The following is a 243793-nucleotide window of genomic DNA, read 5'->3' on the forward strand; positions in this document are numbered from 1 at the left end:
TGTTCGGTGAACCGTCTGCCTGCGTTTCTATTTTTGGATTTAGCCTGGTTTGGTGGGCTCCCGGGGAATTCTTGCGTTCCTTCGGAACTACGACATGGTATACAACTGCACTATTGGACTACAGCAAGGTGAGAAATTTTATTCGACAGTCTGCGACGCATTTCAAGTAATTAGGCTTACGGCACGGCACCTCGGCTGGATTTGGGACGCAGCCAACGAAAAACAGCGCCGCCGTCGTGGCACCGTTAATTTGAATTAATCACTCGTACTGGGAGATGTTTGCGAAGTTTTCTATGAGCCCCAATATTTTAACTTATTTCGGTAGTTTTTCGGCACGCTAGTCTCACAGGGCACTGTGACGCAGTTTCTCGTGCACTGAATCTCACTGCGACAAGTTCGTGGCGCTTTCTCTGACGCCCAACATTGTTGAAAATCATTTTCGGCACTTTTCTTTTGTTACTTATGAGGCACGCTCGCCGCGCCTGTCGTGACGCAGCGCAAAGAATCTCGGCCATGATGACAAAGTTAGTTTTGCGCGTACTGAATCTTAGTGCGACATGGTTATGACAATTTTTATGGCCCCGCAACAATTTAAGCCTTCTTTCGGTACTCACGCTTGTCGAAAACGCGAGGAGCAGCTGCCAATAGTGATAACACGGGAGTGTTGCTTGCGGTGGCAGAACGCGCAAAAGATAACGCCAAGGAGCTCAAACGCCAGGAACTTGCAACTTGAAAATTCTGTCTTCTGAACGACTGAAGACAGGCTTTGCACCCACGCATTTGTATTGAGTGCGAGTAGAAGGAATTCTGCAAGCGTCCAGCATGGTCTGGTTGAAAGCCTGTGTTGTGGCCACCTCTGTGTATTCGTAGCGTACTATCGCGTTGGTTGTAGCCAAGTTCCCCTGGAAACGCGCAGTAGCCCGTGTATTCGTGCTCTTAAAGTGCAGGAAATAAGCCCTGGGAACAGGGTAATGCTTGTAAATAGGGCCTTTCGTGATATCTACCGTTTGTTTCAGATGAGCCGGGTATTTTCTTCGCCGTGTATGTAAAACCGAACTGCTTTTGTTTGTAATGCCGCCCATTCACCACTTTCGCACGTTTCGCCTCTACATGCATTATTCGTGTATGTTAATACCAAAATGACGCTTTAAATTTTTTCAGCTGACGTCGTCCGGTGGAGCTTCGTACAGGAACTACTGCTGCTTACCTGGTGCCACAACGTTGGATGAATGCACAAAAAGCTCGAAGCGAGCAGTTATATATAAAATATAGGTTTCCTCGTTTCACAAGCCGTCTTGTGTCCTTATGAAATTTCACGTGAAGCATATTCGATGGAGGCTTGTAAACATCGTTCGCAATCAATTTTACTTTGTAATAAACGGATTTCCCACGAAGACCGCGCGCGGTTAAGCTTTAGAAGCAAAAAAAGATAAAAAATAAGTGCAGCAGGCGTAATGCGTTCCAGCTAGCGTTCCAAACGCGCGCTCCCAAAACCGAAATCGGAAGTGTGGGTCGGGTATTAACGCCGACGGCTTGGTGCGATGCAGTCAATTCAACCGCTGGGCTCTATGGGAGTGTCCACTCTTCTTCAATCCCTTCTCTGCCATTATCTGTTGTTATCGGGAAGCGTGCGCGGCTGTGCGTTGACCGGCGTGGGCAGGTGCGTGGTCCTCGATAGCTGTGTGTTTGTGCTCCGCGATGCTTCACCCGTTTCACGACTCGCACCGCCCGTGCATCGTGCAGTGGTGCACGAATACCTCTGCAATGAGCCCTGCAAGTGGCGTAATTTTACTGCTAAATATTACTTTCGTGGTGAAAGAAAAGTCGTGTTTTGGCTTATTTCCCCTGGTCTTTAAGGAATAGGCCTTTCTGTGAATGACAGTGCTGCATGCAAAAGGGGGGCTCTGGACCACCAGTGGTTTCTTTAACGTGCACCTAAATTAAGTACATGGGTGTTTTCGCATTTCGATCCCATCTAAATGCGGCCGCCGTGGCCGGGATTCGATCCTGCGACCTCGTTTTTAGCAGCCCAACACCATAGACACTAGGCAACATGGCAGAGCTCGAGCCTTAGAAAACGCCTAGAATCGCTCAGCGTCTGCAGTGGCAATCATAGCGGCGACGCTACTTTTGCGGCGATACTCACCAACGATGTACCTGGCTGCTAGGTTTTGCGTGCGCTCCAGCGAATCGATCACGTTTTGTTAAGGGTCCCACAGCAGCACTGGGCGTGTATCGTTTACTCTGATAAATCTTTGTACACACCTTGCTGTGAGCTCGCAAAAGCAACACCAGTCACTCTACGCTTTCGTCGTAAGTAGATGAAGGCCAGGTTCGAAATGCCCTTACCTTCCAGACCCGGTGAACATGGCCACAGCGAATGACTCGACTACCTTTGCAGGTGTCGTGGGACCATCGAACGTAAACTTGTTAAGCAATGCTGGCTCTGAAATAAAAGTTCAAAGCAGAAAACACTTGAATTTACTAAATGACCAGCACTAGTAGCTGTCATAAATAAATTGGCGTATTTGGCAATACCACATCAGCGTGTTTCTTTCACCTATTCCTAAAGCGAACGGTTACCAAAATAGAGAGCTGGAAGGGTAGGCAAGTTGGCATTTTCGCATTCTGCGCAGTAATTAGGGAAGAAAACGAAAGTAGACAGCCAGTGATGAGTGCAGACTGCCATCTGACCTAGATAAACGTAAACGCGCACCAAATTCAACCGCACACTCGCCCTTCCTATTTAATATACACACCTACGGAGGGTTTCTCAGCTGCTAAAATTTGTATACTGTGCGCTCTAATTAAAAGGGGCTATATAAATTTCAGACTATACGTCTGATATTTCATTTTAAGGTCACATCCCGTCGAGCGCCCTAGACGCGTCTGCCGGCCATCTCGCACCTTCTTAAAAGCAGTAATGCCTTTTCTTAGTGGTTTGAGCAGCTTGCTCCAAATGGAGTTTGCGGGGAAATATTTTTTTCTGGTCGCGTGAACCCGCTGAAATTTGTTGGCACGGGTAAACCATGACGCCACAGAAACATTTATAATAGTAATTATAACAGATCCAATAGAGTTGTTGGAATACATGTTAAGCGAAGCTTTATTAAACAGTTTCAGTTAAATGCTATACGGAGAGACGCATAATGTGTACATTTGCATTTTATGTCGCTGTTCACCCCCGCCAGAACTGTGAGGGATGTTTTGCACTACATCTCGGCCAGATACAAATTCCAAACCCACAAAAAAAGGCACGTAACTTCGGAGTTACATGCCTTTACTTCCAAGCGTGGCTTCCTTGGTTTCTCCCCGGGTTGACTCAGCGATGCCACAGAGCATAATGTCTGCGTATTGCCAATTCGGATGGATGCATCACGAAGACGGCAGAACACGTTTCCGAACAGCTGTCGCCCAATAAAGATATTACGTCTCTGACAGTCGGATTTAAATCAGGCTCATCCAGCGGACCAGTTCGATGCGCTCTACCCATTGGACCACGGCTGCATGGATGGGACGAGGGAAGAACAACCTTAGGCGTTTTCTCTTTGAGGCTACACTCGCGGACAACTTTATGTGATGATGAAGAAAAAAGCTACGGACGCAATGAGCGCGCAAGCAAGAGGTCTCCTGAAGGCAGTCCCACATCTTCATTCACGTTAGTTAAAGCTAGGCTACAAATACCATGCCAATCTTACTTAATATTAAATTAATATGTAAAATCCGCCACATTTTACCTAGTTTTTACATTTTTCTCGTCTGCGTTTCCGCAAGTGCGAAACTATCACACGTTGACGCTACGCTGGTTCAGTATCTGTTTCGAAAACCGAAAGACGTTCGAAACGTTTCCGGAATACTTGGCGCAGTAACACTTGGGTTGAAGGTCTACCGCTCTGTTATTCCCTTCGTCGCCACAAAAAGGTGCACGCGAGTTGAGCGCATTAAGACGCTTGGTGCGGGCGTTGCTTCGCATATCAACCATTCACTTATAAAGTGAGAGTGCCAGTTTCCCTTATCTTGATTTTGGCAGCTTCGCTTACTTTTGAAATTGTTTTCCATGGTTTCTGCACATTATTTTTACGATGTGCACCAATTACCAATCCACCAATCCATGCACCAATTAATTGTAGCACGACTTTACTCTGTGGCATGATGTACCTCGTTGAGACTGCGACGACGTGTCAATGTGATTGCAGGTCGTAGGTGTTATGATTTCTTAGTCTTTTTTTCATTCGTTAAGTAAGTCACTTGCCGATATGCTTACGTCTGGCCAGCATCGCACGACTGTCACCAACGCAATCTGTCCTTCGTAATTTGACAGATCGAGCGAGTTGGCATTCCATGGCCAAACGTTTTTAGCGCGCATAAACCACAAACAAAAAAGGAAAAGACAAAGACGAGCGCAAACCTACAACTAAATTTCTCCGTAATAAAACTTTACCTGGATGTTGGTGCTTGTGCTTGTCTTGGTTTCTGGGCGCTAAAATACTCCCGCCCTTGGTGCCCGTATGTCAGCTTCTATTGCACGAGTATAGCGGACCTTCCACTTGTTGCATCTCGCCTGATCTAATCCAGCTGATATTAAGAAAACAACCATCCGGCTAAATGTACTGCACATTACATTCAACCGATGCGCCTCTCAAATGGAACATTGCAGGGAAAACAACTAAAACAAAACGAAAAGTTCCCTTCTCAAGTTCAAGTATTCATAAGCTTCCAGTAAAGATTATTAGTCATTGTTCTCATGCTAATAACTGTTTTGCTATAAATAGGTTGCCGGGGCGATATTGAGTTTGAAGATTCCTCGGCAGCTACACTTATCTCTGTTCTCTAGCAAAGATCCCTTTCAAAGTTCATAATAATGATTATAAAAATACTGATAATGCGGCTACGATGCCGAGTTCAATAAACATTTAAAGATGCCTACGCTGTCAGGTAAATTTAGGGTATACTACTTGGCATTTTTTAACTTTTGGTGAAGGAGCCCTCCAGTACTAACGTGGATGAAAAGTCTAAGCGAAAAGTTCAGTTCGAGCTGAGCACGCCGATTCCTACAGAAAAGGCTAAAGTGGATACATCGACACTATTTTCTATGACTCATTTACCCGTCTGTCCAGTAAGAAGTATTTTTGAAGATATTCGTTTTTTGCTGCAGTTCGTTCATTTACCGTGGTTCAAACATTTTGCGTGTAGCGAACCGGAGCTTTTCTCTTCTTCCTAGTTGATTTGCCAATTCAATGGCACTAAAAAAGTTAAACATAAATAAACCTTGCTTCTCTAGAAACTTTTGTCAAGTATAGAGAAAATGTTTATTAGTTCGGCATCAGTTGGGAAGAAGAGTCATTGCAGAACCGCAGTTACTGATCATGAAACAAACGAAAAAGAACGTTCATTAACGCACTTGCCTCGGAAACACCATACGATGCCGGTAACGATGATTGCCAGGAGAATTGCGATCTTTATGACGAAGAAGACGTTCTGAATTTTCATGGACGTCTTCAGAGAAAACATGTTCACCACAGCGGCAAGTTCTGCATGACAAAGACACTAATGAGTCATACCGTCGGTATACAATTTTGCATTGATCCGGACCGCTCACCTATCGCGACTACTGTCACCAAGACTGTAACCGCGTGCGGCGGTGTGCAAGTGCCGTATGCAAAGATGAGCGCGTAGGTCGTGAAAGTAAGCCCGTGTACGGCGACGACAGTTGGGTCCAAGAGAAGGAAACTCCAGGCGTACAGAAACGACAGGACGTCTCCAGCTCTCCCCATTGTCTCTGCAGCAACGCTAACGAATTCGTAAGGCCCACCAGCAGATGGCAGCAATGCACCGAGTTCGGCGACACAAAGCCCATCTGAAAATCCAGGTTCAAAAGCATCTTGCTGTGAAATTTCGCTCGAATATGTGACGCTCTTGCTGCTGTTCTAAAAGGCAAGAATTAGTATGTCATAAACTTGCTAACAAAGCGCGTTTCCCGTCGACTGAACACTGAACCTGAAAAGCGAAATTCTGAAATTGCGAGGGGCGGTTGCTCGTGAATATTCCGCACAAGGGAGAGACCATCACCGGATAATACTATGCGGCCCTGATCTACCACCTGCGGGACGCCATAAAAGTTAAACTACGCACGGAAAGGGGTCATTTTCGACCATGACAGTACGTCTTTACACTGAGCTACTGTGATGATGGCTCCCATATATTACTGCAGCTTTTCTGCTCATCAACGCCCGTCCTATACTCCCCGAATCTGACCACTTAAGACAGTCGCCTATTCTCTCGGGTGCCTTTTTGCAGTGACAGTGACGTCATTAGAGGTGTTAAAAATTAAATTATTGGGTTTTACATGCCACAACCACTTTCTAATTATGAGGCACGCCGTGGTGGGGGACTCCGGAAATTTAGACCCCCTGGGGTTCTTTGACGTGCACCTAAATTTAAGTAGACGGGTGTTTTCACATTTCGTCATCATTGAAATGCGGTCGCCGTGGCCAGGTTTCGATCCCGCGACCTCGTCCTTAGCAGCCCAACACTATAATCATTACAGCTGTGGCTCTCTTTTGAGAAGATCAACCTTTCCTGTTTTATTTATGCGAGGATTCAAGCACTGAACATTTGTTGGGCCTAATGTGTCAGCAATCTTGGGGGACTACATTGAAAAGCAACATGTGATTAGTTACGTCCGACTGTTCCTCTTCATTGAGGCCTTTTAAAAGAAATCCCTATGTAACAAAGTCAGGAAAATAGTTGATTAAGTGCGACTACCACTGAACGCGTGGAAATCTACATATGCCCCACGCGTAAGTGGAGAATAAGAGGAAAAGCTTTGTGTACCTGATGCACATAAAAATATAAAAACCATTCAAATTATGCCGATCCCACGCACTGGGAGTGAGGGCGAGGGAAGGGAGATAAGGCTGGGAGGTTGGCTAGACTTTAAAATTATATTTAGAAACTACAGAGGAAACAACAAGAGACAGCAAGAGCGGAAAACTAATTTTGTTCCACGAAGCACGTACCCAGTATATATTACGCACAGAACATGCATGTGCAAAACCATTAAACTCACTGAAAGTGCAGGAATGCTGTCAAAACAGTCTGCAATCGCGAGCTATCACAAGCCAAAGAAGCTATGAGCAAACCGCATCTAAATATTGAAATTCGTATAGAACGGAATTTCTATTCGTAGCTCCGGTTGGTAGAATTGCGAACTGAAACCAAGGGAACACGATACGCACGAATCACCTTTTTTTCTTCTTTATTTGAAAGGCTCCTAGCAATTCTAGAGTCAACGCATCCTTGCTCTGTCCTAGCAGCCACGTGTTATCAAACTGCGGACCGCAATCGCATGCACGAGGCTCAGTTGAAGGTCCAGGTGTGACCCCGTTCCATTTATAATCAATAAACTATGCTCCCAATGGACACTTTGCCCACAGCTCGGTCTATAGGAAGCGCTGGAGGCATATTACGAAAAATTAAAACTGCACGCTGCAAGATATACATCCGAGGGTGCTGTTTATAGCTGTAAATGGGCTCGCGAGCAAATTTTATATACGGCTGTGAATCACTCTTGTGATACCTCACGTTGCTCAGCATTGACAAACACAAGGTTGCTTGCACGAAAAAGGCCATGCTTATACAAACGGCGGCACCAGCGGCTTTTTTTGCTGAGTGGTTATGCTAGGCCAGAACATTATACTGAGTGCTTATTCGCCCGTTTCTTAAGCCTATGGCTGTATTCTTTATATTTTCTCCATTTCACTTCCCAAACTTATTTTAGTTTTCGTCACGCCCAGATTCCCATCTGTAGGTGACACCTTTAGGCTGTCGTCGTCTTCCGAGCTCATAACAAGCGGCGAAATTATTGGTATGTGAAGTGCACCGGTGTAAATGCAGCTCATGGAATACATGTCGTCGTAAAAAAAAGCTAGCGAGCTTTTGTTATCAACGCCTTTGAAAGTGGCACTTCTCTGCTGGGCTGTCAATTTTCGTGTACTTTATGTCGGAAACAAATGCATGACTATCATCGCTCTTTCGGCTGCGTATATTCATCTCACCGCTACAGCAAGCTCACCATGGCAACTAAACAATGCGAAGAAGTCAGCGCTGGGCAGCTGCAAGATTTATGAAGTGACGCGTTGCATTCATATATAGCCGGGCATTGTCATGCTTTCTTGTGGAAAAAAACAGTTTGATCTTATGCAGACTGGGTCATCTGAAAATCCCACCTGCATCCGAAACATATCCACCCTTGTAGATTGCGTTTTCTCTTACTGTTATTATAGAAATTCTATTTTTAAAAACGCAAGAGGGGTCGCATGTTATAGCATTATCGCTTATATCAATTGCAGCGGACTACCCACTCACCTTCGGTATCGTTGTGTACTGAGTACTGTGTACTGAATAAGCACTGATTATACTGACTGCTTATTCGCCCGTTTCTTAAGCCTATGGCTCTATTTTTATTTTGTATTTTTTATTTGTGTTTTTCTAGCCATTTCTCCGTCACGCATGTGTCGCATGAACAGATGGCGCTGTTGTAGCGCCGCGCATGACGCAACCAGAGCTAAACTTAGCCTCGCGTGCGGCATCCAGATTGGCGAAGCTCGGCGGTGTCTTTGTCTGTGCGAGCAGGGATGGTGGCATAGTGTTCGTGCGCACAGACCTCGTACCCACAGCGGAAGGCAGGAGGCTGCCCCGGCTCCACTGCCTATCCGAGCAGAGCGTGATGGTGCGTGCCCCTGGCTTCGTCGCTTTTGCACTCATTGCGCGTCTCTCGCATCTCGGAAGGCTTTGCAACTCTGCGCGCGCGGGCGCCCTCTCGTGTATGTGGTCGACATCGGGACAGCACAACAGCGGTGGCGGCGGCGCCAACGGCATGACCGCGCTTCGTGAAAGAGATGAGAGCTTCTGTAGGTTTGGTCAAGCAATGCTTTGCTACATATATTAAGGCGTAAGCCTTTAGTGGCTCATGAGAGTCCGTGCAGAGTCCGTGGTGGACGCAGGAAAGCGGGGATCACCGGCGAGGGGAGCAAGGAGAGGAGGCGCCATGCCAGTAGCGCTGTGCGAGGGCGTGTGGGAGAGCGCGGATATGCGCATGGGGATGCGCGCACATCAGCGACAAACCTTGCAGCCATATAGCTGTGATTGCATCCCACGCTCGTTGCCATGGCGGCGTCCGTTCGCAGAACAGTTCGGACAACAGCAACATAGCCAGTCATAGATAGGCTTTCGCCTATCGCAGTTTAGTTCAGCAAAGTGCCCATATATTTTTTTATTGGCAATGGCAACTATGCGGACTCTCGAGGCGCGTTCGGGTTGGCGTCATGCTGTCCTATTATCGACGGCGTATGCGCGCGACCCACTCGTGTAGAAAATGCGCTTGGTCCCATGCCAAAAAACGATGAAGACAAGTGGACGCATCGTCACACTCTGCTCAATCGGCTCTGCTGGAGCCAAGGCAGCATTCTGGCTTCCGTCGCTGGCATGAGCGTTGCGTGCACACGCATTAGCCAACTCCTTCTGAGGAGTCTTCTCCGCGTACCGTCATGAGTGACAAGCGAGCCCCGTGCGTCTCGCGGGAAGAAGACGACGAAGCTGGTCGGCGAAGCGAAGTACGTGAAGCGCGAGATTAAAATGTAGAAAAAGGGGCGAAGGCAGATGAGCGGGCATTTCTGACGCTTGGCATGCACTGGTGCAGACGCATCGCCAGCTGTGCTCTGGTGACATGATAAGAATTCATCGGGCACCCGGACCGGAGAGGGTACGCATGAGAGTTGGCTGGCGACAACTCCAGGTACGGTGCTCTGGCAGTGTTCCATGGTTTCTGTCCAGCCCCGTGACGCCGTCACCTGCCTCCGTCCAGTGGCACGACGGAGGGAAGGAGGGAATCGCCTGTCCTCGTCAGCGGCACAACGCCCGACTGGCCAAGACCACGTCCCTGTGCTACGCTGGTCTCGGCGAAGGACCACAGCCCCGTGAATCGCAAAGGAGGTCGACGCCTACTTTTGGTTGAAACTACACAGGCCGACGTATTACGCCACGCCGCGTCGGAACCACGCAGGTTAACGTCCTGCGCCATGCCGGGCCGAAGTCCGACGCAACTGGTGATGACAGAACATATGATTCCTAGGGACTACTTGTTACTTGGCTAGTCGAACTAGGAACAGCATATCGCTACTATCTAGTTTGGTTTTCATGTATATTGCCAGTTTAGGGAAATTTTCGTTTGTGTATAGAGTTTATGGTGTGTGAGGTTACTTTGCTGTTCGTTTTTCTTCATTAGAATTGTGACGAAGGCGAGATGTACGCGTAGAATATATTGACAGGTGGACTCTTTTTTCGGGGGAGTGCTTTTCACCCTCTAGCAGATGTTATCGCTCAGCGCCGCACACGCCTGCACGTATCGGATGTTTCTGGAATGTTATCGATGGTTCTATCCGCTGTCTGTTGCCACCGAAACTTGTGTAATCTGATTGCACGTATGCGCGACGCGAATGGTGTAGAACTTTCTGGAAGACACGCGGACACCAGCGATTACTCCGTAACGTCACCCGCCGTGGTTGCTCAGTGGCTATGGTGTTAGGCTGCTGAGCACGAGGTCGCGGGATCGAATCCCGGCCACGGCGGCCGCATTTCGATGGGGGCGAAATGCGAAAACACCCGCGTACTTAGATTTAGGTGCACGTTAAAGAACCCCAGGTGGTCGAAATTTCCGGAGTCCTCCACTACGGCGTGCCTCATAATCAGAAAGTGGTTTCGGCACGTAAAACCCCATAATTCAATTTTTACTCCGTAACGTTCGATGGCTCGTATATGAAAGCCGACGCGCTTGACCGGCAGATCAGATTTTCGACGATTGCCGACTCTGTTCACCGTTGTCGCCGTTCATTGAGTGTAGCCTGTTGGTCGAGGGCACAAGTTCAGTTTCAGTTTATTGATGCGATTGAAATGTTTTACAGAAAAAGTACCTCTAGGAGGTCCTATAGTCAAAGACTAGGGAGGGACCTCCAAACTGGGGATGGACCTCCAACTGGGGAGGGACCTCCTCGCCCAATAAAATGCTAGTTTCGTCATTCCCAGTTTTCCTCATTTCTTCACCGTCACTACTATGTGACAATATTTACAAAATATTTAAAAAAAATCTAGGCCGAGAGAAGATGTCAGATCCTGCCCACGTGCAAGCAACCTCATCATTGTCTTCATCGCTCTGCGAAATCTCGCGTTCATCCATCTATCGATCGCTCCGTAACATCACCCTCCGGGGGCGGAAGGGCCGCCCTGGCGCTTGCTACGATGGTGAGGAGCTAGAAGGGCAATAGGGCTTCTGCCGGGAAACGTGAACATCACTTGGTAGCGAGGAGGTCGAAGAAGCAGGGTCCAGGAGTGCAATCTCGTAATTGACGTCACCGAGTTGACGCAGCACCTTGTAAGGCCCGGTGTAACATGGGAGGAGCTTCTCTGATAGGCCAACGCGGTGGCATGGCGACCATAGGAGGACCAGAGAGCCAGGCATGAAGTGCCCACTTCTGTGTCGGCTGTCGAAACGGGACATTTGGGAGTCTTGCGAAGCACAGAGTCGGTCGTGGGCAAGTTGACGAGCTGCACGCGCTCCACCAACGACGTCACTGAAGTATTGAGTAGGCGAGTGAGGAGCCGTCGCAAGGAGGGTCTCGACTGGCAATGCAGGATGTCGGCCAAACAGCAAATAAAACGGTGAATATCCAGCGGCGTGATGCTCCGACGAATTGTATGCGAAGGTAAGAAATGGTAACGTGCTGTGCAGTCACGGTGATCAGGTGAAACACACATGGCCAGCATCTCAGCGTTGGTTCAGGCACTCAGTCAGTCCATTCGTCTGTGGATTATAGGCTGTGGTGAGCTTATGTTCAAAGGAGCAGGCACGAACTAGGTCATCTACCACTCGTGAGGGGAAGTACCTCCCACGATCGTTGAGTTGCTGCCCAGGGGTGTCATGACGTAGAATTACGTCGTGGAGTAGGAAGTCAGCGACGTCTGTAGGTTTGTCGGCAATGCCCGGGTGATTGCGAAGCGCGTGGCGTAATCTGTCGCGACCGCAAACCAGTTATTTCCCGAGGTGGACCTAGGGAAAGGGGCTAGAGGGTCAAGGCCAACGCGCAAGAATGGCTCTGCAAGGATATCAATCGGTTCTAGCCGGCCTGCAGGCAGCGCTGAAGGGAGCTTGCGGCGTTGACAGCGTTCACAAGCAGCGACGTACCGACGCACAGAACGGTGCATTAGAGGCCAGAAAAGTAAAACTCTTGCTTGGGCAAGTTGGTTCATGCTTGAATTAGTAAAGGCAAGGCGCAGAAGACCAGGACTCAAGAAGAAGAACACAAACGACCACAAACGATAAAACATGTGACCGTGCGAAAAATGAACCACGTGACAAACAATGAAATGGACAGAACAGTTGAACGATAAAGGTCTAAAGAACAGTGTCTGCGTCAAAAAAAAAAAACTCAACAAAAGCTTAAGAGCCACTAGAAAATCGTCAACAAAATAAAAACTAGTTAAATAAAAGGAAGACAGACGGAAAAACCTAAATGAATTTACTCTAACATGAGGCCTAAATGAAACCTAAAAAAGTTGTCTCCTTGTCACTAAGCACAATAGACGGCTTGCTGACGCATGTGTTTCCCTCTTTCTTGATGAAATAGGCTTCCACAATTTCCCGCTTGAACCTGTCTTTTACAAACTTCAAAAATTTAGTTTTGTCAAACTGAGGGCGGCAATTAGTGCAGTCTCTGCAATGCTCTGGAAGGAAACTCCCTTCATTGTTGCGCAGATCACGACAATGTTCTATTGCACGCTCATTGAAACATCGACCTGTTTGTCCGATATAGCTGCGGCCACAGCTTAGAGGGATTTGGTAGACGACACGTGTCCTGCATTCAGTGAACTTCTTCTGATGCTGAATTGAACAAGCCGGGCGTTTCTCTCGGTTCATGGCACAAAGCTTAGACAACTTGCAAGGCGCCGAGAAGACAACCTGAACATTATGCCTGCTCGCCACTTTCTTAATGTTGTGCGATGCCTTATGAAGGTACGGAATTACCGCAACAGAACTGCGTGAAAGTGGCTCCCTGATAAAAGGTGGGTGCTTGAGTTTTCGGAGCATCGTTTCGCAGACAGCTGAAATCAGACATGGCGGGAAGCCTGCCTGTTGTAGTCGTTGCACTTAAGCGCTAAAGCTACTTGACACCAAATGGATACAAGACTTAGTTAAAGCAGTTTGCAGAGAATTGGTAGCAATAGCACGCTGTACAATCTTTACAATATTTTTTTTTACGCAGACACTGTTTTTAGACCTTTATCGTCCAACTGTTCTGTCCGTTTCATTGTTTGTCACGTGGTTGATTTTTCGCACGGTCACATGTTTTGTCAATTTTTTAGGTGAGTGACTATTAGAAATTTTATTTCTGACGCATACGCTGCACTTAGACACCTTTATTCAGGTTTTTCCGTGTTATTCGTTGGTCATTATTCCCATAGTCATGCGGGTTTTATCACTGACTGGGCCTTAGGCGTTTTAAGTGTGTTATGTTGTGGGTAGTTTGATAGTGAAGCGTAGACGGTACTCTTTACGTTTCGCTTTTTGTCCCCGTTGGCTTGGAAAAGACTATACTCGATGAATTGCTTCCCGTGCTGCTCCACGTGTGGTTCTTGTTTGCTCATTTGATATTTTGTGCCAGATATGATTCCTGAGTGGTCGATAGATTGCTGTTTTTTACTTCTAAAGTTTCGTGTGTGACTCGGCTTGATTAACCTACGTAAGGCAGGCTTGTTGCGGAAATAAACTTAGTTGTGAGTGGCGCCGATTCTGTCGTTTGTGTTCTTCTTCTTGAGTCCTGGTCTTCTGCGCCTTGCCTTTACTAATTCAGGCCAGAAAAACCGACGCCGGATGCGGGCGTATGTACGCGAGACACCTAGGCGACCGGTAGTTGGCACGTCGTGAAGCTGCTGAAGAACGCTGGAACGTAGATGGCGATGCAAGACAAGCAGAAGCTCTGGGCCATCTGAGCTGAGATTACGATGATAGAGAACGTTGTCGTGCAGCTAAAACAGGCGAAAAGAATAGACTGGCGATGGAGCGGTCAGACGGTCTATGATGAGCCGTAACGACGCGTATCGCCGCTGTTCGGTGACGATATCATCCAACGCAAGGATGAAGAGTACGCAGGCGTCTGAGTCAGAGTTAATGAGGTCGGGAGCATCGACAGGGTGGTGTGACAAGCAATCTGCGTCTTGGTGCAATCGTCCCGATTTGTAAGGCACAACAAACAAGTATTCTTGCAGACGGAGTGCCCAGCGGCCGACACGTCCAGACGGATCCTTGAGCGACGAGAGCCATCATAGGGCATATGCCGATGGTCTGTAATCACAGAAAAAGTTCGGCCAAACAACTAAGGTCTAAATTTGGTGACAGCCCACACTAGAGCCAAGTACTCGCGTTCAGGGATGGAGAAGTTCCGTTCGGACGACGAAAGAAGGCGACTGGCGTAGGCAATGACACGTTTTTTGCCGTGCTGTTTTTGGCCAAGGACAGCCCCACTTCCATGACCACTGGCATCGGTGCGAATTTCTGTAGGTGATGAGGGAACATCCAAAGGAACATCCTTCTTCAAGAGTTTAGTGAGAGGGTGGGCGACGTCCGCGAAGTTCTGGACAAAGTGGCGAAAGTAGGAACGTAATCCTACGAAACTCCGGACGACTTTGACTAAGCACGGCCCGCGAAATTGTAGCACTGCTCGCACCTTGTTGGGGTCTGCTTCAACGCCAACAGCACTGACAATTAAGGTGACCGAGCATAGTTATTTGGCGTCGCGCGAAACGGCACTTGGCAGAGTTCAGCTGAAGATTGGCTCGACAGAAGACAGCAAGAACAGCCGATAAACGGGTGAGGTGGCTGTAAAACGTAGGCGAGTAGACAGGGACATCTTCTAAATAGCATAGACAGATGCACCACTTATCCCCGCAACAGAGAGCCAATCATTCGTTCGAAAGTTGCTGGGGCATTACACAGTCCGAACGGCATGACTTTGAATTGGTACAGGCCATCTGGCGTAATAAATGCAGTTTTTTCGCGGTCCATAGGGTCGATTGAAATCTGCCAATCATGGACCGAAGGTCGATGGACGAAAAATATTGGGCTCCATGAATGCAGTCGAGGCCGTCATCGATGCGAGGCAAAGGTGTAGACGTCTTTATGGGTTACTTTGTTCAAACTCCGATAATCAATGCAGAAACGCCAGCTGCCGTCCTTCTTTTTCACAATAACGACAGGGGAGGCCCACGGGGTAAACGAAGGTTCGATGACGTCTTTTGTAATCCTTATGGTGACCTCGTTCTGGATGACTCGACGTTCACGATGAGATACGTGGTATGGATGCCGGTGTATAGGGTTGGCGTCACCAGTGTTGATTCGATGAGTCACGACAGAGGTTTGGCATAGAGGGCGACAATAAAAATCAAAGATGTCACGATAGGACGACATAACGCGGTAGAGATCTTGAGCTTGCACCAGGGTCAGATCGGGAACGTTCATCCTGTTAATGTCGTCTAGAGACGAAGGAGCGAAATTGGCGGAGCAAGAAGGCGGCGAAACATCTGAATCCAAGCGGCAACCTTGCAGGGATCAAGCGTGGAAATAGCGGCCAGTGACATGCCTTGCGGAATAACCTTAGTCAACAGGCTGACGTCGAGAAGGGGAACGACAACCGTACTGTTAGCAATGGAAACAATGGTGTGAGCAAGGGCGAAATCGCGGGCTAACAGAACGTTGATAATCGGTGGCAAAACGTAGTCGCCATTGGGAAGATCATGTGAAGACGTCAAAGTGACGTTTGTAACAGCTCAAGGCGGCAAGCGAACGTGATAGCGAGAGCATAAGCGTGGTGGTGTGTCCTGGAATATCGGGAAGATGGGGCAGCTGAAGCTGAAGAGCACCGGTCGTACAGTCAGTTAGGGCAGAATGACTAAACAAAATATTCTAAGCCGAGAATTAGGTCATGGGGGCACTCAATGACGGAAAATTGAACTGAATTTGGATGACCAGCAATGCAGACCCGGGCGGTGCACGCCCCAAGAATGGTAGGAGTCCCTCCATCAACGACGCAGAGAATGCGGGAGGCGGCATGTGCGAGCACTTTATGAAGGCGACGACGAATATCTGCATTCATTACAGAGATGCGCGCCCCAGTGTCTATGAGCGCAGAAATAGTGACGCCATCAACATCAACGTCTAACAAGCTTCGTCCCGTCGGCAGCGTCATAAGAGGATTTCTGGAGGGAGTCGTCAATGCAGCGTCACCTCCGGACGTTACACTGCTTAGTTTTCCTAATAAGCACGTGCAGGGCTAAAGGGGGACGACGGGCGGCGAGTTTGCGGTGAGCGAGACGACGGGCGACGGCTTGGGTGCGAGCGTGACTGGTGACCACGCGGCGACGGGGAGCAACTATTTATCCTTGTGGGGGTATCGACGTTGGGGAAATACGATTCGGTTGAAGGTGGGAAGCAGTTGCTGTCCGAATGGCGGTAAGCGATATACGGCGTTCGAGCTGGTGAGGACCAGCGGGTGGCGCAGTAAGGGCTGACGGGGCCGATACGGTGACAAGTAAGTATATAATTCGATTGTCAGGGGTTCTACGCGCAGCAGGGTCGCGAGATGGCGTAGTGGATCGCTGCTCTCGACAGTATGAGGGCAGACGCCATGAAGCTCATGCCGGACAATGGCTTGGACGAATGGAGTCGTAATCGAGCTCCAGACACCGGCGTGAAGTGGGGCAGGGGTCATAGCCTCAAGTTCACGGCGTACAGCTCGTGTCACCTGATCTGGTGGAATTGACGGCTTTGCTTCCGTGTGGTCTTCGCAAGAGGACGTTGCCGCCGTGTTGGAAAGACGCGCAAACGCGTGGCCAATGCGCCGGCTTTTAGAGTGCTCAAAGCGCCGACACTCCTTTGTAATAGCGTAGACTGTACAGAAATTTTTGCACATCAAAAGGTTGAAGGCGTTGTCGGCGATCGCTTTCAAGATATGCCCAACCTTGGCCTCAGGCATCTCGGCATGGGCCTTTCGAAATAGCGATAACACGTCTTCATTGTACGAGACGTAAGATTCTGTAGGCGTCCGCGCACGTGACGCGATCATCTATTTCGCGGCGATCTTCTGGCCAACGGGCTTCCCAAACAAGTCTCGTAGTTTTTCTTTGCAGCTGTCCCAGCTCCCGATCTCAGCTTCGTGGTTATCGAACCATACTTTTGCAGTGCCTTTGAGATAGAAAATAATATTTGCCAACATCAGAGTAGGGTCCCATCAGTTGTTAGCCCTCACGCGTTCGTATTCTGCCAGCCAGTCATCAACGCCCGCTTCACCGGAACCACAGAACGGGCCAGGATCCCGGGGTTGCACCAGCACGACCGTTGAAGTGGCGTACGCTGCTGATGTAGGTGCCACGTGTTCCGCCACTGGAGACAGATATCCAACACGACGACCGCTGCGGAGTTCCGTTGCGAGGCGTCACGTACCCCGCACCGCCGCTAAAGTGTGACGGAGGCGAGATGTAGGCGAACGATATATTTACAAAATATTTACAAAGAAAGCATGAGTAGATGCCCGTCTGAAGCTGCCTGTATGCGCAGCCTTCCTGCACGAAATCTTTCCGGACGCGCACCATCACAATGCGTGTCGCTACTGTAAGGATATAGCTAGCCTTGCTCACATGCTCTGGGGTTGCCCCCTGGTGCCGGGGGCCAGGACCACCAAGGAAGAGTGGGACCGAGCTCTACGCAGCTCGGACCTTGAAGCACAGCTCTGGGCTGTCTATCGGGCCCGCGACGCGGCGGAGCGGCATGGCCGCTCTGTCCCGACGTGGGAGCGGCCCGCTGCGCACAAATCGCGCGCACCGACGGACCTCAAGAAAGTTATTCATCCATCCATCCATCCACAAAGAAAGCTAGGGAAAGATGTCTGATCCGGCCCACGTGCATCCGACCTCATCGTCGTCTTCATCGCTCTGTCAAACCTCGTTCTCATCCATCTATCGATCGCTCCGTAACAATATGCTTGCATCGCGTCTCTGTCTATTTCTGGAGCGCTGAAATTAGTGAAAATATCCCACCTTCGTGGACCAAGTGGCTCTAGGAGGTGTTGGGGCCATACACTGGTCTTAGCGGAACGGCGAGTAAAGGTCAAGCTAAATATATCTAATCCTTTCGCTGGGCACCCTCAAACGCCGACGGTTTTTTTCCCACAGTTCCGTCTCGTAGGTGCGTCCTCTGTTACGCCGTTGCCGGCGTTCCTCATCGCACCAGAGTTGTTATACGCCTGGCATCTGCAGGGGCAGTGTTCCTGCTGCGTCGCGAGATTTCCCTTCCGCGTAATGTAATAACACCATGTGATGATCTCGAGCGCAACGCTAAACCATCGCTTTCAGCAATGCACCTTCGGTCAAAATCGCTTTTTTTTATTGATGTTGGCTTCAGAATCCAGCGCATATTATTTCCTAATCGTGAGAAGGAAAATATCTCTTTGATGTGCTTATCCTGTGGCTGCTTTGGCTGCTGCGTTGCCTAGAAAATTTTTTATTGATTTCTTTGTAAACTCTTGCGAAGTTCCTTTTGAATTCTTTAGACTGCCAGCGGATGAGAGCGAAGACTGCGGCGGGCATGAAAACGACTATCTAGAGGAGTTAGTCCAGAACATCTGACGATGTAAGTGTGCTCGCCGTCAAAAGGGAAAGTAAAAAAAAAAACGTCACGTGTTTTCTCATAAAGCCTCAAACATGGCCGGCCTAATGTAAACATTCTACTCGAATGTTATTCCTTTCTAGATTTCGTCAGTCGTGCAAACGACGTTCTGCCTACGTTATCACCATGATTGGACGGAGTGAACGGTGGATGTTAAGATAATAATAGGATCACGCCAATAGAATTCTTGCATTATTCCATCCCACGTGATTATAACGACGCGAGCTCTTTTATGTACTTACGTATTAAAGACGCTGCTCCTGCAGCGATCCATACCAGAAGATCAACGCCTACGGAACCGGCGTCCATGTAAACAATACTTGGAGTGATGAAAATTCCAGCACCTGCAATGTTGGATTGTGTAAAGAAAGCATCTGCGTAAGGCGCTACGGATGCCGTCTCGTTGACCTTGTGCCCTCCCGATATACTAAATTTTCACACCCGCAAGGCGAGGGGAAATGCAGTCCATGCGTTGCATACACCGCGCATATGACAGCAGGTTTAGGTATGTTATAACTCATAACATAGCCTATGAGCTACACATATCCGCGCTCCTCAACTATCGTCGACTTTTTCGGTTTGTCGTTGTTTTACTGTGTCGTTATTTCTTCACTATTCATTTTCAAGCACAGAGTTGTCCCTGCACGACAGTAGTTGCTAAATATTTCCACGACTGTCCATCCACTTCTGACACGCCACCAGTTATACCTCCTAGCCACCGTTGGACCCCTCCGGCCCAGCGTGATGAATGCCTTGACACGTATATTGCTGCTGTCAGACATGACGTCCTAAATAAAAGCTTATGAAAAGCAAAATTCATTTAAACCATATATTTCATTAGAAGAAAGGAAAGGTGTCAGGTCATTGGCTAAATGCAGTGATATCGTGATGAAGCCAGCGTACAAAGGTGGTGCCGGGGTAATCATAAGAAAAACGGATTATATGAACGAAGCACAGAGACAGCTAAGTGATCAGACTTTCTATAGACCCTTTGCATCCGCGATGTAGTAGCAGTGCGCTCACGACCCCGGAGAACTTCCGGTGAGCCATTTTCGACAATCCAGTTAGCCAAGAAAAAAGTATTGTGTCGCATACTATAATGTAGACACATATTCTTGATGTTTTCAGATATAAAGAACGTGCGCCGTGCCTTGAGCTCATGTATGGGTTGTTGTTGTTGTTGTTGTTGTTGTTGTTGCTGTTGTTGTTGTTGTTGTTGTTGTTGTTGTTGTTGTTGTTGTTGTTGTTGTTGTTGTTGTACTTAACAATGTTTTCCGGAGGGCTTAACCGGAAGTCTTCTGGGAACTCTCTTTGTAAGCATGAAAATGGTCTATAATGCCTTGACTGTGGTCCTAACACAGATTTTACAGAATTTGTCGAGGATGTCATAAAAGGTCTCGATAAAGCTAGCAATTAAGCGATAACGCAGTGGGTTCACTCGTCCCACTCAGTCCCATCGCGGGCACGTTCTATTTCCTGCCTAAAATACACAAACAAAACTGTCCCGGACGCCCCATTGTTTCGGGCGTCTCCACTGCCACGGAGCAACTTTCGCGTTAAGCTGATGTAGTAATCAGCAGCCTTCCATGTATTTTCTCATCCTATCTTAAAGATACGAATCATTTTTGTTCGACATCTACGACCTCCTGATACCAGAGAATCATCTTCTCGTGACATGAGATGTTGTTTCACTCTATACAAACATCCCCCATAGTGATGGAATCCAGGCAGTTGTTCATGCATATGACAGATCGTCTGATGAAAAAAATCGTTGGTAGTAGCACACTGTCTACATTATTGAAAATAATTTTACAACACAGTAATTTTGAATTTGACGGTTCGCATTACCTTCAAATAAGCGGCACATCAACGGGCACTAGCATTCGACCAAATTATGCTAGAATTTTCATCTCGGTTCTGGAGATTGACTTAGCAAGCGCAAACTAAGACCTCTTTAATATAAGTGGTTTATAGACGACCTTTTTCTGATCTGGCCTCATGGGGAAAATAAACTATTATCCGGCATAGACTCATTTTAATACCGCCCACCCATCCATTTGTCTCTCGCATGAGTACTCTCATTATACGATTAACTTTCTTGACATTACAGCTTCCCTATCTAACAACAAACTAACCACTAAAGTGTACCGAAAACCAACGGACAGGCATCTTTATCTTCACTTTAAATGTTCACACGTAAAACACTGGAAAACCAGCGTACCCTATAGTCAGGCACTCCGCTTTAAGAAGCTTTGCTAGGAACAGTCAGACTTTTGCGAAAACTGTGAATAACTTCGCGAAGCTTTAATCCAGCGGGAATACCCGCGTCATATTTTGGACGATGCCGTTAAAAGAGCCGATGTGCTGAACCGGAAGGATTTGTTCCGCGTCAAAATGAAATTGCCCATTCAGACACAAAGTAACCTTGTTCTAACTCGTTCAGCATCGGTTCCGAATGTTTCGTCAATCCTTAAAAAAACATCTTAACATACTAGGGCAGAGTGATCACCTTAGAGTAATCTTTCCAGAACTACTATATAGGGAGTCTTCAGACAGTCCAGTAATCTGCATGACATCTTAACGCCATCTAAAACGAGGATTCCTGAGACTGCGGGTTCGCGACCTTGCACGAAAACACGGTGCAAGGTATGTGCACACATGATATCATCATCATCATCATTATCATCATATTTTGTGTCCGCTGCAGGACGAAGGCCTCTCCCTGCGATCTCCAATCACCCCTGTCCTGCGCCAATGCATGACGACATCATGCACTCACTACCAAAAGCACTGCCTCGGACTTCCACATGAAAATTAAAGGTTATTTTACGTGCGCCACTAACAACTGCATCTACTAGCTCGAATGATCTGTTTTTAAATTACAGTGCATTGGGCAAACTGAAACGCTGTTCAGATACCGCTTTAACAACCATAATTGTCAGACTGCTACTCTCCCTAATCTTCCGCTATCAATATACGTGCGTATTCCCGGCCACTCATTTGATAATATCACTCCAACAATCATTCAATCTGGGTTTCGTTACCACAACCAAACGTAGCTTCGATAATGGTATCTAATTCTTTCATATAAAACTGTAACTTGTGGAATCAGCGAAAGTGCTGCCAAACTTTCCTTTTTACCCGTTTAGTTTGCGAACTCCTCACAAATTTCGCGGCCCCTTATTGTTATTTCACATCTACATTTACGCATGTCGCTTTTGGTTGGTATGATGTTGAAATTGTGTGCACGTGCATTTCTAGCTGTGATTCCCTACTTTTCTCTTTTATTTTGGCATTTGATTGTCCAGCCGAAACATCCCCCCCCACCCCCAGTTTGGTACGCCATTGAATAATTTTCCTGCTTGCCTTATGCAGTTCCTGACGTTTATATACCACATATATTATATAGCACCTTTACGAAGTGATATGTATATTTCCGCATCATTTATGAGAAATTATTCTCGCCCTGCTGTTATGTATATGTTTATTAGTTCGCCTTATCATAATTTTTATTTGTATTTTATTTTATTTTTCACATGCGCACAGGCTGTATAAAAAATAGCTTACCCGCAGACACAAAGGATACCAATTGTTCAAAGAATGCAATAGAACGCCGTTCGTCCAACTCAAAGGTCAGTGGAGGTCACAGTACAGGTGTCCTATAGCTAGGTGTGGTGTGGGGTCTTCGGTGTGGGGTCTTCAATGTCGCAGAAAAGTTGCAGCGACTTCAAACAAAGAACAAAGGAAACACTTTCCTGGCAGTTGCGACCCCTCGCATGCTTGTTTACTGTGAAAATGTTAACACCCTTAAGGACGTGTTATCTTGTTGCACTGGTAACTCCCTTACCGTTAGGGCCTTACAAAAATTTTGAGAGAACGACAACGGCGCTCTAACTAGACGTGCGATGACAAAAGACGAAGTTGAAAACTATGTAATCATTCTGACAGTCTTGGGCACAGAAATATCCGACAGGGGAGTTTCATGTCTCTTCCGGTGAAATTCTCTTATCGGATATTCCTGTTAGCCCAAGGCTGTCAGAAGGATTACATAGGTTTCAGCTACGTCTAGTTAAAGCTCCGTTGTCGGCCTCTATAAATTTTTCTAAGGTCCTTACGGTAAGGGTGTTAGCAGTACGACGCAAAAACACCCTTAAGAGTGTAAACATCTTTACAGTGTTGTTAACATGTCACCCCTCTCTCCTACATTCCATTGGCTACGTCTTTCGTCTTTCCTCCCTTGTGGACACGAATGAATGTGCACCTGTTGACGTGAGTTATTCACAAGCAGCCTACCTGGTTTGCTTTCCTTCGTTTTTTTTTTCATGATGCCACTGCATGTACGCGAAACTTTGTACTCCCGTTATAGCACCACTGTATGTTCACACAAGCTTGCCTTCACGGTTGTTTTCGTTGTCTTTGACATGAGCCAAAGCACGTGTTGGTATTAATGACGCCACTAAATGTGTGCGCGCTTGTGGTCATAGACTGCGCTTCCTTTCTCTCTCTCTCTCTCTCGCGTCTTTCTTTTTTTTACGGAGAAAGATGTATAAATTGAACCACACTCTTGATGAAGGCCGCACCCCGGCCGAAACGCAACTAAAATCCTGTTATTTTTCCTACGTGCTTCTATTCTGCGAACTCTTTCTGCTCCGGATTATGCGATTATATGCTTCACTGATATATATATATATATATATATATATATATATATATATATATATATATATATATATATATATATATATATATATTGCTTTGTGTCATCAAGCCTTGATCCTGTCCCGTCTTTCTATAGCTCAATTTGTCAAAATTTTTGCTGATAGTACATCAAGGCGATTCCTTCCACCATCCTTCCTCACGGTTGCCTTAAAGGCTAACTTTAACACGATTTCAGACCGCGTAATAAAGCTTAGTTGTAGTTAGTGCGGAACGCAGCAGGCTTCAAACAGAATTTGCCTTTAGAAGTTTGAAGTACGTGTGGATGCGTGATGAAAACCTCGCAAAACTTGACATCTTGGATACCGCAACTGAAAAAGACGCTGACCTTTAACCCTTGCCGGAAATGACGCAGGACACTGTGACGTTCAGAATCAGAACGAGCGCGTCTGTTCGGCATGATCTCCGAGATCAGCTGGAGCCCTCGGCGCGCTCAAAATTTTGCTAACCACGAGGTGCCATTTACAGCCTGTTAATGAGAAACTTGGACATCAACCATCCTTGCGCCATTTCCAACACTGCTGCAATAGTACGTACTACTAATTTATAGCCAGTTTAGCTGAAGTGAACACTCGTTGCGGTCCGGCTTTAACACTGCGCTCACCGGCACAAATATTTGCCATCTTCCTTCCCTCAACGCACACACTGTTGTAATCGCACCGCTGGCCCGAGTTGTTGGGGTCTCGGTGCTGACGCCCGTTATTGCCAATGGGTCGCAAGCCCCAAGGGTAGCGTTGGCCTGGCGGCCTCGGGCACTGGAAGCATCCGAAGGTCCCGGCAAAGCATGAGAAGACTGGTAACAGAACAACTTGTTTATTCTAACATAGCAAAAGAGCGGCCGGTCAGGTCGACCGGAGTGGAGAGACGGGAGAGCACGTAACTCAACAGTACAAATCGGAGCCTCTGCTCTGGCGTCCGGGGGCAGCTGCTCTTATACCCTCGGCGTCGCGGTCCAAAAGGGAAGGAGGGAAGGTCACGGGATGAAGGTCACGGGACGGCGCAGCAGGGGCCCACGACGGCGCGAGCGGTTGAGCCGAGAGACCTCCAGGCCCCTCCTTCGGGGAACTCCGCTCCCCGGCTGCCGCGCTTTGACAAGCGAGGGCACACACACACACACGCACACACGAAGACACGTGGCACTGAAACACGCCTGGACACGCTTGGCGGGTAGGCGTTGCGGCGTCGTTGAACGGGCCAAAATGTCCGCCGCTTTGAACAAAGCCCCGGCGTCCGTTGCATCCGCGCCGGCATTACCGCGCGTTGTAGGCGAAACGTAACAGACCGCCCCGCCGGGGGAAGGAGATCCCGATGGTCAGGGGACTGCATCCGCTGTCCGGAGGGATGTCGCTCGATGATGCCCATAACCGAAGTTGGGCGTCCTTGGGCGTTTCTTGAGCGCAGCGCACAGAGAAGGCCTCGTTCTCACGTTCAGGTGCACACAGGACACTGCAAAGTGACTTCGGGAGAGTTGACATTTTTGTTCTCGTTTCCGGCAAGCGTTAGAACCACGCCAAAAGTCAACCGCTCAGTCAGCAAGCACGGCACAACCCTCACTAAGCCCTGCCAGGCTCTTCCCCCTTTTATACTGCTGCCTAGTTCCTTACAGTAGTTTAGCAGCACTCAGAACGCGTCCACAAATCGGAAAAATTGCACTAAAAAGCACATCATCACTTTGAAACACTACACAAAAGCAATAAGTTAAAAAAAAATCCTGCCTCAGGAAGAAAAACATCAGTAACAAGCAATTTTGAGGCTGATTCCCACGTTAGGGGCTTCGACTTAAGCCATCGGCGTTACCGTTGAGACTCCCCTTTTTGTAACGCACCTCAAAGGAATATTGTTGCAAAGCGAGGCTCCAGCGCAGGAGGCGGCCATTTTTGGGAGAGATGGTCTGCAGCCATTGGAGAGGGCAGTGATCCGTTTCAATGATAAACCTCGAGCCAGCTAGGTAACATGACAATTTCTGAACGGCCCACACGATACACGCACACTCTTTCTCGGTGGCGCTATACGCCTGCTCACGACTCGTCAGCTTACGACTAGCATACAGGACGGGGTGTTCTACTTCTCCATTTTCCCGTTGGCACAGTACAACGCCCATGCCTCGCTCACTAGCATCACACTGAACAACGAACCCTTTTGTGTAGTCGGGCGATCGTAGCACCGGCTGGCTTGTTAGGGCGCTCTTTAGGGCGCTAAAAGCTCTTTCCTTCGTCTCATCCCAGACGACTGTTTGCGGCTCTGTCTTTCTTAGAGCATCCGTTAGGGATGCCGCGATATCAGAGTACCTGGGGATGTACCTCTGATAGTAGCCGGCGACACCTAAGAACGACCGAATATCGGTCTTCGTGCGCGGTTGCGGGAAGTCTCGCACAGCGGCCACTTTTATTTCAGAGGGGCGGCGACGACCCCGACCAATCACGTGTCCGAGGTAGACAACCTCGGCCTGTGCTAACTGGCACTTGGGAGCCTTGACTGTCAAGCCCGCATCGCGCAGGCGGGTTAGCACTGCCCGCAAGTGCGCCATATGTTCCGGCCAGGATGCGGAGAATATCGCTACGTCGTCTAGATACGGTAAAGCGAATTCTTGCTGTCCCCGCAACACTTTATCCATGAGGCTTGAAAAGCAGTATGGCGCGTTCTTCAAACCAAAACTCAAAACTTTAGGACGGAATATCCCCATTGGTGAAATGAACGCCGCATACCTACTAGCCTCTTCTGTAAGTGGAACCTGCCAATAACCCCTGACAAGATCTAGGGTGGAAATAAACTGAGCGCTACTCACTCTCTCAAGGCGCTCCTCGATGTTAGGGATCGGATAAATTTGATCCTTAGTGATGGAATTAAGCCTGCGGTAGTCGACGCAAGGACGAGGTTCCTTGCCCGGTACCTCAACTAAAATCAAAGGGGAAGTATAATCACTCTCACCCGCTTCAATAACACCGAGCTGTAGCATTTTCTTTACCTCAGCCTCCATAATATCGCTCTGGCGGGGTGACACCCGGTACGCCTTGGATCGTACTGGCTCTGGGGAGGTAAGTTCTATGTCATGAGTAAGGACAGAAGTCCTACCAGGCCTCTCAGAGAACAGACCTTGAAACTCTTGTAAGAGCTGGTGTAGTTCGGTTTTCTGCTCAGGCGACAGCGATGCTTTACTTATTAAGTCACTAATGACTTGATCGGTGTCTTTCCTGTTCGTCACTGAGCCTAGTCCCGGAAGCTCGACCGGAAGCTCTTCTAACTTTCCCGCATCGGGAATTTCCTCTCCAGTATCTGGTGCCTTTAACGCTACAGGCTCAATTTTATCCCGTTCGGGCGTGCTCTGAATACTAGCTTGCTGCGCCTCTGACCCTTTCTCATCGTTCAACAACGTCGGCCCCGTAACTACCGCCTTTGCAGCGAGCTCCCGAGCCCTCGATCTGGTTAAGGCCTGAACGCTAGCCTCACCAAACAAAAGCCCCTTCTCGCGCAGGAGGTGATCGGACCTGTTCGAAAATAGGTACGGGTACTGTGGGGGCAGCATAGATGACACTGCGGCCTCCGTCTCAAGTGCTCCGAAAGGTCCTTCAATAAGCACTTTTGCTACCGGCAGACACACGCTATGAGCTTCCACTGCTTGCTTGATCCATGCGCACTCGCCCGTGAACATATCGGGTTCTACGTAAGAGGGATGAACGACATCCATCGTAGCTGCGGTATCGCGAAGCACTCGGCACTCTTTCCCGTTCACGAGGAGGTCTCGCATGTAAGGCTCGAGAAGCTTGATGTTCTCGTCAGTGCTGCCTAATGAAAAAAACACGACTTTTGGTTTTGTTTCTGGGCACTGCGCCGAAAAGTGACCCGGCTTCTGGCACGTATAACACAGGCGCGCTTGCCTCGCCTCGAACCGCTTTCTGCGTTCGGCTTCGGCTGCCGCCGTCTCCTTACGTTCGGTCGGACTGCTTTCACTCGCATCCGAACTACGTGTGTCCCCCTTTGCTCTCATGGGTGTGAACTTCGGCCTCTCAAACTTGGAGCCAAATTCACCCTTTTGACCGTCCTTAGCTCCGCGAGCCCGACGCGTCACAAACTCCTCGGCTAACTCAGCGGCTCTAGCCACCGTACTAACGTCTGGCCTATCCAAGACCCAGTACCGCACGTTCTCAGGTAACCGACTATAAAACTGTTCTAGCCCGAAACACTGCAGAACTTTCTCGTGGTCACCAAACGCTTTCTCTTCTTTGAGCCACTCCTGCATGTTTGACATTAGCCTGTAGGCAAACTCTGTATACGACTCACTTCTGCCTTTCTCATTTTCCCGGAACTTCCGACGGAACGCCTCCGCTGACAGCCGGTACTTTTTTAGCAGACTCGATTTCACTTTGTCGAAATCCTCTGCCTCCTCTCTCTCCAAGCGAGCGACTACGTCGGCCGCCTCGCCGGGTAGCAAAGTGAGCAAGCGCTGTGGCCACGTTTCCCGAGAGAACCCCTGCTTCTCGCACGTTCGCTCAAAGTTAACCAGGAACAAACCAATGTCCTCTCCAAGCTTAAACGGCCGCATCAGGTCAGTCATTTTGAACAATACTCGTTCTCCTGCACCGTGTGCCTGACTTCCATTACGAGCGCGTTCCATCTCTAACTCGAGACGCTTCATTTCCAACGCGTGTTGACGGTCGCGCTCTTCCTTTTCTTTCTCTTTTTGTTCTTTAAGTTCGCGCTCCTGTTTCTCTTTTTGCTCTTTAAGTTCGCGCTCCTGTCTTTTTGCCGTCTCCCTCTCCTCAATGGTCTCAAGGCATTCCGACAGCTCGTCATCCTCAGCTTCTAACTCAAGAATAGCCCTTAGCAGTTCTGGTTTTCTGAGTTTGTCTGAGACATCCAGACCCAACTCTCTTGCAAGCTCCAGCAATTTCGGTTTGCGCAACGACTTCAAATCCATGGCTGCTCTGAATGCTGCTTTCTCTACTGCCTACTATTGTCTTGCCGCAAACTAACCCGGTAGCAACGACAACCACAATTACCAGCTCTGTTTCTAACACTAACAAAAGCCTGGCAAAACTCAGAAGAAGAAAGTCCCGCACTCACCAAACCTCGCAGCCAAGACTTCAGCACAGTCGTTCCGCTGCAGGCAACCAGTCATCACACAGGGCTCGTTGCACTGCTCCCGGATGGTCGTTGAGCTGCTCAGCATACAGTCAACCGCATCTCTTCGCTGCTGGCCTCCGTTGTCGCGATCTCACCGCTGGCAACCAGATGTTGTAATCGCACCGCTGGCCCGAGTTGTTGGGGTCTCGGTGCTGACGCCCGTTATTGCCAATGGGTCGCAAGCCCCAAGGGTAGCGTTGGCCTGGCGGCCTGGGGCACTGGAAGCATCCGAAGGTCCCGGCAAAGCATGAGAAGACTGGTAACAGAACAACTTGTTTATTCTAACATAGCAAAAGAGCGGCCGGTCAGGTCGACCGGAGTGGAGAGACGGGAGAGCACGTAACTCAACAGTACAAATCGGAGCCTCTGCTCTGGCGTCCGGGGGCAGCTGCTCTTATACCCTCGGCGTCGCGGTCCAAAAGGGAAGGAGGGAAGGTCACGGGATGAAGGTCACGGGACGGCGCAGCAGGGGCCCACGACGGCGCGAGCGGTTGAGCCGAGAGACCTCCAGGCCCCTCCTTCGGGGAACTCCGCTCCCCGGCTGCCGCGCTTTGACAAGCGAGGGCACACACACACACACGCACACACGAAGACACGTGGCACTGAAACACGCCTGGACACGCTTGGCGGGTAGGCGTTGCGGCGTCGTTGAACGGGCCAAAATGTCCGCCGCTTTGAACAAAGCCCCGGCGTCCGTTGCATCCGCGCCGGCATTACCGCGCGTTGTAGGCGAAACGTAACAACACACTAACGTATTAGTAGTAACAGTGTGAAATTAAATAAACTGCGAAATTTCACGGCGAATTGAACATCATTGCGGGTTCGCTGATTTCTGTAAAGTTAAAACATTTTCTCGAATTTCTTAAGGGTGTGATCAGATCTTATCTAGTATATCATTTTTTCGTGAACAGATATGGCTTTACAAAAAAAAAAAGACGACACATGTGAGAGAGGCATATAAAAAATTATGTTTGGCTCCTGTGTGCTATAAATGCCATAGAAAGGCCTCCAGAAAACATAATATTTCACTTCTGTTTGTGCACTTACCTATACAGTGCCCCACGACGACTGCTACGGCACTGAAGAGACCCATCTCCCTCCTGAGATGGCCAAGCGGAGAAACTGCGTTGGTACAGTAATGGTTATAGCTTACTTCGGGCCGTCGGACAGTACCTCAGTTTACACCGACACATTATTCTTTCACAAAGGTATTTTCGATAATTTAATAGCATTAGGCTTATTATAAGTGCAAAGTGAAGGTCTCCCGCGGTGGTACCTCAGTGGCTACGGAGTTCCGCAGGTGAATACAAGGCCACGGGCTCGAACCCCGGCCATGGCGGCCGCATTGCTATGTGGGCAGAATGCAGGAACGCTCGTGTACCGTGCATTCGGGGACATGTTAAAGAAGCAGTTTAAAAAAAAACTGCTAAAAGAACCTTTTCGAGGCGATCCCGTGGGCGCTGCCATGTTTGATCACATGGTGACGCGTCCATTGCTTGCCTCAACTGCTTCCGTTGCCTCCGTGTTTACAATGGGTTTGTATGACGCCGGTGCATGCGGCTTAGCAAACCTTTGTTTCGGGTGATCTCGTAGACGGTGACTGGGTGGATGACACGAAGCTTTGGTCACACCTTCAGAGAACATGCAAAAGCGCCTTGTAAGCTGGTAAATCTATGTCCAAACGGCGCGAGCAGCGTATATCGGGCTTGCTTTAAAAGCGACGATAAACATGTATTTCAAGCTATCCAAACTTTCCGCTCATGAATTGAATCAGGATTAGTGTGTTTTGCTCTACGTTGTCTATTTGGTTTTTATTTTCAAGTAGCGGATTGTCACATTTCCGACTCAGTAAATGTCCTTGGTGCGGTCACTATCTCATTATATCTATCTAATCGCTCGTGGGTGTGCTCAATTCCGATAGATTTATCCTTGCTGCGCGCAAGGCTGGAAACGTAGTCGTTTTGCACATCGTAATACCTCATAAAGATGTCTTATCGCCACTAACTAGCTTGCTCTTGTGGACAGTCACGAAACATTCAGCTTCGACCACTCGTGCGCTATCGTTCTAGTCCGTAATTTTTGTACGTATATAGTGCGCATCTATCCATTCACTAATTGGCATGTTGGCAATAGAGCGGCCGTAAGATTCTGTGCCAGTTGGGGTAGATGTGTGTAGATCCTGTGCGCGAAACGTACTATGGCAGGAAGCGGCGCTACTCCTTTTGTCATTGTTTAACGAAAGGTACTCACTCTTGCCGATGTTCCGAGTCTGAAGCACTTTCTTTGAAGGTTAGCGATACAACGCTAGCGGAAGAAAAAATTTCTGTATCCACGAAAAAAGCCGTCCATCTCTAAATAACGGTAACACGTCCGAAGAGTTACAACAGCGCTTCGCGAACTTGGCCACACAGATTCCTTCCATTCCTTAATATGCCAGTCACTTATTTTGCAGCCCAGTACTGCACACGTCTTCAGTCCACATGATTCAATCCGGCATGATTGAAGCACAGTGCATTAGCGAAAACTCAGTTGCATTTCCGACAGCTGACCTCACAGATGCAAGGTAGAAGCGGCAGTGGTTTCGCATTCGTGCGCTGTCGCTGAGGCGACGTGCGGCGCGCCACCGAAAGCGCCATCGCGTTTCTCTAGAACAAACTGCTTCGCGAAAAGGGTCGAATGTGCCACAAGTGCTACTGTGCTGTGCGGTGATAGTATGCGGTGACAATGACGAAATGCAATTCTGCCATCTGTGCTTCCTTTATTCCGCTCTCTCTACTTTCCTATCACTTTACGTCCCCATCTCTCTCTCCACAGCGTAGAGTAGCAAACCGTATCTTCCCCTCTGATTAACCTCTCTGCCTTTCCCCTTTCTTCTGTCTCTCTCTGGGTGGCCAAAATTAATCCAGAGGCCCCAACTACGGCGTGCCTACTAATCAGATCGTGTTGTGGCACGTCAAACCTCGATATGTAATTAGTTGTGCTCAAATAAAGATCAAAGTGTCATTTTATTGAATTTAGCGCCGAAACTTCGGGGTCTAGCCCAGTAGGACGTCATGAATTTGAGATAACTTTTCACGTCTTCGCGGACGTTGTGGCTTAGTGCAAGTTTTCAAAACTTGCCAAGTTGAGTGTTTGGTTATTTTAGAATAAAACATAGTCAATTTTTACCGATAAAACATTTAATGGGCCGGTGCGTAATCCCTCACAATTTATGATGTCACGAGGCGCTGGGGCGCGAACTCAAGGCGGCGTCACCACTTAACTGTCGTTACCGCATGTTTTCTGGCTTATCAAGCCTCTTCGCATAAGACGAGTGGTTTTTTTTAAAGCGAAACTGTTTTGGGCTGGTTCCCCCGGAAGCGTGTCCGTGTGTAGACACAAAACTCTCCGTACGTGGTCCAATCCCGAATATAGTGCAATGCCGGGCCGAACGTGGGCCGATCCGGAAGTTCGTTTTTAAGGGGCCCACATACACAGCTTCGCTGGTCATCCTTCTTTACAGAGTTGAAGGGCACTGAGTTTCTTTAAAAGATATTTTGGAAGCGTAATTTGCTAATAGAGCTTACTTTCCTGCTTAGCGTACTTTTCGGATGCATTATTTGGCGACTGTAACTTCACCTCGAGCTGAAAATTAGTTACTGTTTCGTGCCACTTATAACCAGACGAAGATAAAACCGACTAACGTTGTCTTTATGAGCAATAAGAAAAACAAGATTACCAGAAATCTTCGCATTTTCTCCTTATAAACGAAAGTTTTGAAGTATAAGATGTCTACGGAATCGGCTAAAACAAGGTCTCAGAATAAGTTTGTTGGATTAGTATTTGTTAAACATGTGCCAGCTTTCGCGTTCTTTTTTACAAACCTTAAAAGCTGCCTGTGACAGATAGCATCGTTCTACCTATTTTAGGTGAATTGATTGAAGAGGCGGACGTTTCTTGGGTGATAAATTGCAATGCATGTGCAAGCTGTTAATTAAGAATATCCGTTAACTTTGTAATTATTTACTTTTTACTGCACGTGTTGCGAGCACTTGTGAATTCATGTTGACTTAGCTGAAATCGTGAACCTACCACTTTCGAGATGTCCGGTCTTATAGTGCGCTGTGAAATACATGGGCGTTCCTAGTAAGAGTTTTCTGAAAGCGTGCGTCAAACACTTAGAGATTATCTTAACCGCCACACCGATGCATTTTTAAACAGAATTTGGAGGCGGATGCCTCGAAGGCGGTGTTAGCCTTACGATTATGCTGTTGACGCGAGCTAGCGGAATAGTCTTAGGGCTTGTGTTAAGCAGACAAGAATTCACTGCTGCTCGGCTTCCATCGATCAACTGGAACATTTGCGCTAAAGGGAATAATTCTAAAGGTAATTGGCTAATATTTTTAATAAACCACCTGGACATTGCAAGTTTGTCAACTAACGTCCCATCTCTTGGAAATTCGCCTCAACAGGCAGAATTGCGCGTATGCTTTGTGCAATTCTCTGAAGAAAAAAAAATGTTGGAAATAAAATGAAATATTGCGCAGATACCATCACCGATGATTGTCAATGCATGCGAATATAGTTGAACGTTTCTAGAAATGTATTCGCTTTACTAAAGGCACGCTGCGTGCTCGAAGGCGTCTGTTTGTTGCAGGCAGGACACTTAGGTACGGCCGTTAACCCGCACATTAGCAGCAGTAGTACAGGTGGCTATACATGTAAGCCGATTGGTCATAATGTGTGTTCGCAACGTGACCGCCGGCGTGGAAGACGACTGCCATCCTGCTCTCCCGCCGTCGTAGCCCTCTCCCGCAGCCACCACAGGGGGAATGGGTGGCGGCAGACGAGGAATGCTGCCTTTGCCAAGCGCTCCACCACAGCAAGTTTAGTTATACAGGGTGTTTCAACGAACGCTTTCCAAAATCTTTAAAAGTTGCCCGTGGCAGATATCAAAATTCTAGTTCATGAGCTGGTTTACTCGAAGCGGCGGAGAATACATGCACAAAGAATTGAGATGCAAAATCGGCTAATTAATCAAAATCCACTAATTAAGTTTTTATCTCATTGCAGTATGGCCCCGTAGTGCAATTTAGAATAGCCGTCGAGTTCGCAAGGCGGATCCACATGGAACGAATTTTCAAGATAACACCAGGTTCGAGATATAAATTCCCGAACTTTGCGGAGAGATGCATTGGCGTTGCAGTTCATTTGTTAACAAAACACCGTTTCATGCACTGAAGCACACAAGTAACTGGAAAGCCAATGCATTTCTACGCAAAGTTCGGGAATTTATATCTCAATACTGGTGTCGTCCTGAGAATTCGTTCCAAGTGGATCCGCCTTGCGACATCCACTGCTATAATTTGTAACTTGCAATGCGGGTCATAAGACAATTAGCTAAAAAGTTAATTACTGAATTTTTCTTTATTAGTCGATTTTGCATTTCAACTTTTTGTGCAAGTAGTGTCCACCGCTTCGAGTAGGCCGGCTCATGAACTAGAATTGAGTTACCTGCAACAGGCAACCTTTAGAAAAAATTTGAATGTGTTCGCTGAAACACCCTGTATATCTAAACTTATGGAGCGGAGGTGGCTCTCCAAATGTGAAGCTGGCCGCCGTCGTCTTGCTAGAGGCAAGAAGCCCGAACCGCCGTAGCGGCCGCTGCAAAGCACAAAGCATGTTAGTCGTGTTTACTTGTTCTGAGCTGTTGCAACAGTGTTTAACTGATTGTGGCATGCTTTCCGAGGGCAGTGCAGCACCTCAGTAGGTCATAGCTGCACCAGTCGCGTAAATATGACGCCAGGTGTTACGCTTTCCGAGAGCAGTGCAGCACCTCAGTAGGTCATAGCTGCACCAGTCGCGTAAATATGACGCCAGGTGTTACGCTTTCCGAGGGCAGTGCAGCACCTCAGTAGGTCATAGCTGCACCAGTCGCGTAAAGATGACGCCAGGTGTTACGTTTCCTTTGTAAGATAAACTCGCGTCGTCTGCTTATGACTGTCGTACGTCGTGCGTGCGTTTGCTTCTGTTGGCAACGGTTGGGAAGGTGCTGGTAAAATACGCGCTTGTCAATATTAAATTTACGTTTACGTCCCATAAATACTCGTTGACAAGTCACTGCGGTTTTTTTTTAAGCACTGCATGGGCTACATGTTAGAAGAAGAGGATGGTATTTCGCAGCCAGCTTGCAGCGGTCTTGGGTAGTGCTCAAATCAATGTGACGTATGCTTATACGACGACATACTCTGTTTGTTCTGTACCGTGTACGTTCCGTTCAGCGACTGTGTTTTAATGGGGAAAACCAGCGGAGACAAACTCGTACACAGGAGAACACGTGGTCAGGACGAGCGCTGCATTTACAAGCGAGGAGTTGGAAGTTCCGTGCTCGATCTAACCACTCCTCTCGCGTACACGTGTTTATGTTTGGCAGGTTTCTTGCTCAATAATTTGCAGAAAACAGGACAGCAAGAAATCCTGTTCTAAAAGCTGGGCTTGAACACAAGAGCATGGGCCCGTTTACAAGGATAATGCAGAGTGCTATATCTAAGGTTTTTAGTACACCACGTCACTAATACTAAACGAGCAGATAGCGAAGAAAGAACGCCAAGACTACTTTAAAGGTTCTAATATTTAAAAATATTGACCGAGGAACCTGAGTTACACTTACCTTGAATAGTGAACCATTATGCATCGTTAAAGTACAGGTGTCAATTGTAAATGTTTTCTGCTGTTCCTATCTCTGTGTATAATTTCTGACTGACGTTTCACTTGTCGGGTGCGTTACATTAAAAAGTTCTAGACTGAAGGAATGAATGTTAGCACTTTTTCTGAGCGCATATTGAAATATAGAAGGACGTACACAGTGAAAGCATATGACTATGATGTTGTTCAGGGTGCTTAACACATAGCTTGCGGCGCCTTGCGTAAGCCAGCTCGGTAATGTTGTGTAGTAAAATAGAGAGTAATTACCGTATTTGCACGTAAATAACGCGACCGCGAATGTATCTCGAGGGGGACTTTTGGTCTGTCAGAAAAAGAAAAAAAATTCTTGTTATAGAAATTACTATAGCAACAGTAATTATGACTATAAAAACAGGAAACAACGCAAAAAAAATCACCCACGATTAGGATACTCCCTAATGCGAAATTTGAGCGCAGCTGTATACGTGTTTTCATTTCGCTTTATATTGAGGCAAAGAATTTGAGACCGAAATCACCTCACCGACTGGCAGTATAGGCCAGTGCCGTCAGCGCCTCCGCAGAGGGAGGAGCAATATATTAACGCTGGCATGATGAGCGGCATCGGAGCCAGCTGTGGAAGAAGAGGACGACGAACGCGCGAGCGCGGTTACGCCGAGGGACGGCGACTGCTCAACCCAGGAACGGGCGCCTAATAGCTGCGCTCTAAAAAGCGGATGCGCGCAAAGCTTTATTCACCGTTACTTAGAACTGCCATCGCCAAATAAAGAAAGAGCGAGTGCTGACGTATTTACCCCTGTAGGCGAGAACGCCTTTGTCGTCCATAACATCCACCAAGGTTATAGGACAAACATGTCTTAAGAAATGCCCGGGATACCATTAAACACGCAAAGATTTAGGCGGATTGCGCAGGGACGCATCGTGCGACTTTGAAGACCATTCACTCGACGCGTCGCACAGCAGCAGTTACAGTTTCTTTCCCGTCATTTATGGTGTAAACAGTGATGAATGTTCATTACGCCCTCACAGCACACACGCTTAGATTGTATGGAGAACTCACCGTGGTTGCTCAGTGGCTATGGTGTTGGGCTGCTGAGCACGAGGTCGCGGGATCGAATCCCGGCCACGGCGGCCGCATTTCGATGGGGGCGAAATGCGAAAACACCCGTGTACTTAGATTTAGGTGCACGTTAAAGAACCCCAGGTGGTCGAAATTTCCGGAGTCCTCCACTACGGCGTGCCTCATAATCAGAAAATGGTTTTGGCACGTAAAACCCCATAATTTAATTTTATTTTTTTTTAGTTTGTATGGAGAGACCGTTCATAATTTAACCAAGCAAGGAAGTGCGATTTGGCGAAGCGTTCCGCCGATAGCCTTTCTCGAAGCCTGAGGCAATAAATTGGCGCAGGAATATTTTGTTATCGACAACAGCGACACGCAAGTCCATGGGATGACATAATTTTCAAAGGAGCTCCTTTTTTTTATTTTTCATGACGGGACCATAGACACAGGAAACGCCGTTCGTATACCGCGGCCGCCTGTGCTGGAGCTGCGCTCTTTTGCCTCTAGCAATATGGCCGCCGTCGGCTACACTCGCTCCCGTATATAGGCGGTGGCTGCCGGGACTGCCACTCCAGAAGTCTTATGTAATCTCCTCGATGTATACCTTCAGACGTCCCAAAGCTCTCGATTGACACAGCACTTGCATGCGTGGCCCAGGTTATTCGCTAGCGCGCGCAACTGCCGACGATGTTGCGAAAGCATACACAGTTACAACGAAGCCGAGTTCTACTTTCGCGTTGTCGCCCATTGTCTTTATTTGCAGCTTCCGCAAACCGCCCTGGCCGCCTGAGGAAATCTGACGAGGTATTTATTTCACATATGAAAATGGCCATATCTACAACTAATGTAGGCTTGAAGTAACCACGTTCGCATCGGAAGCCTTTTTTTTTTTTCAATCCAAGATATTCACTGCTCGTGTTCGGCAACAAACGCACCGCGCAACCCGGTTGCGCAAGAGCAGGCGCTCGTTGCATCACTGCCTGCCTATCGGCAGTGAATGTCCAAGCACCGACCACGAAAACGGCCGAAAGAGCCAAAGAACATTACGCAAAGCAATGAGAGCGGCTATAGTTGGTACACGTGGATGATTACATTGCGCTGAGCTTTACACTGACAGCAAAAAGAAGATGACAAAGAAGTATCGTCGATCCGCGTCCTTTTCAGTCATCGTTTTTTTTTTTTTTTTTTTTTTGCCGGTGTAAAGCTCAGCGCAACGTAATCATGAGCAAATGACGCTATTCACTTGAAAATACACACCCTGTATAAACCGGAAGTTTAAAAAAAATTTAAATTATGGGGTTTTACGTGCGAAAACCACTTTCTGATTATGAGGCACGCCGTAGTGGAGGACTCCGGAAATTTCGACCACCTGGGGTTCTTTACCGTGCACCTAAATCTAAGTACACGGGTGTTTTCGCATTTCGCCCCCACCGAAACGCGGCCGCCGTGGCCGGCATTTTATCCCGCGACCTCGTGCTCAGCAGCCTAACACCATAACCACTGAGAAACCATGGCGGGTCAAACCGGAAGTGCTAGCTGCCTAATGCAGTATGGTGCATTTTCAACAACGATAAGCTCTCTACAAGAAAATGTTGGAAATGACGCAAGCAAAAGAAAAATCATGAGACATACCTTTACGTCCGCTCATGTTATCTCGATGGCGCACTTCTCCGGCGCTCAAGATGCGTTGATCTCCGGGTCTGGTAAAATGTCGAACTGGTAGGTATTTGACTCCAACCAAACGCTATGAAACTCAAGTATGCCTTTGAGTACAGCAAAGAAATTAAAGAAGATTAGTATAAGAGCAAACACGGCTAACCTTGTAAAGCGACAAAAAGAATGTACGTACGTCCGTTGTTTCGGGCCTACCGCCTTCCCAAGTGCAGTGGGTCCGTACTGCGACAGAATCGCATGACTACGATTGCATAGAATATGTATTCCGTCCTCCACAAAGCTGTGCAGCTGTACGAGCGTTCAGCCCTAGTTCACCCATAAGCGTTTCTTTTTATTTATTTCAATCTAATCGAACAAGTAGCTGCGTCCTGGTATAGTTGAGGTCAAGGTGAAAGGCCAACTGTTTTAGACTGCGAGTGAGAATTTGAACTGCGCTTGCTTTTGTGAGAGCGGCAAGGCACACGCTGCTGAGAAATGGCAGGAGAAAATGGCGGGAAGCGCAATACTATGAGGCAAGTGTTCAAACTGGTACTCATTACGCGAGAGACCTGCGCGCCCATGCACTTTAGTTATTGAACTTGGTGATAAATTAAACATGAATGTTTGTCTGGGATATAAGCTGTGTTTTAAATGACAGAAAGGCGAATGAAAGTGGAAGAAAAATTAACAGTCTGGTTGGAGGCAAACCTAATATCTTATAGGATCTCTGCCCTGAAGATCAAGTATGCGGATTATTGAGAGCCTATATAATAACCCGTTTAACATTTCAGTTCTGTTTTCACCGAGAAAAAAAAACGAACACGCGAAATAACTGAGATTTTCCGTGTAAGAAACCGCGCAGGTATATTCGTTAGTGAGCCCGCTGTAGCAGTCACTAAGTAGGTTCATTCGCTGTTAAATTCTTCGCTGTAGTTCACAGTGGGGACCTTCGATTGCTTTAATTCTTTAAGCTACAGCGTTTCATACATTATCGCATTACCCGATAGCAGTTAGGTGCACTGAACTCTGAACGTTGTCGCCACCGTCAACGGGGTGTCAGGAACACTGTGTACCAATTAGGGCTAAAATAATTCATGTTTAAGACGCTCAGCGCAACTGCATGCTATACGTGAACATAACGGACGCCCACACAGCAGCAACAACAAAATTTATGTGCATCCCACTCACTATGGGAATCGATGCTTTGCGAAGTATTTGCAGCTATAGATGGCTGTCCGGTAGTTGTTGTGGGCCAGCAGAGTGCAACCAGATGAACCAGCGTCGATCAAGTGCGGGGGTGAGGCGAACGTGTGTGGGGCGATCGCATGCAGCAAGACGACAGCGATGGAATGACGACTGACTTTTTTGTACTCAAGCCAAGGGACGTTACAACCTGTTTCCGTTACAAGCGGATCGCGAAGGCTGCAAAATGTCTACACACAATGTACGTTTACGTAGCGTTAGCTGTAGCGAGAAAAAGGCGGTGGAATGTGGGCCAATCCCGATAGGCACGTGGTGCAGTCTAACACAGTCTCGAGGCGCGGGGCTGCCGCTCGCTTTTGTTCAATCAATCAATGAGCAAGGTATTGCGATGCGACCTGGCGCACGCGAATGCGACCTTTCCCACTTGCGAATAGTCTATATAGGGGCTATAGTTGCCGTTGGCACGAGGGTGCACTCTCGTGTGCGAGTGTGGCCAAATTACAACGTTTACAAATAATATAAAAACGTTTTTTTTTTTTTTTGCATGCAGACGTCAAGTGAGTTCTGTGTGTTGTGTCACTTGAGGAATTGGACGCTGCTCTGGCCACATGCAGGCGCTCATCGTCGCCAGGACCAGACGGCATCACCTACGCTGCTTTATGCCACCTAGGTGAAGATGGGCGAAGCAGACTTCTGGAATGTTATAACCAGTCATGGAATGATGGCGTCGTTCCTGAGCGGTGGAAGTCCAGCCGCTTGATACCACTCCTGAAGCCTGGAAAGTCGCCACTTGAGCTAGCGTCCTACCGACCCATTGCGCTGTCCAGCTGTGTTGGGAAGGTCATGGAAAGAATGATTCTCACCAGCCTAGAGTGGTATCTTGAGCGCCACAACGTATACCCCGAGGCCATGGCTGGTTTTAGAAGAGGCCGTTCCTCTATTGACAACGCCATCGACCTCCTCACGTCTGTACAACAAGAAAAACACCACAGGCGTATATCGGTTGCACTATTCCTCGACGTGAGAAGCTCCTATGATAATGTAACGCATGAAGCCATCCTTGATGCCCTGGAAAATCATGGAATGGGTGGACGCATGTTTCAGTGGATTCGGAGCTATCTATTCAAAAGATCCTTCTTTGTGCACAGTGCAGATGGCCGAAACGCTGACCATTACACTTGCCGTGGCGTCCCTCAGGGTGCGGTTCTTACCCCACTTTGTTCAACCTTGCAATCCTTGGACTTGCCGACGTTCTACCACATACAGTAAACCTATCCGTATATGCTGACGACATATGCATATGGGCCTCGGCAGTTACACGTCTCTAGGTGCGTGCACGGCTCCAAAAAGCAGTGACCCTAACTTCATCGTACCTGCGTGCTCAAGGCCTCAGCATTTCGACAGAGAAGTGCGCCTTAGTCGCTTTTACCCACAAGCCCATGACCTGGTACCCCATTTCTATTGACCACCAACCAATTTCCTGCGCAAAAACTCACCGATTCCTAGGCGTTATTATAGACAGAGACCTTTCATGGAGCCCCCACATCTCATACTTGAAGAAGAGGCTTACTTCTATCTCCTATATACTAAGGTTTCTTGCCGGTAAAACGTGGGGCACATCCGTGGCATCTATGCTTCAACTATACAGGACGCTCTTCCTAGGATACCTGCGATACAGCACACCAGTGCTGTCCAATGCCAACAAAACTAACATCCATGTCCTACAGAGCATTCAAGGCCAAGCCCTTCGAACATGTCTGGGGTACCTAGCAATGCTTCAACCGTGGCAACAATTGCCAAAGCGAGAGACCACCCAATAATGACCTATATAGCTATCGACGCACTCCGGGCGCATGTTCGCCATATATCCAGAGTCCCTGACCACCATCTCGCTCGCTTGCCTGAGAAAAGACCCAAGGCAGCGTTCTCCAGATCAATTGCGGCTAACCGGCACTCTTTGTCACTCAATCGCAACAAGAACGCCATCCCCTATGTGGTGCTTGAAAAGGCCTCCTGTGTATCTTGCTGTTCCAGGAATAGTGAAGAAAGCTAGCCTGACCACCGCGGCTCTCAAGCAGATCACACTGGAACTTTTGCATTGTTCATACACTAACCGAATCCATGTATACACGGATGGTACCGTCTCGGAAAATTCTACGGGCGCCGTTGTTCTACCATCTCAATCGGTCGTCATCAAGTTTAAGACTTCACACGTAACGACATCTACAGGTTCCAAACTGGCCGCTCTTCGCGTTGCTGCCGAATACATTGAAAAATAACCGCCCAACAAATGGGCACTATTTTGTGACTCGAAAGCAGCCCTCCAGAGCTTGCGAAGTTTACGACGTGGCAATTCTGAACAGCTGGTTTCACAAATCAACGAAAGCTGCCATTGCGCTTCTCAACGAGGACATGATATCATATTTCAGTGGCTGCCGGGACATTGTGGCGTCGTTGGTAATCACCTCGCCGATGACGCTGCCCGACGTGCCTAGGCTGGATCCCCAACACTCCTTATGCCTTTATCGAGAGTCGACGCTGCAAGAGAGCTTCGCAGTCTCGCTCGTACCATCACGTTAGGTTACTGGCATACACCACAGAACTCTAAGTGTCGTTTATACAGCCTCGAACCATCCCTGAAACTTAAATTACCAGCGAACCTTCCACGACGTGACGCAACACTGCTGCGTCGGCTGTGGGTAGGAGTAGCATTCACCAACGCTTCCATCTATCGTATTGCTATGGCGGATTCACCAATGTGCGCTAAGTGCAAGTGTGAAGAGACCATCAGTCCCCTTCTGTGCCACTGTTCTCGCTTCGATAATCAACGTGAGACTCTCCAGTGCGCCTTAAATAGACTGGATGACAGGCCATTTACGGAAGCGAAGATCTTGGGAGCCTGGCCTCACAGTTCATTAGCCCAGAAAGCAGTTCGAGCGCTTTTTCACTACCTGAGGGCAACAGACTTGAGTGCCCGACTATAGACATCCTACAGCTAAGTGCTCTCTCTCTCTCTCTCTCTCTCTCTTTCACTCCTCATTCCCCTCCCCACGTGTAGGGTGGCAAACTGGACTCAGTCTGGTTGACCTCTCTGCCTTTCCTTCTTCCCTTCTCTATCTGTGTGTTGTGTCAGGCGATAAAAAAGAATAAGCGAGTGATAATAGTTAGCGCATATTAGGCTGCTGTGCGGCGGTGTGGGCAGGCATCAGTCTCATCAATGGACTGGTGAACCTTTCTTCTTTTTTGCTCTTCTTCTTTTTTTTTTTTTTTTGAAGAGGTCTGAAAAGAGGAGAGAAAAGAACCTACAACCATACAGTGCCCAGAATCAGCCAAACAAGGTTTCGCACTGAACGAGAAGAAACAAAAATAGCTGTTTGTGTCTACGCTACTAAAACCAAACTCAGTTGCATGGCTTCGCTAGAAAGGCGGGTTGAGAGGCTGTCGCATGAACTAGCAGCGCCACTGTTGCCTCTTGGGTCCGGTTGCCCAGTTCGAGTACGCTAGCGCGGTCTGGAACTAGACCGCTGGTGTGGTCTGGTATGGAACAAATTATCATCACCTATAGTCACTCATCACGTGTTTTGATTTTTGATGGTGGCCGCTTTCCGCCCGGTTTTATCGCTGCTATCAATTTATCGCCCGTTGCAAAACGCACATATTGTACTCGACATTTCTGTGATGTTGCCCCAATAGAAGTTGCATAGCCTGCTCCGGCATTCAAACGAGCGCCTTTCTAAAGCTGAAACCGACTTATATTCCTGTCTCCCACGATCCGTCGCCAGTCACCCATAGCCTGATGCTATATTGTGAATTTGTGAGGCCGCAGCCGCTTCATGCGGGCATAAAGGTTGGAGGATTACATGTATTGCTCATGGAAAGAGCACCGCGAACAAGCTCTGAAATATGCCAATGAGCCTCATATTCTTTTCAAACAGAAATTTTTTTTTTAGAATTCCCTGTTGCTAATTGAAACTTTCTGCCTCTTCCTCTGATACAGCTGAAGAAGCAAGCATAGCTAGGTCGGCCAATCACAATAACATTAGCCATTTGACAAATTTGTTTTTGTTTCACTTAAAGACGTTAATTTCAAAGAAGGTATTGTAGTTATGGAATGGAAGTCGCTATAACAACCCCGGCATGGCACATGCAAAGATCCAAGTATTTTGATACTATATGAGAGAGAAATAGCACTCAAAATTTCTGGAGAATGCGTAATTGCATCATTTACATGACAAGAATAAATTACGTCTTACAAGTACTTCAGCTATTTTTCACAAAAGCTACATCTATTGGAGAATATTACAAGTGGATTCATCTGGAAGCTCCCATTGCTCCCTAACCGGCTTCAGTGGCTTCATTTCTACAAAACTAAAAAAAATTCCATAAAATAATGAGGACATTATGCAGCGCAATTATCTTACGTAGCTAAGCTCATCCTGTGAATGAAAGAGCGAGCGGCGTCCACGTCAAAATTGGCTAACAAGAACAGGCTAGAAAGTGCTAACCGCAACACGTACCTTTAGAAACATTTTCCATTCGAAATAAGCGGAAAGAGTCGTGTGAACAGCGTATTAGCACACAGTAAGGTTACGACATAATTTTCTGTAGTGCATGGGACACAAAGCGACGGAATAAATATCGCAAGAGTGACATCGGAGTGCCCGAAATTTGTTTCGCGCTTTCCTAACGCGTCAAGAACACGATTCATTAGGATTTCTCGCCCAAGTTAGGCGTGCGCCACTTTTTCGCTTTATTGGTTGTGGAAATACTTTTTTTTTAACGACTAAGCATTGCAAAGTGAAACATTGATCTGAATCAGCCAGTACAAAAGCAACAGAGTGCAAAATGTTTGCAAAAGATGATCGTCCGAACCCTCCAGCCACGTGTGTTGAGTCGTGGGTACGGAACGTGGCGTATATGTCTTCTCGGTAGCAGACGATGCTCAGGACAGTAACTAACACATGACCACAGTACTGCTACGTCACGTGACTGCCGTTTGCGCCTTTTTGTGGGTACTTAGGGCGGCGTCGGGTACTGTGAAACTGTGTTTGGTTCTAGTAATACTTGTGTTGCGATTTTGTTTCACTCTCACTATGCGCAGGATACGAAAATGAAAAAAAAAACGCATGATACAGCCACAGGATGTTATGGTCGACCTTCCGCCTGCCTCGTCTCTTTATAGTTGACGCCGCTAACAGTACTGTCATGACGTCCTGTACTTCGGCCAGCATTCTAACCCGCGCCCATATCCTCTATGTCGCCTCACTGCCGGAAGTCCGACCACCTGCCGCTTTTAATGCGTTAGCATAGGGACTGACAAATAAAAAAAAAAGCGTCTGTGAATTGTGGGAAGCCGACCGAATAACGCGCGACTGGCCGCTCGAAGTACTTTGCGTGTATTCGTGGGCATCTTTCACACTCGAAAAAACAGTTTCATGTAGCATGTATTGAGCAACAGAAAGCTGTATCGGGAGTTTTTCATGTTGCGCTACAATGTTGTCATTGACACTTCTTATATATTTATAATATTTGATAAGTTGACTAATTAAGTAAGACTAATTAAGTAATTAGGCAGAATGCAAAAATAATCTGAGTGTCTCCAAGAAATGGTAGCAACATTACCTTGGTTCTGTCCAGCTACGTGGCATTTGCATATTTTTAACTCTTGCTGCATGATAGTTGGGACACCCCGTATAACAATAAAAACGTTCACTGAGATTTCTTTAAGTCTGGACACCAAGCACACGGTAACCGTCTCATGCAAACAAGGGAGACACATACGTACTTACATACAAGAATAAAGAGTGCACATGTTGTAGACCATCGGTCTACAACATGACATACAAAAAGAATATTGACATTTATTGAAATAAATCATGAAATGGATCCCAGTGGTGCTTGGAAAGTGGACAAATGTCTATGGAGCATGTCAGTTCCGTGTGAGTACTTGTTGCAGACCCGCAGAATGCTGCCCAAGGGATTCTTTGAGACGCCAGAAGTAGATACGAGTACATGAAAAGTTCCAAACACCTTAGTTATTTTTCCTGGGCTTCTTATACTAACATTATCTAATATTTCTGTACAATCAATGAGGTCATTTACAAGTTTGAATCACAAAGTTTAGTGAGCTATCGTGCGTCTGCAGTCCAGTTCTTCTAGATCGAGCGAGGAGTGAGAGCGAGGCTATTGTTCACGGCAGACCTGCCTGGAGCGCCAATATCGATGTATAGAGATAAAGTTCGTCTGAACGGTATCCACACGATCTTTGTTAGACTGGCAAGTGTTGTTCCAAACAGTAACGGCATATTGCAGCAGAGGTAGGAAGAGGGATGTGTGCAGCTGAAGAAATACGCCTGCATATTTGAACCCCCTCGAGATTCGGCTTGCTGTGCCCAGGGTACGCATGCCGCGCTTGGCGATGCATTCTCTGTAGGCTGAGAAGGTGAGCCTGCAATTAAATATGATTCCAAGGTCAGTAGCTTCGCGAAGCGGTGAATTGGGCTAGTCCCGTCGTCTTCTTCATCTGGCCTCAGTAGCTTCGCACTACCGAGAGGGTGTGGCCTTGACCAGTGTTGCGTGCTCCAGGGTAGCGTATCGTACTGCTCCCGAGTTGTAGTGACGCCTGCCTGTTGAAGCTCGAACGCCGTTACAATTGGGTAGCGTGGCGTTGTCGCGGGCTGCAGGCATCCGGTAGACCATGGCGACCAAGCAAGGGCGAGACGATTTCTAGTGCGAAACTTGCACGGTTTATTCAAAGGTAGATGAAAGAAAATGAGAAGAGCATGATGTGTTCAAAAGTACATTCCGGAGCCCCTTAAATAGGCTCTCTACAATCGTGGGCGGGATCTTGCTTCCGTCGACGTCACGTGACCGGCACAGAAAGAGGGCCCCTCCTCCTCTGGTTATACCGAGCCTGCTGCAAGGAAGAGGTGGTCCCACCTCCTGGAATTGTAGACGCCTGTCCACCTCTTCCGCGCGTTGCGGGTTCGTGGAAGTTCTCCTCTAGGTTCAATTCGAGAAAAGGGTCTCTCTAAACTCGCGCACCCACACACACATACACACACAAAAGAGGCCTGTACACTGCGGGGCTTCCGGCAGACAGGCAGACACTCGAAGCGGTCATGGCGAATTAGAAAGTCACGCTTCATTTCGACGAGGCCTGGTGGAAGAAGGTAGGGTGAGAGAAAGTTCTTTCTGCACGTGCTGCGGGACGCCAACAATAGCAGGCGAAGTCACGCCTCATTTATAGTCCGACGTTTATAGTCCGACGTAACGCACGCGCGCGCGTGCGCTCGCGCACGCTACGTTACGTTGGCGAAAACAAGTCCTTCTATAGTCCGACGCACTGCAGCGCCGACGTAACCGGCGGCTGCCAGCGCGCTCCGACGAGCTCGGCGCATATTTGGCTCCTGCTCCATTCGCGCGCCGGCGCCGCCAACCGCGTCGACCCACAATGCATTGCGCGCGAAGAAAAAGGCGCCAACACAACTCTGCTGACGGCTTTTGCGGACGGCGCGCGACTTGGCGAACCTTCTGCGCATGCTCCGAAGATAGCAGCCTACGGCGCGCGCGTTGAAGTATAGAGGGGATGGCATCTCGGCTGGCGCAACGCAACCGACGTAGCGTGACTGACCGCGAACGACGCTCGCCCGCGCGCCGATAACGTCGGACTATAAACGAGCCTTTATTGTGTAACTGACACATCTCAGGGGCACCTTCGCTGTCGCCCAGACATCTGGACTTCACACTGACACGTGTACTTCTTTGTCTTTTTCGGGTGACCGCTTTTCACTGTCAAACAAACGTTATCACTCAGCGAGGGACGCCCCCGCATGTATCGGAAGTTTCTCGGATGTTATCGATCGTTCTATCCGCCATCTGTTGTCGTCGCCCCTTGTGTAATCTGATTGGATGTACGCGCGACGCGAATGGTGTAGAACTTTATGGAAGACACGCGGGCACCAGCGATTACTCTCGAACGTTCTATGGCTCATGTATAAAAGCTGACGCACTTGACCCGCTGATCAGATTTCGACAATAGCCGACTGCGTTCGCTGCTATCGTTGTGCTTTAAAAGTGTAGCCTGTTTTTGTGGGCACAGGTTTGGCCAATAAAAGTTAGTTTCGTCATTCACAGTATTGCTACTGTTTCTTGCCGTCACTACTACGTGACAATACCGACGCTGTTTGTGTACACGCACCAGTTGAAAAAAAGGACGCGGTCGACCGCTATCTTCGTACCGCGGCGCGTTCTAAGAGGAAGACAGGCGCCCCACAAACAGGACGTATCACCGATTTTGGTCATTCTGGCAATTTTTTGGCATTTTTGTAGGTGTACACGCACTTGATGTGGGTAAATAACGTATGCACCTTGGCATTCTGTTGGCCTACCCACTGCCTGTGTATGTATGTGTAGCGCTATGGCACACCATAAAGCAAGACATGCAGCGGTGAAACGTGATATTCTCCAAAAGAACTACCCCTCATGACCTATTTGAGTCATGCGTTTTTGTGCGTACTCATACTGTTTTGTTACTTATTCACTTTACGCCACAGGTGCAGTGGTTTCAGGCCAAGGAGGAGCTTGTAAAGCGTGGCCGAAGCTCTTTTTCCAGCCGTTCGTCACGCTGAAGAAACCTCCGGGTACAAAGCATTCACTAGCAGGCTCGATGGCTAGCTGACGGTGACAAAATATGACGGCGCGTACACGTTGTTCGCGCCGTCGTTGTTCGCCCCACGCGAGGCTCGCGTGGGGCGGCTCTCGCAGTGCGCAGCGCGCCTGCCAAATTTTTTCTCGTGGCAACCGCCCGATAGCGCCACAATGCATCGCGAAAGGCCAATTTGACCTTCATTTGATCCCAGCTGCGCCGTAGCCTTGACAACGCGCCGCGCCGAGCTCTGCTGCCGCCGCCGGCTTGGCGCATGCGCTCTCCGTAGCTGGGTCGCCGCCTGACCACGTGACTCGCCGCGCGCCTGGTTAAGAGGAGTGCCGCGCTCGCCTAGTCAGTGCGAGCTTGGCCATGGATGACAGCGAGGCCGGGCCGTCTTCCCTGAGCATTGCGGGGGAGCGGAAGGCTTTGAGCCGTCGTCGCCAAACGGCGTCTGACCACCCCACCCGGCGAGCTGCTTCACTGGAGAGGGTCCGGAATGCAACAGGCGTCGCATCGTCGAGATCAATGTAACAACCACTTTCGCGCCCTCTCCGTTCGTGCTTCAACGCATGCATATGTTCGCGGCGTCTCTTTTCATGTCTAGCACTTGCGCTTTCTTTGTGGCACAACAGGCGTCGCACCGTCGAACGATATGCGTGTCTACCCAAGGCTAATCCCAGTCATGTCTAGCCACCGACCTAGGCACAGCCGTCATACCTGGCTTAACGATGATTATATACCTAAGTATAATAATTACATCTAAATCAAAGGTTAACCAAGTGAAGCCAAGACTTAACCAGGCTAAACCAAGCTTTCGCTTTGCATATCCAGGGTTAGCTGAGCTAAGCCGCAGCCAATTTTTTCTTCAGTTTACGATTAAATGAAACCTGACACTAATTTGTGACATCATGTTGCATCTATTTTTCATATAGTATAGCCTAGTACTGCCAGCTTGTGGCTGCTGAAGTTAGCTTCACTTTATCTGCAGATGTGTTAGGAGTTTCACGAACATATGCGTCAGGCTGCGACACCAAGCAAAGCTTGCGTTCTAAATATGATCCACCATCTCCAAAAATCAGTAATTCGTTCGAAACTGAATTACGTAAAGCAAAGCAGAAAATTATCTTAGACTTTTGTGTATGTAATGCACTCTGGTAGGTTATATTGTAAATTGAGGACTAACATAAAAGCGAAACGCATTGATATGATTTCCGGGGCGCTCACGTTTGCTTGATATTTACCGGCATATTAACGGGCACCAACTTTTGCAGGCTACCTCTTTGACTTCCTGTCATCGCTCCTTCTTGATATTTGACAGTGTGCCAAAAAACCTGGTGTGTGTTCTAGATTACCATCGACTCGTGCAGGGTGCAGCTATTAGCTACGTGGTATTTGGCATGCGTCCTTTTGTCGTAGGTCGAATGTGCTCTTGATAAAGTGAATAATCATTCTTGACAAATAGAAGTTGCTGTTTTTAAGGGCACTTCATTCTTGTACCGCAGAAAGGTTTTCATGTCTTCAGAAGTGTAGAATGTGCAGAAGATAGCGTTGTTTATAATTACCTCGGCAGAGGTAGTCTCCGATTGGTAGATACTGAACTATATTTACCACGTCTAATTTAGTCTAAATAGCAAATTTGCCGGTTTGATTGCCTCGCTCAAAATCAACATATGGCATTCGAGGACTGTGTGCTTCTTCCATTTCAATTCCATTCGGGAATCTCGGACTCCCGTCTCCTTCCCATTCCATCTGTCCAACTAGTTCCGTCATTCCATTCCCATTACATTCCGGGTGTTTAAAAATGTGGAATGATTCAGGAATCACTTCAACTCCGGAGTTGCCACTCTGCAACTCTGGTCAACACTTCACAAGCTAGTAGCCAAGTCGACGTCACAGTAAAATGTAGCCGTACCACGCGCGCGCTGCACGTGCGCGTCTATGCCATGACAGCACGACGGCGCAAACGCTCTTGAGAGTCTGTATAATTGTGATCGAAATAAAATTGCGAAACCCAATAGCGTGTGAAACATGCGCAATTAGGACAACGCCTTTAGTGTATACGCAAGTGAGGCATTTACTGGCTCTGAGGGGCCGTTTTAAAACGTCTAATATCTGCCTTAACCGATCCTATACGCGCGCCAGCCCGAATATTGTTTATACATCTCTATTCTCCGTCGACAGCGCGAACGCCTCTTGAGCGTACCATGGCACTTGGGGAAAGAGCGAACACACTGGGTCACCGTCATTGGATGGCCGACTGACACTGCGCAAAGTAACGGCTTTATTACTCAAAACAATACGCTGGTAGTGTTGAAGAAAGGCACCTGAGGCTATGCAGTATTTTGAATGTCGGCGGAGTTCACGCTGGACATTGGCAAGTAGTTTGAGCTGGTGACCAGAAGTTGAATAGTGAGCATAAATGCTTGAATTCAAAAATTTTGCGCAGAGCGCTTTCACTGTGCCACGGGTCCCTTTGATTTTGACGCTCGAAGAAAGGCTGCTTGATGTACAAAAATTATGCCATAGCAATTGTTTTCACAGTCTACTTCTATGACCCGATGCTCAAGGTTGGTAACTTTTTTGTTTGCCTTAGCCTTTGCTATTGTGCCGCGACTTAGATTGATTCCAAGGATTTTTTCTTAAGGAGGTAAACGAAGAAGAAAATAAATTTCGAGCTTAAGTTTCTAAATTTGCGAAATACGTTGAACTATGCCGAAATTTCAGTTCTCGCAAACTAAACCCGATGAAAGAGAACAATTCTTGTGAAGGCAACTCTGCAACATCTTGGGTAAAAGACATAAAGCTTCTATTGCGAAAAATGCACGGACTTCTTTGTTGACATACTTTGTTACGCTGAACTTTTTGCTGAGCTAAACTAAGATGCCTAGTTTCCTTGCTATTGATTCAGTGAAGTTGCGTTAAGCTGAATTTCTGATAAATGAACAACATACCAAATTCTCTTCAAGTACATAAATTTTCAAAGAACATACGGATTTCTGGGCTTAGACCCGTTATCATTATGTCACAAACTCAATCAGACATGTCCTATTCTAAACAACGGCATTCGCGAACTTCGTTTCTGTAAATGCAAAATATATGGAATGACCATACAGCATAGGCTACAAATTCGTAGAGCGGGAAGCAAAGGTGCGAGGTATTTTCATTAAACAACTGCTCTCGATACCAAAATGACGAGCATATCCCACAAGTGTGTCAGCACGCCTGAAACTCAAGATCTCATGATGTTCTCCCCCGTGACGTGAACGACAAATACAAGAATTTACGCATACATGTACCAAGCTACACAGTGGGAAGCAAAACCAGGTAACGGGAGCGAGCACATGTGCTGGCAAAGATTCGGTTTACACTCAACGCGACTAAACATAATTTAAAAATAAAATGCAACACAAGGCACTTGTCTACTATACGCTAACAATAACACATAATGGCTGCTGGATAACGTCTTTTTCCCGGCGAACGACGTCCCCGAGGTACACAACACCTGTGTATCAAGCGAGCATGTTTAGAGCACCACAGATGCAAAGTCTTGTTTTTAACTTCGCGTCCATACCGGCCCCGCTTCTCTTGTAGCACTTAGCGGTACTTCTGCCAACCCACTTTCGTCGAAAGATGCAAAGGATTGTTGTTCCAATCTAGGCTGCACCATTAATTCAGACCTTTCTGCACCAGAGGCTCGCTAGTCGCTCGCTCGTCGCTCGCTTTGTTGAACAGGCACAAAACATCCTGATATCTGCACCACTCACCTGGGACAGACAGCAGTGGTGACCTATCGCACAGACAATGATGGTACTATCATAATTAAACGCCGCCCTTACCGCTTTCCTTCAGCCGAGCGCAAGATCCTAGAGGACAGTGTAGTGGACGTGCTGGAACGAAATATTATCCGGCCCTCAGCAAAACCTTTGTCCTCACCAGTTCTACTTGCATAAAAAATAATTTCACAGTGTGCTTCTGTTTTGCTTATCGGGCTCTAAACAAAATCACTTACAAAGGCGTCTATTCGACGCCTCGCATAGATGGCGCCCTCGGTTATTTACAAGGAGTGAAGTAATCTTTTAGTCTTGGTCTCCGCTAAGATTACTGGCAGATCCCGATGCACAAAGACGACAAGGAAAAGACTGCATTTGCTACACCAGATGGCCTTTATGAATTCAGTGTAATACCACTCGGGCTCTGTAACGCTCCAGCGACATTTTAGGGGATGATCGACACTCTGTTACGCGGCCTCAAGGGAAAAACTTTTTTCTGCTATCTTGACATTATAACATTTACTTCTACCTTTCGTCAGCATATTCAACGTCTAGGGGAAGTCCTCGCGGGCCTCGCTGAAGCTGGTCTTCAGCTGAACACCAAGAAGTGTGACTTAATTCGGTAAAAAGAGAATCAAAGGGATAGATGATAGTGATTATGACGATGATGATGTCTGTGGCCCCATTCCATTTGAAACGGGAGATCAACGGGCAATCCCGAATCAGACCAGATAGATAGATAAATAACTTTATTAAGGTTCTGAGGGAATCCGCCTCTGCCAGAGAAAAGAAATAAAGTGGAAATTTAAAATCTTCTAATGCACCTCTGCCAGTACATCTGCTGTCGCTCTCCCACTTTTCAGACAACGCAGCCGCCGCGGCTCCTGCTCACACCGCCATTGCTCCAGCCACCTCTTCGTAGCCTCCCCTGCGTTTCTGCGGGGAGGCCCCGCGGAAACCAAGCGCCAGCGCAAGCACGTCATCGCAAGCGCACCTTGCGGCGGGGTCCTGGGCACATGCTGCAGAGGGATGCAAGCCCGGACACTCATTGACGTGCCTGATGGTCTCCTCCTCATCCTGGCATCGAGGGCAAGCCGTGTCGAGATCCACCGAGAACTTGGCCTTCAAGACGCCTGTTCGGAGCAGACCCCTGCGAGCCTCGCACAGCTACCCGCTACCTCTAGAGTTGTCGTAGATGGCCTCCTTGACGATATCCACCTTGCTAGCTCTGTACGCCGCGAGGGCAGTCTTCGTTCGAGTTGCCTCAATCCATATCTCGGTCTCAGTCCTCCGCACCTGCACCCTCTGCCTTGTGCCGCACCGGAGGGGTTCAGTGAGTCGGACAGCCTCCACCCCATATCGCTCGGCCAGCCACCAGGTTCGGGCAAACCATTTCGTTCCCACTGAGTGGAGGTGAACGTATTTGTATGCCTCCCGAGCCCATCGCCCCTCCGACATACCACTGAGGCGCCTCTCATACGTCAGCTTGGCAACCGCCTCCCTCGCCTCTAAAGACGCCTACCCGAGGTCTCCCTGCACCGGTTCATTTGGTGTGAAGCCGTGCACTCCCAGTGCCGTACGGCCAGCTTCCCTTTGGCGGACCTCGCGAGCCTGCCAGGTCGCCGACGAAAGGCACACAACCGCGTTTCCAAAAGTGAGGGCCGGGACTGCTACACTTTTCTAGAGCTCTCTGGTGACCTCATGTCGACTGAAGGCCTACAAAGCCCTCGATCCCAGAAAAGCGCGACGCGCCAGGGCCTTTACGCGCAACTCCACCTCGTATTGGCGTACATAGTTATTCGCTGCCAGCACTGTCACTCCGCAGTACCTGTAGCTTTCCGCCCACACGAGCAGCTTGCTCTGCAGCAGCACATGCGAGTCATGCTACTCTACCCGGGGCGAGAAGCGCATGGCCGCCAACTTATTGGCACTGAAGCTGAGCACCAGCTCAGTGCCCTCCCCCGCACAAATGTCTAGCAGAGTCTGCAGCTAATCCTTGCTGTCCGCAAGTAGGACACTATCATCCACGTAGAAAAGTGCCGGCAGCCGTAGCACTCTCAGCATGCCCAGCTCTGAGTAGTTAAGGTCGAAGCACAGCCCAGATTTTGAAAGGCGTCTCGCCCTTCCCTACACATACAGCATGAAGAGGAGTGGAGACATTGAACAGCCCTGTCTCAGCCCTTGGGTGACCCTGATATGGCGGGTGAGCATGCTGCCCCACTGGACAACCGCATGGGTGTTTATGTAGATGCCATGTAGCAGGCAGAGTAGTTCCTCTGGTATACTGAGCACCCGCAACAGCTGTCACAACCTGGCTTGCTCTGTGCTGTCGCACGCCTGTGACGTCCAGCAAGGCAAACAGAAGAGGGTGGTCTTCCTTTACCGCAATTTCCATTGCCTGGGTGATAACAAATAGGTTATCCTCCAGGCAGCGGCCTAGGCTTGAACCCATTCTGCAGCTGTCCCAGCACCAGCTCCTCAGCCCATCCCTGCAGTCTCGATCTGATAACATGGCCAAACAACCTGTAGAGTGCAGAAGTCACGGTGATAGGCCTGTAGTTGTCCAGGAGTGTACTGTAAGACCCCGCTTACAGATCAGCCTAACATGCATTCATCTCCAGGCCTGTGGCACTGTTCCAGATGCCAGTACATTATTCAGCACCTCCAGCAAGAGCTTCCGCCTCCGCTTCCCGGCCCGCTTCAGCAGCATCGGGGAAATACCATCTGGACCTGCTGCCTACCCCCCGCCCCGCCAAGCGCCCTATAGCCCGATCCAGCTCACTCTGCGTGATGTGGTCACACGGTGGTGGGGGAGAGGCAAGAGGCCCTGCAGGTTTCTCATTGCCAAACTCATCATGTGTATTCATAAACTGCAGCTTAGCTGCCATGCGTTCTTCAACCAAGCGGAGGCATTCTTCGGCTTCAAATACCTTCCCGGTGGTCGGATCTCTGAGCTGAGCTGATCTCTTCATCGACAACTTAAATACTTCAAACTCGAAGCTGTCGTGCTCTACCGTTATGTCTGCCATCCCCACGGCAGTTGGCTTCCTCTTATCTCACGCTCACTCCGCACGCAAGTTTTCGAGGCCTGTCATGATATTCCGACGTATGGCCGTTTAGGCTTCAAGAAAACCTACGACCGCATCTGAGACCGTTTCTCCTGGCCTGGAATTCCTACTATAGTGTAGGCACATACGTCGCATCATGCAAGCATTGCCAACAGCGCAAAATACCAATTCCTGCTCCTGCTGGTCGACTGCAACCTGTTCCCTGCCTATCAGCGCTTGTCGCTGTAGTCGCCGTACACCTCTACAGACCTCTTTCTACTGCTCATAGCGGTAATCAGTGGATTGTAACTGCCGTTTACCACCTCTAACGCTACGCACAAAATCTCCCCTTAAGTTCCGGGTCAGCTTCAGAGGTGGCTGATTTCCTCATCCAGGCAGTTTTTTACGCCATGTAGGACCTCGCGTACTTTTCAGCGACTGTGGAAATACTTTTCTGTCACAAACTCTTGAAAAGGTGCTTCGTGCCTCTGAAACCCGTCACAAGACATCCACCAGTTGCCATGCCTAGACCAATGAAATGAACGAACGTTTCCACTGACTCATTGTAACACGATCTCCATGTGGCGTGCCTAAAAATCACATCGTGGTCTTGACATGTAATACCCCAGAGAATTTATTTATTTATTTATTTATTTATTTATTTATTTATTTATTTATTTATTTATTTATTTATTTTCAGTGCTCTAAGGGCCATAGATAGGCATCACAGAGAAGAGGGGCAAACAAAATCGGCGGCAGTGTCCTTACGTTTGTTGATGTCGGTGATGGCGACGACAAAGGCAGGGATATGGTTCCAGTCATTTCCAGTTCGAGGAATAAATGAATTCATTCCAAGGCTAGTTCGACAGTGCGGTATGCCTACCTTGAAGTTGTGGTGAGTTAGTGAAGATATATAACGTGAAGAACGCAGTAACTTATCTTTGAGAATAGGATTGATATAATAAATTCTATGGAAAACACATAAACGAAAGTACTTATGGCGCAGAGAAAGAACAGGAAGACCAGGGGCAGATTTAATTGCATAATCCTAATCCTAATTGTTTCTAATGTTCCTAATCCTAATTGTTCATAATCCTAATTGAACTTAATCCTAATCCATAAGAAAGGGGACGCCAAAGACTTGAAAAATTATAGACCGATCAGCTTACTGTCCGTTGCCTACAAAGTATTTACTAAGGTAATCGCAAATAGAATCAGGAATACCTTAGACTTCTGTCAACCAAAGGACCAGGCAGAATTCCGTAAAGGCTACTCAACAATAGACCATATTCACACTATCAATCAGGTGATAGAGAAATGTGCGGAATATAACCAACCCTTATATATAGCCTTCATTGATTACGAAAAAGCATTTGATTCAGTCGAAACCTCAGCAGTCATGAAGGCACTACGGAATCAGGGTGTAGATGAGCCATATGTAAAGATACTGGAAGCTATCTATAGCGGTTCCACAGCCACCGTAATCCTCCACAAAGAAAGCAACAAAATCCCAATAAAGAAAGGCGTCAGACAGGGAGATGCGATATCTCCAATGCTATTCACAGCATGTTTACAGGAGGTATTCAGAGACCTGGAGTGGGAAGAATTGGGGATAAAAGTTGATGGAGAATACCTTAGCAACTTGCGATTCGCTGATGATATTGCTTTGCTTAGTAACTCAGGAGACCAATTGCAATGCTTGCTCACTTACCTGGAGAGGCAAAGTAGAAGGGTGGGTCTGAAAATTAATCTACAGAAAACTAAAGTAATGTTTAACAGTCTCGGAAGAGAACAGCAGTTTACGATAGGTAGCGAGGCACTGGAAGTGGTAAGGGAATGCATCTACTTAGGACAAGTAGTGACCATGGATCCGGATCATGAGACTGAAATAACCAGAAGAATAAGAATGGGCTGGGGTGCGTTTGGCAGGCATTCTCAAATCATGAACAACAGGTTGCCACTATCCCTCAAGAGGAAAGTGTATAACAGCTGTGTCTTACCAGTACTCACCTACGGGGCAGAAACCTGGAGGCTTCTGCCCCGGGTTCTGCGGAAATTGAGGACGACGCAACGAGCTATGGAAAGAAGAATGATAGGTGTAACGTTAAGGGATAAGAAAAGAGCAGATTGGGTGAGGGAACAAACGCGGGTAAATGACATCTTAGTTGAAATCAAGAAAAAGAAATGGGCATGGGCCGGACATGTAATGAGGAGGGAAGATAACCGATGGTCATTAAGTGTCACGGACTGGATTCCAAGGGAAGGGAAGCGTAGTAGGGGGCGGCAGAAAGTTAGGTGGGCGGATGACATTAAGACGTTTGCAGGGACAACATGGCCACAATTAGTACATGACCGGGGTAGTTGGAGAAGTATGGGAGAGGCCTTTGCCCTGCAGCGGGCGTAACTAGGCTGATGATGATGATGATGCTGCTGCTGCTGCTGATGATGATGATGATGACCCTTGCTGTTCAGGAGTAATTTGAAGCAATAAAACGGGCGGCGCAGTTTTCGACAGACTCTAAAGTGGTAATTAAAGTTATCTGATAAGGATTCCAAATGGAGCATGCGTATTCTAGTTTAGGTCTTATTAACGTTTATACAGATGAAGCTTAACGGTGCTGTTAACATCTATGAAATGACGTAGTAAGAATCTGGGCGTGCGGTTAGCCTGGTTAGATACGTAGTTCCCGTGCATTTTCCAGGACAGATTCTGTGTTATGTGAATACCCAGATATTTGTATGATGAAACAGGTGATAACGCAGTGTAATTAAGAAGATAGCGAGGGGTGTTATCATGAGGGCGGCTAGATATACGCAGGTGTTTGCACTTAGTGATGTTAAGTTTCATCAGCCAGTCACTGCGCCATGAAGAAATTGCGTTCAAGTCTGATTGAAAAAAGGCTTCACACGAGCATTAGTAATTAAACGATATAGCACACAGTAATCTGCGAAAAATATTATGTGGGAGACGTCGTTGTTAGGAAGTCAGTAATGTAAATTAAAAACAAGAGAGGACCTAACACAGAACCTTGAGGTACTCCAGAGGTTACGCAAACAAAAGGTGAGCCATAATGATTAAATGAGACATATTGGCTACGGTTGAAAAAAAAACATTTAATCCAGCCTAATATTAAGAGCAATATATTATAATATGCCAATAATATTAATTGTCAATGTTAAGAGCACCGAGTTTAATTAGTAGTAGATCATGAGAAGCAGTGTCAACCACCTTAGCAAAGTCTAAGAAAACGCAGTCCACAATAACGTTAGCTTCCATAGCGCGAAATAAATCATTAGGGAAAGATGGGAGTTGTGTTGCACACGAAAAAAATTTTCTGAAGCCATGTTGACATGAATTGAAAAAGTTGTTAAATTCGAGGAAGGTAACAACATGAGAATAAATGATGTGCTCAAGAAGTTTACAGGGAACGTTGCTGAGTGAAATGGGATGATAGTGAAGTATTAAACCGGTGCTACCTGATTTATGTAATGGAACCACCTTCCCCGCCTTCCACTCATGAGGGATGGAACAACTATGTAATGACTGTTCAAAGATTTCACGAAGAATCAATGAATTGCAGGTAGGTGTACTTTTCGAGAACTTCGTTGTTATGCCGTCGATACCTCAACTAGATAAAATCTTCTGTCTTTCAATTATACACGTCACACCAATGGAATCAATGATTATTGGATCTGTGGCTAGAAAGTCACATGTAAAAGGATGAGGGAATGCAATCGGCAAGGTAGAGGAAAAACATGAGGCAAAAAACTCATTCAACACTTTGCAGCAGTCACTGGTGTATTGGAGTGTTCTTATCATCGGAGAGACCGACTCTGTTCGGCTCATTTTCGCTGAACACAGATCAAAATTTCCTTGCGTTATCTCTAAGAAGGGACGGGAGCATGTGGTGGTAGAAATCTCTTTTTGCTTCAGACGAAATTTGTTTATACTCCGTGTCCTCGGTGGCGTAAGCGCTCCAGCGTTCGGCCGTTTGTGTTGCCTTGGCCCGCCGGAATAGTCTTTTCTTTTCGTTCAGCATGCGCCGCAGGCGCGCGTTAAGCCACGGAGCACGAGAGTTCGATATAATGCGTTTCTTAAGGATGAACTGATTAATTTTTTTAAATGACTTTTTCTTTGAATTAGGCCCAATTTTGATCAACACTGCGAGTGCAAACTTGGAATGAAGTGAGCGATAAAATTCATTAGTCCGCGGTTTTAGACTCAATGTTGGCGTTTTTATAGTCTTGAACAACTTTTTGCATTTCGGTAGCGGGAACAGAAGTGTGCAGTTCAAAATAAATTAAACTACGGTCACTTAAACTAGGTAAATATCTTAAACAGGAAACAAGCTGGGTGTCGTAGTGAGACGGAGGTCAAGGAATGTTAGCAGAATACTATGTAGATCGTGTGAGCTGAAGGACAACTAGCTTAAAATTAAAATCCAGGCCGGAGTTAATGAAGAGAGAGCACTCAGATGAGCCGTCAGATAAGGGAAGAGAGTTATCCAATTTATTTGCTGGAAAATTAAAATCGCCAAGAAGGAAGAGTGGACTTAAAGGGAACCGGACAACTAACTCATTTAACAAATCATGTAAATCGGAACTAAATGACATGGGCGAATTAGGCGGCCGATAGCTCACGCACAAAAAATACCATCACGATATCCGAAAGTGACACGTGTACACACGATTTCCAAATGTGCAGCAATATCTAAAGCACAACAACTCAAGCCATCACGTACGGCGATCAGCACCCCGCCACCAGTACGCGAGATACGGTCACAGTGAAAAAAGTTGAAAACACTTTCACATTCAAAGGTTTCATAATCTGCAATATCACTCGAGAGCCAAGTTCAGCAAGATAACAATGTCAGCTGAACACGAGTCAATAGCTGAAGACAGATCATCGCGTTTGTTACGTACACTGCGCACATTGGGAAAAAAAGGAAGGAAACTGGTTTAGTGACCTGGCAAGCAGGTAGCTATACCGAAGAACTGCTAGCGGTCAACGAAGCATTCGTGATATTATTCGTTGAAGCCAAAACAGTAGACGTGCCTCTACTCTCTCTTGGACGACTGTCCGCAAAATCAACTTCACAAGCATGATCGGTGGTGGAACAATAGACGTAGCACTTTTTCTTGATATACATTTGGTTCGACCGCAAATGATAGTTCTCTCCTGAAACCTTACCGAATTCAACCAACGTTTTACGGGACTAGCGCGTGGAGCGAGAAAGGTGTTCACTAAATGGTACTTTGGAATTCTTGAGGTTTGTGCGCTGCGATATTATCCCGTCTCTTAATTTGGAGGAGCCGAATTTAACTATAATTTGGTCCTAATTTCTTTGATACGTATGAGCCCAGTCTGTGAGCGCGATGAATACCTTCGTCACAGAAAGCTAGATCCAATTTGTCTGAAAGAACTTTGCGAACGTGTTTTTCAGACTCTGCCCAAGTTTCTTAGCTAGTATCCGGGATACCGTAAAAAATCAGGTTATCTCGACGGGAGCGATCCTCAAGCCGGGAATTTGTTGCAACTGACTCAGCATGAACAGCTTCGAATATGGCATCATTGAGTCCAAGAACATGCTCACTGTCCGACGACTGTACCTGGGATTCGACAGCAGCAAGCCTGTTAGTAAGTTTGCATACTTTCTTCTCTAGTTTAAGTTGATTTGCCTTGAGCTTGTTTAAAGTATCCATCAACTCAGTGTGACGGGCATTCTATCTTTTAGACAGTGCAGCAATATCATCAAGCACATCAGCATTTGGATCAGTCTTGGTTGGCGCCGGGCCAGGATTTGACTCAATGTCACCTGCCAACATCAAAAGTTTGACATGTACGCAAGCACACATTCTTGAAACCAGCACAAGTAGGCAAGGGAAGAGCAGCGTACAAATTGTTGCTGGTAGGTTCAGCGTGTAAGGAAGGGCAGTTACCAACCTGTACAGCAAGAAAGCAGAACGGATTGTCAAGCGTGCACATGGCAGCCACCTTTCTCTGCCCACTGAAGGAGTCATATATATATATATATATATATATATATATATATATATATATATATATATATATATATATATATATATATATTGACGCGAAATAGGTTTGCACGTGTTGACACGGGACCCTTCAGGCGAGAACGACGAAGTTCGTGGTTGCGCGCGTGCTCTCCGAGGACCAGCCATCGCTAAAGGCAGACGTTTTTTCTCAATCTGTCGGTGCTAAACTGTTTTAGTTGTCATAGCTGGGTGACATTTCTGGTGGACGTGGTGGGTACGGTCGATGTTAAGATCTCCGGAGCATACCCCAGACCTAAGCCCGGCGAGTAGTTCAACCGAGCTTACCCCTGTGCACGTACGTGCCAGCCGACGCCTCCAGGGACTCCAGCCACAGCAAGGTCTGCTACCTGAACGAACTAGAATGACGACCCAACCACCTCCTGCCACTCCTGCAGCATCGCACGTTGTCGTCAATCACATCTGGACGCCGAATCTGTTCCACGGAAGTGCTTCTGAGGACGCCGATGACTGGCTTGACCATTTTGACCGGGTTGCCAACCTCAACGACTGGAACCACGAGCGTAAGCTACGTTACGTGTACTTCGTTCTTGAAGATTCCGCGAAAACATGGTTTGAGAACCACGAGGCGACACTGACGTCATGGGAAGAATTTCGTAGGCAGTTCCTCAATGCCTTCGCCAGGGCGGACAGGAAGGAGAGAGCGGAGTTAGCGTTGGAGGCAAGAATTCAAGGCTCGAATGAGCGAGTGACTGCGTACGTAGAAGACATGAATCGGCTTTTCAGACGTGCGGACCCTTTGATGACTGAAACAAAGAAGGTGCGCCATCTCATGCGCGGCGTCAAAGAGGAAATCTTTGCTGGCCTAATTCGAAATCCGCCGACGACACTTGCAGAGTTCCATGACGAAGCCAGTACTATGGAAAAGGCCCTTCAACAGCAGGCCAGGCAAAACAACCGCGACGCCGTGATTTCAAGGGAGCTCTCTGCCGTTACCCTCGGTAACGACGTTGGCGCCTTGCGAGAACTCATCAGGGCTGTCGTCAAGGAGGAACTGCAGAAGATGCAGACGACCACTGCCCCTGTGGGACAACTTTCCATTGCGGAAATGGTGCGCGCCGAGGTCCGACAGGCCGTCCATGTTCCTGGACAGTACGAGGCACCACAGCAGGTACCGCACGCCGAAATGAGTTACGCTGAAGCAGTACGCCGTCCGCCACCCTCAAGTGCGTGCAGCATGGTACACCCCACTCAACAAATGGACCTAAGCTTCAGGCCGCCTCGCAGCCCACCGCACATCGCCGAAGCAAGGACTAGGAAGAGCGACGTCCGGCGCACCACATACTACAAACCCCTTTGTTTTCATTGTGGCGAAGCCGGGCACATCTACAGAATGTGTCCTTATCGTCATCTGGGGCTTCGTGGATTCTCGCCGAATGCACCTCGTCCACGACCTGGTGAGCGGCCACCGGAAATAAAGAGTTTCGTCACAAATCGTCGCAATGATGATCAGCGATGGACGGAGCCCCGTTCGAACACCTTACGAGAGGTAGTAACGTCGAACATTCCCGTCACCATAGATGACGAAGAAATAACGGCGTTAATCGACACTGGAGCGGACACCTCAGTTATGAGCATGGACCTTGCCTGCAAGCTGAAGAAAGTTTCTACCGAGTGGACAGGGTCGCAGATTCGAACTGCAGGAGGCCATCTGCTAACCCCGGTAGGGAGATGCACAGCGCGAGTGAGCATTCGTGGGTTTACGTACCTTGGAGATTTTGTTATCCTCCCAAGCTGCTCGAGGGACCTAATTCTGGGAATGGACTTTCTGCAGGCTAATGGAGCTGTGATCAACTTACAAAAGTCGCGGGTAACGTTTTCGACGGCGCAGGCCTTAGCAGGGAGCAGCACTGACGACACGTATGTCAACGCCTTGAGGATTGTTGACGAGAACATCACGATGCCGCCAAGGAGCAGCGTATTGACCCTCGTCACCTGCGACGCATTCGACGGCTATGAGGGTATTGCCGAGGCAAATATCCCGCTGCTGCTTGAAAAACACATCTGCATCGCCCGGGGCCTTGTTCAAATACAGCATAAGTGCTCGCAAGTTTTGTTGACAAACTTCAGCCATGAGTATCAGCACGTCCCTCAAGGTACAGCTGTGGCATTCCTGAACGAAATTGCTGACTTCTCCGATGTCGGCACGTTACAAGTGACTTCACCGGACGCAACAACTCACGCCAGCCTGAATACCCGCGTCCACATTAATGCTGACTTAGCAGATATCCAGAAGGATCAGCTGCTGGGCCTACTGACAGAATTCTCCGGCTGTTTTTCCACGGAATCCAAAGTCCAGCGCACTTCCGTTACGCAACACCGGATAGTTACAGAGGAGTCGGCGCGGCCTGTTCGTCAGCATCCGTATCGCGTGTCACCTATGGAGCGGGAGGCGATTAAGCGTCAAGTTCAAGAAATGCTAAAGGATGACGTCATCCAGCCGTCGACAAGTCCGTGGGCATCGCCTGTCGTACTAGTAAAAAAGAAAGACAACACACTCCGCTTCTGCGTTGACTACAGACGGCTTAACCGAGTCACCAAACGCGACGTTTATCCCCTGCCACGGATCGATGACGCTTTGGACCGTCTGCGTCATGCTCAGTTCTTTACTTCGTTAGACCTAAAGTCAGGCTACTGGCAAATCGAAGTGGACGAGCGTGACCGTGAAAAAACCGCCTTCGTGACTCCCGATGGGCTGTACGAATTTAAAGTGCTGCCTTTCGGTCTCTGTTCCGCTCCTGCTACTTTCCAACGAATGATGAACACTGTACTCGTTGGACTAAAGTGGCAGACGTGTCTAGTGTACCTAGACGACGTTGTTGTGTTTCCCACCACGTTCGATGAACATCTCACCCGGCTACGAAGTGTTCTTACCGCAATACGCAAGGCCAACCTCACCATCAAGCCTGAAAAATGTTACTTTGGTTTCGAGGAACTCAAGTTTCTAGGCCACGCGGTCAGCTCCCAAGGAGTACGACCAGACCCAGAAAAACTCGCTGCCGTTGCCGAGTTTCCTCGTCCTAAAGACAAAAAGTCTGTTCAGCGGTTCCTGGGCCTCTGCGCTTACTACCGTCGTTTCGTTGAAGGCTTCTCAAGGATTGCTGAACCGCTCACGAGACTAACGCGACAAGATGTGCCCTTTGCGTGGACGAAAGAACAAGAGCAGGCCTTCACCGAATTGCGTAAACGCCTTCAATCCGCTCCAGTGCTGGCGCATTTTGATGACACCGCGGCAACTGAAATACACACCGACGCCAGCAACGTAGGACTCGGGGCCATTCTGGTTCAATGGCAAGATGGCGCAGAACGTGTAATTGCGTATGCCAGTCGTAGTCTGACAAAAGCAGAAGCTAATTATTCAACGACCGAAAAAGAATGCTTAGCAGTCGTGTGGGCCATCAGCAAGTTCCGACCCTACTTATACGGCCGGCCATTTCGAGCGATCAGTGATCACCACTCGCTCTGCTGGCTTGCCAATCTACGAGACCCGTCAGGTCGCCTCGCTCGTTGGAGCCTCCGCCTCCAGGAATACGACATAACTGTTGTCTACAGATCCGGCCATAGGCATAGCGACGCTGACTGCTTGTCACGTTCTCCTATTCCTTTGACATCCTCCGACTTGGAGCTAGATTTGCCGTTTCTTGGTGTCGTCGACGTGGTGCGCATGGCTGACTATCAACGTGCAGACTCTGAGCTGCTTCCAGTCATCCGATATCTCGAGGGAGCTGACGTTGTTGTCCCACGCCCACTTTCACGAGGATTGACGTCGTACTGCCTGCGAAACGATGTCCTGTACAAGAAAAATTTCGAGAACAGCCAGGAAACGTTCCTTGTCGTCGTTCCGGCGGCACTGCGCGAGGAAGTTTTACAGGCGTGTCACGACGATCCCTGTGCCGGCCACTTAGGCTTCGCGAGGACATTAGCGCGCATACGGCAAAAATACTATTGGCCACACCTATTTTCGTCGGTTCAGCGCTATGTGCGAACATGCCGTGACTGTCAGAGGCGTAAAGTTCCACCCGTCAAGCCTGCCGGCCTCCTTCAGCCTTTGGATCCGCCTCCGGCGCCGTTCCAGCAAGTGGGAATGGACCTTCTTGGGCCGTTCCCCACGTCCTCCTTGCAAAATAAGTGGATAATCGTGGCAACTGACTATTTAACTCGCTATGCGGAGACGAAAGCTGTGCCGCGGGGAACTGCTGCTGAAGTCGCCAGCTTCTTCGTCCACAACATCGTGCTTCGCCACGGTGCACCCGCTGTACTCATTACTGACCGCGGTGCGGCGTTTACAGCGGAGTTATTGCAACAAGTCGTCACACTTACGCACACCGACCACCGAAAGACCACAGCCTATCATCCCCAAACTAACGGCTTAACAGAGCGCCTAAACAGAACATTAGCCGACATGCTCTCCATGTACATTGATGTGGAACACAAAACATGGGATGAAATTTTGCCATACGTCACGTTTGCTTACAATACCGCTGTGCAGGAGACCACCGAATTTACACCATTCGAGCTTGTTTACGGACGTCGCGTTACAACCCCCTTAGACGCCATGCTCCCGGTAGACCACGGAACCACAAGGAATGACAAGACTGAAGATTTCGTCGAGAAAGCCGAGGAAGCTCGCCAGCTTGCTCGGAATCGCATCCGCACCCAGCAGAATACCGACGCCTACCGTTACAACCGGACCCGACGAAATGTCCAGTACTTACCAGGCGACCGCGTGTGGGTGTGGACACCTATCCGACACCGCGGGCTCTCAGAGAAATTGTTGCGCCGCTACTTCGGCCCCTACGAAGTTGTACGCCGCCTCAGTGATGTGAACTACGAGGTGGTGCCTCAAACCTCTGATCCTGGCTCGAACCAACGCCATCCCCGTGCTGAAGTTGTCCACGTAGTACGGATGAAGCCGTACTACGCACGCCAGGGCTAAGCAACCCTCACAAACCGCTTCAGCATTGTGTACATTCCTGTATGTTTTTTTTGTCTTTTCATGTTGGCACTCTTGCCCATAGTGCGCGCCCGCTGCCCTTGAAGCGACCGGGCCGGTCGCTTTTGAGAGGGGAGCAATGACGCGAAATAGGTTTGCACGTGTTGACACGGGACCCTTAAGGCGAGAACGACGAAGTTCGTGGTTGCGCGCGTGCTCTCCGAGGACCAGCCATCGCTAAAGGCAGACGTTTTTTCTCAATCTGTCGGTGCTAAACTGTTTTAGTTGTCATAGCTGGGTGACAATATATATATATATATATATATATATATATATATATATATATATATATATATATATAGTGAGCATTTAATTCTAGGCTTCATCTTCCTCATCTGTGCATCAGGCGTCGCTTCGCGTCTTCATCGTCGGCGCGCTAACTCGTGCTTTGGGTATAAAGCATCAGTTCAACCGTTGCTTCTTAAGTGGGGGAATTTGCTTTAAGGTCCCTTTGTCTTCTGTCTTTCCAGATTTCTCTCCTCGAGCTGCGTTCTGGACACCGCTTACGCCAAGTACAAACCGACATGTAACAAGACGAGCCAGCAGCGTCCAAGTTCAAGCACCAGCCACCCCACCCTCCTGGACTGTAAGCAGCCGTCAGCATGGTCCTAAGGTGTTCGCTGGCTTGCCTGGAGATGACGTCGATGAGAGGCCGGAAAACTGCAATTGAGTAAGCTCCTTCAACCCCTGGGACGATGCTTCCAAATTACGTAACGTTGCCTTCTGCCTCACTGAGGTTGCCAAGACATCGTTCAAGGATCACGAGCGGGACTTCCGTGATTGCTCTTCCTTTCAAGAGCATCTACGGCAGACTTTCCGCACGCCCACCGTCCACTTTGACATAGTGCAGAGGTAGGTATCTGAGAGTGTGCAGCGTTACGGCGAGTCCTACACGTCGTACGTTGAGGATGTTCTCCCGCTTTGCCGTCGCATGGACAACGCCATGCCAGAAACTGACCGTGTGCGCCACCTTCTCAAAGGCGTCGAATCTATCGCGTTGAGCACCCTTGCGGCGCAAAATCCAACTAGTGTACATGACGTCACATCTCTGTGTCAGCGCCTCGATGCCTAACAATCGATCCGTTTGCAGCCCGACTCGTCCCACAACCGCCTGCCAAGCAGTGATGAACTCCGAGCTCTCATTTGAACTCTAATTCGTGAACTGCAAGCGCACCATCTGTCACCTTCGTCCAGCACTCACGTTCATCCTGCAGCTACCGGCTTACGAGGAGTCATTAAAGAGGAGTTGGACTCCCTGAACAGCGCCAATCCTCCAGCCACTTTTCCTTGCCTACCACCGCCTTCGTACGACCACATTGTTGGATTCCCACCCGTATCGCCTTGCGGCACGTCGCCTATGTCGGTTCAAGGTCAGCTAGCACCTTTACTTACCCGAGCGCCCAACCCGCCTGACTTCTGTGCCTGTCGCCAATCGCGCCCGACATGCTACTGCTGTGGCATACTGGGACACATCTCCCGGGTTTGCAGACGACGCCAACAAGATGAATGACGCGGCTACCCTTTGAGCGCGATGCGCCTTTACCTTCTAGATCATATAACCGATACTTTGATAATCCGTCCTGTCACCAATATCCATGTCCGGCCGGCTTTTCCCACAGGACCCTGAGTTCACGTACCTCGACACACCGCTCCCCATCGCTATTCTGACGCTCCGTTTCTCCGCTACGCCCAGTTTCTCAGCTCCCTGTTCAGCGCACGTAAAGCTAACCAGCGTAGTTTTTGGAGGGAAAGCGGCAGATTCGCGAACTGTTATAATTCCTCCTGAGCGCTCGTCAAACAAGTTATTGGTGTCTAGGTAAGGTGTGCGGTTATTGGCTTTGGTTGACACAGGAGCTACTATTTCTTTTATGCGCGCAGACTTGTGCTCTCGCCGAAAAAAAGTGAAAACACCTTACATTGGACCAGCTCTACGTGCAGCGGATGACGCAGTTATACGACCGTCCGAACAATGTACTGCACGCGTCATCATTGACGGTATCCGTCCCCACATTCAGTTTGCAATTTCATTCCCGTGCGCTCTCGAACTCATTTTAGGTTGGGACTTTCACTCGTCCGCGTCCGCTTTAATTTCCTGCCTTCAACGCATTGTACAAATGACTGAGACCGACCATTCTAACTGGTGTCGACGAAGTGCGCTTGCATTTATTTATAACTGCCCATTCTGGACTCCTTCCCGGCCACGGCCAACTTATTACTCTCTCGTCCGCCGACATCACCAATGGCGATGTGGTTCTCACTCCTTACGGCCATTGTCTTTCCCGTGGAGTTGTCTTCGCTTCAAGCCTGATACGCTTCAAAGATGGTTGTGCGTTCATCACCGCTGTGAATACAGCCCCAGATACTATTCTTCTACATCAAGGCACCGCTGTCGCTTGCTGTGTGGACACTCAACCTTTCTCCGTTTTTCCCCTCGATGCTTCTCAAGCTCTCCTTCGACCGGAAAAATCTGCTACTCGATCCGCCCTTGCTTCTGCAATAATGCCTGAGCTTACTACTTCGCAGGTTCAGGCATTGCGCCAGGCATCCTTAGACGCCAATTCGTTTTTAGTCGGACAGACTTCCGTCGCATCCCGTCGAATCGACACCGATGGAAAAATTATTGTGCGCCGCCGTCCCTATCCACGTCTCATTGGCCGAGCGCCAAATCATCGAGGAGAACGTCGCCGACAGGCTAAAAAAGAACGTCATACGCCCATCTGCAAGTCTTGTCATCACCCGTCATTTCAGTACAAAAAAAAAGACAGATCGATCGGTACCCTTTTGTGTTGATTATCGTGTGCTAAATAAGGTCATCCGCAGGGACGTCTACCCAATGCTGTGTATCGATGACACACTTGATTCTTTGCAAGAGGCGCGATACTTTTTCATCCAAGAACTTCATTCGGCCTATTGGCAGATTTTAATGCACGAAGCTGACAAATAAAACACCGCCTTTTCTACTCCTGACGGCCTTTACGAGTTCAGCGTAATGCCTTTGGGCTTATGTAACGCTCCCGCCAAGTTTGAAACAACGATTGACACTGTTCTTCGTGGCCTCAAGTGGAAAACCTGCCTAATTTATCTCGACGACATTGTCGTCTTTTCTTCGACTTTCTCTGAGCATTTGCAGCGTCTCGACGAAGTGCTCACGTGCCTTGCAAATGTTCTACTTCATCTAAACACCAAGAAAGTGCCGCCTCGCTAGCACAAAGATTGACGTTCTGGGCCGTCTTGTAAACAAATGCAGCAGTCAACCTGACCCGGATAAGACTTCCGCAGTGCTCTACTTTCCACGCCCACTTCTTGCAAAAGAAGTGCATAGCTTCTCCTGTCTCGCCTCATCCTTCCGGTGCTTCATCCGGGAGTTTACCAATATTGCCGCGCCACTACATGGACTTCTTGCCAGTGCCAGTTTCTTCCAGTGGTGCGATCGGTGCGAAGCCACTTTTCAAGAATTTAAGCACGCGGTGACCTCCCCACCCGTCCTTTGTCAATTTGATGGTTAAGGCACTGACTCTACTGCACACTGACGGTAGTGGCCAAGGAATTGGCGCTGTGCTGCTGCAGCACAACCGCACTTCTCGCGAGAAAGTCGTCGCATATGCAAGCCGTGTTTTGACTTCCACGAAAAACAAGCACACAATCACCAAACAGGAGTGCCTGGCTGTTGTATGGTCCGTGCAGAAATTTCGCCCGTACCTCCAGGGTCGGCACTTCAGTGTTGTTACCAATCATCAAGCCTTATGCTGGTTGTCTACGGTCAAAGACTTGTCAAGGCGCCTTGGCCGCTGGATTCTCAGATTACAAGCATATGATTTCGATGTCATTTATAAATTCGGAAGGAAGCACCAAGACGCCGATGCACTTTCTGCGGCCTAGTACCACCATGTTTCTATCACATTACGTCAACGTGTCAACTTGGCCGCGCGGACGTCGCGACGTCTTCAGTTTTACCTGTTACTTCCCTGATCCAGTTGCTTATTTGTCTTTTCCGCAAACCAGCACACTGATCATTATTGCCACATCATGGCTCGCCTCAGTAGTGGTTCAATCCCATCGAACACCAGGCTTCAAAGACTGCTCAAACTTTCAAATTAGAAGATGGTGTTCTCTGCCGCTGTATTTTTCAACCAGAGGGCCATCAATGGGTTCCTGTCGTTCCGCGCTCTCCCCGTACTGAATTTCTGCAGGCTTCTCCCGATAACCTGATGTCTGGCCACTTCGGCTACCAGAAAACCCGTGAGCGAATACGCAGCCGATTCTTCTGGCCAGGTCTTTCAACCAGCGTAGCTCGGTATGTCGCCTCGTGCACTCTTTGCCAAAGCAGCAAGTGACCTATACTTGCGGACAACTTTCCGTGGCTATGAAGCGAAAGCTACGGGCGCGTGGCTGCTGCACATGTGTTGCCGCGCCAAGTAGTCCCGCAGCGTTGACGGTGCTTTTGGTTGCTCTAAACAGACGCTGAATCGACGCAGCTTCCACGTGCGATGGCTTCGCGTTTGCCCCAACGCGGAAGGGGAAAGCCGCAAAATAAGTAAACTTTTACACTCAGTGGTGTGTTATGTCTTACTGAACTGTTGCTGATAAAGTGCTCATGTTTTCTCTTCCTCAACCTAACCTATCGGGAATTAAAACGCGGGACTCTTTTAAGAAGCGCTCTCACTTGTGGACGCTTTGCTTCCGTAGCTTTACCGTCATATCCACAGAAAGTTGTCCGAGAGTATACAATTGCACACACCGAGACGCTACAATCCCTACCTTGTGCAGCATTACCCTTCGCGGTCGTCGGCATTGACCTTTACGGACATAACAAATTTTCTGACGCATTTCATTTTGAGAAATTCAATTAGTTCAATAACGCACTTGCGCTAGACGGAGGGCCTGCAAGGATGAGGACGTATCCTGCACTTCCGCAAACGTTCGTGCACGCATGTGCACACAATCTATCTGTCCCTAATGCGTGGGCGCTCTACCCGGTTCATCTGTCGCACAGCGTGTGCTACGACCGTAATCAACATTATGGCAAACACTGTCCAAAATCAGTACCTCCACCTATAGCGGCCGCGGCCACTCATACACGCCTCAAACGGCAACTGAAAAAGGGCTTGGTCTTTTAGTTTCGCGTAAAAGAAATGTTTTTGTATATTCCAATTACTATCCGAAGCTATCAGGCCTTCAGCTTGTGCGTAACTCGTACTTTACGAATTCTCTGACGCAATTTACGTTAAAAAAAACGCTGGAGTGAGGAATTGCGGCAGCAGCAGCGAGCGAAGCGAAGTGCATCTCTCGCTTCAACGCGAACAAACGTCGAAATCACAGCACGTGCCAAGCTACCAGCACTACACGCACTCTGCAAACATCGCCGATCGCTTTGAAGATGAGGCTCACGAGGGCGCGCACTTTGGCCACGTCGCAGATCGCTTTCAAGTATACGGCGCCCGCACGGCCGCGCCTAAAGCAGCAGCCGCCGTTGAACAATGCCGTCCCTCCCTCGCCTCACTCTCGTGCCTCGCGCGCCTCCGCCCCGCCTTCCTAGCTCGCGCACGCGAGATTGAGCCGCGTTCGCCAGCTCACCCTCGCACGCTTTCACTCGAAAATAGAGCATGCGGCGCGCGGCGACAATTTTATCGCCCTTTGACCTTATACGGAACCTCACGGCGACGGCGACGGCAGAAATGCGCCTGGATTGTCCATATAAATGTTATCGCAATAAATTGAAATAGTTCAATAAGGCACTTGCTCTTGGTGGAGGGCCTAAGTAATGAGCATATATGCTAGGCTTCCGCACTCGTGTGTGCGCCCGTGAGCTACGTCGCTTGTGGTGGTGGTGTTTGTCTAACGTCGGTCGCGCTTGGCTAACGTCGGCAACAGCTTCGCTCTACTTCCATATTCACAGGGTGGAATGGAGGCGAATTTTTTTTTATTCTGATCTCGTATTGTCGGCATGTCTTGACATACGGAGCCTGAACTCATTTCTTTTCGCTAGAATAGCAGCTTGGGCTTGTTGGTTTTCCATCCTGCTAGTAACAGCGCAAAATGTAGACAAGGGACGAGACAAGAAGACACCACAAGCGCTTGTGGTGTCTTCTTGTCTCGTCCCTTGTCTACATTTTGCGCTGTTACTAGCAGCATTTCTTTTCTTTTTTTTTTGTAGTTGGAATCACGCAAGGAGCCATTCCAACACGGGAAGAGGATTGATAGTGCAAAGTCTTGCTATTGTTTGTCATGGCTTCGTAAACTGGGGTACCTGGATAAAAGTTGCTCACTCGCAAAGGTATACTAGAGGATTTTGGTAGCTGCGCCTTGGACATGTCTTCTGAAGAGGTGAAAGTGTCCACGGCGTCCTCTTATCAATGGTTCTTCGTCCACTGCATGGGCTTCCGCATGTAGCAACGCAAGGCCTGTGACCGCTGCGCGTCTTAACTGACCTTCTCTAGTTTAGGTCGGTGACTTGTACTTTTGCTTTCAGTGGTAAGTTAAGGTATTAACGTGTTACACGTCTTCTTGTTGTGACTGGCTGTTGCAGCTCGTTCTACAAACTCTGAGTGTCACAGTAAGCACTGCGAACGCATAAGCATGAAGATTTGATTCCCACCTTCCTACAGCAAAGTCGCAACATGTGCGGAAATCACTCTCGCATAAATGGACAAAAGAGCTCATAGACAGAAACGACATCACACTGGGCGAGTGCACTTCGTCACTTGGGGTGTTGCGTTTATATCGCGCTTTGCATTTCGCATCGAAGCCGGATTCACTGCGATTCGCGTGCCTATCACAAAAGACGCAATCGGTTGCACGGCCGGTAGCCTTTTATATTCTTAATAATGCAAAAGGCCCATAAAAATATCAAAGCAAGCTGTAAGCTTCCAATTAATATTCAGGTAAAAACTGCGCAATTAAACGCGCAAGAAAGGAAGGCACAGAAACGACAATGACGAGCGCCTATTTTCTTTGCAGTCGTTTTGTGTGCTTTCCTTGTGTGCATGTTTCATTGCGCACTTTTCACATGAAGCTGACATTCACCAACTGGCTCGATATAATGTTTTAATGGATACTTATAGTCAAGGGTAAAACGGACGCCGACCAAAAACAAAGGAAAGAAACCAAGACGTTTCGGCTCCCATAGGGAGGGCTTGTTCACAATAAACAAGGGGCCAAAACGTCTTGGTTTCTTTTAATGTTTTTGGTCGGCGTCCATATTACCCTTGACTATGAGCAATCCCGACCAGACGAGTTTTCGTCGAACTCTTGATTTCGTTATTGCATACTTAAACACAACAAAGGAGCTAATCGCTCCATTCCATCTGCATTTCTCCAACGGGCCCAGCGAGCTCTCACCTGCTTCACACACGAAGTCTCCGCCACAGGTGGCGCTGTTTGCTAACGCACCTGCTACGCCGTAAGAAGCGCGCGTGTGGCGCCTGTCTTTTTCCTTATAATGAAGTATACCTGTACAGCTGCCAGTCCTTGCGAAGATGTCCAGTGCGCCTAATATAATTTCTCCTCTTGAAATGTCATTGTGAGCTGGTTTGGCCAGTGTAACTATATTTGATATCTTACCTGTTACGCATATACATAGCATTACTGCAGCAAAATGTGTTCAAAGTGCTGCTGTGCTCCCGCTCCATGCTTATTAATGGCCGATCAAGTGATGTACACTGACTGGCAACGCTTAGCTACTCCCTTATGCCGGTATAAGTAAAGAAAATGTGTCAAAAGCCAAAGTACGAAATTGGTGCTCAATTTGAGCGCACAGGCATACGCTCTTGCAGTCGTCCCAACACTTATGAGGCAGGAGTCATACAAACAGCGTGTATTTCGTGCGCCTGTTTTTTTAAAAAAACACGAAAGAATGACGTCATTTTCCGCCTCGAGCGCACGTTTCTCTGCAAGCGTGTACGGTCCGGAAACGGTTGGCTCCCTTGAGGCACACATGTTGTCCGTCGCGGATCTTCCTCAGGGAAGACACGCTGATGCAGTGAAACGGGTCCGACTGTCGTGTCCTGTGCGCGAAGTAAGGACTCAGCCGCTGAGGGACTCCGCAGTCGGTAAACTTCGGGACGTGGCACTCCGATGCGTTCACCGCAATGCACCTACTCTTGCAGTCTTGAGCTGTGGGGAACACCTGGTCCTGGTCCGACAGGCAGCGATCGTCTCGAGAGCGCTGCCACCGTCGACATCGCTTCCCGTCGAAATACCAGCGGGAGACATCCGTGTAGTCTTGTCTGCACGCGATTATGAGATTCAATACGATTGTTAGGCTCTCTTTTGAGCATGCGCGTTTCTCTCGGTTTCTTTGTCTCTCCCAGTGGTTATAGAAAAATTGCTTCTGTTTGAATAAATAAAGTATGAACATACTTCTCTTTTGCTGAACAGTTTTGATAGCGGGAGACTTTTCAAAGCGAAAAATGACTTGGATGGCGAGTCTTCCCGAGTGAACTTATCCTGATTGAATTGGTACACTCCTACTGGCTCATAACCAGTGACCCAAGTTGGCAGCAAAGATTTTCATTGAAGTCCAGCACAGACCGAGTGCCACAGGCCCAGGGCTCCAAGTCGGCGTCAAAGAGTTTCATTGAAGAGCGCTACATACCCAGTCCCGCATTCATAGTGATCTATGTCGGCGTGAAAGAGGTTCGTAGAAGGCTGACGCATATGTAGACATTGCCATATACTCAGTGACTCAAGTTAGCTCGACGGGTGATTTCGAACCCTGTTTCTTCAGCACAGTATCCTATAACAATTCGACCATTGACTACACAGTAAACCTAGGTTGGTGGGAAAACAGCTACAGATACAAAAAGTACAGACGTAAATACATGGATAGTTAGCCTCCGGAAATTCTGTGAAGTACTCTACGAATTGTTTTTTTTTTTTAATTCTTATCTGACGAAGAAATCGAGCCCCACTCCTCAGTTATTTTTTCGTAACTACTAACGCTACGCAGACGGTGTGCGACATGGTACCGTCTTCAGGGCCGGCTTGTAACGAAACAGGTTGTAACTTTTCTTCGACGGAGTAAAAAAATATCCGTCGTTATACTGTATTCATCGCCTTACTGCTATCGCACGTTCGCGTCATACACATTACTGTTCGACGTTGGTCCGTCTGGTAACGCTTTGCTGGACCACAACCTATGCTGGACAGCCAGCTATAGCACCACAATGCTTCGCATATTATCGATTCCCACAGTACGTGTGATCTGCTTAAATGTTATTGTTGTCGTTGTTGATGCGCTGAGCTAGCACTCAATGTAGCCCCAACCGGTACACGGTGCTCCTAAAGCCCCGCCGGCGATGGCGACAACGTTTCGACAGTGCTATGCTCCCCGTTCCGGAAGACAAGTTGCTCGTCCATTCTCTCGGGAAACCGCGGTGATTTTGCCTTCTGCATTTAACTTATTTGTCCTGACATTCTTGACTTTGGAGTCACTTAGCGCGCCGATTCTCGAATGACCTTTCGCGCGTATCACCGCCATCGCGAAACAATTATAAGCATCCAAGCCCCGATAACTGTAGTATTTCGTCACATGGTCGAACGGACGCATTCGTCGACTCACCTGGTGCACTTAACAAAGCTGATCACTTGGGAGCAGAGGTCCTCCGGTCGCTTGCGCTCCACACACTTAAGGTGACAGTTGTGTTTCGAAGGAAACCTGTTGGGACCGCGGTTGCAAAGCTGGACCTGATGCGATGCCGCCTCGCAGTCCCCCGATGAATGGTTGTAGTAGAACTCCGGTCTTGCGGCACGGCAGTACGTGAATGACGGAGGGTCGCAGACACGGGGTTCCTGGAAGCATACCGAAGTTCTCAGGTATTCCACTGAGCATATTTAGCCGCAGTTTTAAAATTAACAATACTGTTAGAATGAATAACGTTGCCAAATGAAAACAGAACATTAAAAGGTCAGCACATGCTTGTTCTTTGCCCGAACCGCAGACGTATATCTAGTGGCTCTTACCTTTGCCTTTCGAGAAAGCCGTCTGGTGTCGCCTTTCAACTCGCGCACCTTGCCGAGAATTTCCTGCGGCCTTTCGCCGGATGTAGACGGAACCACTTGCGTCTCACTCGTTCCGACGAGTGCATTGGAATCTTCCACACTGTCACCGCGAAAGAAGCTTGCGTCCCCTTCAGTATCAACGCTAGGCCTGACTGTAACCGCCGCCCTTCGCGAAGGCTCCTCGATGTCATTCAACGGCACCTGTGGCACAGGCATATAGTCGTGGCTTTCTTCGGCTCCTACAGTGGTTATATCGGCGTCCGAATCGACCTCCCGCTTCGCGACGCTTTGGCTGACACTTTTTCGGCTGACCTCTGCCACGACTGCTACAACTAACACGAGCACGAGGCCTCCGAGCAGCGCCACCAGCGCGCATTGGGCGAGTGCTGTTCGCCAGGGGTAAGCGTCTTCTAGCGGTGGTGATAAAGACGTGTCGTTTTCGTCGTCAGCGTCCTCGATTTCCCGTGCTGTTCGGCTTCCCCCAGCCACCTGCCGGAACTTGTCGCCTTCCTTCCGGCTGAAGCTTGAGAAGTAGCGCATCATGTCCTCCGGGATCCACGAGGGCAGTTTGACGCTGTGTTCTCCCAGCAGGCCGAAAGTCTGCACCGCCGGAGCTGTCGACGCAGCCGTCGACGGAGCCGTCGCCGCCGAAGAAGCGCTGCTCTTTGCCAGGTGCTCCCCGGGAACGTCCCAGTCGTCACCGCTCTGCGAGGAGGAGGAGCTGCTCGAAGAACTGTGGCCCTCGCTCATGGTCTCCTCGGTGCCTTCCGACAGAGACGGCGATATGTCCGGGCTGTCGCCCATCATGTCACGGCTTCCTTTGGACTGAACCGGCTTGGATGTCTGCCTCAAAGCAACCGCCTCACCTGGCACTGCAGTCGTCTGTGACGTGGATGCTGGTGGTGCCGATGTTGCGGGAGCTGCGGGACCTGCGGATGGTGCGGGGGCCGTCGGTGATGCCGGTGCGACCGGCTCCGCCGCCTCGTCCATCTTAAACCTCAGCGTCTTCGTGGATGCTTGCTTCAAGGGCTCGGCTGATCCCGGCGGTGACTTGAGAATACCGGGACGCAACGGTTTGGGTGTCAGCTCGGGAGTGGATTTCGGTCGCTCAGCTTTGGCGGGTGGTTGACGTGCTTCTTCTAATGTCGGTTCCATTGGGCAACAGCAGCTACAACAGACAAAAAAAAAAGAACGACTCCGTGTTCGCCGTTGGACTACAGCGATTCGTTGCCGCGCTTGAGGCTTGTCCTTGTGGTGAATGATGGTGATAATGCTCAACTCTGGCACGTACCCACCACGGAGGATAGGTGTCATCACGGATAAGGCACGGTTATTATTATCACTATTGTTGTTTTTGTTTTTGTTGTATCACATCGCTCATAGCCATTAAATGGGATTTGCCAAGATTCGGTTGAGTATAATATAGATTTTATTTCCGACGTCCAAGCATTGCCAAAACCTAAACAAAGTGACGAAAGCCAAATCGCATGTCACATGTATGAAGAAGCGTTTCAAAAATCCCCGCAAAACCCGTCTCACAAGTAATGTCAACGTTAATACGATCAACTCACCCGGTGACCCAAGTTGGCGTCAAAGTGCTTAATTGAAGAGCGGCACGTACCCAGTAGCTCATGCCCGATGACCCAAGTTGGCATCAAAGGCGTTCTTAATGATATAATATAGCGCGAGGGCACAACGGCAAAGCAAAACCCCAAAGAAGATTGATTGATTGATTGATTGATTGATTGATTGATTGATTGATTGATTGATTGATTGATTGATTGATTGATTGATTGATTGATTGATTGATTGATTGATTGATTGATTGATTGAAAACTTTATTGTTCCACCGAGCTGGCGTGCCCGCCTCTTAACCTACACGTAGGTAGGGGGGGAGGATGAAGCAGTCCCCGCTCGTTGAGGACGGTGAGTCTTCACGGCCTCAACGGCCAAAGACGGCCAAACCCCAACGAAGAAACACAGATACAAGTCACAGCGCCTGTGACTTGTACCTGTGTAAAATAGTATCTTTTTATTTGAACGTACTATACAGGCCTATAATGTCCCACGTAGGACCGAGTACATGAACAGGTTTTATTTACAACGATGAGACAAAATTTTCCGTAGTTACGAGCAAAGATAAAATTTCGTGATGAGAATTGAATGCATTAGGAGGGTTTTACAGAAGAATCGATGGTATCGCAACACTCAGCAATGTTTGGTAGACTATTCCAATGAAAGATCGCCGACGAAAAAAAAAATGAGGTATTGATTTGCTATGATTCAGTATTGGTGAGAGCTGAAAAGGTTCATGCAGATAATTAAACCGTGGTATGTTGAAGTGACCATAGTATAAGAGATAAATAGATATTAGTCTAGGGGTGATTCTTCGTTGTGGAAGTGGCTGCAAGTTTGCCCTCGTAAGCAAACCCGACGCCCACTAGACTGCCTTGAGTAGTGCAAATATACGAATTGACAGCAAATTTTTGTATGTGTTCTATTTTACTAATTAGGGGCTTTTGATAGGGACTCTAGATTAAATCGGCGTAAATCGGCGTAAATCGGCGCATGGCCTAACTAGTGTCTTGTAAGCATTTAGTTTGTCATGTGCGGATGCTTTATGCAATTTCATTTTCAATAAAGTTTTTCTTGAGCTTCTTAGATATGGCTGAAATATGGGGTTCCTAACTGAGGTTAAGCGTGAGGTTAAGACCCAGATGGAGATTGGCTGCAGTGATTTATTCAGTTCTGTCTGATTGCATGCGTCATGTAAGATTGTATATGAAATAAAGTCATCGGCAAATAGTCGCATCTGAACAGGATGAGAAGGAGGTCCCAATTGTAGTGATCAGAAGCGACGTACATTGTAAGCATGGTACCAAATATTCAATATAAGGCAGTTAGGGACGAGGGGTTGTACTTAGTGGTTTCCCATTGAACAGCATGACACTAGAGTTTGTTTCTTTGTTTCTTTGTTTTCTGGCTTATTCGTACCCGTATTTTTTTTCTTTCTGTTTGTGTGCAGAACGCAAAACTTATTGACGCCCCTCTGACTGCTCAATCACGCGCTTTCTTACCTTTCCTTTTATTTTTATTTCTTTAGCTTATGAAGTGTTTAAGCGTGTATTACGTATTACCTACGTCGCCTGATTCATGGCCAATCCCTCTTGGTAGGTAAACGACACCACAGTTGATATCGTCATCAACTTGACTCACAAGCAGAGAGAGATCGCTGCAGACAGCACTCGATCCAACTGCTGACAGACAGACAGACAGACAGACAGACAGACAGACAGACAGACAGACAGACAGACAGACAGACAGACAGACAGACAGACAGACAGACAGACAAACAGACAGACAGACAGACAGACAGACAGACAGACAGACAGACAGACAGACAGACAGACAGACACAGACAGACAGACAGACAGACAGACAGACAATGAACTTTATTTGATCCTGAGGAGCTTCAGCGGAGGCCCCTATCGGGGACCCGCGGAAGCCGCTGGCCGCGTCCAAGTCGGGGCAGGAATACCGTGATGTTCCGCCCTTTCTCGGGCCCTCTGGATTGCCTCTAGTTGTGCCTGGAGCGATGGGCTCCGGAGTGCCTCTTCCCAGTCGGCTTCGCTGGATAGAGGGCCGTTAGGTAACGCGGGGCATTGCCAGAGCATGTGCGCTAAGGAACAATAGATCTCATTACAGTCCGGACAGCTCGAATCGACGTCTGTGTAGATACGGCTGAGAAAGCCCAGTGAGGGGAATGAGCCAGTCTGGAGCATTCTAAGTGAAACTGACTGAGACCTGTCTAACTTCGGGTGAGGAAGAGGATAGGCCCTTCTGCTAAGCCGATAGTGAGATGTTATCTCGTGAAAAGGAGCGGATCGTTCTGCTGGATTTCATCCTGTCCCCATAAGGCCTCCATGCCGCCGCGGCGCGTTAGATCTCGCGCACGGTCATGGGCAAGCTCGTTGAGGTTAGGTATGTTCTGATGAAAGTCCGCACCCATATGGGCGGGAAACAAAGAGATGTAGTGAGTGCCAGGGTTTGTTCTCTTTTCCAGAATGGAGGCAGCCTCTTGGGCTAGGTTACCTGATTCGAAAGCTTTGATGGCCGCTCGTGAGTCGGTGAAAACGTTGGTGCGCGAGGGGTCGGTCATGGCCAGGGCTATGGCGACCTGTTCCGCGACTCCACTCGAAGCAAACCTAACCGAGGCCGAGGAGCGTAATTCCCCTTTGCCGTCAATGATTGCCAACGCGAACGTGCTAGAGTTGCCGTACTGAGCCGCGTCGACAAAGACAGTCGAATCTTGATTCTCGCTGGCCTTCTGTAAAATCGCCCGTGCTCGGGCTTTTCGCCTCCCTACATTGTATTGCGGGTGCATAGTCCGAGGGAATGGGCTGACCACAAAGGTTGCCCGTGCCTCCCTGGATAATGTGATTTTCCGTTCATTGAGTATTCTTAGAGCCATGCAGGCCTCGCCTAGGATGCGTCTCCCTGCCCTGGCTGACGAGAGCCTGACTACCTGAGCGGTGACCTGCGCTTCGATCACTTCATCAATGTCGTTGTGCATACCGAGTTTGCTTAACCTGTCCGAGCAAGTGGTTACTGGCTACCCGAGTACCTTTTTGATGCTCTTGCGCATGAGAATGTTAAGCTTATTCTTTTCAGTTTTGGTCCAGTTAAGGGCCGAGGCTACATAGTTGATGTGGCTCATTAGGAAAGCGTGATGGATCCTGAGGAGGTTGTCTTCACCTAGTCCCTTCTTTCGTCCGGATACTCTAGCAACTAGTCTCAGCATGCTCTCGGTTTTCGCCCTGATGCGCGTGAGCGTTTTGGCATTACATCCACGCGCGTCAATCAGTAATCCTAGGATTCGGATAGATTCGACTTGAGGAATGGGCTGCCCGTTTCTTGCAAAGAGGGATATGGGAAGTTGGTTAAGGGGGGTGAGTCCCCTAACACCTTGCCTGGCCGGCCTGTAAAGTAACAATTCAGATTTGTTTGGGGATAGTTGGAGGCCTGTGTCTTCCAGGTAGGACTCCGTTGCGTCTAGGGCTGATTGTAGCGAGTGCTCTACCTCTGCGAGTGATCCTCCGGGGCACCAAATCGTGATATCGTCTGCGTATAGCGAGTGGCTTATATTAGGAAGGGATCTGAGCCTTTCCGACAAGCCCTTCATGACTATGTTGAACAGTAAGGGGGAGATGACTGCTCCTTGGGGAGTGCCTCTGGCCCCTAGTGCGAACTCATCTGATGGTGGCTGTTCTGTTCATGAGGAATGATCTAACAAAAGCCTGAAACCTTGCTCCCAGACCTAGGCTGGCCGTGGCCTGCAGGACAAATCGTGTCAAAGGCCTTGGTCAGGTCAAGGGCTAAGATGCCCCTAACGTCCCTAGTGCTGTTATCGAAAATGTGCTTCTTAAGGAGTAGCATTACATCCTGTGTGGAAAGGCCCGGCCTGAAGCCGACCATGTTGTGTGGGAACAGTTCGTTGCGTTCTATGTAATCCGATATCCTGTGCCGGATCGCATGCTCCGCTACCTTGCCTACGCAAGAGGTAAGCGATATCGGCCTTAGGTTGTCAAGGTTTATGGGCTTACCCGGTTTCGGGATAAGCTCAACCGAGGCCGCTTTCCACTCGTCCGGGACGCACCCGTTCTCCCAAGTTTTGTTGAGCTCTTTTGTTAGCCGCTCAATTGATCTATCATCCAGGTTCCTTAGCAGTCTGAGATGCCGTCCGGACCTGAGGCCGACCTGCTATTTAAGTTGTGAAGTACTGCTCTGATTTCGGACTCCGTGAAGGGGTCATCGAGCTCCTTTACCGTGTCACATTCGATGTTGGGATATTCCTCTGAGTGTGCTGCGCCTAGCGGGAGATATCTATTGGCTACCTCGTCTAAGAGCGTTTGTTCGGTTCCTCCTTCTTGTTTGTGTCTGTGAATGAGGCGGCACAATGTCTGTCTTTGATTGCTTTTGGTTTGCGTGTCATCTAGCATGTGTTTAAGGAGATTCCATTTTCCGCCTGTGCGCATGCGCCCATCGACTGCTGAACAGATTTCATCCCATTGTAGCCTAGCTAACTCGGTGCAGTACTGTTCAATCTCCCTGTTAAATGCGGCAACCCTCTTTCGCAACCTCCGGTTAAGCCTTTGTGTTTTCCATCGCCTCAAAATAGAGGCTTTAGCTTCCAAGAGATGTGCGAGGTGCGGGTCCATTCTGGAAACCTCGCGCTCGGTTTGAATAGTTTTTGTAGCCTTTTCAACATCTGCTCCGAGTGTCTCGAGGAGTTCGCTGAAGCCGGCGTATTCGCCAGTGTCCTCCTTTCTGAGCTTACGGAAAGCATCCCAGTCCGTCACTTTAAATTCCCTGGCCTGGGGGGCTCTGACCTGAAGGGTAACACTAATGATGAAGTGATCGCTGCCCAGGTTTTCTTGCTTGTTATCCCATGTTGTTTGCACTACATTTTTGATAAGGGCAAGATCGGGGGTTGTGTCTCTAGCCACCGACGTGCCCAGTCTCGTGGGGAAACGGGGATCGGTGATGACTGTTAGCGCTAGGTCATCGACGGCCCGCGCTAGATTTCTGCCTTAGCTGTCTGCCTGATGTACCCCCATGCGTTGTGTGGGGCGTTGAAGCCTCCCGCGATTACTAACGGTGACTCTCTGGCGAGCGAAGCCGCCTTCATAAACAGGGAGTGGAAAGACTGTCTCTGATCGGATGGTGGGCTGTAAACATTGAGGATGAACACGTTTTGTTTAAGCCAGCTGTTGGGGATAACCTCAACGAGAAGCGCCTCCATTCTGCCGCGACCTGGCTGAATGTCATGTTCAACGTATGTTCAACTCACTAGCGTAGCTATACCTCTCTTGGACTCCCCCCTTGCCGCCACCGATTTGTAGCCTGCGAGGGTGGGTGTAACACACAGTGTCTCCTGTAGCAAAATTACTTGCGGCCTTTGGCCTCAGCTGTAATGTACTGTTGCAGCGAAGTCTTGCGCCTTTGAAAGCTAGCACAATTCTACTGCCAAATTACTAGATCCTTTTGAGTGCCCGCCATTTTGCTAATTTAGATTTTGATGACCCTTCGGGGCCGTCCCAGTACCGTCATTAGCTGCAGCTTGCCTACGAACCTTTGAATTTGCCTTTATCGCCATCTTGTTTTCAACTGCTACTACTTTATTCTCTATAGCTCCTACTTTACTCTCAATTGCTCCCATGCGCTGCGCGAGCTGGTTAATGCTTGCCTGATTTTCTTTGGAAATCCTAAGTAACTCTTGGAGCATTTTGTTCTGCGAGCTTTCCGCCCCGGCCATCTCCGACTCGCTCATCTCCGAGTCGTCCTCAAGTGGAGGGGGGGCCTTACGTTTGGCTTTGCTGACCTCGACTTTGGGTTCCTGCGTGCTTTTCTGCACGGCATTATCTGCCGCTTTCACACCCTCGACCCTGCTTTGAATGGCCTGCGCAACTTTCTGCTTGCATAGCTCTTCTTTGAGACTAGCAATCTCCTGACGTAGTAGTTGAATTTCCCGCTCTGCACTATGCTCTGGCGATACCGACCGCGTTACCTTTCTGGGTTTGGGCGTCTTCGCCACTCGATCCGCCCAGGTGAGCTCCTCCTGAAATCTCGTTCGAGACGCCGAGTGCCCTCTGGAACGGGAGCGGCTCCGCTTGGCGTCGCGCCGCCTAGATGGTGTCCTGGAGCGACCTCTTCCGAGGTTGCTGGCGACGCTGGTACATACGCTGGAGTCGCGTGACTGCATTCCTCGGGCCACCTGCGTCTTCTCGGCACGCCGGTGGCGTTTGCGTCTTCTCCTTCTGACGATGTAGGGGACGTGAAACCTGTGTTTGCATACTCTGTCCGCAGTGGGATGTGGACCTTCGCATAGCGAACACTTTGGAATGCACTCATGATCATCCGCAGGTGATTTCTGTCCGCACGTGCGGCACCACTTGCTGTTTGGATTAGGGCAAACGTCGGCACGATGTCCTAAACCTCCGCAGCCGTAACAAACCTCCGTGTGTCTCCTGTATAGCGTGCAGCGAAACATGCTCGCGCCGCAAGACACATAACTGGGCACCTTCATACCCCTAAACAATACTACCACAGCCGTGGTGTTCTTGATTCTTTTGGCCTCGATGGCTCCTGGGTTGCGGCGGTTCACGATTCTTGCTCGGAGTTGAGCCTCGTTGACATCCACGTCGACACCCCGTATTACTCCTTTGCACGTGTCGTCGGGGGGAGCCGGGTACACAGAGATCCGGTACGTGCTTTCGCCTAGTCGGACTTGCTGTGCCTTTACGTAGGCGCAGGCATTTTTCTCGTAAGGAGTACACACCACGTAGATGTTTTGGGTACCGTTGGGGCAAATGGTGTCCTCTTCAATTTCGGCCGGAGCCAGGGCCGCCGCCATGGCTAGGGCTTGCTCGAAACGTATTTGGCTAACCTTGGTCACGTTCAGGCCGTCCCTTGGCCTGACGATGATGCGATACGTTTCCCTCGGCAGTCGAGGGAGCCTTGAAGTGGCGTCGATGCGCTGGTACGCGCTCCGTGGGGCGGCAGTGCGGCCTCCGTCCTTTCGCTCGCCACGTCTTGGGTTGCCTACGCGGATAGTAGTCGCCGCTCTCATCCCCTTGCCGTTCTTGCGGCCATATGCCGTCATCCAGCCGGGGCTGCTTGCTTCTTCTTGAGAGATGTCTTCTCCATCCACGATCTCCATCCTGCGCTCCATCTTGGCCCGTGGTCACAGGGCTAGGCCCAGGCCTACCCGCGCTGCCTCGCCGAGGTTAGGCCTAGCTACCGCGCTAGGGTTGGCTGTGCCGCGGCGTAGTCGGAACTTCACACACTCGTAAAACGTCAAAAAAGTCACCCACCGTGAAACGTCCGGTACCGGTAAGGTCCTCACAACTTGCTGCGTCGATTAACGCATAATTTACTCGGTTTCGAGGAAGGAAACCAACCGAAATCATTGAAAAAACCAGAAGCCGAAATCATCGCATCCGCACTAGTCGACTTCTTCGTCTTCTTCGTCCATCCAACTGCTGAGAAAACGGTTTTGTGCACTTCGTATGAACTTGATGTTGGACCCTTTGGTAATAATTCAGTGAGCAAAGATCGTCGATAATCAAGCTGCTGAAACTTGCTGAGGAGCACGGAGCGGCGATTGCTGAAAGCTGGACATCGTAAAATCAAATACGTTTCGCTACAGTTCACACGAGCCGAGCACGAAGTGTTCGGTTTGCAGCTTTTTATGCCATGCATAACTTGAGCCAAAAGGCCTTTGCGCGGAGGTTCAAACTGCGACCACCGAAAGGAGCAGTGTCCCCTGGGGACCCGTCCATTTGAGCGAAGCCGTTGAAGTAGGGGTTGGCAAGACATAAACAGTCGTGCATCGTAGAATTTGCGTCATCAAGGTTGTGTGCTGAAGTCGCATGAACATCGGCGGTCTCGTTTCTTAAGAGACACCGCTATTGGATGGTATCCACAGAAACATTAGTGTTGTCCCCCAAGAGGTGATTTTATGAATCGCCTTGAATTATTCACGTCATAGGGATGAGTCAGCGTTGTCACAGGACAACTCACTAAGAGCCCTGCTGGAATCTTTGATAACAGCCTTTCGCAACGTCCTTTCTTTGCAAATCTATTTCAGCACCATAGGGATATCTCAGGTGGTAGCAGAAGACATAAAATCTGTGCATACTATAAAGTTATGATGTTAAAAACAAAAGAAAAACATTTCGATAGAGCAAGAAAAATTCGTAACTGTAAAGTCCGAATATTACAGCCTAAAATGTCATAGAGTGTACATGGAATGAAAGAGAAAAGTGTGCGGCAATGAATATTTCGGATCAGTGCTGGCGTGCGGGAATTTAAGTTTTCTTTGATCTACAAATGTTACAAAAACTAAAGCGATACTTCAAAATAACATATTTGGAAGGGAGCATTTGTCCCATTTACTTGTTTCTACCAGGGTCGTAGCCTTCATTTCGCCCTCATTGATCTTTGTCAGTACAATGTGAACCAACTATAGCCCAACAGAGAGTTCTTCAACCGTATTTCATTGTTGCGTTTTTTCTGCCCGTACGGAGCCTGCATAGTATCACCATGAAAGTGTTTTTTTTTTTCATTGGTTGAGCGTATTACGCCGTAATTTAATGTTCTTCTTTAGTGTACCTTTGTAAGCCTGAATTGTGTGCCCGGCATCAAATCTAGTGAGTAATATTGTTTGTTGGAAGCTCCTGCTCAAGGAGCGCGTCAATTCTAGTGCAACCAGACAGACCGCCACCGGAAGAGGGCAGCATAAAAGCTCATAGAAATTGTCATTCAACAGACAGCTGAGATGCCGTTGTAGTTTTAATGCCGCTCTCCTTTCTCATGAGGCTACAGTCGACACAATCTGGTGCAGGACGCAAGCACTTTAGAGCGGCAGAAAGATAAGCTAGTTGGTAAGGATTCATTATCTTAGAACGCAAGCGTAAAGAACACGGACGCAATAGAGACCTGTTTAGTTGTCAATTTCGTATTTTTTGTGCCTCAGACCGGTACGTAAGTCAGTGCTTTATGCAGCCGCAAGAGAACCGAAAGGTGTACAGTTAAATTCGCTGACATAATCCGCCTTGCATGCACTGAACGCAACCACGTTGGAACCCGGGGCCCAGAATGGCAAGCGCGCAGGTTGTTCTTTCGCAGCCGGTCGACGGTCGTTTGTGTTGTTATAACAGTGCTGCTCTCCGAAACAGGGACCGCTGCAGATAGCGCACTTCCGCTGCGGTGCCCAAGATATGTGGACACTTTACGGACAAGCGTATGTAACGAGAGGCAAAACATCCGCTTCGCCGCGCGCATGTCGCTCAGCGGCATATAGGCGCCTTGCTGTGAGCTAGCTAACACAAACTCAGACACTGCCGGGGGTGGCGGCATTCCCGTTGTGGTGTGGGAAACGCTCAGTTTACGCCTTCCAGTATGCGTATGTAACGGGAGACCTGGCAGCAACGTCGCGCGCGGGTACGATATTTCAGCATGCCTGGGCTTAGTGGCTCGCGCGGGGCGATTTATGTGTTCTCGGGCCAGCTGCACCGAGGTGCGTGAACTTCGAGCAAGAGGGTCATGCGGCGTTCGTTTAAGTGTTGGGCTTTGTGTTCCAAAAACCGGACTAGAAGGGGGGGACGGTCACAGTGGGGATTGTTGATGGTCCCGCCTACTTTGAAAAGATATGTCCCGTACAAAAACTGGTTCGCAGAATTTGAGCGAGGAGAGGTTGAATAAGGGTACCGCTCCAATCCGCAAGGGTATTTAAAAGAGTGCGCAGAGATGAGAAAGGTAGGCAAGCGAGCCAATAATAGGCCGCCGCTAGTCGATCTATCCTACCTTGTCCTAATAAACCTATGTATTCCTAAGTTGGCCTCCCTGAGTGCCATCTGTCACCGGACGGCTTCGAAGACGCTACATAGGATAGTCTGCCTAGATGTCCTGTGAGGAGAAATTTAACTTGTACTAACAGTATATTTTTGATTCACTCAAATATTTGTCTGTGAAGGCGTTTTCAACCGACTTTACCACACGAAAAGTTGTAAGCTTCTTATCCTTTATCTCTTTTTAAAGCTAGATGGTAAGTACGCAAAAATTTTCTTGCTAGCCGCCTCAGCCTCGTCATACTTGCTAGTGAATTTAGATATCATGTTTAATTCCATGTAGAAAGTAGCAGAACGTCCTGCACGCTATCGTAACGGACCGGCGGGAGTTTGAATGTTGATGTTTGCCTGTTCGCACCAAAATTACGGTGTGAATATTGAGTAGGCTCAGTCAGAGGCGTTGCCAAGTCAAGTTCGCCTTTGATCAGCACCACCTGACCATATAGTGCGGCAAGAATTGACGCTTTTCCGGGCTAACAAATCAAATCAAACTATTTGGTTTAACATTGATAGCTACCGCGACGGCAAGCCTGCAGATCGAAACAGACGAACGCAGTAAAGTTAATGCGCGAACCGAAGTGAACTATATTAATCGATTACCCGCAGCGGTTGCTCAGTGGCTATGGTGTTAGGCTGCTGAGCACGAGGTCGCGGGATCGAATCCCGGCCACGGCGGCCGCATTTCGATGGGGGCGAAATGCAAGAACACCCGTGTACTTAGATTTAGGTGCACGTTAAAGAACCCCAGGTGGTCGAAATTTCCGGAGTCCTCCACTACGGCGTGCCTCATAATCAGAAAGTGGTTTTGGCACGTAAAGCCCCATACTTTATTTTTTTATATTAATCGATTTCTGAACTCATGGTATTACATGTTATAATACAATCACTAATCCAAAAAAAAAATGTGCGACTTTCACTAAATACTACTTTTGCGACAGCGATTTTCGCTCCTACATTTAAGGATATATATCATCCCAAATTCCGACGAACATTAAAGCATTGGCGTATAGACTACTCTGTGCGACAAATATGTTAACTTAATCACCGACGCGGCCAAACGAAGAAAGCGCCTGTGCTGGAACCACATTAGCAGACGCTTATATTCGAGTATCAGGAAGAAAATAAATACACATTTGGATGCAAAAGTACTCAGATGCTCATGTCCAGGGTTTCCGCAATCATGGTTTCCTACAAAAGTTATTCAAAAGTAATGTGGTGCTAGTCTCTACGGGAGCTGCTAGCATGGAGGTTCCACATGGAAATGATCGATATGATGTGGATTTCCCTAAACTGCGTCCTTCTGGCTTCGAACGACTTTGGCACTTTGCAAATCCATGATATTTAACAAAATATTGCGTTATAAATAGAACTATTCGCAATGATCATGCAAGTGCGCAGACTCGTATTGATTTTCATGCGCTTTGAAATTTAGGCCAAGAACGCAGATAAAGTCACAAGCTCGAAGTCTAGGCAAAAACATGTGCTACCCATCATTCCCCTGATATAACTCAAGGATCGCAGCGCCGAGGTTACCTCTAGTAATTTCAGCAAGAAACTCTATGCTGTCCACAACATAGCTCGGCTTGGCCTCCGAACGTCTCAGAAGCGCAAGATTTGCGCTATCACGATTAATGAATTTGTGTGCCCGGCTTCCTAGCTAAATGCCGACTTGACGTCTTCGCGGTGCTGGGACACACATTCAGTGTTTCCGCAGTATATGTGCTATATGTATGTGGTCCTCATTGTTGAACCTATAAGATGTGATTACCTATTCAGACCTGCAAGTGCTGCATGGCGGCATTGTTTAGCGAGCGTTTTTGTTCAAGAAAATGTTTGCAATCTATTCTTTAACTGAGACATGTAGTTCTCGACTAATGATGAAAGCATTCGGGAAAGTTGTGGTTGTGATGGGGGGGGGGGGGGGGGGGGGGATTCCCGCTTAGGCTACCTATGTACGGTCGACGACAAAACTTTTCAGGGCATTGAGTTAAATTGCTCCTTGACTTCTTTACTTATCCTGCAACATATAGGTCAGAAATGTGGTGGAGAAGTGTATCCCATTGAGCTTTTCAATTCGGGGAATAAGGGTACGCTGACTGCGGCAAAATTTCGCTTTTTTTTTTCTTTCTTTTTCTCTGACTCCTTGCTCTAAGCACTTGAGTGGTTGGGGGCGCAGTCGCGGTACTTGCGAGCAGTAACGCTTGAATTGCCCCTACTCTTCATGACAGACCAGCCCGCGGAGTTTAGACGCCGCCCTCGAGCAGATGTTTTCTACTTCTGCGAGGCAAGGTACACGCGCCCACATCGGATCTCTTCGCGCAGCCTTGCAGACAAATAAATGCGCTCATTGTGTGCCCGGCCACCTACGCGCACGCCTCGCCTCTCTGATGGGCCTTCGGCATTCTGCACGGTGTCAGGTGGCCGCGTCCGCTGGGAACGCCGTGACTGAAAACCGAGCCTACGCCGCCGCCGCTTCTCTCCGCGAGTCTCCCGCCACGTCCGGAGTCCCACAGCTACCGCGCACTTCTGCAAGGCGAGCGCAGCGTACCGCCTGGCTGGAGAAGACTGAGGAGCGCCTGTTCGCCCGCGGACTCGGCCCAAAGAGAAAACGCCTCAACCGAGCGCTGCTCTCGTACTGGCGCGTCAAAGACTTTGTAGAGGCCCGGAGATCCTTTTTTAAAAAATGCTCGACCTGAACGGGAACGAAATTCGGATGAGCGCGCTCGCTAAATGGACGATCGACGCCTACCTGATCCATTCTGTATGCCAAAAGTACCGTTCCACTCAAAGAAGACCGACAATCGTGCGAGAAGATCGACAAGTTTCCTCGAGGTCTTCAGCCGCTGGCTGTCCGAGGCGACTTCGGAGACCACATAGAGTGTGCCGTTGTCGACAGCCTTTCCGTTGGACTGCCGCATTGCGGCCTGTGCCAATCTCTGCAGATATACCCGAGTCCGGTGCTCCAGTCTTCAACAGAGAAAACTATGAATATGTAGCGAGTACTGTGCCAACGCCTCGCCACACCCAGGAACACCGCGGGTCTGAACCCGGAGGCCGCTCAAAAGGCCGCGAACAGTTCCACTTGGTTCTGGGTGTCGTGTCGACATTGTGCCCTGTCTGCGTCCATATAGCTTCAAGGCGAACGCCGAGTCCCCCGACCTTGTCGGTGACCGCAACGCTGGGAGTGGCTGGCACTTTCTCACCCGGTGTCCTAAATTTTAGTCGTTAAGAGCAACTGTGACATCGGCGTGTTTGCCTTCCAGCGATATCCGCATGTGCTGGCCGGTGGCCATCAAGCACCCTGCCGAACGGCCTCATCGTCGTTGCTGTCATCAGGCATTGACGTCTGCAGGCCCCGAAGCGAACCGAACACTGAGACTGAACTTTTGCAGGTTGGTCCCAATTTGCTCAAGGTGTTTCTCGAGCCTTCTGTACTGTGAAGCATAGCGTGCACAAAGTACAGTACACAATGTAGTGTAACCATATTATGGTCAAAACTGTCTCAAAGAAAAGCGCCCTGCTATCCTCAACTCGACGCCTCAAACAAGACCAAAGTGCAGAATCACCAAGATTTTGTTTAGCGCGACAAGCCAACTATCAAACTAGCGTCAGGAACCTACCGACAGATGTACAGTGTAGCATGTCTAATATTTGCTGAACACAATAACTAAGTTCAGGAACACCTGCATCCAACGAAGAATACAGAGCACTTCGATATGCAAACCAATTCGCGATTGACCAGCGTCGTAAACGAATTTTCCACGTAAAACAGAATTAGAACCGGATTTTAAGCAATACCTAGGCGCAAAACAGGCGCAAAACGGCGCTGCTGCTTATCATTGAAGCAATATGTTGGGGGCATTCTGTGTCGAAGCGAGCGTTTTGATCATGGCTTCAGTGCAATAACTCTATTTTCTTTCTATGGATAACGCAGATGTGCCTTTTTTTGTGTGTGTTCTTTATTGGAGGGAAGTACTAGAGGCTATTAAACCGCGCGAAGCCTGAACTAAAGAGTAACGTGTGTAATAATATCAGATTGGCAAGGTTGACTGCTACTTCCATTCATATGGTAGAAAAGGGTTGACTAACAGCGGATAAAATGAACACTGAAGTTCCGCTTCTCGAATTGTGCGCCTTGAAAAATTAACCTAGAACAATTCGCCAACAACATCACACCGGCAGTACCTCGGTGCGTTGTCCCAGATTTCAAAATATGTTGGCTTGTCGATTGGGCCGCTTTTGTGCAAAAAAAAGCTATCAAAACTTGCTCGACCAAGTTTTTTGTTTCCACAGAATACTATGTAATGCTTGCCTATAGATAAACGATCGAACAGCCCTACGCAGACTGCCAAAATCGATCGCGTCACGGAAAACTGGTGGGGAAACTTCAAAATGGCGTCACTGGCCTATCTTCCGCTATTTTTTTTTTTTGCTTTTTTTCCCGCTTTATCATGCTGCCGCTCATGATATGACCAGCATTTCGGATATTGCGAAAGTGCAATAGACACATATCGTTTATGCTTGTTAATCCTCGTAAGCGTCACATTAAAGTCCGAATGAGTGCACGTGCCTGCCTCGCGACAGCCGCGCACAAAAATGTTTATGTTACTAACGGGGTTAAAAGAACACGCTAACTACAATCTATAGAAGCGCTTAACATTACCCTTAATAAAGTTAAAATTTAAAAAAAACTAAATGTTAGGATTTCCGTCCGCGTGGCAAAACGGTGAAGCGGTTCGTGGGAGCAAGAACTATCTGCGGCTTCCGAATAGATATCGATTTTTTTCTTTGTTCTGTTAGCAGTTCACTATACGTTGGATGCTTACTAAAGCACCGGATAAAAACTTGCACCCACGTTTTCCAAATAAAGATGTAGGGTTTCAACAAGTTTTATTGGAATTCATTAACGGCCTCAGGACCCACTCCTGGCCCAGAGAACACAACTCGGTTCTTACAAAAGCGACATGATGATGGCACAGCGCTCATGAGCGAGGAAAAAAGTAAATGCTCAGCACACAAATATGCTTTTTTTTTTCGAAAGAAAGCTAGTGAAACACGTGATGAAAGCCGAGAGGGAGCGAGAGAATTGAAACGCATTTCTCGCCGGAAAGTTCTTCGTGCTCAAAAGCCTGACAAAGAAAACCGCCGTATTTTGCTGTTAGAATCGAAAATTGCAGCACGGAGTGAAAAAAGGAGGCAGAAAACGAATACGCAGACACGCTTACATAAGCATCCGGCAACGCGTTCGGGAGACTGAAAAACTCGCGCCCTCTTCCTTCTCACACATTTGGGTGCTTCTATAGCGCGCGCAGTTGCCTTCCTCTCGTCCTCACCCTCCTTGCTGGCTCGCTGCTTGTCAGCAAATAACTGAAGGTTATACCGAAAGAAACTGACGACGAAGCAAGACCCCTGGTGGTGAAGGGCGTCAACGACAGCTCAACGCGCATTCGTCGCATTTCATTCGTAGGTGTTCCCATGGCAGGTCACCTACGGAACTGCATAACAATAGCACCCGCCGCGGTGGTTTAGTGTCTATAACTTTGCACTGCTCAGCCGAAGGTAGCGGGTTCGATTTCCGACCTCGGCAGGTGCGTCTCATAGCAGCTGAAAAGCAGAAACGCTCGTGTACCTAGATTTCGTGGCCCATTAACAGCTCCCAGGTGGTCAAAATTAATCTGGAGTCCTTCACTACTGTATGCCTCATACTCATATGGAGGTTTTGCCTCGTTAAACCCTAGAATTGAATTATAATGATAACCTTCTGTCAGAAAAGTCATACGCGGTATGTTCCGAAAGTTCGTACAGTGGGTCAGAAAAAATGTGCAAGAGCGTGTAGCCGGTCCCGCTCTCTCCGCTCGAAAGGACCCGGTCGATCTTTATGCCATGATCCGGATTTCCGCATGAGAAAGCAGAATTTTATGCGCGCACTTTTTAATTGTGCGACAAATTTTTAGTCTTTGTCGAAATGGAGGTCAATGAACACACGGAACATAGGATCACTATCGAATTTCTTGTGAAGTTGGGAAAGAATCGCGCAGGAATTCATCAAATGTTGCAGAAGGCTTATGAAAAGAATGACCTAAAAGAAGGAACTGTGTTCAAGTGGATCCAGCGTTTTCGAGAAGGTCGTGAATACCCAAAAGACGGCACAAGATGGGTACGCCCGTCCACCTTGTGCGAAAATGAAAACGTCGATCATATGCGTTCTCTTGCGCTGAGTGACAGGCGAATGACTGTTAGAATGATAGCGGAAGCACTTGGTTCGCGAAATCCGTCCGTTTCCCGGGTTTTGACTGAAAATTTAGGAATGGAAGCGATTTCCGGGCCTTGATGGTGCCGAAACATCTGACTGCTGAGCGAAAGTTGCGACTAAAAGAATGTTTCATTAATTGGAAAACTTCAGACGACAGGCGATCAATCCTTGCAAAGAGTCGTCGACGACGACGAAGCTAGGATTTACGAATACGACATCGAGCGCTGAAGTCGCAGAGCAAGAAGGGGGGAAATAAAGACGAGGCGAGGTCGAAAAATGTGCGGAAAAACAAAGCAATAATCAGACATGTTGATCGTGTTTTTGGCTGACAACTCCCATCACTATATGCCGGAACTGTCCCGACTCGCTGGATTTACCTCCTTGCAACTTGTTGTTGTTGTTGTTGTTGTTGTTGTTGTCTCCCAAATGCAAATTGGTGCGCCAGGGGCGTCATTTTGGGAATGTGATGTCTCTTCAAAAGGAAACGACATCGTTACTGTAGCGCTTAGCAGAAAAGGACTTACAAGGGTGCTTTCAGTAACGGAAAAATAGCTGGAACCAGTGTATTGCGTCTAATGGGGAGTATTTTGAAAGTGGCCCCTTGATGTATCTTAAGGTCATGAAATTAATTGTCTTTATGTACTTCATGAACTTTTGTGACAGACCTCGTACTGCACAGAGTTGAGAGATACGCCAATGTTCGAGACTTCGAATACGATTCATATGGTATTTATTTTTCGATGTCGTAACAGGCTCGATAATTGTATATTCGAAGTTTTCGAGTATTTGTCTGTAGCCGAAAATTACGATGTAAGCACGGTTTATTAGCGCCTATGGCAAAAAACTAGACTGCAAGGGTGCCGCATCTGTGTGTTCTTAATTTATCTTTGCCGAAAATACTGAGCCAATTGTGACAGGCACCAATTTCGGAGGAAGCGCGGTATTTTAACAGCTTTTGAGGACGGATATCTAGAAAGTGGCGATATAGACAGGATTTTTTGCTGAGCGGAATTGAATTGACTGCCATCGCGCTTCAATTTCACAATTGAAACATGCGTCCTAAATTGAATACCTAGAAAGTGCATTAATCATTTTTTATTGAAGTACCCGAACAATGCGATTTATCGTTCAAGTAATGTGCACTTCTTCAGGTAATCTACCTGAACAGAGAGTTGCGCAATGTGCTTTATGCGATTTATTTCTGATTACTATTCGAACACTCCTTATAGTAGAGATAAGCACCTCTAGTGAAGCTAGTGAAGTTAACATGAGTGCCGCGACTTCTGCTCTGGCACTCGACGGATTGAACGCTACAGTTGCAAAATCACGACTGTATCATTTCGAGACACAGTTCCCGGCTGGAATGCCAGAATGACGACGTCAATACAGCTTGCTAATCTCCTTAGAAGAGCAACTTTGTCAGCCATCGCTGGGTTTTGTCTCAGGTGCGCTCGTCTATTTTGGTGGCGCTATCTTGTTGCGGTTATCAGGAAAATACTTGGCGTAATGAACAACTGAGGCCGTATTCTGTAACGATTATCAACTTACATTTTTTTTGTATCTTTGGCTCGCACGTCACCACGCCACTGTTATCGTGCGCATCGGACACTTGGCACGACGGATGATATGAACAGGATAAGAAAATTCTTGCGAAATACGAGGCCCTTGTACAATTTTCGTGCCTCTGGATGCCCTGCTGACAGGCATAGATTCATAGTAGAACACTTGAAGTCATGTTTCTGGTTTCTTCGAAGCAAAGCGTATGCATCGCCGCAGCAAGTCAGTGAAGTCGAAACGAAGCAGATCGACGGGATAATCCGAAAATCAATCAAGCATGACATTGGAGTTCCAATGAGTGCATCCACGGACAGACTCATAAGGTAGAGCTTGCATAACACGGCGGACGAACTGATCGAGGGCCACCTCTCCAGCCAGAAGCATCGTCTAAGTCAAACGAAGGCCGGCAGATGAGCCTGAAGAAAATCGGCTGGGAGGAGACGAAACAAACCGAGCGAGGACAACTATCAGACGACTGGCTCGAAGCTATTAAGGTGAAACCACTCCTTAAGAACATGAGTCCAGCACAACACAGCGGCAGACGGGACGCCAGAGCAAAGACTTACAGCAGGCTGCTGATTGGCCAGAAGGGGGTAATCTTCACAGACGCCTCCAAAGAAAAAGGAAAAAGCTGGGCCACCGCAACGGTGACAACCAAAGAAAAGCTGCTAACGTGTGCAACTGAAAAAACAAACGACGTCCAAGAAGCAGAAGAGCTAGCAATTGCCCTAGCCCTCACGATACCGGCCAGGACCAGAGTGGTCACAGACTCACAACAAGCGTATAGAAGCTTCCAGTTGGACTGGTTGTCCCGGTTGGCGCTTCGGGCGCTCAAAGGCAAAGGGAAACAGATAGAGTTAATTTTAGGTTCCGGCCAACTCCTCAGTGGAGAGCAACAAGTTTCCCCACCAGCAGGCCCGAGCGCTGTCACACCGGGCCACAACTGCGGAGAGGGAGGTGGAGAACGCAAAGAGCCAGCCACTGGTCACGTACAAAGACATAGTGGAGTATTACAGAAACGAGAGACAAAGCTTCCCCGAGCCACACCCCAGCTTAACGAGGGAGCAGCAGGTGGCTGATAGGCAGATTCAGACAGAATCACCCGCACCCCTGAATACTAAATCGCATGTACCCGAGCCAATACGGGCAGGAGTGCCCCGTGTGTCAGGAGCCAGAAACACTCCAAGACATGATAGGGAAATGCAGCTTTAGTACTCTAGTATACTATAGCTTTGTCCAGCAACACCCACCACTCCTCACTAACACCAGCCCCAACATGACCTCCCACCCCATCCTACCCGTTAGAGAGCGATGGAAGATCGTGCTGTCCAGCCCCGCCCTGGATTACCAGCTTCGGCTCGTAACCAGGGGCGAGGCTGCAAACGCAGCATATGGATTCCTGTGAAGTAGGGACCATTTCTATCCGGCTCGTGCGCTGAAGAAGCTCACTACACTAAATAAAGTTTTTCATTCATTCATTCATTCATTCAGTGAAGTCCATATTTCGCCAACTTACAATTAACTTGGCAAACTTCCAACTTACAAACACTGGTGGTTCTTCAGGATTTAGATAATATCGCATTGATTAACTGCGCAGAATTAACCTATGTAATAATGAAAGGTGAGCACGACTTCCCATTCTACTTCGCTATTCTAAAGGGCGAACAAATCCGGAACCCCTCTTACGGCGCATGTCTGCTACATCTGTCGCCAGCTCTGTGAAGAATGTTCACACCACAACCAAATTTAGACAGATTGTTCAATACACAGCAATGGCGAAAGCACCTCCGCTGCGTTTCTGTGCCCTGAAACAGCAGCAAGGTCTCTTTGTGCTCAGCCGCATGCTACAAAAGCGTATTTATAGGGGCCATTGAAAGATCACTGGAATGACATGCAATAGAAACTCGCAACTTGCAAGGTTTCCCTCTCTCTCCTGTACGATTCTTGTGCAGCTACATCAGTTCGTCACCTACAAAAAGCTATCACTAAATTATAGCCGAATAGTGCACCCTTTTGGCAGCACTGCATCAGGAATTGATGCCCTCGCACGTAGGCACTGCTACAAGAATCGGGATGATGACCACTTAGCTCGTAGTATTTGCGAGTATGCAGTCAGCTCGGTAGTGTCATACCATACGGACAACACTCGTCTTCTGATCCGCCGCCATCTCCCGTCTAAAGCATGCTTCACATGAAGCCATCTTACACTGCGTTTTTTCATCCGCCGCGGTGGCTTAGCGGCTAGGCTGTTGCGCTGCTGAGCACAAGGTCGCAGGATCAAATCCCGGACGCGGCGGCCGCATTTCGTTGGGGGCGAAATGCAAAGACACCCGTGTCCCGTGCATTAATTAGGGGCACGTTAAAGATCCCCTGGTGGTAAAAATTAATCCAGAGTCTCACCCCCTAAGCCCTCCTCATAATTAAACCATGGTTTTGGCACGTGAAACTCCAGAGTTCAATTCAATTCACTGCGTTTTTCCCAGCTACAATTTCCGCAAATGCGAACTTCGCATTGCCGTTTCCCATTGTTACGTTCGACCGCCGATCTTCAGGGAAGCGACCGTCGGAAAGACGCCGGCATGTCTGTGGCGGCGACTCACTTTGTGAAAACAACAATTCGCCGAGTCCACAGGCGAACGGCGCCACCAATGTCTAATGCGGCGACTCGCTTTCTAAGGACCACAATACGACAGTCCCCAACCGAACGGCGCCGGGATGTATACACGCAGTCGGCGGACAAGGTATTGTTAGTGGATTCGCCGCCACTGTCACGGTTTGTTTGAAGCGGTGGAACTCCTGGAAGAAGGCGTTTTGCGGCGCCGTCTCACAGGTCTTAGAAGTCGTCGTCAATGGACAGACGCGGCGGCCACTGACTGCAGGATCAACTCTGGTATAACGAGGCGGCTTCCTCACTCCAAAAATCCGTGGGCTCTCGCTGCCACCCTGGCCCGGTCCACCAACTTCCGCTGGTCATACAGCACTGCGAAAGTCAGCATGGCCTCTCACAGTTTTTTCTTGTCCTCGTGTCTTCTCTGATTCAGCTGTTTCTTTTTTTTTCCTCTGCCATCTTCGATTTTTGCGGGGGTCCCGTGGGTTCCGAGCACTCCATTACCATGTGGCGCAGGGTGCCCGGGACCCCGCAACACTTGCAGAGGTACGGGAACTGCGTTGTAGATATCCTATGCAATAGGATACCGCGAACATAGGAGTTCGTTTGCACTCTTCTTAAAATAACTGTGCCTTCTCTGTTCAGTTTCAGGTGAGGTAGGGGGTACATTCCTCGTTCGAGTATATGGTGCTGTAGAATATATTGGTGTATTTCTTCGGGATGTCTTCCTGTCTGGTCGTCTTTCTGGTCTCATCTGGCTGGAAAGCCCGGCTTCTATGCTCTCAGGCTGCGGCGTCAGCCGCTTCGTTCCCCGCCAGGCACTCGTGTCCCAGGGTCCAGACGATGTAGTTGTCTGGAAGATGTCCACCTCCTGGGTTACAGTTTTCAGTAAGGATGCTCAGGACTTGCTTCAAGATTTTTCCTTATTGGTAATTGCGACACGCCGCTTGGGACTGTTTGATTATCACGGCTGAGCCAGTGCACGTGGAAAAGACGAGCGCGGTCGCCACTTCTTCCACTGTGTCTAGGTCCGTTGCAGTTAGCGTGGCGGCAACTTCCTTCCTTGCCCTGGGCGTCTACGGCACTCAGGGCGAAGGCTGAGCGTTTCGAATATTATGCCGTCTCCGTGTAGTTAGTGTCAGGGTTCTTCGAGTACTTTTTGCGTATAGCTTGGGCTCTCTTTCTTGTCTTCGTTCTTTGTGGTGGATGGGGTGCACATCGCGGGGAATGGGCGCCGCCGTAATGGCGGCCCGTAAGTGATTTGATATTCGCTGTTTTGCTTCAATTTCTTCTGCCGGCGGCCTGTAACCAAGACGGTGCATTAGAGTCTGGCCCACTTGGCTCAGTTTCAGGCGTTCGATTTCATTTGCCTTGTGGCCTTCTTGTGTTCTGCCCAGGTAGTATGGAGTCCCAGTTAATTTAGGCAGGTCGTCGACGCTTTCTCAGAAACCCCAGTGGCGATCTTGGTTGCTTTTCCAATGAGAGTGTTAAGTCTCTCAATTTCGGCTTTTTGAGGTCGAGATATGGTGTACCATACGTTATCCGACTGATTCCAAATGCTTGCTCGATTTGGAGAGTGTCTTGCTCTTTGAGGCCGTGCAACCTGATGGTGACCCGTTTGATGCGGTGCATCACTTGCACGAGTGAGGCCTCCAGTTTGGGAAGCGTAGCGGCGCCCGATCCGTCTTTATAAATGACGAGGCCGAGAACACGTAGCGATTCCACTTTCGGTACATCTACCACATTTAAGGTGATACTGGGATCGGGTTGTTCGTGCGCTGATGGTCTGCCTCGTGTTCTCGCTTTGAGAACCAGCAACTCGGACTTTTCGGGAGCCCGCTGCAAGCCGCACGTCCTGAAGTAACTTTCGATTCAATCGACTGCGTCTTTCAGTGCGTCTTGTTGCTTTACAGTCGTACACGTTCTCGACAAGAGGGTGATATCATCCGATTATATGGCATATTCTAAGCCATTGATATCGCGTAGCTCTCGGGGTAGCCCTATCATGGCAATATTGAAAAGCAGGGGCGAGATCGCAGAGCGTTGGGGGGTCATCTTGTTCGGTGTCTCAAATTTATCTATGCTGAAATTGCCCACCTGGTTGCTGTTCCGTTTGTCAGAACATTCTGAAGATAGCGAAATGCTCTTTCACCGTACTCAATGCATTGCAGATTTTGAAGGATGGCTTCGTGTGACACGTTGTTAAAGACCCCTTTGACATCGAGTGCTAGGATAGAATACTTCTTAGAATACTTGGGTAGAATCAGTTTAAAACAAGTTAACGGGAAATTATGTCCCAGACGCGAAGGTGAACCTCCTTTACACTGGAAAATCAATTAAAGAACTAGACCGACCTTTCTCTCGGGCAGGGATTGAGGCAGCCCAGGCAAAGTTAAGCAGAAACACTTCCCGTGAAATTATCGAATCGCCACCAAAATCCTGCGCAATCTCGAGAACGGAGCAATGGAAAATTTACTCACTTTCGTGAACGATTGCTGGGGCTAGGGCGACATCCTAGCGGCGTGGAAACACGCGGAAATCACGAACATTCCCAAACCAAATATGCCGCTGGGAATCAAGAATCTCTCCCACCTCCTGTGCGGGCAAACTGCTTGAGCACATGTTGCACGACAGACTCACCTCGTGCCTAGAAGACAACGCATAAATCCCAGACACCATGTTCGGCTTTCGACAACATCTATCCACCTAAGACGTCCTCCTTTAACTGAAGGAAAGTCTGATAGACTATCTAGAGGCGATTAAAAAAATAAGATTTTAATGTTGATGATCAGGATGATTACATTTTAAATGGAATATGATCGTGAGACGTTTTCGGGGCCATCTTAGGAGCTGCGCGTGACCTTGGCGAAAGCCAAGAGTGAGTCTAAAATGGCCATACCGGAATCCTGCGATCTGGACGCCTGCCTAATCTATGCCTCATAGGACGAGACTAGCGCCAATCCCAATTCGCGATGTCACAGGACAGATGGGCACGTTTGGTTGCGTAGCCAGGCCATTGTTTGGGCACCTAGCCTATCTCTGCTGGTGCGTCCCAGTCCGCAGCGGTCGTTGTGCGGCTTGGTTCCGCTTAAGGAACGGAGCCGGGAGCAAGCGAAGGGGTGGGTCTCCCTTGTCGGGGCGGCCAGTAGTGCTGCATCAGCTCGAGAACATCCGATGTTGGGACGAAGCCGGAGCGGAGCCTGGGTGGCAGCACTTGTCCCGACCAGGCGACCTCATATACGTCTACATTGCCATTTATGACTATCTGGATTTCACAGGAACATTCGTTAAATTATCCACTGGATGATTTTCAAATTCCTGATTTTAGTCGAAATCACCCAAATACCCGCAATTGTTATTTCAGAGTGAAAGTCACGCCTCTTATTTAATATTACCGTTTTCATCCCTATTACCATATTTAAAACGAATAGCCATCTTTGGCTCTTTCAGTTGTTTTGTGGTGGATCAGTGGTACGTCAGCGGTCGGGCTTGGGCGAGGGAAGGAGAGGAAACGGGCCGACTGAAAGGGCGCGCGCTCTCGGGCAACCGAGTTGCGAATAGGAGCGGGGGGAGTGGGGAATGTAGGAGTGGAGAGGGTGGGTATCGTCACCCGTGAGCTCTTCCACACCCGAGTGGCGCGGAGGAGGGGTGAAGCAGTCACTCACTCGTTGGGTAATGCTTAGTTCAATCCCTTTGAAATGGGGCGGGGACAAATAGTCCCCTAGCCTGCCTGATTTATACAGGTTTTGCTACATCTATCGTTGCCTATCTGATCTCGATCTTAATTTTCCTACATTCGCACTGATTCCTGTTCTACCAATCTCTTTCCTGCTTTTCTTCTACCAATACTCTAATCGTCTCTTACTTATCTCGACTGCTGACCATTGAGTTAATCCTTCCATCTTCTTTGAACACCAACGCTTACGGAAGGTGGACATTCCCTGCGGTCAATATCTTGGCATTTCATTGCGACGTTCCGAGTCGTTCCCGGACTTCCTTTTTTGTAGCAAACACATGGAGCACCATGTGGTGCATACTTCATCCGCTATGTTTGTGTCCTCAGGCAGCCAGCTAGGGCCTCAGCTAGCAAGGCGCACCCCTTTGCTTTATCATACTAATTTTCCCTCCTCATTTTGGTCTTGTTGTTTTCGTAAATCTCCATTGTCTTTTTTTTTTCATTCTTTGAAGCCAATTTACCGTCTCTGTTACTCTCACTTTCTTTTTTATGACTCCTGGCTGTCTATGTACACTTTCAATTAAACTGTACTTGGCTGCCAACTTTCTTGACCTTTTCCTCCATTCTTCCAGATTGGTTCTACCAATCTCTTCCCTAGTTTTCTTCCACCAATATCCACCACACGACTCGCTGGCCACCTGGCGGTGGCCAGTCCATCGTGGACGATGCGGCGAATGAGAATCCCTGGCGGATTCTCGTGTGCTTGAATACATAAAGCAACGTTTTGTTAAGAAAGCAACTGGAACGCAAATGCATTTCTTCGCAATGTTCGGGAATTTATATCTCGAAATTGGTGTCGTCCTGAAAATTCGTTTCAAGTGGATCCGCCTTGCGAACTGCAGTGCTAGAACTTGTAAATTGCAATAATGACCATAAGGTAATTAGTTAAAACTTTATTAGTTAATTTTTGGTAATTATGCGATTACGCATTTCTATTTTTACAAGTAATGTCCGCCGCTTCGAGAAGACCAGCTGATGAACTAGAATTGTGCTATCTGCCACAAGCAAAGCCTTTCAAAAATTTTGAAAGTGTTCGCTGAAACACCCGGTTCGCTGAAACACCCGGTATATATATATATAGTTGCTGTATTGCTGATTGCGATGATTCAGGCCGTCTTCAGACAGGAATTTCAGAACATGGGTCTGAACTCCGTGTGTTCAACTTCTCAACCCAGCGTTCCCCAGGTCTCTAGCGGCCCTACTCGACCCCGGTAGTCTTTTTCTGCCGCATCTCGCCGCAACCCGCCCGAATGGCGTACCCCTGATGACAGGCCGATCTGCTTCCACTGCTGTCGCATCGGCCACGTCGCTCGTCACTGCCGCAACCGATGGCCACCACCTCCTCGGACATGCACCGCCGCTAATTCCCGCACCTTTGGACCTTCTGTTCCCTATACTACCCGCCATGAACCCACTGCCGCTGATGCTCCTGCTCCGAACCTTCGCTACAGCCGCTCGTCCTCACCTCGACGCCATCAGTCTCGTTCGCCCCAACCCCGTCGCTTCTCTTCGCCGCCTATCGCCTCCCGAATCCAGCCGGAAAACTAGGCACTGCTGCTTCTGGAGGTGAAGCTGCGTTGTCGACCCTGCCCTCAAATCCTCTGCTCACGTTACCTACGAACCAAAACCATCTTGACGTTGACGTTGACGGCTATCCTGTCACGGCACTCATCGATACAGGAGCACATCTTTCTGAGTGCTGCCTTCCGACGACGACTGAACAAGCTCCTCACCCCAGCGTCGGCACGCGTCGTCCGCGTTGCGGATGGCGGTACTGTGCCTATCATCGGAATGTGCACGGCACGTGTCAGCATCGCCGGCTGCCACACTCCTGTCCTCTTCACCGTAATTGCTCATTGCCCCCACGACCTAATTCTCGGTCTCGATTTTCTCTCCGCGCATTCTGCTCTTATTGACTGCTCTGACCCTTCGCCTTGAGTTACCGATTATCGCAGAACCTTCTGACGCACCCCAGTGCCGCTTATGCCCCACCGGCTTTCTTCGCCTGCCGCCAAAGTCAATAGCCTACATTGAACTGTTGTCTTCCCCACCAGTTCCTGATGGCGAGTACCTCGTAACTCCTCTGCCCAACATTCCCCTACAGTTTGACGTTACCATGCCTCACAGTATACTTACTATTACTGCGAACCGCACTCGCATGCCTGTCTTTAACTTTGGATTGGCAAAGCAAATTCTACCGCAAGGTATTTGCCTTGCCAACGTTGATTGTCTCGGCGACCATCACGTGGCAGCGTTATGGACCGATGGTTCTTGCGAGCTCAGCAGGCCCCCCGCGCCAGCCTCGGGCGCCGATCCCAACATAAAGAAAATGGTTGCGACGGACCTGTCCTCTGCGCAGGCTGAAGACCTTTGCCAAGTATTATCGTTTTACCGAGATATTTTCGTCTTCGACGATCGCCCTTAATTTAGGCCAGATGCTCACGGTCAAGCATCGGATTCTTACTGGCGATGCTACACCTATTCACCGACGACCGCATAGAGTTTCTGCGTCGGAACGCCGAGTAATTCAAAGTGAAGTGAACAAAATGCTAGATAAAAACATCAGTGAGCCTTCTTCGAGTCCCTGGGCATCACCTGTGGTGTTGGTTAAGAAGGACAGCAAGTGGCGCTTCTGCGTAGGCTACCGTCATCTGAACAACATTACTAAGGACGTCTACCTGCTCCCACGTATAGACGACGCCCTTGACTGCCTGCACGGTTCCAGCTATTTCTCTTCTATTGATCTTCGTTCTGGATACTGGCAGATTGCTGCTGACAATATGGACAGAGAAAAAACCGCGTTCATCACACCTGATGGCCTATACCAATTTAAGGTAATGCCGTTTAGATTATGCAACGCCCCTGCCACCTTCGAGCGTATATGATGGACTCCTTGCTCCAAGGTTTCAAGTGGTCCACGTGCCTCTTATACCTCAACGACGTCATCGTCTTCTCGCCAACGTTCGACACTCACCTTGAGCGTCTAACAACTATACTTGATGTATTTCGAAAGGCGAAGCGGCAACTTAACTCGTCCAAATGTCGTTTTAGCCACCGCCAAATTACTCTTCTGGGCCATCTCGTTGACGCTTCCGGAGTACAGCCTGATCCCGACAAAACTCGCGCTGTCCGAGACTTTCCGGTTCCGAAGACAGCCGTAGACGTTCGAGGTTTTGTGGGGCTATGCACGTACTTTCGTCGTTTTGTTCAAGATTTTGCGGCAATTGCTAGACCCCTCACTAATCTTTTGAAGAAAAACGTAAAATTCTCGTGGGGTACTTCGAAAGCCGCCGCCTTCTATCGTCTCGTCACTGTTCTAACCTCACCACCTATTCTCGCCCACTTCGACCCTGATGCCCCCACAGAATTGCGTACAGATGCCAGTGGTCATGGCGTATAGGTGCCGTCTTAGCCCAGCGTCAGCGTGGCCAAGATCGCGTTATTGCTTATGCGAGCCGCCTCCTAGCACCTTCGGAGCGCAACTATTCCATTACGGAACGAGAATGCCTTGCTGTTGTATGGGCGGTTGCAAAGTTCCGTCCTTACCTTTACGGTCGCCCTTTTTCCGCAGTCACTGACCATCATGCTCTCTGCTGGCTCTCGTCGCTAAAAGATCCTACAGGCCGGCTTGGTCGATTGGCTTTGAGGCTACAAGCATTTTCATATTCCGTAGTGTACAAGTCTGGCCGCTTGCACCAAGACGCTGACAGCTTGTCGCAATACCCTGTTGACGACTCTGACTCCTCCAATATTACCAGTGCTGCTTGCGTATTCTCTGTATCACAGCTGCTTCATTTCACCGACGAGCAACGTCATGACGCCTACATCAGAGCACTCATCGACCGTTTTGAACACCCTTCGGCCGATGCTACTCTACGCCTCTTCGTCCTCCGCGACGGTACTCTGTACCGTCGTAACCTTCATCCGGACGGCTCTGAGTTCCTACTTGTAATACCTATATAAACACCTCCGCTTCACCGTTTTAGAAGAGCTTCACGACGCACCAACGGCAGGCCACCTGGGCATATCTCGAACCTATGACCGTGTACGTCACCGTTTTTTCTGGCCGGGCCTTGCCCGTTCCGTACGACGTTACGTCGCCGCTTGTGAACTTTGCCAACGACGCAAGAAGCCTTCCCAGCTCCCCGCTGGTTACCTGCAGCCGCTCGACATCCCTGCCGAGCCCTTCCACCGTGTCGGCTTGGACCTTCTCGACCCATTTCCGGAATCTACATCAGGAAACAAGTGGGTTGCAGCCGCGGCGGACTACACGACTCGCTACGCCGTAACCCGCGCTCTTCCGACCAGCTGCGCAACTGATGTTGCCGACTTCCTCCTACATGATATCATTTTGATGCATGGTGCTCCGCGCCAATTGCTAACAGACCGTGGCCGTACGTTTTTGGCCAAAGTCATTGACGACATCATGCATGCCTGCTCAATACAGCATATATTTACCACCTCCTACCACCCTCAAACGAACGGCCTCACTGAGTGTTTGAACCGCACCCTTACAGACATGCTAGCCAAATACGTTTCAGACGGCCACCGTGACTGGGACCTGGCTCTACCTTACATTTCCTTTGCGTACAACTCTTCCCGTCTCTAAACTGCTGGCTTTTCCCCGTTTTACCTCTTGTATGGCCGAGAACCGACACTACCACTGGACACTGCCCTTACGTCCATCACATCTTCAACTAGCGGATCGCCCATGCTGATCATGCTCGCCAACTTGCGCGCGATCGTCTACAAGTGTCTCAAGACAAACAGTAGCAACGCTACGACCTCCGTCACCGTGATGTCCATTTTGCGCCCGGCACCCTCGTGTTGCTTTGGTCACCATCGCGTAAAGTTGGCCTTTGTGAAAAACTGCTTTCCTGTTACGGAGGCCCGTATCGCGTGCTCCGCCAAGTGACCGATGTTACCTATGAAATCGTTCTAGCCACACCCACTACGTCCTCCGCTGTGACAACCAGTGACAGTGTCCACGTCGCCCGACTCAAGCCCTACACCTCTCCACGCGCCTTGGATATTTAACAGCACCGTGACGGCGCTTCTGCCGCCGGGGGGGGGGGGGGGGGGGGGGTAGTATTACGATAGTATCCGCGAGATGCTCAAGAGACGAGCCGCCGCGAGAACGACGAAGTGGGTCTGTGCCCTTGGCGCGAGCGAGTGTCGGCCTGGCTCTCTGGCTCCAGTGTAAATAGCCTGTAAATAGGTTCTTTCGTCTGTGTCTTTCCACACGTAACAATATAATAAGAAGCCAACAAACAAGGAAACCAAGGACAACACAGGGGAACTTACTTGTACTTAATAATTGAAATAAAGAAATTATAAATTAATGGAAGTGAAAGTGGATGAAATAACTTGCCGCAGTTAGGGAATGATCCCACGTCTTCGCCTTACGTGTGCGATGCTCTACCATTTGAGTGGCAGAAAGGATGTTCCACATCCACCGCCACGTTTTGTGAGTGGTGGCGCAGGCTAACACTCCCAGGATTAGTTCTAGTAGTAGCACATAAATACCCCAAAACACGTAATGTGAACACGTGAGATCATTCCCCACCTGCGGCAAGTTGTTTTTTCATCCACGTTCAGTTCCATTAATTTATAATTTCTTTATTTCAATTATTAAGTACAAGTAATTTCCCCTGTATTGTCCTTGGTGTCTGTTTGTTGACTTCTTATAATATGATGTATGTATGTACGTATGTGTGTATGTATGTATACACGAGGGCGAATCAGAAAGTCCTTGCACATATTTTTATTAGCCAAAATAAGGTACATACAGGTAATTACAAATGCACATAATATTCTACGCACCTTACACTATTTTTCCACATAGTCTCATCAACGGTTCTGGCATTTGTCCCATCTCAGCACTAAGTTTGGGATGCCCCTGTAGTCAGTCAGCGACGCACGTGGGCTCCCCGAACGCTCATTGTCATACAAGTCTTCATGGCATTTTGCGAACTCACAACACCACCACCTCACACTTCTCAAAGCGAGATACCTTTCCCCATACGTGGGCTGCATTTCCCTGTAGATTTTGATGGGCGTTCATCCCTTGCTCCATAGAAAACGAATCACACTTCGTTGCTCGTACGCCATGGACGTGTGAAACACGACCGCCATCTTCAACAACTGACAGCAGCGCCGTGCCGCGGAGCTGCCGGCAGATGAGGCCGACCGGCCCAAGAAAGGTCCATCGCTGGGAATGGATATGTTGACTTCACATTTACAGCCGTAATCTGGCTTTAAAAAATCGTGAGCCATTCCACTCTGTGAAGGTGGATGACGAGTGAAGCTGATGCGATCTGCGCTGACCTTCAGAAGATGCACCGGCCCATGCGGGTACACGTAACCATTCGTCGTCGAGAAATGTGGAAACGCACCCGTTAGCAGAGCCTCTGTACACGCGTTGTACAGAACTGAGGCACATTACCTTTATCAGCGCCTCCTTACACGTGCCGCAGACTTCGAACTTCACAACGTTCTTGTCGAGAAAGCACCGCGTCAGCGCATCCACCGCCTTCTGCCGTCGCTCTTCCGACCGTGTGCCGTTGATTTCGGGAGCTCGTTATCGAACCATATAGCGATCACCTACTCTTCAGCTTGATCCGAAGTTGCGATCGAGAAAGTCTCTTTGAAACCTTACGTAGGCGCCGTCGAATCCCGGCACCGATCGAGCCCTCGTGGCGTCGACGTCTCTTTGCGGCATTCTCGGCGTCGCGATATGCCTCATCGACTCTTGCTCGTCGCTTACGTATACCACGTCGCGGGCACGCTCTTCTTCTCGGGGCGCCGGGTTGGCACGACGTCGACGGTCTCTCTCCCACCTCTGCTCTCGCTGTCGCTCCTCGCAGGTACGCTGCTCTTCAGGCGTACGGATCACGCGTAGTCTTCCCACAGCAACAGTGGAGCGAAATGATACCGAAAATTCCCCTTTGTTGCCTCATCCTGCTCACACTACGTCACGCACTACGTCATACATTCACAGAGAGAGAGCTGCGACGGAGCGCCGTTTTAGACACAGGAGGCCGTAAAACCGAGCTCCGACGCGAGCGGCGATATCCCGGATCCATAAAATCCCGGATCCTAGCCATAGACAGCTTCGCTCTAAAAAAATAGGGGCAGACACTTTCTGATTCGCCCTCGTATATATACGGGGCAATCAGTGTGAGGGCCATCGGGCCATCAACAAGGTCCCGGTTGCCACCAGTTAGCATTCCAGACATTGCAAAAGCATCCTCAGTAGGTCTTTAGGATGTCGGCGTCAGGCCATTCGTACATCCTCAGGATGTCCGGCACTAATCCTAAAAGGCTCCTGATCAGGTCCATTTGGCCGTCCCAATTAGTAGATACTTAGAACATACCAGGTACAACATTGGAGGACCATTTTAGGATGATGTCAGGACGTGTTCGAAGGCACTACTGTTTGATACTATATAATTCATTATTTACAAATTTGGTTGATATAGGCATCCCGCAGCTTGGGTATGAGAAACCATATTGTAGCGCTCTGTTTTGTTGCTTGTGCGCTTTGATGTGCCCTGAAATTTCAGAAATTTCGCGTCTTTGTTTCTTGCCCCGAACAAAAAGCATTTCGGCATCGAAACGAAGTACGTCATATACAGCACCACCTATGCGCTTACAACAGCATAGACTTCGAAAACTGCTTTTGTTACTTCAAGAGAACCTCCGGTAGAAGGCGCGCTTTGGACACCACGACCAATAATAATAATAATGTTTAAAACAATATTGTCTAAAAATAAACTTTTTTGCAGTGTGCCATTTGTACTTCGTTTTTGGTTTTATTCAATTTGGTTGGGACAAGCATGAAGCTCCCAAATAAGCACACCTGGGGCGCTATAACGTAAAACTATTCCAGACTTTTCTATTCCAATTCTGCTATCAGCCCTCCACGATTGGTCAAAAACTTTTTTCGACCACACCCACTTCACCTGTCTGTCACGCGACTTCACGAAAACCGCGATGCCTCTCCATCTGATATGATGTGTACACACTGATTATGCATGATTTGACAGAAAAAAGAAAAACACTTATTTCTGATTCGACCATTTTCGCCATAGCCCTCGGCTATTCGTAAAAAGTTTGTGAGCTGCACCCACTTCACCTGCCTGTCACGCGACGTCACAAAACCGCAAGAACTCACCGCGTCAAAGTGACGTGTACGCGATAAAGATGCATTAATATGACGAACAAAACTGAATTTTCTTCGGAATAGCCGTAGGCAGCCCCGTTCCGAAAGGAATAAAAGATGGCTGCCGCCGATCGCTCAGACGCTGGCTACTCGCACCTGCCGGAGAGTATGGGTGTATTTGCGTATAATAAAACATCTTGCGTGGCCGTGTAACGTTTTCGAGCACTTTAGGCACGTTTACCCCCTCATTCTGCCAACTCTTCTTTGCAGAGGGTCCGTTTTAGCCTCATCCTTGAGCTTCCGTTGCATGCCGCCGCGATTTTCGACCAGCCACCGCAAGCTAAGAAAGGGAAAGCCGACCAATCGTAGACGCCGGCAGCACCCTCTTCATCCGGTTATCGACTTTCAGTGCAGTCACTCGGCCCCATCGAATCCCTCTCCACTTTAGCGTTCTGCTCGCCTCTTGTCAGCCAATTAGATACGACTAGCCGCTCAGTGTAGGCAATGTTATTCGTTTTTCAAGCAAACAAAAGTGACCTCCTATGAACGAGGAGAGGAATTGATTGGTCTGTTCAGACAACCCTGCGGGTGACCGCCCGGTGCTTGCGTTGGTGGTTACGCAAATTTGACGTCAGAAGATTGGAATAGAAACATATTGGAATAGTTTTACGTTATAGGGCCCCTGGATGCAACGTCCTGAGGCTATATCCTGCTGAGGATGTTGCTTGGATATATCTCAAGTTCGGTTCACGATAAGTCCATCAGTAGATGTGTTCAATTCGATTGGATAGGAGGCAACTTTATTGATGCCTGCAGTTGGGCGCTCGCGCGCCCCGACGAGGGCCTACGTCATCCTCGAAGTCGCCGTTACTCGGCGCGGGTCTCCGCTCGCCGTTGCCGGCTCGCTGGGTCCGTGCTTTTCGAGCCCCTCGAGGACCTGCTGGACGGCCCAGAGCTGATCGTCTCGGTCGTAGCTCTTCGCGGCTGCCTCGAGCCGCGGTGGGAGCATTCTTGATTTTGCTTCTTCTGGATATTTAACGCATTCCCACAAGATGTGCGTGTAGTCTGCGGTCTCCCTCCTGCACACTCTGCACATATCTGTCGGATATGTCTAGGGGTACATGCGATTCATCAGTCTTGGGCTTGGTAGCGATCCGGTCTGGAGCTGTCTCAGAACTACCGCCACCGCTCAACTCAATCTCGGGTGCGGGAATGGGAGAGTCCTGCGAGCCAGGCGGTAGGCCTTCGTGATTTCATTGTAATCCGTCATGCGGTCCTTGGTTCCGAACCACGTCGGACGGTCTGTCGCCTGGGCGCGGTTGGTTAGCGCTCGCGCCGCTGCGTGTGCCGTCTCATTATGGTTCTCATTGCATTCCGACGCGTCGCCTGCGTGCGCCGGGAACCACTTGAGTCGTACTTTTCGTTCTTCTAGTTTGATCGCTCGCAGTACGCGCTCAGCCTATCTGCAGATGTGTTGAAAAGTCATCGTGACCATGGTGTTGTGCACGTACTCAGTACGTCCATAAAAGGCTAGGACATTCGGAACTTTTCTGGACATCCACGGGCTGTATTGTGTTGTCTGGGATATGGCGTAAATGGCGAACTATACGGCGGCCTGTGCTCTTGCGGAACGTCGTCGGAAGCATTTCCGCAGCGGCGCGTGCACTCGGTGTGGTATGGGGATGGATCGTTGGATTTAAGGCGAGAAAGTCAAGCGGGGTGAGATGAGTTCAACGTGCAAGCACCTTAATCTAGATGGCGTTGTTCATCTGTCCTTAACCGAGGAACCAGAAGAGGTGATGGCGCGGAAGAGTGGCGTGATCCCATGAATGTGATTCTCTTTGCCTTTCTTGATTGATTAGTTATCATATATAAAACAAAAAGTCCAGGAATATAGGGACCAACCAGCACCTTACTAAGGCCCTGATTCAGTGTACGATATACTCATGCAAAGCAAACATGACTTCAAGCAACAACAAAAAAGGGAGGGTTGGAGGGGAGTGACAGAGAGCATCCAGGAAATAACTAAAAAATGTCGCCGACGATTACGATATTCCCTAATGCGAAATTTGAGCGCAGCTCTATACATGTTTTCATTTCGCGTGTCAATATTTTGTATTATGATTATTTAGGTACACGGTTTATATTAGTAAAAGAACGCTGTGAGTAGCGTAAATGGCGCGCACAGTCTGTCTCGTGCGCCCATTTCAAACGGAGCGAAGTGTGGCGCGACTGCCTCGCTAATCAGGAGATCGCGAGAGGCAGCTCGTGTGTGACGTGTGGGTAACGCGTGGGCGCGATTCACAGCAGCCGCCGCAGACAGACCTCCGCTCTGCAAAGCTTTGTTTCCATACAGACGACGCGCGCTATTCTGGTGCCATATCGTAGCCATCGACATCGCACAGCCCGTCTTGCGGGGCGCTACGCTTTTCCTCTCACGCTTTCGTTCCACCAACGAGGAGCGCGGCCCTTCGTCACGAGGAAATCGTGCCACCAGTGTCAGTGGCGACAACACCCAAGGGAGCGTCACATCGAGACTTACTCGTAGCCGCTCGCCATCGCCCCTTGCAGCAGCAATGACCCCCGTCACACAAGCTGGTACCGCGGGCTTACCTCAGCAGCTGATGCCGCGGACGAGCGTAGCCCTCCCCACGTCACGTCACTCCCACCCCCCTCGGAAGCGCAGATGTGATCGCCCACACGGCTGCGGATGGCGTGGCCGCCGGCAGCTCAGAGCATGCGCAGGCCGTTTCCCCTCCGCTCCTCCTGCACTTTCCGTCTCATGCTTTCACTGTAGCCTCCTCCTCGACTTTCCTCATCGCGCTCTCTTCTTTTATCTCCCGCTGCGTTCCGCATTCGCTTTCATCTTTCGCTGCGCTCGTTCACTCGTTTACGAGGTACGACGCCGAGGCACGCTGACGCTCAACGCAGGAACGGGCGCCTAAGAGCTGCGCTCTAAAAACTTATTCAACACAGACACCACATTGGCAAAAGTGCCTTCAAAGAACGTGATTGATGCAAAATGCATACAGCATAAATTAAAGCACGCACAGTTCACTGATTACTACACATAAGTATAGAAAAGTGTAATAACTGATAAGCAGGCAACAACACTTATGACGATTGAGTTCATAGGCACCGACTAGGGGGAGGGGGGGTTCCAGGGCCCGAGCCCCTTCCGGAAATTATTTCCGGGAGCCCCCCCCCACGCACACACACCTAAAGTGTCATTACCAGAGCTTTGTCATCCACATCATTTGAGGTTTCTTTTTACTTGCCTCTACCTTTCCGCCTAAAATTTTATTGGGGCTGATAGCTTACTGCCTCATTGTCGGTGCGGATGTGCACGGCTTTTAGCTGATACTTCCGCTTTATTTCTGCAAATCCTGGCAATAGGAGGACACGTGCATAGAAGCACTAGCGGCAGCTGCCTCACCCGTATTTTCTCACTTCAACATTGTTTTAAATGTCCGCTTTAAACACCATGTACATATACAATATATTTAAATATATACACAGGACAAAGGTTATGATATTTTTGAAAGAGGTGGAGTTAGCCAATTAAAAATTATTGTGAAAGGTATGGATAGTCTGTGCCTAGAGAATTAATATGTTGCTGTATGTTCACCACCACGCTTCAAATTTCTTTGCATGCTTCTTTGACCCGGAAAAAGAAACATATAGGCTGCAGTGACCCCTTCGGCGATGTCTTTTATCACTGGCATGTGAAATGCACGTGAATGTTGTGTGTCTCAATATTCCTTATCTTTCCAGTAAGCAATGCTAACGACTCATGAAAACAAACACTTCTAATAATTTATAACATTTATTAGGGATGGAAACATCGTCAGTTGCATGCAAAGGTCATAAATATATGTATTTTGTTCCAATTAACTATCATGCACCAAGATTTAAATTAAAAATTAAATTATAGGGTTTTACGTGCCAAAACCACTTTCTGATTATAAGGCACGCCGTAGTGGAGGACTCCGGAAATTTCGACCACCTGCGGTTCATTAACTTCCACCTAAACCTAAGTACACGGGTGTTTTCTCATTTCGCCCCCATCGGAAAGCGGCCGCCGTGGCCGGGATTCGATCCCGCGACCTCGTGCTCAGTAGCCCAACACCATAGCCACTGAGCAACCACGGCGGGCGCACCAAGATTCAAAAGAAGAGCAATGCGTTACTGGAAGAAAACCTTTTACAGTACAGTGAAGTAGTTTCCAGTATTTTTTTTTTCATTACTGATATTTGATTAATTATCTAACTCGAGACGTACTATCCTAATTATCAAAGTATCAATGAGGTATTTGAAGGCATAGCCAAGGTTACATCTAACTGCAGTATTTTCAGCGACGTACTAATTGCGTACTAAGTTTTTTCCGGCTGATAAATAAACCCCGCAAAATATGTAGAATACCGCGTGACTGTGCTCCCATCCGGATCATAAAGCAGCGCCCTCGAACAGGCTCCCTCTGAGTTAGCCAGAACAAAATAAGGGCAATAAAGAAAAACATCGTGATCGAGCTAGTGCCTTATCTTCCGCGCCTGACCGAAGTAATAGGTCGCGTTTGGTGTTAGTTGGAAACAAACTGTGATAGCTGTTGTCTTAGCGTAGATGAAGTGCACGGATGTTGTTGTTGTTGTTTTTTTTCACAAAACCTATCGTCACAAAAGTGAATTGACAAAGTGCAAAGGTTTAAAGGTGTGTTTTGTTTCGTCCCAATCGCCATGTCTTTTTCTAATGAGCAGAAGGTAAACATGATCTTTGACTTAGGATCTGGGAATGGCACCAAGAGGAAGGTCGCAAATATATATATCAGTCATGGAATTGTGGCGGTAGACCAAACGCATCGACTATCATCAGAAATTATGAAAACCTGAGACAAACCGGCAGCTTCAAGAAACAGCGGAGGACTCCATCTTTGAGTGCTAGCCTACGCACGGATGCTGTAACATTTATGGCCTCAAACCCTCATGCTAGCGTGCGGAAGGCGGCCGCCCAGGTACCAATTTCCAAGCAATCAGTTTGGAGGATTCTAAATGGCGGCCTTTCACCCGTACCACCTTAACCAGCATCAATGCTTAGAAGATATGGACCTGTAGAATCGTCTAGATTTCTAGAATTGGGTCCACACAAAAGCCGATGAGTCGCAGCGCCAACGTTTTGGTGTTGGTGAACTCGAGCGGGAATCTACCTGGCTGGGCGTCCTTTTCTTCTTTTCGTCATGTCGCCAAGGCCATGGATATACACCGAGGGTAGGTTACCCTTGACGCGTTTTTTGTCACCGCACCGGTCATCCCAGCCGCTCAGAAACACGGCAGCCATTTTAACCTTTTGTCCTACCCCCCCCCCCCCCTTCCCGTCTGTGAAGTGTCTCCCCCCCTTCTGTACTCTCCCCACCTTTCTTTACAAAAGACCCTTTAAAAGCTACACACCGCCACCCATGAAGAACAACCCCTGAAGAAGGAGCCGAATGGGCTCCGAAACGTCGGGCCCAGTTATTTGGTTGGAGTCAGTCTGAAAGTCATAATATATCGGATGGCACGGGCCTGTAAATTGGCCGGCTAGGTCACCTGACATCTCTCCACTCAATTTCTTTCTATGGGGTTATGTGAAAGATCGTGCTTACATGATCGAGACGGACGTCAGATTATAGTTCAAAGCAAGAATAACGGATGTCTGCCGCAGAATTCCGGCGTCGGTCATCAAGAAAGCCACTCAAGATGTGATAAAACGAACACAGTATTGCGTAGCTGCAAACACGTCCTCGAACATGTCCTCTAGGCTGGTGTTCAACGGAGCTCACGAATTCATAGATAATAAGAGCACACTGAAATTTGATGTTTCTTTCTTTCTTTCTTTTTCCCGACATCCTGATTGTAAATTCGGCTCATTCAGAAGTGGTATATTTAATTTCTTTAATGCATCGGTTTTGCCTTTTCTCTACACGTTGGTCGCTTCCCGGCCTGTTTATATCGCTTTATTCTTTAACACGAACCTGTTTTTGCAGCACGTATACACTTTCACGAAAAATAAAACTGTCACTTTAATTTGGCTTTGATCCTGAGCAAGTTTCCGGCACGAAATATAGCTGCGCGCGCGCTCTGTAGATTCGGTGCGACGAAAGCCGGGATTTTGAAACATTCTACGCCTATTGCATTGCTTCTCGCGTTTCGTGCGTGGTCAGAGCCGCGCTTCGGCCGCGTTATCAAGGGGCTTTTATTATCAGTGTGATCAGTCCGCCTTGAGAGACGGATAATAAGTATGACGTAGAAAGGAAGGAATAGCTGCAAAGCTGCGAAACCTGCTGTTGGTGCTCTTTCCTCGCCATTATCAAGGTGATGCGCTGTCTCTTCGGGTTTGCGACAGGCAACGTGGTATTTTTCATATTTCGTGAGGTTTGTTTGCCAGTCGGAAAAAAGATGCACGCAATTAGTACGTCGCTGAAAACATCGCAGTTGTCATTTGGGGGTGCATGGGGGTGCCTACAAATGTCTCATTGACACTTTAATGATGGGGACAGTACTTCTCGATGTAGATAATTAATTGCAATTACTGAATGAAATATCAGTAATGAAAGAATTACTGGCGGCTACTCCACTGTACTGGAAACAATATGCACTAGGTTTTCTTCGAGTAACGCGATTGCTCTTTTTTTAAAACTTAGTGCATGATAGTTGGGCACTCTGTATAATTCACTCAGTAACCGAAATGAGGCCAAGCCGGATTCGCTTGAAATCAGAATCAACAGCAGTCATGCGCAGTATCGCATATACTCGGACTCACAAAAAAAAAAAAAAAGAGGGAGAGAGAGAGAGAGAGAGAGAGGCTGCAGTTCCGCCGGAAAGGCGAAGCAGTATTAGTGATAGCCAAGTATTCGACAATTACACGGAGAAAGATTACACCGCCGAGAGGACTCAGGCTGTGAAATGGAACTGTCTCCTACTATGAGGTCTTGTATATACTCATATAGCGCCGTCACTTCAGCACTCAATTCTTCGAGGTCACACAAAATTTCTTATATATATATATATATATATATATATATATATATATATATATATATGTGTGTGTGTGTGTGTGTGTGTGTGTGTGTGTGTGTGTGTGTGTGTGTGTGTGTGTGTGTGTGTGTGTGTGTGTGTGCAAATGAAAGCTCTCCGCCTATGATGCAGTTTGTGCAAAACTGGCACGTACGCACAAAAAGTGATTGGTACACGACTACAAGTGGCACAAATGCGCAATAAACTTGGGAAACGCTACTGAATGGGTAAGAAATTTTATAAAGAACTTATTTACGAACACTGCTTAATAGAAATTCAAGGGTTTTGTAACCTAAACTTTCGTTTATATTGTGTACTTAGGAGTTTGCTATATAATTTATCAGTACGGCATGTCTTTGAGTGAAATCGGGTTTCTTCAAAACTTATTCGATTTCCTGTCATTTTCTTACATGCATAAACAACTTGGGGGATTATATCAATCGATAATCTTAAGACTCATCCGCATTGAATGAGCCTTAAGTTTCCCAGTGCGCGACATTTCCTGCGAGGGTCCCTAAGAAGATTTCATTCACATTATTTTCATGCGAGTAATATTGTAGTAATAATTGTAGTAATATCAATGTAGTAATATTGTAGTAATCAGAAGAATAAGAATGGGCTGGGGTGCGTTTGGCAGGCATTCTCAGATCATGAACAGCAGGTTGCCATTATCCCTCAAGAGGAAAGTGTATAATAGCTGTGTCTTACCAGTACTCACCTACGGGGCAGAAACCTGGAGGCTTACGAAAAGGGTTCTACTTAAATTGAGGACGACGCAACGAGCTATGGAAAGAAGAATGATGGGTGTAACGTTAAGGGAGAAGAAAAGAGCAGATTGGGTGAGGGAACAAACGCGAGTTAATGACATCTTAGTTGAAATCAAGAAAAAGAAATGGGCATGGCAGGACATGTAATGAGGAGGGAAGATAACCGATGGTCATTAAGGGTTACGTCTGGATTCCAAGGGAAGGGAAGCGTAGCAGGGGGCGGCAGAAAGTTAGGTGGGCGGATGAGGTTAAGAAGTTTGCAGTGACGACATGGCCACAATTAGTACATGACCGGGGTTGTCGGAGAAGTATGGGAGAGGCCTTTGCCCTGCAGTGGGCGTAACCAGGCTGATGATGATAATGATAATGATGATGATTAATATTGGCTATGGGGTGTAACCGTACGAACCCACAGCATATTACACACATTTCAGGCGCGGCCGAAGTCGTTCTCTGAGAACCGACGGTTGAAATCATTTCTATCAGGCACAAATCGGAACGGATTAGGGAGTTCTCGAAATTGCGGAGCTAAGCGCCTTTGCGTACACCCAAAACCTCAGGCCCTGCTTGAGTTCTTTCGTACACATACCACACTCCCTCTCAGCCTCTGGAGGAGCACGACGAACAGCTTCGCGTTCTTCTGTAGTCGCTTTTCACCAGCGACGCATCTTCTATACCTGAGCGACTTACAAACGAGCGCAGCGCGTTGCTCGGAAGTTTGAGGCTTCGACAGGCGACGCCGGCCGTCTCTCCGCCGTAGCAGCGGCCTCTTCGGGCATGGCCGCCTTCTTGCGAGGGCGACGCGGCCGACGCTAACCAGCTGGCTGAAAATGAATGAATTAATTTTATTCAAAGAGGGGATAGGCTCTGTGGCCTACGCTAGGGTGCGGGAAGATGGGTATAAAGAAGAGGGGTTGGGGTGAAGCCCACGCGCCGCCGCCGAGACACCCCCGGCGGCGGCGAAAGATCTCTTCCCGCCCTTGAACGCCCTCGATCCGGCCGGCCACGCCAGTGCGCCAGTGTCCAGGGCAAATTCCCACATGGATTGTATCTAGGGCAGTCCTGGCCACCACCGCGGGCGGGCGGATAGATCCACTGCTCCAGAGCTTTTGCATTGCCACGATGGTGGTCTCAGCTGTCTTTAGAGTCTTGTGCAATCCCAGAGCATGAGAGCGATTAGTGGGCGGGGGTCCGTTTGGCATGTCGAGCGCTTGACTCTGGGTGGTTGTGATTGCGTTGCGTCAATGTGCCTGTATGATGCGCGCTTCGCCACATGTATGTAAACATGACACTTCATATTCTCGAGCACGACTTCAGTGAGCGCAAAGCCGCAGCGGCCTTGGTGAATTAGCACTTGTGCATCTCTCGGGAGGCCTATCGGTAACGGGTGTTTGTTAGGTTGGATTGTCTCCTGTAGCCTTTTGGGCGCCGGGCCGCAGATGCTTCAGCCTGCTCGCGATCTGGATCTCTCGGCAGAGGTGGGACAGCTGTACGAGTCGAAGTGCCCTAGAAGAGGGGGGAATGCATCAACTCGCTCGCCAGCGCATATGGACAGACTTGTGGCCTTGGTTGCCCGCGTAACCCGTTACAGCTAGTCCACCCAAACCCGAGTCCCATTTTTTTTCTGCGAACTACTTGCAGAGGTACTTGACGGAGTATGTAGTCGTGCCTATTCTTGATAAGCCGGATCGAGTATCTTCAACGCGTCCGCCCAGCCTGTGTACACATACACTGTCTTTCCAGAAGGTAATGATGACTCCCATCTATTAAGAGCCATCTCGATCGCCTATATTTCGAGCTCGGCAAAGGCTGGTGAACTTTCGTACCGAAAGAGCGTAATTGTTTCCTGCTTTATGTTTCTATCACAGGTAAGCGCCTGTGAGGTTTCGTCCCATACCATGTAAGTGTGGATGACAGTCCCTTGATGTGCGCCGCCCTTAGCCTTAATTTTTTTTGCCTGGCTGTGGTTTTCTATATTGGTAGCCCTAGGCAGCGACTTCGGCAAGGGTACGTAGACATCTCCCCATGGTGGCACACATATGTGCTGGAAGCGTTGCTTTTTGTTGAAGCGCCGCAGTTCTTGCTCTTGTTTTATCCATTCCATTCTCACATCATGACTCTGGTTTCGAGGGTATATAATTTCTTGAAGTGTTGGGAAGGCTGGCATACCTGTACAGTAATTCTACGCGGGTGCATTTTGGCCCACCTATGATGACGCGGGGGGCCTCCCTGTTCACAGTTTCAAGTTTGGTTTTCTGGCCGTATCTCAATTCATAGCAGCTAGCGCCGTAAACGCCCTCAATGTTAATGTTGCAGTTACTAAAGTTCGTGCAAAGTGTGTGCCTGCACCGCCGTTACGATGAGATATTCGCTTGCTGATGTGCAGAATGCGGCGCCATGTCAGCGAGAGCTGCTTGACCCACGTGCTTTCGTAACCGCCCCTCTCGGGAAAGGGGATGCCAAGGATACGTACATAACCTTCAGGTGGTCATCTAATCACCTGTCCTGCCAGTATCAGACGCACGTGCTTTATCCCGTTCCGACTGTTGTCCTCCAGAAATGATAATCGATGTCGTCTCGGGTAAAGGTCACACGCCCGTCGACAACAGGCAGCCGGCAATCACGTCGAGATGTCATGGCTCCTTTCATTTCATGGCCCCTTTCGTTTCAGTAATCTGTTTGCGTTTCACATCAAGCAAACAGCAAGCAGTGGCCTCTTCGACCCCGCTAGGTAAACAAAATCTTTTTCAGAAAAGAATCTGGGGTTTTACGAGAAGAAGCTACGATCTGGCTATGAGACACACCATAGTAGGGTCTCTACAATAATTTCGACTACCTGTAGTTGAACGTGCACTTAAATCTAAATACAGAAATGTTTTTGCGTCTCACCTCCGACGCGTCCCGGGATCGAAACCTTGACCTCGAGCTCAGCAGCGCAACGCCATAGCCACTGAGCTACCGCGTCGGGTAGAAAACTCCTTCACAGCCATTACAGCAGAAAATTGGATAATCATTTATGTAATCAGTAACTGCCAATACTCGAGTTGTGTGCATGCGCGCGAGCCTGTGTCTGTTGTGATGCTAAATGTGTTATTATGCAAACTGGTCTGCAAAATGAGACTTCTGCGAGAAATGTCAGTGCAAACGAGGCATAGGTTACCTTAAAAGCTTGCTTTAGATTCGTACGGATATATTCACACGCTACATACATTCAAAGCAACGCGGCAAAGCGGGGGCCACTTGAGCCTCAAAGCTTCAGTTTCGTTTCCTATCATTTGCGTTTCTACTTCTTTGCTTTCTTATGTGATTCCCTCTTTTCACTGCTTCTGTAGGAGGCTGCAGTGTTATTAGAAGGCTATTCGCACTCCTTCTTTCTTTTCTCGTCCTTAAGTTCGCTATTATCGCATCTAACAAGACGCACGAAAATGCTACGCTTCTGTGCTGGGTAAATAAACATCACGTGACGCTTAATGCGGTTCTGTTGTTTCCACTTGTTTACAAATTAGTACGAATGATCAACGGTAAAGGCGCTATAGCACATGCAAAAGGAACCTAAATACGCTAGTATATCTCTATGAAGCTTGCTAGCACGTTTCGCTAAATCCTACCTCTACTTCTAGGCTCTGCTTGCGCAATAAAATTTAGTTTTACGCAGAAGTTTTCGCCTTTTCTTTGAATCACTAGGTAGCACGTAGAAAAGTTTACTTTTAATAATTTTAGCAAGTCACTGTGCTAGTTTATTCAACAATTTGTTTCAGCTTATTCTAAGACGTCAACTATTGCGCGGAATAATACGAATACAGTTAACATCTGGATCAAGAGGACTCTGGTGGTTTATACTCCCGCCACCACGGGAAGAGCAGAAGAGTAAGAAAAGGAGCGCATTTAGATGTACTTGGCTGGTTCGCTTGATGGGGGAAAAAAATGTTTTGCAGAGATTTTTGTGTGTATTTGCGATCGCTAGGGTACCGATTGCTCTGCTAGCATGTCTCGGGGCACTCCCGTCGCTTCAGCAGACGCCCACAATTACGGCACTTGACTACTTCGCCTGCTGTCACGATATGTAAAAGGTTATTTTGACTTTTTCGTTTTCGGAAACCTGGCGCCGACGGCTACTGGCACGTCCTACTGATCGTGTGGTGCATTGCATGTGGCCCAGCTGTTTGTAATGTGACCGTGCTTTTTCTCGTGCAGCGTGAACGACAACTAAGTCATGGCTCTTCCAGCAGAAGTATTCGCAAGCTTGGAATCATGCGACGGCTGCGACGTGGAGGAAATCAAACAACTTGTGAATGAGAGCCTTGCCAACAGTAGGCTACGTTTATTTTATTCTTTTGTACGCTGCCGTGCCGGTTGCCATTCTTACCAGATTATACTCTGTCCTTGTTTTCATTGCTATTTCAGGCTGGATGTGAGTGTACAGTCTTAATTTATTTATTTTCTGTTCTGTCGAGGCTTTTTTTCTTTCTTTCCCCGGCTCACGTGCGCCTAGTAGTTGCGAGGAGGAAAGAAATAGTTGGTATTTACTTGTCAAAGTTGCTGACAGTTTGTTTTCGTTAACTTTACCTTCATCGAAGTGGTTCGGTAGTCATTCCTAATGTGCAGAGTGCATTGAGTCGCGTTTGTTTTATTTTTCTGTCAACAGACAAAGATACATCAATTCTGTCCACCCTGGTTGAATACTACTTGACATCACGATCTCAGCGGTGTTTGGATGTCTTGGTCGCTATCAGGGAAACCAGTGCCAAGGTCTGTTATTTCATGCTTTATTTTATGAGTAAGCAACTAATTGCTTCGTTATTCCACTTGGCAACAACCCCGAATTCCACTTGTGATCCCATAACATGCTCTGTGCTTCCGTTTTTTGCTTCTGGAAAGCTTTTCATTCTTTATCCCCACAGTGGTGGAATGAAATTTGCCATCCACCTGATTGAAGCAGCACACTAAAAGTGATAGCTGATACAGGTTCTGCGAAAAACTAAACTTTGTGACCTAGGAAAAATTTCACCTTGTGTAGGCATCTAGCATGGGACCACTGCGAAATGGGTAGTCCCTTTACTCACCATGTTAACAGATGCCTGGGCTAGGCCAAATTAATTGACAAATAATTGATCTTGCAATTCAGAGCAATCAAATTGGCCTTTTGCTGTCACCTGCTAGCCTCTTGGTCAGCCCACTCAGTAGAAGAACTGCTCCAGATTAGTGGGAGTCTTGATTCTAGTTTCCAAACCAGCTAGAATTTTTGCCCGATTGTAAAGCTTGGTTCTTGAGGAGCCCATATGGTCTCTTCTTTGCAGCATTCGGCTATGATCAGATGGATTATAAATGCCTCTGTCGTGAAACTACCTACATCTGCGGTATTCCATGGAAATTATTTGTATCAATCAGTACATTTAGTGACAGACTAAGAATTCGGTACACCTCTGCCCACAAAACGGCACTGCAGCTGCTCTCTGTGCTGCAATGCCTAGTTCACAGCAGATGCCAATATCGAAAGAAGTTTGTCTCTGCTGTGCTGTCACGAAATCTGGCCCACATAACTGGCACACTGCACACTGTGCATCTTTACAAATTTCTTAGTTGGACAGCTGCATTGTTTTGCCTACATTCCTAGGTTGTTGCTAACTTTAGGGCACATTCAAACTGGCAATTGATGGAGGTTGTGCAACCGAATGCAACTGAAGGCAAGTACACCCTGCCCATCAGCACCCTGAAATGTCTCGCGATTGGTGCAGTCCACTTCTGCTCGCACCACTGCCTCATAAAATAAACGTCGTCATATTGTGGTGACCTGCTTCCACGTTACTTATTGGTTCAGCAGTGTTGGGACTGAAAAGCCAACACTGACCAGAGCTAAAAAATCCGGCAGAAAGTGACTTTCTGAAATTTACACTTTTTGACTCAAGCAACCATTTGCAACCAAGCCAATCATGTGGCCTCTGTGACTCGCTGATCTGAATGCTGCTTTAGAGTGACTAGGCCAGCTTTGCTGTCATTTCAGGCTCAATTAATGAACTGGGAGATCTTCGCGGCTACATTTGGTCTTTGAGCAACCTAACACTGTCTACCTGTTGTAGCGTTTGATTGCTGTAAGCAGATGGCAGATGTTGTTTTAATAAAACTTTGACCACTTTGTCCACAAAAGTTATTTCATTTATCTACTGGCACTGCACATATGGAGATGCAACCTCAGATGCACCTCTACTCTTTCAGGACCTGTTCGACAAGCTTCACGACTGTCTTAAAGGGAAGACAAGGCACAGTACACTTAAGCTAATCACCAATATTGTGCACAGGCAGCCACCTTGGCTTCATCACATCACAAGTCACAAGATTCTAAGTCACATCCTCACAGTCATAAGGGTGAGTGCAGTGTCACTGTGCATGTATATTTGTGGGAGGCATCTTTTATCGTAGTGTAAACTTAAACCATTTCAGGCATTGCAGGCTTCATAAAGGAAATATCTGCTGTTGACATTGATGCACTGATGTTGATAGAGCTGTTCATTGCAAGTTTGCAAAGAGTGTTAATACATCTAACCAACCACAGCGCATTTGAGATGGGAAAAGCTGCATTTTCTTCAGCCCTTTCTTTGTATGTTTTCTTGCAGCATTGTTTTTCTTGAAATATAAATGTATACAAATAAAGTTTGAAGTGGTTGGTGCCGTTACCCAACTTTATGAAATTTGTGTGGTTTCATGGTTGCACTGACTTGGCTTGTCTTCAGTAAGCAAAAGCTACAGATCATAATTGCTAAGTATGTAGTTTTGTTTACTGTTTCCCAAGTTGATTAAGATGGCAATGAGGTGACTGCCATGGATGACAGAACATCAGCATGCTTTGAATACATGTGCGAAAGTGTTTTTTCACCTTTTTATTTATGTTTGTGCCTTTCCAGAGTGATTCAGCACCAGTGCATATCATGCAGGCCAGCATGATAATTTTTAGTCTCATGCCGATGCTGCCTGTGCAGTTTGGAACCTCTGCTCTTGCAGACACTTTTGATGCTTTCTCAGTCCTGGCTGCACAGTGTACGAAGAGACCTAGTAAGCCAATTGTTTATTCTTTCAATTTGATTTTCCACTAAATTGTCTGCACTTTGAGATTTCGTTATTCCACTCGTCTTATTTTACTTTTGATTGGTTCAAGCCCTTTGTAGACTTTAGTGGTGTGGGCTTTCATGTGCCTTTATTTATTTATTTTTTCATCTCACTTAAAGGGGGCATGAAGTTGGCCACAAGCCCCGAAATGAAAGTGGCATTCCTGCGCTAACCTGTGGTACCGACATTGAGTGAAACTTGTTTCTCAAGAGCAATAACCAGGCTGCATGCACTTGTGTTTGTACTTACTCGCGCGCATGCATAGTAAAAAGTAAGCTCTCTGGTTTCAGGTCACATTCATGAAAGCCACCTGATGTACTTGAAGCTGAGTCTGCAGATTCTGTTCCAATACCTGTATGGCATGTACCCATGCAATTTTCTTGCCTACCTGCGTGGGTACTATGGCAGCCAGGACAACAGTCGTGAGAGGCTTACTGTTTACACCAAAACAATCCGGGTAAGGTTCCGAGATCACCAGGACATACTGCAGAATTACCAAGCCTTTGCTGGAAGTGACATTTAATTAGTTATTAGCACAGCTTTCATGTTGTGAGAGTCTTGCTGAAGCATGTACAGCCTACCAGTACTGGTGTAAACAGCCGCTGCATTTTTGCATCCTTTTGTCTGGTTATACCCATTGATTAAAAGAAGAAAGGTGTTAGTGCATTCAGGTCAGTTATACAGCTAGCAAATACCAAATGGTTGAGGTTCCGTTTCGTCATAGTAGCACTGCATCATACCTGCAAACACCTTCATGCTTGCCAGTGGTGGGAGGCCGAGGTCACATCTATTACGTCTGACCTCTTGTCATTTGGCCTCATTTTTCTCGGCCTCTCCAGACTGGCCCTGATGTAATTTGTGGCAGACATTTATGTGCTATACCCAGAACATCGTATTTGATGTCGGGTTTCAGTTGCGTCTTCCAAGCTGTGAGTTGACCTGGCAACTTTGTTCACGCTTTATTTCAGCCACTGCTACAAAGAACTCGTGTTCATCCCCTGCTAGTCACTGCTTCTAAAGATGCTGAGCTGAGTTCAGCGAGGTTTGTAGCCGGTTTCTATTATGTGCTCTTCTTTGTGTGTGCCCTTTGTAAAACAACGAATGCCTTAACATCTTTAATGTGACTCTTGGGCCTGTTGTATTTAGATTACATGTGTAATGAAAAGATACCAAACTTCATTAGTACAATGAAATGTTTGTGAATGCAAATTTAAAAAAGAGAAGAGGTAATGGGTAGCAAATTGCACCTTCTGTAATATGCCCCAAAAGGCCTCTTTATTGTATTTCAGTGGAAGAAGGCGACTTAGTCCAATCTCAAGCAGGCCACATTTCATCGCCGGAGAAAAACCCAGCCATTGTGTTTGGCTTACAAATGCGGAAGGGGTATTGGGGAAAGAGCGGCCTCCTCTTTCGCCTTGCCTCTAAGCCGACTTTCAATAGAATAATCAAGCAGATGTCTTTCTTTCCTTTCTTTAATGTGGTGGATGTAATAGCAAAACCATTGTTCGCACGTTCCGATCATGAAATTTCACATTTTATCTTGAGGAGTAGACGTAGGATAGATAAGGTACACAAACAAATTGTCTGGTGACAACACCTGTCTTGGTGTCAAAGGTCACTTATCCAAACAAAATAGCCCAGGATTCTTTTCACCCAATTTTTTTCAAGTCAACCAAATATTGCAGCGATGACACTTCAGGTTGTCACAACAGTTGAGATGTTTGAAGTGGCCGTTCTGTCATTCTTATTCGTCAGCCCTCATAGTTAATTGTGCTTAAGTAGCTATGTAAAGACCCATCTTTGCTTTTGCATATTTCGCTTGTATAAGTTCTGCCCCATGAGGTATGAGACATAGCTTAACCGTTCGCACATTTTGGATGCACAAAGCTCATCAGTGCAATCCTGGTTAATTTTGCTTTGTCTGCACTCATCTCGTTAACAGCAATAATCCTGTGTTAAAAAAGATTTAAACGAACCCAGTATGTCCACTCAGCACGGCCACTTATTTTTTCTTCTACTACATAGGCGACTGCAGTGCCAGCATGTGAAGTCTGCAGTTATTTCACTTCTTTTTTCTTACATAAATGTTGGCACTTTTTCAGCAGCTCGATGGCTGCGTTGATCCAGTCTTCCATGTTCGACCACATAAATAAATAGCAGCCATTTCTTCAGTGTTGGAGGGACGCATTTATTGTGGTCTTTGTTTTCCACTACATAGATGGCAGCACTTTGTCAGCATGTAAAGACTATGTCTTTAGAATCGCAAGTTTTTTATGGCTTTTGGCAGATTTTGAATAACGTCTGCCACTGACAGCCTGCACGTGAGTCGGGCTTGTGCAAGAAAGCCGCTGCTCGACTGTGACAGTGAAAGTGAGAGTGAAAGCGATGCACTGGAGTTGTGTTCTTTGAGCAAAGATGGTGATAATAATCTTCACGTTGCTTTTTCTACCGAAAGTGGTGATCAGAAAAGTAAAGATGACGTTGACTTGGCCTGACAGTGGGGCAGCATATTCACGCTTAAAACTTCAAGCAAATTTGGTTGGAAAAGCTTTAGAAGGGTTTTCGAGGGAGTGAAGTTGAAAAATAAGCCGTAATGAAAGAAAAGCAAATTAAGGTCACTTCTGGTCAAAGTAAATAACAAAGAAGCAGCAGCAGCAGCAGCTTGGAACATGAATGGCGGTATGCAGACTAACAGGAAGAGCAGAGCAGAGAGTGTGCTGATTTTTCATGCATAGAGCATGGAAATAGTGTGGCAACTATTGCACACAGTAACACATTTTCTTGGGTAAATTGGTTCATAACTGAGAAGGAAAAGCACAAATAAAACAAGGACAAGATGAGTGCACAGGACTGATGCTTATCGCATGCCACTCCTGTGTACTCGCTTTGTTTCTTTCATGCTACTGTTTTGCCTTCTCAGTTATTGAGCATGTTTCTTCTTTTTATTTTCCAAGCATGTCGTGTGAAAGATGGTAAGAGAAAAGTGAATGAATGAGTCTGTAGTAGAGAATTGTAAAATGCAGCTGGGAGTGTCGGGAATGTATAGATATGGAACACGCAGAATGAAAAGACATTACTTTCTTAAGGGAAATAAATTAAGCTTTAATGATTTGTTCACGTGAACCACAAATCTCGAAGGGCCCCTCACCAGGTCTGGCGTTTTTGAGCTGACAAATGCAGTGCATGCAATGTGCGCTCACGATCGTGTCTGCTAAGAATTGCATCACTACGCGCTGTAGAAAGAACTAAAATTTCAAACCAAACGCCGTTTGCCCTTCTTGGGCGCCACACTTCAAGACAGATGGATGACGTATATCGGAAAGGGTGCCTACCTTCATGTATATGCTGCGACGTCGCTCGTAGTGACACGTGGCACTTCGATAATTATTCAAGGCAACATCTGTTATTTGTGTAATCTGTTGCTTCAATAGATGAATTAAAGTTTAGAGAAATAATAATATGCACATACCGAATGTCTACATGCTTTTCTTTTACCTTGCACTGCAGCAAGAGAGATGTACTTCCGATTCATATGCTTGTTCCCATGCCATGCGGTCGCACACGCAGAGAGCCAAACTGTCATTTTCTGCCGTGTTCCAGCACACGATCATGCTCTGTGATCTGCTTGCATCTGCCTCAGTGTTCGTGTAGCACTGACTTATACTGCTAGTCAGGTGTTCTTGTGCACAGCGCTCAATATTGTGTGCTGCACAAAACCAACCTCCAACTCCAGTATGGAAGAACGCAGGGGAGGAACTTTGCTTACGGAGGCTAGACGGCGCAAGTGGAGAGAGTGTCCGTGTTGGCAGCGACGCTCGCCTTGTGAAATCATGGGTTTGCGGCACTGAAATATTTCTATCTCGGCTATTAATGAACCAATTTGAAAAATTATTGCAGTAGATCACTCCCAAAAGGGCACGTAACTTCCAGCGTATAGCCAAAATTTGCTATGTGGCCTGGTGAGGGGCCCTTCAAGGGCCAATAGTATAAATGCAGGGAGAAGCAACATTAACAAGCTTGGTTGCACTAGCCGCCACTCTCCATTTCAGAGGCATTGCTAATAAAAATCCACCCGCCGTGGTTGCTCAGTGGCTATGGTGTTAGGCTGCTGAGCATGAGGTCGCGGGATCGTATCCCGGCCATGGCGGCCGCATTTCAATGAGGGCGAGATGCGAAAACACCCATGCACTTAAATTTAGGTGCACGTTAAAGAACCCCAGGTGGTCGAAATTTCAGGAGTCCTCCACTACGGCGTGCCTCATAATCAGAAAGTGGTTTTGGCACGTAAAACTCCATAATTTATTTATTTTAATAAAAATCCGTCCGTTCAGTCTACCTTTTATTGCAGTTGTCAACTGCATTGCCAACCTAATAGTAGCTGGGCAGTCTTTTTTTTCTTTTTTTTTTTTTCGGAAAAAAAAATACGCTACTCAAGAATTTTAGTACTATGATACGGTTAGCGACAGTGTCACAAGATCCCACACGCTCTGCTGGTGCTCCCAGAAATGTATCTATTTCTCGCTATGTGCCTGTGCTAAGTATACATCTACGCTAAGCTAAAAAGCACTCATAGTGTGATGTGGCGTTAAGTCAGGGAATTTCTCAGGCATTGTGCTGCGTCAGAGTAACAAGCATAAGCGCAGCGTTGCATACTGTTCTTTCTTATTGCATTGTGAATCCTTGACTCAGCCAGTTTATCATTGCTAGCTTGAAAGAGACTGGTACTGCACTGGTGGCTTTGCTTGATTTGTAATCCAGAACTGTTTTATTCATAGAGTGACAACCCTGTTAATGTTTTCCTCTGACCCGCTGTGGTTGCTTAGTGGCTACGGTGTTGGGCTGCTAAGCACGAGATCGTGGGATCGAATCCCGGCCATGGCGGCCGCTCTGGCGAGGGGGGGGCGAAATGCGAAAACACCCGTGTACATAGATTTAGGTGCACTTTAAAGAACCCCAGGTGGTCAAAATTTCCGGAGCCACCCACTACGGCGTGCCTCATAATCAGAAAGTGGTTTTGGCACGTAAAACCCCATAATTTAATTTTTAATTTTAAATGTTTTCCTCTGCTGGAGTGTGATTTTAGTACAAATTTCATAAAGTTATAAAGAACATAATGTTCGTACTTGTCACCACATACATATATTAGGCTTTGAGTACTTTAGTTACATATTCATACCTGCTTAATGATCGCCTGGGCTAATGAAACACTAAATAGCACATTTGAAATCACTGTATAGAGTACTTTTACTCATTATTATTGACAGAGTAAGGACAGCAAAAAGTGTGCCTTTGCAGGCCTACAGTGAAACAGTGCTTTGTGCACCACTTTACTGCTGAAGTCAACTGATGCCTCAACTGACGTACCAGTTGCACAAGGTATTTGAGGACACTGCTTTGAATCACCATAGATATTACCATTCTCATTCCATCTTTCTAGGTGCTTAACATCATCTACAACTACCCCTCTGTCACATATGTAGTGCATTTATTCCAGGGTATCAATGCTTGTATAAATTTTCAGCCTGATGCTGGAAATGAAGCTGTATGTTCCCATAGTCACCTTACATGCCAACCACAATGACATGGAGATTGCCACCATGATGAATGTTGTAAAAAGGTTTGTTGTCTGGGTGAGGCAAGATTTTGTGGCCAATTATAATCTGTGATAAGGGCAATTAAGTTCTGCCAGTGGTCAGGTGACTGTTCAATCTCTGCAGCAGGTGGATGTCATGGTGAGCAATAACTTTGAAAAACGAGTCATAGCCATTGTGTGGCAGCTGCAAGTGGCAGAGTCAACAAGCTTCCTGGGTATGATTTCTGTAGGCGCCACTCGTAAGTTATGGATTTGCTTGTGGCCACAGAACCTGTGCTGCCCAAAAATGTCTGGTTGCGAACTTCTGCGGCCATGTTGCCTTCAATATGGCATCCTAGTTCCGAATATCTAAAACTGTATGCTGCTATGTATGGTCGGTGTCATTGAGAGAGTCTAACAAATAGCTACACAAAGATTCATCATCAGCCTGGTTACGCCCACTGCAGGGCAAAGGCCTCTCCCATACTTCTCCAACTACCCCGGTGATGTACTAATTGTGGCCATGTTGTCCCTGCAAACTTCTTAATCTCATCCGCCCTCCTAACTTTCTGCCACCCCCTGCTACGCTTCCCTTCCCTTGGAATCCAGTCTGTAACCCTTAATGACCATCGATTATCTTCCCTCCTCATTACGTGACCTGCCCATGCCCATTTCTTTTTCTTGATTTCAACTAAGATGTCATTAACTCGCGTTTGTTCCCTCACCCAATCTGCTCTTTTCTTATCCCTTAAAGTTACACCCATCATTCTTCTTTCCATAGCTCATTGTGTCGTCCTCAATTTAAGCAGAACCCCTTTCGTAAGCCTCCAGGTTTCTGTCCCGTAGGTGAGTACTGGTATGACACAGCTATTATACTCTTTTCTCTTGAGGGATAATGGCAACCTGCTGTTCATGATCTGAGAATGCCTGCCAAACACACCCCAGCCAATTCTTATTCTTCTGATTATTTCAGTCTCATGATCCGGATCCGTGGTCACTACCTGCCCTAAGTAGATGTATTTCCTTACCACTTCCAGTGCCTCGCTACCTATCGTAAAGTGCTGTTCTCTTCCAAGACTGTTAAACATTATTAATCAAAAGACTAGCGCAAATAACAGGGACACAGACAGAGAAGACAGGACGAGCGCTAATTAGCGCTCGTCCTGTCGTCTTCTCTGTCTGTGTCCCTGTTATTTGCGCTAGTCTTTTGATTAATGATGACACACCAACTAGCTCAGCTTTCTGCCTTGATTGTTAAACATTAGTTTAGTTTTCTGCAGATTAATTTTTAGACCCACCCTTCTGCTTTGCCCCTCCAGGTCAGTGAGCATGCATTGCAATTGGTCCCCTGAGTTACTAAGCAAGGCAATATCATCAGCGAATCTCAAGTTACTAAGGTATTCTCCATTAACTCTTATCCCCAATTCTTCCCACTCCAGGTCTCTGAATACCTCCTGTAAACACGCTGTGAATAGCATTGGAGAGATCGTATCTCCTTGCCTGACGCCTTTCTTTATTGGGATTTTGTTGCTTTCTTTATGGAGGACTACGGTGGCTGTGGAGCCGCTATAGATATCTTTCAGTATTTTTACATACCGCTCGTCTACACCCTGATTCCGTGGTGCCTCCATAACTGCTGAGGTTTCGACTGAATCAAACGCTTTTTCGTAATCAATGAAAGCTATATATAAGGGTTGGTTATATTCCGCACATTTCTCCATCACCTGATTGATAGTGTGAATATGGTCTATTGTTGGGTAGCCTTTACGGAATCCTGCCTGGTCCTTTGGTTGACAGAAGTCTAAGGTGTTCCTGATTCTATTTTCGATTACCTTAGTAAATACTTTGTAGGCAATGGACAGTAAGCTGATCGGTCTATAATTTTTCAAGTCTTTGGCGACCCCTTTCTTAAGGATTAGGATTATGTTAGCGTTCTTCCAAGATTCCGGTACGCTCGAGGTCATGAGGCATTGTGTATACGAGGTGGGACTCAAAAAAAAAAAAAAAACGAGACTGGTCCAATAACTTATTGTACTTACTGAATCGGCTCTCTGTGACATTATCACCTTCAAAGTAGTCCCCTTCAGCATTCACACACTTCTGCATTCGGTGCTGCCATTGCTGGTAACAGTTCTGGAACGAGGTTTTCGGAAGGCCCTTCAGGAGATTCTCTGTTTTTGCCTCAACCTCTTCAACTGAGTAAAATCGCTTCCCTTTAAGCAAGATTTCACTTTAGGAAGGATAACAAAGTTGCATGGAGCCAAATCAGGTGAATAAGGAGGATGTCCCGTCACAGTAATGTTTTTGCTGGTCAGAAACTGCTTGACAGATAGGGCCATGTGAGCGGGTGCATCGTCCTGGTGCAACAGCCATCCATCACTCCACAACTGTGACCTTTCTTTCCTAATTTTTTCATGAAGTCTTTTTAGTACTTCAATATAGTAGTGTTGATTAACAGTCTGACCACTGGGAACCCACTCAATCATTACAATTCCATTAATGTTGAAGAAGACAATTAACATTGCCTTGAATTTTGATTTTGACATGCATGCTTTTTTGGGTCTTGGGGATCCTGGAGACTTCCACTGCATTGACTGGCGCTTACCTTCTAGGTCATAGGTAAAAATACATGTCTCATCACATGTTACAACAGATTCCAACAAATTTGGCTCGTTTGCAATGGGTTCTAACATGTCCACACACGTCTTTATGGCACTGTTTTTGGTCAACGGACAGAACTTTTGGAACAACCTTTGCACAATTCTTCCTCATGTGTAATTCATCCGTTAAAATGCGTCGAACAGCTTCCATATCCTAGTGAACCAACTCCGCCACTGCACGAACATTTAATCTTCGGTCACCACTGATCACATCATGAACTTTGGCAATGTTTTGGTCTGTAATCGTTGACCTTGGGCGCCCAGCACATTGATCATCTTCACCACTGTCCCTTCCCCCTGAAAACCGCTTATGCCATTCAAACACATGTGCACGAGACAAAGTTACATCTCCATAAGCCTCGGTTATTATTTGAAATGTTCCGTGGCTAATTTCTCAAGTTTCACAAGAACCTTGATGTTGATTCGCTGTTCGCTTTTTGCATCAGACATTTTTCTGGCAGAATGCAGTTGCACATGTTCACTCAATGACACAGCACTCCCAACTGGCGGGATCGGTTCCGTCGAAACTGGGCGCATGAATAGAGGAGGTGTGTGGGATTACGTCAGCAAAACAGTTGTTGCCAACTCCACTCTTTTTTTAAGCTACACACTTAGTGTCGTTTCTTTTGTGTCACACCTCGTACAGGGTGGCCAGTTTTTCTAGAACAATGTGCCCACCGTCCTTCAACAAATCTGCTGTTACCTGATCCTCCCCAGCTGCCTTCCCCCTTTGCATAGCTCCCAAGGCGTTCTTTACTTCTTCCGGCGTTACTTGTGGGATTTCAGATTCCTCTAGACTATTCTCACTCACATTATCGTGATGGGGCTACTGGTACTGTATAAATGTCTATAGAACTCCTCAGCCACTTGAACTATCTCATTCATATTAGTAATGATATTGCCGGCTTTGTCTCTTAACGCACACATCTGATTCTTGCCTATTCCTAGTTTCTTCTTCACTGCTTTTAGGCTTCCTCCGTTCCTGAGAGCATGTTCAATTCTATCCATATTATAGTTCCTTATGTCAGCTGTCTTACGCTTGTTCATTAACTTAGAAAGTTTTGCCAGTTCTATTCTAGCTGTAGGGTTAGATGCTTTCATGCATTGGCCTTTCTTGATGAGATCTTTCGTCTCCTGCGATAGCTTACTGGTAGCCTGTCTAACGGAGTTACCACCGACTTCTATTCATCATCATCAGCCTGGTTAAGCCCACTGCAGGGCAAAGGCCTCTCCCATACTTCTCCAACTACCCCGGTCATGTACTAATTGTGGCCATGTCGTCCCTGCAAACTTCTTAATCTTTTATTGCACACTCCGTAATGATGCCCATAAGATTGTCGTTCATTGCTTCAACATTAAGGTCCTCTTCCTGAGTTAATGCCGAATACCTGTTCTGTAGCTTGATCCGGGATTCCTCTAGTTTCCCTCTTACCGCTGACTCATTGATTGGCTTCTTATGTACCAGTTTCTTCCGTTCCCTCCTCAAGTCTAGGCTAATTCGAGTTCTACCATCCTATGGTCACTGCAGCGCACCTTGCCAAGCACATCCACATCTTGTATGATGCCAGGGTTAGCGCACAGTATGAAGACTATTTCATTTCTAGTCCCGCCATTCGGGCTCCTCCATGTCCACTTTCGGTTATCCCGCTTGCGGAAGAAGGTATTCATTACCCGCATATTATTCTGTTCTGCAAACTCTACTAATAACTCTCCCCTGCTATTCCTAGAGCCTATGCCATATTCCCCCACTGACTTGTCTCCAGCCTGCTTCTTGCCTACCTGGCATTGAAGTCGCCCATCAGTATAGTGTATTTTGTTTTGACTTTACCCATTGCCGATTCCACATCTTCATAGAAGCTTTCGACTTCCTGGTCATTATGAGTGGATGTAGAGGCGTAGACCTCTACGACCTTCAATTTGTACCTCTTATTAAGTTTCACAACAAGACCTGCCACGCTCTCGTTAATGCTATAGAATTCCTGTATATTACCAGCTATATCCTTATTAATCGGGAATCCGACTCCTAGTTCTCGTCTCTCCGCTAAGCCCCGGTAGCACAGGACGTGCCCGCTTTTTAGCACTGTATATGCTTTTTTTGTCCTCCTAACCTCACTGAGCCCTATTATATCCCATTTACTACCCTCTAATTCCTCCAATAGCACTGCTAGACTTGCCTCACTAGATAACGTTCTAACGTTAAACGTTGCCAGGTTCAGATCCCAATGGCGGCCTGTCCGCCATTGGAATTTATATCCTCCTATATGAACCTCCTATGAACCTATTGGAACCTCCTATATGAATACAACAAAGATTAACACTCACTAAAGCCTGCTATTGTGGAATTGCTGCCCAACATATGCACTGTCTGCTCCGATTATATAGACATTACCGAAGCCAAATTCAGCCAATAATTGAGGCTGAAGGTAGTGTTATTTAACAGTCTTATAAAAAAGCAGCAAAAGAGACGCTGCAAAATATTTAGAACGAGTATACTGAACCTTGTCTGTCGCCATGTGTCCTCAAATACCTTGCGCACCCGGTAGGTTCTCACTGCTAGCTAGGTACACTGTTAACTGTGATGTAGGTTAAGTGTTAGCAGCAGTGCACCAGTGCATTGTTTTAAACACCTTCAGGTCTGTATATTTCTTTCTTCTATACAGATCCATTAACTCGTGTTCTAGAAGCGTACTGTCCAGCGTCTTAGCCAGCAGTGTCAATAACGCAGCTCACAGAGCCCAAAACTGTTCACAGCAGGCATCAGTGTTAGCTGTTATGAGGCCTTTAGGTCTTCGTCTGTGCACTTTACATGAAAATTGAAGCAAAGGGTGGATATTTCAGTCGCACTGAAAGAGAAGCAAGGGATGGGTATTTCAGTCAGACTTCCTTCTTATTGACCTGCTGTCTTATCGTTTTTGTTTTATGTGTAAGTGCTTAGTTTAGTGTGTAAAGGGGCTGCTTTACTTGATGCAGCTTGTGTAATATCCCCTTCAGGTGCCAGTTCTCTCTATTGAAAAATTTAGCATCACCTTTCTTGTGCCGTGGGAATAATGAAAACTACAGCTGCAGAACAAATTAGGAACTTTCAATCTTGAGTGAGTTTTCTCAAGTTTACAAAATGTGAACTTCATGGGGAGAACTCGTTAGAGTAGGGGTGTGCAAATATTCGAAAATTTCGCATATCGAATATTATATTTTTAATATTCATATTCGATTAAAAAACTAGGTAGTTGAAAATCTTCGGATATTGGGTTGGATACGGATATTCGAAACAAATCGTATATATTGCTGGCTGTGCGGGAGCAAACGTGGTTCTTAGCGTTTGTTTCTATCTATGAAAGTGTCTGATTTAGAGCTGAAGCTTGCACTAATTTCACGCTGCTCGCAAAATTTTGCCTGTAAAGTATGCTTAGCCACTGGGCATATAAGCTATGCAGGAAAGCCAGCCTCTCAGTAGCAAGGGGCACGAGTTTGCAGGTTCCACCTCCAGTCCTGAGCTTATTGCTTGACAGCAAATGCGATGAGTCACGGCTGGTAGAGGGTCAAATGCCTCTGAGATAACAGGAAATTGATGCGGTATAATAAGGAACAGGTTGGCGAGAACCGACGATTAGCAGAAATTACACATTTTTTCAAAGCTAACATGAGCCAAATACACAATCTTTTAGTGCAACAGCTTACTAGTTTAATTTTTTACCAATGACAATGTAACTGCAATGTTCCAGCATGTTAAAACAAACCAACTTGCTAAGAAATACATGTGCATATCCATATTCAATATTCAATTCAATATTTGATGCCAAGTATTTGTATGATATTTGCACACCCCTGCTTTATAGGAACAATATCATAACTTTATTTAATGCTTTTGAATTTGATGCACTACCTTGATGTGCACAGTTGTGCACATATAGTGCCTGAAGGGGCTATCACCACTGCTGAAATGTTTAGATTCTCCTTTCCCATACACATGTCAACAAACTTAAGGTTTTCTTGTTTGTGTGCTGGAAATGTACCATTGGTGAACTTTGACAGTGATGCACGCAAATTATGGCAGAAAGAAAAGGGCACGTGACATGTATCTCCTGTCAAAGAAAGCGTAATAGTACACTCGCTAGCAAAAGTGAGACCAATGGTGGTGCCACACAAAAGAAAATTCTGCTTCACAGGCCTGGCCAGCCTACATGTGTGTTTCACTAATGAACTTTAGTGAAACAATTCCATGTTGCAGAACTGTTGTAGGAGACATTTTAATTTTTACTGCTGTCGTGCTTTCCAAACATTCGCCTGTACAATACAAAGGGCGAAAATAATGTAATCATTCCCCTAACGCAATGTTACATTTATGCTTGTGATAATGCAGCCAAGTCTTCGGGTATGAGATGCTGCAACTTCATTTTCCATTGCTGAACCTTGGATGAGTTGCTATACGTGTCACTTCAGATACACAAAGCTGTGTGTTTCAGCGTGAGAGCCTAGCCAGCTGTGTCTCAACTTTCTATGTTGCTGTAGAGTAAGCTTTTACTGCAGTGTAGAGAAACTGAGAATGTAATTTAGTATCACTGTAAAATGTTTCTATACTGAAAGTTTCTGCATGTTGATATGGTGCATAATCATGCAGTTCCTTTCCTGTAGGTGGAAGAAAATGCAGCCATATGACATCTTGATGGAGTGCGGTCAGCACACACTGGACCCAAACGAACACGTAACCGATAACAATGAAGCTTCTTCGCCTCCTCCTGTGGTTCTAGGTGGAAGCAATGCGACGTCACCACTGCCTCTATTGCAGCCTCCTAAAGTACCATTTGCCAAAGGTACTGGAAGGCAGCAGATTTACACTGTATTCAGCAGTGTCTCATTCTTTTTTTGACAAAACTTTCTTTGTTCAGATGCGTAGGCACACACACAGTTGTCTTTTTTTTTTTTTTTAATTAGGTAGCTGCCAACTTAGTAACAGTGGTACAATGCCTCAACAAATTGTGCATTATACCTTTCTTCAATTAAATAAATTAAAAATGTGCTTCAAATATAGGGATCTCGTGGGTATGTGGACCAGAATACCCGTCATGTCATGAAAATCGGAAGTTGTGGTCACAAGACATTGGTGCGCGGGGCGGTGCAGTGGTCAAAGGCAAGCCGTGATTGTCTGAAAGATGAATGAATGGAAAACATGGCACACCCAGTGTTCGGTGGCATGGCAGTTGTGTGTCTTGCAACCACTGCACCTGGCCTGATCCATCCGTCAGTAGATCGTAATACCACATGAACACCAATTTGCATTATGTAAGACTAGTGCTTATCAGCAGACCCTACGCCAGAAAGTTGTGCTGCTTTTGGCACACATATTGAACTGATTGCATTGAAAGTAGATAAATTTAATTATTTGTTGCGCATTTGAGAAATTCTGGCACCGTACCATCATGGAGTTAGCAGCTATCTGATAAAACAAAAAAGTGAGATACAGCATTTATGTGTTGGAACCCTTTTAAGAAAGGGGGTAGCAAATATCATTGCAGTCTCTCCCTTTGCCTGCGCTGCCTTCTCCAGCTCACCTTAGTTCTGTTGCGCCTGAATATTCTGGGTAGGTCCTCTCAGGTTTTAAGTCATAATGGAAGGGTGCTCACTCTAATGCTCACTCTATGTAGTGTCGTTAATTCACAAACACTGTTAAAAATTAGTTTCCCAGTAGCTTCCTTGTTCAACAGAACACTAGATACGGTGGCAGACCATCCCAATCTCGCTTCCCTCTTTTGGCTATAGGGGAACCATTGCCCACTTTGCCTCCCCGTTTTGCTTGTGTTCATGTGTCCATTTGTACGCGTGAACACATGCATTCGAGCACAGCCAGCCGTCCCTAAGCAAAGCTTTTCCCGAGAAAAAGGTGCATGTTAGAATTCAGTAAATATGGTATAATTCATCTTTCTGTGACACACTGAATTGTGTTGCTCCTTGCAAAAGCAGCACAAACATGTTCAAGAAATCTTGCAACACAAGCACCATTTGGTGTGTACTTCAAGTGCAAGCTGTGCTGGGCTTCCTTTTCTTAGGTATGTGCCCTTACCAAATGCCATGTTGCAGTGTGGCAATCCTGTGCTCCTTGTAAGACCACCACAGTACATATGGAATGCTGACCTGTCTGCCTGGTACCTTGGTAGTACTGAGAAAGTTGTTTCGTTCTCGGCAGAGGTGGCGACGTGAAAGTGAGCTCTGTAAAAAGTTCCATGTGTTTTACAGAATGAAAGTGGACAAAAGTCTTGATGCGATCCTTGTTATGATGAAGTCGCACCTGACACGAAAGTACTTTCGTTGCATCCAATACCTGTTATAAGTAGAGACTGGTTTTTAAGTGCTAAAGATGTGGGTTTTAGGTGCCTAAAACAGGCACTTAATGTTTTTCTTGTCTATCACCTGTTTCACATGACAGCTATATTGCGCCGAAAGTGGCACAGCAGCGATTGTGGGAGCACCTAAACCTGTTTTGGTGGCTGCGCACACTGCTGCCATTGCAATCGAAACATTTGGAAAAATTCAGCAGTGACATGTGGAGTATGTGGCATAGGTGGTGTCGAGGCACATAGGAGCTTGCATGCTCAAACTGGCGATGCTTTTCTAGCAGACGACAGCCAGTGATAAATCAACTGACGGAAAGTTCCTTTGCGTGACGTGAACTGTGGGCACGAGTGCTTATAGTTTGGTTTTGTGCTTCTTCGGTCAAAGTTCACCCGAGCTCTACTAGAACTAAGAGGCCACTACTCTTCTGCTCAAATGCTTTGAGAAGAAAAGGAGACAGAAGATTAGTTAAAAGTTAAAAGCTAACCATGCCTCGTTACCAGGCAGTTGACATCTATGTGGCTGAGATAGCGCATGGGCTCCTGGCAGCATTCAAGATAAAGAGCCACTGACACACCCCTTTCACGCTATATTTAGGTAATACAATCTTCTTTGTTACAGTTCTAGGTGCATGTGGTTGAAGGATTCTTTAAAACAGGAATTGAAAACGAAATAAACGTGAATCAGTGCAGTATATATTTATGCAAAAAAGTGGAGAATTAATGTTGCCCTAGGAGAATGGCAAAGCCTGCATCTCTCTCACATGCTCTAAAACATAGGAAGGGGTGGTCCAGCACCACCTTTGCGGAGCACGAAAACCCACTGCTCATTGGTGCTTTCCGTAAGTGACACTAATCACAGTGACAAGCATCACACGAAGACGTTGCATCTGGAACAAAGTCGCCTCGTTGGATTGCGGTGCCACTGAATCGCTGCGACTACCTTCGCGCAGTCGCTTGCATGTGAAACAATGTGAACTCTTCACTGGAACTCTTTCTTAAATGCTTTTATTCTGATAGGAATTATATGGGCACTCCAGCCGCATTTCTACCATCGCTGTATGGTTCCATATGAGTGAAAGCGTATGAGGGTGAGCTGGCGAACGTGGTTCAATCTCCCATGCGCGAGCGAGGGACATGGCCCGGATGTGTGCCCACTCCTGTGGCGCTTGAGGCAGGGGGGTGAAGTGACAGAGGAGGAGCGTTCTCAGGCGGCTGCTACGGTGCCTCGATGTCCTCCTCCCTCGCCGCTCCGTACAGAGAGGACACAACCGCGGCGTCTACTACGGTGTTGGCCACGCGAATCGCGGACGCTGTGGTAGACGCCTTGGGCGGACGCCGTAGGGGCGCGTTGCCGGCATTCGTGTGTCCTCAAAGCGGTCTGCGACGTCCCTAAAGTGCGCACCCACACACGCCTCATCTTCAAAGCGATCTGCGAAGTTTGTAGTGTCGCGTAGTGCCAGTAGCTTCGTATGTGCTGTGCTTTCTACGTTTCGTACGCATTCAATGACAGATGCATGGAGGTCAGTTGGCTCACGGTTGCTACCGCAATTCCTAACTCCAGCGTTTCACAGACAGTTTCTGTGGTCATCGAGCGATGTGTGTTCTTATTTATGTGTGTGCGCGCAACACCGTGCTGGTTAATTTAGTTAAGACACGTCGATGGGCTAGTTGGTTTGAATCCATGATAGAATGTGTATGCGTGACTGAACAAGGATGTAGAAAGAAGCAGACACACAAAGACAGCGCTGTCTCCTTGTGTCTATTTCTTTCTATGTCCTCGTTGAGTCACGCTCGCACATTTTATCATTGTTAATTTAGTTAATAAGCGAATGTTTAAAAGTTTATATGGCCAATAAAACTACTATCCTTACTTTATACAGCTATCTACTAACTTGCTATCGCAATTGGTGCTACGCCATGTAACTACAGTTAACCATAAACCTAACAGGTTTCCAGTGTTTGGTGGACAAAGCTTATAACACATGCACAGCACAATCTACTGTCAACAGTCTTTTCAAGCTACATTATACAGTATACCTTTCAAAATTCTGCACCTTTTCTCTCAAATCCTTACCGGCAGTGTAACATGGAGTTGACTGTCCGTTGGTGATTTTTTTCTCTGGCATTGCTAACAAGTGTCAAGCATATGGTGAGAGGCCTTCAAAAGCTCAACTAATATTGACAGCAGAAGCACTTATTTGCCAGGTCACATTGACAGGTGCATTGCCATTAGCGACAGCATCTGCCAATGCTTCCAAGCCTTGTGGAAAGAAGTAACTGAATGGGCTTTTGGAACAAAGAGCACCCCAAAAAAACATCTTCAGGTGCTAAAAGCAAGAACAGGCATATGTAGGCATAATCGACAAATATGCATTTATAAGCACTGCAAAGTCAGTACTTAAATTACTTCCTAATCCATAATTTGGGCCATACAGCAAAAGGGTGGGGCCCTGGTGCACAGGAACGAATAGGCATTTTCCTTTAATACAGTCTCTAGCTATAAGCATACCAGGTGTTGTAACCTTAACAGAATGTTTATGATTTCCTGTGACATTTGCACAAATGTACTTATTGAGCTGTAGTGCTCGAAGAGGTGTGCATTACTTGCCTTGGAAATCAGTTTGCATAATTGACAAATTAGCAAAATTCAAATAATTATCTTTTCTACTAATTATATTGCTACACATGTAGCAATACACAAATTGAAGCAGTTAATTTGACAAGGGGCATCCACTTGAAATGAACTTTGAAACTAACACCAGTTTTGAGATAAGCGGAGTCAAACTTGCCATAAAAATGCACAGTTGTTTTACTTACTTTTTAACAAAATGCCTTTTTATGCATTGAAGCTTTAAGGCAGCTGGAACACCAATGCACTTTGTCGCCAACTTTGGAAACACAACTTGAAACTGTTGCGATCCCCAGAATTGGTTTGAAGTGGATGCGGCCTTAAATGTCACCAGCCAAGATTCTTCAATTGCAACATGTGGCATGAAGTGATTAGTTCGAAAGCTAATTAGCAAACATTTGGTAATTAGTCTAATATTCATTTTTTCTTTATAATAATGTCTGCCTCTGGAGATTAATCTAGCTCAAGAAATATAATTGGTACATGTCACGGAAGATTTTTAGAGCTTCTGTTAACGATTAAATAAGATGCCCCATATATTCTTTACATGCTGATATCAACAATTAGCACTTAGATTTACTTCGTTATATCTGATAATTAATTATACACATATTCATCGTATTGATGTTCAACTATAGCTTGCTGCGGTATAACAAAGACACTGACACACATTCATTAGCATGTTTGATAGCTACCTTGAAACTGTGTCTCATTACAATGACTGCCTTGTCCACCAGTGTTGCCGTGGTAGGCGGGATGTCATATCTGATGGCCTAGGCACAATCGGGGAAGAAGCCTGTCGTGTCATCATAAGATACCAAATGAGCAAGAATGCTGCCACTCACTCAACAATATGTGAACCAATGACTGACTGGAAGTGGGAATGCAATGACCGTGCTTTCCTCATGTTAAACTTGTATTCGGTGCTCTGCAGAGGAGGACCGACACATAATTTCGAGGCTGTAGAAACTCTGCTGCATGCTTCTCACACGTAAAAGGATGACTTGGCAAGTGCAAAGGTTGAGAAATGCTTAGGAAATAACTTAATTCAGTACTGAAGTTAACCTCGGAATGCCAGACTTGGCATTGCTGACATTATCGTGATGTGATGACAAAGAGCAAAATTTGTTGACATTGTGTAGCAATATGGCTAGGTATGGCGACATTGCTCGTGAAGAATAAGCGAGAGTGATGTGCATGTTTCTTCTGGCTACATTCACATGTGGCAACCGGCAGCGATCACAGAAATAGAGTGAGTAAGTGTATCATGAAGTCGTGACGCATCCACCTCTTGGATACCAAAAACAAAGCTGATTCACAGAAACAAATGTTATTTAGTAAATTACCTAGGGCACCTTTGAAGCTAGGCAGTAGAAGTGAAAGTTGGACAAATTGGTTGTGATTCATTCTTGAACTGCAGCACACATAACAGACGAGGAACACAGGCAGAGTTAGCAAACAGCACTTGTTAACTTTGCCTGTGTCCTTCATCTTTAGTGTGCACTCGAGTTCATCAGTGAAGCTTGGCAGTATTTTTTGTTAGGGTTTAGAGGGTTTTGGCCTTCACTTCAATCAAAAAACAAACTAAAAAGGACATTTAGGAAATGTCATCTCATTACCCCTTTAAGGTAAATAGATGACCCTGACCTGCATGGTCCGTTGGAAATAGGGTCGTAGGTTGGCAAACAAAACAAGGCTACGGCTAGAATCCTGTTTTCCTTTGTGGAGGCATACTGGCTCTGAGCATCAACCAGCTCGTCTGCTCCTGCTTTTGCCACATCTGTGCGTTTGTTTACAGGGGAGGCTATTGTGGCATCTTCGGTAGTTTCAACGCCTTGCTGGAGTCCTGTAGAGGCCTGTGGCCTTGCTCCTGCCTGGAGAACTGTAGGGTACTCTAGGTCATTGTCATGCGGTAAGTACAACGTTCAGACATTGCCCTGACGAACTTGATTGTTGTGAATCAGCACCTCGGTGTTCCTTTTTGTCATCCATCGCTTACTCTTGCAAGGTCTGAGTGTGTTGTCTTTCTAGTGATATCCAGTCAAGTTTGTCTGAAATTTTTTGTCTTCAATGAAAGGATGCCAAGGAAACGCACTCAATTTATAGCGGTAAAGTGTTATTTCGAAACTGTTTTCTATAATTTTACGGCAATAGGTTGATTATTATTAGAAAGAATGAAGGTCAAAAGTCTATTTTTATTTTTTTAATTTCGCACGAAAATGTCGGTGCCTATACGTCACTGTGATGCTAAAGGGTCCCTGAAACGGTTCGGACAAATTTTGTAGACGCGTAGAGTACAGCTACATTTAATCATTCGCACTACAATTTGTGTGAAGCGTATCATATTAAGAGAGCTACGGAAAATGACAAGTTACCCTCCTCCATAGCCATGCATTTTCTCCTCAACTAGTTCGCTGAGTGATTGGGGCTAAGCTCCGCCTTCACTGGCTCTGCGTCATGATGGCACGTCGCGTCGTCTACTTCCAATTGTCCCGGGAGCAAGCGCATGAAGCCTCTTCAACCTCTCCGCCAGCCACTTGGCGGTCAACCCCAAGCGAGAGTTATCGAAGCAGCTTGCGTTTGTTGCGAGCATTCTGTTGCAGTGCCGAGCGTGTCTGGTATTCCAGTAACTACAGGTGAGCTGGGCGTTTTGACAGATGGGTGGAGGCATAAACTCAAGCTGATGAAGGAGCTTTAGCGTAGACGTACGTGAGCAGCCTGATCAATCTGCAAGGTCCAGCCACCTGGTGGCGCTGAGCTTAACCAGCCAAATAAAGAGCTAATATTGCTCTAACCAAGTGTAAAACCTGTTAAACATTTACAAAAACATGTTCATGATTACACTCCTGAAGAAAATTTACATCAGCAGCAAAGTAGAATACACTTCGTTACAGCTACAGTGTTTGGTTGAGCTCTGTGCCACGAGGTGGCTGCACCTTGCAGACCGTTCACATTTGCGCTTCTGCTCATCCCATAAAACGGCATGGTCAAACATCCAGACCCAGTCCACTTGCGCTTGCGTTTACCCGAATACCAGACATGCGAAACACTACTGTGGTAGTTATCCTCCGGCTTACAGGGACAGCTGCAAACGCGCAAATCCTGGCACCGATCGGATAGCGACAGTCCAGTGCGCTGCAGCCACGCCACTCGTCTGCTGCCTTGCAGAGGGACGCGATGTCGCAGCTTAACATATTGCCAGTCGCTACGTTTGCGGCCCGCAACGTAGCAAGGGCAAACCATGGTGCTTGCAAAAAGAAAGATCGAGATCAACACTGACCGTGGAGCTCCCGTCAACACGGAGCATGTTGCAACACAAGTAGACAACACTTGCTTTGTGCCGGAAGTGCTTAATTGTAGTGAGAAATTGTCCTTGTGCATTCTCTTTCTGTTACTTTCCTTTTATAGAAACAAATTAACTAACATTCCAACGATTACGAACAACATTTGTTCACCATAAAGTTAGAAAAATTATCAATGATGTGCCCTGGGCAGCCAATCGGATAGCTCGCCCTACTGGCGTCATTAGGGCAACTTGCGTCAAATGGTCAGGGGCGACTAAAATTTCAGCCGAGTGATGTGCTGCGATCAGTAGCAATGTACATTTTTAAAACCTTATAATAAATTACAGGCTTTACGCGGAGCACTTAAATGCAACAAATAATGATCAGAAGGACCTACCCTAACATCTTAGTACGTTTGTACAAAATCGTCAAAATCCTTTCAGGGTCCCTTTAAGGATTTCAAGTTATTTTCTGTTGAAGCTTAGTGAACTATCTTGAAACTTGCTCAGTTCAGTCTATATCTATCTTACAAACAATGTAGTCCATGTTTACCAATAAATTAAATGGGCCCAAGCAGTTGCCATCAAAATCTATGATGTTGCAGCAAACTGGTGAAGAATCTTCAAGGTGGTGGCCTGACCTGTCTTTAGTGGCTTTTCTGGCTTATCAAGCTTCCTCTCACATTGGAAGTGGCTCTTGTTGTGTTGTAGAAGTGTAATTTACTGATACAAATACAGCTCAATTTATTTTTCTCTTTAGTGTCACTTTAGCCCTTTGCATACTCATAGAAGTGTCAAAGATGTTTTCCAAATTGCAAGACATCTATTGGCCACCTTGCTGTTGCTGGGGCCAACAGAATCTAACAGCTAAAGTACAATATTAGATGCAAACTCACTAATTTAAACCATCTAGGGATTCGACAAAATTCATTATAAATGCTTCTGACTATTGGGTGCTTCCATATTTTTATTCGTAAAGACACTTTCTTCTCCCAAAACTAAGATTGATTTTGTTTTCTTGGCACTTGGGCAGCAAAATACATATTTTTGATAGAAATTAACAAGGGTCACCCGGGCATGCCTGGCCGAACTTATCTGAACAGTATCCATCAGCCATTGTTATGCAAGAAGCAGCACGGATTTCCTGAAAAAAAAAGTGTAATTCACTAAAGGGGAAGACGAGCACTTATGCAACTTGAGGGTTTTATAAATTTGAAGACCTTTCACTCAAAAACTGAGACATTGTACACCGCCAAACTTTTTATGGTAATGTTACACCATTAGAACTACTGGCCCAAGGAAACTTATACTTATTTCGCCCCCAGTATCTTTCAGAAAAAATACCGAAGTTTGCTTTTTGAGCAGGTACCTCCCACTGACCCTGAATTCAGTGGCTTTGTTGTGGCGTTTTAGCTAAGGCAACAAAGCTAAAAAAATTTCTGCCAAATTTTCAGAGGGCTTTTTGTAAATTAACTAAAAAAATTTTCGTCTACGTTATGTATCTACTTCATAATAAAATCCCCGAAATGCCAAAATGGCAAAAGTAGCTCAAATTGGCCCGTTTAAGGGCATTAAAAAAAAACAATCATTGTCAATTTTCATTAAAATTTTACCGAATTCCCTCGCAGGGCTGATAAATCTAGTACTGCAAAAACGTTGCATTATTTTATTTCAAGCGGAAAAATTTAGCGTATTTTTAGAACCCTGTATGGTCATCATCCCTATGATCTCTGTAGATCTAATAAAAAAAATCGAAATTACATTCATATTGCAATCTGAGCTCATCATTTTTATGCATTATGGTAGTAAAGAAAAGTGACTCAGATTGTCTTTTTCTGCCTCTGCTGAACCATGAAATTAGTTGAGGTCTGGTTTTCAGGGCTCCTGAATCAGTATTTTTTCCTACAGTACGTTAAGATAGCAAGCACACAGCTGCTATCTGAAATTCCCCCTGTTTATATATGCAATAACTAGCCTAGTAGGAAAGCGCGATGATGCCATTGCAGTGGAGGAGTCGACTGGGTTTGTTCAGATAAGGACAGTCTCAAAAGGGGTCCAAATATTTTCACACAATGGAGCCAATACTACTTTTCCAACATACACATTTATTTCACAGAGAAAAAGGCTTGAGTGATACAAGGAGCAAAAATATCATTATCCAGTTGCAGAATGTTGCAACTCAAAAAGCGCATAGTACAGAGAATGCTGTTTTCTACACATTAAACATTGTACTCTAAATCTGTACAATCTCTCTCATAGAGTTAAGATGAGTCGAGTTTGCGGAATGGGAAAAAAAGGCCTCTTCAGCTTTTCCCTACCATAGGGAAAATGTTTTTTTGTTGTTGTTGTTGCTTACGGCAGATTTTTTTTTCCTCAAGGAATTACTGCACTTAATAATTTATGTAATACATAAATAAAAAGCAGAATGAATGTACTTTCTTACGCATAAAAGTTTCATTAAAGGGATATATGTCATAAGAAAGACATAAATTGCCAGAATCAAAATCGTGGGATAAAATTAAAGAAAGTTTGTAAAGACATGCTTGTATCTAAGAAAAGAAATGTAACAAAAATTATGAGATATACATAATGTATTGCCCTCTAATAGGCACTAGCTACGAAAAAATCACTTTTTAATTGAACAGGTATTCAACTATGTACAAAAATTTAACTGCAAGCACTACAGTTGGGCCTGCCGGGCTGCCGATGTTTTGGGCTGGTGTGTGTCATCATCGCTCTGAGTCAAAGTCCGACGAAAAGGCAGCATCCTCAGACTCACTGCTCCTTAGTCCGTCGATAAAATTGGCCGCAGACGCAGCGGAATCGCGAGATCTGTGGTCTTTCGAAGCACATGCGCTGCTTCTGGAGGCGGCCATTCTTGCTTTCTACATTCACGATCACAGAACTTCAGAGCGCATTAAAGAAATGAATGCGTCGCAGGAAAAAAGCAAACTACTTAGACAACAAAAATGTAGTTCTCCTCCTTCACGTACAATGGCCCAGAGTGTCCGTTAGCGATGCAGAAGGTCTCGAAAGGGGCGTTTCAAACCATCGATAGCAGAATGTCACTTTAGCTTTGTACTCTGACACTCGCGAAAACTTCGGAGCACATTCAAAAATCACCGCTTGGCGGGAAAACAAGCAAACTGCTTAGAAAAAAAAATGTTCTGCTCCTTCACGCCCAATAGCGCAGTGTGTCCATGAGCGGCGTGGAAGGTCTCAAAAGTGGCTTTCAAACCATCGATAGCGGGCTAACGATGCCAAATTGGCGAGGTAGGGAAAGAGTTGATAGACGAGGAAAAATTAGGGGCTTATTTCGACTTTTTTTTTATGGCACTTTGGATCAATGGGTTTAACTCCAGAAATATTTGCTCCATTGTTCATTATGTTCTACACAACTTACAGAAGAGTGTGTTCTCCAGTTTATTCTTGTTTCTTGGAACTGAATGGCAAATGGTAAAAAAAATTTCCAAGTCAGAATATTGCCTGTTTTCAGTCCTTTAAATAACAAAATATCATAACCAGTTTCTGTAAAACTTCATGAGGTTCATATCTTGTGATCAGTTTCCTCCAAAATTATGTTGCTATATTTTGTTACTAATACAAATATAAGACGTAGACTAAGGTATCCGCTTCACTGCTCTACTGCTTGGGCACTTATCAAGGTCAGCGGTGTACTCATTCTAATTTTATTTCTGATGCAATGAATTTCACGGCTGGATTTGGTGCCAATAATGCACAGGCAGCCTGAATCATTATTGCGATAAGCGGTTGTTCAGGAGCTATGACAAGGCTAACAGAGATTTACCAATTTATCATTCACAGCTTGGGTTGAGAAGGAGGGTGGGAGGATATTGTATGGCAGTGTAAGAACCACTGTTTAAGGTTTAGGACTTTGGCATGTAATTACGATGTGCGTTATTCATGCCCAGTAAGCAGATGTTGAGAGGCCTTCAAAAGCTCAACTAGTATTGACAACACAAGCGCTTATTTGCTAGGTCACATTTCCAGGTTCATGGTCATTAGCAACAGCATCGGCCAATGCTGCCAGGCCTTGTGGAAAGAAGTAACTGAACATGCTTTTGAAACAAAGAGCACCCCAAAAAAAGCATTTCCAGGTTCTAAAAGCAAGAACAAGCATATGTAAGCATAATGGACAGAAGTGATAGGCACTGCAAGGTCAGGGCTTAAAATATTTCCTAATGCATAATTCGTGCTCATACAGCAAAAGGGTGGGGCCTTAGTTTGCAGGAACGAATAGGCATTTTCGAAATAAGTTGTGCAAGCACACCGTGTAGCGTTTAAGGAATTTTCTTGGTCAGATTTTACGTTCTTCCACATATAGAATGACTGATTTGCTTGCACCAGCCCAACACCTGTGCAATTCTTGCCCTGTTACTACAAAAGAAGTTTTACCATTTTTGTCCATGCCATGATATGACAAATTAAACTCAATTCACCCTAATTCTGTGAGAGGTTGTAAGATGTAGAATAAAACAATGAATGTGTAGGAAACAGTATTCTCAATTCCATACACTTTTTTAGTTGCAACATTTTGTGACTCGATAGCAAACATTTTTGCACTTTGTCTCACTTAAGATTTTTTTTGTGTGAAAACAAATGCATGTTGGAATGTAGTATTGGTTCTATTATGTGACAGTGTTTTTGCACCTAATGTAAAAGTATTTGGGGCCCCTTTTGCTACTGTCCATATCTGGACACACCAAGCTGACTTCACCACTGCAGTGGCATCATCGCACTTTCGCACTAGGCTAGTGCATCGGCCATATAAAGTGGGAGCATTGCAGATAGCAGATGTACTAAGAGAGTAGTGCCAGAAGTAGTTTCTCCAGACCAGCCTTAAACAGTTCACTGTGTGCGCTCTCACATGCTTGCTACCTCAGCATACTCTAAGAAAAATACGGATACAGGAGCCCTGAAAAACCCAAGTTCAACTGACTTTGTGGTTCAGCAGAGGCAAAATAAGATGCAATCTGAGTCACTTTTCTTTACTACCACAAAAACAACGACCTCGTATTGCAATATGAATGTAATTTTGATTTTTTTATTAGAACTACACAGATCATGGGGAGACTACAAAAGAAACTCTAAACAGGAATGATGGCAATCTTCCACCTGCGTATACTAGGTGCTTTGGTCACATACTAAAACGGAGATAAGCACGCCTCGTAGAGCTGCTTTTTTGTGAACAAGGCTTCCGTACCGAAGCCGAAATGTCTTGAAGTTTTTAATCATTTTCATTTTTGGTCAGCATTTCTCTGTCTTACCTTTTCAGATCATAGGGATGACCATACAGGGTTCTAAAAATAGGCCCAATTTTTCAGCTCGAAATAAAATAATTCAACATGTTCTTGCAGTAATAGATTTAGCAGTCCTGCAAGGGAATTATGTAAAATTTTAATGAAAATCTAATTGAAAATATTTTTTTAATGCCCTTAAATGGGCCATTTTCTACTACTAGTGCAGTTTTGGTGCTATAGGGATTTTATTACAAAATAAATACTTAATGTAGCTGCACATTTCTTGTGTTAATTTGCAAGAATTCTTTTTAAAGATTTGCCGCAAAATGTTTTCGCTTCGTCACCTTAGCTAAAATGTCCCTACAAAGCCACTGATTTCAAAGTCAGTGAGAAATGCTTGCTTAAAAAGCATTTTGGTAATTTTTCAAAAAATCCAAAATTGTTTGGAACATCAAGTTTTCTTGGGCGAGTAGTTCTAATGGTTTAAAATTGCTGAAAAAATGTTTGACGACGTACAATGTTTTGGTTTTCAAGTAATAGGTCTTCAAATTTGTGAAACCTGCATGGCACGAAAGTGCTTGTCTTCACTTTTAGTGAATTAAAATGTTTTTTTCTGGAAATCCGTACTGCATCTCGCAAAACAAAGGCTGATTCCTTTCTAAAGAAACATTTGCCCACCTCTCATAAAATTTTCGCTGAAAACAACAAATACTTGGTACTACTCAGACCTGTCCTTATCTGAACACACCCAGCAGCCACTCACTCATTCTTGGAAAGCTTGTTTGTGACGAGGCGCTAAAGATGTTGAAAACCTATTCATGCAGTTTCTTAAGTGACAATTAGTGATATTGTGTTTAAAACTGACCATTTGTCCCTGATGGTTATCTGTCTTTCTTGCACTAGTTAGTAAGAGGAGTGGTACATAATTATACTGAAACAAATATTCCAACTGCAAATATATGCGCCAACGTTTGGCTATTCAATATTCAATTCAATATTCGCCCACTTCTAGTCATCAGTATACTAAACGTGGACTGATACAGTGTTAGTGAAAACTGCTTGGATGAGTAACTAAAAACCTCATTCTCGCCAGTTAAGGAGTGCAGGCTTTTTAACTGCACAAAAACATAAAGATTACAAATACAGTGGTATATTGACTTCCGTTCTGCCAAATATCCAGTCTCCTCTTGAATGCAAAGGTGCGATCCTGAGAGTTATACAAGTGTGGCTGGTGGTGCTAAACCTGGACATTCTGCACTGTTTTGCACGTGGGTACTGCTGCTGAAATTTGTTGATAGCTGGCACCAAGCTCTGCATTTATTTCACCTGTTGTTTATTGCTTTTCGTGGCGCCACTACGAAGGAAAAAGTGCATAAACCTGTGTGGCCTGAACTTCCGTGCAACAAAGTACTCAGTCTGCTTAATTTGTCTTCTTCCAAATAATTGGAATGAAATAAAAAGCAACCGAACATGAAAGCAACCCTGGTTCTTTGATGAAATTTAAAGGGTCTCTGAAACACTTTTCCAATATAGTAAAAAGAATGTTGCCGATCTGTCGTAGAGGCTGGTGTGAATGTGTGAGCCAATAGCAGAGCAGCCCTCTTGGCTGCTCCCCTGTATAGCTTCCAGTGCACTAGTGAAGACAAAAAGAGAGATAAAACCGGGAGTTGGTGCGATAACTTCTCAATAGTTGAAGTATTCAAAAAAGGTTTGCACCGTGATGTTCGTGAGATGAGATCTTTTAATAGTGAGGCTATTCTATGATTAGTTGGAAAAGTTTTTCAAGACTTCTTTAAAGAAAAAAGAGAGATGCACAGTCTTGTAACTGCTGGCCATGCACAAACCGGCAAGTGCATGTGTGAATCGGACTATTTCTGAGCAAAAAGCACAGTTCATTTATAGCTTCGGAGCTGGTAGTGAGAGGGATTTTTGTCTTCCACTTTTTTAATTGTATTTTTCACAGCACGCCTTGGCTGACCTCTCTTGTTTTTGTGTTGATTTCATACTACCATGATCTACCAGAAATTGCCAAAAGGAGTTTACAGCTCATCTGTGTTTGTTTGTCGCATGTGTTTTTGTTTTCTTTTGACATTTTTTGAATAAGTGCTTGAGAAAATCTAGAAGATATAGTGGGTTAAAATGGGCCAAATGGTAGTGCGAGCACAACCACTGCTCACCCTCGCATGCTCTGCTTGCGTCACATTCTTTATTGCGTTCTTCCTCAGTGCTAGGATGCTTGCTTTGGCATGTAGTGTTTTGATGTCCATAGGAAATTCAAGAAAAATTAATGTAGATAGGTTATTAAGATCAGACTTCCATTGTTTGCCTTGTAGCATTCTCTTACTCATTCTTAAGCTTGCATTTGATATGCCTAAGAGGGCAAAGTTAGAAGTAACCAATTTGTTCAACTTACTCTTTCTTCTTTTTTTTTCTACTCGAAGAAAAACCCTACGAGAGCACTGAGGCTGGTTTGCCTCTCGACCTTGCTGTGGAAGCGACGCCAGAGGAAACGGGCTGCACAGGGGTATGGTAACGCTGGCACATTTTTTACTGTTTAATTGTGTCATTCTGTATGATACCTTGTCTCATCTGATGCCCTGTTGCAATGTTTCTTGAAACATTAATGAGCTTTTGCTTCTGCTTTTGTTCTTCTGATTCGCTGTTCTGCAGTCATCGCAGCAGATAACTGTGGAGTCAAAAAGTGACGTGGCGAGAATCGCTGTAGCTGCCACCAAGGATGACATACCTCTCAGGGATCTTGGAAACAAGGCACTGCTACATGGTGGCGAAGGTAGGGCAGCAACATTTGTTGTCCTGAATGAGATAATGAACATACACTTTGTTGTACTGTGTCGTATTTCTGCTGTTTTGATTGAATGGTTTTAATGGGAAAAAGGAAAGTTGCTCTGAGCAACCTGCAAATTTTAGTAAAATGGTTCATTTCACTTTCTTTTAATACTGAACTAATTTTTAGGCAAATTAACGTGACTATAATCATACTTTTATGTTTGTGTGCTGCTGTATATGCTGACCACATGTCACCTCAGTCCACCTGTCACAGCTACTATTCCATTTTATTGGTTAACACCAGGGGTATGCCTTCTAGGCAACTATGACAGGCCAGTTTATCTGTCACTTTGTGTGGTAGGTGTTGCTTTAAGAATGAGGTCTAACCACAACTTAGCATAGTCATAATTGAGGGCTTTGTTAAATCAAGGCTTCATTATGTTTAAGCAGTTGTGTATAATTTTCATATGTTCTCATAAAAGTCTTGGTTCCCTGTAGCACTGTGTGATTATATTTAAGATTTCTCCAGAAATATAGTGGATAATAGGGAATATTCAAAATGCATAGTCATTGTCAACAGTGGCTGCATCTGCCATCTGGCTTAGTAACAAGCATGGGCATGGGTGAGTATGATTGTGAGGCAGCTGTATGGTGCAAGGTTCGACCGTTATTGCTGTGCAGCCATTCAGGACTCTTAAATGGAACAGTACTCTTCATTGTCCCATGATTAATGAACAGTGAGCCTCACTTGGCTGCCGCAAATCAACGAAGCTATGCCAGCAGGTTTTTGCACCTTTGAATATCCGGACGAACGGCATTCATGAAAGGGGTGCTGCTTACATCAAGTCCCTTTTTGGAGTCATGTGGACTTCAAACCTGAGCAAGATGCCCTGGAAAATTGGTCGTTCGCTCTCAAATTTTCACGTCAAGCCTCTAAAACAACTTTGCAGTTCCTGGGGAACTGTGCAGTTCCCCAGGTTTCTTGCATATGTAAGGAAGCATGTTGCATGTAAAAAATAGGAGATCTGGTAATAGTAGGGCTGTTCAATAGAGCTGATAATAAAGCTCCATGCACGAGAACTGTGGTTGCTCTCTTCGCATTGGATTCTTGCTTTGAAATTGGAGTCACATTGGATTTTTTCTTGCTGAAATTGTGGAAGTCAGGTTGCACATGCACGTGTTGTGAAAACAGAAGACAGACATTATCACCAGGTTCAATGTCGGAACTTGGTTCCGTGCACTGCTTTGTTCTATTCACCGCAGCACATATCAAGTTTTGGCATGATAGGGTGTTGTGTTTGTTTTCTCTCACTCTCGCTTGCATCCTGTGCACTGCTTAATGCTCGCACTGCTTTTGTGTCTGTAAGTTTTGGACTTCAGTGCTCAGAGATGCTCTGGCTGCAAGCACAATGCAATAACATGAGCAACTCTGCAAGCACGCGGCTAGGCCCACTTGCGCAGCGTCTCGATACCAGAGCCGAAAATAAGGAAACAAAAGCTGATTAGATGTCATGCATGGAAAATGAGCGTAAATGCAATTCAGCAGCAATTTAACACTTCGTAATGAAGCAGCAACACCTAGGGAATGGAGCACGCAGGCCTTGCCTGTCTCTACTGTTGGTGTGCTGCAGTGGACAAGTGCAGTAGCATCTAATGTACACCGATGTTGTAACTGCTTTTCCATTTTGTTCCCTTGGTTGGCATAACATTCTTTGATGAACTTTGCTGAGCTTTCTGGACTTTTGAGTGAATAAACAGCAATAATAAATGCTCCATCTGCACACTTACACTAATGTGTGAAAGCACATTTTCTTTCTTTCTTTCTTTTCTTTTTTTTTTCAGTACAAGTTGAAATACAATTTTCTGAATATTGCACTGTCTTCTCATAATCTTTTTCAATTTTACTTGATCTGGAACAATTTTAGTGCAAAATGTGTGCTGCAACACCCACAAAGTTTTTTTATTTCCATTGCAGAAGATAATGTAGTGGATGAAAGACTTAAGATTTTCAAAGTGTGCTGTTATAGATCTCTTGAAAAATGACAAAAACCCTGTGCGCACATTGGATTCCCACTACCATCGTGAAGGGCTGACTTGCAAGTGACCTCAGGAGCCACATAAGAAGCTTTTGAGCCGTGCGGGCTATGCTACAGATCTCATTGAGTTGCCGCGGTGTTCTGACACACACATAGCATTTTCGCGACACAACACACACCTGTGAATGCAAGCTTGATTCTCCCTGCAAAAGGATAGATAGAATACATCTTGGCATGTTCCCACGTTAGTGCCACGAAGGCATCATTGACACACTACAGTGCGAAAGCAGTAACTTGAAGGGGCTTTAACTGCTGGAGCTACCACTTTGGTTCAGTCTAACGTCATTCCTTATTCCGTCAGAGCAAATTACATGAAAAAAGAAGCGTGGCAAGCTGCAATATCTTAGGTGCTGGTGTAGCAATCCAGTGCTGTCTCTATTGCAGCCTTGCAAGTGTTGGAGTATTTGGCCATACAATTGGGTCAGCTTGTCGCAGCCCCCACTGCCCTGTATATCATCATTGCCTCAAAAGACGTGACTGCTGTCACACGGCTTCAGATGAATGACATGTAGCTTACGGCGCCGCTGTCACTCATGAATGCAAAAAATGGATAACTAGCCATGTGTGCGCTGTATACATCTCTATTAGCGGCACTCACAGTGGAACCTCGATTACACGACTTTCTCGGGACCGTGAAAAAGTGTTGTAAAGTGCGGGCATTGTAAAATCCGAACATAAATTATGCCTATAAGAATACTACTTATTTCGCGCGACTACTAACTACTAACATACTCTAACAACATAAAACTACTAACATACTCTACAGGGCTTGGAAACCCAAATTACCAAAAAAGTAAATGCGATAAGAATTAATGCTGCAGTACAGGTACCAATCATGCTTTATTCAAACAAACCTTTACGGCACTCCACTGCCGCAATTCCCGCCAGCCGGCGCAAATTTTAAAAAAGTCTGTATGTGTCTTTTGGACCTTGTTTGATATGTGAACCAAGAGCTTTCGCTTGAGTTGGGCAATGTCCAAAAGGAGGTCCTCTGTGGCATCACGTGAACAGATGAAGTTCCGGATGCCGTCTATATGCCGTAGCACCTCGGCGAACGTGGTAGGCACAGGCACGGCATCTGTGGCGTCGTCGTTGTCCTCGTCCGATGTCGCAGGGGTGTCAGCACTAGGCAAAGCCTCCTCAATGGCGTCATCCAGCGACACCTCGCCGTAGATAGCAACATTGTCGTCGGCCTCCACGTACTCGGCAAAGGTCGTGGTGAGGTTTGAACCCTCGAAATCGTCGTCGGTGAAGCCTGCATCGGCCTTGAGCGGCATGGAGGTTGTTGCGTCGCCCAGCAGAGGAGGCAGTCTCTCGCTTAAAGCCACAGTGCTTGAACGAGTTAGTGATTGTGCTTCGCGACACTGCATTCCACGAACTGGCAATAAAGTGCATGGCATCAAGCACAGTGATCTTCTTTTTTCAATTCGCTGCGCTCCATAGCCACCAGCTGACGCTGCACTTACCGCTTCCGGTACCCTTGCTTGACACACTTAATGATGCCAGCATCCACCAGCTGCAGCCGGCTTGTGCAGTTAAGCGGGAAAGAAAAACAACCGTTATGTTCCTCAGGCTGGACGTATTAGGTGGGTGGCACGGTGCGTTGTCCACGAAAAGCTATATTTTTATCGCCTTAGCACCCATTTTGTTATCCAGCTGCTGCAAAAAATTGCTGAAGAGCAAAGACGTCATCCACACCTTTTTGTTGAAGTTGTAGCTGCACGGCAGCGTCTTCAAGTTCTTAAAGCACCGTGGCTTTGTAAACTTTCCAACAACGAGCACGGGCAGCCTCTCGGAACCATCCTCGTTAGCACAAAATAGTGCCGTCACATGCTCTGTACTACACTTGCCACCATGACAGCTGTCACCCTTAAACGCAAGGGTTTGCTCAGGCTGCATATAGTAAAAAATATCGCTCTCATCGGCGTAGAAAACGTCGCAGGGCTTGTATGCAGCAATCGTCTCCGGCAGCGACTCCATCCACTTGTTCACCATCGAAACGTCCACGGAAGTGCTTTCTCCGCAAGAGTGGCTGTACACAATCCTGTTTCATTTTTTAAAGCAATCCAGCCACCCGTTCGATGCCTGAAAGTCGTCGATGCCCCGGCGCAATGCCACAAGGTCCGCCTTTTCTTTTAGAATGGCGCCGTCAACGTTGATCGCAGAGCTCCATGCTTGATGCAGCCACTTGACGAGAACATTTTTCGAACTTCTCATGCTGTCCTTTTTTTGCCGCTTTCCGCTTGAGCCTGAACTTGTTGGCATTCTGCAATATCGCCCGCTTTGTTTGCCAGGATCGTCTCAAGCGAAAATTCGGGTATCTCAAGGTCCCGGGCAATGCTGGCTTTCGTGGCTCCATGCCGCTTTTCCGCTTCTTCGAAAATATTCAGCTTATCGCCGTGCGACAGAACTGTCCGCTTTCGGGACATTGTGCGTTGCGTTACTCCACATAACTCAAAACCTCCGCTGAACGCTGGTCGCTAGGATTATGACGAAGAACACATGCGATAAACCTAGGCGTCTCCGCGCTACCTTGTTGGTGATCTGCTGCTGGGAAACTAGAAGGAGAGGAACGCTTCCCCAACACGACGAGAGGCGACGCCGCCGAGTAGAGAGGGAGAAAGTGATTGTGGAAAAGAAAAGGCGCTATTTCAGCACAGCGGGCGTCATGGGCAGCTGCTGGTGGGGGGGAGGGAAACGCTTCCCCAACACGACAAGAGGCGACGCCACTGAGAAGAGAGGGAGAAAGTGATTGTGGAGAAGAAAAGGCGCTATTTCAGCACAGCAAGCGTCGCGGGCGGCTGCTGGTGGGGGAGAGAGAAACGAATGATGAGACGAGGCAGGGAACAAAGCTGCGCCGAAGCGAACCGTTCGAGCGGTGTCAAGCGCTCCGCATGCGGAGAGACGGAGTGAGAAAAGAGACCCACGGCACTTTTTTTCGTCCGCAGTTCCGTCCCGCGCTTCATGAGGGTCGTCGTATAACGCGGGTCAGGCGTAAAATTGCGTCGCTGGGACTGCTGGGACTTCGCTGGGACTGCGGTAATCCGTCATAAAACCCGGGTCGTCTCAAAACCGGGGGACATGTAACCGGGGTTCCACTGTAATTGTTGCAGCTGGTGTAAAAAACGGACCGACGATTGGCATGGCCTGTAACAGAGCCTGCGTGGCCTACAAACATCCTGCGCACATTCTACATTGACCTGCACATCTACCTTTCACAGTGGTGCTAGGAAGCCACTGTGGGCACAGAGTTGTTGACATTATGCAAGAGATCTATAATGGAACAATCCTTTCAACATTTAAAAAAAGTAGTTGCTGTAGTAGGTTAAACAGACATTTCTCAATAAATTTTTTATATGGAAGCTACCGTTGCTCCTGAGCACAAACTTAAATGAGGTCGACGTGGTGAAAAGTAATACAGAAATCTATATTTGGGGGGGGGGGGGGGGGGGAGGGTGGTTATTGTGCTTGTCACAGTAAAAGGGGGGAACTGATATGTAAGTTACGTGCTATATGCGCTAGCAGCAGCACTCGATCTGCAGCGTCATCAGCACCGGCCATTGTTTAGCATGTGAATTTTATTTTATTTGCTCATTTTGTTGTGTGCACTGCTGGTGCACATGCATGCATGTCCAGTGATTTATTAATGAATAGTAATAATAAATAAATTTATTTGCATCATAGGCAACATACATAATACTGGAGATCAGAGAAAAGGCTGTTGAGATCAACAGCACAACGAAGCCACACTCCCCATAAATAGCAGCTGCACAGCTGCATGATGCCATATACTCAAACAGTAGCAAGCTTTCAGAAACATATACAGACGACTCTTGTTACAACGAACCCGGATAATCCGCCAAAAAAAATCTGTTTTATCTGAAGTCCGTAATATCGAATGCCTCACGTCCGAAACTTTCGTCGAGAAGTCTAACAACTTTATTGCACAGAGTGAGTGACGAACGTCCCAAGTAAAAAACAAACAAACAAAAGCTGCAGTTTCACCCGAAAGGCAAAGCATTGATCGCAATATCAATTTAAGCAAGATAAGCGCAGCAGCAGCGGCAAGCGAATTGACCTTCATGCTGTCTCTCGCTTCAACGCAAACCAAACATCGAAAGCACAGCACATACGAAGCTACCGGCACTGGGCACACTTTGTCCACATCGCAAATCGCTTTGAAGATGAGGCCTGCGTGGGCGCACACTTTGTCCACATTGCAGATCGCTTTCAAGCGGGCACGGCCACGGCGTTAACAGCAGGCACCGGAGTACAACCCCGCTCTTTCCTTCGCCTACCCCATGTGCCTCGCGCGCGAAAGACTGTGCGCTTCTGCCCCGCTTTCCTCCCTCCCTCCCTCCCTTCGCGCAAGATATTGAGTGGCGATTGTCGGCTGATCCTCGCAAGTCATTTGCCAGCCTGTGTCGAGACACGGCAAAAGTCTGCTTTATACGACTGATTTTGACAGCAAATGCCGCTAATTTCGTCCGCTGTAGCCAATAGTCCGTTGTAGCGCGGTCCGTTGAAAACGAACTTCGTTGCATTAATAAAATCGGTAGAACAAGCTAAGGCTGAAATAGGGTCCGTTATATCTGAAAGCCTGTTGTACGCAGGTCTGTTGTAACGAGCGTAGACTGTATTAACAATGCTAAGGTACATAATGAATAAGTTGTGACTGTTTAGAAAGAAAGCATTTTACATTTACAGCAACAAAAAAACACTGCTAACAAAATGTAATGTCACATGCATAGTATGATGAAGGGGTAAAAATCTATAAAATAGTTTAAGGGGGTCTGAAATAAATGCGTAATTCTTTGAAACTTATACTCTTCAAATTAAACTTGTTCTTATGTGATGTATTCAGTTCTCTGGGTAACCTGTTTTGTAATGCTTGTTGGCCGTATTTGTTTTGTGCATTTGCACTCGCCAAGGTTAATTATTTCTTGTGGGATACGTGGCCAATAGCTAATCCAATTAGCTATTGCATCACTTATAGCAGTGAACAGCAGTGGGTGGATACTGCAGAACAAGAGTGAAGGCAGCAGCTATGCGTGTGCCTGTGCTGTTGAGTGAGCAGTTTTATTTTGCCACTACATCAACAAGATGGCAGATGGTGCTTTGCGACAAGTCAGTAGATGGCGCTTGGCATTTTGAATACCGTATTTATTCGAATCTAGGCCGATAGCTTTTCAAATAATCATATTCCAAACTCTAGGGTCGGCTTAGATTCGAGGATTTTAAAAAAACGCGCCAGTTTTTCATTGAAACTGATAAATATGGTGCATAGCTAGCGACATCTAGAAAAGTCAGTATTGCAGCCTCTTCTAGCCGTGCCAGTAGCCAACCCTACACAAGCGAGATCGCCATCTTGACCTGTGTTGTGTCGGCCGTATCGATGTGCGCCGTGGTGTTATCGCGATGGCACCAAGCAGGAGATGCCACTACAGTGCCGCTTTCAAGCGAAAAGTTGTGATAGCTGCAGAGGCATCGTCGAACCTTCAAGCCGGGTGGGACTTCGGCGTTGACAAGAAAAACGTCCGTCATTGGAGGGGACAACGACAGCAGCTTTTTGTGTGCACTGCAACGAGGATGGCATTTAGCGGACCAAAGAAAGGCCGTCACCATGAAGTGGAGACAGTTTTGGCTTTTTGGCCGACTTTGTTCGGACGCAGAGAGCAGCTGCCCTTCCAGTGACAACAGAAGTGCTCCGAGCGAAAGCTAGGGAACTTTTGAGGGAGCGAGGCCTAGCGCCAAAGGATTTCAAAGCCAGCCAGGGCTGGCTTCGGAAATTCATGAAGTGCTTCAGCTTCAGCCTCCGACGTCGCACTTTAATCACCCAGAAGCTGCCAAGCAATTTCGAAGAAAAGCTGATAGCTTTTCCGCCCTACGTGCTGCGAAAAAGAGAAGCGGCAGGCTACAACCTTGGGCAAATCGGCAATGCCGACCAGACGGCTGTGTATTTTGATATGCCAGTGGCATACACCGTGAATGAAAAGGGTGCCAAGGAGGTGAAGGTGCGCTCTGCGGGCTACGAGAAGCAGCGCGCAACTGTGATACTGTGCTGCACAGCTGATGGACATAAACTCCCTCCTTATATGATATTTAAAAGGAAGACACTGCTGCTCGAGAAACTTTCCCAAGAAATGTCATTGTGCGGGCAAATGAAAACGGGTGGATGACAGGTGCGATGGTGGAAGAGTGGGTTAAGATTGTGTGGTGACGGCGTCCAGGAGCCCTTTTGACAAAGAACTCGCTCCTTCTCGTCGACTGTTACCGTGGACACTTGACCGACAACGTGAAGGCTGCGCTTGCCCAAGTGAACACGGACCTCGCTGTCATACCGGGCGGCATGACGCGCCAGTTGCAGCCACTTGATGTCTGCATCAACAAACCTTTCAAGGAACGTCTGCGGAAATATTACACGGACTGGTTGACTGACAAAGACCACGTGCTAACGGCAACGGGCCGCATCAAACTTGCATCGCTATCGCAGCTGGCAGGCCGGGTATCTGCAGCGTGGGACGACATCCCAGGTACTTTGATCGTGCGCGCCTTTAAAAAGTGCAGCATATCTAATCCGCTTGACGGTACCGAAGATAGTGCACTGTTTGAAGGTGACAGTGACAAGGAACACAGCGACGACGACGTTGAATTAGCTCTGCACAGATTCAATAAATGCTGTTCGCATTTTGTGAACGCTGTCCTCGCTTTTTTTGTTTGGCCTACATTCGAGGTAATATATATTTCTTTCTTTTTTTTGGCTTCGGACTTTAGGGGGTCGGCTTAGAATCTGGGTTGGCCTAGATTCAAGTAAATACGGTATCTCCTATTACACCATCGAAATGTACACCATTATTTTGAGTAGTCACAAACAGCATATGGCAGGACACAGCCAGTGTATACAAATTGCAGTTGGAAAACTAACTGAAGCAGTGCTGCTATGGGTTTTGCAGTACAATTTTTATAGTGCACCAAAGACCCTTGCAATACGGGCCGGAGAAATATAGTGTCACATGGAAAGAATAAGTGTGTGCTTGTGTACGTGCACGTGCATCTTTTGCTGGTTGCCAGGCTACAAAAATAGCATCTTGATAGAAGCAAACTGTCATAGGCATACTAGTTGTCTTCAATAAAAGTGTAATGCACCAATATTGCATTCATGCGTGTGCATGCACGCACACATGCACACACACTGAATGGCACAGTCGTGTCACAAGCATCGCCTTGCATCATTTTGGCGAATTCAAAGACACGCTCTCACCCTAGTGTGCGAGTCTCTTTGTAAGTCTTGGTCAGGTTAAAATGTGAATACAACAACTTGTAATATATGGAAGCGCAAAAAGCCTGTGGGGAAGTGCTCAACCCTCTCCCCAGCCTTGCAGGCTGTCAACAAGAAGGTGGCAAGACAGTCCCTGTCTTGCCACCTTCCTATAGAGTTTGCTCCTTCTTGCCTTTACTTCATTGTGGCTGTCTAGAAAGCTTCCAGACCACTCAAATTAGCCCCAAAAAGTATTACTCAAGTGCAGCTCAATTTGGAGTACTTGATCTGAACTGAAGGAACGTTGCCTTTATGTAACTACCTTGTCTTTCTTTTCCATTAATTATTCTGATCTGTGGGACAAAAGACGCTGATTTATGTCAGATTTGGGATGGGGGAACGCATTTCCTCCTGGTTGCCTTTCTTCTGCATGCTTTTATGGATGGTGAGTGTCCTTGTTCATTTGGAGCAAGTAATAGATCCTTTGCCGAAAAGATGCTGCACATGCTCGAGGAAGGCTGTTTTCTAAACAGGAACTTTCACCCACAGACTAGTAAAACTAAGTATTGCTCCCATTCAGAGGGCCTGCTTTTAACACCACCAGGGTGCGCACAGGTCCTTCAAATCTTTAAACACCCTTCAAATTGAAAAGTATGTTTTCAAGGGCTTTGAAAGTCCTGGAATTTTTTTTCCCCCATGAAAACTTTTTAATTTCTTCACCCTGCACAGCATGGCTTTGTCGCAGTCGCACCCTCTCATGCTTTCTCCAGTCTCCCTTCCACCTCTTCTCCTTCGGTGCTGTCAGACTCGTGTTTCAGAAGAGTGAAAAGGAGACGGGAGAAAGGCGCACGAGGCTGGCGATATGGCGACATCCTGCCACATCTGATATGTGGTACAAAAGCGGGTGTGGCAGCTCGCTTTTTCTTGGGCACTCCAGACACATTTTTGCCATCGCCATGATCATCCTAATAAAGTCCAAGGGCGATAACACCATCACTGCACGTCATATGCTGTGTGTACAAGTGAAAGCACGTGAGGGAAGCTGACGATCACAGCTCAATCTGCCATGCGCAAAGGAGGAAAGGGGAGAGCAAACACACCATCGTTCGTTACAGGAAAGGCCGTGGGTGGATGGGATTGGTGTTGTGCTCCGGCAGCAACTGCGTATATCGCGACCGGGCACAATGGGAACTGACGGTCGCGGCTAAATTTCGCGTGCCATAGGGAGGAAAATGGGGAAGCAGCATGGGAGGAAGGTGGGCGGCTTCAATTCCACCAACAAGTCCGTACTTTGCATGTTCGCATGCGCCATATCTTTAAAGGGATTTGCAGACAGCTCATACCTTTGTGCGCACTGTGTTCTCGCCGCTCTTGCGTTGAAGTGATAGAGAGCAAGAAGGCCACTTCGCTTGCTGCTGCTGCCGTGCTTGCTAACAGCAGTGTTTTGACAGTGAGTGTCTGCGCTCATCAAGTGGGATCTGTTCATGCTGGCTTGTGTGCTTGTGCGCGCGCGCTGACACCATGCTTGTTAATTCAGTTTGTAAGGAAATGTTTCCAAGTTTATATGGCTGGTAAAACTAGTATCCCTACTTCATATAGCTGTCTACGAATTTGCTATCGCAATCGATGCTTCGCCTTTCGGGCAAAACTGTGACTTTTTCTTCTTTCACGCTGCCGTTGCGCTTTATCTTTGAAGTTCATCTATAGCAGGTGATAAGTCATCCCACTGTGAGCAACGCTTCAGCCACGGTGGTAGAGTGGATGTGAAAGCTTCGCAGGTTTCGTTTCGTACCATCGATGTAAAGACATCACGACATGGTATGAAAGCATATCTTTAGTCGTGGACTCTCAAATTAAAGAAAATGACTTTTTAATCGTGAATTTTCTTTCTTTTTCTGGTTGCACAATAGTGCAAAGAAATTTACAGCCCCTTTCAGGCAAGAAAAGTTTGTCAATGACTGTACTTATTTACATGAAAGGTCATATTTCAATATGATGAAGTGCGGATTTTACTCACTTTGTTATCTCTAAGTTCAGCTATATTGTTTTGAAAACATTGTTATAGTAAAAAATTGCTACGTGGGGTGCCGCTCTGCACCCTTTAAAAACCTTTGACAGGGCCTTGAAAGTCCTTGAATATCCTTGAATTTCTGTCTCCGAAACCTGTACAAACCCTGACCACCGAACCCCTGCACATCCCTCTACTCTGCATAGATGCGTCGGTGGTAAAGCCTATTGAATGGCAGCCACACATTTCCTCAGGGTGGAAAGAACACACATGATATTTTTGGAATAATTCTCTGAAAACCTTCACACTTGTGCTTTCTTTGTGGCATGACTGCACTTAGACGGAGAACTGTAGCCTGTGGAGTAGAGTTCTTGGTTGGAAACCAGCCTTGCAGTGCAGTTGACTTAGACAATTTTGCAAATGGTCCTTTTTCGGAACCGCTTCCAGCGCAAGCGGTGGCAGCAGCCATGGCGGAGAAGCTAATTTCTATGCCAGGGGCCAGTGGTGGTGCCGTGGGGTGTGAGACACCATTCTTCTCGACGACTAACAACCTGACCACGGAGCCACATAACTCGGTGTCGGAGCTTCCAGAGTACCAGGAGCAGCAGCAACTGGTGCACAGCATGGATCGGCTGAGGTACTTCAGCCAGTGTCCTGTGCGCTGCTGCAGTGGCAGCAGCAGAGGCACGTCTCGCTCCACCCTGGAGCGCAGCCGTTCATGCCCCCGGCTCCAGGAACCGTTTGTGCGGCCTCGAAGGACAGCCAACAGGTCCAATCAGGTAAGCATTCAAGAGCCCCCTGTGGAGCACAGTCACCACACTTGCCGTTGACGCAATAAAGGGACACTAAAAAGCAACATTATGCTAGTTTAGTCTGGTGGAGTATTTCTCCAAGTCTATTTTCATTTCTCTGGCAGAAAAAGGGCAGTTGCCTGCAGGAAATGAGAAGCACAATTTCCCTTGAATTTTTCACCCAAACCACAGCATCTGTATATTAGTATGACATCGTGGCTTTCAAAGCATTTTTCATACTTAAGCCATTTTGTCCAGCAAAAGTTCTGGAAGCTTATTAGGTTGAGCCTTTAGTTTCTATAGAATTCAGTATAAGTCTTGTTTATAGAAAATCTGTGAGTCTTGGGCAGATATTCTCCAACTCTCTCATGATGTGCTGAGGAGCTAGTCAGGAATTTCGGCCCCATCTTTCGTCATTGCATCTCTTCTGGCTTACCAAGACTCTGCTCATGGTAGGACTTAGGTTTCTGATATTCCAGAAGTGATACACCTTGCCCATCCAGCTTAGCTTTAGACCAGTAAAGCACAAAAGTCATATCAGAGCAAATGCTGAAAAAGAAATGGCAGCGAACTCCTTGTTTGTTTGTGACAGGGTGACTCTGTGGATGCTTGCAACCTTCACCGGGCACCTGTGGCACCCACCAATAACCAGGTCTGTTCAGTAGCAGCGGCGGCGGCAGCACCAGCAACAGGGGACCACGGACAAAAAGAAGCTCCCCATCCTCCTGCCGAAGATCCCTACCGCACACTGCTCTCGTACTCGCTGTCCAGGCCCCACCAGCAGGGCTCGGGGGATGCCTCTAGCCTGGCCCTTGCCGACATGTCACCTAGTGAGCTGCTTGAAAAGCACCTGCAGCTTGTCAGCAACTGCTACATGCAACAGGCCCAGCTCGCCAAGAAGGGGAACAAGCAAAGTGGTGAGAAACCCATGGTCGCCCTTGAGAGCCATTACAGGCCACATGTCATGCACATAGCTATGGTACTGTACACTCGCCGTCAAGCTTGATCCGAACAGTGATCCGAACAGTGAAGACACATATCTAATGGCTTAACTTTTTTTAAAAATGCAGGTTGTAAAGAGGAAGCACTAAATCTTTGGAAGGAAGGCGCATTAGGCTAGCGCATTCTTATCACCCAAGCCAGAAATCCCTGGCATCTTCTGCAGGAGAAGCGGAAAGGCACTCAAGGCATGTTCTGGTTAAAGGCACACTAAAGGTTAATATTAAGTCAACGTGGACTGTTGAGATACTATCCCAGAAACCTCGAAACGCTTGTTTCATGCAAAGAAGAGACTTAATTTAACCCTTTCGCTGTCGGACCTTTCTGGCCGTGACGCACCCCCAGTGTCGGCTTGGTTTCAGGGAGCGAACATAACAGGGAATGAACATAGCAATTTATTTTTTATTATGATTGGTATACAAATAACATAGTCAATGCAGTATGCACATTTTAATGTTCTGCAGCTGTTATTAGTAAACATCATCATCATCATCAGCCTGACTATAACATCCGTTCAACATCCGAATCTGACGATGCGGAACTCATCTCTTCGTCGCGTTAGACGCTGTCCGAGTCCAAGTCCGAGCTCGGCTCGTATTCTGAATCCTAAGAGCCACCGCTCCAATGAACAGACGAAGGTCTAGAGCTGCTCAGCTATCCGAAAGTAACCGCGCGCAGGGAGGATGCGCTTTCAGTCGCCCGCGCAACCGAAATAAATGGTACTTTGTGTGATCAAGAAGAGGGAGATGGAAAAAGGCTAAAACAAACTTCGAAGGGCTTTACGTTTACTGCTGCAAGTCGGAAGCGAGGGTGCGGCGAGAGAGCGAAAGCAGCAATCGAGTCGCTCTTTTCGGAGAGGCAACAGCGGCGCGTGCGCCTGAACTTGACGCGCCGTAGCAGACACACCAACAGAAGAAAATAAAAACCTTCAAACCGGCGGAGATGGCAGAACAACCCTTGAACCCATAACCACACGCGCGCGACGCATGATCCAGCGAATGCGGAGCCACCGCGCCACTCGGCAAAAAGAGAGGGGGGCGTGGCAGTCCCACCGTACTCTTCAATACGTGTACTAACACAGGCCGGGGCGAAAATACGAACTTGTAAGAAGAGTCAACAGATGGCGTGGCCAAGTCCGGGAGCGCCAGCTTTGCGCTCAGGCGCGAAATTTTGAACGCGCGATAGAGAACGTACCGGTACGTCAGTGACACTGTGGGAGGGAAGCGCGATGACGTACCGGTACGTCAGTGACAGCGAAAGGGTTAAGAGAAAATGCGTTCTGAAGCGTCCGCGTACCTCTAGCGCAGTTCAAATCGCCCGCCCTTCGATCGAGGAGTGGTGACGTCATGGTCTCATAGGGGCGTTGCGCCGTCAGTGAGTGAAACGGCTCCCGCAGACGGCGCTATGGCTTTTCTGTGCAAAACGCAAACGCGCGGCCAGAAACAGAGCCAAGACAGAGCCAACAGAAGTGCGAAAGCGGAACTAAGGTGGCTAGCGGAAGGGAAAGCACGCCACGATAAGCTGGTTCTTTATTTTATGATGCCAACTTTGACGCTCGTTGCAATGGACGACCCTGACAACGACACATTGGCTCGTGATGCTGGGCTCGACTTCAGCAATTTAAGCACTGATGACTGTGACGTACAAAGTATTTACTAAGGTAATCGCAAATACAATCAGGAACACCTTAGACTTCTGTCAACCAAAGGACCAGGCAGGATTCCGTAAAGGCTACTCAACAATAGACCATATTCACACTATCAATCAGGTGATAGAGAAATGTGCGGAATATAACCAACCCTTATATATAGCTTTCATTAATTACGAAAAAGCGTTTGATTCAGTCGAAACCTCGGCAGTCATGGAGGCATTGCGGAATCAGGGTGTAGACGAGCCATATGTAAAAATACTCAGATATCTATATCGGCTCCACAGCCACCGTAGTCCTCCATAAAGAAAGCAACAAAATCCCAATAAAGAAAGGCGTCAGACAGGGAGATACAATCTCTCCAATGCTCTTCACAGCGGGTTTACAGGAGGTATTCAGAGACCTGGAGTGGGAAGAATTGGGGATAGAAGTTAATGGAGAATACCTTAGTAACTTGCGATTCGCTGATGATATTGCCTTACTTAGTAACTCAGGAGACCAATTGCAATGCATGCTCACTGACCTGGAGAGGCAAAGAGAGGTTCACTCGTTGGCACACAGTGATAAGTAACGTTGGATCCGCCGCTGCAACTGTCCTTGGCCAAGTTCCGCAGACCATTCGCGCATCCCACGACATCACATGGACGTGGCATTCTCGCTGCTTGTTCCAAATGCAAGTTTGACGAGCCAGCAGAACCAGCACAGCACGACGCGATACCGAAACAACTGAAACTCCAAAGCGCGCGTGGCACAGAGTCGAGCGAAAACGAAACCTTTCCGCCACCCATACTACTGAAGGGTAACGTCAAAATGTTATTTTTTCTGAGAATCGAACAGAAGTAGACAAGTAGCATTCTCTTCCGTCTTATAACCTAATGAAATGATCTTTTAAATACGAGTAGTTGAGTACTAGTGACATAAATTATGATGAGGAGTGCCTTCGTCATCGGGCTAGTACCGGAATGTCGCGGGGAGGTCTCAAATCGTGTCATGCATTTACCTCAATTTCTCGGTTACTAAAACTCTGTTCGCGATTATATTGACGCCTTAGACGTTCTAGAGCATTGCTTTATCACTTTAACTTGACTTTATAGTAACCTTTAGTGTCCCTTTAAGTATGATGGAGGCTGTACCTGTCTCAGCAAAATAGGAGGGAAACAGAAAGACAGTACAGATGGCCCCATCTGGCACTGATGACTGCACTCGGCAGCCTTAATTGTGGGCAGAGTGGTGGGGTTCCATCAGCTGTTGATGCTCATAGCATGAGCACATATTATCTATGTTACCAGCTGGCCACCAATAATAATGTACTCTTTGGTTTACCTTCTCCTCTTGGCCTCAGTGCATAATTTGCAAACATGGGTGTCCTGTAACGCCCAGGTGAAAGTCTGTGCCTTACAAGACAAACTTACTTCTGTGGATTCAGTGTGTTTAATGAATTCACACACCAGTCCATGTCAAGAAAAATTTGTACAACCTGTCCGCCTTCATTTCTAGTCATGAAGGGTACATTCGTCCCAAAAAAGAAAACAGTGAACTGTTTCCGAGTAAAATTTATTGGGGTAATAATTAAGTAGTATTTGGTTTTCTACGCTATACACAACTGAAACTTTGCTCCAGTGTATCAATGAGCTACTATGGGCATTGCGTTATGCTTTCCGGGCCTAAATCAGAATTTTGAGCTATGCAACTCGGCCATGGCTGCCCGATCAAAACGCACAACAAAGCCCAGCCTGTTACATTGTGCCGGTGCACAAGTGCGAGTGCGGGAGCACTGTTCCGACTGGTGACACAGCAGCGGTGGTGGGCTGAACTAGGCACCTTGTTGCCCGAGCCAAAATCTGTGGCAGGCACCTAGTTCAGCCCACCGCCGCCACAATGCCATCAGTCGGGACAGCACTCCTGCCCTCGCACTTTCACTCCAACGCGACAAAACAGAGCGCACCTTGGGTGTTTTGATCAAGTGGCCATGACTCGGAGTATAAAAAATTAAGCGCGGGGCAATGTGATTAAGCATGCTCTAGGGGGGTGGTGCAAATGAACACGTCTCTTTCTCTAGCCCGGCCGTGGCTTCGCTGGCTGTGCATGCGACTGAGCGCATATGTCTTTATTTAAAATATCTTACAGGCCCTATGGGGGCATTGTGTAAGGGGGGTTACAAAATCAAGGGGAAAAAAAGAGTAAACAGCCTTCTAAGGTGTAATACAAAAGATACGCCTCAATGCAGAGCTCATCAACATTACTACCAAAAACATGAAAAAGGAACAACTGAAGTAATGAAAGGCCATAAAGGTACACTTAAGGAAATAACACGAGTAAAACTTAACGTAAGGTACTAATACTAGAAAGTAAAATACACGAAAAATGAACATATCAGGGAGTACAATTCTTGAAGGGATATTTAGGGAAACAGACGCAAAAAAGCAATATATACAGGGCATACAAGTGAACACGTGACGCAGCATAAAATAGCAATTCATAGGAGCTAGATAGCAATGCATCAATAAAAAAAATCACAAGAAGTTCGAAGCACATTGCCAAGTGTAAGAAACAAGATAAAATGATTTGTAAGTGCTATTATGAAAAATGCTCATGTAGGAGATGACGAAACTTTTCTTGATCTGACTCGGAAGCGATGTGATCAGGCAGATTGTTCCACAAGCGAGTGGCCGTAGGGAGAGCGGAAAAGTTAAAAGCATGTGTCGTACCGTACATGCGCGCAAAACTGAAGTGGTTATTTAATCGGAGACACGTGTTCGAGGTGATCTGGATATGTAGTGTGGATTGTGTGGCATTATAAACATATTTGTGAAACAAGGATAACAGAGCGATATTACGGCGAAGAACTAAAGGCTGTATGGAACGATCGAGTTTCATTTGCGTTACACTGGAGTGATGGCTATAATTACGTGAAATGAAACGGGCAGCTCAGTTTTGGACTGATTCAAGCATTTCGATTAAGTATGTAGGATGTGGGGACCAAATGGATGATGCATACTCGAGCTGTGGACGAACAAATGTCTGATAGGCCAATTTGCAGATGTTGGAAGGTGAATTACCCAGATTACGACGTAGGTAACCTAATGTCCTTGAAGCTTTTGCGCAAACGGCTGCAATGTGGTCTGTCCAGGAGAGGTTTTCGGTTAGGTGAACACCCAAATATTTAGACGGTACTGTATGTAACAATTCTTTATTATTGACGTTGTATAAAAAATGTGAGTTGTCACGCTTACGACTAAAAGAAATTACCTGACATTTTGATACATTTAAAGCCATTAACAAGGTGTTACACCAATTATGTATTAGGCTACGGTCATTTTGAAGGGCCAGGTGGTCGTCACTACTGTTAATTGATCTGTAAATAATGCAGTCGTCAGCGAAAATACGTAAGAGAGAAGAAACATTAAGTGGCAAATCATTTATGTAAATTAGGAAGAGTAAAGGGCCCAAAACGCTGCCCTGAGGCACACCAGAAGTAACGTAAGTAGGAGACGAAGCGATATTATTAACTACTGTGAACTGTTGACGATTCGAAAGAAAATTACGAAGCCATGTTAGAGTGAAGGAGTCAATTCGAAGTGCAGTTAATTTTGCAATAAGGCGACAATGAGCTACACGATCAGATGCTTTGGAAAAGTCAAGGAAAATGCAATCGGTCTGCTGGTTATTGTTCATGTTAAGGTGCAGGTCAGTCGTGAATTCGAGTAACTGTGTCTCACATGATAATCCTTTCTTGAAACCATGTTGATGGCGAAAGAAGGAATTATTGGACTCTAGGTGATTATAAATATGAGAAGCAGTCATATGTTCGAGCATCTTGCAGCAAATGCAGGTCAATGAAATTGGACGGTAATTTTCCGGGGAGTTTTTATTCCCAGTTTTAAATATGGGTATGATTTTGGCCATTTTCCAGTCATTGGGCAGCTGCCCCAATGACAAAGACTGCTTTAATATATGGTACAGAATGTTACTGGATATAGAAATTGTATTTTTTAATATCTTGGAACTAATATTATCAATACCAGATGAAGTAGATAACTTCAAAGACATGCAATTCCCTCCACCGAGATTTCAATATTTTCCATGAATTGCCAGTCATAATCAGCAACATCAGGTACATTGGTATGATCCTCGCGGCTGAAAATCGATGAAAAATACGTATTAAACGCAGAGGGGCATTCATTGTCAGAGAGGGGAGTATTTGTATCGCTATGTAAGGCTATCCGGTTAGAACCACGGTCACGTGATATAACTCGCCAAAACTTTTTCGGATTCGAATGTAAGAGAGAAGGTAAATCTGTGGAGAAATATTTATTTTTAGCTGCAGCTAAGGCAGAACAGTACGTTTTTAAGCAAAGCCTGTACCTTTCCCACGAAGGAGCATTATTGACGCGTTTAGCGGTATTGTACAGACGTTTCTTTTTATTCCTGAGCTTACGTAGGGCATTATTAAACCAAGGATTTGTTTTGTCATTTGTTATCGAGATCAACGGGATATATTTGTTAATTAGAGCAGACATCTTATTCTTGAAACATACCCAGTTATCTTCCACCGAGCGATTATAAAAAGAAGGAAGTAGCGTGCGGTTGAAAAATACTTCAATTTCATCGTTTATTTTAGAGTAGTTTGCTTTGTTATAATCACATATTATTTTCTTTGAGATCCCTGAAAAGGGTAGTGGAACACTGATTGTTACCTGAAGTAGATCGTGATCGCTAAAGCCGTTTAGATGAATTACGGATTCAATCGTTTCGGGAGTGTTGGTGAGTATAAGGTCTAGAATGTTAGTACCACGGGTAGGTTTGTTAACGACCTGGAATCGGTTAAGATCTAAAGTTAAGTTAAGAAAATCCACTGATTTTCGACAAGATGATGATATATTACGCCAATTTATGAGCGGAAAGTTAAAATCACCGAATAAGTAAACAGAATGCGCTGGACAGAGCTGGAGGGCCGTGGTTATGCTATTGCGTAGTTCTGTAACGAAAGAAGTGCTGTAGTCAGGTGGACGGTAACAGGCACCTACCAGTAGTTTGGTCGTATTTATTATTACTTCAACCCACACAATTTCAAGAGATGAGTTCAAGTCGATAATAAGTGAAGATAATGATTTTTTAGCACCGAGAAGAATGGCACCGCCTCTCTTGCTAGTTCGATCTTTGCGGTAAATATTATAAGAATGGTTATCAGGAAGAATTTCGTCATCTGTAATGTCAGGATTTAGCCAAGTTTCGGTAAGAACAAGAATATTAGATTCGTTATCTTCAAGCAGAGAGCAAACTAATTCGCGCTTGGGCATGATGCTTCGTATGTTTGCGTAAGATAGTGTCAACAAAGACCCAGTGATAGGTAGCTTTGACTGTGGAAGAGCCCGTGGGCAAGTGCTTATGTCTAGCTATCTTTGTGACATGACAACGGTATCAGTGATTTTGTTGTACGTGTAAGTCTGGTTATAAGCAGCCGATCTACTGACAGCTTAAAAGGCACATTTTGAGGTTTCGCAAAGTCAAGCAGCTTCCTTCTAGCTTGTCGTGTAGCTGGCGAGAAATCTTCACCGATTGAATATTCTAAGCCTTTTAATTTGTGTGCAGATGACAAGATGCGTTGCTTGTCTTTAAAAAAAGTTAGTTTAACTTTATAGGTCTGTTCTTTCCTTCTTGGTATTTCCCAAGCCTATGTACGCGTTCAAATTGTGAACTGATTGTTGCAATTCGCAGTTTTTCAGAGCACAGTTTTAAGACTTTCTTTTCAGGGGTAGCCCTGTCTTCTTTAGGGTCATCTTCTATACCGAAAAAGAGCAAATTACTTCGTCTGAGCCTGTTTTCTGCGTCCTCGCATATTGAAGTTATTGTTTGCAGCTGATTTGAGCCATCACGTAAAGTCTTACTTCCTTTTTCCTTCACGCTTGAGTCTGCAGCGCTTTCTGAGGAAGTGGCTAACTCAAGCGCCGCAACCCTGGCTGTTAGAATGGCGAGTTCATTATCAGTGGCAGCTTGTTTGTCCTTTGCGCTTTTTAATTCCGCCAAGAGCACCTCTTGTGCGGCCTCTAGTTTCTGTATCGCCTCAAGAGCCGAAGCAAACGCATCTGCCTCAGCTTTTGACATTGGACCTGGGTTCGACTCAACGTCGCCAGCAAGCAAGAGGAGCAACTCAAACATTGCAGAGTAGAGCGAACACAGGAGTAAATTAGAACCCTTTAAGACATCAATCCACTCAACTGGGCACGACACCGCGATCAAACAGCAGTTGTTACTCCTAATGCATGAAGCACACCGTACGTAACTAACCTGCAATAGCAGTAGTTGAGTACGCTGCATACTCGATGTGGTGCCGTGCCCGAAGTGGACGCTTGCTGGCTGGCTTTTAAGTCCTCTTCCGGTGGTGTCCGTCATAGTCCCCAATCGCCGTTGCCAGATGTGCGCGAAGGTCTTGTCTGGATTGGGCGCTGCGATTACCAAGGCAAGCCGAGGTGGTGTCGCGTCATCAGGTGTCGCGTCTGCCCGAGCCGGGGAGTGCTGAGCAAACGACCCAAGTGACGGTCACCTGCAATAGCAGTACCTGAGTACGCTGCATGCTCGATGCGGTGCCGTGCCCCTTTGAAGTAATCTTTGATGGGTGCAAAAGCTGAGCAGGTCAAGATGGCTGGTGGCTTTATGTACGCTGTCTTCGCACGGACCTAGTGTTCGAGGTTGCATAATCTCAAGTTTCCGAGCTGCATTGAAGGGAGAAGCAGCATAAAGCGTTCACTCGCCGCTGATGCCGCTCTTCATCACACCAGCATTGTGACAGCTAGTGTATGTATTCTTCGAGTGAGATCTTGTCGTGTTTGCTTGCATACGCATGACTCCATGCTTGTTAATTGTTAGTTTATGTAGTAAATGAATGCCTACTGCAATTTATACAGCTGATACAACTATGAACCTTACTTCATGTAGTTGTCTAATATTTTGATATTGCTATCAATCAGTGCTTCATCTTTCGGGCGAAACTGCAACTTTTTTTCACATACAGTCTGGGTGCCCCAAACTTGCCCCCAAAACTTTGCACCAACGAACATAGTGGCACCCATCAAAGCAGCAGCTCTCGCCTAGCACCACATCCGACTTGATTTCTAAGTGGTGCATAACGTTCGTAGGCAACAAATAATGATGTAGCCAATCACTTATCTCACAAAAATTTTAATACAGTCGACTCTCGTTACAAAAGACCCCAATAATCCGAAAAAAAGCGTCTGTTTTATCTGACGTCCGTAATATCCGAAACGGCTCACTTCCGAGACTTTTGTCACGATGTGTAACAACCTTATTGCAAAGAGAAATGACAAACTTCCAGAATAAAAATAAAGAAGTTGCAGTTTCGTCGATAAGGCGAAGCATCGATTGCGATAGAAAGTTAAGCAAGATAAGCGCAGCAGCAGCAGCGAGTGAATTGACCTTCGTGCTGTCTCTCACTTCAACGCGAACTAAACGTCGAAAGGACACCGCATACGAAGCTACCGGCAATGGACGCACTTTGTCCACATCGCAGATCGCTATGAAGATGAGGCCTGCGCAGGTTCGCGCTTCGTTCACATCGCAGATCGCTTTCAAGATACGGTACCCGCGCCGTAAGCAGCAGCCACAGAAGTAGAAACCCTCTCCCCCCCTTACCTTGCGTGTGCGATGTTGAGCCGTGATCGTCGGCTGACCCTTGCAAGTCGGTTGCCAGCCCGGGTCGACATAGCAGAAGTACATTTTATACGACTGATTTCGAGAAAAAAATTGCCGCTAATTTCGTCCGCTGTTGTCGATAGCCCGTTGTAGCGCCGTCCGTTAAAAACGTGCTTCGTTGCGTTAATAAAATAGGTAGAACAAACCGAGACTGAAATATCGTCCATTATATCCGAAAGTCTGTTGTACACGGGTCCTTTGTAACGAGCGTAGACTGTAATTGAGTGATAAATAATTGCTATTTTGAAGATTATTTGTCAATGCAAGAACTCATAGGCCTAAAGCAGAAAGATTTTGGCTGATGTGACTGCTCTTTTTGAGATCAGTTGTCAGTTCGAGAGCTCATACCCCTAAAGCAGAACGATTGCAGCTGGAGTTCCCTTCTGTGGATTGCTTTGATTTGTGACAGCAAATAAGTTAGTCACTCAGAACTAAGTGCAATAAATTGTTCACTGCTTATGTGCAGTTAAACCTCGATAAACGAAGTAGGTAAAATTGGCAGCTTGCTTCATTATATCGAAATTTCATTGTATTGAAATTCGACCTTTTATGCAAATAAGTGCAGTCACCAATCAGTTTTTCTTACGAGGGGCCGCAGAATCTTCTGAATTATTGGGCAATCGAAAAAAGCTCATTTGAATGAGAAAACAATTTATTTTGATTAATTTGGGAGTCGGCGACGAATGATATGGTTTCATGCCGCGTCGACAATATCTTTATATCAGTGGTAAGAATTAAGCGATCGAAGCCAGCCACGCTTTCATGTGCACTCCGCCCCCACAGCTGATAGCGTCACCCACATTGGGACGACGCTATCATGAAAAGCGCAGGCAGCGGGGAGCAAATGTGTCGTCTGCATCTCACTCCTTCGAGTCACCAAAACTCAAGATTACGCAACCTCCAATACTAAACTCGCGGGAAGACAGCTAACATGATGCCACACCCACTCTTTGCATGCGCGGCAGGTTATCTCTAAGGCAATGTGCATGGCTGCATATGTGCTCAGCTGCGCTTACAGCCATGCACAGCCGCGGCCGAGACGCGCACCAGAAATCACGAAGCGCCAACATAACCCTCCACCCCCCACTCCCGCCCCTCGCGCGTGCTTGATCGGTTTACCGCGAGTGAGCTCTCCTCCCCTCTTTCCCTTTGCTCACACGGGAAGGTGGCACTCATGAAGCAGCCATCTTTCTTGTCTCACCCTCGCGCACTTTCACTTGCACCTAAAGCACAAAGTGTGCGAGCCGTGATAGGATCTTATCACACTTAGACTTTACGGAACATGAAGCGGCTTTACTGTGGTGGTCGCTCTTGTCGCGCAGTGTGCGATTTCAGAGGTGCATTTGCAAGCAGACGTTCGTAATTCAATCATTTGATCATCGGCATCCGCAGAAGTTTCCATTTATTGTCTTGGCATTCCTTTGTGGTGGAAACGAAATTTTGTTACATTGAAATCACATACGAATACATTTTCTTATATTGAGGTTCTAAATACATGGCATTCTATGGACAAGAGGTTATGAAAAGTTAAATACTTCATTATAACGAGAATTTTGCTATATTGAGGTTTAACTGTATTACTAACACTCAGAATTCTTAATTTGACATACGTTGAAAGCAGTTCCATTATCATATTTTGTTATTTATTGTAGGTAGCCACCGTGGCACTGCAAGTGTAAGACACAAACCATGTGTGCAGAACACAACTTAAAACTCCTGCCTACTGCAATTGTGCGACACCTGTGCCAATTTTGATACAAATGCAAATTCCTGCACCAAACTTCGCCAAACACAGGGAATTGACTGAAATTGCACCATGCTGCGCCAGAACGGCTTCGGCATGTGTGCTCTGGCAGTGGCCGCGAACAGTGATTGGATTCATTATCTGAAAAAGAGTGCAGTCATGCACATTCCGCACACCGCGCGACGGTGCCTCTCACACAGTTTCTCGTAATTTTCATGCTTATGACAATCGATTTTTCCGCACTTTTGGCAAGCGGCCAGCATGCGTGCTGCCACTCTCGGCTGTTGCTGCGGTGGGAACGCCCAGGGCGGCTGTATTTAAACTGTACTAGAATATGGTTGAGGGGGGCCAAGTGGCGCAGTGATGCCTTGCTGAGGCACAAAACAACGAAAAGTAGGCCGAGGGCATTGCGTGCAAACTAGATATTAGGGAGGTGCGCTGCACCGGGTTAAATGTGCAGGCGTCTCGGTCCCCAGGGCTGGTATAACGTAAATCTATTCCAATCGGTTTTTATGCCCATGTGAGCAAGGCCTGAGCCATTCTCACCTATCGCGAAGGGCTAATTGTGGATTTGGAATAAAAAGTCAGTTTCACCCGAAAGGCAAAGCGTCGATTGCGATAGCAAATTAGTAGACAGCTATACGAAGTAAAGACGGTAGTTTTATCGGCCGTATAAACTTGTAAACATTCACTTACTAACTATATTAACAAGTATGGTGGGACGTGCGCGCAAGCAAACATGAACACATCTCACTCGATGACTGCGGAAACTCGCTGTTAAAACGCAGGAGTGCGGAAGTACGGCAGCAGCAGCGAGCAAATTGACCTTCATGCTGCCTGGCTCCAACGTGAACTAAGCGGCGAAAACACAGTGCACATGAAGCTGTCAGCACTCGCATTCTGTCCCTATCGCAGATCACTTTCAAGATAGGCAGCCGCATACACAGCAGCCGCCGGAGTAGAACCCCTCCCTCCCCTCCCCCAGTGCCTTGTGCGTGCGAGATTGAGCCGCCATTGTCGGCTCACCCTCGCACGCTCTCACTCGCACATACAGCATATGGCACATGGCGACAATGTTATCGCCCCTGGACTTTATAGGGAACATCATGGAGACGACAACAGAAATGTGCCTGGAATGTCCATATAATCATTATTGCAATAAAAACAGATTACAATAGTCTTGTGTCATACTTGCCCAGTGTTGATTGCGGCTCTCTGGGTCTGCGGTGACATATGCTGATCCAGAAATTATGTTACCGCGTCTGTTAAACTGCATGATTTGAGCGCATTTTCCGTTATCATCATGAGTTTTGGCACAGGAATATAGAGTTTGATCGTAGTGCCACCAATGTTTTCGGCTTTACAGGAAAACATGCGCCGTGCCGCTGCTCGACCAACTTTATATATTATAGTACACTATAGCTACAAAGCATGCTTCTACTACGCGCTTTGTGTTGATTTATTCTGTGTTTAGTCATGGTTTCGAAGTGCACTGCCATATTCCATTATTCCACCAAAATCCTGATTAGCCTGCTCCAAAATTAAATTTAGACTGTTCCAAAACTGCTAAAAAATGCAATTTTGTCTGCTAAAACTGCTACAAAATGCAATTTTACTAATTTAATTGTGTCTTAGGTTTCAAATGGAAACATATTTTTAAAAGTGAAGCACAGTCTCTTCAGAATCAGAATTTATTATTATTAGAAGTTGGGTCATATTACAAGTATTTAGTATATAGAAGGAGGTCCCATAGTCAGACTGTATCAGGACCTCCTGTACAAAAGCAATTATAGTTGACATCTCAAAGCAACAGTAGCATATAATAAGGAAGTATACAAGCAACAAGAAAAGAATGGTTACAGAGCAAATACAGAATTGATTACAAATGACGTGGTTTAGCATATCTCATGGTAGCAGGAAAAATTGTACGGGAACAAAATATCAACAGTTTATTTACAACAACAATAGGAAAAAAATGAAAAAAGTGAACAAAGACTGACTACAGTAATCCTTGTCGTTAATCTGGCAATAAAAAATGCATTTTTAGTTCTCTCTTAAATTGTGATAAAGATCTTGTGTTTTTCATTATGAGAGGAAGAGTGTTCCATATGGATATGGAAGTGAATTCTGCAGTCTGTTTACCATAGTTTGTGCGGATTCTTGGTAGGAGAAAATTGTTATTCAACACAAATCTGGTGGTACTATGAATCATCAGGTTAGATGGTGAAAATGGGATCGATGGTAGCTCATTATTTACAAATCTGTAGAAAAAGATACCTAGGTCGTATTTAGCGAGTCTAGAAATGATGAGGATGTTATTCTCGTGTATTAGGGAAGTGGCATTAGAAAAGCGTGGACTGTAAGTAAATATTCTTGTGGCTCGGTTCTGAACTGTCTGGAGATATGCAATATGAGTATTATATGTGTTTCCCCAACATATTATGCCATAAGTAATGTGAGAGTGGACAAAAGATTGGTAAAGTGAGAGTAACGTGGTACGTGTGAGGTAAGGGCGCATTTTAATTAAGATGCGTATACCATAAGCTATCGTCTTTTTTTATGTGAGCAATATGATTGTAATATTTCAAATTACAATCAAGTAGAATACCAAGGAAAGATTAACATGAACTTGGAGGAAGGCAGTAAGGACCAAAAGTGATAGGTGGAATGGATGGTATGTTTTGCTGATGTGAAGAGAATACAACAAATTTAGTCCTAGTTGCATTAATAGATAACATGTTAACATTACACCGCCTTAAGATATTTTCTAAGTCAGGATTTAACTTATTAACGAGAGATGAGATATCTTTATGAAAGGAGAATATAGTGGTGTCATCTGCATACAGAATGCATTCTGTGGAAGAAAGACAGTTAGGTAAATCATTAATATAAACCAAGAACAGAAGGGGCCCCAGGATAGATCCCTGGGGCACACCAATGTTATTAATTTGCTGCCGAGAATAAGCATTGGAGATAGAAACAACTTGAACTCTGTTATATAAGTAGCTTTTTAGTAGTGAGAGAGCAAGCCCACAAATGCCAATTGCTTCGAGCTTAGAGAAAAGGATATTATGATTTATGCTATCAAATGCTTGCGTTAGATCGATGAAAACTGAGGCGGCGAGAAATCCTTCGTCGATTAATTTTTTTGGTTGGTCAGTAAGATGAATGAGTGCCAGCTCAGTGTAATATCCACAGCGAAAACCAAACTGGCATGAAGAGAGGATATTAAATTTAGAAAGCTATTTCGTTAGCCGTATTTCAATTAGTTTTTCAATAACTTTCCCAAAGAATGGTAGAATGCAAATAGGTCTGTAGTTATTTAATAATGAGCTATCGCCCTTCTTAAAAACTGGGATGATTTTGCCACGCTTAAGTTCAGAAGGAAATAAACCAGTCTTGAATAATAAATTAACAATAAATGAAAGTATATCTGAAATTAAGTGCACAATTAATTTAATGTTAGCAGGCTGGACCTCATCAATTCCAGCGCTTGTCACTTTTAGATTATTTATAACAGCAGTTATTTCTTCTGGCGTTGTAGGAAATGAAAATAATTAATGAGGTAGACGGTTCATGTTGATGATCTGTGCAGGAGTAGGTGGACCTCAGTTATTTCAGCAGGGGAATCGAGCTCTACTCCATCCTTTAAAATTCTAGATACCTGGTTTAGTCGTGTGTGTCTATTTAAAAAGGAGTTGACAACCTCCCATTTCTTTTTAGTGTTATTAGCTGCCTGTAAAATTGTTTGCTTGAAATACAATCGTTTAGCTGCTTTTATTTTACAGTTAAAAAGAGTGTTACACAAGCTTTTATATTGGGCACGTAGGTTCATGTTAAATGGTTGGGTTTTAGTTTTCCTATATAAGTTATCCCGTTTGCGCATTACTGCTAATAACTACTGTGAGAGCCATGGATTGTGAGAAAATGACACATTTTTTTGCATTTCTTTTTGGAGGTGAAGTATGATGTAATTAGTGAAAAAATTTGGCAAAGGCTTTCTGTGGGTCATTTAGTGATTTAATTTCAGACCAATTTGTATTAGCAACAGCAGTTATGAAGCCGACTTTGTCCAGAACATCTTTAGTATGTGAAGGTGGGCAAGGTCGTACGTTAGAATTGAAGCGTAAGAGCAGGGATAATGGTCAGTGATGTCGATGTGCAAAACTTTTGCCTCTGGTGAATTAAGCAGGTTAGAAAGAGCATGATCAATAAGTGTACCTGTGCCGTTAGAAACTTCGCCTGTGGGGATGTCAATTAAACAATCATATCCGTAGCTATGGAACAAACTAGTATAGTGAATACATGTGGGTGATGTTTCATCGAGTAAATTAATATTTATATCACCCATTATAACGACATTTTTATTTTCTAGTGATATAGTGTAAGATATGATAAAGATTGGTACAGAAATCATTTACTAACGATGAAGGAGAATGGTAAATGCAGCCAAATATTAAAGTCTTGTTGTCCTGAGCAAGAAATCAGTGTTCAATCCAAACAGGTTCGCATTTAGTAATGGTTAAGGATAGGTCGTGTCTTTTTCAGTAAGCAATATTAGGAGAAACATATATGGCCGCACCACCGTGACAGCTCGTTAATCTATTGCAGTATTCTGATTTACAGTTAGGGAAGCAATACAAATTTTTGTCATCGTCAGATAACCAAGTTTCAGTAATGGCAATTAGTGAAAACGAACTAGTTAGCGATACGAGGAAATTGTCGATTGCGTCGAAGTGCTTACGAAGATTCCTTGCGTTAAAATGAATGATGGAATGAAATCCACTTAAAAAGAATTCACTTGATGGGGTATCAGTAGAGAAGCCATAATTGTAATGTCAATTGGTTATACAATGAGCTCTAGTCTATTTTGGTTAGGTCAGATTCGTCTCGAGTACGGAGAACTTTGCTGTTAGTAGTCTTCCTAGCCTTGATTTGGCAGTTGTCCGTCCAAAGGAACATCCAGTTCCTTTCTTTCTTCAAAGTTAGGTCTTTGGAAAAGAGAGCCTTGTTAGAGGGGGTCAGATGCTCGTTAACAAAGACGGGAGCATTAAATGGGCCAGAAAATCCAATGCCACTAAGAGAGAGTTTGGCTTTACGCGCTTTGCTCACAAAATCAGCTTTCTTAGTTCTGGAACAGAAATGAGCAATGATATTTTTCTTGTCGTTAGCTCTGGTTAATACGTGATGAACAATGTTCAGATCGCTAGGTGATACGGGACAGCCAATTTTGTCTCCTACTGTTTTCATTATTGCGATACAGTCCTCTCCTTGGGAGCAGGGAATGCCCTTGATCTCGACATTGCCAAGGCGAGAGTACTGCTCAAGCTCCTCCATTTTACGAGTCAATGACTGGTTCTGGGATTTCAATTGCTTGTTCTCAACAATCAGGTTAGCATTTTGGCTACGTAGTTCTTCTACAAGTGCGTTGAGGTGCTCGGCACTTGTAATCAAGGAATCAACTTCTTTTTTTATCTCGACAACATCAAACCCAGACTCCTTCATTCTTCGCAAGATCTTACCGAAGACAAGTTCATGCATGCTTTTAGCCATGTTGTTAATCTTAATTTCCAGCTCCTCAATTTTTTTTTCGATAGTTCTGCATTCGTCGGCATGGTACGAGTATTAAACAGAGACTCGGATAGAAAAAAAAAAGGACAAACAAACGGTTGATGGCAGCAGCAGCAGTGGCAGAAAAAAATGGAATAGAAGGAAAACTTAGGAATACCTGTGCAAACAGAGGATTCAGGGTTAGATGTGGATCGTGCAATGCCGCTGCTGCCAGTGAAGAGCAGGCGTCGATATCGGCTTCTTTATAGGGCGCGCCACGATAGCAGCAATCTCCAGTGGTGATTTTGCCGATGCCAGCAGCAGACCACGAAGTGGCTACGCAGTCGCATATTCACCCATGTGGATGATTCAGTGCCGTCCAGGGAAGCAAGGCGGCGGGATGGCACCACGAAGACGGTCACCGAAGAAACAGCAGCCAACAAGGACAGCTGCGCAAACAGAGGATTCAGGGTTAGATGTGGATCATGCAGTGCCGCTGCTGCCAGTCTCGCCAAATTCTTCTCCCCAAATTGGTGCCCATTTCTAACCGCTTGACATGCTATGAGAGCACTACACATGTGCACATTGATACTAAGTGGAAGCTTCCGCTCATTAAAAACAGAAATTACATGTTTGATGGTTTTGAACCCGGTTCTCCCAGCACAGAAGGCCGATGCTCTAACCATTAAGCCACGGATGAGAGAGAGAGAGAGAGATTGAACCAAGGCAGAGAGGTCAACCTGAGCCAGCATGCTTTAGCCTGCTGCTCTACACGGAGAGGGGAATGGGGACATATAGGTGTGATGAGGGATGATGATGACAAAGAAAGAGGGATGCACAACAGTGCATCCTTGAGTGCCACGGATGCATGCCTACTAAAAAGGTAGACTAAAACACCCTTACGAATTTCCCTTGTACAAGCCAGTGCTTTGAGCCGCTTGTCATGTTAGCTGCATTGCACGTTAACAATTTACTCTTAAGAAGTTAGCACGTGCATGTTTTAGCTGACAATGAAAATTAAAGTTAGAGGACACGTTTGTCGCCGAAATTCGCTGCACATCGTTCATAGTATTGTGGTGCTGTGGCGCGTTACCACAAGCTCGAGCACATTGCGTCTTGTAATTCAACACATTTTAAGACTGAATAAAACTTCTCCTTGCTCTGCAAGGTCCACTATGGTGGCTGAGGGACGCGTTCAGGACTGAAATCTGCAGCGTATCTCTTGTTGTAATGTGCCATTTTGCCTTGCTGGCTCGGAGGCAAAATGCAAGAGCACCCCTGTACCATGTATTGGGTGCACGTTAAAGAACCCCAGTTGACAAAATTAATCTGGAGTCCCCCACTGCAGCGTGCCTCATAATCATTTCGTGGTTTTGGCATGTAAAACCCCAGAATAAATTTTTTTTTCCTTTCTGGTCCACAAAAGCATCATGTAACATTTGCCACAGTGTGCGATATCTTCTTCTTTTTTGCATGAATGCAAAAACAGTGTACTCAGATCACAGGGTGCTTTAGTATAGGCAGACATTGTAATCGGTTAGACAGCAAAAACTGTTAACCCCAAAACTATGGCTGGTAAAAACATTGAGGAGGAAAACAGGCTTTTTTTTTTTCTCTCTTCCAGGAATAAGAGAAGATAAATCGGAAGAAGTGGAGTGTTTGAAAGGACAAGTGTGCCTGCTGTATGTAGTGCTACTCTATGAGCGGCACCGCAGAGACATTCACATGGAGCGGAACCGTCGTCTTTTAGCCAAGGCCAAGAAGATTCTGGCTCTTGAAGAGCAAACTGCTGCTTATGTGAGCACTTGTTTTCTGCACTACAGCCTTTACTGTGTGTTTGCCATCCAGGTTTCCTGTGCTACTTGCTCACTACATGAGTGCATAGTAGTTACAAATACTGAGCAAAGCGAGAACAAGGTGAAAGCAGCAGCCAACGTTTTGGCAAGTGGACTTGTCTTTTTAAAGGCCATATTGTCACATGGCATTGGAACAGGGCAACAACAAAACAATTTACTGAACACTATAGTATTAGCCCTCCTTACTTGGACTTTGTAAAATCCAGTGTGTTTTAAATAGGTAAACGCTAAATAAAAAGGAACTTTATTGAATGAACTTATGCTGTAAAGAAAAGGACTAACTTGGCAGCTACTGATGCGGCCCTTAGCAGATCACTTATTTACTCATGACAGAAATTTCCCAATGACCCGTGTACAACATGGCAAATGTTCATGAAGGAGCTGGAGCTTCAAGTTGAAGGTCCACTCTGAGAGGGTGATAATAGTATAGCTTCAAAAACACACTGGTCTCATTAAAGTGTGCAGCTAATGCAAGAACTCGTGATTTGAAAGATAAAATGATCAGACAGTGCATCAGTCGTGATAACAAAACAGAATACTAGAGCAAACCCATAACGCTGCAATATACCAGGTGCTTCAGCGACAGCAGTGTCTTGATTATGAAAATATGGTAAATGATTTAAAGGAAAATGGTAGTTTTTATTTCTGGTCAAGATTCATAGTAGTAGTGGCATACCAGAACTTGTGTTATAGATCGGTCGGTAAGGATCATATCATGCATCTCCCACAGCCAAGCTGGGTGGCCTACCCACTGGGCCACAGCTAATGAAATGTGATTGATGCCACTCATTGGGAACACTAATGGACACCCTTCCAGATTTTTTAGGAACTAGAAAAGTGGTTGTTAATGTGTCTCGCCCATCCTGACACTGCTTCATGGGTGCCCTTGGTGACCTTTGTTAGATGCCAGCATTAAGAAGTCACCATAAGCACATTACCGAAAGAAGAAAAGCAAACAAAGGAGCAATCAGCACTGCCTCAGCTGAGGGGAAAGGGGTAATTCTTTGGAAAAATTTTCTGTGGCAATATATTCCTTGAAAAGCACTGCACCCAGCCCAGCATGTTGCTCAGTTTTAAGAGAAGGTGTGTCATGGTCCCTGTAATATTGATACTTCCCCAGCCATGTCTGTGAACTTTAAAGCTGTATGAATATGACTTCAGTGCTTGCGTCATGATTTTAGCACTCTTAGCTACCGTGACACCAGACACCTGCTTGTTCCCCCCCCCCCCCCCCTTTTTTTTTTCTGCAGAAGGACCAATTGTTCTTGCTAGAGTTGGAGATTAAGCAGTACGAAGAGAGGCTGCAGAAGTCATCCCAAGAGGCCAAGAAAGAGAAGGCAGAACTGGAAGGAGCCATCAAAATGCTGGAGAGCAAAATTGCGTAAGCATCGCTGTTCTTTTTCTGGCGAATACCGCACAGTCAATACCGTTGAAGCACACTGAAGCTATGCAGCGTGATCTGCTTGATCGCAGTCTGGCGGAATATGGGGACAATGATGATGATCAGTGTTGCCACTTTTCTTTTTTACTTTTTTTTTAATGTGTTCGCATTAGGAGTGTCAAAATGGAAATAGTGCATGTGTGTAAAGTGTGGGAAGCTGTCACATGGCAGAGGTGTATGTATATATATATGTATAATGCAACTGACGGTGGTCTGCTCCGGACCACCGTCAGTTGCACTTCGCCCCTCGAAAAGGCAGGATGTATGTCAAGTGAGCTCCTGAACAACACTTTACAATGCAGTTAACATGGTTTAAATCATGAATCCGGGATCTTAAAGAGGTGCGACGTAATGCCTAACTAATTTCTCTCACATTTACTGCTAGATCGCCACAACTTTTTGACGTGTGTTGCTAAACGGAGACGTGAAAGTCACTAAATTTCTTCCAAGATTTCTCAAAGTAGCTAAAATTGTAGCTAAAGCTCTTGAGTGAACTTAAATGATGTAGCCATTTTCAAACCCTGTTACATAAGCTAATGAGGCATAAATTATTATCTACTGAAATGTTTCATGTTTGGCTAGTGTCTATGTAGGTGAGGAATAAATATTAAATTTTCTGGTAGTGTGTATAAGGCTTTTAATTTGCTAATATGTCTACGTAACAATGGATGAGGCAAGCTGAAATATGGCATTTACCTCCAGATTGTGAGGTTACAAAGCTAGGAAGATTTTGAAAAACAGGTAAAGTGATCTTCTCATGCAAATTTTGCAGCTCTCAGCGCTCATGCGAGAGTAAAATTATTCTACATTTGCTTTGTCATACATTGCTAACATAATGATGACAAGTGCGTGATCTTTACCTAGGCCCACGGCTGATTTGGAGCGCTTGTATGTTATACCTGATGCCAGACGCGCTCTCCAGACCAGCCGTGGTAGGTAAAGTACTACGCTTTCACCCCTTGATTCACCTGAAAACTTTGTGAAGTATTGATTTCTCTGAAAGCCATGAGAGACGAAAGCGTTCTTGTGTTGAGATCCGCATGAACAAGCCCAGCTGCTCCGATATGTATGCCTTTCTAAATTTGATCTGTTGATTATGCACCTGCTGTATTCTAAATCGGCATTCTAAATCTCACCATACACTTTATTGAAATTAGTTTTGATAGATTAATTTGCTGCTACAGTTACATTCACCACTCGAATGTTTTAATGAAGCTGCAGAGCTTGCAGCTTTAAGATTGATTCAAATAAGTTTCATAAAGATGTCACAGTTTTGCCCAAAAGGCGAAGCATTTATTGTGATAGCAAATTATTAGACAGCTATATGAAGCAAGGTTAGTAGTTTTTCAGGTGCATAAACTGCTGTAAATTGTTGGAACTGTTGGAACGCTGGCGTGACGAAGAGAGGCAGCAGCGGCGAGCGAATTCCCCTTCGTGCTGCCTCTCGCTTCAGCATGAACTAGGTGCATACGGACACAGTGCACATGAATCCATCAGCTATCTTGGGTCACTCAGCTTTCACACCCATTGCAGATTGCCCCCATGATAGGGCGCAGGCAGTGCGCTCATCTGCCGCAGCCGGAGTAGAAGAGGAGATGTGCACTAACCTGCCACCTCTCCCCACTTGCGTGCGTGAGAAGGCACCACTGCATCAAGCCTTCTCGGCTCACCCTCGTACTTACAGCACATGGCGCATGGCCGTGATGTTATCACACTTAGACTTTATACAGAACATCATGGCGACAGCAATGCCGACTGTGGAAATTTGCCTGAAGGGTCCAGGTAATTGCTATTGAAACAAAAATTAAAGAAGGACTCCACCTCCGGCTCCATCATTGATTAGAGGTTCATTTGAGGAGACCTAGGGAAAGGAAACCGGGATGGTGCAGGAGAAATATTGCTCTTCGTGTAGTGAAGTTTTGTGCATACACGTGCACAGCTTATGTCATCCACACTGTCATTCACACTGTCATCAGAGCTAAGATGACACACCAGAGTCTTTCGAGACCTGTTCGGCATCACTTCCACTTGAAGACAATGAAGTTTCGGAAAGCGCACATTTTATTGTTATACTAAACCTCACTCGTTGAATTACTGGCGCTTCCCATGGGGGCTGCTATCTTGAAGTTGAGCATATCCAGTGCAACAACAAACCTCCCCTTAAGAATTTACCTTAAGAATTAATTTGCTGGACATAATCGCACGTCGCCATCTGGCGTTAATTTCTACAAACACAGTGCAGTGGTCAAGCCAGAGCCGTCTCCTAGACACAATTATGAGGCCAAGCATCTTTGTACTAGCTTAGCTCGTCTTCTGCATTTTCTGCTAGTAAACCCTTGGCAAGCTGAGCTCATCTTCCATACGAAAATGGTTAAGACCACTTTGCTATGAAGCACAAACACGATGTGAATGCCACAGATATGAAGACAACTGCTGCTTCATCATGGTTACGGAGCCTATGCGCTGTACAGGCAATTTGGATGACTTACTTGTAGTTTTTGAGTAATTAAGTGCATCCTAGAAAGCCATTTTCGAACTTTGAAGTTGCTAAAATATTGCCAGTTGTTCTGTCATGCTGCTAAAAAAAGTCAACTGTCACTTAAAAGAAAAATTTTTTGCTAAACAGAAAAATAATGTGCTAATCTAGTGACAAAATTGCTAAAATGGCAACACTGATTATTATGCTATCGTTGGCAGGACGACAGTAATTAGCAGTGCCATGTAGTAGTGGCTTACAGAAATTAAAGAGCACGCAAATGTGACCTCCAGGGCAATGGCACGCCGCTGCAGTCTTCGAGATCACGCATGTGGGTATGCTTAGTCAAAAATTTTTTCCCAAATTTTCACGTTCCAAATATTAGGTGGTGTGTGCCTTACACAATTAAAGCATTTCATTCCACTATACACGCACGAACATGTAGCACTTCAGTAGACCAATTTCACAAGTTTCATTACACCACCACCGCAAAGCATGCTGGTACTTGTCCTTAGCAGGCTGAAGGGCAACTATAGTAAGATGATGAGCAAAACAAGAACAAGGTAAACTTGCCTTCCCTCCCACATTTCCTGTGTTTTCCCAAATATGGTAAGAAGCGTGTTGTGTTTGTGCTATGACAAACCCGCTTACCCCTCAAGATCAAAACACAGCAAGGTGGGAATCAAAATATTCTGCAATAAGAGTAGGGTTGAGCAGATGCACCCGCAACTTTCTCAGTTTCACTGGGAAAAAAAAACAGTGGGATTTTTCTCAGCATTCCTGTCAATGTTGCCTTAAACCCAAGTAAAAACCCCGCAGGGGCGTCTGCGTCAGCAGGCGTTTGGTGTGTTGCGACACCATGTACCCGAGCACACGAGGGTTGGACCCTCCCGCGTGTAGCCGTGCGCGGCTTAGCCGCGTCCGGGGAAAGGGGGATCCTGGGGGTTGAGCCGATTCCGGGTGTTCGGACCTTTAAGGCCCCCTGGCGGAGGCAACACACCTCTTTGGCCTCTGCTTCACGTAGACTGCACCCCCGGACTGACCCACCTGGGGGAAATCGGCAGTCGCCTCTTCCTGTCTCTTCTTCTCGAATCTTCGTCTTTATCTCTTACTTTTTGACCTTTCCTGTCTTCTCCTCTCTTCCATTTACTTCATTCTCCTCGGCGGCAAGGGTTAACCTTGTGTGGGATAGCCAACCTTGGTTATAACAGATTTGGTTATAGTAGTGTCGTACAGCTGGCGCATGCAGGCCGTCTTTTCGCGGTCCTGCAGCGTCCCCTTGTTGGGCTCCATGGTGGGTGGCTGGCGGTGCTGCCGAATTTTACATATACCTATGGCAAGTTCTTTTCCAACACTTCCTGATTGCCCTCATAAACGAGGGCGCACCGAAGAAGTTTTCAAGATTTTTGGCCAAAATAATAACAATTTTCCAAGATTTCATGTTGTACATTCAGAGAAAAAAGAAAAGGCAGCGAGAATGATCTCACCTTTTCTTGTTGCGAAGACACTTAGTGAAGCTTTTGGCCCAGGTTATAAAGTCTCTAAGTTGGCAAGTGGCGACCTCCTGTTAGAACTGCGTGATAAGACACAGTACGAGAAACTCTCTAATCTAATATCTTTCGGGAGTCTTCCAGTGACGGTCACACCGCACCGCACAATGAACACCACCCGCGGAGTCGTTTCCGATGCCGATCTGATGGAACTGACTGAAGCCGAACTACTGGAGGGCCGGAGCGATCAAAATGTGACCAATGTCAAGAAAATAAAGATCAGGCGCGATGGCAAGGAGATTGAGACAAAGCACCTAATTCTAACTTTTGCATCAAGTATGCTACCTGAGACCATTGAAGCTGGCTACATAAAGATCCGAGTCAGACCGTACATTCCCAATCCTCTCCGATGCTTTAAGTGTCAAAGATTTGGCCACAGTTCACAGAACTGCCGAGGCCGCCAGACTTGCGCAAAATGTAGTGCCCAAGAACACCCATCTGACAATTGCGAGAATGCTCCACACTGCGTGAACTGTGATGGGGAACACGCCGCGTACTCGCGGTCCTGTCCATCATGGAAAAAAGAAAAAGAAATATTCACAATCAAAGTTAAGGAAAATATATCGTTCAAAGAGGCACGCAGGCAGGTAGCATACCTGCCAAAGAAAAGCTTTGCCGAAGTGGCGCGTCAGGAAGCAGCGTCACAACGGCTTCCGGCGGCTGTCCGACCCACACGCAGTGAGTCGGCAGTTACGCCATCTGCCCCCACGGTGGTTGCAGCTAGCGCTGCTTCGCCAACCAAGCAGAAGGGACCATCGACCCCGAAGGTGGGCGCAGCCGAGGCTGCCCCAACCTTCCCGGCCCCTTCCAGCGCTGGCAACAGTCGGCGCAGTCAAATCCCTCAGGGAGCCCCATCGACCTCCGGGCTGGTGGGCGCAGAGGTCTTGCCCTCCGAGGCGGGACCCTCTCTGGTAACCTCTCGCTCTCAACAGCACGTGTCTGGAGCCTCACTAGAGGCAATGGACACTACACCTGTCCTGAAGGCGCACCAAATGCCTAAGGAGCAGCGAGGCTCCCTCGAACGCTCCAGAAAGGGCAAGACCCCGGTTACAGGGCCTCGAAAGAGCTCTGTAATCTAATCTCTGAAATCTCTCTAATTAATACCTGTTTCCGTACACACAGCACTTATTTGTTTCCAATATGGATACACAGATAATTCAATGGAACGTCAGAGGTCTCCTTAAAAACCTTGATGATGCTCAAGAACTAATCCACAAACACAATCCAAAAGTGCTGTGTTTACAGGAAACACACTTACAATCAAAGCACGCAAACTTTCTCCGACAGTATACAACTTTTCGCAAAGATCGCGATGATGCTGTCGCACCATCGGGTGGTGTCGCCATTGTTATCCATAAAAGCATTGCGTGTCAACTTTCACAGCTACAAACCCCTCTTGAAGCAGTGACGGTTCGAGCTGTTCTCCTAAACAAACTCATCACCATTAGCTCCCTTTACATACCCCCACATTACAAATTAAACAAACACGATTTTCAGTCCTATATAGATCAACTGCCAGAACATTAAGTTGTTCTTGGCGATTTCAATGCGCACAGCTCCCTGTGGGGCGACTCTCGTATAGATGCGCGAGGTCGTCTTGTTGAACAGTTCCTTTTTTCTTCTGGTGCGTGCCTTCTCAATAAGAGGAAATCCACATATTACTGTCTTGCAAACAAAACCTTTTCTTCAATTGATCTCCAGCAGAGTCTCCCCGTCTATACTGCCTGAACTCGAATGGGAAATTGCGAACAATCCTTACGGAAGCGACCACTTCCCCATCCTATTAAGAACACTTAATGAAAACGAATATCCACCACAGGCTCCTAGGTGCAAGATTGAGACAGCTGACTGGGAGAAATTCTGAACTCTTACTAGTATCTCGTGGGCTGATATGTCTTCATTAGAAATCGATGCTGCTGTGGAGTACTTTACAGCATTCATTATAGATGCCGCATCTAAATGCATATCTGAAGTAAGTGGCTTGGCTCGCAAACGGCGCGTCCCGTGGTGGAACGATGAATGCAGGATCGCCCGTAAGAAACAGAACAAAGCGTGGGGGTTGCTAAGCGCTTCTCCCACTGCGGAGAATCTTATCAACTTTAACCCTTTCGCTGTCGGACGTTTCTGGCCGTGACGCACCCCCAGTGTCGGCTTGGTTTCAGGGAACGAGCATAACAGGGAATGAACATAGCAATTTATTTTTGATTATGATTGGTATACAAATAACATAGTCAATGCAATATGCACATTTCAGTGTTCTGCAGCTGTTGTTAGTAAACATCATCATCATCATCAGCCTGACTATAAAATCTGTTCAACATCCGAATCTGACGATGCGGAACCCTCTTCGTCTCAAGCGACTTTGTCCGAGTCCGAATCCGAGCTCGGCTCGTATTCTGAATCGGAATTCAGCCACCGCTCCCATGAGCAGACGAAGGTCCCGCGCGCCGAGCCATCCGAAAGTAACCGCGCGCAGGGAGGATGCGCTTTCAGTCGCCCGCGCAACGGAGAGAAATGGGACGTTGCGTGATCAAGAAGACAGAGGGAGATGAAAAAAGGCTAAACAAAGTTCGAAGGGCTTTACGTTTACTGCTGCAAGTCGGAAGCGAGGGTGCGGCGAGAGAGCGAAAGCAGCAATCGAGTCACCCCTTTTGGAGAGGCAACGGCATGTGCGCCTGAACTTGACGCGCCGTAGCAGACACACCAACAGAAGAAAAATAAAAACCTTCAAGCCAGCGGAGACCGCAGAACAACCCTTGAACCCATAACCACACGCGCGCGACGCATGATCCAGCGAACGCGGAGCCACGGCGCAACTCAGCAAAGAGAAAGTGGGGAGTGGCAGTCGCACCGTACTCTTCAATACATGGGTTAACACAGGTCGGAGCGAATCGTGGCCACGAGCGAATATACGAACTTGTAGAAAGAGTCAACAGATGGCGTGGCCAATCCAGGAGCGCCTGTTTTTGCGCTCAGGCGCGAAATTTTGAACGCACGATAGAGAACGTACCGGTACGTCATTGACACCGTGGGGGGGAAGCGCGATGACGTACCGGTACGTCAGTGACAGCGAAAGGGTTAAAAAAGTAAAATCTCAAAGCAGGCGAACCCGCCGACAGGCCAGACGAGAGAGTTGGCAGAAGTTTTTATCGGGCATCAACTCGTATGCAGATGAGGCCAAAGTCTGGAATAAGGTTAATAGGATAAGAGGGCGACAAACATATTCACTCCCTTTAGTAAACACACAAGGCGATACCCTGCAAGACCAGGCCGACTCACTTGGGGAGCATTTTGAGAGCGTGTCAACTCAACAAATTATTCACAATCCTTTCTCAAATTCAAACAAATAGAAGAATGTAAGCCATTCATCAGAAAATCTCGCCAGAATGAACCATACAACCGTCCTTTTAGCATTGCCGAGTTGAGAGCTGCCTTGAGTGCATGCAAGAGCGCTGCACCGGGATCTGACAGAATAATGTATGAAATGATCAAACACTTGCACACTGACACCCACGTTACACTACTCGCACTTTTCAACACCATTTGGGCTGTAGGATACCTTCCCACCGCATGGAAAGAAGCCGTTGTCGTCCCTGTTTTGAAACAAGGCAAAGACCCTTCTTCAGTGGCAAGTTACCGCCCGATAGCCCTCACAAGTTGCCTTTGTAAGGTATTTGAAAAAATGATTAATCGGCGACTCATACATTTCCTGGAATTAAACCAAATGCTTGATCCCTTTCAGTGTGGCTTCAGGGAAGGGCGCTCCACAACTGATCACCTTGTACGTATTGAAGCAAACATCCGTGACGCATTTGTACACGAACAGTTTTTTCTATCCATATTCCTCGATATGGAGAAAGCATACGACACAACGTGGCGCCACGGAATCTTGAGAGACCTGTCAGAAATGGGAATCCATGGTAATATGCTAATCCTAATTGAAAACTATTTGTCCACTCGTACCTTCCGGGTAAAAGTCGGCAATGTTCTCTCACGTCCTTTTACACAAGAAACTGGTGTACCTCAAGGAGGTGTGCTCAGCTGCACGCTCTTTATCGTGAAGATGAACTCTCTTCGTGCTTCATTGCCACCTGCCATTTTTTACTCTGTCTATGTGGACGATATTCAAATAGCTTCCAAATCCTGTAACCTCGCAGTGTGCGAGAGACAAGTACAGCATGGCTTGAACAAGCTGTCCAAGTGGGCAGACCAAAATGGATTCAAAATCAACCCCCAAAAAAGCTCTTGTGTTCTCTTTACAAGAAAAAGAGGCCTGGTCCCGGATCCTTGCTTAAAACTGTGTGGACAACAAATACCTATCAACAACGAGCACAAATTCCTAGGTATTATACTTGACTATAGACTCACTTTCATTCCACACATTAAATATCTGAAAGAAAAATGTCTAAAAACAATGAACCTAATGAAACTTCTATCCCAGACTACATGGGGTAGTGACAGGAAGTGTTTAATGAATCTATACAAGAGCCTAATTCGGTCTCGATTGGATTATGGTGCCTTAGTATATAACTCTGCCTCCCCAAGCGCGCTAAATATGCTAGATCCTGTTCACCATCTAGGTATCCGCTTACCCACTGGCGCTTTCAGAACAAGCCCGATTGAAAGCTTATATGCGGAATCAAATGAATGGTCTCTCCATCTACAGAGAACTTACATCAGTCTTACATATTTCCTGAAAATACAATCCAATCATCAGCATCCATGTTTTACCACTGTTAACGATATGACGTGTTTTACACTTTTTCAGAATCGACCCTCTGTAAGACAGCCTTTCTCGCTTCGTGTGAGGGAGCTTAGTCATGAAATGCATATCACACTCCTCGAGCTTCGCATAATGCATCCAACCAAGTTGTTACCACCTTGGGAGTGGCAGGTCGTAGAATGTGACATATCTTTTTTAGAAGTAACAAAACACGCACCAGAGATCGAAATCCAAATGCATTTCCTTGAACTCCAGCACAAGCACTCCTGTGCAGAGTTCTACACAGACGCTTCGAAGTCAAATGTCGGGGTGTCCTATGCTGCTGTCGACCCATCCTTCTCAGAATCTAATGTACTGCATCCGGAAACAAGTATCTTTACGGCCGAGGCCTACGCATTACTGTCTACTGTGAACCATATAAGAAAATCAAAACTTCCAAGAGCAGCGATTTATACAGACTCCCTAAGCGTCGTGAAGGCCTTGATGTCAATCTATACACACAAAAATCCTGTACTTAATGAACTCTACACTGTCTTGTCTAAAGCGTACATATCTAACCAGCGTATCATTATATGCTGGGTGCCTGGCCACAGGAGCATTGAGGGTAACGTTCTGGCGGACGAGATGGCCACGTCAATCGCATCGCAAGCTGTTAACCCTACCGCTGGGGTGCCCATCACAGATCTGAGGCCTTTCTTGCGAAGGAGGCTGTGAGATCACTGGCAACACATGTGGGACACGGAAACGGATAATAAGCTTCACCTGATAAAACCACAGTTATGATTCTGGCCCTCTGTAACAAAATCACGCCGAACAGATGTCCTATTCTGTCGTCTAAGAATAGGACACACATTTGGCACCCATAACTTTCTACTCACCGGAAGTGAGCCTCCAACCTGTGGTAGATGCGGGGAGAGGTTGACCGTACTCCACGTCCTCCTGGAGTGTCGGGAAGCCGAATCTGAGAGAAAGAGACATTTTTCCTTAGCATACCAACAGCACATTCCTCTTCATCCTGCAATGTTTCTTGGTCCAGAACCGCTTTTTAATACAGACACAGTCCTAGGTTTCTTCAGAGATGTGGTCTTACATGTTATTAGTCCCATGCATTCGTAGCGCCTCCTCTCTCCAGAGGATGCCACTGCGATAATTGTTTTGCATAGCACATGCCTCCAGGCCCTTGTGTTTCAAGGGCTCTAAGGAGGCAGTAGTGCTCTAGCATTTCTTATAATCTGATATATTTTACCTATCGTATCATTCTTTTTAAGTTCATCTAAATGTTCATAGTACAACTCATACGTCATAGCCATAATTTTATTATACAGATTTTACGCACTTTAGAGCGTATATTTTAAGGCCCCTTTACAGCCACGTCACACCAATTTCATAGTAATCATAGTTACACTGCAAACCCACTACCACAGACATGGCGCTCTTTGGCCATACCTGGCCCTTGCGCCATAAAACGCCATACATCATCATCATCAAGTAAAAGAAGGCAAAGGCTACTGTCATGGCACTGATAGGGCTGCTTTACCTGCCCTCTGAATGTGGTGAAATTGGTTTACAGTCAAACCGTGCTATAACAAAGTTGCATTGGACACGATAATACCTTCGTTATACCCAATATTTGCTATCAGCATATATGTAGACATCAATGGGAAAAAAAATCTCAGTCAGGTCTATGCCAAAAGAACGTAAGCAGTGTGCCTCCGAGGGCCAGCAAACAGTTTCCTGCAGATGTTGATGACCCGTCGACATCTTGCTGTGCCGATACGAGGCACGGGAACAATAAATTACATATACATGTGCTCTGCATCGCCGCGAACATGCAACTGGGTGATTGGTGCTATTGCGTGGGTTGACACGTTGGCTTGCCGACTGCAGTCCAACCAAACCAAGCTGCTGGCCAAAAGTTACATGCCGTCGACAGAATTTTCTGATGCGGAGGGGACCGCGTGGGGATTCATACTGCGACACTACAGCCATCAGTCTAGCCTGTGCATCTGATCTCGCGCATGATTTATTTATTTATTTATTTATTTATTTATTTATTTATCTATTTATTAGGATTGCCCTCAGCACCAAGAGGGCATTATTGTACAGTTACATTGCTTGCAAAATTGAAGGAAAGTGACATGCAAACGTTGCAATATATACAAAATAGCCACTACTATAACATTGCTCTTGAAGAAAGTTATGAAAGAAGATAAAGAATAATAACATGTTTTAAAGCATATTTTCAACACTGTTTAGAAAATTGGGGCCATCAACAATTTCCCAGGGTAAAGCATTCTCTTCATCAATCGTGTGAAGGAAAAAGGCATATTTAGATGCGTTAATCTTATGTACTTACATATTTTTTTTTACTATGGTCCCTCCTGCTGTAAATATAATGTGGTGCTTTCAAATATTTGTTATCAATGCCTGTTTGGTGGTAGATCTGAAACAAAAGTTTAGGCAAAGCATCTTTCGACACGATGCCAGTGGTTTCCAGCTGAGACCATCTACGATGTCGCAGCTTCTAACACAAAAATTATATTTGCCTGTGATGAATCTTGCGGAGCACTTCTGAACCCTTTCTAGTTTGTCTGTAAGGATTTCGGTATACAAATCCCATGCTACGGATGCATACTCAAATGTGGGCATTATATTAGTAACATACGATGTCTCTTTTAATGACTGTGGTGCATGCTTGAAATTCCCCTGAAAGAAGTACAGCATCTGCATGGCCTTGCTTGTTATATTATCCACATGCACAGTTCAGTGCAGTGTATCAGTAATTCTGACGCTGAGGTACTTTACTTTATCTGCCACTTGAATAATTTCCTCGTTAAAAAAATATGCACTTTGTACTTCAGTTTTCTTGTTGGTGGAATGTGATAACACTTTGCTCCAATGTGCACACAAATGAGCACACCGCCAACAGATTTTTCAGACGCGGAGGGGAGCATGTGTTGATTCATATTCCACTACTCTGGCCATCAATCTACTCATGCATCTGAGGTCACGCTTGATCTCCATAAGGCCCACGAGTGCAAACATAAAAACACACACGCCACCAACACACTTTTCGGACACAGAGGGGACCGCACGTGGATCCTTACTTCACTAGTACAGCCGTAAGTCCAGCCCGTGCATCTTATCTCATGCTTGATCGCCAATAAGGTCTGCCAGTGCGAACATATGGCGGCAGCATTCTGCAACAGCTTGTTCCCAGCCACTCCACCAGCTGCACTGCTTAGCCTAACCAGCCCCGCTTCGTTAGGAGTCTGCAACCAAAGTTGGGGTTTCATTCCAGTAGACATAGCAGCAACTTTGCTCATGGCTGCCATGTCTGGGGCATCGCATGTGTGGTTCATACCTGGAGTACCGTGCGACATCCAGTATTTTGTGGTTTGCCATTAAACATTGATGCTGGCATAGGTAGCGGTGTCACAGGGATCACACAGGTGCAAAAAAAAATGTCCATCTAAATAAATCGGTCAGCGACTGACATTTTTGGTACCGTAATATGTATTTTGATGTCAAAACAAGAATAGCACGAAAGAGGGATAAACAAAAAGACATATGCAGCACACACACACATACCCTTCATGTATGTTGAGGCAGGTGGTGGTGGTAACAACCTTATTGAAAATCCGGCAAATTCGTGGCTTGGGCCTAGGCCGCCCCCGAGGAGGTCCGGAGATCCTGTCTCCTCGCCGCCTCACGGGCTTGCTGGATGGCCCATAGTTGATCTTGGAGGTTTCAGCGGTGCAACGCGGCAGTCCACCGCGCCGCAGCTTCATCTGAGGAAACTGCATTTTCTCTGCATATAACCTCACATTCCCAGAGAATATGTCTAAGAGATACGTGAGCCCTGCCGCATACTTTGCAGTTATCGTCTGAATAGATGTCTGGATATATCCTCCTGAGATGGACGGGGTTGGGGAAGGTCTTGGTTTGTAACTGCCTCCAGTCTACCGCTTGGGTCCTGTCGAGTTTGGGGTTTGAGGCACGTGCAGGCAAAAATTTGCTTCGCTATAACCAATACACATTGAATCCCGCATTTTTTATTTCGTTATAGTAGGAGGCTTGAAATAAGGCATGACCAACTAAGTTTTGTATTTATTTTGTTATATTCAATAATTTACTTCCATGTTTGTTATATAGAAATTTGAATATTATGTTTTGGAACAGCTCTGCCATGTTAAGAGTGCTCCCTGTGTATTCTTGTGTAGGCATGAGGGTTTCATTAAAAATGTGGTTTGAAGAAGATCTAGCATTAACTCTTGTATGCCATGTTCTCATCGGGGGCAGCTGTGCACGGCTACTCGGTTATTGCCATCTCGAATGAGGAACATTGAAGGCCAATTCCAACAAAGTTTTACATCACATGAAAAATATTTGTAAGGATAATGGAGCTAGAGAGGAGACTTGGTGCTAAATTCTGTGTGCAAAATACAAAGTACAGACGAGTGCACCCGAAACAACTCGCGAAAATCTATGCTTTCTATTCTGAAACTGGAAAAAGCAATACAATTACAGCTCACTGGAAGTGCCTGAGAACCCAGACTTGGTTTAACTCAAAACAAAGTACTGCTTCAAAAGCATAGCATATTTCATAGCGACCTTATCTTGCAGCTACACAGCCCATCGCTAGGGGTGCCTGTTGTCTGTTATGAAGCGATCTTAACGCAGTTAATTAAAACTCTGTGTGGTTGCTACAATTACCTCGGTGACATCTACAGGGTTCGTAGTGGTCCTTGAAAACCCTTGAATGTGAAACTTCTGTCTTCAAGGCTTTTAAAAGCCCTCAAGTATTACAGAGTGCTTAAACATCCTTCAATCTGGCTTTCAGCTAAGCTTGGTGTATTTTATTTGTGCATCTGACCACGAGGTTTATGCAAGCCAAGAGTCCAACCAATCTGATCTGATTAGTATCTTTGTGGTAGCAAGCTGTGCTGGCTGATTTCCACTCCAATTTCACTCAGAGGTAGCATTTGCAAGACGTTCAATTTCATAGCATGTTTGCGAGCATTACTTCCCTGTTTTGTTCACAATAAAGCTGAAGTGTTCGTTAACTCTGGTGCCAACAAAAAAATGTTTTTTTTTTTTTTTTTTTTTTTTGCAACGGTATGGTCCCATCACCTATCACTGCTGCAGTAAATACGCGTTCCACCATAGCACCGACAGATAACGCCTCTGTTCCATTGCAGCAAAATCGACATTGCGTTTATTGGCATTACTAGAGATGATGCGCACTTCAACTTTATTATGAACAAAACAGGGAAGTAACACTTGTAAACATGCTGTTAAACTTAACCTCTTGCAGAGTGCTACCTCTGTGCGAAAACAGCGACAGGCCTTGGATTTATTGTTCTGATACCTCTCAGAAACTGGCGTTCTCGGAAAGCCTTAAACAATGTTCGCTTTATGATATAAAAAGACCAAAATTTTTCACCACCATCTCACCTGTATATTATCATGTACACGACTGTCTTCAGTCGCGTACATGGCACTGGGGGGAGGGGACGGAGGGGGGGGGGGGGGGGTTGTACTCCAGTAACAACTGCGCCGCACGCACCTTATCTTGAAAGCGATCTGCGTCGGGGGCTCTGTCTAGTTGCGACGGCAGCTTGTGCATGCTGCATTCTCGCTGCTCAGTTTGCATTGAGGCAATACACAACACAAAGGTTGCTTCTCTTACTGCTGCTGCCATGCTTCCTCATGCCAGCGTTTTGACAGCGAATGTCCACGGTCATAGAGTGTGACGTGTTCATGTTTGCTTGTGCGCTCTGAGACCACACTTGTTAATTTAGACAGTAAGCAAATGTTTGCAAGTTTATACAGCCGATAAAACAACTGTCCTTACTTTGTATTGCTCTCTACGCTTTTGCTATCGCAATCAACGGTTCACCTTTCGATTCAGTAGGTATATATATATATATATATATATATATATATATATATATATATATATATATATATAGTCATATCATAAGAAGCCAACAAACACTGACACCAAGGACAACATAGGGGAAATTACTTGTGCTTAATAAATGAAAAAGAGAAACTATAAATTAATGGAAATTAAAGTGGATGAAAAAACAACTTGCCGCAGGTGGGAACCAAACCCACGACCTTTGCATTTCGCGTGCGATGCTCTACCGATTGAGCTACCGCAGCGCTGTTTCCCCATCCACTTTCTTGGGTATTTATGTGTCCTAGTAGAACCCTGGGAGAACCCACGACCACGCGAAATGCGAAGGTCATGGGTTCAGTTCCCACCTGCGGCAAGTTGTTTTTTCATCCACTTTAATTTCCATTAATTTATCGTTCCTCTATTTCATTTATTAAGCACAAGTAATTTCCCCTGTGTTGTCCTTGGTGTCAGTGTTTGTTGGCTTCTTATGATATGACTAATAAAAGTCGGGACCCTCAGTTAACCCCTTTCTTCTCGTTTATATATATATATATATATATATATATATATATATATATATATTGTGAGCACTATATTACCCCTTCATCTTCTTCACCTGTATATATTCATCATCATGCTCTCTCTCGTTGTCCCCTACCACCGTCTTCAAACGCTGCTTGCTTACCACCTTCCGTGAGCACACCGCAGGAAGCGTCGTCTGAATTCTCTTCACTCGCAGCTCTCGACCGGCTCCCATCCAGCCATTCTCATACGTTTGCATCTTGCCAATGTAGTGACTCCTACTGCCACTCCGTTATGGAACGCGTACGCGGATCATCTTGCACACCTAACGCTCAGCTCCGTCGGCAGTTGAAGAACTTCAAGATCGAAAATTCGATATTATACCGGTACGCGTTTCATCCCGAAGGACACCGTTGGGTTCCTGTCGTTCCCCGATCACTTCGAGCCCAGATACTGGAAACCTTTCACGACGATCCCACTGCCGGTCACTTTGGTTTCCATAAAACCCATGAGTGAATTCGCAGCCGCTTCTCTTGGCCTGGACTGGCAACCAGCGTAGCGAAATACGTGGCTTCCTGTTAGCTCTGCCAACACCACAAACGACTGACCTCACCTCCGACTGTACTGCTCCAACCTGTCCCGTGTCCTGAAGCTCCTTTCACAGTCGTTGGTATCGACCTCTCTGGACCACTACCCTTATCCACTGGCGGCAAACGATGGATTGTCACAGCTGTCGACCACTTGACACGGTACGCCGAAACAGCCGCACTATCTTTGGGATCCGCAGAGGAGGTTGCAGCCTTTTTCTTGGAAACCATCTTTTTACGGCACGGGGCCTCACGTGTTTTTTTGAGTGACCGCGGCAGGACCTTTCTGTCTAAACTTCTTGACGATGTTCTCCGTGCGTCCAGTACCATCCATAAAACAACTTCCAGCTACCACCCTCAAACTAATGGTCTCACAGAGTGCTTTCATCGCACGCTGTCCAACATGATATCAATGTACATCAACCCTGACCACACCAATTGGGATGTCATTCTACCATTCGTCACTTTCGCATACAACACGACCGTCCAACGCACTACGGGGTACTCGCCTCAACACTGATGCCAGTCAACACGACCGTAAAAATCGCTATGATGCATCCCACCGTGTCGTTTCCTTCCACCCTGGAGACTAAGTGTTGCTGTGGACCCCAGTTTGCGCTCCTGGCTTATGCAACAAATTTGAGTCCCGTTTTATCGGACCCTACATTGTTCGGGAACAGACTTCGCCAGTTAACTGTCGTGTAACTCCAGTTCTACCGCCTTTGGACGGCCGCTGCCGTGCCATAGAGATTGTGCATTTTTCGCATTTAAAGCCTTTCACACGGCATTTGCCGTCATAACCAGCGGCCAGGTTGGCCGCTTCCACACACGGGGGAAATTGTGTGAGCATTATCTTACCCCTTCATCTTCTTCACCTGTATATATTCACCATCATGGCCAGCGTCATCGTTCTCAGCGCGCGACCTGCGAAATAAACCATCGAGGTTTAACAGCTGTCTCGCAATATATATACAGTGAACTCTCACTTGAATGAACTTCAAGGGACCGAAGGAAATAGTTCACTTAACTGAAAGTTCACTGAACTGAATATTCACTAGACCAACATAAAACATGGCATACAGAGTCAAAAGTTTGAAGTGCAATTCATGGAGCAAAAGACATGGCATCCATAGTGTTAGAAATGTGTAAAATGGAATTTGTACATATCAATGAAAAACACACCACGTGGGTCGTTTGTGTGCACACGCGGAACCAACGAGACTGGAAAGAAAGAAGGTCTATTCGATTCAGCCAAGTTTCTCTGCACCTTCTGCACCTATTCACGGTGCGCTGCACCTAGACCCTCGATTCCCCGAGGTGCAGCAGTGCACCCTGCACCCCCGTGCTCGATTGAACGGTGTGCAAGGCAAGGTGCCGCCGCGGTGCACTGCACCCTTGAACCTTGCAGCGGGTGGGTGCAGCCCGGCACCCCCTGCACTTTTTCGTTTGAGGTGCCGTGCACCTTTTTCTGATGCTAGCCGGTCGGAAAAAAACACACACCACGTGGTTTGTGGTGTGACAGATCGCCGCTTTGCTCTGGCGGCGTTGTAAGCGCCAGCAATGTTACTTTGTTCATGGCCTCCGAGATTGCATGCTTGCTCGTTTTGTGTGGGTAATATCGGAGGCCATGCCTCGTTGCCATTCGTTTTCCGCGCCACCGCTTTGCCCCAGGGGCGCTGTAGCGCCAGTGACGTTACATTGCCGCTGGAGTGGCAGTTTGATGAGGGCGGGCATCGGTTGCGCCTGCAGTGGAGTGCAAGCCTTGGTCCTCTGAGCGAGTTCGTTAAACTGAAATATTGACTGCTCCGAAATTCGTTAAAGTGAAACATTCTTGCATAGAAGCTATAAGAAAACTGCCGGGGATTTTTAAAAAGTTCGTTATTCTGAAATATTCGATAAACCGACGTTCGCACAACTGAGGGTTTACTGTATATATATTCGTTGCGCTTGGTGCAGGGAGTTACAGATGAAGAACGAACTTGTGACTCGGGAGAACAGGTCCATGGCCGAGCAGGTGCGCCACACGGAGTCGGCGAGAGCCACCCTTCAGAAGGTGGGTGCACACATTTTTTTTTTTTTCCCCTTCTTATCCTTGTCTGCCTGTTCTGACTGGAGGAATAGCCAGTGCATTTGGCTGGCCAGTGGCCACCACTTGCCAAGAGTAGATTGGCCACTTTCACCAAGCCCAGAACACACACACACAATTGTTGCCAGCGCCACTGGGTGGCGATCGTAAGGTGCCAACTGTGCACTGGCGAACAGTGCCGCTAACAGCAACAGTAGCAGCAATGGCATGTGATGCAGATGACAGGGCAAAGGCACACACAGCGCTTCCAGTGATTTTGCACTCCAGTTTCCAAGGTCTGACGAAATGGAACATGCATTTTTGTGAAAGGTCACTGCTTGTACAAGGCAGGTCACATTCGTGGCATCGGGTAGTGTAGGACGTTTTTTTAGCTGCACGAAACTTTTTAGATTGCCTATAGCAGATAGCACAATTCTAACCTTTGACCTAAATTACTTGATGAGGCGGCCATTACTTCTATGAGAAATCAAAATGTTAAATGGAATAATTAACATAATCATGCCAATTAACTTTTTAATTAATTACTTTATGACACATATTTCGATGTACGAATTATAGCCTCTGAGTTCGCACGGCGTATCCACTTAGAACGAATTCTCAGGACAACACCAGTTCCGAGATATTAATTTTCAAAGTGTCTGACGAAATGCATTGGCGTTCCAGTTACTTTAAAAAAAAACTGTTTTATACATTGAAGTACAAAAGTAACTGGAACACCAATGCATTTCAATGGACACTTTGAAAATTTATATATCTCGGAACTGGTGCTGTCCAGAGAATTTGTTTCATGTGGATACGCCGTGCGAACTCAATGGCTATAATTCGTACATCGAAATATGTGTCATAGAGTAATTAATCAAAAAGTTAATTAGCTTAATTTTTCAATGGAACATTTTGATTTCTCGTAGAAGTAATGGCCTCCTCATTGAGTAATTTAGTAATGAGTTAGCATTGAGTAATGGTTAGAATTGTGTTATCTGACACAGGCTAACTTTAAAACAAATTTGGTTCTGCTAGAAAACCCTGTATAAAGCAGAAAAACTAGAGCAATTCACAGTGCAAGTGCACCCCACAAAGTTCACCGCAACAACCTAAGATGTGGAACTCCAGCAGTTTATGTTGTTTTGCTGTGCACGTTAACATTTTCAATCATGTAGATTGATGAAACAGCATAAGAATCACAAAGAAAGACCTATGTCTCCCTTTCATGGGTTTCTTAGTCTGCTGCACCAATTGCACATGTGTCTGTACATTCCTGTTCTCTGTCCATTTCCTTTCTATTTATTTATTTATTTATTTATTTATTTATTTTGCTACATGTTGCTGATAATAATTTCCTAACAACTAGCCCACCCTTCACTCTTTGTATATTTCACACAGCTTGGTGTGACGGCGAGTATAAAACACGCCGCTGCGTTGGCGCTCACCATCAATGTAGGGCACACAGAGTAGTGTACCAGACACAATGAGAGGTGGGGAGCATGAGGAAAGAAAATATACTCCAAATGAAAGGACTGAACAACTGAGAGGACGGCAAAATGAAGACCAGAAATCCTAGTGTTTGCCTTCAGTGCCCAAGCTCCGCAGCCGTCACACCTCCAGAGGCGAAGACACCCAATCTACTTGGAACATGAAGGTCTTGCATATGAATGGCTCCTTTATTTGTGCTTGAACAATTGCACAAAAGCAAAACAGCATAAGAAACGGAACGTACCGTTGCCTGTGGACCACACATATCCAGGCTTTCCGCCGTACCACCTGGGGAGGCGGCGATGAAAACAGATGGAACAGAATGACCTCATCAGCTTCAGTCACGTTTGAATAACCGTTTGTGCACCCAAAAATGCAACACATTTGTCTGGATTTGTTTCCACGCGGTATTTCGGCAATGCGAAACAAAAGAAATGATACTACATAATCAACCAACGTTGCTGGCAGCTGTCCCTGCTGCACACAGCCCAGCCATCGCATGCCATCACATTTGCAGCACCGCCGCATGAAGGCTCCACCGGTCCAACCTCCTCCGCTCCCGGTGCCTCTGCTGTGTAGCTTGTGACAGTGGCTCAGCAACAACTATGGCATTCTGCTGCTGAGCACAAGTTTGTGGGGTTGATTCCCAGCTGCAGCAGCTACATTCCAGTGGGTGCAGAATACAAAAAAGTTTGTGTGATTAGGTATAGGTGCACGTTAAAGAACCCCAGGTGGTAGAAATTCATCTGGAACCTCCCGCCATGGGGCATCCCTCATAGCCTGTATATTGCTTTAGGATGTGAAGCTCCATAATTTGAGTTTGGTTTTGCTATAGTGCTGCATTTCTGTAACAACCATCCAGGATCATCAAGAACAGGGGAAGGGATTTTGCTGACCAAGCTTCCAAGCAACAACGGACATCTCAGAATTCATGCAGTAAGAGCCAATACAATCACGAACACAATTTTGCCAATTAGCCTTTCAAGGTTTGTGGTTAGTTATGGGTGCTGGCCTGGAGCACTTTAATGCTTAAAGACCTCGTTACCCTGTAAAGCTTTCTCGAACCAGTCCTTCTTGCTCTTTACCATTTGACATGTAAATGCTTTTGGACACATATTTCTGTGTTTCATGTTTGTTTCTGTAATTGTATTAATTTCTAAAATCTAATATTTGTGGGGATTGAGGTATGCCCCGGCACCACTGTGTGGGCATTCACCTGTTCTGTCGTCCCGACACCTCTCCCCCTTTCCACTCGTCACGGTTGTCGGCAGTGGTACTCCACTCGATAGGGTTTGCGGTGGGGGTGCTCGCATCGCGGCGTAGCTGCTGTCAGCTGCTCATGACAAGAGCACAGGCCTGTTCTCTCCGAGACCACCGCTGGGTATGTGCACGCTTTCCTCTCGTCCACCTTCGTGTCTCGGACTTGAGCTCGCGTATGGTGCCTTTGCCCGTACAGTGGGCGTGTGCAGGAACATTGGTTCTAAAAGAGCTTATGTAAAAGAAACTAATAGTAGGGTGATTCCACAAGAGATCAAACATGCATGTCCGCTTGATATTTTTGTTTTGTCTGTTTTTTTTATGTGTCATCTAGGAATATTCAAACTGCACGGAACCGAAAATTTTATACCTGAAAAGCGTTCCCAGCAAGCCAAAAAAATTATTTGAAAGTGGCGATGCGAGCGTCCTCCTATTACTTACCACAATATTTTCCGGTTTCATGGCCAAATTAAATGCAAACTAAAACCATTGTGTCAAAAAGCCTTCCTGCTCATTTTAATATGCTTCACAGTAAATTAGTTCCATGCGTTTCTTTATGCTGTCCACTAATGAAAAAAAAATTTAAAAATTCCGAACAAGGCCTAAATGAGAAAAATGTTGTAACTGATGCGTCTTGGCGCGTTTTCTGCTTTACATAGAAACGTTAAAAAGTGCCAAACATAGAATGTTCTCTTTGCAACATATATGCAAAATACTATTGTCTTCCTATGTGAAACACAAAAGAAAAAAAGAATAGTTAAATAAACAAGTTCTTTCAAAAAAACTTTTTTCAAAAAATAAGGAAAAAAAAAGCTCCGGTTCCAATTTCCGAAAAAGTTTTGGATGGAAGTCCGCTGATGTCGTGCAAAACGTGGGTGCGATAATATGTTTCCTCATTTGCTTTATTCACAAAATATAACGGGCCAAAGCGGCCCATGTTGAGTGTGCTGGCATCAGTACTTTTGCTGGTTGTCAATCAGTTGCATTCTCGCATATATAGTTCTAATTTCTTTGCTGTTTCAGAACTTTGCTCTGGCAGCTTGGTTTCAACAAAAGTGTATTGTCAGATTTTATTTGTGTTTAGCACGTGCAGGGATTGGGGGGGTGGGCGCTGGCGCTCTCTAAAGTGCTAACGAATACTGAATTTTTAGCCTACAACCTCTGTGGGCATCGCACTTACGCCTCCATTATTCACTTGTCAACGGCATGGAAGACACCGCAAGTGCATGTTGCGGCTGAGCTTGCCGAAATCTGCCTGGTGCATGCAGTAAATTACCTGTATGCCGCGCCAAGGCAGGCTAAACCGTAGGTGAGGGAACGCTTCCATAATCAGCAGGTGCGCCATTATGGAGGTGCTACTTCACTGCCTGTTCCCCATCCCCCACGTGCAATGGATACTGGAACCTTATTCGGCACCAACGCGTGCGACTCACGCTGTGCCTTTCTAAAAACTTACCCGAGTCATTTCACGAGCCGTTTATTTTGTTTCCCATTATCACAGGTTTTCCACGTCGCTCACAGATAACATCTTCCTGTCTTACCTCGACCTTCACCTCTGCGTTTCAGCTGTCCAAAAAAGTGCAGTGCGGCAAGATTGAGCCAAAGGCTGCCGAAGTTGCCTAATTTATGATATTTTGTCAGCACCTTGCTGATGCACTTTCCCATGCCAAAAACAGCAGAGGTTACTGGTGGCGCCAGACGGACATTGTCCTTCGATAACGAGTGCAGCCCACATGTTTTCACAGCGAAAAGCTTTAGACGGCCTTGTTCATAAAACATGAAACCGTGAGACATTCTGGAGGCTCAGTCACGACAGCGGTGCAGAAAAAGTGACAGAAAGAGTGCAGTGCTGTTCAGTACAAACGTTTGGTCTAGCTATTCACTATACACGCAATGCATGCAACTCATAGCCCGGTCCAAGTAATCTGTGCCGATTATTTATGCGTTCACAAGAAGAAGATCACTAAAAAAATGTTTGTTGCGTTAACGTTTCGGATGTTGCCTCCCTGTGGAAGCTACTACCAGAGGCTGAGGATATTTGAGACACCGACGAGGTCTGCCAGCACTGCTTTACGTGCCTCCAGGAAATCCTGTCTTCATCTAGTGACAACCACAATGAAGCAGACGAGGCATTTCTTCAGGAAGAAGCGATTGACAACTTAAACAGGTACATCCCCATTTCTTCTAATGTTTCATCATTGAAGCCACCATCTTGCATTCACAAGCGCAGCAGGCAATCTTGCAGAACAAGAAAATGGGCCGAGATTAAAAATGTCGTGGGGACGAAGATGCGGTCAACTTTCAGCGCTGCATACGAAAGCATCAGTACACCTGAACTGTCTGTGACAGAATGTCATGCATGCGCTGGCTGGTTAAATAGCTTGAAGCAAGCGTACGAGGCTTCAAGGTCCTATCAAGAGTGTCTCAGTCTCTTAACCATTATGCCACCAGAAGTTGAAAACAAATGCATTTGAGAGGCAGTCCCAGCTGTCACAACATATATGCTCAGAAAGGCCCCGAATTGGCACGAGAAGCATGGAATGTTGTCAGATTTTGATCCGAACACGAGGTCAAGGTTAAGCCCATCGGATGTACAAGCTGCGCTCGACTACTTCACCAAAGAAGAACTTGGGTGCTCTCGGACTTTGTGTCTCGAACAAGGACGTTGTGTTAGTCATCACGAACGGCCAGAGCCAGAGAATGTCTCAAAGGGGTTTATGACATGTTCTATCCGCGAGATGTTCCAGATGAGTAGCTCACCTTGAAAGTGCCATCGCCCTGTCAAAGTTTTACAGCATGCATCCAAAAATGTGTGCTGCTCGCACCACAGCAAGAGGCTTGCGTTTATTGCGCTGATGCGTCTGATGTGTCTCTTTGTGTCTCCACGCTTGAGAACGTAACCGGCATGGCAATCTCATTGGAAGGCATGAAGGCATTATTCTTTTGCTACTCCCCAACCACAGATTGTATGTTAGGTGAATGCAAGTGTTGCCCATGGAGTGAAAGCCTCACTTTGGCCAGTCTGGAAATGGTCGACGAGGACGAGGTCACATTTGCTGTTTGAGAAAGTGGTCACTTAATCAAGAAGACGTCGTCGCCAACCCTTTTTGTGAAAGAGCTCGGCAAATGGGTGACCAAATGGATGCCTGATGACTACACATGCCGCACTCAAGCCATGGCTGTTCATGAGGCAAAGAAGTGCAAACAGTGCGGAAGCATTGTTCTGCATTCTGATGGTGCGGAAAACTGGACAGTCCTTTTCTCAAATGAAACACAATCGTACCATTGGCACAAGAAACAAATCTCCATTTCCACCTGTGTCGCCACAACAAGGAAAGCAACACACAGCTTTGCTGTCAAAAGCAATGACATGCATCAGGACTCAGCGCACGCCTGCTGTGCCCTAGGCAGGGTGCACGAAGCGTTGGATGAAAAAGCACCCGTCTACTGTCGCGTAACATATGTCAGCGATGGTGCAGCGAGCCATGTTATAAATAGGTACCAACTGTATGAGTTCTGCCATTCAAAGTATATATCTGCGAGGTGGATATTTCCCGCTACCGCGCATGGGAAGAATACCTGTGACGGTGTGGGTGGACTCCTTAAACACCAAGCTTCCCTGCACAACCTGAGGTCTGGAGGCGCCGCATCAATTGAGTTGGCACATGAGATGGTCTCCCAACTTAGCGGCAACCTCAAGAATGTGGCCCTGCTTCATGCGCCTGTTGCAGCCGTCAAGGAGCATCGTCAACAGAAGTCAGTGGAGTGGAAGTCAGTGCCGCGTGTGCCTGGAATTCAGTCCTGGCATGTGTGGACGTGTGCCCGCGATCAGTCAAGCGGACATGCGCTGTCCGTTGCGAGAACTGCCACCAGCCAGTTGGCGGTGATTAAACCCTTTTAAATACCAACTGCAAAGGACACGCAATAAATTTGTTCGAGCACCACAAGTAGTGCCGTGAGTTTGTTCTCTCTTGCGTCCAAGAAAAGAAAGCAAAAATACGTTCTCTGTTCTTGCCACAATAAAAATCCCAGGTAAATCTTCCTTCAATTGTGGCAACCGCTGCCTTTTCTTTTTCTAAGAGAGTAAATGTTAACAAACCGGAACGAGACATTGCGGCACTAAAGCCAGCATGCTCAACACGGCCCACTTTGGCCCCTTATATTTTGTGGATAAAGCATATCGGAAAACATATTATCGCACCCGCATTTTGCCCGACATAAGCGGACTTAGGCCCAAAATTTTTTCGAAAATTGGTACTAACGTTCTTCTTTCTTTTTTTTTTTTTAGAAAGCTTGTTTAACTATTTTTTTTCTTCTCTTGTGTTTCATGTAGGAAGATGATATTTTGCATAAATGTTGCAAAGAGAATGTTGTATGTGTGACACTTTTTTCAAGTTTCTATGTAAAATAGAAAATGCACCAAGACGCATTAAAGTTGTAAAATTCTTTTTATTTGGGCCATGTTTGGAATTTTTTTACATGTTTTTCGTTGGTGAACAGCATAAAAAAAATGCATGGAACTAATTTACTGTGAAGCGTATTAAAATGAGCAGAAAAATGTTTCGACGCTAAGTTTTTAGTTTACATTTAATTAGACCGTGAAATCTGAAAATATTGTTAAGTAATAAAAAGTTGCTCGCGCCACCACCTTCAAATATTTCTTTAGCTTGCTCGGAACGCTTTTCAGGAATAAAATTTTCAGTTCCGCACAGTTTGAATATTCCTACATGAAATAAAAAAACGGACAAAACAAAAATATCGAGTGGACATGCATGTTTGATCTCTCATGGAATCGCCCAGTAGTGGGTCATTGAGAAAATAAATGGTATCGGCATTACGTATGATCGTACAACCATTCATTATGTCAAGCTCTAATCTCCCTGTTGCAAGTTATCACTAATTACTAAGCTTGTGAAGTAAAGAAATAATTTGACTGCCATTTGAGAACTTCAAGTGCCATACCCAAATCAAGTTGTGTCACAATTTCAACTCATTCATTGCCTTACCCAAGATTATTCACAAACATGAAACCCCCTTGTACTGGTCACGCTGTCTGCACAGAAGTTGGTTAAACTGAAATTGCATGCCAGCTTTCTTTTGCATATGTCAAGTGACACGACCTGCGTTTTATCTGTTGGTCTTGCTTGTTTCCATCTCTGAACTCTGGTCTTTTGTTTTCCAGCATTACGGACCAGCACAAGAAAGCCTGTGCACTTTTTGAGTGATGCAGAAATTCAAGAGCTTCTTACGCACTCCGATTTGAAGGACTGCAGTATTGATTACGAGATTTGTTAGATTCACAATGATAGCACTGAAGAGGCCAAGTTATTAATTAGCATAATTATTAAGTCTTCTATGAATATTGAGATCAAGAAATTTTGGGAAAATGTTCAGCAGCATACCGGCACCAGTAAACATAATTTGAATCCAAAGCCCACCAAAAATTGGATGCCTTTTGGGAGAACCTCTGGCACACAGCAGGTGGAAACACCTGGCACTCACAAGGGTGGAAGAAGTGTGGAAGAAAGGTGGCAGATCCGCATTTCCCTGCTCACAAGTTCCCTCAAACGCAGCTTTCGATGGACAATAAGACCACTGCTTGTAGTCTTCCCTTGCCCAGTACGTCTGCTTCCTGGCACTTCCATAGCCCCCGCGTTGTGCTGCTGAGCACATGGTTGTGGGTTTGATTCCTAGCCACGGCGACCACAATTCAATGCGGGTGAAAGGCAAAAAACTTCCTTGTGTACTTAGATTTAAGTGCATACTAAAGAACCCTTAGAGGTGAAAAATTAATCCAAAACTCCCCACTGTGGCATCTCTCAAACTCACTGTGCAACCCAATTTAATTTTAACCAGGGGTGCTATTCTGGACATTGTCAAATTCCGCCATCTTGTATACTCTGATTGGCCGAGAAGGCCGCTGTGGCCTCTCTTATTGGCCCAAAGTGTCACCATTGCAGAATTTGACAATGTGGCGGAATTTGACTATGTCCAGAATAGCATTCCTGGCACTTCCTGAGGAGTCTTGCCTGTGAAATGGTGCCCCTTCGCACTGGTGTTTGGCAGGAAGTGGACCAAAATGCCAGCCTTCGCATGGAAATGGACATGGAGCTGGAGACGGCGCGCAGTCGGGCTGCCATGAGCAGCAGCTACCGGCAGCAGGTGGAGTCCCTGCAGAAGGAATTGGTGGCCCTGGGCGAGATGTACAAACGGCTGGAGGCGCGCCTGCAGGCCAGCGAGCCCCGACCTCAGACCGAAGCAGAGCTGGTCCTGCTTCAACAGGCAGCGCACAGCGAAGTGGCCAGTGAGGGCTTGAACGGTTCACCTATTGTGTCTGGAATCAAGTTCTGTTTTGGTCACAGCATTGTATATTTGTCAAACTCTTCAGTTTGGCTCAGTGTCATAGCCTTTGAGCTTTCGTAGGCAGCAGTGCATCTCTTAGTCTGGTTAGACCCAGGTGTAAACAAGTGCTGGAAGCTGCTCTGAGCGACCTTGACACAGAAAATTAAAGGGACAACTAAGAGAAAAATAAGCTGACCTGTGTTAGTAAATTAAGCTTCTGTTATGCCCAAAAAGCCACTCTTACCATGAAAGGAGGCTTTGCAAGCCAGAAAAAGACTTGGAAGCATAAGTCGGGTGATTAAGTTTGTGCGCCAACTTCCCATGATGTTATGGATTTTGACTGCGGTTGCTTGGGCCTTGGTTTATTGCTTATTGGTAAATACAGACTGCGTTGTGTTCTAAAGGAGCCAAAGATAGAACTTGGCAGGTTTCAAGAATTTTTACTGCACCACAATGGCCCAAATGCTGGAAAATACTTTGAAATTTGTGACGTCACACGAAGCGGCACTGGGGTCTCTGCTTGAAATACTAAAAATTTAAATCTTGCCTTCATTTTCTCTTCTAGTAATCAAATTCTTTCTGCAAAATTAATGAAAAGAAGTATTTTGGAATAATAGTTTATCTGTCTAAACTGATTTAGCATCACTTTTAACAGCACTGCTTGCGTAGCTGTAGCATACTTGCATATAATGCAATTGCCATGTAATGCTCGTCTGAATAGCTTGGAAAATTCATGAAACTTAAAATATGCAGCAAAACTGAAAACTGGGCGAGTTAGTAGTGATTCGTACTTCGGGTTGCACTCGTGTCGTCAATGCCCTCCTTTCTGTCTGTTTTTATGGTGCAGTATGAAATAGGTACAGTACTTCAAATGTCCTGCTCAATATTTCTTGCATTATCTGCCTTGGTAGCCCAGGGGCTATGGAGTTCTGCTGCTGAGCACAAGGTCACAGGTTTGATTCCCGGCCGCGGTGGCTGCATTCCGGTGGTGGTGGAATGAAAAAGCACTTGCGTTCTGTGCTTTGGGTGTGTGGCAAAGAACCCCAGCTTGGCAAAATTAATTCAAAGCTCTTCCCTACGGCATCTCTCATAATCCACTGTGCAGCTTCGAGATGTCAAACTCTATAAGTAAAATTTAAATATCGGTAGTTGTGCTTTGCTGCAACTTTATTAAATCCCCGCCAAACTTCTTTCAGCACTATGATACCACGGAGGTATTTGATGGCTATATTGATCAAACTGCTTTGATAAGCACCCAAGCCAATTTCATTGGTTTTGCACAAAACACACTGATTTAGTAGAAGTCGCTTGGTGAACATTGGAGGCCAATTTTGAAGGGCTTTATGCAAATTCTGTAAGTTATAAACAAACTTTCAAAAAAAGGTTGCATTCCTCTTTGTTGAAGTAACACCTCCACGTGTTAATCTACCCCTTTTGCGCATCCTGCGTAGTTTGGGGCAGTGACATCACTAGGTGTGAGCAAACTCATTGGTTTTCTGTGCGACGTCATCTGCAGTAGTTGCTACACAACAATGCCCAAATCTTTATTTCATACGTACTAAATTCCTTGCCTGTAAAAAGAGTGAAAACACAGAGGCATTAAATATGAAAAGTGAAGCATAGTCAAGCTACAGTGGACAGAGCAAATTCCTCTGTCACCTCTGTGCATTCAAATGCACAGAGGTGCAAATTCCTTTGTGCATTGCAGCTTGCAGTGTGATAGGCAGTGGAAAAGCTTAGAGGGTACCGTTTTGATCTTTGCAATTTTGCTCATACAAAACTGCTTTGAAAAATTCATGCAGAAGAAGATTCCTGGAGAAGATTCCCCTTGATGAATGAGGCACTTTGCAATTGTTGACCCTATCACCTCACTAATGCTTTACTTACTGGTCCATTGTTAGGCAAACAAAACAAAAATACTGATTCACTTGATTTGCATGATTAAATATGGTGACTGGCAACGCCATTTGGAGAATGTGTGTTTGTAAGCATGTCGGAACATATGCACTCTGCAACAAAGCAAGCGAAGTCAATCACTTATAAGGCATATCTGCGCTGTCCTCACACTAGTGCCGTATGGAGCCTTCATCGAAAGGTCCTAAAGTAGAAATATGAATGCATTTGGCAAATTTCAGAGCATTTTATATGCTTAAGTGATAATCTCACTGATTCACTAACAGAAATGTTGTGGTCATGTAACTTTGTAAGTAATAGTAGTTAATAGTAATAATATGAATGGTTGGATATAGGAAGAAAAAAAGGGTGACTGACATAGATTTTTCCATTTTCTGCAAGGAGAGTTAAAGAAAGTTAACAAGTATTTGTAGGTGGTACGCCTTCATAAGTACCATCATCGAACAACTCATGTCATGCAACTAGCACCAGCTCACTCTGATGTGATTAATTAATTCATTGTTGACTTGTTTACCAAATTGACTTACATGCGAAGGTTGTGGGTGCGGTCCCCACCTGCGGCAAGTTGTTTTTTCATCCACTTTCATTTCCATTAATTTATCGTTTCTTCATTTCATTTATTAAGCACAAGTAATTTCCCCTATGTTGTCCTTGGTGTCAGTGTTTGTTGGCTTCTTACGATATGTCTAATAAAAAAAATTGGGCCCCTCGGTTAACCCCCTTCCAGCTGTGTCTAGGTAGCTCATTTTTAGTCTTTGTCCAAATGTAGATCGAAAAATAGACAGAACAAAGCAGGGTATGCACAGGTCCTTGAAATCCTTGAAAACCCTTGAAATTCAAAAGTATGTTTTCAAGGCCCTTGAAAGTCGTGGAATTCTTTTTGTCCCTTGAAAACCCTTGAATTTCTTGACTCCGCACAGCACGACTTTGTCACAGTCGCACCCTCTCGCACGTTCTCCCGTCTCCCTTCCATCCCTTCTCTGTCGGTGCTGTTGGACTCGTGTTTCAAGAGTGGAAGCGAGACCGGAGAAAGGCGTGCGAGGCTGCCAATGTAGCGAAATCCTGCCGCATTGGTTGCGTGGCACAAAAGCGGGTGCAGCAGCTCGCTTTTTCTTTTTCACACAACCACACTTTATCTTTGAAGTTAATCTTTGGCAGGCACAAAGTCATCCCACTGCAGGCAATGTAACAGCCGCAAATGAAAGAAAATGCCTTTTTCATCATGAAATTCCTTTATTTTTCTGGTTGCGCAGTGATGCAAAAAGCTTTATGTCCCCTTCAGTGCAAGAAAAATGCATCGACAACTGTAATTATTTGCATAAAAGGTCCAATTTTAATATGATGAAGTAAAGTGCCAATTTTACACATTTTGTTATCTCTAAGTTTAGATGTAGTGTATTGAAAACGTTGTTATAGTAAAAAGTTGCTACATACGATGTCTCTGTGCACCCTTTATTGACAGGGCCTTGAAAATCCTCGAATATCCTCGAATTTCTGTCTCTTTTGAGACCTGTGCAAACCCTGCAAAGGATCAGTGTCAAATTTCTTATAAAATTGGGCAAGAATAGTGCAGCAATTCATCAGATCTTGCAAAAGGCCTATCACAAGGATGGCTTAAAGAAAGGAACTGTGTTTGAGTGGGTCCAGTGTTTTCAGGAAGGCTGTGAAGACCCCAAGGGTGATGCAAGATCAGCATGCACCTCCGAAGATGAAAACATTGATTGTGTGTGTTCTCTTGTGCTCAGTGACCGCCGAGTGGCTATTAGAGATGGTATCAGAAGCACTTGGTTTTGACATTTGTCCATTCACCGGATTTTGGCTTAACATTTTTGAAATGGAAAAGGTTTGCACCAAGATGGCACTGAAACATGCGCCGACTCCTGAGCAAAAGTTTCGTCAAATGTTGCATAGGTTGTAAAACCACAGACAGACAGCAGCGATAATTGGGAAGGGTCGCCTCCAGCGACAAAGCTTGGGTTTACGAATATGTCATCGAGCTTAAGTCACAGCAGAAGGAGTGGAAAAAGAAAGATGAGCCAAGGACAAGAAAAGCATGCAAGAACAAAGCAGAAATCAGTCATGTTTATCATGGTTTTTGACAGCCATGGAGTTGTGCACCATGAATTTGTACCTGAAAGTCAAACTGTCAGCGCATCTCTCTACGTGAATGTCCTAAAGCGCCTGATAGATCGTGTTCACCGCGTGCGACCAAATATGTCGAAAGAGGGCCGCTGGAATCTCCACTACGATAATGCCCCTGCGCACTCTGCATTGATAATGTGCGAGTTCTTGGCACACAAGTGTGCAGAAACACTCTCCCCAGATTTAGCCTCCTGCAAATTTTTTTTGTTCCCAAAATACAAACTCGTGCTCCGGGTTAGTGGATGGGACAACGATTCAAAAGGAAATGGCGCTGCTGCTGCTGCACTTAACATAAGAGGACTTTCGTGGGTGCTTCTAGCAATGGAAAAAGAGGTGGAACCAGTGCATTGTCTCTAATGGGGAGTATTTTGAAAGCGGCCACAATAATGTATCCTAAAGTTTGTAAAGTAATTTTTTAACATACTGCACAAACTCTTGACGTATAGCTCTATGCTATGTAATGAGAGAGAAAATGTGCCGCAAAGTGTCATACTGCAGAGTGGCACATTGAATTCTTGTTTCATTTTTGTAAGGGACTGTAGTGTGCTTTTCACTGCAATACTTCTTTGCCTAATCTTGAGACCTTTCATGAACTAGCATTGAGCATAAGCTGCTTAGTAACTAAAGGTCCATCACAATGAACTCAATCTTCCAGCAGATGGGGTGTGTGGTTTTCACATTTATTTCACATTCACTGTGGACATGACAATGCACTCATCAGAATTTTGATATCTATGGGGGAAAGAATGGAAAAACTGTGAGGAATCCGTGTTCTGTGCCTGTTTTTGTTGCACAGAGTGTTGTCCGACGCCAGTCCAGCGACCTGAAGCAGGCAGGCATAGGCAGGCCATCTGCTGCCATGTCAGGCAATAACAATTTTCGTTGCATCCGTGCAATGGGAGTCTGTGGGAGACCTCAACAGAAACTGCTCTTACAGTAACTGCTCTTACAGCTCTTACAGCGATGCTGGGCCAAACATTATGGTGTCCTTTTCCTCAGTGCCTCATTGCCAAAAACGTGGCTGTAAACTTGTTCTTGAAACCGTAATTACTTGTGCATCTCATGTGATTTGTGTGTGCACACGTGTGTGTGAGAGGATGGAGGGTGGACATCTGGTGCATTTGTGTAGTTTTCAGAATTATTTTGCATGCACTTCATGCTGTGTGTATAACACACAACCACCACAGTTTTGATAACCATTGCCACCCTGTTTTGGCACGTGTGACTAAAATTAATTTTTGCCCAGCATTAGTTTTGAAAGTGGTCTTGTAGTTAAGCCTTTGAAATGAAATTCCAGAGGACCTCACCAACAGGGAAGCGGAACTGTCTTTATACTGCTTTTCAGGTATAAAGCACCAGCTGGAAACCAAACAGAACCAGGTGGAATCGCTAAGTTGCGAGGTGAAGCAGCTCGAGGCAACTCTCTCAAGCAGGGTACGGAAGTTATTGTACAACAGTCATTGTTACACCTCTGTTCATTTAGATGATGTAATCATCTTCCTTTCTCTTTGTTCAGGACGCTAAGGTTCGTGACCTCAAGGAGCAGCTTGAACGCATGGACGCCATCCACAAAGAGCAGCTGCTGGTCAGTGCTGTGAATTGTCAGTAATTTCTATGGTGTGCATCTTCTCCCAATACAATTTAGCACCGCAGAAGTGCCTTTAACATTTAATTGCATTGTGCAACGAAGTTCTGTGAAAATTATATTTGATGCAATGTCTCCTGCTGAAATAATTGTTTATCAGGAAGGTTTTAGTCAACAGGGATGGAAGTGCTGCGCCATCTTGCACCAAACCACCGAGCTGTGCCAACTTGCACCAAAACACTAACTTGGAATGAAGTCGCTAAGTTTTGCGAGATGTTTGTTTTCAGTGACAAGCACCTATTCGTGTGTTGGCTAGCATTTAGCCCTAGAAGCCAAGCTTAAGTAATCCATTTCAGCATCGGTGTCTTTGGAGTGTGGGTTTAGAGGCACGTTGTAACGGCTGGCAGGAGAACAAAAATACTTTGTGCTATACTTGTACAATGCATTACAAATGTTTTATATAAGTCTTACATGCTTGCGTAATATTCGAACCAGCTTAAGGTGATTTGAACTGACTTTCTTTTTGTGGGGCAATCGGGAAAGAAAGCTGTGCTCTTAGCTGAATGAATAAGTCGTACGGTCTGTCGTAATGTATACATTTTAAGGCTCGCTTGTACGCCCTCTTGGTAAATCTGCGTCGATTAATGGCGAGCACCACGCGTGTAACGTTAAGAATATATTTTGCATGTGCACCGTGGTCGGTTACTGGGATGGTAGTGCGGCATGCTGACAAACGAGCTGCTTGCTTTCGTGAAACTTCTTGACCAGAAATATCCAATGGCAACCATAATCGTCACTCAAATTTGCACTCCAGGTACTCTATATTCTGCACAACCACACCATACAAGACTTTTTCGGCCTCAAAGCAAACACCGAGGATGTAAAGTTTCGGTTTTAGTCTACCGTAGCGGCCGAATGGTGGCCATATAATATGCGAGTGACAGAAATTGCGTTCGCGGCAATGATGTTCATGATCCGACTTGCGCAGATTGAGTCCAAAAATTTTAAGAAACTGTTTCTTTTGGCATTCAAAACATCGGTCGACATCAGTTTTCTCTTGACTTTATGGACAGCCCTAATAATCGAGCTTGTGCAAACTATTGGTCGGCGGCGCTGATAGCAAAGCCACGGAACACTTCTTTTTCCGTTGGTGCCTTTCATAAATGTGAGAGATTTTTTTCTTCTCGCCAACTTATGTGGAATGCTGGCAAACATGCAATGACCAACAAAGTAACTTTGCATTTATTCTGTGGTACTCTGCTATGCCAACTGAATGCCACCAAAAATTTAAAGAATAACTGATGGCATTACGCGAACAGCGTTTATTTTATGTTGTTTTCCCGGTCAGTATTTCTTGTTCATTGTGCACGAATATGTCTAATTGGCTAACTTTATGAACTTACCTAATCGATGAGATGTCAATGAAAAAGTTGTGGAGAATGTTGAAACATGAGCGATAACTGGGTTTAAAGTAACCTAGAATTTGTATTATCGAATATCCTTAGCCAATAAATGAGGTAATTAATGTTATCTAATTAAACTTTACTAATAGTTGCTTGTGCACAACAACAAAAAAAGGCTCTTGACTAGCATTAACAAAAGCCTATCAACATGCAATGGGTGCTGTTCGCATAAATCCCTTAGTTATTTTTTTTTTCTTGGCCACATTTAGTTGGCACATCTGGTATATAACTTAATAGTGGTTTCCGAGGAACAAATATGGGTTTCCTTTGCCGGGTGTATGACATTATTTTTTTTTCCTTAATTGGACTTTCCTCCACCTTGCGGACTTCCGCAGAAATAATTCGCCATAACCTAATTGTATTCGGCAAGGTCTAATAAAGAACATATTTTCTTGATTTGACTGTATTTCACTCATGTTGAGCATTACCTAGCACGCTCCTCAACGTGCATCTCCTGCTCCAATATGAACAATTCCTGCTCCAAAGCTCCCTTGGCCGCTTCCGTCCCTGAATCAATGTCAATGTCAATGTTTCCGGCTTTTGGTGAAAAACAATCCAATAGCATAAAAGAGATTGTGAAAGTGTTAACCGACGTACTAGCGAAGCTTGACAAGTTCGCAACTGACAGGAAGAATGAAATTGCAGCCATGCGAACATCAAACACTGATATCCATTCTGAACTAGAGGGAATACGAGCGGCTGTGGGTTTCATGAATGAGAGTTTTGAGCAGTTCAAGAAGGATGTCGTAGAGCTCTATCGCGAGGTGACCAAAGTCAAAACGCAGAATTCTCAATGCCAGTATGAAATTAAGCAGATGCAGAAGGCCCTAGTGGAAGCTAAGAAAGAAATTATCAAGCTAAAGCAATACAGTAGGAGCCAGAACGTAGAAATAAAAGGCATACCAGGGGTGCCTGATGAAAATCTGCGTAAGTCAGTGGAAAAGATGGCAACATTTGTGGGTGTCGATGTCTCTGAAGACGACATTGACGTTGTGCACCGCGTCCGTTCAAAGGACAAGGATAGACCTAATGTTGTGTTGCGGTTTTCCACTCATGCTGTGCGGGATAAGTTCTTCTCTGTAGCTAGAAAGGCAAGGCTTACCACAAGAGTTCTTGTCTTCGAAGAAAGCAATCTGGTTTATTTTAATGAGCATCTCTGTATTGAGATCAAAGTACTGTTGAGCAAAGCGCGTCAACTGCGCCTAGAGAAAAAATGGAAGTTTGCCTGGGTTTCGCAAGGAAAGATCCTCATTAGGAAGACAGAAACCTCAACTGTGTTGAGAATTGAAAGTGAGAGCGATCTGGCTCAAATTGTGTAGTTTTTTTTTTTTTCTGTTCATATCCTATTTTTGTTTTTCTGTTTCACCATGACTTCTAGATGGGATCAAGTTGATCAATTGATAAAGCACCAAGATGTATTCTCAGTTTTTCATTGCAATGTGCGCAGTGTCAAAAAAACTCTTAACTTACCGAGTGCTTACCTACCCCAGCACACTTTTCTTTTCGACTTGATCACTATTACGGAAACCTGGCTCAAGGATAAAGAACTGCTATTTATACGAGGCTACAAACTTTCCTCTCTGCCAAGGGTTTCAAGGGCACGAGGAGGTGGTGTTGCCTTCTTTTTAAAGAAAGTATTGGTTTTGAAGTTCTTCCTGCCCTTACTATCAGTGACCCTGCAATTGAGGCACATTTTATAAAAAATGAGTGGGGTATAACTGTCGGTGGGGTGTACCGGCCTCCCGGTTCTGCTGTTTCAATTTTCGTTGAGAAACTTGAATCAATTATAGAAACCTTAACCTCTAAAAAAGGTAACTGTGTTGTAATTGTAGGAGACTTTAAAGTAGATGTTTCTGGAGAAACTAACAATTACGCCATACTTCTACAGTCATATAACATATGCAGTCTTATAACAAAGCCAACGCGTATCACAGGCAGTTCTAGCACTTTAATAGACCATGCGCTTACGACCATCACATGTAACAGATGGGCCGGAACTTACCTAGATCCACTAGCCGATAACATACCCATATATGTTGCGGTTAAAATCCAAGGAAAGATAACTGCGAACATATCTGGTCATGAGCCGCAGAAAAAGATTGACTATCGATTGGTTCGCGAGAACTTGCAGCAAGTAAACTTCTTTGTTGCCTATGATACCAACATAAACTTAGAATATACAAACTTCTTTACAGTTGTCCAGAGTGCCATCTTGCAGAGTGTACCACACACAAGTCCTCGGGTCGATATGTTGCGCCTATATGCCCATGGATGACTCACGACATCCTACGCATACTGAAGGAGAAGGAAAAATGGCATGAGGAGTGGAAACGTGCTAAAACCAATAATTATTATCTAAGCCAGTTTAGGCGTTTCAGGAATCTGTCGGTATCTCTACTGCGTAAAAGAAAACAAGAATACTACTATTCTCTTATCATTAATGCTCAGGGCAACACAGGTAAAATTTGGCGCATTGTAACAGGAGCAGTAGGGCTTCGTTCAGAGCAGCGTATATTGCCTGATGTACTTGATCAGGAAACAGTTGATGAATTTAACGAGCATTTTGTAAATATAGGACCGCAACTAGCAAACCAACTTCCTCAAGTCACCAAATGTACGCAGTCTATCCAATCAGTGGTGAATACTATGGTAATTGAGGATATCACAGTGGATGGAATAATAGCAGTTGTTAATGGGCTAAGAACTAAGGCAGCTGGGCTTGACCAAATACCTGTTAAGCTAATTAAGGACAACATTGACATATTAGCGGGTCCCTTTCTTCACCTATTTAATCACTCCCTTGATTCCGAAATATATCCTTCAGAATTAAAAATAGCAAAAGTAATTCCGATTTATAAGGACGGAGATCGTTCTAATCCGTCAAGTTATCGGCCGATTTCAATTAATAGCGTTATCAACACAGTTTTTGAAAAGATACTCTCTGTGCACATAAACAAATTCATATCCAAATGCAATATACTGAGCCCTCACCAACACGGCTTCAGACCTCAGAAATCTACTTCTTCCGCTGTTTTCATCCTAACACACCTACTGAATACGGCTCTCCAGCAGAACAAAATTGCGGTTGTTGTCTATCTCGACATGAAAAAGGCCTTCGATACAGTTGACCATCGTATATTACTGAACAACATTAACAATCTAGGGTTTAGGGGCAAAATCCTGAACTTGCTTTGAAGCTACCTCAGTAACCGCAAGCAGCAAGTAATGCTTAAAAATTATACGTCTACTTCACGAACCATACTAACTGGTGTGCCACACGGTTCCGTTCTTGGGCACATGCTTTTCTCACTCTACACAAATGATTTCCCTGCAACGCTTTGGCATTCACAGGCTTTGATGTATGCGGACGACACCACTCGTCTATTTACTGGAGACAGTCTGCTTGATATGCAGGATAAATTAAATGCAGTTAGATAATGTTTTTAAGTGGTTCATGTCCAATGAACTGACCCTTAATCTTAGTAAGACCAAGTATACAGTTTTTCATTCCAGGAAGAAAAAACTCTATACTGAAATACTGGACATATCATTACGAGGTACAAAACTACAACAACTTGTCTCCTACAAATATTTAGGCATTTTCTTTGATTCAGACATGCAATTGACAACTCGTATCAAACACCTTTGTTCCAAGCTTGTTTACTGATGTTATATTCTTCTTAAGGCTCATGAATGTTTCGAATATCCTGTCCTACGCATTCTGTACTTTCCCTTCATTCAGAGGCGCATATCTTATTGTATTGATTCATGGAGTAGCACTTTTATAACTTACCTTGATCCTGTATTCTGTCTGCAAAAACGTGCATTACGAATTATCACTTCTTCTAGGTGTACACAATCCAGTACATACTTGATAGCTCATTGCATGTGTTGCCAGTGCATGCATTGTATGAATTGAAAATTGCTGAGGTCATTCATAGTATTATCAAAACCAATAATCTACTTCCAATTACTTTGTTTAAAATCCCATTACAAAATACAAGAGCTGCAACTAATCAGTGTTTTAATCTGCCTCCATGTCATAATCTGTATGGGAAAAGGCTCGTGGAATTTAACGGCGCACTTATTTGGAATTCTCTGCCAATACACATAAAAGAAGCCCATAACGTTAGGTCTGCTGTGAGAAAATACTTTTTTGAAAAGTACTGTCGATAAAAGTACACTTCTTTATATTTACATTCCTGCCTAAGTTCTGCATGTCAATTGCTCAAGTTGTGCATGCCAATTTCATTGTTATGTATTATGTCTGTTTTGTTTGCTCGCGTGCTGCGTTCTATACCCTAAGTTGACTATGGACCCGGGACTAGCCAATGGCTATGGGTCCAGTAATGCTTTTGTATTTTGTAAAATATGTTGTAAATAAAGAATCAATGAATGAATGAATGTAAAGTGGCCACCAAGGTTAAACCTTTCCACGCATCTAAAGAAGAGAGGAGCCACCAGTCAAGCCAACAATTTATAACTTCACTAGAATTTCCCATCACTTGGCTCTGCCTCTGCAGCGCAGCCGTGCTACTGACGCCGTATGTCAGAAACTAGCTAAACAGAAGCTAATCATGAGTGAACGACGGAGGGTTGGGGAGGAATCCTATTTTGCTTTGAGACAATGCCCATTCATGCGTGTTCATAAGAAAGACAATTTGTGAATTGGGCCATAGGTAACATGTGATCGTCTCGAACAGCCTTTAGGCTGATTCTAAAAAGCCTCAACATCTTACCTGTCTGGGAATTGTTTTTCCAGTCAGAGTTCCTCGGAAAAGGACTTCTTCAGGAATTCTTTTTCTTCTAGACTGACAAGATGAATGTTTGGATGGATTCCACCACTAGTAGTTGCACCTATCCAAACTTCCAAAAGTGCTCTTGGTAGTCATTGCAATATTTTGATGAAGGTTAAGTATGTCCTTTTGATACAGTAATACAGTCTACTTATTGCATGCCCTGAAATTTAACCTGCCATGCTACGCATTTTAGCAGAAAAATAAATATCTCAATAAAGAGTTGACCAGAAAAGCTTGATCATTGTTGCTTCCTTCTGTCTACACAGAGCAAGGAGAGCCGAATCAATGCCCTGATCAATGTATGCCAGAGAATGGAAGCACATTTGGTCGAAGCTCGCTACTGCACGGAGCAGAAACGAGAATCGAGTTCAGAAGGTGAGTGACACACTGTTTTGTAAATGAGTTCGCTATTTATATGTAAAGAAGATCAATGAGCACACATTTGAAGATGAACACCATGGTAGTAACGAGTGAATAGGACAATGCAACAGAGTGAACATTGTCCTATTTACTCTCTTCCACCCCCTCCTTGTTTTCAAATATGCACTCATCCATACGTATATTGGATATTTGTTGTAAGCATACCCAAAGATATTGGTAGAAAAAAAATATTTTGATCACATCTATGCAAAGGAAACACAAGCAGGATGCCTCCAGCGGGCCAGCAAAAAGTCTCCTGCATAGTATTTTCATGACTCATTGGCGTTTTGGCACAGCACGAGAACAATAAATGACATACACACGTGCTCTGCACCACTGTGAGTAGGAAACAGTTCTATTGGTGTTATCACATGGTGTCGTTGGCTTGGCGCAGAAAATCAGAATTTAATTTTAACATTGGCTTGCTGACTGCAGTCTAACCAAGCCAAACCGCCGCCACCACCATGGAAGGGACTGCACTTGGATCCATACTCCGCTACTACTACGGTTGTCAGTCTAGCCCATATGTCCAGTCTTCACCATTAAGGTCTATGTGCGCGATCATATTGACTGCAAAGTTCCCGCAATGGCTTGACACCAGCTACTCTGCCAGCTGCTTAGGCTGCTAGGCCTAACCGACACCGGTTCATCAGTAGCCTGAAACTAAAGTTGCGGTTTCATGCCTAGTTGACATGGTCTCAGCTTTGTTCATGGCCACCTTGTTTGCAGCATCGCGTGCATATTTCAAGCTCAAGACACTGTACGGTATCTGAAATTTTAATCATTGCCATTATACATTAATTGGTGCTAGTGGTAGGTGGCGGTGCCATAGTTAGAGTAATTTCTACTGTTTCCAGACACTTTTTAGACACTTCAGACATGTTTAGACACTTCTATTTTATTTTAGGTCCAAAAATAATTAATTAAAGTGCCCTGCTGTATGGGTTGGAGCGCCCGCTTCAATTCAAACCTGCTTTGCGGCAGTTGCTTCGAGTCGTTTCCCTTTTTTTTTTTTTTTTTCACCTTTAGAGCAATCCAGCGCCCTAGTCTGCGTTCGCAGACAAGGGTGCCGCAGCCACAATTATGCCTTTCTTTTTTTAGTTTTTACTTTGCAGTCTGCTGTATTCTTGATGGAAGGTCTCTCATGATTAAAATGCACGAAAATCAAGCTGTCTAACACTGGTATTCACTCTGTTTTCGGTTTCTTGCCCACTCTGCGGCCATGTCTTGAATAGAGTGTTCATGGGTGATGGGTGCTTTCTACAGCAAGCGTGTGCCACTGTCATGAGAAGAGAATTCATTTTCTTTTTTTCTACTGCGTTGATTGCTACCAAACTTGGTGATGAGCTTCTTTATACGTCCAGCAATCCAAAATAAACAAATGTAGGAAATGTTTCTATGGCAAAAGTTGCAATTTTAGCCCCGCATCTGCCATTAGCCATTTGTGAGCATGTGACCATGCTCTTCCCACAATCCCAGCTGTAAAGCGATCTGTTATTCATTTGTTCACACTTTATTTAGCACACATCTTCACTAGACAGGTGACAGTTATCTGGTGTCGTATGATCTGCATATTTCTACTTGTTTCCTGCATGTCTACATGCAAGCTAATACTGCTCTGTGTTATCAGCATTCACCAGCAACCATGCTAAAGATCATGGAGGTGCTTTCCTCTTGCAACTGCGCCAAGTAAATGCTGTGGTTCTCCAGTGAGTGGCAAGAAGCTTGTCAGAAAAAGCTTCACCTGGCTGATAGTCATTAGTGAACCATACTGAAATTATGAATTCGAACTGGTCACTTACCTACACTTCATACTGCTTTTTTTGAGAGGCCATTAAGCTGAAACTCCTTGTAATATTGTGTGTGCCGGCCAGTCTTGAATACCACGTCGTGCTGATAGTATAGAGTGCGAACAGCTTGCATGTGCCCGTTCATGAGGTTTCTAACTGTACACAAGAAATATGGTTCATGGTTTTGTGGGGATTTACTTGACAGATCCAAGAACTATCTGTTCGTGACACATTTTCTCCTTTCCCTCTTCTTACACAGCATCCGGGGGCTTTGATGACATGTGCGCCAGCATGGAGCTTGATGGAAGCAGTCCAACAGTCGACCCTACCGGACTGTTGGGTTCTTACACTTCAAACACTGAGATGACGCCAGTTTCCGACATGCTCAAAGAAGCAGAGGAGGCACTGTGCTCTCCTGAACGGCAGCACAGTCCACTGCTGGAAGAGCTGGAGTTGAGTGGCACGGTTGAAGCCCATGAGGAGAAACCTCAGATAAACGTTGCAGATGAAAAGACAAGTGACCTACAATGAGCAGTTACAGTCAAGCCTCAAACGTAGAGACATACTTAAAGCATAAGGACTTGGGTTCAAGGCAGAGCCCTATCTCGCTCCGATTATGTTGGTTTACAAGTTTACAAGCCTTGTTAAATGCGCTAAATGCAGCACAGGTGTCAGGGAAATCTTAAACTGGCTGCATGTTTCTGGACCCTGTTGGCACTTCCACTAAAATTGTTTCCTAATTAGTTACTGTTCTAGAAAAAAAAAAAAGGGGGAAAGGTTTGAATATTTGCATACTGATAAACATATTGAAGGTGCAGATTTGTTTGGTTTTGGCCTTGCTTGTCAAGGGGTTTGTATGGCTTCTTTTTTTTTATCACTGTGGTCATGGAAGCTTTGTATGAAGCAAGGGAAAGTTCATGTTGATGTTGGCTCTGAGTGGAAATGTTATTAATAAAGTTTTTGTACATACATCTAAATGCTGGAAGTGCTTTGTGAAATAAATTACATACTACAAATAACCACTTTAGTGGAATCAAACGAGCATAGAATGTGTTTTCCCAATAGCTGGCTGAAAGCATTAATGATCATATGATGTGTGTGCAGAATTAATTGATACAACCATACATTGGAATGGCATACCAGTGTGCCCCAGTTTCCAATGTACATCAAGGTCCTTGGATCATAAACCTTTGGCCATATTTCGTAATGATCCTGGTCATTTTCCATTATTATCATCCATAGCACCAAGTGGCACAAAGGGTGAAAAGAGTAGAAAATCAAATGGGTCATAAAATGCAGCCCATGTTCCATTTGCTTTTCGCTACATTTTTTAGCCATATAAATGTAGAAATTTCAAATCTTCATTATTACCGTTATATTTTCCGGAATGGTTCTCTTGAAGTATGGGCGTTCAAGCTGCTCATCTTGCTAGTGAGTCTTTCCTTAAATTCGTAAAAGAAAAAGAGAAAAGTGGGGTAGTGGGTAAGAAGTTTGTGCTCATAGAGTTTCTCACTAAATTATAGTGAGAAACTCTATGTTCGCGCTCAACACAAGCTAGCGCGTCTGGATGTACGAGAGGCCAACATGGATGGATGGATGGAAGGTAGGAGCGTCCCCTTTGAAACGGGGTGATGGCAGTTGCCACCATGCTCAGATTTTTATCTTTATTTTTATCTGTGTTGTGTGCTATTGAATTTCTTGATTTTCTTTAAATACATCTTCCTACCCTTTTAACCTTATGTCACCTCTCTGCTTTTGAGCCACCAATCCTCTAATTGCCTTTTACTAATTTCCACCGCATATTTATTTACATGACTATTATTATCCCTGAACCCTAGGGCCTCGGGAAGGGTGACTGTAGCCGCATCGACATCGGGCTTGATACCATCACATTTTAGTATGAGGTGTTCCATTGTTTCTACATATTTACCACGCACAGTACATGTGTCTTCTTCTTCGTTAAATTTCTTTTTATAGCTCCGCGTTCTAAGACATCCTGATCTAGCTTCAAAGAGTAGGGTGCTGCCTCTTGAGTTATCATAAAACGCTTCCTTCCTGATCTGCTGTTTCTAGTATCGATATAGTTCCACACTATGCTTCTTTTCCATTGAATTTATCCAATTTTTGCCTTCCGCGTTTTTAACCTGTCATTTAATGCTCTGTCTTTCTTCGTCCTCGTGTCTGGCATACTTACTGGTTAGCTTCCTAGTTCTTTTCCGCCATTGTTAGTCAACGCTCTTTCTGTATAGGTATTTAAATACCTTAGCTGCCCACCTGTTATCGTCCAATTTCCTCAGACGTTTTTCGTATAGGATTTTACTCTGAGCTTCCCGTGCTTCGAACGATGCCCAGCCCATATCTCCCTGTACTGCTTCGTTTGTGGTTTTCCCATGGGCACCTAGTGCTAACCTTCCCACAGCTCTCCGATTTACTTCGTCTCGACTGAACCTCTGCCCTTAAACACAGGACCGCATTCCCAAAAGTAAGCCCCGGCACCATTACTCCCTTCCAAATACCTCTCAGTACCTCATACCTGTTGTACCCCCACAATGCCCTATGTTTCATTATCCCGGCATCTCTTCGCCCTTTTGCTATGAGAGACTGTTCGTGCTTTTCCGTGTACATCTGCCCTTTGTTTATCCATACCCCGAGATATTTGTATTCGGCCACTCGGGGTATTTCATGGCCTTGTATTGTAAGCTCCTGATCAGTTGTATCGTTAACAAACATCCCACCGGACTTAGCTGCACTAAAACTGAAACCTAAACTGTCTCCTTCGTCTCCACAGTAATTAACCAGAGTTTGCAAATCTTCCTGGCTATCTGCTAACAGTACACTATCGTCCGCATACATTAAACCCGGTAGTCATTGCTCAACAAAGTTTTCGCCTAATCTGTACGACAGATTATACCCTAGATTGCTTCATTGTAACCTTCTTTCCATGCTTATCATATAAAGCATGAACAGCAGCGGTGATAGAGGACAACCTTGCCTTAATCCTTTGTGAACCTCGACAGTTGTCGTACTCTTAATTCCTTCCCATGTTATTTCAACATTGTTTTCTCAATATATTTCCTGTAGAAAATCAATTACCTCATGACCGATACCTTCAGCTTTTAATATGTTCCACAGGAGTTCCCTGTTCACGTTGTCGTATGCACCACTTATGTCCAGGAAGGCTAAATACAGAGGTCTATTTTCCGCCTTAGCTATTTCTATGCACTGGATAAGTACGAACAGGCTATCATCTAGGCGCCTACCACTTCTGAACCCGTTCTGAAGTTCTCCAAGTATTTTATTACTTTCTACCCATGACTGCATTTTTAATTTCACCGCCTGCATCGACAGCCTATATATAACTGATGTTATCGTAATTGGTCGGAAGGATTTTATGTTCTTATTACCTTTCTCTTTATAAATCAAATTCATTTTACTCTGTTTCCAGCTGTGCGGAATTTGCTTATTTGTTATGACTGCCTCCAATGCTTTTATCGGCGTTTCCTTGCTTCTTGGGCCAAGTTCATTAATTAACTTGATTGGAATTTCGTCTATCCCCGCGGACGTGCATTTTGGAACATTTGCTTCCGCCATTTTCCAGTTAAGATTTCCAGTTAACATAAGCCAAGCACCAGTGACATCTATCGTCCTATATACCTACCAAGAATCGTTGCCTACCACCACCTACCAATGTATTAGATGGTGAGCTTGCATGGTGCGCGGAAGCGGAAGCAGGAAGTACCGTCACTGCTGACGTTACTTCGCAGTGGGCGGTAGGGGCCGCAGCCGCCGCAGTGACCGACCGCACGGCGCGTTGGCAGCTGATTTTCAGCAGCGGCGGCCGCCTGTGGCTGTTGCGCTATGTGAGCTGCTTCATTAGAGCACGCCGAAGCTGCAGGAATGTTTCCCAACGTCGGCAAAATCGACGACAAGGGCCCCGGAGGCCCCAGTGACGACGCGCCGTGGTGGCTACGGTACTTGGGCAGGTTCGTAGGAACTGTCAGTGCGCTCGGTAAGCCTAATCAGATTTTTCTTTTTCTATTTTGCCCCCCCCCCCCCCTCGCTTCGCAGAGCTGTAGTATTTCCTTTTAAAGTTGTATCACGACTGCACCTCGAGAAGCGATGCAGCTGACAAGTCAGATATGCTTTATTCAGAAGGATAAAGCCGGCAGTGTGAAGCGGTTGCATATTTGATGAAGACGAGGTGCAGCAGCTCATTGCCCTGCTCGAGTTGCGCGATTGTCCACATATTTTAAACTAAACTAATCGTGTATGACCACTGGCTGTATGTTAGCACGTGTGTTTTAGTGCGCTGACGTTATAAATGTCCTTTATAAACAAATAATTCTTCGACTTATTTTAAACTTTCAAGCGGTCGAGATTGATTTTGAACGCAGGTTCCACGGGTTCCAACTGAGACAGCTGCTCCGCGATGTCGTGAACAACGCAAAAGGTTTATGGGGAATATTCGAGATTTGCGCTACGAAATTTCGTAACAGCGTGACCACACGTGCAGTGCTTGACGTTGCTTTATTAAAACTATAATTTTGAGCCCGTAAGGAGAGCGTTACGCGCACTCGTTTGGTCGTAAACTTCGTTTTTTTTTTTTTTTCTCTCTCTTTTTCAATTCACTCGTACCATTTGATAAAACTTGTGTTATCCTGGAAGTTGTTCTTGCCTTTTCGACACCGTTGGACGGACAGCGGTAGCTGCTGTAGTGTGATACGAGAGAAGGTCATCTGGATGGTGTTCGGGTGCATTCCTTTTTTTTTTTTTTCTTTCCTTGGTTTCAGTTGCCATTGGTCTCGGCGCGCAGTTGGCGGTGCTCTCTGCCATCACCATATCATCGGCATGCCTTTTGGCCGCTATTCTGCAAATGTAAGAGCTCACATGGCCCTTTACGAATAAATACATAGTATGTGCGTCAACACATTATATTGCTGACAGTTCGGATCTAGAAAAGATCTGTGTACAGCTGTTCGTTTCGTTACGTGTAGCGGATTACAGAAAATCAGTGCAATGCATTATAACTTGTAGTTATCCATGTGTGTGTGTGTGTGTGTGTGTGTGTGTGCATTTAAAGCCGCTCACAAGTGGACGTTCAGTCAACTGGGGCGCTTGTAAATCACCGCTTTCAGTTAGCTGGTGCGCAATTACAGTAATGTAACAAGCGAAAGCACCGCACATTGTTTAGAGGGTGCAAACGGGATATGACTGGAAAATAATTTGCTTTGTGCAAATTGGGAAGCAAATTTGAAGGCTGAAAAAAAAAACAAGCCATTCCTATTGAACACTGGAGCTTATTGAGCAGCAGTTAACTGCCTCGTGTGTGTGTTTTGGAACTGGTGCTTCTGCACAATGACCAGAGCCCTGAGCCCGAAACGGGCACCACTGGCATTGATTTTCTCCCCTAAGGCTCTAGTAAGTGCTGTTATCCCTTATGGTCGCCCACTGTGGGGGGCATATTGGCTATTGTGTTGTGCAGCTAAGCCCAAGGTTACGAGATCAAATCTCGAGGTTACAAGATCAAGATGGGGGTGGAATGTAAGAACGCCCAGGTGCCGTGCATAGGGTGTACGTTACAAGAACCCCACATAGTCAAAATTAATATGCAGTCCCCCACTACGGCTTGCCTCTAATCATACTGTGGTTTTGGCATGTAAAACTCCAGAATAAGTTTTTTAGTCAAAATGGCCACAATTAGTACATGACCGGGGTCGTTGGAGAAGTATGGGAGAGGCCTTTGCCCTGCCGTGGGCGTAACCAGGCTGATGATGATGATGAAATGTGAATCTCGTTTATGAATCTAATGCTGAAGTCTATTCAGTTCATATTCATTATATATTCAAACCCGTTCTTAATGGCTGTACGTTTTAGTAGTAGCAATGCAAGCGATTTGTAGTATATGCTTTCTATGGTACTGTACTACATTATTTGCTGACATTAAGGCAGGAAAGGAAATTGTAGCTGAGTGTTTCCAAATGAACATTAGGATGTACTGATACAAACTTTCTCCTCCAGGATTGTTGGCATGATGGTGGCCCTGATTGAGGCACCATGTTTCTGTGCTTTTCTCGAGTTCGCCCAGGCTCCAGGGAACTTCTTTGACCGCAAACCATACTGGTACAAGGCGCTTCTGTACGGGGTGTAAGTGCTGTGCAGTTTTGATTACTCATTGATGTATTTCAGCCATTGAGTTACACCATGCCAAACGTCAAAAGCACTGGTTTCATGGTAGATGAGGGTTAAGCTTATACACAGCCATTTTCACAGGCACCCAGTTTAAATCGGTGTCATTTGTACCGTCAGTACCGAAAGTTTTGCAAAGCAGGGTCAGTGTAAAATGTAAATTTCTGTCAAGCATAGCCCCAGAGTCCGTAATTCAGTTTGTTCGCAGCAATACCTGTGACAAGACAGCATGGTGTTCCACTGATCTAAAGGTGCATGCTTGAAGCAAGCCAGTATTGAGTTTTTTCATAGAGGTCACGCCCTGTAAACTGTTTACGCCAACTGTAAACACTTGTGTGTTTACTGTTACACTTGTGTGTCCCCCAGTTCTTTCAAGTTGTGTATCCCAGTGGGAGTGATTGGAGTTATACTTGTTTGATAACATGTTTCTTGTTATAGGGGTGGTGTGCTACCTGTGGCACTGTGCGGTGGCGTGACTACTTTCTTTGGTGGTGGCTTGGTATTTGTGGCTGGATGCATTTATGGAATCATGGCCATGGGTCGCAAGTGAGTGTTATTATGCAAATCTTTTGATTCATTTCATGGGTATAAGAGCTTAGAGGGATTACATAACATTAGAGGGAGCATACGTTGAGATATCCAGGAGTGAGCAGCTGATAAGACGAGTGAAATGTGTGTGTGTGTTTGCTGTCACCATTGCTTGTGTTGGCAGCATTGACCAGTGTGGCTGAGAAAATTGTACTAACATTGAGGCATTAGTTCCTTAATGCTGTTGTATACTGTAGACAAAATGTGCTTATGGTACTTTGGGATGCAAGGCTAGCATATGTAAGGAAACTGTAGCGCAGCATTGTGCCATGAAGTTGTTGCTTCCACTCATAAATATATAAACTTGCTCTAAGTTTCTTCCAGTCCCTGATACCCCTGTCACAAGAGCAAGCTAAAGTGCACTTTGAGCAAGTGCACTTCAGTGTGCTGTGTCATTTTGGCGGCACGCTGCTACTTGACAAAGTGTGATGGCAATCACGAGTAAGGAGGCAAAACATATATATTTGGTAACTTAAAAATTCATGCACAAGAACAGTTATTGTTAGAAACAGCATTTACAATCAACTTAAGCACAGGTGAAGCAATTCATCGCAACCTCAGTAACAAGATTAATCGTCATGAGCCAAGACAAGACAACAAGGCTCGACTAGTACCAGTTGAAACAATACGTTCCGCCAAACTGCACTGTCATTACCCGGCGCTACTGTAAACAACCCAAAAGCAAGAGAAGTTTTTTTTTTTGCTGTTCTTGTCTTTCTTTTCACAGTGTGGCACATTTTATTATGTTGTAACATTAGCAATTTAAAGGCAATGTTATTAAAAATTACTCCTGGCTCTGCTTTCAATATTACTTACTTTTTACGCATTGAAAATGAGGCTACACACTTAGCCAAACACACTTGCCGACAAGCGCACTCTGCAGTAAGTGTCGCTAAGCGTTACCTCGTGGCAGCCTGGGAGTGACAGTAGTGGCAAAGTGCACTCGCTCAAAATGCACTTAAGTTTGCCCATGTGACAGGAGCACGAGTCAGATGATTACAGACTTTATACTTTGCCAAAAGAAGTGACTGTAAAGCTAGGTGTTTCAGCTCACTCGCTGCACTCACTCCTTCAGCGTGCTGTGAGATCATTGCTTGTATAATTGTGTTAGTGCATGATGAAGTTTCTTTAGCACACGCTTTTTGTGGGGGCATTTCGAAATGTTAACCTATTGCCTTTTGTAGAGCCAGTGCCGACGAAATGAGAGCTCGTGCCACAAGTACCGCCAACCTGGTTCCGTCCAGTGGAGACGTGGAAGCACCATCGGGGGACAAGTTTACACCCAGCTAAAGGCAGCTTAAAACAAGATTCAGCCATCATTCTGTTGAGGTCTGGAAGCTGTCCGTATTTTTGCTGCGAACTCCTTCACGTTCTTATTGTCTGTAGCTTGTTTAGGCAGCATGATAATCTGACAGATCATTCCAGTTCAGTGGAACAAATCTGCCGCACACCATTCTGAATATGTACAATGTTGCAAAGGTGTTTGAACAACTTTGATTGGCGTTGTCCAGTTGGACGAGGGAGGGTGTGGGATGTGCAGGACAGTAACTTTGTGTCACTTGTTCTTTATGTCTACTATGTTGCCTAAGGCTTTTGTGTCAGCTAATCACTTCCTCTTGGTGTAGTTGCACAAATGTTTAGGCATATCAGTACATTCTTGCTATTTTATTTTTTTAAGGTGTTAAAGGAGGCCCTCTGCTCAAGTCGAAGTATGCGTGCAGGTATTTTACATGTCTGGGTGTTTTCTCGCTGAGCACTATTTCTCCGTTATATGCATAATCTTTTTGTTAATATTTGTTGTGTTGCTGCACTTTTACCTTCTTTTATTCGTTTGTGACGCCCGTTTTCAGAACTTGTTGCGAAGTGCTGCTCAAGGTATTTAAAAGCAGCTATGTACCATGTTTTTGTCAACCTGAATTACTGCCACTGGGCATCTGTAATAGCCTTCTGCCTCGGCAGAAGTGTCTTGTTGGTGTAAATCGTCCCATTCATCCTGGAACATTTTTTTTAATATATTTATAGACTGTGTGTGTGGGTGTGTGAAAACGCAGTATAGTAGTCATTGGGGTTAAGCAGCTTGATCTAGCCGAAGCAAGCCAGTGTTTTATGCCATGTTTGGATTTAGCCACAACATATAATCTGTGCAAATGGCACCAGTTCATAGCATACACACGCAAGATAGGTTATTGTAAAGGTGCAGCATGTGTTGTAACTTGTGTATGAGATCAAGTTTGTAGCAACCCCAACCAAAGTATACTGCTCCACTTACATCTGTTCTCTGAATGTGCTATGTATTCATTGTGTGGTGAATAAAATGTGCCTAAAATGTGCCAGCATGAGGTTTCTTTCATTGGGAGCCAGTAGAATTGCTACATCTTGCATCCTTGATAAATGCATGTTTGGTCAAAACTAATCTGGAGTTCCCCACTAAGGCATGCATCATCATATTGTGGTTTTGGCATGTGAACCCCGGAGTTTAATTTTTATCAGTGTTCCCCATTGTAGACATAGTCCTGTGAAGGCACCAGGGATACTGCCACATTAATGCTTGTATTATCGACTTCAAACCTTGACTAATAGGCAAAAGTAATTCTGAAGGTTCAGGTATACATTGTTCATGCTGCTGTGGCTGCCGAAGAAAAGCTTTGAGCAGTAGTGCACTCGGAAATTTTTTAACCACAGGAACTGCGTGGGCAACATTTAACGGGAGCAGTCAATCAGTTGCGCAGCATGAGCTTATGCCTACAGTTGCCTACGTAGCAGGCAATGCTACAAGGGCTAGAGAGATTTTTCTTGCTGTTCAAATTAGTGACCAAAAAGTAGTGCATTGCGTATGAAGGAAAGATATTAGGTACGTGCCATGTAATTCAATGTGAAATTGGGTCTCTGAATAGGACATGTTACATGGAAGGTACCAGATGTAAACCTATTTACCACCAAACAAGTCGGGCAACGTACTTCTGCAGCCACAGCACATCAGTTGCACTAGTGACGAAAACATTGCCTCCTAGAAGCACACACTGTGCATAAATGTGTTGATTTGAGGTGAACTTGTTTCCACAAGTAGCAGCTGTAATAGCATTATTTCAAAGAATGTTGCAGATAAAAAAAAAAGGTGTGCCAGGATACATGCGGAGTGTGATTTATACAGCCACACCATTTAGTTTCGTACAATAATTACTAGAACTCTGGCACTAGTGTCTATGATGGGTAGGACATGGATGTGCCTAAACTTCATCCTTCTGACTTAGAATGGCTTCATGACTTTGCAACTCATCATTTTTCAGCAGAGTTGTGTGTGATAAATAATTCAACATTATAAATTGTTCGACAGCAGGATTCAAACACAGGACTTCTAGCGTACAAGCCCGATATTGAAAGTATTGCGTCACGAACGCATGCATCGACACGCAGTATAGAATGCCCTTATGAATTCGTCATGGGCAAGCCAGTGCGTCTTGGTTTTGCTACCTCAACAGGCTGAACCGCCGCAATTGGTAGTGATTGTGCATGTTCACAGTGTTCTACACTTGGAAAAGTATACATTGTTTTGAAGTTTAGGACAATGAAGACAGACAAAGCATGATAATGCCACAAGAATGTCTGACTGGGCAAGCACGAAGAGCAGACAAATCCATCTACTACACATTCCCATGGTGGCTGAACAATTGCAGTGCCAGAGTTCTGTCTAGTAATTATTGTAGGAAACTATATGGGCCACAGCATTGCATCCTGTGTATGAAACCATAGGGTCTTGTACAATTACAGTGAGCATCCATAAATTCAACTCCAGTTCGATTTTGCAGTGAAGCTGTTAGCCACTAGTTGGTCGGCATTTTTCTTTTCCATGTCTGTCGGCTATATGTGGGCCGATCTCTGTGGCAGTGCTGGGCCAGGAGCAGTGGCTCGTACTCCCCCCCCGTAAGGCAGAGGCTTCAAGCAGTTGGCAAAGTGAAGCGAACAGTGCATGCATTCTTTAGAAGCGCGCATACAACATGCAGAACAGCATACGTTTCAATAAAGTACAAGCACAAAACAATCATTTGAAACACATAATTGATGATAAGGCGCTCTTGATAACAATGCAAAGCACGTAGCGCTCCCCGCATATGTTTCCCGGTAAAGATTACAGTTGCGCAAGCTGCCATGCTCACTGCAGCTTGTGATGTGTGGTGTGACGTCCCTAGCCGTTCATATAAAAAAAAGAACAGCCTAGCAATTGATTTCAGTGTTGTTGAGCACCGCTGTGGGCGGCAGTGTGCTGTCAGAATTACAATTACTACCATTACTCTAAAGTAATATAGCATTGCAAACCCCGTCAGCAGTTGTGGTGGCTTTCAACAGCTTCGCTGGACATCCACTTTCATAGGGCCGGTGTAGCGAGTCAATTTTTTTGGTTAATTTGATCACGACCAAAGGTCCTGGCTTGCACCCAGGTGTTCATATGGGCCAAATCTCGTTATTTCGATCCTAGAATTGGCCTTTGCCCGATATTTCGAACTTGACCTGTCGGCACACACGCCTGATCCCTATGGTGACCCCAATAGTGACCCCTTTGGTGGCAGCATCTGCCCCGGCGGAGCTCAGGGAACAGTGAATGCATTGAGCGCGTCATCTCCCGTTGGTTTTATCGTGTTGTATGAGATATGTGCATCCCGTTCCAAGAAAAGCCGCCTTGAGAAGACTTCAAGAGTATTTTCCTGTGCTGGTGCCTAAGATGGCAGTGCACTCAGCAACTTGAAGAACCGCAGCAACTGCACATGGCGAGGTTTTGAAGGAGCTTCCAATTGGCCTAAGTGCAGCACCATCTTTATACTGTGTCTACTTTTGTGCTGGCCTAACTTGTTAATTAAATCAGTTTTGAATATGCAACCCATACTGATGTATTTACGTGCTGTGTCCCACATTTTGGCGAGTCGCATATGTGTGCCACTGCACCCTGGTGCAGTTTTTGTTTTTAATGCTATTTTAACAGTCATCCTCTGTGGTGCCCTCTTGTAATGGAGGTTTGCGAATACATGTTCTGTCTGTCATGTAAACTGCACGAGTAGTCTTTCTTCATCAGGATCTCAAGGGACTCTCCTTGAATTGCTAGTCGTAACGAAATTTTTAACATCCCTGAACGCAAATATGACTGGAAGGTTTCTCTCCACAATGCCTAATGCAATAGTTCCCAAGATTTGCTAGCGTGCTGCCCGACAAAATAAAACATGTCCCAAGGGAGAGGGACGACAGCACGGAGTTTCCTACTGAAGAATCTGGCTTTTTCTTGTAATTAATCTTTTTAACTTTGGAGCCACAATGTCAATGCAGTGTTTGTAAAGCACATTTTAAAGCATGCCTTTTGTTTAGCTCTTTTTTCCGCATTTAAAAGAAAGCCGCTGTGGCACGCAAGCATTGGCACATCGCAAAAAACTGAGAGATATCTTCAAATATCTTCTACAAATCTTGAATTCACATTGTGACCATAAAATTTATAATTAAGAATTTCAGTAGATATAATTTCTTGATCAATAATAAAATGCTGGAGGCTTCACCATGAAGTTGCTGCAACATGGTTGATTTTGTCAAAAGGCATAGCCTTCTTTTTTGTTTTTACCATCTTAACTGGGACACCCCGTTTTTAAGTAAAGGTGGTCGAGCGTCATACCCGTGGTTGAGCTCTTAGACAAGATGTACCTACAAGCCCACATCGTCACCCTTGTCTTTAACATTTTCAGCGTCACTGACATACCGGTACGTTTCCGCGTTTCTGTCCCACGTACCATGTCACTGACGTACGCTCTCCAGTAGGATGCGCGTATTAACGCGAAGTTGGCGAGCTCCGAGGTAGTTCCGCCATCTGCTCTATATTTCTAGAAGCACCTTTTTTTTTCCTCGTCTCTGCGAGTTTGATCACTCTGGGTGATATTTGGCGCGCTGCGAAACGCGTCCCTTCGTGGGCGTGGTTGCGCCGCGCGGTGCGTGCATGCGCAGATGGGAGGGGTGGGGGGTGGGTGACTCCCGGACTTCGTGCATCACTGCCGCGGTGATTTTTCTGTTAAAAAAAAAGCGGTGCAAGGTCACCATTTGCGTGTTTCTGCCACGACCCTGACGCGGCGTCGCAATCGCGGAAGCGTGCGCATCAGAACGAAACCATGGCGAAACTAAGTGCAGGAAATAGTAAACGAAGATCGATCGGAATATGAGGACTATATTATGGGTGCGAAATTGCCTTTTAATATCCGAGAAGAAGAAAAAAACGGTGCTGGCGGTGCGTCCGAAATAACCCCTACACTGAAAAAGTTGGCAACGACGTGATAGTGGGCTTGAAGATCCCGTTGGTGATCCTTAATTGTCAGCGCCGATTAAACTAATCTCTTTTCGTCTAAGCAGTGCGCTGATGCATTGGTCTTTGTTGCCTTTTAAGTATGACTACAGTGTACTAGTATGACTGTGCCCTCAGGAGCTGGTTGCCCTTTCTCTCTGTTTTGTGGCGCAGCGGGCTTGAAAAAGGCCGATTTCGTCAGTTCGCAAATTAGTGACCTTGCAAATCGGTGACTGACGTTATCGAAGACGTTATCTCGAAGACGTCGCAGGTGTCGTGGCTAAAAATACGTGCTTTTCCGCGCACAGGTAAAGCTGAGGCAGCTGACGATGACGCTGATAACGCTGAAGAAATATTCCCAATGAAGCGGGCTCTCGAGATAAAGCTGTGTCTACTTCAAGTGACGTCGGGAAGAAAGCCAAGAAACTGAGGGTGTACAGTTCACGGACCGCGCGAGCGCGTGTCAAACGCTCACTCTGCGGCACGCGCGTCAGCTGTAGTCGAGAACAGGGCCGGGACGTATTCTGAAACGATCCACTTCGACCGGCTTTATTACTGATATTGCCTCGGCGATAGTATCGTCGTCAGGCGTGCGCTGATTTGCTGGGTGAGCAAAATCGGATGACGTATGCTCAATCCATTCATCCGATTTTGCTAAAACAGCCAATCGGCGCTCGCCGATGGCGAAGGAGTGGCCAACCGCGGTAGTATCGCCGAAAGTGATAGTTTCATAATACGGGCCCAGTAATGGGAACGTGTCCAGCTTGTTCGCCGGCGTCTTGCTTTTTCTTCTCTCTCTCTCTCGTGCAACGCACTCTTCGGTAGCCGTGGCGACGTGCATGTCTCCAAAGAAATCATCTTAACTGATATCAGCCGCGTGACGCTGAGCTGATATCAGTGCGTGTTGCTAGGCCGGGAGCTTTGTGTAAAAAAACACGGTGTAACACTGCCAAGAAGTCAAACTACGCAGAATCAGGCTTAGGGTCTTCAACGTTCATAGGGTCTTCAAGTTAATTAAAAACCGATGCTATATAGCTGCGCAATATCTGTTTGCTTAGGCGGTTTATGCGCTTCGGTGGACAGTTTTCCCGAACAGTTAGTCATCAAATGCATAATTCGCAAAAATTTCATACTGACTTTTTTGCTATGTAAGTTTATATTTGAAACGTTAAGTTGTATATGAACAGAAGGTCGCTTTGTTTGATTCTCTTCAAGCACTTCTGTTCGGAGATATATATATATATCATCAAATTTGACTCGGCTAATTTTGCATTCAGAGGAGTGGATCTCGACGCGTCAAGCCTATATTGTGGCGTAGCTTGCCTGTGGAAAATCGTTCGCAAGCTGGGCGAGGTTCATCAACAGCTGCGCTCGGCTGGCGAAAACAAGCAACGACTCACTTTTCCCCATTTTCCTCACGTTGCCGTTCTCTCGCGACTTCACGGTGTCGAGATCCACTCCCCGGGCTGAATGCGAAATTAACTGACGAAGCGTCAAATTTGATGATAAATATCTCGGAACAAAAGCGTTCCAGTTTTCTTCAAATACGACAACCATAATTAACGCTTCAAATATTAGTTTACACCATTATCATGATATCAAAGAAGTTAACAAGTTTTAGTTAATTATGCGTTTGATGACTGTTCACGAGAATTGTGTCCGCCAAAGCGCATAAACCGCTTGTGCAAGCATCGCGTTAGCTGAACTTTGAAGGCCCTGTACGTCCCCAGTGGCAACAATGACGTCCTGTGGATATCCTGTGGACATGCACTGCCGGGACATGGATATCCTAGGGATGTTTCAGATACTTCCTGCGGACGTACGTTTGGCCGTACTTTCCGTGTCCCGCCCACAATCCCAGCTGCATGTACGCGTGGGATTTATGTAGATATGCTGTGTAGATGTTACGGACATGTCCTAGAGCCTTTTGCACATCATTTACCATAACGTACATTACGGTCGGACAGGCCGCCATTGGAATATGAATCTGGCAACGTTTAACGCTAGAACGTTATCTAGTGAGGCGAGTCTAGCAGTGCTATTGGAGGAATTAGAGGGCAGTAAATGGGATATAATAGGGCTCAGTGAAGTTAGGACGCCAAAAGAAGCATATACAGTGCTAAAAAGCGGGCACGTCCTGTGCTACCGGGGCTTAGCAGAGAGACGAGAACTAGGAGTCGGATTCCTGATTAATAAGAACATAGCTGGTAACATACAGGAATTCTATAGCATTAACGAGAGGGTGGCATGTCTTGTTGTGAAACTTAATAAGAGGTACAAAATGAAGGTTGTACAGGTCTACGCTCCTACATCTAGTCATGATGACCAGGAAGTCGAAAGCTTCTATGAAGACGTGGAATCGGCGATGGGTAAAGTCAAAACAAAATACAGTATACTGATGGGCGATTTCAATGCCAGGGTAGGCAAGAAGCAGGCCGGAGACAAGTCAGTAGGGGAATATGGCATAGGCTCTAGGAATAGCAGAGGAGAGTTATTAGTAGAGTTTGCAGAACAGAATAATATGCGGATAACGAATACCTTTTTCCGCAAGCGGGTTGGCCGAAAGTGGACGTGGAGGAGCCCGAATGGTGAGACTAGAAATGAAATCGACTTCATACTCTGCGCGAACCCTAGCATCATACAAGATGTAGACGTGCTCGGCAAGGTGCGCTGCAGTGACCATAGGATGGTAAGGACTCGAATTAGCCTTGACTTGAGGAGGGAACGGAAGAAACTGGTACATAAGAAGCCAATCAATGAGTTAGCGGTAAGAGGGAAACTAGAGGAATTCCGGATCAAGCTACAGAACAGGTATTCGGCTTTAACCCAGGAAGAGGACCATAGTGTTGAAGCAATGAACGACAATCTTATGGGCATCATTAAAGAGTGCGCAATAGAAGTCTGTGGTAACGCCGTTAAACAGGAAACCAGTAAGCTATCGCAGGAGACGAAAGATCTGATCAAGAAACGCCAATGTATGAAAGCCTCTAACCCTACAGCTAGAATAGAACTGGCAGAACTTTCTAAGTTAATCAACAAGCGTAAGACAGCGGACATAAGGAACTATAATATGGATAGAATTGAACAGGCTCTCAGGAACGGAGGAAGCCTAAAAGCAGTGAAGAAGAAACTAGGAATAGGCAAGAATCAGATGTGTGCGTTAAGAGACAAAGCCGGCAATATCGTTACTAATATGGATGAGATAGTTCAAGTGGCTGAAGAGTTTTATAGAGATTGATACAGTACCAGTAACACCCACGATGATAAGGTGAGAGAGAATAGGCTAGAGGAACTTGAAATCCCACAAGTAACACCGGAAGAGGTAAAGAATGCCTTGGGAGCTATGCAAAGGGGGAAGGCAGCTGGGGAGGATCAGGTAACAGCAGATTTGTTGAAGGATGGTGGGAACACTGTCCTAGGAAGATTGGCCGCCCTATATACACAATGCCTCATGACCTCGAACGTACCGGAATCTTGGAAGAACGCTAACATAATCCTAATCCATAAGAAAGGGGACGCCAAAGACTTGAAAAATTATAGACCGATCAGCTTACTGTCCGTTGTCTACAAAGTATTTACTAAGGTAATCGCAAATAGAATCAGGAATACCTTAGATTTCTGTCAACCAAAGGACCAGGCAGGATTCCGTAAAGGCTACTCAACAATAGAC

The 243793-nt window shown here is 46.1% G+C and overlaps 2 protein-coding genes and 1 long non-coding RNA gene across 3 annotated transcripts in view; all 3 read left to right on the top strand.

Moving 5' to 3' along the window:
• Positions 1–1289, top strand: part of LOC129381111 (uncharacterized) — a 1342-nt gene extending 53 nt beyond the window's left edge. Inside the window, exons 1-2 of the long non-coding RNA XR_008609343.1 lie at positions 1–128; positions 1162–1289. The exon at positions 1–128 is cut by the window's left edge and continues 53 nt beyond it. This is a non-coding gene — a long non-coding RNA (uncharacterized lncRNA). The remainder of the gene's footprint in view (positions 129–1161) is intronic.
• Positions 1290–121125: 119836 nt separating this feature from the next.
• Tsc1 (tuberous sclerosis 1 protein hamartin) lies at positions 121126–228019 on the top strand. The gene is made up of 21 exons (XM_050195503.2): positions 121126–121355; positions 121480–121595; positions 121931–122034; positions 123499–123648; positions 124185–124332; positions 124677–124843; positions 125355–125428; positions 137251–137429; positions 143375–143488; positions 152562–152644; positions 152791–152911; positions 164717–165048; positions 165653–165977; positions 184336–184508; positions 185818–185948; positions 203731–203827; positions 212654–212891; positions 218331–218419; positions 218502–218570; positions 225099–225207; positions 227302–228019. Exons 2-21 carry the CDS (start codon positions 121499–121501, stop codon positions 227571–227573), a joined length of 3072 nt encoding a protein of 1023 aa, XP_050051460.1. The 5' UTR covers positions 121126–121355; positions 121480–121498; the 3' UTR covers positions 227574–228019.
• Positions 228020–230795: 2776 nt separating this feature from the next.
• fwe (calcium channel flower) lies at positions 230796–236146 on the top strand. Its single transcript, XM_050195516.3, has 5 exons — positions 230796–231051; positions 231833–231917; positions 233061–233186; positions 233667–233774; positions 235001–236146. The coding sequence occupies exons 1-5, from the start codon at positions 230940–230942 to the stop codon at positions 235104–235106; spliced, it is 537 nt and encodes a 178-aa protein (XP_050051473.1). The 5' UTR covers positions 230796–230939; the 3' UTR covers positions 235107–236146.
• Positions 236147–243793: the final 7647 nt, after the last annotated feature.

This window comes from Dermacentor andersoni, chromosome 1, assembly GCF_023375885.2.
Source record: "Dermacentor andersoni chromosome 1, qqDerAnde1_hic_scaffold, whole genome shotgun sequence".
Classification (NCBI taxonomy): Eukaryota; Metazoa; Arthropoda; class Arachnida; order Ixodida; family Ixodidae; genus Dermacentor; species Dermacentor andersoni.

Excerpts from the sequence above, each read along its gene's own strand:
- Tsc1 (XM_050195503.2), top strand. The coding sequence starts at position 121,499 with ATGGCTCTTCCAGCAGAAGTATTCGCAAGCTTGGAATCATGCGACGGC. Across the intron at positions 121,596-121,930 it reads GAATGAGAGCCTTGCCAACA|ACAAAGATACATCAATTCTG; the intron begins GTAGGCTACGTT and ends TTCTGTCAACAG. Across the intron at positions 165,978-184,335 it reads GAAGGGGAACAAGCAAAGTG|GAATAAGAGAAGATAAATCG; the intron begins GTGAGAAACCCA and ends TCTCTCTTCCAG.
- fwe (XM_050195516.3), top strand. The coding sequence starts at position 230,940 with ATGTTTCCCAACGTCGGCAAAATCGACGACAAGGGCCCCGGAGGCCCC. Across the intron at positions 233,187-233,666 it reads AAGGCGCTTCTGTACGGGGT|GGGTGGTGTGCTACCTGTGG; the intron begins GTAAGTGCTGTG and ends TTCTTGTTATAG. Across the intron at positions 233,775-235,000 it reads ATCATGGCCATGGGTCGCAA|AGCCAGTGCCGACGAAATGA; the intron begins GTGAGTGTTATT and ends TGCCTTTTGTAG.